The sequence below is a fragment of the Mesoplodon densirostris genome, chromosome 7 (assembly GCF_025265405.1).
Source record: "Mesoplodon densirostris isolate mMesDen1 chromosome 7, mMesDen1 primary haplotype, whole genome shotgun sequence".
NCBI lineage: Eukaryota > Metazoa > Chordata > Mammalia > Artiodactyla > Ziphiidae > Mesoplodon > Mesoplodon densirostris.
Genome location: NC_082667.1, coordinates 67,427,899 through 67,692,536, shown reverse-complemented (window position 1 = coordinate 67,692,536; position 264,638 = coordinate 67,427,899). Strand labels below are relative to the sequence as shown.

The window sequence follows — 264,638 nt, the reverse complement described above, 5'->3', positions numbered from 1 at the left end:
TGGAACTTCCCTGACCAGGGATCGAACCTGTGCCCCCTGCATTGGAAGGGCAAACTCTTAACCACTGGACCACCAGGGAAGTTATATTCTTAAAATACAAAAGTGATCATTTCATTCTCCTCTGTAAACACCTCTGTCTCCTTAGAAAATACACCCACATCCTATCTGGCCCTGACTACCTCCTGACCCTCAGCTCCCAGAACATGCCAGGACGTGCCACAAATCCTCCACTCTCCACCATGGGCTTCTAGGTGGAGCTGCCTCTAATTTCTGGCCCCAGAGATGGGACACATGACCCAGCCTGAGCCAATCAGCAGTCTCCACCTCTCTGGCCCCAGTAATTGGTTCAAGTTCCAGTCAGTCAGTGAAATGCAATTCTGGGCTTTATTTGAGCTAAGAGGAAATCAGACCTCTTCTTTGCAACAGACATGAAGAAACAAGGTACAGAGACCAGAACTGCTACAGCTTGCAACCAAGGGGAGCCTGTGAATACAGCCATCACTGGGGAAAGAGGAAAACCTCACTCTGGTGACATATTTTGAGGCTTGGATCAAACCCTCAAAACCATATACCCTTTGTCTCTCTCCTTTTTTAAAAAAATTGAGGTATAATTGACATATAACATTATTTTAGTTTTGGATGTACAACATAATGATCAGATATTTATCTATTGTGAAATGATGGCCTAGTTAACATTTGTCACCATATATAGTTACAAAAAAATTTTTTTTCTTGTGATAAGGACTTTTAAGATCTAATCTCTCAGCAACTTTCAAATACATAATATGGGGCCTCCCTGGTGGCGCAGTGGTTGAGAGTCCGCCTGCCGATGCAGGGGATACGGGTTCGTGCCCCGGTCTGGGAGGATCCCATATGCCGCGGAGCGGCTGGGCCCGTGAGCCATGGCCGCTGGGCCTGCGCGTCCGGAGCCTGTGCTCCGCAACGGGAGAGGCCACAACAGTGAGAGGCCCGCATACCGCAAAAAAAAAATAATAAAATAAATAAATAAATAAATAAACAAATACATAATATGATATCATTAACAATACTCACCATGCTGTACATTACGTCTCCATGACTCATTTATGTTATAACTGGAAGTTTGTACCTTTTGCCTTTGTCCCTTTTTTAAATGTAAGCCAATACATTCAGCCACGTGCCCCTCCTTTTCTTTTTTTTGCTTAAGATAGTTCGAGTTAGGTTTTGTGTTACTTGCAAACCAATTTATGACACTTTAAGCCAGTTTCCCAAATTTTGCTGAACATTAGAATCACCTGGGGAGCTTTTTAAACCTCTCAGTGCCAATTAAACCATAAAGACTGGGGGTGGGAGCCAGGTTTCAGTCATTTTTAAAGGTCTCAGGTGATTTCAATGCAGAGTGAAGCATGGGAACCACTTTAAGCAAAGCAGGCTGCTTCATCTTTGCTTCCCCAGGTCAGCACCTTCCAATTTACCAGAGTTCTTCATGCCACCATATTCCTGGCCTGGCTCTGTCTTTGGGCTCAGAGCATCTTAATGGCACGATTCATGTTTTTTATCCCCTCTGCCTTGCACACGGTAAGCCCTCAGTAAGTATTTAATAATGAACAAATGAATGAATGAATGGGACAGGTTCATACCATCTTCATATGTATTTTTTTCCTTCAAGGCACCTTGTACTGAGTACAAAGTATAAGAAAGTTCAGGCTCTGGAACCAGAGTGCCTTTGTCCAAATCCTGGTTCGATGGGACCCAGGGTAGGTATTCAACTGCTCTGGGCCTTCTTTCCTCATCTATAAAATGTTGATAACGATAGCGCTTACATCACAGTGATGTTGTCAGGAGTTCAGGGTTAATACAGGTAAAATTCTCAGAACATTGCTTGGTACACAGCAAGCACGCAGTTAAGTGTCAACCTCTACCTTCATTCATTCATTTATTCCTACCAGAGAACTGGGTTTCCCTCCAGGCCAGAGGAATCACGGAGAGGATGGGTGCGGAGATCTTCATACCTGTGTGCTCTGCGGAGGTGGTTTTGCTTTGCATGCAGCCTGTTAATGCAGGTTAATTTTGTTCAGGTGGCTGGAAGTTTACTATGTTGGAGTGGAGAGCCAATTACTGCTTGGTGGCAGAACAAAAGACTTGTAAATTTCTCATTACTGCTGGGCTTGCCCTGCTCACAGCGCCAACTGGCACACAATCAGGTGTCTTCAGAGTCACCTGAATAGAGCCTGTTATTTGGATCCAGGCCAGGTAAAGGGCTATTGTTTTGTATTATTCATCTCAGGGAATTTAGCCTGTTTTAAAGGAACTCTTTTTCTGCCTAAGGGGAAAAGAAAGCACTTCCTCATGAAGAACACAGATTTATTGGTTGTAATGGAAATTTACCTGTCTAGGCTTTGTCTTTAAAAACCTACGTGCTTATTAATTTGTTAGCAGAGTGGCCGCAGGGCTCTTTGCTGTTTTAGGGGGAGACAGTAAGCTTCTAGCTAAGGATGTCCTTGAAAACATCACTCCTCCTCTCCTGCTGTCAGCCTTCTTATCTGTCAAAGGGGGGGTGGGTGGGCTGCCTGCTTCCTGTCCGCCTCCCTTCCACTCAACTTGTATTCATTGAGCTCCTGTCATATGCAGGGTACAACTGTAGGAGCGGTGGGGTACACATAGATAAACAAACGCTGATTAAGCCATTGCCCCACCTTTAGTTAATTTGTAGTTTTGCAGGGAAACTATAACCAAAATCACTGTGTCGTAGTTAAGGTTTTCAATACCTCCCAATGAAACAGTTTTTCAATGGCTTCCTAACCAAGCTCCCTGCCTTCGTTCGGGTTTTCCATCCTCTACCACTGCCAGAAGGTTCTTTCTGAAGCACACGTCCAATCAGGATGCTGCCCTCCAGCCCTGTAACACAACAGGCACTCCAAGCCTTGTTTGCTTTTCTCATTCTATACTCTCCTCATCCTCTTTGTCTTACAAATTCCTACTCAATTTTCAAAGCCCAGCTCCTTGATTTTTCTGTACCCATCCCCTTGGCAGAATGAATTATGAATCACTCCCTCCTACTGTGGTATCCCACACATTTTTTTTCTAAATAATAAAACCATAGGGCTTCCCTGGTGGGGCAGTGGTCGAGAGTCCGCCTGCCAATGCAGGGGACACGGGTTCGTGCCCCGGTCCGGGAAGATCCCACATGCCGCGGAGCGGCTGGGCCCGTGAGCCATGGCTGCTGAGCCTGTGCATCCGGAGCTTGTGCTCCACAACGGGAGAGGCCACAACAGTGAGAGGCCCGCGTACCGCAAAAAAAAAAAAAAAAAAAAAAAAAACCCACATAAATATTATAGTTAATGCATGCTGTTAAAGGCATCCATTTCCTCATGAATTTAATGTTTATCATTCTAATATGTTTTTATACTTTTCCTACATAAGCATGTATTTCTAAACAATGTTTTGTGCTGTTTTTCACATTTTTAAACATGTTAACTTGATATAGATTCATACTATATGAAATGACAATTTGTTTTTTGTCTTAACATTATGTTTTTGAAATTTATCCATGTTTATATTTGAGATTTACTCATGAGGATATGCTAATTTGTTTCGACTGTTGAGTAGCACACCACTGAGTGAATATACCACGCTTTATTTGCTCATTCCCGTTGATAGATTTTTTTGCTTCCATAATTGATATTGCAAAACATTCTTGCATATGTCTCTTTGTGTACGTGTATAAGAGTTGTCCTGTAAATCTAGAACTGGTATTTCTGGATCATAAGGAATATCCCTTCTCAACTTTATTCACTAGTAACACATTGTTCTCCAAAGTGATTGTACCGTTTACTCTCATCTTTGCCGTTCTATCCAGCATGAACCACTGCCGCCCACACTTTAAAGGTCTTGCCAATCTGATGGGGATGAAATGATACCTCATTGCGATTTGAATGTGCATTTCCCCAATTACTGTGGAGGTGAAGCTTCTTATGTTTATTGGACACCTGGTGTCATTTATTTGTGAATTTCTAATTCATACCCTTTGTTGATTATCCTCCTGGCTGGCCTTTTCCTTACTGATTGTGGGAGTTCTTGATATATTCTGGATAGAGTTTGTGAGGAGTCTTTTTACTTGGTTTATTGTGTCTTTTCTTGAACAATAGTTGTAATCTTAATTTAGGCAAATTTATTGTTTCCTTTATGGCTTGTGGGTGTGTTATTCTTTATTTTAAAAAACATTTCCTTACCCCAATGTCATAAATCTATTCTCTTATGTTTACAGTCTCTTCCAAAAAGTTTTACATTCTACTTAAAAAAAATTGTTTTTATTTTGCATTCCACTTTTTGTTTTCTGAGTTTTTTTTGTAATTAATTTTTATTGGAGTATAGTTGATTTACAATTTTGTGTTTCTGCTGTACAGCAGAGTGAATCAGTTATACATATACATATATCCACTCTTTTTTAGATTCTTTTCCATATAGGTCATTATGGAGTATTGAGTAGAGTTCCCTGTGCTATAGAGTAGGTTCTTATTAGTTATCTATTTTATATATAGTAGTGTATATATGTCAAGCCCAATTGCATTCCATATTGAATTTTGACTTTTCCATATGGATAACCAATTACCCAACATTGTTTATTGAATGGTCTGTCCTTTCCTTATTAATGTCACCTCTGTCATGTATCAGGTATTCAGATACATGTGAGTATATTTCTGGGCCCTCTGTTCTATTCCATTGGTCTATTTGTCCATTCCTGCGCTAATTCCTTTATGTCAATGGCTTTGTAATAGGTCTTAATAACTGGCAGGGTCGGTCTCTCCTCCTTGTTCTTCTTCAAAATCATTTTGGCCATTTTTTGGCCTTTTCTCTTCCATATGAATTTTAGATCCAGCTTGTAAAGGTCTAGGATAATCCTTACTGAGATTTTTTTTTTTTTTTTTTTTTTTTTTGGTGTTATGCGGGCCTCTCACTGCCGTGGCCTCTCCCGTTGCGGAGCACAGGCTCCGACATGCAGGCTCAGCGGCCATGGCTCACGGGCCCAGCTGCTCCGCGGCATGTGGGATCTTCACAGACCGGGGCACGAACCCGTGTCCCCTGCATCGGCAGGCAGACTCTCAACCACTGCGCCACTAGGGAAGCCCTGAGATTTTTTTTTTTAATTTTTTTTTTTTACATCTTCATTAGAGTATAATTGCTTTACAATGGTGCGTTAGTTTCTGCTTTATAACAGACTGAATCAGTTATACATACACACATTCCCATATCTCTTCCCTCTTGCGTCTCCCTCCCTCCCACCCTCCCTATCCCACCCCTCCAGGCTGTCACAAAGCACCGAGCTGATCTCCCTGTGCTATGCGGCTGCTTCCCACTAGCTATCTATTTTACGTTTGGTAGTGTATATATGTCCATGCCACTCTCTCACTTTGTCACAGCTTACCCTTCCCCCTCCCCATATCCTCAAGTCCATTCTCTAGAAGGTCTGTGTCTTTATTCCTGTCTTACCCCTAGGTTCTTCATGACATTTTTTTCCCTTAAATTCCATATATATGTGTTAGCATATGGTATTTTTGATGAGCATTTCATTAGACGTATATATTAATTTGGGAGACATCCTCATATTTATGGTACTGGATCATCCTATCCATGGGTCAGGTAGAGCTCTCCATTGATTCAGGTTTCCTTTTGTGTGGGATGTGGCGAAGAACCGCAGAACATCATTCCCAAAGAAATTTCCAGTGGAAGAGTAAAGAGCATCTAGAAAGTGATCACTGGGTGTGAGCAGAGTCGAATAGCAGGAAATGAAAGTAAGCTCTTCAAACCAATTGCTGAGGTTTGGCTAACCCAGGGGTGGTAAACAAGCTCCCACTTCCTAATCCCGCAGTGGCAGGTAGTGCTAGTCCACCAAAGCAGGACCTCCGAGCCTGGGGCTCTCAGCTTCCTTCCCAACCTGGCCCTTTAGGCAGCTCCCAAATTAGTCAGAGCTGGCACGGCGAGCAAAAGTAGCCTAACCTCTCTGGAGGAGGCATTTCCTGGGGCCCTTGAACAGCCCAACACTGGTGGCTCTGCAAGCCTGCACGGGGCTCTGAGCTTGCTGTCTTCCAAGATAGAAGTGCAGGCCATCAGACTTGTGATCTCCTCCTATTTTAGAGATTGCCGCCTCCTGGAGAAATGGTAGATTTTATGCAAACCAATTAGCTCTGTAGACTGAATGGAGATATAATTTGCTGCAGGATCTGGCTTTGACTTCATTCCAGCCACCAGTCTACTCTGTGTTGTTAAGTGTGCAGAAGCCCTTGAAATCTGGTCCCTGAGTGCTGGGCAGTGGAAACTACTTAGTTTCCTTACACCTTTTATAAAAATGATCATTACAATATATTATAAAGAAATTAAAACAAAGACTTTTTAAAAGACTTCTCCCTGGGGCTTCCCTGGTGGAGCAGTGGTTGAGAGTCTGCCTGCCGATGCAGGGGACACAGGTTCGTGCCCCGGTCTGGCAGGATCCCACATGCCACGGAGCGGCTTGGCCTGTGAGCCATGGCCGCTGGGCCTGCGCGTCCGGAGCCTGTGCTCCACAACGGGGGAGGCCACAGCAGTGAGAGGCCTGCGTATCGCAAAAAAAAAAAAAAAAAAAAAAAAAAAAGACTTCTCCCTGCTCCCTTCTGGGCCCTTGGTGTCCAGCGCACAATAGGTGCTTACCTGATGCAGATTAGGTTGGTGAACATTCATAAAGAATGTATCCTGTGTCAGGCCCTGGGTTCAATACTTAAGACCTGAACCCATTTAATCCTCACCTCAGTGGCATTATCTCCATGAAGGCTCAGGGAGCTAAAGTGACTCATCCAATCAAGGTCACACAGACAGTCTATGGTGGAATTGTGAGCCAAGCTCTACCTGTGACTGTGGAATCCAAGTCCAGTGCCATATACCCGCTTCTGCCTGTTATGGAAGGGAGGAGAGGAGGGAGGGCAGCAGGAAGAGGAGGGAAGGAGGAAGCCGAGGCAGAAAGATGAGGGAGAGCAGAGGGAGGGAGGCGGGTAGAGTTGGAGGCTCCAGGCCTGGCCTCCTTCTCCCTTTCCTAGAGTCTGTGTCCTGGGGTCCTGGGAGTCTAGAAGCCCCATTGCAGCTGTCTTGCCAGAGTGCTCTTGTTAACCCTGGGAGGAAGGAGAGGAGAAGGAGGGCAGACTTTCACAGCTGAGGATCCTCTCTGAAGGGGGAGGCACGGTTCTTTGAGGCCTAGTGGGTGTAGGGTGAAGAGGAGAATCCTGAGCCCAATAACCAAGGTAGCCCTGCCCTTTAAGATGGGGACAGAAAAGCCATGTCGCCCTCATGACCTCTGTAGCCTGGGAGAAGAGCTCAGCTAAAGACCAAAGGGAGCACCAGAGAGATGATCTGAAGAGTATAATTTGCTTAAACATTATTTTAAGAAAAAGAACCCAAAACAAAAAGCCTCTTCCGGAATATAGAAATTATTTATCTCTAAGCGTGGAACTCCTGAAATTTTCTTTCCTCTGTTCAGATATTCTATTATATGCACATTTTTTTTTCTTTTTTTTTTGCGGTATGTGGGCCTCTCACTGTTGTGGCCTCTCCCGTTGCGGAGCACAGGCTCCAGACGCGCAGGCTCAGCGGCCATGGCTCACGGGCCCAGCCGCTCCACGACACGTGGGATCTTCCCGGACCGGGACATGAACCCGTGTCCCCTGCATTGGCAGGCAGACTCTCAAGCACTGCGCCACTAGGGAAGCCCTATATGCACATATTACAGTGGATATAATTCCCTTTATTTTGCTTGATTTGCGGGGTGTTGTTCAGAGATGCTCCCCACTGTTCAGTGGATGGATGGATGGATGGGATGGGTGTGTATGTGCAGTGGGTGTAGCTGTGGCAGCTGCCGGGAGTGGCTGACTTCTCTGTGAGCACAGAGGGCAGGTGAGCTACTCATTACAAAAGGCGCATTACCTCAGCCGGGAAGGAACCACTCTGGACTTCGGACTTCACTTTCACCTTCCTCTTTCCTGCCCCCAGCTCCCCAGCACTCCGCCCTGCTCTGATAGCTGCTGAAGTTCTATGAGGCTGTCTCTTCCCCTGGGTTCTCCGGGGTATGGGCTTAATTAAAAACCAGTCCAGTTTATCCATCAGTAGGAAATAGGGCAGACAGGGTGTTGGTGCCAAAGCCCAAGTCAGCGCGGGAGGCAGCTGCGAGCTTCCTGTCGTGACCGGCTGGGCTCAGCGACCGGCCCTCGGGACAGGGATAGCAGGGCTGGGCCCTCCGGGGAGGTGACGGCTGGTTGTAGACCTGGCAGGGGCTCTGGCAGGAAGAGTCTCTCTGGCCTTTGTCATTAAGTGGGCAGCAGCACCTCAATTCTGAGGGGATTTTTTTTTTTAACTTATTTTTGCTGTGTTGGGTCTTCGTTTCTGTGCGAGGGCTTTCTCTAGTTGCGGCGAGCAGGGGCCACTCTTCATCGCGGTGTGCGGGCCTCTCACTGTCGCGGCCTCTCTTGTTGCAGAGCACAGGCTCCAAACGCGCAGGCTCAGTAGTTGTGGCTCATGGGCCTAGTTGCTCCGCGGCATGTGGGATCTTCCCAGACCAGGGCTCGAACCCGTGTCCCCTGAATTGTCAGGCAGATTCTCAACCACTACGCCACCAGGGAAGCCCCTGAGGGGACTTTTGAAACAGGAAGTGGTTTTGGATTCAGGAGCACGACCCTGCCTACAAGGGGGAAGATGAGAGAAGTGAGCAAGAGCTTAAAGTCCCAGCTAAATGGGGTGTAGGCAACTCCCCATTCACTGGGAAACCTGTGAGACTTGGAGCAAAAGCCCGGTCGCTCAGATTGGGCTGGGGAAAGGCTGGAGCTGAGAAGACAGGTGGGGTCCCTACGTAGGGGCTTCCTCAGGACCACTTGGGTCATGAACACAGACATTAATCTTCCCTCTCCCATTGCACAGGTGGAGATCTTATTCACTGGGTGATGGAACTGGGAGAAGGTAAAGAGGGCAGTTGAAGATCTCCAGCCTCTGCAGGGGGGCCTGGCTCAGGCAAGCAGAGACTGACATCTTCAGCCTCACTGTGTGGGTAACAAGGTGAGAATCTCAACTTGAACCTGTTAATCGTCTGATTTTCCCCTCCACGGCACCGGGTATTGACAAAGCACTTAACTAGCATTGACTCTATTAATTCACTTTTTAAATTAGACAATTACATTTCCTCATTCCCATGCTGAATAGCCCTTAGAAAAATGACAAAGAGAAAACCCAAGTACCGAGGGGTAAAGGGGACAGCTAATACCTCCCAGTTGGGGCCCCTTGTCCCCTCTTGGCTCTTGGCAGGCAGAGATCATGGTTCAGTCTCTGCGTTGTTTCCTGCTGGGCCCAGAGAAGTTGATAATGCTCAGAGGGCCTCTGCTGGTCTTCCTCTCCAGTTGCTCAGTGCGTGCCAGTCTCTGTGGGATTATGGGAGAGGATGGACAGAAAGCAGTGCTGTAGGGAAGAAGGAACCATGTAAAACAAATCTGTCCTTTTATCTTTTGCCACAATAATGCTCTTCAGCTATGGCAGATTTTATTTCCCAAAGGTGGTCCTGGGACTTCCCTGGTGGTCCAGCAGTTAAGAATCCTCCTTCCAGTGCAGGGGACACGGGTTTGATCCCTGGTAGGGGAACTAAGATCCCACATGCCACAGAGTGACTAAGCCTGCGTGTTGCAATTACAGAGCCTATGCCCCCTGGAACCCATGCGCTCTGGAGCCTGTGCCCCGCAACTAGAGGGGAGCCCACAGGCCGCAACGAAAGATCCTGTGTGCTGCAGCTAAGACCCAACGCAGCCATAAATAAATAAATAAATGGGAAAAAAAGGTAAAAAAAAAAAGATGGTTCCAACAGTATCTCTCATCCTACTTTCTCTTTTGAAATGTGATCTTGCCATTTCCCCATCAAGAGGTAACATCTATTTCTTTACCCTCTTGAATCTGGGAGGACCCTATAACTGTTTTGACCAGTAAAATATGGAGGAAGCAATGCCATACCAGAGTTGGCATGGCCCTTAACTGGCCTGGCAACTTCCTCTTACAACCCTTTTGAACCCAGTGTCCATGTTGTGAGAAGCCCACACCACGTGCAGATGTCACACACAGTCAACAGCCCCAGCTGAGCCCCTAGGTGACAGCCAGCATCAAGTGCCAGGCGTCCACATGAGCCATCTCAGATATTCAGTCTAGTCGAACCTTCCGATGACTGTGGCCCCAGCTGACCTCTGACTATAAGCATGTGAAAGACCCCAAGTGGGAATCACCCAGCTGAGACTAGTCAAGGCACAGAACCATGGAGATCATAATAAATTAATATATGCTAAATTGTTTTAAGCCACTAAGTTTTGGGGTGCTTTGTTTCTCAGCAATAGATAGCTGGAACAGAAATAGACTACCCTAAAATGTATGCTGTAAAACAACCACCGTTTGTTATTTCTCATGAGTCTCTTTGCTCGTGTGTCTTCAGGCAGTCGGCTGGGGGCTGGCTGCTCTGTCATGAGCTCAGCTGGGATGAGTCAGTTCTGCTCCATGTGACCTCTCATTCCCCAGCAGACTAACCCAGGCCGGTCTCAGGGGTCTAACAGACAGAGGAGAAGGTACAAGGATTCTTAAGACCTAAACTTGAAGCTGGCATGCTATCACTTCCACTAAATATTGTTCAAAGCAATTCTCAAAAGCACATGTTCAGGGCTTCCCTGGTGGCGCAGTGGTTGAGAGTCCGCCTGCCGATGCAGGGGACACGGGTTCATGCCCCGGTCCGGGAAGATCCCACTTGCCGCGGAGTGGCTGGGCCCGTGAGCCATGGCCGCTGAGCCTGCGCGTCCGGAGCCTGTGCTCCGCAACGGGAGAGGCCACAACAGTGAGAGGCCCGTGTACCGCAAAAAAAAAAAAAGCACATATTCAAAGTGTTTGGAAATCAATTCTATTTCTTTACGGGAGGAATTAAAAAGTTACATTGCAGAGGCTGTGGATACTGGGTGGGTGGAGATTGTGGCTGTTTTGCAGTGGGTCTATCCCCATATCCAATGAGGATATTAAGAAGTTTGCTGGGGGTTGTGAGATATAAATCCCTCCTTTGTTTGTTTATTTGTTTGTTTTTCTGGTACGCGGGACTCTCACTGTTGTGGCCTCTCCTGTTGCGGAGCACAGGCTCTGGACGCACAGGCTCAGCGGCCATGCTTCGCGGGCCCAGCCGCTCTGCGGCATGTGGGATGTTCCCGGACCAGGGCACGAACCCGTGTCCCCTGCATCGGCAGGCGGACTCTCAACCACTGTGCCACCAGGGAAGCCCCCTCCTTTGTTTTGATTGATATCTTTAGTTAAATCTCTATCACTCAGTATTACTTTTCATTCTTTTAATTTTCCAGCCTCTACATTGAGGTAAAGAGAAAAGGGCAGTGAGGAGTAGCTTTGAGGTGACCGGTCACCCTTGTCAAGTGCTCTAGCTTTGTGGTTTTCAACTGGTGCTCTGTGAAGCCCTGGGTTTCTGTGGTGGCTTCTCAGCAGCCACCACGAAGGGAACAAATGTGTCTACGTGTGAGGTCCCCACCTTAACCAGGGCCACTCTGCTCTGACTTGTGATTTTCTTTGGAGAAATGTTATACAGCTTTGAAAAAATAAAAGACAAAGATGTGAAGTTCACTGAACTAGACCAACCTCTCCATCTTATAGAAAAGCAAACAGTCTTAGTGAAGTTGAGTATCTACTCCAAGTTACTCAGCAAATGAGTGTCTTGGCTGGTATTAGAACCCCAGTCTTCTGACACACCATTCATTCTAAAGCTAGATCTCCTAGCTTTTTCTCCCCTCTCTTCACTGGGTTCAAGATGGAAAGGGATTGCAGTAGCCTAACGGATAGAGGGGAAACTGAGGCACGCAGAAGGGATATTCCTGACACTTTTTCAATTCTTTACTTCCCCAACAAGTGAGACCATTCATAGTCCTTGAGCTGCGAGCCTCAGTGACCTCCATTACACACACACACACACATACATGTCCTTACATGATCCCTACAAGCCTTGATCCCCAGAACCAGACAATTCATGGCATCATTTGGCAGGCAGGCAGGGCTGGCTGGTCAGCCTCAAGGCTGAGCAGTGCACACTTGATGGAGTTGACACGTACAAGGCAGATGGAGCTCCATCTGGGAGAAAAGCTCATTTCCCAGGAGAAGTCTTGGTCTTGCTTGGAGGCTGTGATCTCCTTGTTCTCCTTCCAGTGTGTTAATTCCATTTCTCCCAAAGTTAGATTTTTTAGGACATGAGCTATTTATAGCTCCTCCTAAGTCCTTTCCAGTCTGTTTCCTGTTCAAGTACTGCATTAGTCACCAGAAAGTGTCTCAGGCAATCTCTGAGTCCCTGCCTGCTCTCAGCAACAGGGAACAAGGATGCTAGTCAGATTCAGAGTGGTCCCGGTGGGGAGGGGGCAAGAAGGAGGCAGGAGGCTGGGCAGGGAAGCAGAAGGAGCATCTCCTGGCCCCCTTCTGTGGCATGAAGCTCTGGGTCCTTATGTCTTCCTGGAGTTTACTTAGCCCTTAGAGACACAGAAGCCCTACAGAGGCACCTCCATTTGGCTGCATATTTTTGCCATTACTTGATGACCTATTTGCATGCAGCTCCTTGCAGAGAATTTCCTCCCAAGCCATATATGGTGATTTCATTGCACCACAAACTGACGTTTCTATTTGTAGTCAGTGATAGAGGCTCCTTCCTGACTTCGCCTGCCTGTCCCTGTATCCCTCTTTTTTACTGTAGCCTACCTCCAAGCTCAGGTCTCGCCAAGTGTGTTTGGTCCCAGGAACTTACTGGCTGCCTCTGAGGGGGAGGGCCCCTGAACTGAGCTGAGCTTTTGTATCCACAGGCCCAGGCAGCAGTGACCTCTGAGGCCAAGGGGAGGAAGAGGTGACTTCAAGCAAGGGAATGGGCAAAGGGGGCAGCAACCAAGATCTACCGCCACAAATCCCTAGCAAAGGAGTTGAGTAAAGGGTTTCTGACCCTGCCTTGCTGGGGACAAAGGAGGAAAATGTAGAGGAAAGTCTGATTCCATTTGCATAGCAAGTCATCAGGTGACAGCGTCCCAGAGACTAGGGTCTTTTCAACTTTTGCCTCACCACTCCCCAAGCCCCAAACAAGGGGACCCGAGCGCCTTGAACAAAGCTCCTGGGCTTCACAGGTGACTCAGTCTAGGCTCTCTCCTCGGGGGCAGCGGCCTTCTCAGTCCCAGCCTCAGCATTGCCCATCTCAGAGCAGCAATGTGTCACCTACTACCAACTGGACACAGGCACCTGCTTTATTTATGCCAGGATGATTTATTATTATTATTATTAGCTCTATTTATGCTGAGTTCTGTAGAGAGAAACACTCTGAATGCTCAGAAAGGGTCTTGGTGAGAAGGTGCCTGAGCTAAACGCGACCCTCCTGGCTCACTCAGAGAGCTGACATGCACACCGGCCCCCTGAGTGGAGGAAGTGGAGGAGGACGAAACCAGACATGAGACATGCATACCAGGCGCCAGCCTGGGCCAGCATATCAGGGCTGCTCCTCAGTTGTGCTGCACACCGGCAATCTGGCACAACTCTTTTGATTTCTGTTCGGTTTCCATCCTAGGAAATTCATTACAGACTGTCTCCCACAGAGCACACTCAATTACATCCTTACGATGCAGTAGCCCAGGAGACCAATCAGGGACGGCTGAGTCAGGCTTAGTCAAGGATGAGATCACTTCTGCCAGTGCTGGTGGCCTTGGGACTGATTCTCGGGGCAGGGCGGGGATGCAAGGACCAGGCAGGGATGTCCTTCCTCTAGGACCGTGATGGTGGATTCTGAAGCACAGAGCATTGGAGGGTGAGACCCTTATCCAAGTTCTTCTTAAAACAAAGCCCTCTCACTCTTTCATTTTTTAAATTCTGAAAATTAACATACATACAGAAAAGTGCATAGAACCTTATACATTCTAATAAATAACTGTGAAGCAAATGCCCACGTACTCACCACTAACATCAAGAAATGAAACATTGCCAGCACTCTGAAGCCCTTTGCATGTCTCTATTTGGTCAAACTCTCCCTCCCCCTTAGATTTTTATGGCATTTACTTCCTTTTCTTTTAGTTTTACCACTTAAGTTTGCAGTCCTAAAAAAACAGTTTTGTTTTGCCTGTTTTGAGCTTTACATGAATAGAATCACATTGGGGTTTCTGTGTCTGGCTTCTTCTGCTCGGTTGTGTTTATGGGAGTCATCTACATTGTTGTATGCAGCTGCAGTGCCCTCATTTTCATAGCCGTATAGTATTCCGCTATGTGGGTATATCAAATATATTGATCCATACTACCGTTGGTGAGCATTTTGAGTTGTTTTCAAGTTTTGACTGTTATGACAGTGGTGTAGTGGGCATTCTTGGTATGTATATCCTGGTGCCATGTGCATGTATTTCCCCAGGGTTTATACCTAAATGTGGAATTGCTGGGTCAAAGGATATGCATGTCTTCACCTTTACTAGATACCCTAACAAATGGTTTTCCAAGTGGTTGCCTGCCTCTTGCCCTCTCTCTGTTGCACAATTGTAGCAGCTGTGCTGAGGGAAGGAAGCCACAGGTCCAGAATTGCTGGTCCCAAGAGATGCTCCAGGAAGGAGAACTTCTACTGAGAAATCAATATGTGTGCGCCTTTGTTTCTTTCCATGTCTCACTTATGGGGCCCGTCCACCCCTGCCTTACTGTCCCAGCCTCTGCTGTGACAGCTCCCCATAGCTGCGCCCATTACTCCCCTGACCTCAGACTCATTTCACTGTGGTTCCCAGACTAATCTAGTCAGGACATGGAAGGCAGTTGTCCTCTGAAGGTTATTCCAAGGGGCAGTGGGACCCCAGCCATCAGACAGGAAGCCAAGGGAGATTATACAGGGCAGGGGCTTGAGCAGGGATGGTGGCAGGACGGCACTGTCATATCTGGAGTCTGAGGGCCGATGGCAGCCTGGAACAAGCAGGGAGTAGGAGACATTAGGTCCTCACTAGGCCCAGAGACCTGGGACGGACCTAGGCTGCCTTCAGCATAGCATGCCATTCAGGGAATTTTTTTTTTTAATTTAATGCCCCACATTTTTTTTTAATTTATTGAATGCTTCGTAGTACCAGGCACTATGTCAAGCCTTTATTTATTTACTTACTTATTTTTTGGCCTCGCTGGCATGCGGGATCTTGTCCCCAGGTAGAACCCACACCCCCTGCTGTAGAAGCGCGGAGTCTTAACCACTGGACCACCAAGGAAGTCCCAGGGATCTTTATATTGAGGCAAAAATCCCAACTTGAATACTCTTAAACAAAAAGGGGAATTTATTGGCTTTTAACAAAATATAATGAGAGGTCTGCCTTCAGGAGAAGTTTGATTCAGAAGCTCCAGCCATGTCATCAATGGAACATCTTGCCTCTGCTTTAAGAGAGACAGTCGTTGCTAAGATGTGATAAGATGAAGCTCCATAGAAAAGATAAGATTCTGGAACAGGAATGGAAACCAGCAGCCCTGGCTGAGGCCAGGTCTCTGCATCTCTAACTGCAGACAACTTGGGGAGTTATCCTCCATCTTTAGGTATAGTGAGTGGCCCCAGAGTGTTCCTAGTGCCTGAGGAAACATTCTTAACCTTGGGGATCAGCAGACTCACACAACCCTATAGAAGCATGTTTGCACCCTCAGCTTCTTGAAAAAATTAATGTATTACCAGTCTGAGCAGCTGGGAGGGTACTCTCAGAGAGGAAAGAGAAAGTGAATGTTCTTACTAGACATGAAAAATTTGAATATATTTTCTATCTTAGACATTAGGAACCAAGGTGTGATTTGAGATTTGGCACAGCTTTCAGGTAGGTGAGGAGATTTAGATTCTAACACGCTATCCGAATTTCTGGGACATTTCTATGTTGTGTGAGACCAAAGGGACAGAATATTTGAACTCAGGGCTGTCTGGGAAATCTTAGAGGTACAGTAGCAGCACTGATTTTCAATAACATTTATTATTATTTTTTTTAATACAGAAATAAAGTATAAAACCCAATTGGCCCAAAATTCCACTGATAACCTCTCTGGCATTTTTCAAAAATAACACCTCTGCATGCTCTTTGTATAGAACGGTGTAAAATGGAAACGCGAAATCCTCTTCCTTAGCCTCCCCTTCCCACTGGGACCCACAAGTCAGAATTCCTTATGCGATTTTCAGAAAATTGTTTCTTCAACAGTCAAACCCAGAGTAAGAAGGATTGGTGAACTGCTCTGTTAGCTGTCCCACCTAAATGAGGGGAGACCCAAAGCATTACAGGCCCTCTGGCTTCCTGTCTAATGGGCCTCGATACCCTCATTCCAGATCATGGACTCAGCTACCTGGATCTAGGTGATGGACTCAGCTCCCTGGCTCCAAGAAACCTCCGCTGTGGGCTGAGCTACACTGACCCTTCTCCCCTCTTCCTCCCCTCCAGTCCCACTCCTCCCCGACACCCCTCTCCCACTCCATCCCTACCTTTCACCAGGGCATCCTGTCCTAAGAAAGTTCACAGCAGGGGAATATTTACTAAATGAGAACACCCTGAAGGGAAAGATTTTCCTACTTGATTACATGTCTGGCTCTCTGGAACATCTTCTCTCTATTTTTTCCACAGTGATTCATCCAGGGATCATCAGAGACAGCCTGCTTGGGGAAGATGCCATTTTTCTTCCCAAGCTTTGATCAGGGTTATGCAACCTTGTGCTGATTTGTGTTTAGAAGCCTCCTCACTTTCCCCTTGCCACTTGTCCCCAAAATTTAGGGAAGGAGAGTGTATAGTGCCTGGGTTTACATTAGCATGAAATACGTTGCCTTAAGGGTTGAGTCATATGTACCCATAAATATGCTTTTGCATGACATTGGGCCTGGAAGTGAGGTTCTCAAAAATTCTCATTTATTCATTCACTGTATAATTACTGAGAGTTTACTCTCTACTAGGCACTGTGCTAGACCTTCAGGCCGAGAAAGAGAGAGAGACAGCTCAGGCGTAGGGACAGCATGCTCAGAGGTGCAAATATCTGAGGGTAAATACGAATGACTCCTTATAATTAGATTTTAGAGTAAGTGAAGGCTGGTGACAAGAACTAGGCTGCAAAGGTAAATGGGGTGATGAAGAACCTTGAATCCCAAGATCATCAACTTGGACTTTATTTTAAAGGCTGTGGGAACCTCTGTGGTTTTGAGTAGGAGAACTGAATCATTCAGGGATGCAACAGAAAGAGATGACACACTCAGATGAGGAAAATTTGAGGAGTGTTAAACAGAAAGGCTATTTACTAAGGTTTGGGTAAGTATAACGCCATACTTGAAGCAAGGAACATGAGGGCTGTTGGTAGGAAGCGGGGGTGGGAAGGAGCAGTTACTGAGAGGGTCATGAGAAGGTCACCTTGAGAGGAGCTGTGGCCTTTGTTTAAGGGGACTCCACAGTGAGGAGGCGTAAAGACCCCAACCTCACTCTCCTCCCCCTTTGACCTCCAGCTGGTACTCCCCATTGGCCAGATCCAACCAGAAGCTAGAAGCCAAGGGAGGCCATTGTTGTGGTCCATACAGGTTAGTCCCCAGGACCAAGAGTGGGATAGAGTGGATTTGCAGGGGCAGACAGAAGATGTCCTGCCTAGCAGTGGTGTGATGAGATGAACAATTCCACAAGACCATCTTGGGCAGGACGGAGGATGAACAGAGGCAGGGGGATGGGGACAGGAAGAGGGTACAAGGCTCTGAACTAACATGGGTCATGGAGATAGGGAGGAAGGGAAAGATTAAGTGACACTGAGGAAGTGGAATAGGCAAGGCTTGTTGAATAAGGACAAGGGGTCATCTAGAGTAGCCTGGGTACTTGGGTGGATGGTGACACCATTACCTAGGAGAGGGTTCAAGTCCAAGGGCAGGTGCTGTTACTGGAGAAAAATCACTCTTTTCCAGCGGCAAAGGCAACTGTGAGCTGAAGCACCCCTCTGCTTCCTGCTCTGGTCAGAATGACAACGGCTTCTGGCATCCTTCTTCTTCCATTCTGTACCCTTTTTCTCTACCACTTAGAAGGCCCCAAACACCTACTTTCACAGGGGTCTGACCTTCTCGAAGTGTCCAGGCTGCAAACTGATTTCCCTGACTTCACTGCTCTCCCCTTTCCACTGGGCAAAACCCAGTCCTTTTTAATGGGAAAAACAATTACAATAAAAAGTGGCTGGGCTTCCCTGGTGGCGCAGTGGTTGAGAGTCCACCTGCCATTGCAGGGGACGTGGGTTCGTGCCCCAGTCCGGGAAGATCCCACATGCCGTGGAGCGGCTGGGCCCGTGGGCCATGGCCACTGAGCCTGCGCATCCGGAGCCTGTGCTCCGCAACGGGAGAGGCCACAACAGTGAGAGGCCCGCGTACCACAAAAAAAAAAAAAAAAAAAAAAAAAAGTGGCCGACTGCTAGCTCTCTGAGGAGGTAGATGCACATTGTTAAAGGATCTACTCTGATGCATTCATAGTTAATAGACTATGAGAGGGAGATTTTTATTTTTAACCCTGGACGCTCCCAGGGGCACTCGGAAACCCCAACTTCACCCAGTCCCACCACCTCAGAAGAGCCAGGTAAGTGATGTAGTGTCTCCTCCACAGGATGGCAGCCCCTAATCTGGCATTATGTATTACTCAGGGCTTTTCAATGGTGGGTGCAGATTTTAAGTTTGGCTTCTAAGAAGTGAGTGATATGTTTGGGATTGGGTAGACCTAATATATTCTAAAACAACAAGGCAACTTTGGTTAAGTTTTGTGAGTAGGGTATGCAGAGTCCCCGCCACCCCCAACACAGTGAAATCCAGTCATCCAGGGATCATCAGAGAGTCATCAGGGATCATCATGGACAGCTGCCTTGAAGGGGAGAGAGCCCCCCAGAAGGCCGCCCCCAACACAGGAGAGGAGTAATGGAAGGTGGGAGTGAGGGAGGTGGTGTTGCTAGGCAGTCGGCTGTTGTCCTGCTTTGCCCTGGTGATGCCAGTTTGTGTGTACAAGGCAGATGCTCATAGGTACTCGCTGAGCATCTGTGTAAGCAGGCTGGACTTTTTTCACCATGATGCATTCCTGGAAACCACGTCATAATGTGATTTGTCAAAATTTCTCAGAGGAACAGCATTGGTTCTCCTTGAGGGGTTGTATTCCTGACTAAAGATGCAGCCAGAGATAAATCATAACTGTGATCAACAATCTGTCATAAGCAGAAGGCACAAGTGCCCAAATATCCTCAATGAGTTCTAGGGCTAAACTTACCCTACAAACCTCACCAGGAAACTATTACCTGACTCTATGTGAGCCTCCAACTTCTGTGTTCATTAATTCACTCATTCAGTCATTCGAGGGCTGTAGGGGTCATTGTGGTTCACTCCCAACATCAATTCCACTTCAGATAATTAGTCTTTGAAGCCAACATTATGAGTTGTAGTCCTAACCCCTACCACCTCAGAATGTGACCTCTTTTGGAAATAGGCTCTTAACAGAGGTAATCAAGTTAAAATAAGGTCATTAAGGTGGGCCTTAATCCAATATGACTGGGGTGTTCTTATCAAACGGGGAAATTTGGACACAGAGACACACATGCACAGAGGGAAGATGATGTGAAGACACAGGGAGAAGGCCATGTGAAGACAGAGGATTGGAGTGATGCATCTACGGGCCAAGGAATGTCAAGGATTTGGGGCAAACCACCAAAAGCTAGGAAGAGGCAAGCCAAGATTTTCATTCAGGCTTCAGAGGGAGCATGGCACGGCCAACACATTGATCTAGGACTTCTAGTCTCCAGAACTGTGAGACAATACATTTCTGTGGCTTTAAGCCATCCAGCATATGGTATTTTACTATGGCGGCCCCAGGAAACTATGAGCAACCGTGGTAATCCCACCCTCTTGGCCCAGTTATGGCCAAAGAGCTATATAAGGGGAAGACTGCTGGGCTAGAGTCTGAGAACAGTTTCTTCTTTTCCCCCTACAGGTGCCTGGCTGTGACTCTGGGAATTGCTGCAGTCATCATACTGTAAGCCTAAAGGGCAAAGCCCTCACGGAGGAGGGCAGAGGTTGGATGGTAAGGATCTGGGGCAGGTGACCTTGTTGAGTTGCTCCTTCAGCCAAGCTAGAGCGAACCCAGCCTCTGCAGTTCGGTCAGATGCGATGATACGATTCCCTGTGGTCTAAGGCAGAAGGTGAAGTAAAGTCTCCTCACTGACACCAGTGTCCTCCACATGTGGCCATTGTGGATTGACTGTCACATGTGCTCAGCACTTCTCCCTGCCACCTCCCTCATGCAATGAGCCTCCAGCCCCTTCCCAACCTCTATCTTACATCTCAGTATTAACTGTGGTGGATGATTTGCAAAGATAGCTGCAATAATCCCTCTTATCCTGTAGTTTGCAATGCAACTTTGCTGCCCCTCCCATCAAGAGGTGGGGTTTATTTCTCCATCCCTTAAATCCAGGCTTGGCCATGTGAGCTGCCTTGGCCAATGCGAAATTAGTAAATGAGACACAAGCAGAGGCTTCAGAAACACTTGTGAATTAGGGCTTATCTTTTGGCTGCAGTTGGAACCTTGGGACAATGATGCAAATGGGCCTGTGCTAGCCTGCTGGTAAGGCCACATGGAGGAGAACTGAGGCACTCCAGCTGACAGCCAGCACGGACTGTCAGATGTATGAGATGTGTGTGATGGATCTTGGATCATTAAACATTAGTCAGCTGCGCATAACTGCAACCACATGAGTGACCCCAGGTGAGAGCAGCAGAAGATCCACTGAGCTGAATCCAGCCTGAACTGCTGATTCACAGAACCACAAGCAGATAAAATGGCTGCTGTTTTAAGTGACTAAGTTTTGGGGTAGTTTGTTATACAGCAATATCTAGCTGACACACTGACAGACAATCCCCAATCTGGCACAATTCCCTCAGACTCATCCACATGCCAGGCACTGTGCCAGGCACTGTAGATACAATCATGAGAAACAACAGACCTGCCCTCTGGTCTCTTGGGAGAACTTAGGATATTATTAGGTGCCAGGCACTGTGCCAAAAGCTTTAGATATGTTAACCCAGATGAGAGGTTTACAGTTGTCACCCTTATCTTCCTACTGAGGAAACCAAATCTCAGAAAGTAAGAAAAGGGACTTCCCTGGTGGCACAGTGGTTAAGAATCCACCTGCCAACGCAGGGGACACGGGTTCGATCCCTGGTCCGGGAAGATCCCATGTGCCGTGGAGCAACTAAGCCTGTGCACCACAACTACTGAGCCCGCATGCCACAACTACTGAAGCCTGTGTGCCTAGAACCCATGCTCCACAACAAGAGAAGCCACCGCAATGAGAAGCCCACACACCACAACGAAAAGTAGCCCCTGCTCTCCACAACTAGAGAAAGCCCGCACACAGCAACAAAGACCCAACACAGCCAAATAAATAAATAAATAAATAAAATTTAAAAAAAGAAAGTAAGGAAATTACCAAATGTGGCAGATTATATTTTCCAAAGATGGTTGCCACAATATCTGCTGTCTGATACATTCTACTAGAACCTTGACACTCCCCATCAAGAGGCAGAATCTAGTTCCCCTCTTGAATCTGGGTGAGCTTGTGATTTGATTGTAAACTAATAAAATGCAGAAGGGATGCTACATGACTTCTGAGACTAAATCATAAAAAGAAGGTACAGGTTCTACTTTATGAGCTGGAGCACTTGTCTTTGAAGCCCTGAGCTTCTAAGTAAGGTCCCCATGTTATGAGTACTCCTAGGACACACAGAGAGACAGCCAGCCAGTAGCAAACACCAGAGGATTCTGGCCCGCAGCTGTTGAGTCATCCCCGGGCTTGGAATCTTCTCCCTGGAGGCCCAGGAATCATACATCAGAGATAAGATCTCCCCACCGTGCCCTGTCCAACACACAGAATGCGTGAGTATGCTACAATGCTTGCTGTACACCACTAAGTCTTGGGGTGGTTCGTTATGCAATAGTAGTGAAACACCTAAGGCTACACAGCTAGATAACAAGAAGGGACGTGAGGTCAGACTTTGACCCTGGAACTCTGACCCCAGAGCCCAAGTTGCCAGCTTCCCCTCAGACAGCCTTTTGCTCCCATGCTCCCCAACTTCCCTCCCAGCATGGAAGCTTGGTTCCCCTGACACCACCGCGTCATCGTGAAAAACCACTCTCCCCCCGCCCCCCACGTGCTGGGGGTGCGTGTTTCTTACTTACTGCTGCCAGGCCACTACCTCCCACTGCTCGTCTTTTCTGAAAGTTCAGTCCCCTACCTTGCCTGGGCTCCATGACAACACTCTCCCAACCTTTAGGATGCAGCCCCACCTTCCTTGAGGGTTTCAGTTCCTGCTGTACAGGTTTGCTTTGCTCCCCAACAAACCCCGTCTGAAAAACGCACCTAACTATGTGTACCTACTGTGGGTCAGGCACACAGGAGAGATGCAAAGTAGAATGAGCTCTGCATTCATTTCCTATGGCTCTGTGGCAAATTGCCACAAATTTAGTGCTCAAAACAACATAAATTTACTACCTTACACTCCTGGGGATCAAAAGCCTAAAATAGCTTTTATTAGACTAAAATCAAGGAGTCTTCAAGGCTGCATTTCTTCTGGAGGCTCTAGGGGAGAAGCCACTCCCTTGCCTCTGCAGCTTCTAGAGGCTGCCTGCATTCCTTGCCTCGTAGCCCCTTCTTCTGTGTTCAAAGCCACCAGTGTAGCATCTTCAAATCTCTCTCTGCCTCTCCTGCCTCCCTCTTCCACTTCTGACAACCCTTGTGATTACATTGCCCCCACCCCTGCCACCACCCAGATTATCCAGTAAAATCTCCTCATCTCAAGATTTTTTAGTTTTTTTAGTTTTTGGTATCGATCCTCAGTTAAATCCACTGACTCTTTTTCTACCTAAAAACTCTGAGCATGAAGAAATAATCTAAATGTTTGTTGGGGGAGAAGGGTCTCAAAATCTGCAAACTGCCAAGATTTACTAAGGGTCTCAAAAGAGTTAACCTAACTTATTGAGGGACAGTGACCCATTAGAGTCCTTTGGAGGAGGATGGCTAGGATGGCACTGATACATGAGAGAGAGCCGAAAGAAATGGTGACATTCATTTTGAAAAGCATGCAGGTGACCACTGTTTTCAAATCTCTGGATGGCTCCAATGGGGAAGAGGAGGGGGCTTGTTCAGAGGGGGCCCTACAGATGAGGACAATGAAGGAAGGCCACATGGAGGTGGATGGCAACCAGCTGAGGAAGAGCCAAGAGCCATCCAGTCATAGGACAGGCTGGCCTGTAAGGTGGTGAGTTCCCCACCCCTGGAAGTATCCAAATATCCATTCTTTCATTTACTCTGTCAACATATATGTATTGAGGTCCAGCAATACTTTGAGCACCAGACAGGCAAGGTTCCTGCTGTCAGGAAGCTTACATTTTAGTGGGGAAGACAAAAAAATTTTTTTAATTATAAAAAAAATTAAATAGGGTCATGGGAGAGTACATTCTGGGTGTCTCCTTTGGATTGGGTCATAGGGGTGAATATTAAGCAGAAGCAGAATGGTCTCTTAGCAAGGAAGGTGTTAAGGGAACATCAGGTCCCTAGGGACCGTTGAAACCCCTTCCATTCTGAGTCCACGATCTCACATAATACTACTTGCACATTTGTTCCCTAGTGACTACCAGGTGAGCCTCCCCAGAAGGTGGATAAGGCTGAAGGAATCTTGACCTGAGCCCCCCGTGCATGCATGGTCAGGGCCGGGGGGTCCCAGGCACAGTGGGGTGGTGGCTTCCTTTATTTCCAGCTGCCACCTCCCTGCGTTTTGCCTGCCTTGCAGGCTTGATTGCATAACTGCTGGGCTTGCTTTTATAGCACAGCACAGCACGCAGCTTGTAAATCTTCTCTCACATCATGAAATGCCAGTAACTTCACAGCCAGGGATTCCTGTTCTCATAAAGTCCTCCCACCAGCAGAATTGCATCTAAAAGTGTCCTCTGGACTGATGAATTGATGTCAGAGCTGCTCTGGAGCCAAACACTGAGGCAGGCAGCCTCTGCCACCCCCTTAGCTCCCCTGAAGCCCCTAGAAGTGAAGGTCATGACTGCTAGGCACGGCCCCTTGGACACAGCTCCTGGGAAGCAGAACATATGGCAGCCCCACATTGGGAACTGAGGCACATTTATCTTCAAGCCTATTTGAGGGGGAAAACACACTTCTAAGCAATATGCACAGTTGTAATCCATGTGGGGAAACATCCACTTACATTTATATTTGCCAGTGACTCTCAACCCTGGCTCCTATTAGAGTGACCTGTAGAGTTTTTAAAAGATAAGCTTACAGAAAGAGGCATTTCCCATGGAGATTCTGACCCAGTAGAATCTGGAATCTAGAATCTAGAAAGGGGCCCCTGCATCTGTATGTTTCACAGGTAAACATGTGCCACCTAATTCATGAGAAAACGAACAAAGACATGTGGCAGCCTTCTAAAATGGTCCCGTGATCCCCACCTCCTAGGACTCATACACTTGTGTAATCCACTCCCCTTGTGAGTGGGCTGGACCTAGTGACTCACTTCTATGAATAGAACAGGGAGCAAAATAATGGAATGTCACTTCCAAGACTAGGTTACAAAAAGACTATGGCTTCTGGTGGGCGCCCTACCTCCTTCTCTTCCTCTCAGGGAAGCTAGCTGCCATGTTGTGAGTTGCCTATGGGGAGACCCATGTGGCAAGGAGTTGATGTCCCCAACCAACAGCCAGCCAGGACTTGAGGGCTGCCGACAGCCACATAAATGAGTTCGGAGAAGCATTCTCTCCCTATCGAGCCTTGAAATGACTGCTGTTCCACTGACAACTTGATTGCAGCCTTGTGAGTGATCCTGAGATAAAGGCACCCAGAAAAGTGCTCCCAGGTTCCTGATCCACAGAAACTTTGAGATAATAAATATGTTTTGGGGGTAATTTGTTAGAAAGCAATAGATAACCAATACACACATATGCAACAAAACATTTATGGTGGCTTAACTCTGGTAGTGCGATTATGAGTGACCTGTATTTTCTTCCTTTTGTTCATCTATATTTTCTAATTTTTTAAAATTACCATGGATTATATGCAAAATGAAAAAACAAAAATCATTTTCAAATTATGTTCAGTAAAACTTCTAGAGGAAAACATTGGAGAAAAATAATCTTTGCGACTTTATGTAAGGCAAAGCTTTCTTAGACAAGAAGAAAAAAGGGAGCCAAGAAGAAAGTGGTTGACCCATTTTCTAAGAAAGATTGGTATGATGTGAAAGCACCAGCTATGTTCAATATAAGAAATATTGGGAAAACACTAGTCACGAGAACTCAAGGAACCAAAATCGCATCTGATGGCCTCAAGGGCTGTGTGTTTGAAGTGAGCCTTGCTGATCTGCAGAATGATGAAGTTGCATTTAGAAAATTCAAGCTTATTACTGAGGATGTTCAGGGCAAAAACTGACTGACTAATTTCCATGGCATGGATCTTACCTGTGACAAAATGTGCTCGATGGTCAAAAAATGGCAGACCATGATTGAAGCTCACGTTGATGTCAAGACTACCAATGGTTATTTGCTTCGTCTCTTCTGTGTGGGTTTTACTAAAAAACGCAACAATCAGATCCGGAAGACCTCTTAGGCCCAGCGCCAGCAGGTCCGCCAGATCCACAAGAAGATGATGGAAATCATGACCCGAGAGGTGGAGACAAATGACTTGAAAGAGGTGGTCAATAAATTGATTCCAGACAGCATTGGAAAAGACATAGAAAAGGCCTGCCAATCTATTTATCCACTCCATGATGTCTTTGTTAGAAAAGTAAAAATGCTGAAGAAGACCAAGTTTGAATTGGGAAAACTCATGGAGCTACATGGTGAAGATAGTAGTTCTGGAAAAGCTACTGGGGATGAGATAGGTACTAAAGTTGAACGAGCTGATGGATATGAGCCACCAGTCCAAGAATCTGTTTAAAAATCAGACCTTTAATGGTGACAAATAAAAGACCTCATTTGTGATATTTTAAAAAATAAAAATAAAAATAAAAATAAAAATATGATAGACAAGACAAAGATTGGGAGAAAAGATTTGTAAATTATATATCCGATAAAGGATTTGTTTCCAGAATGTATAAAGAACAACAAAAGACAAACAACTCAATTAAAAAATAAGGGCTTCCCTGGTGGCGCAGTGGTTGAGAGTCCGCCTGCCGATGCAGGGGACACGGGTTCGTGCCCCGGTCCAGGAAGATCCCATATGCCGAGGAGCGGCTGGGCCCATGAGCCATGGCCTCTGAGCCTGTGCGTCTGGAGCCTGTGCTCCACAACGGGAGAGGCCACAACAGTGAGAGGCCCGTGTACAGCAAAAAAAAAAAAAAAAAAAAAAAAAAAAAAAGAGCAAAAGATTCAAATAGACATTTCTCCAAAGAAGATATACAAATGGCTAAGAAGCACATGAAACGATGTTCAACATCATTAGTCATTAAGAAAATGTGAATTCAAGCCACAAAGAGATACTAATGCATACCTATCAGAATGGCAATAATCAAAATGACAAGTGTTGGTGAGGATGTGAAACAAGTGTAACCTTGATACATTGCTAGTGAGAAGGTAAAATGATGCAGCTACTTTGGAAAATAGTTTGGTGATTTCTTACAAAAATTTAATAGAAACTTACCATATGACCCACTCCTAGGTATCTACTCAAGAGAAATGGGTAAAAACATGTCCACACAGAGACTTGTAGGTAAATATTCGTAGCTATGTTATTCTTAATAGGCGAAAACTGGAAACAATCTAAATTTCCACCAACAGATAAATAGATGAACAAAATGTGGTGTATCCATACAATGAGATACTACTCAGCAATAAAAAGGAACAAAGTCCTAATTCATGCTATATCTCTGGATCACAAAAACAGTATGCTAAGTAAAAGCAGTCATGTAGAAAAAGAGTACATATTGTATGATTCTGTTTATATGAAATGTCCAGAAAGGGCAAATCTATATATCAAGTAGATCAGTGATTGTTTGGGGCTGGAGTGGGAGTGAGTTTGACAGTAAAAGAACTTGAGGAAACGTTTTATGGTGACAAGTATGCTCTAAAACTGGATTGCGGAGGTGATTGCATGACTGTATAACTTTGTTAAAAAGCATTGAATTATTCACTTACAATGGGTGAGTTTTATGTTTTCTAAATTGTACCTCAATAAAGCTGTAAAAATGTTATGTTTATAGCCTTGAACCCAATAATTTCAAGCCAAGAGCATAATCTGAAAGGCACACAGTCTTATGTCAAGTATTCCATAACAGTGTTTTATTTTATTTTATTTTATTTATTTTTTTTATACAGCAGGTTCTTATTAGTTACCTATTTTATACATATTAGTGTATATATGTCAATCCTAATCAACAGTGTTTTCTTTCAGTTAATGAAAAACTAGAAAAAAATCTGAGTGCTTAGTAATAGATAATAAATGATTAGTAAGTGGTGATCTACTTGATAGAATAGTGTGCAGCCACTAAAAATGGTATTTACAAAGAATTTTTAACAACCTTGGGGAAATGCTTAGGATAGAGTACAAAAATGTTTCTTATGGCTAGATTTCTCCAAAAGGAAAAAGAGTCTATGTAAAAATGTTCATTTTTAAACATAGTTGAATTTGTTCTGTGAATGTGCCTATATGTGCAGCATAACCAGATGCATATCTGAATGTAGTTTTTTTTCCTTCTGCACATTTATAAATAGGAACTGCTGGTGCCTATAAGTCATTTCTATTTTCTTCTGGCCTTCATTATCTTTTCTGTTTTTGTTTTTGTTTTTTTCAAAAAGCATATATTTATTTTAAAATCTGGAGAAAAAGTTGTTTAAAGAAAAGAAAACAATGGCAGTCGCTCCTTGCTTGTCAGAGGAGAGGCTGAGGTTTCTGGAGTGAGGGGTACACCCTGACCTAAACAAAATGATGTAGAAGGCTTATCAGCAGCTGCTGATAAATGGCAATGAGCACACCTGGAAACAGCTGTCTGAGTCCCATTCATCCCAGCGTGGACTCAGCAGCCAGTTAGAGATGCAGGAACAGGGCAGGGCCTGATGCAAGAACAATTTCCTCCTCATTAGCCAAGAGGAGGAGGTACTCCTGTCATGGAGAGTCCCCCAGGGCTGGTTTCTTTGTCACTGCAGGGTGATAGGCAGGACAGGGAGTGATGACCTTAGAAACAGTTGCATGAGACTTAATAGAAACTGCTGGAAACCCAGGTCTACAAGCTTTGGCATCATGGAGACAGCCTAAACACTGGGGACAAGAAACCAGGGTTTGAGCCCTGGCCCTGCTGTGGAAGCCATGCTCTGTGGGGTCTGGGACAAACTACTGATCTTCACAGAATCTCAGTTTCCCCATCTGTAAAGTGGGGACAATTAGATTACCTACTTCCAAATGGAAATCTATATCATTGGTTAGTAAGATGCAAGGAATAACGGGCTTGTGATAGTTCCCCAAGGCTGCTGCAACAAATTATCACAGTCTGGGTGACTGAAAAAAGAACAGAAAATTCTCTCAAGTTCTGGAGGCTAGAAGTCCAAAATCAAAGTGTTGGCAGGGCCTGCTCTCCCCAGAGGCTCTGGAGAAGACCTTGTTTGGCTTGTTCATGGCAGAATCCCCAGTGCCTAGAATAGAAACTGGTACATGCTAGATACCCAGTAGAATTTGTACAAAGAATGAACTGGTTAATAATTAGGAGGATGGTGGATTCCTTGTTGTTTTATTTTATGATAACCTCTTTTTTTCTAAGTTAAAAGTGACACATATTCATTTTATAAAATATCAAAAACATGTACAAGCAGAAAGAATAAAATGTGCCAGAATCACACATTTTACAGATAAACTACTGCTAGTATTTTTGCATATAGCTCTCCAACATTTATATTGTAACATTTTAAAAAAACTTTATACTGTAAACACATTTTTGTCACCTGATTTTTACACTTAATATTTTATTCATATCTTTCTGAATTGTTATATATTATTCAACCCTATGATTTTTTTTGTTACATGGAGGAATCGTACATTAAAACACTAACTGAAATTCCCCTACCCTTCTGAATATCCTCTTTTCCTAGGACCCTTCTCCCAACCAGACAGAAGCTGAAATGAGCTGTTCTCATTGCCTTAGGAAAGGGATGCTGAAAGAGAGAAACACACACAATAGTCAAGCTTTGGGGTGGCCGAAAATCTATTCCTTCTCAGTGGGTGCAATAGATTAAAGATGACTGCAGATTCTTTGCCACTGCTCCCCTGAAGAGGTGAGGTCTATGTCCCCTGCTGTGGAAGCCAGGTGGGTTTTGTGACTGCTTGACCAATAGGATAAGGAGGAAGTGATAGTGCACTGACTGACAGGCCCAAGATTTAGGAGACTGGCAGCTTCCATTTCCTGTTCTCAGAGCCAGGTCTCAGAGCCTCTGTGTAGGAAGTCTGACTACCTGAGCCTGCCCTTCTGTGAGAGTCCTTAATTGCATGGAAAAGCCCTGGAGGCTGAGACTTCACCTGAAGGAACAGTGTGAGGCCATGCAGCACCCAGGCACCAGACATGTGCATGAAGAACCACCATGGTAGGGCACCCTTCAACCGCTCCAAACCCCACCCAATTTCTTGACCTACAAAACTGTGACCAAGACGGCATTGCTGGATTTCAAACAGAAGCAAAAACAAAAACAAAAACAAAAACAAAAAAACCCACAAAAATATAAGACTTTCCATTAAATTTGAATTTCAGATCAACGATGAGTAGTTTTTTAGTCTAAGTATGTCTCAAATATGCATGGGACATACTTAGACTAAAAAATTATATATTGCTGATCAAAAATTCAAATTTAACTGGGATTAAATTTTTATCCATATAGTATTTAAAGATAAATTTTAATGTTTTTAACTTTAAATAGGTACAGTACTTACAGGTAAAATATCTGTAGTACTTTATCTGGCAACCCTAGACCAAAAGAAAATGTATGTTTTATATGGCTGTTTTGGAAGTGGTTCGTCATGCAGCAATAGATAACCGGAACAGTGGGAAGAGAAAGGAATCTTTCTCTTGTATAATACACTGGATTTGGAGGTGTACAGTCACTAGGCAGAGCTGTTGTTCTTAGTCTCCAAAGAAAAAAAGGAAGGTAGGAGGGGAGGGAGGAAGAAAGAAAGAAAGAAAGAAAGAAAGAAAGAAAGATTTCCTCGATGGGAGAAAGGGAGAAATAAAGGGGCTAGGACAAGAGCTGAGCTGCTGTTGGTTTCCTAAGGAGGGGCTACTGCACTAGTCCCTCCTCCCTCCCCTCCCTCTTCCAGGCAGAGTCCCTGCATGTGGAGGTGGGCAGGGGAGGCGGGAGCGCGTGGGGTGTTTTTTGGGTGGGGGGCATGACAGTAGCCTCACATAGATGCGGACATTGATCTCACAAAGTAGAAGGAAACTGGTCTTCAAGAGTGGCTGGAACAGTGGCAGTGATGCTCCTGACTTTGAGGGGCATGGAAGTACTGCTACAGAGCCAGCCCCCGCCGCAAGGAGGATTCTGGGGCAGGATGGTGGAGATGCACAAGGGGCCCACTAACAAATGGCAAAGCAATCCCCCACCCTAATGTCTGATGCTAAACACCTCCTCATCCCTTGGGAAAGGGTCAAGGCAGCCCCCCAGCTGACTGAGATGAATTTCCCTCATTTGGTGCAATGTGTCTTAAAATAATACTCATTTCAGGCTGTGGAAATGATGAAACAATGGTTCAAGCCCAGCCGAGTTAACAGATTTAAATTTGGACCTGCTACAGCCATCAACTATTTTGTGCCATGATGGTGTTGATATGTCCAAGTTTGAAAAATCTACATTTATATACATTAATACTGATACCCCTCAACTCCCTGTCATGTGCCACACTCAGGCTTTCATCAGTCATCTGGGGGACCATTTCTAGCAGTCACACAGACAGAGCATGCACTCCGGAGCAAGATTGCCAGGCTTTGCCCATAATGTCCTTGAGCAAATTACTTAACTTCCCTGAGCCCCCATTTCTTTATCTGTAAAGCAACAATAACGGTAATAATATCTACCCCATAGCATTGCTGCAAGGATGAAGTAAATCTAGCCCACAGTGTGTGTGTTGTTTTTTGTTTGTTTTTTTTTTTTTTTTTGCAGTACGCGGGCCTCTCACTGTTGTGGCCTCTCCCGTTGCGGGGCACAGGCTCTGGACACGCAGGCTCAGCGGCCACGGCTCACAGGCCTAGCCGCTCCGCAGCATGTGGGATCTTCCCAGACCGGGGCACAAACCCGTGTCCCCTGCATCGGCAGGCAGACTCTCAACCACTGCACCACCAGGGAAGCCCCACAGTGTGTGTTTATATGTGTTAGCTATTGTTGTTATTCTTTTTTTTTTTTTTTTTTTTTTTTGCGGTACGCGGGCCTCTCACTGTTGTGGCCTCTCCCGTTGCGGAGCACAGGCTCCGGACGCGCAGGCTCAGCGGCCATGGCTCACGGGCCCAGGCGCTCCACGGCATGTGGGATCTTCCTGGACCAGGGCACGAACCCGTGTCCCCTGCATCGGCAGGTGGACTCAACCACTGCGCCACCAGGGAAGCCCCTATTGTTGTTATTCTTTATGCACTTAAATGGAGATTGCACTTGGGACTTAGTATTTTATAAAAACCAGTGGGAAATAGAAACGTAGAAATGTTGATGCTAGTAATTATTAAACTGTGACAAAGATGGGAAATTAAGCAGGAAATCTTCATTCTCAAATGATTATCCTCTGAATTTCTTTGCCACCTGTAGGTTGAATTGTTAAAGAAAAAAACAGATTAAAGAAAAACACAGAGAATCTAGACACATACTGTAACAGACTCCCCTCAGCAGTTCCCATTTCTGGGCACTCCAACATGGCTTCCCATCCCAGCCTCTGGGACTCTGCCACAGGGCTTTCTCTGGCTGGTGCTAGGAAGCCCACAGCCTCAGGAGCAGCTGCAGCCAATGACTGATGGGCGGTGGTGGATAAATACCCCAACTCCCCCACCCCTGGGGAGAGGAATGTTCTGCACCGTTTCCCAGAGCCCCTGGTGAAGGTAAGTTCCAGTTGCCCACAGTGGTAACTTGCTGGAAGAATCACCCTTTCTCGGCTTTCTCTCCTTCCCTTTTTCATTTCCCTACCCCCTCACTCCAAATCAGCATTTCTTGGGGTCACTTCCCAAATAATCTACCTGCATTGCATTCAATTTTTTGTCTCAGGTGTTATTTTCGGGGAAACCCAAACCAAGACACATATTATTAAAGATTGTGTCTAAAGGGTTAGGCATGTTTAGTGATTTGAAAATGTTTTTAATGTGGGGGCCAGTGGGGAATACAAACATCTCTCATAACTTTAAAAGCTATTGTTAGTTTTTAAAAATAAGCAGGTGTCCAACTTTCAAACATTTGACATTTGGATAAATTTCTGGGAACACTCACTGTGTATGAAAGCAGAGGGCTGCCTGTGATCCGTCACTCCTTGCCGTGATGTTCGTTTGGTTTATTTCCAGCTATTGCTAGAACAAACAATGCTTCAACTCACATCTTTCTGGCAAAATCTGTGCACACATCCTTGATTTTCTCTTAAGCACAAATTTCCTGGAGTGGGACCACAGTGTCAAAGGATGTCATATTGCAAATTCTCTCCAGTTGTACCCCACCCCTTCCCTGGGTCTGGTTTCAGAAGTGTTTTCTCAACTCAATTCTCTGCTTGCCGTGGCTGGGCGGACACTGCCTTTGCCCCTGGCTGAGCACTCTGAAGGGCAGGTAGGCTGCAGGCAAAGGGCTCGGACACAGTGGACACCAGGCAGGGTCACAGGTCTGGGTCTAGCCCCAAGGTTAAGAGACTAAGATGAGTATAAGTCAGGGTCCAGGTCAAGGCTGATCCTGGGAGCAGAGCTGTAGCTACTAGAGGGCTGACACTTCACCCAGGGGCATGGAGGGTGAGTCTTCACCACATGGGTGGTGGCGCTAAAGGCTGTGTCCCCGTGAGCTAGGGAAGGGCCTGGCAGGCGCACGTGGCACCTGCGGGCAAAGTAGGAAGAGATGTCCCTTCTTCAGGATAAAAACGAAAGATGGAGTTAGTATATTTCCGCATGACCTGAATGGCTCTGCCTGGTGGGTAGCACCCCTAGCTCCGTGTACACACACACCGCGGGGGCACACTCATGGCCAGCAGCACACACAGTCTGAGTGCCCCTCTTCCACCCCGACCTTCTCTGCCCCCCCACCCTGGGTGAGGTAACAGTGTCAGGTTCAAAGGCTCAGGGGCCTGGGAGTCAGGCATGAAAGGGCATCAGGTGGTAAGACTGCACAGGCAGCTGCAGTGCACGTGGCACAGAACCCACAAGTCTGTGCTGAGAGTTTGTGCACGGCCCAAGTGCCACTGTGACATCAGGTCAAAGGTGGTTCCCCCCTGCTACCTATCTGGAGACCTAGAGTCTCTGGGCCACCAGTGTGTTCCCACATAAATTAGTGTGCGTCTACCATGTGGGTAACGCCTCTTAGATACAGTGCCCTTGAGCAGTGCACAACCTGAAATCCCGAACATAGGCCGCAAGGCACCATGCGTTCAAGGTCTGTGAGCCGTACCCCACCTGGTGGTGGGCTGGACTCCTCAAGACCTCCCGGCCCTGCTCAGCATAAGCTCAAGGATGCAGCAGAGACTTCAGGGACTTGAGGAGGGAGGGGCTGAGGAGGCAGAATCCGACCCAAGCCTCAGCCATCTCCTGAGGTAATTCTCTGGGCTCAGGCTGCCAGTCAAAGGCCTTGGAGATGAAAGAGGAAGGCTTCGGTAAGCAGCCAGGCAAGATGAAAGCCAAGCCCAGGTGGTGTTTTAGGGCCTCCTAATGAGGGGCTCCTTGGTGCTCTTTATTATGCTCAATCAAGAGCTTGTAATTACAGAAACCCAGAGAGATTCTTACTGAGGCAGCCACCTGGCCTTGGCTTTCGCTCCTGACTCACTTTGACAAATCACATGTCCTCCTCTCCCCACCAGCAGGCATCTGAAGAACACGCTAATGGCTCCGGGCTCCCGGCAGCAGGCCCCACCAGTGCTGGACCCGACACTGCACGCGAGCCCCCTCCGCAGCCCAGGACCAGAGCCTAGAAGCACTGGGCCAGAGGCGCCCTGCCCCTCCTGGCTGGGCTGGGGTGGGGGTGGGGTGCAGGCTGACATGCCCCTCCAGCCTGTCCTGCCCCCTGCTTCCTCCGCTAGTCTGTGCTCAGCAGCCTGGCTCACCCCCCCACCCCCCACCCCCATCCCCCCCCAACCCCCTCCCACCCACCACGCCCCCACACCCCAGGAAGGAGAGGAAACGCCCATCCCACACACCACGTATTTATTTCCTATTGTCTCTCTCCCCCTATAAGAATGTAAGCCCCATGACGGATGGTTTGTGTTAGTAATCCTATTGCTGCCACAAAAAACTCCCACAAACGTAGCGACTTAAAACCACACAGATTTATTATCCGGCAGTTCTAGAGGTCAGAAGGCTCACTGGGCTAACATCATGGGCAGAACTTCATTCTTTCCTGGGGGCTCCAGGGGAGAATCCGTTTCCTTGCCTTTTCCAGCTTTTAGAGGTGGCCCACACGCGTTGGCCCGTGGCCCTCTTCCATCCTCCACTTCCACCTCTGCTTCAATACATGTCCTCCCTGCCTCTGCCTCTCCTGTCTCCCTCTTCTTCTTTCAGGGACCCTCATGATTATGTAGGGCCACCCGGGTGATCCAAGATATCTCCCTATCTTCCGGTCAGCTGATGAGCAACCTTCACTCCCCTTGCTAGGTAGCGTAACATGTTTACCGGTTCCGGGGATTCGGACACGGCCGTCTTTGGGGGGCCCTCATTCTAGCCACCCCAGGGCTTGTTGTCTCTTTTTCACTGCTGTATTCCCAGGGCCTGAACAGTATCTCACACTCGTTGAATGAATAAGTGAATAAATACACGAATAAATGATTAAGAATAATATTTAATATCATAGTAAATGGTAATTGTGCTTATTAAAGGGTCAGGCACTGTTCAAAAGTGATGTATGTATATTAACTCATTTAATCCCCAACAGTGCTGTGAGGTGCATTTTATTATTGTCTGCATTCTACAGATGAGGAAATGAAGCCACAGATGAATAGCCTGTCCCAGGCTACACAGCTAGTGAGTGCTGAAGCCGGGATTTGATCTCCAATGTATTAAGCATTTATTTTATCGCTGGCCCTGGCTGGGCCCGTGACATTTCTGATGTCACTTCATCTTCATGATTGGCCATGAGGAAGATGGGAGGAATGTGAACCCTGGTCTTAACAGGCCCAGAATTAAGTCACTGGCCCAGCTGAGGGATTCAGAAGGATTCTGTGGCTTGGTTGAGGCAATGGATTGCATCTTGCTTCTTGGGTCTACTTTGATGCCAATCAGACAAGGAGCCAGTGCCCCCAAGGAGACCCTGGGGGCTCATGTTCCCACCATGATGCAGGGCTCCTGCCTTGGACATTCCTCTCAGGTTCTGCTTCTACACTACGCAACCAGTACCCAGCTCCCACGCAGGTCTGCAGCAGAACATGACCTTCACCTGCAGCGGGCCTAGCAGCTCTGCCTCCTAGAAGCCTGTCCTTCTCCAACATCAGGACCCCATTTCAAACCGCACCCAGAGCTGAAGTTGCATCGCCTGTTTCCTTGATGACAACTCTGGGGACCCCCATAAGTGGGACCCATCCATGATTTGCATGTGCCAGAGCTGCTCGCTCTCTGCATGCTGGCCCCTGTCACTGGCCCCTATGACACCCACTCCCTAGCTGCTCTGATTACCCCTGCCAGCCTGCTCTTCAAGGCCATGAGCACACAGGCCTGCAGCAAGCCCCCAAGCACTGCATCCACTCCCCCCAGGTCTGCAGCGAGAGAGCCACTCGGGCAGGGAGGCGGCCCTGCCCCCCTCACTTACATCTTAACCTTTGTGATCAAAGCTAAAAAGAGTGAAACTCACTTGTGCCTGCCAGCGCAGTGGGGCATGGTACTTTCTGTTCCTGCCAGCACATTTTTCTAGGTCAGTGTCAGATCAGGGAAATCCAATACTGCATGTCCCAACTTTTTATTTGCAAATAGAGAAGTGGCTTTCCAAAATAAATAGTGTTTACCAGCAAAGCCTAGAGAAGCCTCCATCAGAAACACACTCAGTGCCCAGGACAGATGCTTCCTGGCTTGGTTGCTGTAAATCCAACACCAGCACCAGCTCAGCCCTGGAAGGATAGGCCGGGATGGAGGAGAACATGTGTATATACACATGTGTGTCAATGGATGCCTGTATGTGTGCATGCACGTGTATTTGCACAGATGTGCGTAGGCATGTTTCCTTAAGGGTCTTTGGGTATGATTAGCATGCATATGTAAATTGGGGGGTTATACATGTGGACTTGTGTGTGCATATACAGGCATGTGCATGGGCGTGTGTCTGTATGTTTCTGCCCGATGCTTTTGCGCCCAGCCTTACTCCTCAGACATCCAGGCCTCTCTCTAGACACTTTCCTCTTTCCTTACTGCTACCTTCAGCCCCCATCCTGTTCTTTCTCTCACCTGGATGAGGAGCTGGGGCTCAGATTCTGATATGCTGTAAATGCATTTCCTCCATCCTGTTTCCTCTCGATGTCCACCCCCTGTCACTCCCAGTTAGATGTGGACTTCTTGTACAGGGCTACTGAGTGCCGTTTCTGCTGGCCATGTTGGGACCCAGCAACCTGAGGTCACAGCATGTTAACAGCTCTTGGTAAATGGTGCCTCGTGCTGCCCCAGGAAGGCCTCTGGTGTCACACCTTGATGCGCTCACGCTGCCTTCAGGATCTCCCTCACAGACCCTCCTCCTGAGCTTTCAGCACAATCTTCCCCCAATTCTGCCCATTTCTCAGCTCAAGTCCCCACCTGCCTGGGAAACACCGACTTCATCAAACCCAAGCAACTCAGCCTGGCTTCTGAGAGCTGAGTGATTGTCTTAGCAAACCCTCCTGGTTTCTCCAGGACAACCCTGGCGGGGCTACCTTGCTGTGCGTTAGCTCAGACCCTCCCTGACCCACCTCTGAGCCTGTCTTTGCTCCTGCCGTTCCGCTGCCACAACGCCTTTCTCCTGTCACTTCTCTGCTACCGGCCCTGCCAGCCCACACCCTGCGCCCGCCTTCCAGACCAGCTCGACTCTCACCTGCCCCTACGAGGCCTTCTCAGATAAATCTCCTGCAGTGCCTTTCCCATCCGGCCCTGTATCACTGGATGACACACTGCCCTGTGGATTGCCTAAGAATTGTTTTCAGGTTGCTTCACGGCACTTATCTTGCCCTCCCACCTAGATTACAATCTCCCTCTAGAATCAAGCCCTGTGTTCCCTGTGAATAGGCTGTGGAACCTGACACAGGTCTGGACACAGTATAGACCAGTGATAAGGGCTTGTGGGTGAGTGGATACAAGTAGATGAAGTCGGGGTGGAGGGGGGGTGATCAGGCCAGACAACTGCACGCCAGGCACTGCGTCCAGTGACTCACCTGCTCTGCCTAATTTAATCCTCCCAATAACGTGGGAACTGGGTAATATTATCCCAATCTCACAGATGACAAAACAGGCTACATGACTCCTCCAAGGCCACAGAACCAGCAAGTGGCAAAGTCAGAATTTAGTCCTAGGTCTATCTGACTCCATCTCTCTGTTGTTGCAACAACTATACCAGTGGAAGACAGTGTGCTAGAGAGTGGAGAACTTTCTGAGGTTCTAAAGAACACCCTATCCAGAAAAGGGTCTAGAGCAAGCACTAGACTAGTGCCCAGTAGAACTTTCTACAGTGATGGAAATGTTCATTTCTATTGCTGTCCGGTAGGGTAGCCACCAGCCACGTGGGGCTACTGAGGATCTGAAATGTGGCAAGTGTGACTAAGGAACTGGATTTTAAATTTTATTTAATTTTAATTCATTGAAATGTACATAGTCACCTGTGGCTAGTGGCTACCATATTGGACAGTGTAGGCCTAGATCACTACTTCCCAAGCATGTTCATGCTGAGCAAATGTAGAAGATAATAGTAATTGTACAATGAGTGAGGCTGCTTGTCACCGGGGGCAACGGGCTCAAGGAGTCCTGCCCTCCTGGTCCCACCCAGCCACCCCCAAGGTTACGCCCCTGGGGGTCAATGTCGCTGTAAACGTGTAACCCATTCCAGGCCCACTGGCTCTTAATGATGGTGAAGTTCCCTGTCAGCTCCAGCCTCCAAGCCTAGGACACTGAAGTCATTGTGATGATGAGAAACCCAGCGCAGAATGTGCACAGGACCTTGTCAGTCCTTGTATGGCCTCTGTCCCTCCATTCCGCACAGTCGGTGCCAGGCCCTGGGCAGAGCTGTGGTACAAAGGGTGGCTCAGAGCCCAGCCTCACTGAGCACAGGGCAGCAGTGATGAACGGAGACTTCCTGACCCTCACGGTCAAGGAAGCTGTGGCCCCATGGTCGTCGGAGAGCAGGACCCTGGTCACGGCAATGGAACCCAATGTGGGCTCTGGCCCTGTGGATGGAAGCCCAGGGGCCTGGAGACAGGGATCCAGGCTCCCGTCGGGCCATCACTGGCGGCACTTTGGCGCCACCTCCTGGGCAACCTGTAGAATGCCAGTGAGTACCAGCTCGCCAGGAGAAAACGAGGACAGGGCCCTGCTGACCAATGGGGGGCTATCAGAGACCCCCCAGGCCCCACCTGGTCACGGGCCGAGGCACGGCAGCGAGGTCAACTCCCTTCCTGCGGGGAGAGAGCACCTTGGGATGGGAGGGAGGGCGAGACCATCAGTATTGAGGAAGCGGGCATGGGAACATCACAGAATCCAGGACCTCGTTCACACCTGCCCCATTAAACTGTACCAGGCCCTGGATATACCGCGAGAAACCAGACACAATCTTGGAGGTGGCTGTAACCGGGTGACTGCGGGGTGTGATGTCTGGGCCTGTCCCTGAGGATGAGAAGGGTTGGCTGCACACAGAAAGGGGAAAGGGAATGAATTTGTGGCAGAGGGAGCCGCCTGGGGGCCAGGCCTGGAGATGAGCAGGAGGGAGGCCCTCTGGGGAAGTAAAGGGTCTTGCGGTGGCCAGAAAACGGAGACTGTGTGTAGGGAAGGGGGCTGGAGCCGAAGTAGCTGGGGTGAGGCTGAGGGGCGGCAGGGTTTGGAGATGGGGAGTGGGGTGGAGAGGTGAGGGGGGAGCCCCAGGCTGGGAGGCAGGAGGCTCTGCCACTGACCAGCCCTGTGCCCTGGCCACTCTCCTCCTCTCTGGGCTGCAGTTAATCAGACAGGAGTTGACCGATGGTCTCCATCACCTCTGGCTTAACCAGTCTGAGTCCCAAAGTACGGGGAGAGAGGAGTGGGGACAGCTGTGCTCTGGGAAACGTCCCCTGTCCAGGAGGGCTGTGGGCGAGCTGAGCAGCCTGGCCCCGGTTATGTGCAGATGCCGAGTGGGCTTCTTAAGCCCACTGAGTCATGGCTTCCCTCAGTCGGGGAGCTGGGGGAACGGGCCCTCCTGGAGGTTCAGGCACCTGGCGCAGGCTCAGAGGCTTAGAGGGGAGGGGTCTCTTGTTCCGAATTCAGCCTCACACAGTTTCTCCACGACCTCCACGAAGGGGGTTCTTCTGTCAGGGTGCTTGGGGGAGCCTGGGGCTCTGTCTAGCTCCAGAAGTCTGAGGCGTCCACTGCAGGTTTCTTCCCAAGAGATTCCTGAGCCCGGGAAAGAGGTAAGAAGCCCCCAGAGGAGCCCTGGGGAGTCCTTCTCTGGGAGCTACAGAGTCAGCAGCATCTTTAGTGCTGGAGTCTTTGGGTGGGGTCAGAACGGCTCTGGCAATCCTCAGAAAGCTGGGACGGGGAGACAGGGCCACCAGTGAAGGGGCACGAATGACTGCCATCCCTCTCATTGGAAAACACAGCTGAGCCTCTTATCTGAGGGAGGCGGGGCAGGGCTAGGGTTAGGGTTAGGCCTAGGCCTCATTTTTTTTTTTTTTTTTTTTTTTTGCGGTACGCGGGTCTCTCAGTGTTGTGGCCTCTCCCGTTGCGGAGCACAGGCTCCGGACGCGCAGGCTCAGCGGCCATGGCTCACGGGCCCAGCCGCTCCACGGCATGTGGGATCTTCCCAGACCCGGGCACGAACCCGTGTCCCCTGCATCGGCAGGCGGACTCTCAACCACTGCGGCACCAGGGAAGCCCAGGCCTAGGCCTCATTTTATGATGGCTTCACTTCCCTCAGAGGAGAACGTCAGAGGTCAGCAGTCCAGCCCCATATTTCATAGAAAAGGACATCAAACCCCACGTTAGCGAGTGACATGCCCTGGGCCAAAGGACACATTGGTGACCGAGTGACAGAGAAGGAGCTCCTTAGGGGTGGGTCCTGAAGGTCCCAGCAGCCTCTTAATACTGAGAGGCAGAGAGGGACATGCTGCAAGTGTGAAATGCACACAGAATTTTAAGACTTAGTGCAGGAAAAAAAAAAAAGGATGTGAAATATCTCATTACTGATTTTTATTTTAATTACATGTTGACATGACAAGATATTGGGTTAAATAAAATATATAAATAAAAAGTAATTTCACCTGTTTCTTTTTCCTTCTTTTAATGTGGCTACAAGAAAATTAAAAATAAATAAGCGGTTGGCACCTGTTATATTTGTACCAGGCAGCGCTGCACCAGGCTGTGAGTTCCCATACTGTCTGTGCTGGGTTCATTGATGTCACCCTGAGGTCTAGTCCAAGGGTGGGCAAGGGTAGGGACAGACAAGGGAACCTTTGAGGAATTTCCATGTGCCAGGCACTGGGCTAAACTCTTACATCTCATTTTATCTTCCCAGCAGGGAGAGAGGAGCAGGGCAAGAGGGGTCATTCAGGGTCCTGGGTTGGGCTCAGAGTGAGGTCAAGGTGATGGAGATAGTCCTCTCTTCCTTGCATGAATCCTGAGTTTCTTTCTGGACAGGGAGATACCACCTCCTACCCTCCCTCTATGTACTTCCTGGTGGACCATCTTCCCAACTTGACCTCAGCCGTGTCAGTTGTGAAAATTGTCCCATCGCCTCTCAGGCTTTGCCCTTGTCTTCCAGATCCAGATGCTGTCCCACCAGCAACAGCACACTTCCCCCAGCAATCACACATCTACCCCTTAGCCTTCACAGGCCTCAGCAGCGTGGTGGCTTCCAGAGAAGGGCTCCAGAGTCAGGCACCTGGGCCTGCTGCCTTGAAGGGACCTGGGCACGACCCAGACTATGGTCTCAGAAAGCCCCTTCCCAGCAAATTCAGAATCCCAGGTTCCAGGAGTACATCCCTCCAGGAGCCCATCCCTCCAGGAGCCATCCTTTAACAGAGACCAGCCTGGCCTTGCTTGGGAAAGTGACCACAGGACCACAAGGTGGCGCTGTTCCCATAACCCTGCACTCCCCAGCAACCCCTGTCACCGGCAACTAAAACATATTCCAGCGTTGGGAAGAAGAGGTTTTCCCTGGACTGGTTGTTGAATTTCTTTCTCCGCCTTCAGCTGCCAAAGGTTATTCAGATTCAGGAATGCTGCTATGAAAAATGGTCATCTCTGAGTGCAGTGCAGGCTGCCGATCAACACCAGTTCTCCTCTACAAAGGAATTCAGTACCCAGAGGCCCTCCTGCACACCTCACACATACGAGAGGAATGCACACAGGCTAAGCAGTAGCACATGGGTCCATGTGTGTGTGAGCAGGATGGCCAGAGCCAGAGGATATTCGTTACAGATTATTTAGCAGTAGGGTTTATTTTCCTTTTTGTTTTAGCTCCAGGAATTTTTTTAATTAAAAAAAAAAAAGAAAAGAACAGAAAACCTACATTGAAGCCAAATATGTAAAATGAGGGGAAAGATTTTAAAAATTATTTCTGCAGTTGCAGATGTGGAGATAGAAGAGTCTCTTCCCAGTGAGAATTTCTCTGGAGCATAGTTTGAAACCAGTCAATGTAGTCCCACAGCCTTATTTCATAGATGAGGGAGCTGAGACTCAGGAAGGAGAAATGACTTGTTTAAGATCATGCATACTTTTAAATGTTTTCATTTTAAATCTATGTCCCAAAAGGCAGGTGTTCCCACTGAGAAATAAAAACGGTCTCTCTTTTCTCTGACTTCTGTCCAGATTCTCTTCAAATTGTGATGATGGCCCAGGGCAGAATGACAGTTATGCACGACACGCCCATCCAGCTGTGTTCACTGCAAGCCCTTTCAGCATCCGTGGTTCTGCATGGCCCTCACACTGTTCCTGAGAGTTGGGAAAGGTAAGAGGATACCCCATGGATCTGAGAACAGACTGAGGCCCAGAGAGGCCACCTGACTTACTCTTGAGCACAGAATGAGCACGTGTCAAATAAAAAAATAAACAAATAAAGTAAAAGACAAGCCCTCAGGACTCCTGCGACAATTCTACAAAATAGTTAGAGCTGAGTTTATTCTAGGCTTGGTAGGAAACATTAAAAAAATAAAGGAAGAAGCTGTTAGGTATTGGTTCTCAAGCTGATGAAAAGAAAAATTGAAACAAGTCTCTGTTCCTTAATAATGGGACCCTGACTTCTTCATTTTTATCTATTCAGAGCCAGGCATCATAGCTGGTAAGGCTCTAACTATTCACTGAATGAAAAAATAAATGTGACATAGACATATAAGTAGACCCACTTGGTTCCTGAGACAAGTAAGTCAGATTCTGCAAATGTTAATATCACTTCCCAAATCCACATAGACAGAAACCCTGCGCAGATGTCTTGAGAGGAGGAAAGCTCACGGAACACAAGGATTTGTTTGTCTTTCTCTCCTGTCACTCTGAACAGTAACCCTCTGGGAAAAGGCAGGCTTTGAACAGTGCAGGACTCCTGCAGCATTTTTATTGTTTAAATTATCCATTCAGCTAATATCTTCTACCCACCTGCTAAGGATCGCTGTGCATTAGGTCCTGAGGCATATGAAATAGACAAGTCGGAGAGCATACTTCATAGTATAATATATCAGGACTTAGATTTAGAATGAGAACATTTAAAGGGAGTTAGCTTTGTGATCTTGAACAAGTGCTGACTCACAGTATAGGTGGGAACAGGGGAAGTGACAATTAGCAATTTAATCTAGTAAAAAATTTCAAAACTCTGACATGCCCCAGAACAAGTGCTGGGTAAGTGGAGAAACAGGGGTGAGGAAGGCAAGTCACTGGAGCTCTTCAGATAGATGGGACAAGACAAGCACATAAATAACCACTTAGTATCATGTTTACCTCTGTTGTAACATGTTATCAAGACTTCATTTCTTTTTATTGCCAAATAACATTCCATTGTATGGATATACTACACTTTGTTTATCCATTCATCAGTTGATGGGTATTTGGGTTGTTTCTACATTTGGCCTCTTATGAGTAATACTACCATGAACATTCATGTACAAGTTTTTGTGGGGACACATGTCTTCATTTCTCTTGGGTATTTTTATACCTAGGAGTGGAATTGCAGGACAATATGCTAACACTATGTTGAATCATCTGAGGAACTGAGACACTTTTCCAAAGCACCTGCACCACGTTACATTCCCATCAGCAGTGTGTGAGGGCTACAATCTCTCCCCATCCTCTCCATCCCTTGTTATCTGTCTTTTTGATCACAGGAGCCCTCTTGAGAGTGCTCTCGTCAGAGAGTTTTCTCCTGCCTTCTGTGGGGGTTGGACACAGAGGAGGGACTGCCAGCCAGCAAGGGGAGAGATGGCCCTGGAAAGGGACTGTGGCCAGTGGTGGAGGGGGGCCCAGGGCTGCACTTCCTAGCTCGGTGTGGACCTGCCTCACCTGTGAATTACGGGGGGCTGCTAAACCCAAATGACAAGCATCTTTACCTGTGCCTACAGCACCCTATGGGCAGGGGCACAGATAGGCAGCTGACAGAGCAGCCAAAGAGACTGGGAAAGAGCAGGTTCTGGAAGAGTGGCACTCTCAGGTGGCCACCGGAGTGAACAGATCTTACATTTGTTGTGTGTCTGCTGTGTGCCACGTCTCCTGTTATCTCATTTAACCCTCACAACAGGACAAGGAAAAGGAATTAAGATCTCCATCTCTCAAGATGGAGATTCTGACTTCTTTATATACTCCAGGGTTTCTCAGGCTTTTTTTTTTTTAATCTCTCCCCTACAAACCTTTTTAGCAATGTTGTCTAACTGTCACCCCCCATAAATTTTAGTACCACAGATACACTGTATATCTGTTTATAGACTGTATGTACATTTGTGCTTTATGTATAAACATAAGAATATTTTTCTCCCCCAAGAACCAATTCTTGCCCCTCAGGAATGACTCTGATGACCGTGGGGAAGCCTTGCCCTCTTACACGATGGACTAAATGATGATAAGATGAGGCGCCTGCCCCCAAGATGCTCGTGGTCCAGTGAGGATGATAAAAAAGTTTCAAACCAAGAGCCAAAAGCCAAGCGTCGCAACAGGAATTGAAGAGGGAATGACCATTTGTGCTTGAAGTAAGAGCCTGACCCACCAGAGGCCAAGCAGGAGCTACAGACCTGCTCTCTCAGGAGCCACCTGAGTCACCAAGGCTGCAGTTGGTGCATCCTTTCTGATCCTCTCCACTCCTCCCGTGAGCTGCTGAGTAAGCACACCTGTGTTTCAGGTGACTCCCAGGAAACTGATTTAGCAGCACAGCAGTAAGTCCAGTTGGCTGGGGAAGAATCTCACGCTGGGTCCCAGGCTACTGGGGGGTGGGAAGCAGAGGGTGGGCCTGTGCCTCCACCTCAGGCTTCAGGAGTACAGCCAGGCTGGGCGGCAAAGAAGGGCACGCCCCATAATCTCCAGTTGACTTTAGAGCAGTGTCAGCTGGCTTTCTCAGTCCCTTTTTAAAGTAACTCCATGTCCACCTGGCCACAGTTTGGTATTACTCCAGTGTGCCCTGGTGGCTCAGGATGCCAGCTGTGGCTGCCGCATCCAGCCTCAGAGTGCGTCACAGCAGTGTCTCTGATGCATGACCTCCCCTTCACAGTGTGAAAAACCTCCTGGGCTCTTCCACCAGTGCACCTAGCAAAAGTGAGGAAGCATGCTTAGATTTGGGGAGCAAGGTTTAAATAATGTTTTTCTTGCTCTTTCTTTCTTCTGTAAGGATCTGCTTTATATCCTGCGATACCATGGCAGAAATACATTTGGTCTTTGCCGACAGTTCCTGACACACAGCTCCAAAGACTCTCAGAATCTCTGGAGTGTCTTTTTTTTAAAGAAAATGTTGGGGGTAGGAGTTTTTATTAATTAATTTATTTATTTTTGCTGTGTTATGTCTTCGTTTCTGTGCGAGGGCTTTCTCTAGTTGTGGCAAGTGGGGGCCACTCTTCATCGCGGTGCGTGGGCCTCTCACCATCGCGGCCTCTCTTGTTGCGGAGCACAAGCTGCAGACGCGCAGGCTCAGTAGTCGTGGCTCATGGGCCTAGTTGCTCCGTGGCATGTGGGATCCTCCCAGACCAGGGCTCGAACCCGAGAGCAGGCAGATTCTCAACCACTGCGCCACCAGGGAAGCCCCGAGAGTGTCTTTTGTATGCTACTGAGATGACTGGTGACCCTAGAGAGCCTTAGGATAAGAGCTGGTCACCAGAAAGACCAGGGCTTGATTAGAGGGTTGGAACTTTCAGCCCCACCCCCTGACCTTCTGGGAGGGGAGAAGCTTGGATTGAGTTAATCAACAACGACCGTTGAGTCAATCAATCACGCCTCCATAATGCAACCGCCATTAAAACCCTTAAAAGACAAAGTTCGGAGAGCTTCTGGGTTGGTTCGGAGAGCTTCAAGGTGCTGGGAGGGTGGCATGCCCAGAGAAGGCAAAGATGCTTCATGCCCCCTCCGACATACGTTGCCATATCTCTTCCATTTGGCTGTTCCTGTGTTGTATCCTGTAAAATAAACCAGTAACAGCAAGGAAAGCTCTTTTCTGAGATCTGTGAGCTCTTCTGGCAGACTATCAAGCCTGAGGGAGGTGGGCATGGGAACCACCAATTTAGAGCTAGTTGGTCAGAAGTACAGGTGATGACGTGGGACTTGTGACTGGCATCAGAAGTGGGGACAGGGAATTCCCTGGCGGTCCAGTGGTTAGGACTCTGCACTTTCACTGCCATGGGCCCAAGTTCAGTCCCCTGTGGGGGAACTAAGATCCCGCAGAAAAGAAAGAAAAAAAGAAATGGGGACAGTCTTATTGAACTGAGCCTTTAACCTGAGGGTCTGCGCTAACCGTGGGTGAATAGCGTCAGGATTGAACTGAGCCGTAAGACACCCAGTCAGCGTCCAGGGTGTTGCAGAACTGGTGGTTGGTGTGGGAAAACCCCACACATTTGCTGTCAGGAGTGTTATGAGTAGGAACCACCCCACCATTCATTCAGTGTCACAGTATCCCAAGCACTGGGCCCTTTACCTGCACTATCTCATTAATGTACCTGACAACCCCAGGGCAGTAAGTAGGTACAGTTATTGTACCCACATTACAGATATGAAACCTGGGGCTGAGAGTAACACAGGCTGACAGCTGATGCCTGTCAAAGCTGGGATTTCAAACCCAGTCTGACTCTGAAGTCAGCACCGTGTTTAAAAACAATTCGTTTATTTACTTTAAATTTTTTGCGTAGAGGATACACATACAATTTGTAAATTTCATCAGGTACAGAAAGGTGAATGAGGGTATTCCATGCTGCTAGATACACAGGAACATACACACACTGTTTTATACTTTTTTGACTGAGCAGTTTATCTTGGAGATCATGCTATTCTGTACTTCTTTTCCCCTGATAATTTATTGAGGTGAAATTCACAAAACGTAGGACAACCGTTTTAAACTGAACAATTCTGTGGCATTTAGTACATTCACAATGTTGTGCAACCACAACCTCTATCTAGTTCCAAAGAATTTCCATCACTCCAAAGTTAGACCCCTTACCCATCAAGCAGTTTCTGCCCATTCACCTCTCTTCCAGCCCCAGGTGACCACAGTCTACATTCTGTCATGATTGATTTATCTATTCTGGATATTCATATAAGAAGGATCATACAATATGTGAGCTTTGGTGTTTAGCTTCTTTCACCTAGCATAATAATTTGAAGGCTTACCCATGTTACAGTATGCATCAGTACCTCATTCCTTTTTTTTTTTAACACCTTTATTGAGGTATAATTGTTTTTTGTTGTTGTGTTAGTTGCTGCTGTATAACAAAGTGAATCAGCTACACATATACATATATCCCCATATCCCCTCCCTCCTGCGTCTCCCTCCCACCCTCCCTATCCCACTCCTCTAGGTGGTCACAAAGCACCGAGCTGATCTCCCTGTGATACGTGGCTGCTTCCCACTAGCTGTCTATTTTACATTTGGTAGTGTATATATGTCCATGCCACTCTTTCACGTTGTCTCAGTTTACCCTTCCCCCTCCCTGTGTCCTCAAGTCCATTCTCTATGTCTGCGTCTTTATTCCTGTCCTGCCCCTAGGTTCTTCAGAACCTTTTTTTTTTTTTTTAAGATTCCATATATATGTGTTAGCATACGGTATTTGTTTTTCTCTTTCTGACTTACTTCACTCTGTATGACTCTAGGTCCATCCACCTCACTACAAATAACTCAATCTCGTTTCTTTTTATGGCTGAGTAATATTCCATTGTATATATGTGCCACATCTTCTTTATCCATTCATCTGTCGATGGACACTTAGGTTGCTTCCATGTCCTGGTTATTGTAAATAGAGCTGCAATGAACATTGTGGTACATGACTCTTTCTGAATTATGGTTTTCTCAGGGTATATGCCCAGTAGGGGGATTGCTGGGTCATATGGTAGTTCTATTTTTAGTTTTCTAAGGAACCTCCATACTGTTCTCCATAGTGGCTGTATCAATTTACATTCCCACCAACAGCGCAAGAGGGTTCCCTTTTCTCCACACCCTCTCCAGCATCTATTGTTTGTAGATTTTTTTGATGATGGCCATTCTGACCAGTGTGAGGTGATACCTCATTGTGGTTTTTATTTGCACTTCTCTAATGATTAGTGATGTTGAGCATCCTTTCATGTGTTTGTTGGCAACCTGTATATCTTCTTTGGAGAAATGTCTATTTAGGTCTTCTGCCCATTTTTGGATAGCGTTGTTTGTTTTTTTTGATATTGAGCTGCATGAGCTGCTTGTATATTTTGGAGATTAATCCTTTGTCAGTTGCTTCATTTGCAAATATTTTCTCCCATTCTGAGGGATGTCTTTTTGTCTTGTTTATGGTCTCCTTTGCTGTGCAAAAGCTTTTAAGTTTTGTTAGGTCCCATTTGTTTATTTTTGTTTTTATTTCCATTTCTCTAGGAGGTGGGTCAAAAAGGATCTTGCTGTGATTTATGTCATAGAGTGTTCTGCCTATGTTTTCCTCTAAGAGTTTTATAGCATCTGGCCTTATATTTAGTTCTTTAATCCATTTTGAGTTTACTTTTGTGTATAGTGTTAGGGAGTATTCTAATTTCATTCTTTTACATGTAGCTGGCCGGTTTTCCCAGCACCACTTATTGAAGAGATGTATATTCTTCAATACACATTCAATATACATTGTATATTCTTTCCTCCTTTATCAAAGATAAGGTGACCATATGTGCATGGGTTTATCTCTGGGCTTTCTATCCTGTTCCATTGATCTATATTTCTGTTTTTGTGCTAGTACCATACTATCTTGACTACTGTAGCTTTGTAGTATAGTCTGAAGTCAGGGAGCCTGATTCCTCCAGCTCCGTTTTTCTTTCTCAAGATTGCTTTGGCTATTTGGCATCTTTTGCGTTTCTATACAAATTGAGAAATTTTTTGCTCTAGTTCTGTGAAAAATGCCATTGGTAGTTTGATAGGGATTGCATTGAATCTGTAGTCACCGTCCTTCACTTTCTCTGTGTCTGCTCAAATGTCACCTTATCAGAGGTCTCTCAAAAGCACATCTAAAATAGCAACTCTCCTCATTCTTCTCTGTCCTCAGCTTTATTTTCTTCATAGCATTTATCACCTCCTAAAATATAAACTATTATCTCCTTCTCTCTCTCTCTCTCTCTGTGGTGTGTGTGTGTGTGTGTGTGTGTGTGTGTGTTGTGTGTATGTGTAGGTTTGAAGGTCTCTCTCTATTCTCTGGAATGTAAACTCTGTAAAAACAGATGCTTTGCTGCTTCATTCGTCTCAATTCCCAGCTCTTAGAACAGAGCCTAGCACATGGAAGCACCCAACAAATATTTGTTGAATAAATGGATGAATGAATGAATGAGAATAGATAGATATAGATAGAGCTGCCTCATTCTTTTGAAAGGTAAAAACAGTATCTCATTGTAGTTTTACCAAATGTGATTCTTAAAACATAATGTCTCTGTTCATCTAACACTTAAGTTTTAAGAGAATTGTTCAGTCCTGTCTGGTCCCTTAAACCATCAGCTGTGTATTCTAGGATTTATGTAGCCATCAGCTCATAAAAGCAGGCTGCTCTCTAGCCCCCGTGTACCCTTTACAGACTTGAGCCTGCATTGCTTGCCCTAACCTGTGGCAGGTACCATATCCAAACCTGTTTCTAATCTGCTCCCTTTTTATTTTCTCCCTGTTTCTGACCTCACCTTACCTTGGCTGTGACACTCAGCACTGTTCTTTTCAGCTCGGCTCTTTGACTATCAGTTATGTTCTATAAACATCTTTCTTTGTCCCTCTGCATTTCTAGGTTTCAATGGTCCATTTTATTGAGCAGATCTTTCACCAGTTCCTCCTCTCCTGGTTCTTAATTTGAACCCCATCAGGAATGTTTAGTGATAGCTGCTGGCAGAAAGTAGAACAAAAAACTTGGGAAACACTTCAATTTTCCTTTTGATCTTATCTCTAGTCATGCTTTCTCTTTTACTTGGGCTGGGGTGCTACCAGCAATGCTACCACCGTCTTCTGATCCCTCTGATACTAAGTGAGGCTTAGTATCTCCCTCAGCAGTGATGAATAGACATTCTGAAGGTTTGGTCCCTGGGCAGATAGTAATAGGATCATCCAGGAAATTGTTAGAGATGCAGAGTTCAGGGCCCCGTCCAGGAGTCTGTGTTTAAGACCCACTCCCCCTGACCCCAGGCAATTCTGATGCTTGATAAAGTTTAAGAACACCAGCCAAAAAGATGATGGGTGCTAGCGTATGCTGTCTGGCAGGCTTGCTCAGCCTCAGGGCCAGCGCGGTGAATTTCCAAAAGAGCACAATCAAACTGGCAAGGGGCTATTGTCTTGCAGAAATATTAAGCAAATAGACCCATTCCAAGTGTCTGCTTTAGATCAAGAAGGAACACAGAGACAGCGACAGAGGGATAACAACGAGAAGACAATTTTAGCAGTAGCTATCCAAATCGCTCCAATTTCCGTTGCTAACCGTGGGACTTTGGACAAGTCCCTTCATTTGACTCTTGCTCACATATCATCAGGGAGCTGGGTGGAAATCATATTGCAGGAAGGGATGTGCCGACCGTGAGGGAGAAAAGAAAAAGAGTTTAAAATGTAAGAGCCTCAGCTGCAGGACCTAAGCGTGGATGGGAGCGTGTTCTGGGTACAGATCGTGTTTATTATGTGAACTTCTGACCCAGCCATGCTGGCGGCACTGTGCACTGAGGCAGACAAAAGGTTTGCCTGCGTAAACAGAGAAGAGCTGTCTGCACAAGACCCTCCATAACCCTTCGTGGTCTGAGCAAAATTTCCATGGACACTCCCCTCACCCAGCCTTCCCTAGAGCCCCAGCTGAGCGCACACAAAGGAAGCTCTGTTCCCTGCTCGCTTTGCAAGAGTTTGTTGGCTGGTGATCATATCATAATAGCTCACATTCACTGATGCTTGCTAAGTGCCAGGCGCTTTGCTGAGTGCCTGTCAGGCTAACATCAGTCCCATGAGGTAGATGCAGTTCCTGTCCTCCTTTTAGAGATGAGGAAAGTGGGGCTCAGAGACGTGGAGAGACTTGTCCCAGTCACCTGTGGAGAGTAACGCAGAACTGGGGCTGTTCCTGGGCCCCTTGCCCTTTACGATGACACAGCGATGCCTTCAAAAGAGAAAGTAATTTAAAGATGAGAAAACGAGTTTAGAGAGAGAAATTAGATCATCCAAGATTATAAATCTAGAAGGTAGCAAAACCATGATTGGAACACAGTCCTTTTCCCCACATCATGATGCCCCGACTGCAGGCTTCTTTGTCTGATATTCCTGACCAAGGACAGAGTGTTTCCTGAGAGGTGCCCCCTCCCCTGCAAGCTGCCTGAGCACACGCTGCAAAGCACTTCAAAGTCCAGATCCAGGAGTTCCACACACCTGCTTGAATCCTTGGCTCGGACCTTGGGCAAGTTACTTTATCTCTTTTTTCCCCCCATTTTCTTTTAATTTAGGTGTAATTTGCATACATTAACTTCAGAGCTTTTAGTGGACAGTTCTACCAGTTATGACAAATGCATAACGGCGTTGTGTGTCTACCACCGTTATCAAGGTAGAGAATCCCCCAAAGGTCCCTGTGCCCCTTTACAGTGAACGCCTCCCCACATCCCAGCCTCTAGCAACCAACGATCTGTTTGTAGTTCCTATGGTTCTGCTTTCTTCTAGAATATCATATAAATGGAATCAGTGTATAGCCATTTGAGTCTGGCTTCTTTCACTTGGTATAATGCATTCGAGATGCGTTTCTGTTGTGCATATAAGTAGTTCATTCCTTTTTACTGCTGACCAGCAAGGATATTAACGTAGCAAAACCCAACAGTGGTCAGCCCACTGGAAACACCCGGCTATGCCATTGAGCTCTTCACCTATTAAGTTTTGACTCATTATCTTCAAGATGGTACAACTATTTTGGAGACGGTGGTAGTGGAGGCAACTGGAAACCAGAACTGAATCACAGATGCACAAACACATCCCTTGGGGACTTCCCAGGTTATCTTAGTGACAGCAGGTGTGGGCTAAGAGCCCTGTTGTTTTCGGCACTAATGTGCCCATAAGCTGGAGAATCCTGGGATATTCAGGTCATGGCAGTTAGGATCAGAGCCAGAACCCAAACTCAGGACTATCCAGCTCCAAGTCCAGCCTTCTTTCCACTCTCCAGCAGCTTCCCACCACATCCAGAGGGAAGGAAGTGCTACTGGCCATTGCCCAGGTCAGGGGAGAAGCTGATGGCATGAGAGGAGAGCTTTTGGGCGAGGCTTGATGAAAAGTGAATCCTCAGCAAGGACAGTTCTAGAATGTACCCTGAGGGGCCCTCTCTCATATGTCTGAATCAGCAGCTCTAAAGGGTACTCAGGCATCTGTATTGTTTAGTAAGCTTCCCAGCTGATTCTATTATGGAGCCAGCATTGAAAGTTGCTCCAGGGAAGAAATAAACACACCATTTTGACCTGAAGCAATGGAGAGAATTGGGTAGAAACACATTTCTAGATAGTCTTCCTCTAGGGTTGTCTAATAAGATCAATTCTTCTGTCTTCCTCGTTTGGTACTGGCTCCACCAAAATTCTCTTGCTCCTTAGTCATCACCCACTTCAGATACACATGTAGGAATATACAGAGCATATAAATCCACCTGCTAAACAGCAAAGCAAGACAGCCAGGCTCGGGGCTCACCCCTCCGGTGCTGCGTTCCAAGGGTGATGGCCAGGAATATGGTCCTCTGGGTCTCTTTTGTTCACCCACCCACAGAAACCTGGCAAATTAAATGTATGTTTTGGATATTCAGTGGCTGTTACTCATGGAAAATCTGAATCCATGTGAACACTCTCCAAGGCCAGATGGAGTTTCCATTCAGAAAAATCTTGGCACCAATTTCTTCAGAACAATGACAACTTCCAGGCAGGGGCTGGGAAGCCTCAATGTAACTGGCGGCTGGCACTGTGGGTCAGAGCGGCTAACAAAGGGGAGGAGGCCCCTGGCTGACATTTCCCTGTCCTGTTGGGCCTGGTGGCCCTCTATTTCTAATTCATGCCTCTCCTCTAATGCAAACCTTCCTTGATGAGGATTATTGCCTTGTTAAAATATAGGCAGCCCCACCCCAGACATTTAAGGCAGCTTGGTAGCCATCCACAGAAAGTTGTGAAACCTAGTTGGAACAAAAAGGGAAGTATATGAGAAGAATCCCAAAACATCTCACAGAGTCTAAGGGCAGATGGGGCAGCTGCTGGCTTTCAAATTCATGAAAGACTAAAACCCAGAACCAGAATGACATCATGGGGTGAGGCAGCCCCTCTCTTCCCATCACCCTCTCTCTCAAGCTCATAGGATCTCATTTCTCTAAATGTGTCTCTCCCTCAATCTCTCTCTCTCTCTGACTTTCTCTGTGTTGGCTTTTGTCTCAAGCAGCTGAACAATGGTGTCTGCAGCCTCAAAATCCAGGAAAGAATCTGATGGGTCAAGCTTCAGACAGGTATCCATCCTGGTCCAATCAAAAGGGTGGGAGAGGTGGGTCATCCATGAAGACGCCACAGGATCTCCCACTTCCACAGAGATGATTGGATCAGCGATGAACAGCCCTATCCCACTATGGACGTTCTGAAAAGAATCAGCTTGTCTTTTCCTCTGTCTTACTGTCCTGGCCATTACCTGCTTACTTCTGTTTCTTTGTTCGCTGTAGATTCCTGTGGGCAGGGAGCCCAGCCCCTATCAGTCCTGCATTCATTCAGGATTTCCTTATTGAGTGTGACTCCCTGCAGACGATCAGCAGGACAGGACAGGAGACGGTTGCAGGGCCAGGCATCCTGGGCAATCTCACGGGGCCTGAATTCCAGCAGGGAAAACAGCTACTAAATACTAAATAGATATTAAATAGCCATGCAGATACACGATGTCTGAGCCAACGCTTCACATTTGTTTCCAAATTGTGTTCAGTGTAGTCTATCTGAGATGGAAGGGAAAGAAAAAAGAGAAATGTGTAATAAATCCTTCCTTGGTCTAATTAATTATTCTGAATAGTTAAACTTTAAAAAATCGGTACACAATAGTCGCCTATCCAGATTGAGTGCCTCTAAGTCATGGGTATCTGAGGTTTCCTTGCTTGCAAACTGTTCCCTGTCCTGATGATGGCGGTGAGTTGGGGGATGGGTTGATGGTTAAGCCCCACCCACCGCCCGGGGTCCTTACCTGACTCCAGTTCTCCCACCCTTCCACCCACCCCAGGAGGAAAGCTCCCCACCATTGGAGCACACAGAAGGGCATTTTATGAAGAGAAAGACCCTCCATTTGGGTCTGGTGTGGACCTTCCACTCCTCCCTCTCACCTCATGGCAATGGGGGCCACTGCTGGGCCTTGGGGAAGAGAGTATTTCCGCCAAGAACAGATCTAAGAAAAGTGTGTTTGGCTCTTAGAGGTGTTTTGTTTTGGTTTGGTTTTTGGGGGGTGCAGGATAGGGGTTGGGAGGGGCTTGCCTTTTGCTTTTTTCTTTTGTTTCAATTTACTCACAAACTATTTCAAATATACAGAAAATAATACAACAGACACACCCACATGCCCACGTGTAGTTAATCAACTGCAGCATTAAACTGATGTGAATCTTTGGACACTTTTGCTTCAGAATTCCTCCACGCTGCTACATTCTCTTTCTTAAAGAAATAAAATGTTACAAATGTGACTGAAGACCTTCTCCATCTCTTCCCCCACTTTTTACCTCACAGGCAGCCTGCCTATTTCTGTAATTTTTTAAAATAAATTTATTTATTTTTGGCTGGGTTGGGTCTTCGTTTCTGTGCGAGGGCTTTCTCTAGTTGTGGCGAGCGGGGGCCACTCTTCGGGCCTCTCACTGTCGCGGCCTCTTTTGTTGCGGAGCACAGGCTCCAGATGCACAGGCTCAGTAGTTGTGGCTCACAGGCCCAGTTGCTCTGAGGCATGTGGGATCTTCCCAGACCAGGGCTCGAACCCGTATCCCCTGCATTGGCAGGCAGATTCTCCACCAATGCACCACCAGGGAAGCCCTGTAATTTTTTTTTTTTTTACTATATTTGTAGCATCCATAAACAATAGATAGTTGTTTTGTGTTTTAAAAATAAGCACAAATAGCATTCTGTGCACCTCATTTTACAAATTGCCACATTTGTCTTTTGAAATGTATCCACGTTGTTGCCTAGAAATATTGGTCCATTCCTTTAACTGTTGTATTCTGTCGTTTGTAGAAACCTGTTCATCCATTCTTCTGCTGAAGACACTAAAAAGTGTTTTCAAGCACATGGCCATGAGCGTCTGTGGGGTGGACAGCTAGACCTGAAATTGCTGTGTGGGTGCCGACTTTGTAGGTAATTTCCAGCATGTGACAACCTCTCTGTTGCCACTTCCTCAATCCTGAAATGAGACTCCAGTAGATAAAATGTGAGGACTTAGAACTTTTAAATAATTCCAAGAAATGTTTCCAAACACCCTAAAAGAAAATAACAATGTCTCTGATGGATATAGAGCTTAGACCAGTGATATAATGGAAATTGTGGCATTTTAGATAGTTCCTTACCCTCAAGATGATTGATCTTGACAGCCTTCGACAACTCTGCCTGCTCTGTGTGCCCCTGGGCCCGTCTGCTCACAATGACCACCCAGACTGCTACCCTTCCTCAAGTCAGGCCCCAAAAGCACAGGGCTCGTCCACTCCTGCCCCTAAGCGTCTAGGAGCCCAGAACATGTGCGGTCTGGCTGGGGCCCATCTCTGCAGCTGCCTCAGTGCTTTTCCTGCCTCAAGGTGGTGATGGGATGGTATGAAGCTGGGCAGGGGGAGCCCTTATATTTGAGGACTGTAGATTTTTCTTACCTTTCCTGTCTCTTTTCCCTTTGATCTCTTTCTTTTTTACTAGTTTCACTTAATAATGGCACTATCGATACATTCCTACCTTTCAGAGTGCAAAATTTAGACCCCGTAGGAGAAAACACATAGCCCTTCACCTGTCACTTGGGAGCAGCTCAAATTTTTCTTTTTTTTTTAAAGTTCATTCTGAAAGTCAAGAACTCCAGACTGCAGGGCAAAAGATATAAGATAGAAGACAAGTCTTATTCAGGGAAATTCCCAGTCTCTTAAGCCAGCAATGGGGAGGAATGGAAGACCATGGTTTGTTCTATAAATCTGCACCACTGCAACTCTTTTCTTGGCCCCAAAGTGTGCCCTCTGGCTGGGGCCTCCATTCTGCTCTAGTTTCTTCCTAGTGTGTGTGTCTGGTGGGGAATCTGGAGATTCAGTTCCAGGCTCTTTGCACAGGATCGGCCACCCTCAGAAAGCTAATGAATAGCTGAGCCAGGCTGCAGAACAGGGGATGCTGGGGGGTCAGGGGGCTTTCCCTGGATTTTAGGAGGGCTTAACCCGGAGGCCCAGAAATTTAAGAGAACATGGCTAGAAGCCACATCTTGGTGATAAACAGTGATTTGAAGACGTCTGCAAAGAAAGGCAGTCATGAGAAGGAAAGCTAAGAGCACTGGTTTTAGAGTCAGCCACACGTGGAGTCTAGTTCCAGACCAACCGTTCACTTGCTGTCTGGGCAGAGGGTGCAACTTCTCTGAGTCTCCAGGCAGCTCACTATAGATCTGGGGTGTGCACAGTGCCCGATGCCCAGAAGGCCCCCAATATCCTTTCTTCTCGACTGACACTCTGCTGTGGACTCAGCTGGATGGACATGACAAAGAGGCCATGCCCTGTAGGGGAGGAAAATTGTCTCCCCAACCCTCTTAGAGTCCCCGGCTGGGCCTAAGAATTAAACTGACATAAGACAGTAACAGAAGAAAAGCATCCACATTTTATTAAAATTTTACATGCACATGGGAGACTTCACAGGTAAATGAAGACCTGAGGAGGTGACCCAGAGCAGAAAGCTTATATACCTTTTAGACAAAGAAATGATAGATTTGTGAAGAAATGACAAGGCAAAGGGGGTTGGGCTAGGGACAGTGAACTGTGGGGAAGTGACTGGGAGTGGTATGGTGAAAAAACTAAGATAAGGGTTATTTTAGTAAGTGTGTGTTTGTACAGATCCGTTTTGGCATTGACTTCCTCTCTGGTGATAAGGATGTTCTCCTCCTGGTACAGGGAGGGCACCTCTCTCATGAAAAATTTTATGGCCTTTTTGTAGGGCAGGTCAGAGAGCCCTTCCTACATCTGCTGTTTCTCAAGTGCCTTCAGTTCAAAATAATCAATATGCCAAGGTGGCATATTTTGGGATGGCATGTCCTGAACTCCCTCCCCCAAACACATGTTTTCCAAGTGGTCACCTGCAGAAATTGCTCATCAGATGCTCCCAAGTCATCTCATACTTCCTGGCCAGGTTTATAGCAGAGGCGTTTGGCAGTGAAGGGTGAAGCCTCTGGAGCTAGATTCCTGGGTTCAAATCCCAGTTCAACCACTTACGAGCTATGTGGTCTTAGGAAAGTTTCCTTATTTGTGAGATGGGACTAAAAGTAGTAGTACCAACCTCAGAGGTTGTTTGAGAATTAAATGAGTTAATACTTATTCCTGGCACATTGTGAGTTCTCATAATGTTACTGCTATATTGATATATCACTAGCAATTGATATAATGACCAGCCCATCCATTTCTCAGGGACCAAGTGTGTCTTATAACTGAGGCCCTGGTGACACAACGGTGAGCAAGTCAGTCCCTGCCTCCTAGGAGTTTGAGGTCTCTGGGGAAAATGGGCCCGTGACTAGAGAGACCGTGGCAAGTCAGGGCTGCCATGGGGAAGCACATGGTGCTGGGGGGTCCTAGAGGAGAAATGGGATGGAGCAGGGACAGGTAACGAGAGACACTGGGTCTTGAAAGATGGCGTGGAGTTAGCCTGGCCAAGGGGAGGAGGGAGGGCTGTCCAGACAGAAAGAGTAACAGGAAAAAATAGGAAGAGTTTTGACAAATAAAACACAGGTTTATTCAAAAATTATGTGAGTGCTCCCTGTTCTAGGTACTAGGGAGACTGCTGTGAATAGGCAAAGTTCTGCTCTCACTACGATAGCTGACATTTATACCCCACTTATTGCCTGCCCCACACCTACCTGCGTGCATTATACTTGTTACCTACGAGGTACCTTACTACTTGTCAACTGAATTAAAAACAGACAACACGAGAGCTATGAGTTTCAGTTTTCTTTGGGGACTTAGTGAGGACTGTAGCCCGTGAGACAGCCTCTCAGAAAGCTCTGTGGAACTGTTCCAAAGAGGTAAGGGGGAAGGTCAGTATATCTGTGATTTTGGCAAAGGGGGTACGTGCAACCAAGCACACATCTCGATAGAAAGTTGCTGCTGGTCATGAGGAACAGGTGTGTTAATGAACGGTTTTGGTGCTCTTCTAAGTATGGGATGATACAAGAGTTTGGGTTCATAACATTTTCTCCTGAAAAGATCTATCTGAAGGCCTGTTCTGCCAATTTCCCCAGAGCACAGAGTGCCTCATTCCTGATCTCCTGAACTCCTTTCAGGCGGTGTTGAAGGTCTGCGACTGCAGTGGCTACTGACTTCGTTCTTGTAGAACCAGATGGCGAGCAACGTTTTTTAGTTGTCCTCCTATAACCTCCATTTTACATCTGGGCTAAGTGGAGAGCAGACGAATCTGCTAACTTGGCCAGATCGGTAGACTCCTTAGGAGCAGAGCCGGGATTGACACCAGGCAGTCTGGCTGCAGTGTCTGGTCTTAACCACTCTGCTATGCCGCCTTTAAGGAGCTTGCTGACATTCTCTCGGGACCTACTGCGGGAGCTAGGAGTGGGTTTTCTTGGCTGGAGTACTGAAACAACCACGGCAGACAGATTAAGGCCAGCTTGTGATGGGCCTTGAATGCCAGGCTAAGGGGCTTGGATTTTATCTTGCCTGCTGGGTACATCCTGTACCAAGGTGGGACCCAGAAAGCACACCTTCCCCTCGCCTCCCGTAAACTGTGGCAAGAATCTGGGCCAGAGATGACAATGGACTGGGATGCCGAGGAGCAACGGGATGAACAGAACAGCGACAGCTTCCGGTAGAGCCGGGCGCCGGCGGCAGAGGAGGCTAGCCTGGGGCGGGAGGTCGCTGGCGCCCGGGCCGGCCATTGGCGGCGGGCTGGGCCGCGGCCCCTCCCGCGGGGCGGGGCGGGCGGGGCGAGCGCTGCGGGCTCGCCAGGGTAGCAGCGCTGCAGCATCCCCACCGAGTTCCCCGCACCCGCGGCCCGCGCAGCGCGCCGCTCCCGCTCCGCAGCCCCGAGGCAGCCCCTGGCGAGGCCTGGCAGGTCCAGTTCGGAGCACAGCTCGGTCCAGTCGGGGTGGGTGACGGGCGGCGGCGGGGAAGGGAGGTGGCTCATCTCGGTAGCTCCTGGGTGGGGGAGGGACTGGGCGCAGGACTTGGTTGCGACCCAGGTGATGGGGAGGGGGGCGGTGATGAGCTGTTCTCTGACCACCCAAGATGGGGGCTCGGGTAGGGATGGGGTGGGAGTAGGGTCGCGGCACCAGAGCTGTGCTCTGACCTGGTCGAGGAGGGAACAGGGCTCAAACCCGGGACCAAGCCTGGGTGGGGGGCCGGTGGGGAGGGCGGTGAGGGGAGAGGGTTGTAAGCTCGGGGGCGCCCGGGTTCTGTTGCTCGCGGGAGGGGGCTATCACTGGGGGCGGGGGCGGAGCACAAACTGTGCCGGAGGATGCGCCAGGGGGTACGCAGGGGATTCGGGCGCGGGGTTGGAGCGGGTGGGGGTCTTCCCTGTGCGGGGTAGCTGCATCCGGAGGGGACTCGGCCTCCTCCCATCTGGGGGTGGGTGCGGGGAAGCGGGACGCCGGGGGCGGGCCCGGCTCGTAGTGCCAGAGGCGGCGGGGGCGGGCGGCGCTGGCCAGAGGGTGGTCGGCGCGCCTCTGACAGCGTTCTGGCACGCGCAGGCGGCGGCGCAGCGGCGGCGGGCGCTGAGCCGAGATGCGATGGCTGGGGGGCACCCTGCTGTGCCTACTGCTGGCGGCGGCGGTCCCCACGGCCCCCGCGCCAGCTGCGACAGTGACTCCGGCTTCGTTCGAGCCCGGCCCGGCTCTCAGCTACCCGCAGGAGGAGGCCACTCTCAACGAGATGTTCCGCGAGGTTGAGGAACTGATGGAGGACACGCAGCACAAACTGCGCAGCGCGGTGGAGGAGGTGGGTGCGCCCGAAGGGCCCGCGCTCCGCGGAAGCGCGCGGCTGGCGACAGCGGGGGCTGGGGAAGCAGTGCTACGAGCGCTGGCTAGGGTCCTCAGGTCCGCTAAAGGGCTGGGCAGGGCGGGCAGCAGATTCCAGAGTTATCTGAAGGCAGTGCGGGGTGATCCCAACTCCCGCCTCATTCTGCCTTCCTGCCAAAAGCTCTGGATCTGAGTCTCTCCACCCAGAGACTCCGGCTGCACCTGCCCATGGGCAGCGGGGGTCACCACCTGCCTGCAGGCTGCCGGCCATCACCTTGCAATTACCTTCAGGTGTGCAGTTGACCTCATCCTGTCCTCAGCTGAGGCTTGCAAGGCCCCTGGTATTCCAGTGCTGTGGTTTTGCTGAGGAAGCTCCAGGCATCTCAAGTCCCAGCTTGTCTGTTGGGCTTTGAGCTTGTGCCATCTTCCCGAGAGACAGTTAGGGTGCCATGTGGGGACAAAGAGCCCTGAGCTTTGCTGGTAATCTGTCTGGGCTTCCCCAGTGCCATGTGGGGCAGAGAAGGAAACTGGGAGTCCTAAATCCCAGCAGTGTCAGTTGTCAGAGGGTGGTGGGTGAGAGGAGGAGAAGCCGTGTGAAGGGCAACCTCCCACCCCACCCCAAGAGTGCTTTGGAGTCAGTCCTGGGCTCAGGGCCCTCTTCTGCCATTCACTAGTAGGTGGCATTGGGCAGATCCCTTAACATCCTGTACCTCAGTGTCCCGTGAGAATTAAATCCACGATATGTGTAGCACCTGGCATATAATAGATGCGCAATATATAGCAGCTGTTAGTTATCAGATACCAGATACCTTGGGAAACTTCGCTTGGCTTTGTCCTTCCATTGCCTCCCAGGTCCAAACACTATGGATGGCATCCTCTATGGTGGGCATGCAAGCATCACCAGGGTTGCCTGGACAGGAGGTGCAGCTGGCCCACCTCTCCCAGCCAGGGGGCCCTGCTGCCTGGGGTGGGTGGGCATGGCCCCTCTTGGGCCTGCCTCTGCTGCAGCCTGTCTTTGGAGAGAAGCTAGCCATACAGTGAAGGAGTCAGTGAGAGACCAGATGCCTAGGCTGGAAGGTCAGGTGCCTCCACATCCCTGCTTCTCTGCACTGCATTTGGACAAAGTCTCCAAAGCTGGCTCTGGTCTACCAGGGAGAGGTGGCTTTCTCCTCCCACCCCTGTGTGGTTTGGGTTAGTTCCCCTTCCTGCCCACAACAGTCAACCTGGTGGACCCTGGACACTGGTGAAGGGGACACTGGATTGGGAGGTGGTTGCATGGGCAGCTGTACCTGAACATCCAGATTCTAAAACCTGCGGACTTCCTGTTTCCTGAGAAAGCGAAAGAATCATGACATGGAACAATGAAAGGGGCCGGGGCATCAGAGGCCCCAGTGTCTTTTCACGCTGCACCTTCGAATTGAACTGAGCTCACGATCCTTCGGGTTCCAGAGCAGGTCATTTGCTTCCCTGCTGCCCATGGATTCCCATTGAGCCTGACCAGGTCACCTGCGTGTTTTCATTCAGTGTGAACTTGCCCATGCAGCGTGGTCCTCTGCCGGCAGCCCCTGGTGAGGGGGGATGAGGGAGCGGCAGGGCCCCTTCAGTCTCTTCATTGATGAGAGCAGTTTGTGGCCAGCGGGACGTTGCGGTGGTGCTCACTCCGAGGGAGCTGGCCACGTTGCCTCTGCTTGGGCCCCAGCCTTCCTCCTCCAGACATGGCTCTGCCTGACTTCTGCAGTTTGCCACCAGGGGAGACAGGGCTGGCACCTCCACCCCACTCAGTGGGAACCAACCTTCCTTCTCTCATCCCAGCTCTGCCACTTACGAGTGATGGGATCCAGGCTGTGAAATGGAGGAAATGTCCATTTCCCCTGGGGGTAATGGGGAGAAGTAAATGAGAGGATGTAAGTAAAGCAAGTTTTCTGGTCGTCTAAAAGGGGTTAAGTAGGGACTTCCCTGGTAGTCTGGTGGTTAGGACTTGGTGCTTTCACTGCCGTGGCCCGTGGACCCGTGGCCCCGGGTTCTATCCCTGGTCGAGGAACTAAGGTCCTGCGAGCTGTGCAGCACAGCCAAAAAGTAAATAAAATAAAATGAGGTTAAGTACAATTGATGCACTATAAGTTGCCCCCTCGTGTGGTTGTCAGGACTATGGGAAATTGTTGGTTCTCAATAAATAATGGCTCTCATTATCATCATATTAATAACACTAGAATGAACGATAACAAAAGAACCACCAGTGTCTGATATATGATAGATTCACAACAGATTATGGCTATTAGTGTTAATTTTTTAAAAGAGACTGCCAGAAAGCCCCTTAAATCTCATAAACACAAGATAGTTGCTATTTACTTATTGTCCCAGGGAAGAGCCAAAAAGGACCCGAGGCCAGATGCATTGTTTACATAGTTGCATCATGAATCTGCTTTCAAGTAACTCCCCAACATTTAAAATATTCCAGCTGACTCAAGCTGCTGATTTCTCTTAAGGGAAAAAAGTTAACTCTGCTTGTAGGATCATTATTGAGGGGAAGCAAATCTTCCAATGGTTCAGTCTGTTCCTGTTTTCCTGTTTAATTATTCTGTATGTTACTGATAAAAGTATTGTGAGGATAAAACCATTCCCCGCCCCTCCATTGCCACATCGGTAACTGGCATATTTTAGAATGTTCTTACCACCTCACCTATTCCTAGGAAGAATCCCAATACCAAGCCTGAATTTCTCTCTCTAGTTTTTCTTATTCTGCTCCTTTAACAGACACACAGATTCAACCAATTGTAGGTGCCATTTTAAACACTATTCACATTCCTCCTCTGTGGAACCAGTCCTGTTGCTTCAGGCTTAAGTTTCTCTTGCTAGTGGCAGTAATAGTTGTGGTTGAAATTTCCACTGTAAACTGTACTTTTAGCTTGTGGTGCCATGAAAGAGCTTTAGCTCATTCTGTTGAAATAACCACTGGTTGAGGGAGAGAAGGTTTTATATAAAGACTATCTGTTCAGCCCAGAGCAAATTCTAAATTTGGTAACTTGTCAATTATTTGCAGGCCCAACTGGAGGATTACCATTCCTATAGAAATTTTAAAAGCATTAAAACATTCCATTCTCCTTCTGGATTTAGTCCCTTTAGCATCTCCAGACGCCTGTTCTTTCCCAGCTGTGTCTTTTCTATCACTAGACATCTCAAGATCTCCCACTTAAATTTAAAAAGCCTTTTTCTTAGTCTTAAATCTCCTATCTTACCTTCATCCATTTCTACTCCATTTTATTAGCAAACCCTTGGAACACATGTTGTTTACTACCTGCTCTTTCCACTCCTACCCAGACATCCCCCGGCAAACTAGCTTCTTCTAAAACTGCTTTCTTAGACGACTACATTATGCAAGTATTACACCTTTGCAGGGTGACAGGTACTGTACCAGGCACTCAGATCTCATGATCCTTAATCGTTACATCTGCTCAACAAAGTAGAACCATCCCCATTTTACAAACAAGAAAGCTGAGGTTTAGAGATATTTGGTATCTTGCCCCAGGTCACGTGGCTGCTTTGTAGCCGAGCTGGGACTTGACCCTACCCCCCATTACCTGACTCCAGAACCCGGGCACTTTCTACTGTGCTGCCTTCTGACGATGCTGCAGGCATCTTCTTGCCTAATCTAATGGCCAGCTCTCAGTGGCTTGGTCCTTCTAGATTTATCTGGAGCCTTTACCACCTAGAAGGCCCCTCCCCAGATAAAACTTCTGACTCTCAGCCTGCTTCTAGCTAGTCCCCTGACTCTGTTCTTTTTCTTCTTTGGACTCTGTATTATCTCCCAACTAGTCTTCAGAACTTGCTGCAGCTCCCCATTGCTTGGTGCAAAGGTTCTTACCTGAGGGCAAGTAGAGGGGAGGGAATATCTCAGAATCATCTGGGAAGCTCATTGATATGTGGGGTCCCCCCTCCAGAAATTCTAATTCGGCTGGTCTGGAAGGGATCCAGATATGTATATATTTTTTAAAAGTTTGGACATGACTCTGAGGTGCCTCTCGGTTGAGAACCAGGCTAACATTGTCTGCATTAGAACTGCCCCTGGACTCACCTGTCAATTTGTCTCTACTTCATTATCCATTATTTTATCCATTTAGGGTCCAGCATGGACCCTCTGCCCTAGCCCATGACACACCGTTCTCATCCAGGCTGCCGGTTTCGCCTCCTCTATGCTCCTCTTTATCCAAATCGTATCTGTCCTGTGAGACCAACCCAATCATGCCACCTCTTCCACCTGGAAGCCTTTTTTCTCTCTTCTTTGAACCCCTGACTTGCTTCTACAGACTGTCATAATCATCCTCAAACTGGCTTGTGTGGGGCTCTCCTATCTCCCCAGCAAAAGTATAAGCAGAATCATATACTAGGAAAGGCACATAATTTGGAGTCAGACTGACCCGAGTTCTAATCCGAGTTTTGCCACTTACTAAGAATGTGATAACCTTAGGCAGATTCCTTCCCTTTTGTCAACCTCATTCTTTTCATCTGCAAAATGAGGGTAATAACACTTCTTCTTAACGGTTGCTGTGAATGTTTAAGGCGATATGGCAGGGGCTGGTGCAATGGCTCAGACACAGCTGATGCCCAAGCATGGAGGTGATGATGATGATGACTGTGATGGTGATGACGGAGCCAGTGACCAGGTTTCAGGCATGTGAGGAGTTGTCTCAGGGTCAAACATAACGGTTGCTGACCAAGTCCTTGGTTGGTTATCCGGTCCTTTATGCTGACCAGACTTTCTTCACACTTCTGGTGCAGTGTCTTTGTGCTACATTGAGACATGGGAATTCTTTCCCCATGTATACCCAGCTCAGCAAATCTGGATGGGAGAGAAAGGAAAAGAGGGAGCCTCATTTAGTATGTAAGGGAATGGAGGACAGTGATTTTTAAAATAGAATCTTTTTTGAGGATTCGTTTAAAGGAATAAAAATAGCCCAGAGTCAAAGATTGCACTGTTGGGGGCTTCCCTGGTGGTGCAGTGGTTGAGAGTCCGCCTGCCGATGCAGGGGACACGGGTTCGTGTCCCGGTCCGGGAAGATCCCACATGCCGCGGAGCGGCTGGGCCCGTGAGCCATGGCCGCTGAGCCTGAGCGTCCGGAGCCTGTGCTCCGCAGCGGGAGAGGCCACAACAGTGAGAGGCTCGCGTACCGCAAAAAAAAAAAAAAAAAGGATTGCACTGTTGGAAAACTGCCAAGCACCAGCTACAACTTCTCTCTCTGTCTCTCATTTTAAATTCCTAGAGAGAGTGTCGGGTTGTCTCAGTCGATGACATGACCTCTGTTTCCGTCCAATCAACTGTGACTGGTCACACTGTCACCTGCCCACTCATCAGGACTGGGGCTGGAATTGGGTACAGATTTAAATTGACTGACATGTCTGGTATAGATGTCATGGAAGCTCACGATTTGTGGACAGTGGCCTGAGAAACGTGGCATCAGAAAAGGACACTTGTGCAAGAAGAGCCAGGAGGAGGGTGCACCCCGGGAGCTAGTCACCTGACCCTCTACAGGGGTCCCTCTTGTACTCAGGGGGTGGGTGGGGAAGAGACATAGCTGTGGCGGAAGTGGGGAAGGGGCTGTCCTAGGTTGGGTCCCCACCCCAACCTGGCCCTGCAACAAGGATTTGGGAGCAAATAATTCACTTGTGATGTGCTCCCAGAAACACGAGGAGGAAGTGGGAAAGTGAGATGGAAAAGAAGAGAGGCAATAAAGGCTGTGCTGATGAACAGGTTACTGCCAGGGACAACTAGGCCTCAATCTCCCTGGGGTCCTTGGAGAGAGACCGTCCCATTGAGGGGAGAGGGCACTGGGGTACTTACCCCCGTAGCCTGTCCTTCACTGGCTAAGGGTTGTCCCTGGAGTGTTCACTCCCTAACACATGGGGCCTGTGCAGACTGAGCACACTTCTGCAGCGAGAGAATTCTCTCGAAGAGAGACAGAGGTGGTTGTTGGCCCATAAGGGGACAAATGCGGGTGACCTCCCGATCAGGCCACGGGGAGATGGGCGTGGCACCGAGAGCATCTGTACAGGGGTCAAGACTGTTCAACAGAGGCATTCTCAAATCCCGACTCGCCTCCACTGAGAGTCTTGGGAAGTTCTCTAGTCTTCCTGAGGCTCGGTTGCCCCACTTGTAAAGTGGGGCCATTAACACCCACCTCACAGGGAGGTTGTGAGATGTAAGGCAATGATATACGTAGACATTTAGAACAACGTCTTGTTCTACTGGCTACTCAATCACTGGTACCTGCTATCATCAGCACCACTGTCATTGCAGAAGAGGAAAAGAGAAGTGGTTCTTTTTTTCTAATGGACTCTGATTTGTATCAAGAGAAAACAGTATTGTTCATTCAATCCATTGATTTAATTAGATGGAGGCAGAAGAGGCTGCTGCTAAAACGTCATCAGAAGTGAACCTGGCACGCTTACCTCCCAGCTATCACAATGAGACCAACACGGAAACCAAGGTTGGAAATAACACCATCCACGTCCACCGAGAAATTCACAAGGTAAGGGCGGTCGTGGCCAGCACTTCCTCCTTTCCTCATCGCTCGGTGCCATCAGAGGACTAAGGTCTTGTTTACATGTTTGATATACAAGCCAAAAAATACAAATGAGGATAGTAAAATACATGTTAAAAACCAGAGGGAGTGAGGGAGCTATTTAAAGGGGGAAAGATATGTATCAAAAACATAAATTGCTTTTGTATTTAAGCAGTAAATTTAACTCTACTCTTCCCGCCAGTCCAATTGCAAAGGAATGTTCAGGGATTTTTATCGTTTGAGAAAAGGAAGCAAACAAGTGTTTAGAAAGATACTTTCCTAGTATCGAATTTGAGGAATTTATTTCACAGGTTTTTATCCGTGTTTCAGTAGTGAGTTGAAATAGAGTTCATGCTGTAGTGAATAGATCTTCGCCATTTCCTTAGGAGGAGTGCAGATGTGATATACTCAGCCTTCAGAAGAAAAAGCCTCTATTGCCAGGAGATGAAATATTCTTTCGTTTGCTGGTTATCCATTCAGAATTCAACAGCAGAGTGTTTCCTAACCTACCACACATCTTAAGTGTCTCTTGGTCCAATATCTTGCACGAAGAGCAAGCAGGTTTGTTCTCAATCTGACTTGAGGAAGAAAATGTTGCAAACCTAGAGGAATGTGACATTAGCTTGCCCCTAGTGTGAGATGTCTCCCATATGAGTTTGGCGGGACTTTGGGAGCAAGCCACGTGGCCTGTGTTCTCTTGAAGAGAGTCTGGTGTGCACATGTTCAGGGTCATTGTTAGAGGCTGTAGAGTTGACCTTCTGTTGTGGACATCAAGGAGCTTGACCTCTGATCTCATCTCAGTGCCTACATGCAAGGCCATGACGGCTCTCACAAAAGAGCCCTGCTTTTGTTCAAGTGCCCAGGTAATGGGTTGAAACAATAGCACTTCTGTGCTATAGAGGATAAAGGGGTCAATTTTCATGGGCCATTGCCTTGACTATAAAGTAGCCTCTGTGTGGCTCTTCTCCTGCTACATGCTGATAGTCCAGCTCCAGAGTGTACCCCCCCCCATAAATAAACGAGCCACCTGCAAAACAGAATCCTTTCGCGTTGCTCGTCTGAAGACTGGAGAATGTTTCCAAAAGGGATTGTTTTATTCTTGTCAAAACCAATATTAAGTCATCCTTTCTGAGAATAATCAGCCAATAGTTTCAGCTGCTTCTTAAATTTTCTCCTTGTAGATATCAGAATACCCAGACCTGAGTCCTGTCAGTAACTAGTGTGATTTTGAAAAACTTAACTTCAATTTCATGACCCTCACTAACTGCGTTTAGCAAATAGGGATATCAACATCTACATTACAGTATTATGGGGGTCCAGTAACTTAAAGTATGTGAGAGTCATTGTAAACTATGAAGTGCTATCCAGCCACAAATTCTTCTTCTTGTTGTTGTTCTTACGGTAAAGTTATGGTATCCGCACGGTGTAGTAGTTCTCGAGCGGGTTCCATGGAGCTCCTGTCCTGTGTGATGCTTTATAAAAGAAGGGCTCAGTGGTGAAACATGTTTGGAAAACATTGTACATATTTCTCTTCCTAGAGATACAAAAAATGCACCCTTGTATAATAAAGGCTCTGAGAAGTCCTGCAACCTATACATATAGGGCTGTACAATTTAAAAAAATATAACATTGGTTAATCCTGTAAAAATCTGGCATATAGGAAGAAGACATCATCTCTTTGCCGGAGAGAGGAATTATTTAGGTAAAAATAAAGTATGTTGACGAAAACATGATCCTTATCTCCTCAGAACTGGAATTAGAACTAGAATTTGATCCACTGTTGCACATTAGCCTAAGAGTTTCCACTTTGTTTTGGCTGCAGACGCCTGTGACATTAGAGCTGGCAGGAACTTGAAAGATGACCTAGAAATGAGAAAACTGTGAATCAGAGAATAGAAATGATTAGTTCCAGGTTACATACTAGACGGTCATTGGTGTCTGAGGCAGGGCTCAAAGAACACAGGTCTCCTAGCTCCTGGGCTTCTTTCTGTCTTTTTATCACCAACACAGAGGTTTGACGTGGCCTTGGATGGGGTGGGAATAGCCTGGGTTCCATGTCAGGTTTCTAAGACTCAGCTTTGAGGTGCCTGCTCCTGTTTACAGAAGGCAGACGATGGATAGAGGAATACAGGGCCAGGCCTCCCATAGTACTTAAGCACTTTTTTGATGAAACAAAACAGTTCCCCAGAATCAGGAAGGGGGCAGCTGTAGCTAAAACCTACTTCCTTCAATACACAGACCTGTAGTTGAAAAGAAAGCTGACACTGAGTTTCAAGTAAATGAGCCCCAAGAATGATAAAAATAGCTAGCGCTGAATATTTGCGAGGTGACGGGCTGTGTGCTGTGTGCTTTACACAGACCTCCTCGGCCCTCCTCCTAGCAGCCCCATGCTGTAGGCTCTGTTACATCTCTTATCGCTGCACCATCGGACGCTGCTGGTGGAGCTCAGAAAGAAAGGGGGACAGGACTCCCCTGGTGGTCCAGTGGTAAAGAATCTGCCTTCCAATGCAGGGGATGCGGGTTCAATCCCTGATTGGGGAACTAAGATCCCACATGCTGCGGGGCAACTAAGCCCGCGTGCTACAACTACTGAGCTCGCGCGCCTCAATGAGAGAGCCTGTGTGCTGCAAACTACAGAGCCCACACGTGCCACAACTAGAGAGAAAACCCACACGCCACAACTAGAGAGAAAACCCACACGCCACAACTAGAGAGAAGCCCGTGTGCCGCAACGAAAGATCCCACATGCTGCAACTAAGACCCGAGGCAGCCAAAAAAATAAAGAAAATTAAAAAAAATAAAATGCATTTAAGAAGAGGGGAGGGAGTGGGCATTCTGTCTACTTTGACAGGTGCTTCTGCTTCAGAAAATAGAAAACAGTAAAACAAAAAAACAACCTGTGGGATTTGTCCAGAATTCCTCTTATTTCACATTCACTGTACTTGTTCTCCTATAGATCACCAACAACCAGACTGGACAGATGGTCTTTTCAGAGACGGTCATTACGTCAATGGGCGATGAAGAAGGCAAAAGGAGCCACGTGAGTGGTCATCTTCCCCGTGCTCGCACCCGAGGCACACACTCCTTTGCTGAGCCTGCCAAAGCTGACCCAGACTTCAGAGTGGGTGCGGGAGGGAGCTGGCTCCCCTGCACCTCTCCTGTTTCGTTTCTGCCAAGATTCCCCAATGCCTACATTTCTGGCCAGACAGCCACAGTCTGGTAACAGGCTCTGCCTCCATATGCACTTTGCCTCAGAAATGGCAGGACACATTCAATTCAGTTGTCATTTGCATGGCTGAGGCTCAGCCTTGGAAGGGGAACACTGAAGTATCGGGTGCATTGGTCAAGGTCCCTGGTAACAAGACCTGGTGCATCCGACCTGAAAATACCCTAGAACCTCTGGCATGACCCACGTCATTTACGATCCCAGCCCTGGTCTGGCAGTTTGAGAGCAAGAAAACCTTAAGTGGAAACCAGTGTCTCATTGGAAAGGTGTCCTCCTGCTCCAGGCTTCATGCTGGGCCCCTTGTGATTGCACCCGCTACTCAGTGGCCTGTTGCGCAGTCCAAAGGTGGGCTGCTTCTTAGAGAATTATAGATTCTGAACATTGAGAGAGACATCATTTCACAGAAGAAAGGCCTGGCATAAGTTGGGGGATGACCCAGGCCGAGTCACTGGTGTCCAGACTCCCAGATGAGAGGTGACTCAGCTGCACTCTGTCTTTGCAAAGAGGTGCTGGTTTCAGATGCAGAGGCCGGGTGAGGAGTGGACAAGGCAACTGCCATGTGACATGGTGCATTGTAAAAAGTGCCTGCTCTATGGGGCCTGCGGGGGCCAGCCTCTCTGTGCCCAGGCACCTTATGCAAACTTCCCACTGCACGTTCTTCTTCTCTGAGGTGTAGAATGCATCCCCAGCCTTCTTAGGGGATCCAGGATATTCCCTCACCCCTTGTGGCCTTATCACAGGAAAAGAAGCAGTGTACCCATAATTGTTAGGTGGTGTTGCTGTGGTTGGTAGTCGATGGGTCCTTTTTTTTTTAATATTTATTTACTCATTTATTTTTATTGAAGTATAATTGATTTACAATGTTGTGTTAGTTTCTGTTGTACAGCAACGTGATTCAGTTGTATGTATATATATATATATATATATATATATATGCTTTTTCATATTCTTTTCATTATGGTTTATTACAGGATATTGAATGTAGTTCCCTGTGCTATATAGTAGGACCTTGTTGTTTATCTATTTTATATATATTAGTTTGTATCTGCTAACCCCACACTCCTAATTTATTCCTCTCCCAACCCTTTTCCCCCTTGGTAACCATAAGTTTACTTTCTATGTCTGTGAGTGTGTTTCGTAAATAGGTTCGTTTGCATCATATTTTAGATTCCACATGTAAGTGATATCATATGGTATTTGTCTTTCTCTTTCTGACTTACTTCACTTAGTGTGATAATCTCTAGTTGCATCTGTGTTGCTGCAAATGGCATTATTTAATTCTTTTTTATGGCTGAGTAGTGTTCCGTTACGTATACGTACCACACCTTCGTTATCCATTCATCTGTCGATGGACATTTAGATTGCTTCCATGTCTTGGTTATTCTAAATAATGCTGCTGTGAACATTGAGGTGCATGCATCTTTTTGAATTTTAGTTTTCTCCAGGTATTTGCCCAGGAGTGGGATTGCTGGGTCATATGGTAGTTCTATTTTTAGTTTTTTAAGGAACCTCCATACTGTTCTCCATAGTGGCTGTACCAATTTACATTCCCACCAACAGTGTAAGAAGGTCCCCTTTTCTCCACACCCTCTCCAGCATTTGTTATTTGTAGACTTTTTAATGATGGCCGTCCTGACTGGTGTGAGGTGGTACCTCATTGTAGTTTTGATTTGCATTTCTCTAATAATTAGCAATGTTGAGCATCTTTTCATGTACCTCTTGGCCATCTGTATGTCTTCTTTGGAGACATAGGTCTTCTATTTAGGTCTTCTGCACATTTTTTAATTGGGTTGTTTGTTTTTTTGTTATTGAGTTATATGAGCTGTTTGTATATTTTGGAAATTAAGCCCTTGTTGGTTGAATCTTTTGCAGATATTTTCTCCCAGTCTGTAGGTTGTCTTTTCATTTTGTGTATGGTTTCCTTTGCTGTGCAAAAGCTTATGAGTTTGATTAGGTCCCATTTGTTTATTTTTGCTTTTATTTCTATTGCCTTGGGAGACTGACCTAAGAAAACATTGGTACGATTTATGTCAGAGAATGTTTTGCCTATATTCTCTTCTAGGAGTTTTATGGTGTCATGTCTTATATTTAAGTCTTTAAGCCATTTCGAGTTTATTTTTGTGTATGGTGAGAGTGTGTGTTCTAACTTCATTGATTTACATGAGGCTCTCCAACTTTCCCAACACCACTTGCTGAAGAGACTGTCTTTTCTCCATTGTATATTCTTGCCTCCTTTGTTGAAGATTAATTGACCATAGGTGTATGGGTTTATTTCTGGGCTCTCTATTCCATTCCATTGATCCATATGTCTGTTTTGGTGCCAATACCATGCTGTTTTGATTAGTGTAGGTTTTTTTTTTTTATTAGTTTCTGCTTTATAACAAAGTGAATCAGTCATACATATACATCTTTTCCCACATCCCTTCCCTCATGCATCTCCCTCCCTCCCACCCTCCCCATCCCACCCCTCCAGGCGGTCACAAAGCACCGAGCTGATTAGTGTAGCTTTGTAGTATTGTCTGAAGTCTGAGAGGGTTATGCCTCCAGCTTTGTTCTTTTTCCTCAGGATTGCTTTGGCAATTCTGGGTCTTTTATGGTTCCATATAAATTTTAGGATTATTTGTTCTAGTTCTGTGAAAAATGTCATGGGTAATTTGATAGGGATTACATTAAATCTGTAGATTGCTTTGGGTAGTATGGCCATTTTAACAATATTAATTCTTCCAATCCAAGAGCATGGGATAGCTTTCCATTTCTTTAAACAATCTTTAATTTCCTTTATCAGTGTTTTATAGTTCTCAGCATATAAGTCTTCCACCTCCTTGGTCAGGTTTATTCCTAAGTAATTTATTTTTCTGATGCAATTTTAAAAGGGTCTGTTTTTTTTTACTTTCTCTTTCTGATATTTCATTGTTAGTGTAAAGAAATGCAAACGATTTCTGTATGTTAATCTTGTATCCTGCTATCTCACTGAATTCGTTTATCAGTTCTAGTAGTTTTTGTGTGGAGTCTTTAGGGTTTTCAATATATAGAATCATGTGATCTGCATAAAATGACAGTTTTACCTCTTCCCTTCCAGTTTGGATATCTTTTATTTCTTTTTCTCATCGATTTCTGTGGCTGGCTAGGACTTCCAATAGTATGTTGAATAGAAGAGGTAAGAGTGGGCATCCTTGTCTTGTTCCAGATTTTAGCAGGAAGGCTTTCAGCTTTTTACCGTTAAGTATTATATTGGCTGTGGGTTTGTCATAAATAGCATTTATAATGTTGAGATATGTTCCCTCTATGCCCACTTTAGTAAGAGTTTTTATTATGAATGGACATTGAATTTTGTCACATGCTTTTTCTGCATCTATTGAGATGATCATTGGGGTTTTGTCTTTTCTTTTGTTTATGTGGTGCTGATTTGCGTATGTTGAACCATCCTTGTGAGCTTAGGATGAATCCACTTGGTCATGGTCTATGATCTTTTTTATGTGTTGTTTGATTCAGTTTGCTAATATTTTGTTGAGAATTTTTGCATCTATATTCATCAAAGATACTGGCCTGTAATTTTCTTTTTTGGTGGTGTCTTTGTCTGGTTCTGGTATCAGGTTGATAGTGGCTTCATAGAATGTCTTTGGGAGTGTTCCCTCCTCTTCAGTTTTTTATAAGAGTTTGAGAAAGATTGGTAGAAATTCTTTTCTGTATATTTGGTAGAATTCACCTGTGAAGCCATCTGGTCTGGGACTTCTGTTTGTAGGAAGTTTTAAAATTACAGATTCTATTTAATCTCTAGTGATTGGTCTATTCAAATTATCTATTTCTTGATTCAATTTTGGTGGGCTGTATGTTTCTAGAAACTTGTCCATTTCTTCTAGATTGTCGAATTTGTTGGCATATAACTGTTCATAGTATTCTCTTATGGCTTTTTGTATTTCTGTGGCATTGGTTGTTATGTCTCCTCTTTCATTTCTTATTTTGTTTATTTGGGTCCTCTCTTTTTTGTTCTTAGTGAGCCTGGCCAGAGGTGTGTTGATTTTGTTTACCCTTTCAAAGAACTAGCTCTTGGTTTTATTGATTTTTTTTCTATTGTTTTTTTAATCTCTATTTTATTTATTTCCTCTCTGGTCTTTATTATTTCCTTCCCTCTGCTGACTGGATGGGTTCCTTTTGCTTGTTTTGGCACAGCGCTCAGACATTTACTGCAGGGTGGGGGAGTCCAGTCAGCTTTGTGTGGTGGTGATGACCCCCCCATTCAAGGGACCTGGGAGCTGATGGAGGGCAAGCCATTTGGTGAAATGAAGAGAGACTTAGTGGCAGAGGCTGGAAGCATGAGTTTGTCACATATAAACTAGGTCACCTCATTTCCCTCATCTTTGAATGAGGCAATGATTTTCACCATCTCTCCCAACTCTGAAAGTACAGAAGCCTGTGAAACAAAGATAGGATTGACTAAGGTCAGGAGGGAGGAGCGACCAGCTTTTGAAGGTGGGGAGAGAGAGAGAGACAGAAGAAAAAAATAGAAAAATAGAAAAAAACCCAGACAGACAGATGGTACCAAGAGGGAAAAGCTTTAGAATATTCCAGATTTAAGTCTCTGTGAAAGGGCAGGGGAAACACGACTTTCAGGGCTGTGGACTACAAAAAGAAAGCTTTTGTCTTCAAGAAAAAAAAAGGTATATGATTGCATGATAGTATAGTTTTGCTCTGGAGAACTTCCCAGAGCCCAGAGGGCAACAGCACTGCTATGGGCGCCTCTGTACCTGCTGGAGGCCCAGGTGCACATCCCATACTCCCTGCTCTGCCCTCTGAGTGAGGCAGCTGTGTCAGGCTTTGAGCCCTGTGGCGGGGAGAACCAAGGCTCTGAGAGTGGTGGGTGACTGCGAGACCACACCTCAAAGGTGCCAAGAGCGTGCGCAGCTCAGGGAGCAGCTGCCTGCACTTGTGTGCTGCAGCCTCTGCGTTTGTGCCATTTTTCCTGAGTCTGCGTGGCCTGTGTGTCCATGTTCCAGGCTCAGCTGGGAGGCCCAGAATCCCCATGCCTGCAGATGTAGGTGCATACATTGATCATGAACCCCTGTGTACAATGGTCCTGAGAATGCAAGAGGGTGACAGGGAGAGACACATCCAAGGAATCCAGAAGGTAGAGCCTCACTGAGTTTTTCCAGATTCCTGCTCAGGCCCTTGGAATTTAACTCAGCAAGTTTCTCTATGAGAATGAGCTCCAATTTGATTGGCTAGAAGGGTGACCTGGGGCATCTGATGCTTGACCAGCCAGTGCCTGGTGAATCCCATGGGTCTTTAGAGAACAGCCTGGAGACTTTGCAAGGCACTTGTGAAAGGGAGGTCATATGGCAGGAACGGTGGTGTGTTACCTCACTACAGAGGCTTGCTTGTTGTCAGACGCCTTGCCAGCAGTCAGAGAAGCAAGGTCTGGTTTCAGATGCCCACAGAACCCTTCCATTCGAATCCTCTTTGGTTCCTGGGTTACCATTGTCCCAACACAACTGAGCTGGGACTCAAGCATAAAGAGACGTGGAGCTCCTTTTTATGAGTGGGAAGTCGTAAAGACTAGATTGCCTTCAAAGGCATGAGAACAACCGAATGTCATCACCACTGTCCCATTCCACAGTTTGGCAATTTAATGATTTTCACAGTTGGCTCTGGAAAATGCGTTATGTGCCAATGAGACATTCCCTTAAATGGAAAAGGGAGGCTTGGACAAAAATCATATGCTGTTCCAACCTTAAGCTACTATAAATAGGAGCTAAATTTTCAGGATTTAATACTCCCAGATGAATTCAATTAAAAATATTCACCAAGCACCCCATATTTTCCTTCCTTCAAATGCTGGGATGTGTATTCATATGTATGGTAACCCAAGGAGGCCCATGGAAAGTCACAGACAGTAACACTATAGGCCCGTCTAGAAAACCTAACACAGTACGTGCAAGGCATAGGTCTGTTTTTGCTCTCACATGCGAAAGGGGAAAAGGACACGATGTCTTATTTCACCTGAGCGCACCGGCGATGGTGATGTGGTCTGACGTCTTTCTGTGAGGCTTTTGTGTGGAGCCCTCCGCCTCTCCCCTTCATGGGCCACTGGGTGGGCTGACCGGTGCTGTGCTACTTTCGCTCAAGGGGTTAGGAGGAAAGTGGCTTGTTGGAAGCTAGAGAGCAGACAAGCCATTATGCACACATGCAAGGCTTTTGTTTATAACCATGTCCCCAAATGTGAAGGATCTGGCCCAATTAGCCAAGGCACCATTTTGCAGGGACGCGTCCTCTCATTAAAACACAGCTCAGAGCAACAGAGCTTAGCATGTTGTGCATTTGTTGTCTTTTCTGTTTTTACATTAGAATATGATATAAAAGAGCAGGTCTGTTTCTCCAGCCGAACATACCTTATTTGAACCTACAGGTTCAATCACATACAACCAACTCCAAGATATTGCAGGAGACTTCTGAGGGCCTAGGCGGACAAATTTCACTCCCCAAATCACCCAGATAGTCGTGATTCGAGTAACCCCGCAATTCCTTGTCCAAGAGAATGGTCAGGGCAGACAACGGACTATGGACAATGACCATGGAATTCTCCACCAGTGTGAACTCAGTGTCTTCTCTGCTGCGAGGATGCTTTGTGTTATTTGTGTTCAAGTCTGGGGGAAGAGGGATGGTAAGCTGTGGCTGAACTTCTTCAAGATTTGTTTGTTTGTTTTGCATTGAACAGCAAACATCCTGTTGCTTCAAAGCCCAGAGTGACCCAGTAAGAGAGTGGGCAGAGAAAGCGTGTTGAATGGCCTCTTCCCCTGTTAGTCCTCGGGTTCTCCTTGTCCCCAGCTTGTTCATTCATCACAGAGTAAATGCAGGTGGGGTGTCAGCTTCGTCTGCTCCCTCTGCCCTGATTTCTGAGGCTGGAGTCACCCTTGTCAATTTCATGGACTTGCAGAGGGCACCATGCTGAGGAGTCACTGGGGTTTAGTTTAACAGAAGTGCATTGGCGGACGGCATGGGGTTTCTTAGAGAATGTCAGTCAGTTCCCAAAGGCCCAGCCTCCTGGGGAGTCCTGCTGGGGGTGTGGTAGCGGTCCTGGGGAGTCCTGCTGGGGGTGTGCTAGCGGGCCGGGGCGTGTGGCCCAAGTCCCAGAACATGCAGACCTTCACTGTCGGTCAGTCTGGAGGCAGAATGAGGGCTGAACAAGATGTGAGGCCCACCTGGGTTCAACACTGTCCTCACCCTCACAAGCTCTCTGTGATTCAGTTTCTTTCTTTATCCAGTGAAGCTAATAATCCCCGGTTCACAAAATTGGCTGAGAGTCTTGTAAGGCAAGGTTTATAAAAGCTCTTTGTATCAGGCTCATTAGTATTGACAAGTAATTAACACTGGGTTCTAACTGGCTTCTTCCCTGGTACCCATCAACCTACTGCAAAAAAAGAGTGGAATTTCCCTGGAAGCTGAGGCTGTGTTTCAGGACTCCACGGGCCTCTTCCCACTGATGTTTGTGGCCTTGGGCTAAGTTCTCTAGAGCTCGGCCTCGCCCTCTTGAGCAATGCATTTTGCTAGAAACTCTGTGTTCCCGGCCTCAAGCCTGACTCACCCCGCACTTCTTGTCCTCACGAGTCATAAGTGTCTGGTTTGGGTGTTGGGGATACAAATAGAAGGAAGGATGGGCCTAATGAATGATAAGAAGCATAGGTGATGGTCAGGTGCTGACAAGTTCCAGGATGGGGCCAGGTTGGCAGGACGTATCTTGGTTTCTATAGAAAACAACATACTTATGGTTCTAAGAGTGATTGGCAGAGTCTCGTGTGAATGTACAGTTCCACAGTCCTATAACCAGACACTTGGGTCCATTTGTGTTTCTAGATTTATATTTTGCAATGGTTTTGTAATTTCTGGCCAAGTATAAGGCCTTCATGCCTTAATCCAGTAGGAAAACATTATAGGAAAAATTGAAGAGCTCTGGATCATTCTGAGAAGTGGATAAGCAATCCCCAAATAAATAAAGTTGTTGTGGGTGAGCAGTTTTTAAGGAGTAGGAGGTGTTTTTTTTTTTTTTTTTTTGAGCTATAACCTGGCTATATTAAATTGTACTCTCCTCAACCTAAATATCTTTCAGGAAGGAATTCGTGATTCCACAGGCAAAATCAAAATACTGTGAAGTTGATAAACCAGTTTCATACAGGTTTCATATAAGTTGGTATAAAAGGATGTCTTCAATAAAATGTTAAGTGAATAAAAAGCAATTGTAGGGGCTTCCCTGATGGCGCAGTGGTTGAGAGTCCGCCTGCCGATGCAGGGGACGCGGGTTCGTGCCCCGGTCCGGGAAGATCCCACATGCCACGGAGCAGCTGGGCCCGTGAGCCATGGCCGCTGAGCCTGCGCGTCCGGAGCCTGTGCTCTGCAATGGGAGGGGCCACGGCAGTGAGAGGCTCGCGTGCCGCAAAAAAAAAAAAAAGCTTGGCAAAATATACACAAAATCATTACTAGTAGATATCTCTGGAAGAATTGAACTTTGCAGAGACTTTTCCTTAGTAGAACTCTGTATGTTTTGAGTGTTTTAAGAAGAGTGTTTGAACTATTTACAATTTTGCTATAGACATCTATCTATATTTTTCAACAATATTGCCAGTGTTTCTTTGTGTAAAACCTGGAAATTAAATTGCTGTGTCAAAGGGTGTGCCTATCTAAGATTTTGAAAGATGTTGCCTAATTTTCCTCCCGAAGGTTGTACTATTTTTGCTTCTAGCAGCAATTTCTGAGATAATTTCACCAACCCTCCCTCACCTACAGTGAGTGTTATAGTGGGTGACCACCTGTATTTTCTTTTTGTTTCTATTTCTTTGATTATTAGTAAGGTCAAGGGGAATGGCTGTTTGAGAATTGTAAGTTGTTAGCAAACAAGAGAGTGGTCCACAAATTTCTCTCATCCCTTCCTCTCTTCTTCAGGGAGAAGGGTCAGTTTTGCATTCCAGGCTGTTCCCAAGGCCAAATACCATCTGGCCCAGTGTGGGACAGATTAGGAAGGTGTGAGGTTCCAGCAGGAGCTATCTGTGCGTTCCGTGTCCACCGTGATGGCTGAGGGGCTGCAAGTCACACCGGGGGGTAGGTGATGGTGACATGCAGGCTACGGCTGCCACCCCTGTAGACACAAAAAGACAGGCACTCCCTCCTTCCTTCTTTGGCCACTTTCACAAACACCCCAAAGCTTAGATGCCCTCTGAGAGGAGAAGCACTTTAGCGGGATGGGTAAGGCTTGGGCCCAAGGAGAGCTGGCTCAGAGTGCAACTCTACTGCTATTAGCTGTGTGACTGGTGAAATCCCTTAACTGCTCTGAGCCTTACTTTCCCCACATGTAAAGTGGATTCATCAGAGTACCTTCCATATAGTGTTTCGTGAGGATAAAATAAAACAATCCAGGTAAAAAAATACCAGACAGGGCCTCCCTGGTGGCGCAGAGGTTGAGAGTCCGCCTGCCGATTCAGGGGATACGGGTTCGTGCCCCGGTCTGGGGGGATCCCATATGCCGCGGAGCGGCTGGGCCCGTGAGCCATGGCCGCTGGGCCTGCGCGTCCGGAGCCTGTGCTCCGCAACGGGAGAGGCCACAACAGTGGGAGGCCCGCATACCGCAAAAAAAAAAAAAAAAAAAAAAAAAATACCAGACAGCGCCTAGGACGCGAGAATAAGCAGTCAGTAAATGTCAGCTCTTTGTGGTTATATCATTATTTGATTACCCCCAAACCATGGCTGTCAGAATTCCCCGTGTTAATTATTCAACTCATCCATTTATTTGCACATTCACTGAGCACTTAATGTGTGTCTGGCAGATAAATGTAAACGATGGTCCCTAACAGCAGAGAGGACGCAGGCTAGCGGTGGAACAGAAAAGTAAACAGGTCATTACAACATGGATTCCTACGCGTTTCCTAAGGCAGTGGTGGACAGAGCATGGTGGGAGCATTGTGTGAGTGCTAGCTGAGGCAGCCAGGGAAGATTCTGTCAGGAAACAATCCTTGGTTTCTGGAGTTGCCGCACATTGTATAAGCAGAGGCACTAATTGCCCTTTGGTTTCAGACGATCTTTTCCAGGATGTTTGTACAGCAAGCAGCCTTGGAAGACAGAGACAGCTCTCCCTCCTTGGCAGAGGGAAGGTTTGCTTGCAGTCCATTATATGAGATTTGGGTGCTCTAAGCTTGACATTCGTCAGCTGTGATGCACACCCCCTGCACACACTGGATCCACCTGGGCCCCTCCATGTTGCCCCCTGGGACTTGGGGGTGAGGGGCACTGTCACAGACATGAAGCTCATGCTGCTTCTGTGCGGTCAGCAATGAAGCCCTTTGTCTCTGACCCAGGAGTCTGACTTCTCTGCTGGCAACCATGAAACTGTGGAAGGCTCACTTGTCCCCTTGCAAGTGAAGTCTCAGACCCTTCACACATTTTGGCAGGCTCACTGGAAGAGGTGGCAGTTGAGCTGTGTTTTGAACGGTGTCAAGGAATTCTCAGTTGTGAGCTGGAAGGGCATTCCTTGCAGAAGCATTCTTTGTTTACAGTCAAGGAGGCTGGTGGAACTGGAACATGTCTGAGGAACACTACATAGTTTAGAATGCCAGAGGTGGAGGTGTGCTTGGGGGAGTAGCAGATGAGGCTGGGGAGAGGCAGGAATTAGATCAGGAAGGGTTTGGAGAGCCCAGCCAAGGAGTTGGAAATACATGCTGAGTTAGGAACATACCCTGCCTCCGTATAGTATAGGGAGGCTCCACGCAATCCCCGGGATAAAGAGCCGAGAAGACGTGGTTTGGATGGCAGAGATGTTGGTGGGGACGGGATTTTGCTTAATCCTGCTGAAACTCAATACTGAGTCGTCTGTGCCCTGCAAAAAGCCTGGTTTCAGGGCTTGGAGTCTGGAAACTGTTACTTAGAAGTGGAACACGCTGCTTTTGCTTGGTGCCAGTAGGCAGGTCAAATAAACGACAGTGATTGAACTTGAAATCTCATTAGGCTGGCGCTGCAGGACAAGCCTATTTCTGTGGCTTGTGAGTAGCCCGAGCATGTCAGGGACTGAAGAGCTCCCTGTGCAAGTGGGTGGCTGTCCCTGGCTATTAGGGCCTGGGGATCCTTCTAGACCAGCCTGGGGCCTTTTCAGCCTGACTGTAAGATCTGCAGCTCTGCCCGTCCTTGATCTTTGGCATAGTTCTGAAAAACTCACAGAGCTTGTGAGTCCATATCATTTTATTTTTAAAATAACATCAAGGACCACAACATTCCCTCGTTTGGTCACTGAGACTCAGAAAGTGATCAGATTAGCCATCCTCTCTCCAAAGCCACCTGTTTCTCCTTTTCAGGGTAAATCCTGGTAACCGATCAGACCAGCTCATCAGTGCTGTGATGTCATCCAGTACTCAGTGATAATTAATGATCATAATGACAATAATAGTAATAGACAATGATGAACATAAGAGCTGCCATTGATGGGGCCCCTGCTGTGTGCCAGGTGCTGTGCTTGGGATCTGGCCAGCTTCCCTTCACATAATCCACACAACAACCATGCAGGGCACATGCACTCTTGATCCCATTTTATAGATGAAGTAACTGAGGCTCAGAGAAGTTAAACAGCAGAGCTAGGTGGAAAGCCAGTTCTAAGAGAAAAAAAACAAACAAATTACTTAGGTCTTATCCATTGCCAAACCTTTAAAACCCATGTTCTTTTTTTTTTTTTTTTGCTGTACGCGGGCCTCTCACTGTTGTGGCCTTTCCCGTTGTGGAGCACAGACTCCGGACGCGCAGGCTCAGCGGCCATGGCTCACGGGCCCAGCCGCTACGCGGCATGTGGGATCTTCCTGGATCGGGGCACGAACCCGTGTCCCCTGCATCAGCAGGCGGACTCTCAACCACTGTGCCACCAGGGAAGAAAACCCATGTTCTTAATGGAACATTTAAAAAATTGTGGTAAAAAATAAATAACATAAAATTTACCATCCTAACCATTTTTATGCATATGGTTCAGTAGTAAGTGTTATTCACATTGTAGTACAGCCGGTCTCCAGAACTCTTTTCATCTTGCAGGACTAAGACACTGTACGCATTAAATGATAACTTCCCGTTCCTCCCTCCCCCCGGCAACCAACCTTCTACTTTCTGTCTCTATGAATCTGACTATTCTACATACTTCATGTGAATGGAATCATACTGTATTTGTCCTTTTGTGACTGGCTTATTTCACTTAGCATAATGTCCTCAAGGTTCTTTCATATTGTAGCATGTGTCAGAATTTCCTTCCTTTTTTGCTGAACAATATTCCATTGTGTGTGTATTTTCATGCGTCTGTCAGCAGACACTTGGGTTGCTTCCATCTCTTGGCTGTTGTGAATCATACTGCGATGAACATGGGTGTACACATCTCTCTTTGAATCCCTGATCTCAGTTCTTTGGGGTATATACCCAGAATGGAATTGCTGGATCGTATTGTAATTCTATTTTTAATTTTTTGAGGCACTGCCATACTCTTACACAGCAGCTACACCATTGTACATTCCCACCAGTGGAGCATGAGATGGGGATGTTTTGCCACCTCTTGGTTTCCATGACTGTAGGCACTAGGGAACCCAAGGGCCCAACGTAAGCTGAAGGGCTGTACAAAAGTCCCTGGGCTCTGCTGCCCTAGGTCAAGGCAGTGCCTTCCCAACACTGGTCCCACCAGTAGCCTCTGCAGTGTGGCAGCCATCATCTCAGGGGGTGTCTTTGAGGGGTACCTGACACCACTAACCAGAGGTGTAAGTAAGCACTAACTCATGCCCCCCTCCCCCAACCAACATGCTGAAAACTTCCCCCTGTCCTCGGCTGGGTGTAGGCAGGCTCAGGCTGCATCCTTGGAAATTCATTTCTAGGATCCAAAGATGTGGTTTCCCTGATTGTTAGGAATCTCCTGCCCATCCACACCCTCCTTGGTGAGATTCCGGCACCACGTCTCCTGAAAGAATCCCTGAGGCTTCGGGGAGCTCCCACTTTCCTTCAGGGCACTGCAGACTCCTGGGGGCTCTGGTGGGGGCTCGGGCCTCCAGGGAGAGGGTTTTGTGGTGGTCTGGAGGGCTTCCTGGGAGGAGGACCAGAGGACAGGGGCCCTGGGGTCAGAGGCAGAGCCAGTGGAAGGGAACTGGGTCAGGATGAAGGTTTGGGATGCAGAGGTATGTATTTAATGCTCTCAGGGAATTCACAGTATGCCCCAAAGCTGGTGAGCTGAGCTGGTCTCCCAAATCAGGCAGGAATGTCTTCTCTTGGTCCTATGCCCAGCAGACTGTAGGAAAAATGATGGATGAGGATTGAGTCATCTAAACGTTTGCCCAGATCTCATCGCTCAGTCTAGACCCCACCGTCAGTTTCACTTTTCACCTCCACCTCCTGGAAGAGGAAGAGTAAACGAGACATGTGGGTACATTTTATGGGAACACAGAGCAGTGGGATTAGGAGTCTGAAGTGCCACAGGTTGGGATCCCTGCTCCCTGGGCAGCTTCCCCTACTGCTCTGAGTACTGGTTCCTGCCCCATGAGAGGAGGAGTTAGTGACTGCCCTAAGGGTGTTTCAGAAGGAAGAGACAATGTATGGAAAGTGTCTGGCACTTAATAGATGTTCAATACAAATAGATTCTCCTTTCTGAGCTAATTTCCTGGGCCTCTAGGAGCAGTGATTTACCAAATATGAGGGTGATACATTAGTACATGTATTTATTTTGTTGTAAGTTTGCTGTCCCTTGAAACCCAGTAACTGAGACACTTTCTCAGGTGATACTGGCTAAGGTGCTAGACCAAACAGATGAAAAAGCTGTTGTGTGAAGACAGGCCTTGTGCCAAAGGTAAGTAAAGCAAGATTTCACTGAGTCACAGAATTATAAATGGCAGGATTCCCAGGGTCCTTTGGGTTCCTGTAGACCAGGGTTGAAAACATACACTGTCATCCTCCCCACGGCCACACCCATAGCAGACACGGCTAATCAATTGCAGTTATTTCCTAATGAGCCCAGATAGAGCTTCAGAACTTGAGATAACATAGCACTTCAAGCAGCCATTGATAATGGAGTTTCCTGTTGGGGAAGCAGGGCCTTGGTGTCACCGTTTTTTGGTGATATCTAATAAGATTAGTAACCGGAGAGATGGTCTGCCTAATGCTGAGAAGATGGTGATGACTGTTGGGGAAGGGGCTTCTCAGGTTCAGGGAGCAGCATCCGAAGTTGATGAAGTGGTGGCCAGGAGAGTAGCTAGAAGACTGTGAGCCCTGGGAAGGCAGGGGCGTTGTCCTGTTTACTTCTGTATCAACACGGGATCGGCACTTAGTAGGTGAATGAACAAATTTTACAGATGAAAGCTGTATGACCAAGGAGTAAGCTGGGGACTATAAACAGAAGCAGCAGTCCTTGAAGACAAGATCCAGCAAAGAGCTACAAATACGCAGATGAGTTTTATTTGCTTGAAAAAATGGTCCTCTTTGTGTTTTTCTTGCCTTCATTCGTTCATCTACATTACTGAGCACCTGCTGTTTGCTGGGCTGTACACCAGGTATCTTTACATCTTTTATTTTCTAATTTTTATAAAACTGAGAAGTAGGGTTTTGGTTTTTTTTTTGACTGCGTTGGGTCTTTGTTGCAGCACACGGGCTCAGTAGTTGTGGCACACAGGCCCTAGAGTGTGTGGGCTTCAGTAGTTGCATTGCATGGGCTCAGTAGTTGTGGCATGTGGGCTCTAGGGCACACGGGCTTCAGTAGTTGCAGCACGTGGGCTCAGCAGTTGTGGCTCGCGGACTCTAGAGCGCAGGCTCAGTAGTCGTGGAGCACGGGCTTAGTTGCTTCATGGCATGTGGAATCTTCCCAGACCAGGAATCGAGCCCGCAGCCCCTGCATTGGCAGGCGGATTCTTAACTGCTGCGCCACCAGGGATGTCCCGGAAGTAGGTATTATTTTACAGATGAGGACACTGGAGTTTAGAGAAGTTAAATTCCCAAAGTCATGGTAGATGGTTGAATGGTAAAATGGGTTCCTATTCCTCTGAAACCAGATATAAACTGGCCTTTTCAATAAAAAGATATGTTTCTGATAGAAAAAGTCATGGAAGTTTGCAGCCATAACTTGAGGTGGTTTTGAAGAAGTTATTGCCAACCTTCCGCCACCTGGTTCCATTCCTGTCATTTATACCAAGAGTCATTGAACACCCCCCACCAAATGTTCAAAATGAAGAATCAGAATCACAAAAGGACCACTGCATGGCTATAAACTCAGGGCTCTTTCCCTCCCAAGAATGGCAGAGCTCCTTGGGGGTCACTGGGAGAGGCTCTCAGCGTTAGGAAACTGTGGAATCTCTCACCCGATTTCTTCTGCTCTCACCACTGGTCAGGTATGAGACCCGTGCCCCTGAAGGGGAACGTTCTAAACCACCGAGGAGGAGCATTTTAAGTGGGTGGCAGACACCTATGTCTGAAGTTTGGCCACTGACACATTTCAGTGATGCGGTGTGGAAAATACAGCCACAGTCTGAATTTTCCATAGTCTCATAATTCATGGCCTCCCAGAAGAGGAAGGAGGTACCAAAAGCAGAGAGAGCCCACTGCCTGGTGAGTAGCAGTCAGGGTAGAAAAACATCTTGCCTCGCAGACTGAGGAGGCCTGCTCCCCAGGCCAGTGGGTCCCTGGTGGCTCAGAGTGGCCAGGGGCCGGGCTTCCCTGGTGGCACAGTGGTTGAGAGTCTGCCTGCCGATGCAGGGGACACGGGTTCGTGCCCCGGTCCGGGAAGATCCCATATGCCGCGGAGCGGCTGGGCCCGTGAGCCATGGCCGCTGAGCCTGCGTGTCTGGAGCCTGTGCTCCGCAACGGGAGAGGCCACAACAGTGAGAGGCCCGCGTACTGTAAAAAAAAAAAAAAAAAAAAAAAAGTGGCCAGGGACCAACAGACTCCATCCCTCTCAGGCCCTGCAAGAAGCAGGCCTTACGGTCAGCCTCCCACCACCCTCCCAGTAGCCTTTTGCTTTTCCCTTTGCTTTGGGGTCCTGTTTTTTCCCCATGATGTCTGCAGGGACCTCTTTCTCCAGGGAGAACACACGCCCTGCAGAGAGGCTAAATCAAAGTCGTGCTCGGTGCCTGCCTTGGTGGAGCTGTTCCCCTCCCCGATAGCATTGCTAGGATTTGGAGGGTGAGAGAAAGGGAAGAGAACTAATATTCATTGAGCATCTACTATGTGCCAGGTACTGTGGACCATTTCATAGAAGTGATTTTCCTTAACTCTAACCAAACCCACCTAAAACAGCGGGTACCAGCCCTGCTTTAAAGATGAGGAAGCACAGAGTGACTTGCCAAGGTTGTACAGCTAGTAAGTGGCAGAGTTAGGATCTGGAAATAGGTCTGTTTTACTCCAAAGCCTAGCCTTCTTCTACCGTACACTACTTTACAAAAGGGGCAGATGGGAAGGTCACTAATAGTAACTGAAGGTCTGGTCCAGGCCATGATATGTGGACACACGTATCGCTGTTAATCTTCCTAACAACATAATTGGTTTGGGTTTGTCATTCCCATTTTTCAGACGAGGAAACTGCAGCCCAGTGATGTTAAATGACTTACCCAGCAAGGAGTGTTGAGAAGGAAGTGGTCCTGGGGGCTCACCGTAGGGGTAGTGTGTCCCTTTTATAGCCCGTGGCCGGGGTCTCGGCTTGGAGAGCTGGAGCAGACCTGGTGATGGGGGCGGATTCCTTGGCACCGGCACCTCGGCAGGCAGCGCTGGGGCCATCATGATGATGGGTGGCTCCAGGGTGTCTGGGGCAGAAAACCTAGGTGTGCCCAGACCACTCTCCCTAGACCACGGCCCACGGCCTCCCCCTTAGAGCTGTAGCTTCCTGTGTCCCCTGCCGTCACACGAGGATGAAGCAAAATAAGATGAGGCCACTTGTGAGCAGAACGAGGTCAGAGCATGTGTTTTTCCACGATGGAAACATTAAGGCTTTTTTCAAGCTCATTAGCACAAATGGTTCAACTTGGAAGGTTTAACAATTCCACAAGCCCCCTTTTCAGCCCTCACTGTGGTGAACTTTGTGGGGATTGTTGGGGGGAGGGAAAGCATAATTGCTGACAGCAGGAAAGAGGCCAGGACCAAGGGCTTTAGAAGCCCATCTGAGGCCCAGGGGGATGCCAGGCTGTTTTCCCATCCAATGGCCTGGCAGTTGCCTGGGGAAGTGACTTTTTCTGCACGGGGGGGACAACTTTGTTTCTGTTTTCTGTTACTTTACATTTTCTTCATCTTTTTTTTTTTTTTAAAGAACTTGAAGGAGGCCTTTGAGATGTATCTTTTAAAGGGGGTGCTAGATGGGAGGCACTAAAGGAGTAGCCCTTAACCTTGGACATGCATTAGAATCACCTTCTTAACCTGGATAGAACTCATGGAAAAGAAGCGCACTTTGATTTTCACCAACTTTTAAATTAAAGTGGCACTTCCTTCAATCTTGAAAGAAGGCAACCAACCACAGTATCATTAGCAGTTCCCTTGTTACCGGTAGCAGTCAGGCATATTTTTGTTCTCTCTCACCACTGTTGCAGATGACTTGAAACAGCATTTATACTCATCACTACTTAGAAATTAAGGTTATTGTCAGACCAGCCAGTAGGTCTTACTGCTCAGTGTGTTAATAAAGAAGCCCATAAAACACTGTATCTCAAAATATTTTGATAACTGTATTTCAGTGCAATCATTTTCCTTTGTAGTCTTGTGTGTTTTCCTTTATTTACCTAATGCATTATCCTGAGAAGGGATCTGTAGGCTTTGTTAAGCTGTCAATGGAGTCCATGGCGTGAAAAATGTTAAGACCCCCTGTTTTTAAAAAGGCCAGGGGCCAGTGCCCACACTGGGGCCTCTTAGTCGTTCAGAGTTAGACGTGGCCTCCCTGGCAGAGGGAAGGTTGTTGAAGGGGATCTGTCCGTTGCATTCCCTGGGGTGGGATCGCCCCCACTGTGGATGGGACGTGACCTCCAGACCCCAGTAATGCCAGCCTCTGTTCAGGTATTTGAAGCCTAAGGGCTCCGCAGACCTGTTCGCAGGAAACTGAAGTTTGAAAAAATTCTGATCACCAGCTTTGCGAGGCTCTTGAAAATGCAGGGTCAGGGTCCATCTCAGAGTTGGAATGTGCAGGTGGTCCCAGATCTGCCATTTGACACCAGGTGGGCCAGGTGGGAAGCCTGCAGACCCCTGCAGCTTAGGGCTCCGGTGGAGGCGAGTCTTCCTCTGGGGAGACCCGAGGCCCTGGCTGGAGCTTGGCAGCCTGAGCCACCTCCTGACGTGTCTCCGGACTTCTGCCTCCCTCTGAGGCCCTTTTCACCAGTGGATCAGCTTGAGGACACAGACAGGACGTCCCATTGGAGAGTTTTGATGTTTGGAGAGGGATCCTACACCCACCCCCATGGTCTGTTCTTCCTTGGAGAAGACTTGACCCGCTGTCCTGCAGACTCAGCCCCGAGCCGCTGGGATGGACAAAGAAGAGAAGGAAGACGAGCTAGTCTTCACCACCCCCCGTCCTCTCCAGCACGCGCACCTCGGGACCGAGCCTCAGAATGCTTTATGCTGAGCAACTGGATCTTACGTAGGCACCCTCTCCAAGGGCTGAGAGTGTTTTGGGACATGACACATTTGTGACTTTCTTCCCAAGGCAAAGGAAAAACAATCTGAAGGGGTTGGGTTAGGCTGGGTCAGCTCACTAACTCATGTGAAAAGAGTAAAAAGAAACCAAGTGAGTAAATATGGAGAAACTCCATCTATCCCCAGTGATGGAGGGAGGGTCTTTTTTTTTTTTAGGTACGCAGGCCTCTCACTGTTGTGGCCTCTCCCGTTGCGGAGCACAGGCTCCAGACGCGCAGGCCCAGCGGCCATGGCTCACGGGCCCAGCCGCTCCGCGGCATGTGGGATCTTCCTGGACCGGGGCACGAACCCGTGTCCCCTGCATCGGCAGGCGGACTCTCAACCACTGCGCCACCAGGGAAGCCCTGGGAGGGTCTTAAATAGAATCAAAATGTAACTGAGCAGTAGAAACACTCTCAGAAGCTACTAGCTTACGTACTGGAAAGCCTAAGCAGTCACTCATACCCTGCCCCTGAAACATGCTCTGTTCCTACTTCATCTCCTGCATTATCCTTTCCTGTGAATGAAGGAAGGAATCACACGATCGTGTGAACCATACCAGGCTTAGCTGGGTGCAGGTAAATGTGAATGTGATTTAAGTTTCATCCTGGTCATTGCTTTGTTTGAAAGCGAGGTGATTTCACTAGGGCCTGTATGAGGAGTTGTGTGAGGGTGGGGACACAGATCTCTGGTCCCCACAGGCCCTGAATGGGTCCCGCCCACTGCAGCCCCCTGCGAGCATCCTCCTCGCCTGTGACTGGCACTGGCCGTGGCCTCCCCTAGTCACAGACGCATGAAGGCCCAGAACACCTCTGCCACGGCAACGGCTCGCTGCCCTCTATGGCTGAATGTTATTTGTCTGGGGCAGGTGCCAGCACCGCGGGGACCTCTGATTCTGGTTGCAAGGGTCTCCAAAAGTGGCCAAGGCCCCAGCAGTACTGGAGGCGAGAGGATACAGAATGTGCATGAAGACGTGAGCCACACAGCAATTTCAGCCCTGAACCAGGAAAGGAGGAAGAGGAAGGTGATGGAGATTTGCCCAAAGTGGCTGAGGGGACAGCAGAGGCAGCGCTGTGGACCGGTGCCAAGAAGCTGGTGGAAACGAGAACCGAGACGCTCCTTCCCATAGACACTCCTGTCCTGACGCCCGGGAGCTGGCTCCTGGGAGACCTTCCATGACACCCAGATCCCTCCCCCTGGGAGAGCCCGTCCTCTGCTCCAGGGAGGGCTGCTCACACTTCCCCAAAGGCATCTCCTCCTGTGTCTCCTTCGAGGCCCCCGACACAGTGGAGTCCAGGGGCGCTCCTGTCTCCTGGGACACAGCACAGCCCCGGAGGACCCACCGTCACGTCCCAGATGTTGCTTCCGGTGGCCATTCATTGCTCAGAATGTTTATGTTAAAAGAGAGAAGGTATAAGGCCCTTGCCGTGGACTTCTCTGCCAGTACCACGGGGTCCAGGCTGGGATGGGGGGGGTGGCCTCTACCTCAGAGACCAACCAGGGCCACAGGGAGCACTGTCAGCAGCTACTTTGGAGACTCACCATCAACAAGGACTGATATATTATGAAAAATCATTTGGATTCATAGGAATTCTAGCTCTGCTGGACTCTTGAACAGTGAGGGGAGATGTCCAGCCAAGGAAAATGACATCAAACCTGTCTGGCTTGGAGAGCAGCCAAGAAGACCAAGGAGGCCACAGCCTGGCCGAGGCCAGAGAGGGTCAGAGTGGAGACGAAAGAGTTCACAAAATCAGCCACCAAGCAGGTGACCAAGCAGAGGGATATGGAGTTTGACCTCCTCTCTCTAAACAACTGCCTGAGACTGCTGAGGACACATGCCATGCTTCCTGTCTGCCTACCAGCAGGGGAGTGAGCCCTGTATAGACACCGGCATTACCCACTGAGCCGTGAGATCATCACCGGGGTGCCAGGCGGGAAGATTGGCAAGGCAAAGGGCAAGTTTGGGATGTACTGTGCTTGGGTGATCTGTTACCCCAGTCTCCCTGGTGTAAAACAATCATTTGTTACACTCGTGGATTAGCGGCTAGGAATTTGGACAAGGTTCAGTGAGATGGTTCATATCTGCTCCAGAGTCTGAGAGCTCTGACTTGAAGCCAGGGTGACTCAGTGGCTAAGGCTGGAATCTTCTAGAAGCTCTTCATACTCATGCTTCTGGCTGTCACCTGGGACATTAGCTGGTGCTGCGGCCTCTCCACAGCCTGGGCTTCCTCCCAGCATGGAGCCTTGGTTCAGAGGGCAAGCATCTGAAGAGGGAAAGAGCCAAGCAGACGCTGTGTTGCCTCTCATGCCCTAGCCTTGAAAGTCATGCAGCATCACTGTATCAGATTCATTAAAAGTGAGCCTAGGGACTTTCGTGGTGGCACAGTTGTTGAGAATCCGCCTGCCAATGCAGGGGACATGGATTCGATCCCTGGTCTGGGAAGATCCCACGTGCTGTGGAGCAACTAAGCCCGTGCGCCACAAGTACTGAGCCTGTGCTCTAGAGCCTGCGAGCCACAACTACTGAAGCCCGTGCACCTAGATCCCATGCTCCACAGCAAGAGAAGCCACCGCAATGAGAAGCCTGCGCACTGCAACGAAGAGTAGCCCCCGCTCGCTGCAACTAGAGAAAGCCTGTGCACAGCAGCAAAGACCCAACGCGGCCAAAAATAAAATTAATTAATTAATTTTTAAAAAAAGGTGAGCCTAGGTGCTCTCCTAGGTTTGGGGTAGTTGAGGGACTGCCCTTTCAGTCCCTGCAACTACCTATTTCAAAAAACAATCTAAAGATGCTATAAGTGCTCTGGTGAGACGAGGCCAGTGACTCAAGTGAAGGTCTCGGAGGGCTTTGGGAATTGAGGCACGTCCCGCCTTGGGTTGCCTAGAGACACAAATGACCAACCAGCCACCGGTCACCTTGGCTGCTGCTGGACGGGGTCACTCCTCAGAGAGAAAAACCAATTACAGACACTTGAAGCCTCCACAGTTTGAATCTTGGCTTTCCCAGTGTCAGTCTTGGCAAGTCTTACAAATGCCTGTTGGTCTTTGTATTCCAAACGTATTCCTCTCTTCCCCCGGCTTTCACTGGGGTGGATACTGAGGGCCAGGGGCACCCAGGAGACAGGCCCTCGCTGCCCAGTGGGGAGGGTCAGGGATGTGTCTGAGGAGGACACATTGTGTTGCTCCTTAAAGATGAATTGGCAGAGTGGGGAAGTGAGGGCATTCTAGAAGCAGTGACCAAAATTGGGTCTTGGGGAGGTCAGGAAATTGAACTGGAAAGCAGGTTGGGAACTGACCATGAAGGGCCCTGTGTGTCGTGCAGAGATTGGACTCGGGTCATTGTAGGCAGAGAAGGTGGGAAGACACTGAGTTACAAGATGGGGTGTCCTCAGGGTGAAGGTCTCAGCGGGACTCACAACCTGGGTGAATTTGCTAGGACCCTTGAGCCCTGCAGATCCAGACACGGGACATCCTTGGCCCTCTTGTGAACTGCACTCAGACCTCACTGACGTGTAGGTTATTAGTTTGCATGGGTGAGGAACATCTCTTTCCAGTGGCAGGAAGGTTGGCGCCCCATCCAGGACACCCCCCATCTGGTGTCAGGGTCTTGAGGAGCCAGGTTGGTTGTCTGAGGGTTGCTGGGGGAGTGAGAATTCCAGCCAAGGGGGCAGTTCACGGTTCCATGTGCTGCCTGGTGCAGGCAGAGAGCTCCCCGTGCGGGAACCTCAGGCCCCCGTCTCTCAGGTCACAGGGGGACATACCTGTTTTTTATTCACTTCTCCCCTTGTCACACTTTGTTATTATGCCACCATCACAGATGCAGTCTGGATGTTCCCTGGGCCTGGAGGGCCGCCTGTCTCCTCCAATTTGGCAATGATTGAATTAGTCCAACCTCAGCTTCCTCCAGGGCCCCTCTGCTGGAGCAGTTTTCAGAACAATTATGGTTAGGCTTCTGATGACTTGGGCAGCAGGCATCTTCTGCACCAACCGTGGCCCGTGTGTATTTGGTGAAGGTCAGACCTTCAAAGTCTGCCTTTGGAATGGGAGGTAGGGGCCGTGCAGACTCAGAGCCTCAGAAACGTGGATGGGGAGAGGGTGGAGGGCTCACTCCACTGCTTCTAACCCAGGCGGTGACAACACTCAATTGGTTAGACACAGATTGGACACGTGAATAAACTTTTTTTGGAATTAAATATGGGTATAAATTCCCCAGAGGCAACATGGCTCAGGCTAAAAGAATGTGCTGGGAAGTTCTGTGAGTGTGGGGCTGGCTGTCTCTGTGGCCTGTCTGTGGGGCAGGCTGTAGTCTGGAACACCCCTCTCCATCCTTGAGGACCTGTGGGTGTGACGGCCTCCTCAGAGGGCCCGAGGTCTGGGCTGGGGGCCAGGAAGAGAGGAGAACTCCAGGCCCGTGTCCTGAGTGACGTGGGCCCCGAAGGCTCGGGGGTATGGTTCTCCACGCTTTGTGTGCTGAGCCCAGCTGGGGCCACATTTTCCTCTTTCACGGGCTGTGTGACTGGGGAAGGGATATTGGTGGGAGCAGCCCCGGAGCCCCAGGCCTTTGCGGATGTTGGGACTTCAGGATAACGATAGCTGGCGTCAGCTCCTGGCTCTGGCCTGGGTTTTTCCATCGGGCGATCCCTGCAGCGTGGGTCAGGCCATAACCCTGGGTGAGGTTTGAGCTCAGGCTGAGAGTTTCCAGGGCAGCGTCTAGGAGAGGCCGGGGGCACCCTGCTGTGTTCGCGACAAATGTGCACTGAGTGTCACAGCTCCTGCGATTGGCCTGGTCTTAAGGTCACAAAAGGAGTCTGAGGAACAGGGGAAGCTGACCTGGAGATCCCGTAGAAGGAAGGGGAGGCTGCCTGCCGCTGCTCGCAGCCAGCACCGCTCCCAGCCCTCGGGGCGCCTGCACCAGGGCCCAGCCTTGGAGACCCTGCCCTGCCTTGCAGGCAGAGCTGGCAGCTCCCAGGCTCCCCCAGAGGCCTCCTGCCCCACACTTCTCCCTCCTGCCCCCTGGCCTGGGCCCCCCAGGCTGCCTGCTCCCTGGGGTCTGCCCTTTTCTCCCTAGAGCACTGGGTCGAGGTCCGATGGAACTCTTGGGCTGAGTGCCCTGCCTTACCACTTCTTACCCGTGACCTTGGCAAGTGACCTCACTGCCTTGGTCTGTAAAGTTGGGCTTCTCTTGCTCACTTTGGAAGAGGAGATGAGATGAGGGATGCCAAATGCCTAGCACCCAGGGTGATTGAACCGTGTGTCTCCTGGCCGCTTGCATGCCCTCTTGTAACTGGGCATCCCTGGGCTCCCCTTGTACTTCTGTGCACCTGTCCTCCTCCCTCCTGTCTCCCCACAGCAGAGGGCTCCAGGGTGAAGCAGGAGGTTGTCTTGTGGTGATGGATGGAGAGCCCTGGCTGCACCTGACATTCTGGGTCTTTTCAGTAGGATAGGTAATTCACTCTAGAATGAGATCTGCTGGCCTGAACTTAAGCTCAGAAGCTTACTCAAGGCTTCCCACGGTCACCTTTTGAGCTCCTGCAGTGAGTTAAGAGCTCAGACAGAGGTGCGCCCTGGGGGTTGAGTCCTGGGGGCCCGGCACTGTCCCAAGAGCATGCACATTTTATCTCTTTTCATCTGTCCAACAGCCTCTTGAGGTTTCTCATTTTACAGACAAATCGAGGCACAGAGAGGCTCAGTAATTTGCCCAAGGTCACCCAGCTTGTAAGTGAACCCGTATTCAATTCCAGGCTTGGGCCCCAAATCTTGCAGCTCACCCTCATGCCAACCCCAGGTACACTGGTGCCACGTGGCCTTGAGGGGCTGGAGGACATGGAGTAACCAGAGTGCGTTGAGTGCAGTGACAGGGCCCGGAGAGGGCGGTTTGAGGGCGTGTGCTCCCAGAGTGCCCGGGACTTCCCCAGTGTTGGCACTGCAGGGCCCACATCCCAGGAAGCCCCCCAGTTCTGGGCAGATCAGGACGGTTGGTGCCCACAGTCTGCTCAGGAGGGCCGGGGCTCAGAGAACAGCCCCACGTCTGGGAGGGACATTGGTTTATCTCAGACTGTACCATCCCCGCATCCCAGGAGCATTCAGGGCCCGGCTCCACCACTGCACACCTGGCCAGGAGAAGACCATCCATCCAAACTCTGTAACCAGAGCATGCGCCTGGGGCCCAAAACTTGCTGGTTGAAAGTTTCTGGGCTCAGTGCAGAAACCTTGTTCCGGTCCCTGAGGTAAAAATCCTTCAGAATGCGCCGTGTCCCCCCCACCCCCACCGCCACCGACCCCATCCCCTCTGTCATACCTCCGGCCCCCACCCCGAGGGAGATTTGAAGCTCAGGAACAGAGGCTGGATGTGTGTGGAAGGTCTGAAACAGAGGAGATTTGGCCACAGGCTTGTTGGGAGTGGCGGGTGTCAGATTCCTAGGGCTGCCAAGATAAAGCACCGCAAGCTAGGTGACAAGGTGACCCAACAGAAATGTGTTGTCTCGCAGCTCTGGAGGCTGGAGGTCTGAAGTCGAGCTTTTGGCCGAGGTGGGTCCTCTGAGGGCTGTGAGGGAACAGCTTGTAGATCTTCTCTCTGTTCTTCACAACGTCTTCCTTCCAGCAGTGTCTGTCTCTGTGTCCAAATGTCCCCTTTTCATAAAGACACCAGGTGTATCGGTCTAGGGCCCACCCTAATCACCTCATCTTAAGTAATTATATCTGTAATGACCCTATTTCTAAATACGGTCACATTCTGAGGTATGCCGACTGAAAAAAAAAAAAAAAAAAGCACAACCTTCAAGTTGAGAGTTATGTTTTATTCGGTGGATATTCTGAGGACTTCAGGCCCGGAAGAGAGGACTCTCAGATCACGCTGAGGGACTGTTCTGAAGAGGCAAGCGGGGGGAGCCAGGATATATAAGAGTTTTTGTAACAAAGGCCAGGTAGTCAGGACATCAAAAGATTACTATTAATTAAAGAAAACCAGATATCTCAAGTTAAGGAAGTTAGCACTTTTCTATGTATGGGAAGGTGCAAGAGGCTGGGCTCACTGAAATCATTCCTTTGATGTGTGCTTCAGCTGTCTGGGGCCAGTACCCTGCTTTTCTCCATTCTGAATTCCCCCCAGGGGTGCACAGTTGGGGGTGACTGCAATGGCTGATGGCTTGGCAGTGGGAAGCCCCTTTGGTTTGTCTCCAATCCTGAGTTCCCTCAGGGCTCATGGTTCGGGGCAGCTGTAATGTGATGGCTTGGTGGCTGCAACATCCTTTGTTTACGGATATGGCAGGCAACATTTTTCATTCACAGGTACTAGGAACTAGGGCTTCAACATATGAATTTGGGGGGAGCATAATTCAACCTGTACCTGGGTATTCAGAGGCAACAGGGTGTGGTGGAAGGTCAGTGAGCCTCGGCTTGGGGGTCTGATGGATTTGGGTTTACATCTTAGTGTTTCCAACTCCATCAAAGACCTTGGGCTCTGAGCCTCAGTTTACTTATCTGCAAAGTGGAGATTGGTCTTTGGTTCACCTATGTATTTTTAACTGAATGGCAACTCTGCGCCAGGCACATGCTGGGGGATGTGAAGTGACCTTACGGGGCTGTGAGGATAGAGAGAGCCATGGAAGCCCAAGCAGGTGCTGGCACGCAGCAGGTGCTCTCTGAACCTTCCCTGCTGCAGGGGGTGTAGCTCCAAGGGCCAGCGAGTTTCAGCTGGTGGAGGTCCCCTGGGCCTTCATTTCATGTGCCTTGGCTGGTTCCCCTGAAGATGGGCTTGAGAGGAGCCTGTGGAAAGCCCCAGCCCTGGCAGGGCCCCCCCTGGTGGCCTCCTCCTTTAGGCCTCTCGATATAAGAATGTCTGGATTCCCGGGGACCATGGACAACGTGTCCCGGCCAGTGTGAGAAGCAAAGTGTGGCAGCAGGAGGGCCACAGAGGAGCTGAGCTCCCCCGCCGCTCGCCACACAGAAGCCGAGGAAAGCCTCGCGGGGTTCCTGTGCTGTTTTCTCCCCCTTCCTTTGCCTCCCCTGATAAACTCTGAAATGGAAAATCAAAGACGCAGAATGGCTCCTTTGCCATTTTCCAGTATTTCATTGTAGTGTTGAAGTGCCAGGGCCATTTCCCAGCCTAGCATCCTGCCAAATCTCCAGCGTGTTCTCTGCCGGTCCCGCCTCCCCGCCGGCCTCTGAGCAGAGTGCTGTGCGAGCGCCTTCTAAACATAGCTCCATCCTCAGAACAACAAAGCCCCCGTCCTCTGAATGGCTTCGGCCCTGACGGCAGGCCTCTAGGCTGTTTGTCAGCCTTCCCCACCAGGATGGGAGGGAGGGGCCGGGACAGACAGCGAGTGGCCAGGACCAGGGGAGCCTCCGAAGAAGCTGGTTCTAAGTGACCCAGCTTTGAGGCCCAGATGCCCACGGGCCGTGGCCTTGGCCCTGAGTCTCCGGGGATGTGTGGGGCCTGGGGCCTTGTCCCAGGTGGGCTCTGCTAAGCTGGGACTGAGGCATAGGAGACTGGTTGGCGCTGAAGGGAGAGAGGTGATCCTCCCAGGAGGGGAGATGGAAGGATCCTGTCTTTCGGGTCAGACCCACTGGCTTGGACTCGCAACGCCACATCTGGGCTGGGTGACTCTGGACAGATCCTTCACCTTAAATCTCAGTTTCCACATCTGGGAAGTGTGGGTACTAAGGCCCGCGTTGGGGGGATTCAGGAGAACTGGTGCTGAGTGGCGACAGCAGTGACCCGGCCGTGCCTGGGCCTGGTGCCAGAACACCGTGGGCAGCTGGTGTAGGCTCAGCTTGTCCTCTCACCCCAGCACCTCATCCCACCTGCTCCGCGGTGCTCACATGACCCCTTCATTTTATTCTTTTCTTTCTTTCTTTTTAAAACATTTTTTGGCATTCTCACAGCCCGGTGAGATAGGTCACAGCTATGAAGTGGCAAAACCAGAATTCAGTTTCTGCTCTTTTGGCCTCTAGGGGTTCTGTACACTTTGAAGTTCCAAGGTTTCCAGTATGATCACAATTCTCAAGGAGCATCTCTAGCATTTCTAGCTGCTAGGAATGCACATCCACAATTAGCGAGCTGGCAGACCCTTAACAAAGAAGCACTGGGCTTTCTTGGGGGTCAGTCATGCTGAACTAACCTGCCAGAGCCCCTGGCAGGTAGCAGAAACATGTCTGCAAAGGAAACCATTGCTTTAGTGTATCTGGATTTTTCAAAAGTGTTTGGCAAGGTTCCATGCCCAAAATTTTTCCATACCTAGAAAAAAATTAATTGCTTCACTGTGACTTTGTAGGGAATGCTTTGTTCTGCGTAGGAATCAGTTTAAGGAAAGGAAGATATTCCTGAGGATGAACCTGTTCTTTGCTTGATGGCGAATTGTGAACAGCAGGGGCTCTTAGCTCATATCTTTTTTTTTTTTTTAAATTTAATTTATTTGGCTGCCCCGGGTCTTAGTTGCGGCATCTGGGATCTTCATTGCGGCATCTGGGATCTTTAGTTGCGGCATGCGGGATCTTTAGTTGTGGCATGCGAACTCTTAGCTGTGGCGTGTGGGATCTAGTTCCCTGACCAGGGATCGAACCTGGGCCCCCTGCACTGGGAGCGCCAGGGAAGTCCGCCCCTGCCCCCACAGCTCATATCTTTTAAATTAAAGATCTGGAAGGGGAAGTATGTAGTAAAAATTCCAAGTGTGCAGGATTCTTGGGGAATGAGAAGCCAAGTTAATGGAATGTGCATATTTTCTTGCTTTGGTTTCCAGATCAATGCTAACGGTCAGCATTTTGTTAGCCTGTTTGCTCCAGTAACATACAAGTGGTTTCATCCACTCAGCAGTATCCATCAGGTGCCCCCGCATGCCAGGCGCTGTGCCGGGTCCAGGTGCGTGTCACACGTATTGTTATTCTGCTCTACAGGAGTGAGATTACATGCTTCTTTCACTTGCTTGTTTTACTTACTGATGGATTGTAAACATCGCAGTGCAAAGAACTACCTCATTCTTTTTAATGTCTGCCTGGTGCCATTTTCCCACGAAATGATTGTACAATAATTTAATCAGTCCCCTCTTATTGGGCATTTCCATTATTTCTGGATTACAAATATTATACTGATGTATAGCCTTAAACATCCCTGCACTTGGATATTTGTACATATGGATGAGTGTTTCTGAGGATAGCCACCTGGAAGGGGAATTACTGGGTCAAAGGATCTATGCATTTACACTTTTGATAGATGCTAATGAATTGCCTGCAAAGAAAATCTACTTCAATTTTAATGATCCCCAAATTGCCATCTGGCAATGCTCAGTTTCTCAAATCCCTACCAACATGGGATATTATGCAATGTATTAGTTTCCTATTGCTGCTGTAACAGCTTACCGTATATTTAGTGGTTTAAAAACAGGAATTTATTATCTTACAGTTCCATAAATCAGAAGTCCAACAGGAGTCTCACTGGCCTGAAATCAAAGTATTGGCAGGGCTGTGCTCCTTCTGGAGGGTCTAGGAGAAATACTGATCCTTGGCCCATGGCCCTTCCATAGTCAAAGCCAGATAGGTCTGGATAACTGGGGATGAGGGTCTTTGCATGTGGCATTGCTCTGACACTGACCCTGCTGCTCCTTGCCATGTGCAAAGCCCCTTACCATTACACTGGGTGCACCTGGATAATCCAGGCTTCTTTCCTTATGTCAGGTCAGCTGATTAACACCCTTAATTCCACCTGTGACTTTAATGTCCCCTTGCCATGTAACATGACATGTCCACAGCTTCCAGCCATGAGGGTGTGGACATTGGGGTGGGGGGGCAGTATTCTGCCTACTGTAGATAGTATCAAACTTCTTGTTTCTGTTCTAAGTGAAAACATGGTATCCTGCTCTTTTAAGTTGCATTTTCTTGATTATTGGTGAAATCGAACATCTTTTTTATTATTTATTTATTTATGGTTGTGTTGGGTCTTCGTTTCTGTGCGTGGGCTTTCTCTAGTTGCGGCGAGCGGAGGCCACTCTTCATCGTGGTGCGCGGGCCTCTCACCGTCGCGGCCTCTCTTGTTGCGGAGCACAAGCTCTAGACACGCAGGCTCAGTAGTTGTGGCTCACGGGCCCAGTTGCTCCGCAGCACGTGGGATCCTCCCAGACCAAGGCTTGAACCCGTATCCCATGCATTGGCAGGCAGACTCTCAACCACTGCGCCACGAGGGAAGCCCCTCGAATATCTTTTCTGCGTGAAGAGACACAGCAGTTTCACTGGCTGTAAGTTGTCTTCTCTCTTTTCTGCTGGGTTGCCTTTTTTTTTTAATTGAATGATAAATTCTTTGAGGGCAAAGGCCTGCTCCTATTCACGTTTGCATCCCAGTGCTTCACAATGTGGCCGGGTTCAGGGAAGGGCCTCGACATCTGTGGGCCCCCTACCCCTCCCTCCCTCCTCCCCCCACCACCCCATGCTCTTGCTATTCTGTTTTGGAAGAAATGTCAGGACGCTTCTGGCTTAACTGGCTGAGTCGAGTCTGTGTCGAGGAAGGCGCGGTGGCTGAGTGCTTTACTTACAAACCTGTCGGCTTCTCAGGCTATTATGGACTCTGGGGTCACACAGACTGAGTGCCCTGCCCCCAGCTCAGCCCCTGATTTGGGCGGCCCTTCCGCCCCTCTGAGACTCGGTTTTCTCACCAGTATAAACAGCTGACCTTTTAGGGTTGCTGGGTTGGGAACAGGGACAAGATCGATTCCTTTTGGGAGGGCAGACCCTACTTGCTGAGCTGCTGCACTGCCGTGGTGATGGAAACTTCGGGCAGAGCCGTGGGAGGGGGCTCGTGGGCCGAGATGAGTGGGACGCTGGGGAGACACAGAGAAGAGCAATTTTAGGTCATCTTGCAGGGTGGTGGGCAGTGTGCTCTCCTTTTGTTACTGAATCAAACTTGGGTCCACTTGCCTGCACACAGTAAAGCCAATCTACTGATGCTGGGTTGTGGTGAGGAAAGTGCAGCGTTTGTTGCAAGGCCAAGCAAGGAGTAAAGCTCAGAAGATCCCAACTCCCCGATGGCTTTCAGGGAAGGGTTTTTAAAGACAGGTTGAGGGAGAGAGTTGCACATGTGCGTGATGAGCTTGCGGACATTCTTCTGATGGGTGGGAAGGTAACTGGGAGTCAGCATCATCAGTCTTCTGGTTCCAGTTGCCTGGGGTCTGTGGGCTTGTGATCAGCATACAGTTGACTTCTTCCACCTGCTGGGGGTTTCAGTAACTGCAAAACAGCTCAAGGACATGTTTAATGGCTAAACTATCACTGTTTTGTCTTGCTTGACTGTTTTCCTTTGGTTCTGCATTTTCTCACTTCTCTGATTAAATTTTTTCTTCAGAACTCAGGGAAGGCCTAGGAGGTTAAAGTTTTTCTACAAACAAGAGGCAGGCAGAGGACATGGGTGGGGGTGAGGGTCTGTCCCAGGAAGGCCCCATTGGGTCCTGCTTGGTTACCCTTGGACACTTTTTGAGAAGTTACAGTAGAAATTTAAATTACTTTTCACTTATTCTGGGTGTCAGCCCTGGTCCCTTCTGGAGCCCCTGGTGAGCACAGAGCCTGGCACATGGGGGTGACTTGTACCACGTCTCCAGGTTGGCCTCTTCCCCGTCATCCCTCAGAGGGGCTGTGGGAAGATGGTGTCCAGTGGGACTGATTGTCTTCCTGGCTGGCTGAGCCTTGCTCGGTGAACAGAGCATGACCACACGCTCTGAGGTATGCCAGGCTGGGGGTCAGTGCCAGGCAGGAGTTGCAACAGTCCTATGCAGAGGCCAAGCCTGCAGCTGCCCTGAACCAAATACCCATCTTCTCAGGCCTGCAGTGTTGGCCTGGGGACACCTGTCACTTCCCAGGGACAAAGCTTCATTCCCTAGGCTGCCTGGCCAGAGCCTCCCTGCTGACCCCCAGGCCTACACACATGCTCTGGCCCTGGGGGTCCCTAGAAGGCCCCGTTCACAGTCTCCTGTCCATACTCATTAGCACTGGTGCCTCAGCTCACAGAGCAAAGGTAGGGACCAGCCCAGGCCACTTAGGCCAGGGCTTGCCCATCCAGGCCTTTCTGGGTCCGGCTCCACACTTGCTTTCAGCATGGAGCATGCCCAGGTCAGAGCGGGGAGGCAGGTCCCTCCCTCCCCCAGGCCCTTTCATAAGGTTTGCTGGGGCCCCAGAACACCTGCCTCAGGAGAGTTTCTCATCCGTGGGTCCCTGACGGCTGCATCTGGAGCTCTAGGCCCCCTCAGCCAAGGGCTGGTTGTGGAGAGGGTCCCCCTACCCTGAATAGCTGTTCTATCTTGGGGGGCCCCCCTTGGCCTCTCTGAGCCTCAGTTTCCAGGTTGATAGCATGGGGAAAGTAATCCTGCTGCTTGCTGGGGAAGCCACAAGGTAGACCGGGGACACTGAGCCCGCCGGGGCTGGCGCCATGACGGGTTGTCAGTGGTGGATCTTATGCCTCTCGCCTCTGCTGCCCTCCTCTCGCTCTGAAGCTGCCCGTTCCCAGGCCTGAGCCTGACAGCAGGCCCGGAGCTAAAGCAGCCCTGCTCCTGCCAGTGATGGGTGACCATGGCCGGGCCGCAGTGGCCTCTCTGGTGGCCTCCCTCTTCTGGGCCTCGGGCCTTGGGGTGGACAGATCCCTTCTCTCCCTTTCTCCTCCATTTGTCCAGCTGAGCAGGGCTGGCAGCCATGAGAAGGCACCTGGGCTGGAGGGCTGAGTGTCAGCTGCACCCTCCTTGGGTTTCAAAGCTGGCAGCTGCCTTTGCCAGGCAGCTCTGGACCCCAGACCAGGACCCCCAGGAGGCCCCCCGACAGCCCCTCAGCTGCACAGCCTCTGCAGCACTTTTCCTTCACTGTTAGCAGGGCCCTGCTGGGCCTGGACCCCAGCCCTTCCTGTGCAGCCACCTGGGCCTGGAACTCATTAGCTCTTCTTATTAAATCCATCTGCTCCTCGTTGAAGAATAGCTCTGAGTCTCTTTGCTCCCATCCCGGGTGTGTGAGGGGGAGGGCTGCACGCAGACTCGATTGTGTGCACTGGGTGTGGCGTCCTGCAGGGCAGAAGCCTGGGCATGGGGGGTGGGTGAGGGCCCCGCTAGCCTGGAGGGAGTGGATGCTGAGGTGAGAGAGCCAGGCGGGCCACCGGGGTGTAAGAGGAGTCTGGAGGCCATTCCTGTGGGCTAAGACTGTGGGATAAAGTAGGGCTTGGCCCTTCCAGGGCACCGCGGGTCAGCTGATCTGCCTTTCACTGATGAAGCTGCTCCCTCCTCCCCTCTCTTCCCCTCCCCTCCCCTCCCCTCCCTCTCAGGAGTGCATCATTGATGAGGACTGTGGGCCTGGCAGGTACTGCCAGTTTTCCAGCTTCGAGTACTCCTGCCAGCCGTGCCGGGACCAGCAGACAGTGAGTGTGCCCAGAGGCCCCCAGAGCTGCAGCGCCAGGGCCATGGGGGCCCAGAAAAGGGGACCCGGGGGAGAAGGCCAGTGGCCCTCGGTTCTCAGCTGGGCTTCCTGGAAGCCTTCTATGGGGCCCCACCGTGTCCACACTTGGCACAGCCAGTCCATAGTGCCCAGTGGGGCTGACTCCTGGCCCCAGTGCCTGCCTCACAGATACGAGAGATGGGGAGGGAGGACAGAAGAGGCCCCACCCTGCCCCTTCCCTGGGGAAGGCCATCCCAGTACACGCAGCCGGCAACACCACGGCAGCCCTTGGGCAGGGAAGGGGCAACCCACCCCCCAGATCTTTCTCCCAGTCTGCTCAGAGAGGGCAGGAGGAGGCCCAGGAAGAAGCCAGAGCATGTTCCAGATGGAGGTTCCACAGAGAAGCGGGAAGCCGGGGAAGAGTGACACTCCCTCTGCCCAACAGACGTTTTGGACAAAGCCATATATGGGCTTTTCTGGTCCTTTTCGTTATTAAGGCAATAACACAGCACGATAACAAATTTGGAAAATAGAGGGCTTCTTGCTGCCCCGCCTGGCCCCACCTGTGGTTAGGCAGCTCCTGGCCTGCTCGGTACCACCACTCCACATGTGAGACCCCAGGTCCAAGGCACCCAGTGCCCTCCCGTCCATGTGGTTGCCCAGGCTTGGGCCTTAATTTAATCAGCTGATCAGATTCACGCTGCTGCCTGCGTCTGTGGGCCATAAGCCATCTTCCTTCCTGACCGTTAATTAGGGACCTAATGAAAAGGAGGCAAGGCCAAGTCTGGGGGGAACCGAAAAGATGCAACCATCCTTTATAAAATCTCAAGCTGCGTAGGACTCCCCCAGGTGTCATGTTTCCTGCCCAGCTCCCATCTCCACCCCCTTGACTTCCCTAAGACACCCCCAGACCAAGGAGCTCGGTTTCCTCCTGTCTATAGTAGGAGGATGTGGGTTAGCCAACCTGCACTGTCTCCAGGCTTCTGGATTGGGGGCAGGGACAGGCTGGGCTCCCTCAGGTCCGTGAGCCGCCTGTGTTTTCCCTCCCTACTGCAGCTCTGCACCCGAGACAGCGAGTGTTGTGGAGACCAGCTGTGCGTCTGGGGTCACTGCACCAAAATGGCCACCAAAGGCGGCAACGGGACCATCTGTGACAACCAGAGGGACTGCCAGCCGGGGCTGTGCTGTGCCTTCCAGAGAGGTGGGTGGGCTCCCCTCTGGGGGCAGGACAAGCCCTGTCCCAAGCTCCAGCACACTGGGCCTCCTGGGGCCCCGTCCATGCCAACCACACCTTTTCAGGGACCTCCTCCTAGGCAGGGTCCCCGATGCTCATTGGTATGTCCCAGCACCACAACTTCTGCCCGGGGCTGAAGACCAGATCTCTGTCTCACTCTTTTTCTTTTTCCCTCTGTGATGCCTAGAAATTAAATTCCTTCAGGATGCATGAGCCCAAGGAGGGAGGAATACCCCCAGATGGGTGGGATGAGGGCACCCCCTCCCCATCCCACTCCACCCATTCCCCAGGCCTCAGGGTGGCACCTGGCCGTGGTCTGCTTTCCTGCGAGTGGCCCCTTCTTCTCCTGTCTCCCATTCTCACTGCCCCTCCCAGGTGAGGTCTGCTCAGGTGCTCTCCCCATCCACGGGTGTTTCTGAAACCGTCCCTTAACCCCTCCCTCAAGCCCTAGTCCACCTGGTACCTGCTGCCCCAGCAATTTTCCTCAAGGACATGGCTCCCTGGGTATCATTCCTCTGGGAGCTGCGGTTGCTCCTGTCCTGTCACTTCAATTCCACTCCTCAGTTGGCCTTCCAAGACCTCGGCCGGGTCCAGCTTGCCTGTCCTCCTTTTCTCTCTACTCCTTGGCCCATCTGGGAATCTCGCTGTCCCAACCTTTCTCACCAGCCCAACCCCAGGCCTTTGTTGTTTCTGTGCTCCAGCCTTTTTTTTTCTATTTATATATATATATATATATATATATATATATATATATATATATATATATATATATATATATAACATAGTTACTTTCATTTTTTAATTATATAAATAATACATTTTCAATGTAGGAAAACTGGAAGATACAGATAAGCAAAGGTCTTATATCCTTCCAGATTTTTTTTTCTTTGAACACATATTTTGTAATAATAATTCCTGCCCCTCCAAAAAAACTTCAGTGCCTTCTTCCACTCTTAATTTCTCCATACCTCTGGCCTCAAAACCCAGCACAAGACCACCCCTTCCAGGCAGTCCTCCCTAACTGCTCCGGCCCTCCCAGCTTGTTCCCTCCTGAGCCCATGCCATCATTCTGGTTTCCTACCATTCCACCTCTTCAATCCTAACCTCCACTTTGGGGTTCAGGGTGGAAGCTGGGGGGCTGCACCCCATTTCTCTGCTCCTTCCTTTGGTGCCTGCCTGCCTGGTACAGGGGTAACCCTCAGCTGGTTCCAGGTCTGTTGTTTCCTGTGTGCACACCCCTGCCCGTGGAGGGTGAGCTCTGCCATGACCCTGCCAGCCGGCTTTTGGATCTCATCACCTGGGAGCTGGAGCCTGATGGAGCTTTGGACCGATGCCCATGTGCCAGTGGCCTCCTCTGCCAGCCTCATAGGTGAGGTCTCACTTGCCCTTTCTGTCGGGGGCTGAGAGCAAATGAGCTGCCACCCAGTGGGGACCCAGGAGCAGGAGCAGGGTCGGGGGAAGATGTGGATTTAATTTAAGGTAGGTTTAGTTGGAGGTGTCCTTGGGTCTTCCAGATGGAGGGTCCAATAGCGGATCTATAGGACTAGGGCTCAGGAGGTGTGGCCAGGGGTACAGATTTGGGCTCATCTGTGTGAGGGTTGAAGCCTCCTCAGTAGATGACCTTAAAAAAGATTGCGTGTGGAGGGAGCCCAGGCCCATCACAATGAAAGAGCAGAGGAGACTGAGAAGGTGCAGTCAGAGAGGTAGGAGGGCAGCCAGGAGAGTGGCCAGCAGAGTAGAGGCCGTGGAGAGACGTGAAGCACCAGGCCTGCTCAGAGGCTAAGTTCTCCGTGTGCATCTCACTTAGCAGCCGCTGCTCCGCCTTCTCTCCCAGCAGGATCCAGGGTGGCTGGGGTGACAGAACCCTGGCCCCGGCCCACAAGGCCCAGGGCTCCCTGCAGGTGCAGCAGGGGCTGCTGCTGCCTGGGGGCCCGGGTGGGCAGGGGGCTGTAAACTCTCAGACCCCCGAGTCCTCAGGGCTGCCAGAGAGGGTCCGTGACAGGAGGACAGACCTGTGGCTCGACGAGGGGGAGCTCACCTTGGAGCACATTCTCCAAAGGTGACCCTCCCTCAGCATCTGCTTTAAGGCAGGATGTTAGAGGAGGTGCCGTGAAAGTGAGCTGGGCTTGTGCAGAGGGCGGGGCCTCAGTTTGGGGGCCTGGGCCCCGCCCCCGCCCCTCCCTCCACAGCCACAGCCTGGTGTACGTGTGCAAGCCCACCTTCGTCGGGGGCCGCGATGAGGACGGAGCGAACCTGGTGCCCAGAGACGTCCCCAATGAGTATGAAGACGGCGGCTTCATCGAGGAGGTGCGCCGGGAGCTGGAGAACCTGGAGAGGAGCCTGTCGGTGGAAATGGCTCTCAGGGAGCTCGGGGCCGCCTCGGAGCTGCTGGAGGGAGAGGAGATTTAGACCCAGGCCTGTTCTGTGGGTAGACATGCAACAGAAGTAGTTAATTTATTTCCCCAGCTATGTCCCTAGGTGTGGGCTCACCAGGCTTTTTTTCCGTGGCCTCTTCCCAGTACATTTTCCCCTCTGGCTTAAAACAAATCAGGGGCTGCACCCTTGCCCAGCACCCACCCCCTCCCCCATGCATCACAATTCTGGTGTCGGGGAAGACCAGGGTGTGGGAGGCTGAAGGTAGAATAGGGCTGCTCAACTGGTCCAAAGTATCGGCTGCTTCGCCTCTGCTGGTTGGCAGACGGCTCGTTTCGTTTTGTATGACGTTGCCTCGAGAATAGTTGGAGGGGAGGGGGTGGAAAAGAACGCAGAATTTCCCCACGATGGGTTTTGGGGAAATGTTGACTCTCAAACATGTGGAGGAGAATGCCCTGCTTTGCAAACGTAAACCTGCGAAAATGCAACAAGCGCATCTTTCATGCCGTTCTCACCTTGGGCACAGGCAAGCGCTGCCCTCAGCTGCCGCAGGAAACGCTCTCACTCCGCGTTGCCTGCACCCCTCCTCTCAGCACTGGTACTCAGCTCCTACCCCTGTGCCAGGGCAGCAGGGTCATGTCCTCCCACCACAGCCTGCCGAAGAGGGCGTGGGTCTCCCCGTCTGTCAGGATCTCGGAGGCCCAGAGATGTCAAGTGGCTTGCCAAGTCACACAGCTAGTGAAGACCAGAGCAGGATGTCGCCCAGGTGTGATCCCAAGCCTGGTGCTCCCCCCACCCGCCTCGGTGCCACCAAAAGTACCCGCTACGAGGATGAAGAATGAGATTTTTCTTTCCTTTTTTTGAGGCACATCTGGAACTAAGGTCAAACTAGTTCACACATCCCTGTAAGATTAAAGTTCTGCTGTTTGTTAGAAAAACAGCGTTCTCCCCAGTGTTCTCCTCAGTGTGGGTGGCCATCATCACTCCAGTGGAGACAGAGGTATTGACACTGTCCCCTGTGGCAGTCAGTTATATCAGTAACTTTGAAGGTACACATGACCGGAGCATAATATGTAAGTTGACGTGCCAGAAACAGTACTTAGGTAATCTTAGGGCCGGGATTATAAATGAAATTTGCAAAATCACTTACCAGCAACGGAAGACCATATTGACTGCATGGAGAAAATCGAGCCAAGCAAGACTTTGTGAAATATGGTTGTAATATCCAAGCTAAGAGCACTGAATTGTATGCTGTTCCGTAAATGATATTTTCAAGTGTCATGGACTGTTTCCATCATGTATTCAGAGTTATTAAATGTTAAAGTCACACAATTGTATAAGCATGCTTTCTTCAAGTTTTAAATTATGTATAAACACATGTTGCATTTAGAAATCAAGCATAAATCACTTAAACTACTCTTTTGTAGCTCTTGGACTTCTTTTTCCTTTTGACTTCTTTGAATAAATATAAAGCCCTTTCAGCCAGAAAAAATAACACAGAAATGACCTGCATTGTCCAAAAAGAAAAAAAAAGTTCTTCCATAAAGCAAATTTTCCAGACAATGGAAGCACAAGATATTTTAGAAATGTTAACCATTTGGGGATGGGAATTAGTCCTTAAGAGTGTCAGTGCTTCATTGTCTCTGAAGGAGTAAATGGAATGTGTATGCCTCTTTTCTGGGGAGGCTTCTTTAATCAAATGCAGTTCTGGGCCAAACACAGTAAGATCTTCAGTGACCATGATAATCCATAATAATAAACTACTATATATTAAGGTCAGCTGGGTGATTGATAAGACACCAGATTAGACAGTCTACCCATATTAATTCAATCTTCATTGAACCCATGAGTATTTTCTTCATTTAACAGATGAAGAAATGGAGACTCAAAAAGATTAAGTGATAGAGCTAAAGTCAAAACAATATCTAGTACAGTATGCCCAGGATATACTGATAAGTTTATCTCTTAAAATTAGCTGTTTTCAATGTCCAGAATCATCAGGACCTCTCTACATCTTTATTACTCAACAGATATTTACTCAGAACCAGGTGCTGTGATATGCACTAGGGGTACCAAGTTGATCCAGATAGGGTCCTACCCTGAAGGCATCACAGCCTAATGAGGGAGCTACACTAAACGCAGCACTGACAAAATGAAAGCAGTCAACCCGATATCTGAACAGAGCGTTATGGGATCCTCAAAGGAGCACGTGGCTTGGGAGAGCTAGCATGGGAACTGGCTTTCAAAGATGATAGTATATCAGGAGGACAGAAGGAATAGAAAAGGGCATTCTGGGCTATAGGCACAGGGAGGGAGGCAAGGAGGAGGGATGGTATATAGGGGGAACTGCAAGTAATTCACAGTGGCTGGAAGGCAAGGTAAATTTGAGCGTTTGGAGAAGAGGCTGAAATTTCATCCAAAAATTTATTGAGCACCTACTAAATGTCAGGCCCTACGTTAGGTGCCAGGGAGACAGTGGTACATGAGATAAAAACTAGGTCACTTTCTCATGGAGCTTATATGCAGGTATATTATCCTGTTCCACTTTGTCATCATAGCCACAAAAATCAAGAACATGAGGGGCTTGGCAAAATTCTTGGCTGAAATTCACATATAGAGACGCTGGTGTATCTCCTCTACTCACGATTCTAAGTGGAATGTGGTAAAGGTTAGGTGGACCTTGGTACTTGCATCTTCCTGCCTGCCCTTCCCGAGATCCGGAGTTCCTGCCAAGGAAGCCACGGTAGATGCTGTCATTTCCATTACCTGACAGCTAATCCCAGCCCTCTTTCCTTGCGCTTCTCCCACCATCACAGAGGCTGGAAAAGCTGGACACTTCCTTTCCCAGCGCCCCCTTGCAGCTAGAGATGGCCACATGACCAAGTTCTGGCCCTGGAAATGTAAGGGGAAGGCTGCCAAAGAGTTTCTGGGAAGGGTTTTTTTTAACCTGAGTGACAAAAGGAAAGAGGCCTACAGGAAGTATGTCCCTGCCTTCCACCCCCTTCCCTGGTTGCCTGCCTTTGAGCACAGGTGTTTAGGATGTGACATTTGGAGCTGCAGCAGCCATCTTGGGATCATGTGATCAAGATCAAGGCCATCAGCAGGGCTGCCTTCTTGGAGGCTCTGGGGAAGAAACCACGTCCTTGCCCTTTTTAGCCTCTACAGGTTGCTCTCTTTCTGTGGCTCATGGCCCCCTTCATCTTCAAAGCCAGCAGTAACAGGTTGGGTCTTTTGGTGCCATCTCTGCAGCTGCGAAAGGTTTTTCACTTCCAGTGACTTATATAGAATCCAGAATAATCTTCCCATGGCAAAGTTCTTAATCTTTATCGTATCTGCTGTCCCTTTTGCCATGTAAGGTAAATATTCAGAGGGTCTGGGGTTTGGGATATGGACATCTTTTGTGGGCCGTTATTCTACGTACCTCAGAAGGATAAACGTCTGAGTCCTCGATGACGTTGAGGAGGAAAGCAGCCCTTCTGTCAACTATTTCTGGACTCCTTCTAAAGTAAACCAGCAATATGACAGATAAAGTTGCTGTTAGTCTTTGTTGTTTGAAACCAGAAACAACTAAAAGGGGAACAACGTGCAGCTTTATGAATCCCAACTCACCCGCTTTCCCACCCTCAATGGGAAAAAGCAAGATTAGAAAATGAAGTGTTTGGGTGTGTGGTGCAGGCTCCAAGTCTGAGCTCCACCTTCCGCCCAGATGCGTGGCTGGCTTGTCCACCCACGTGGCCTTCGACTAAACTGGAAGACGACTGTGATGGAACAAAGAGGATTGCTGCTGCCTCTTCCCAGCTTCCCCTCTTCATGTTCTGTTTCTGCTCCCTCCCTTTACTCCTCCCAGTGCCTGGCTTTTCTAGCCTCCCTAGCCTGGTTCTTTGCGCTTTTGACACAATCAGGAGAAAGGGGTGCAGGGCAGAAGGATGAGAGCTGAAGAGAGAGGCCAGGGGCCTGCTGTGGTGGGAGGGAAGCGTGGGATAAAGGGCAGTTAAGTATTCCTGTAGTCTGTGCATCCCCTCCAGAGTCAAGAAATGCAACTAGATTAGAGATTATGTTTTGATAGCCAGATTGGGTTTCCAAAGTCAGAGGACTGACAGCTGTGGAGCCAGGCACCTCATAACAGGGGCTGCTGAGAGGTGCCACTGCAGCAGCAGCAACTCAATTGCCCTATATAAAGACGACAAGGGAGGTGGTAAGAAACCCCCTTTTGGGAGCTGGCAGTGTTTGGAAAACAGGTTATTTCCCTGTCTGATCTCCTATGAGGCAGGGGAAATTAGACTTATTCCTTTGGCTAAAACCTATGGGAGGAACTTTCAGAGAAACACTCATAAAATTTGGATGGGACAACTCAACAACAAAAAACAAACAACCCAATCAAAAAATGGGCAGAAGACCTGAAGAGACAGTTCTCCAAAGAAGACATACAGGTGGCCAATAGGCACATGAAAAGATGCTCAACATTGCTAATTATTAGAGAAATGCAAGTCAAAACTACAGTGAGGTACCACCGGTCAGAATGGCTATCATTAAAAAGTTTACAAATAACAAATGCTGGAGAGGGTGTGGAAAAAAGGGAACCCTTCTACACTGTTGGTGGGAATGTAGGTTGGTGCAGCCACTGTGGAAAACAGTATGAAGTTTCCTCAGAAAACTAAAAATAGAATTACCGTATGATCCAGCAATCCCACTCCTGGGCATATATGCAGACAAAACTATAATTCAAAAAGATACATGCACCCCTATGTTTATAGCAGCACTATTTACAATAGCCAAGACATGGAAGCAACCTAAATGTCCACTGACAGATGAATGGATAAAGATGTGGTACATATGGAATACTACTCAGCCATAAAAAATAATGCCATTTGCAGCAACATGGATGCAACTAGAGATCATACTAAGTAAGTCAGAAAGAGAAAGACAAATACCATATCACTTATATGTGGAATCTAAAATATGACACAAATGAACCTATCTATGAAACAGAAACAGAATCACAGACATAGAGAATAGACTCGTGGTTACCAAGGGGGAGGGAGGTGGGGAAGGATGGATTGGGAGTTTGGGGTTAGCAGATGTAAACTGCACATATAGAATGGATAAACAACAAAAGTCCTACTGTATAGCACAGGGAACTAAATTTAATATCCTGTGATAAACCATAATGGAAAAGAATACGAAAAAGAATGCATATATATTTGTATAACTGAGTCACTTTGCTGTACAGCAGTAATTAACACAATATAAATCAACTATACTTCAACAAAAAATAAAATTTGTATGGGAGTGATTGACACCTCAAAGGGGGATGGTTGTATAGAAGGTGGACACATTGACTTGCCACTAATACCATGGAAGGAGGAGCATCAGGGAGAGATGACTGGATGGAGCAGTGATGCGGAGGAGGGAAGATGCAAAGAAAATAGATTCCTACTGCATCCACAGCCCCAGGGCATCATGGGATAATGTGGTACGCATTTCAGAGGAATGTCCCTTGCCAGCACGAAGTCGGCAAAAGATAGTCAAGTTTCATAAGGAACCACCACTGTTGTTTGGAGTTGAATCCTTGGCTGGCAGGACCCATAGGGTGTCCACCTTCTACAAGAGTTCATGGTGACCAGGTAAAAGGGGACAGTAATCTCACCACCACCACCAGGAGGCTGCTCTTTTCCCTCTTCCACCACCCATAGAGCTGGTGCAGAAAAGAGCCAGTGGGGGGTGAGGGCTCTGACCATAGCCTCCTTCCCTCTCCAAGCAGAGAGTGGCACATCCAACAGCCACTGTGCGTGTGGTGGGGGGAGGCGCTTTAAATCAAATGACTAAAAAACTTCAACAAGGTCAGATTGTTTGAATAATGCAAAGTGACTTAAAAGTTATAGGGTTGCCCCAAAAGTCTGCTTCCAGTGCAAAACTGCATTCTACAAAACAGTTGGCACAGTTACTGGAAAAACAGAACCACTGCATTATTTGTATCTCAACAAGATACCTTCTAATTCAGTGGGTTGCTTAAGCATTATAAGGCTGAACATGAAGTGTGCCCTCTATACTGGGGGAAGGGGCAGGTTGGGAGCAAAGGAAGCAGAGGGGGAGCACGGTACTCACCTTTAAGGCAGGGCTCTCGGGTCCACAAATAATCCCCTGGCCTGGTAAATTCTCAGGCTCTGACCAGTCAAAAGACCAGCTTCTCCTGTGCAGGTAAACAGGTGAGGGGGAGGTAGGTGGTGGTGCTATGACGGGGAAGGGGGAGCACATCCCTCCCTAACACTTTTTTGCCCTCCTAGCTTGGCCCCTAGTGATCATCACATTCTTTTCTAAACAGTCACACATAATTTAACGCACTCTTGATTTTGTCAAGCATTGTTTCTGAAAGCCACGTTTTGAAAATTAACACTATCTAACCAAATGATCGTAGTACCCCTTTCCCCATACGAACGACATTGAAGGAGCATCTTCTGTACACCAGCTTCATGTACACCAAGCCTACGTGGCTACAAGCTTTATTTGGACCATGAATTCCTTTGCAAACCTGATTAAAAAAGCATTTACTAGACCCCTAGAAAACTACACATACACACAATTTTGCATTGGATTTAAGGATTTGTGGCCCTAGAAGGCTTTTGACTGCTAGTGACCAAAATATTGATTCGTTTTGCAAAAATTACACAGAATTGTTTAGATGGAATACTTTTATTTAGCAAACAAAAAACTTGCTAATTCAGATTATCTTCTATTCCATGTACTCTAGACTACAATTTGCAAGTCACAAGTGCAAGAGCTGGTTAGAGTCTTAATGCTGAACAAAGGGACAAAATTCAGAAGGAAAACAGCCAATTGAAAAGGAAATACTAGCGAATGAATCAGAATAAAAGATTTTATTGTATTCCATACATTCACAGGTCACTTCCAGATTTAGTAATAACACTGCAGTGCTCTGATGCTGTGCACTCTAGCTCAGACCATGTTGGAAGCTTATAGCTGTCTCCTCTCTCCACCTAGATACCATTCCTAACAGTGTAGCCTGCCTACTTGATTGTTTTCTAGCTGTAGCATAGTTCACCCCCGTTTCCTCAGAATTTTAAAGTACTTTCCGTTTTCTCAAGAGTTTTAAAGTACTTTCCATTCCATTACGAATGAGATTACCAAACACTGTGTAGTATAGGGCTCCTTCCCTCACTCTTTTTATCTTGTCATGACTACTATCACTTACTTACACTTCGTTTGAGAAGCAGATGTTCATCTAGCAAACCTCTGTACTGACCAGCTAAATAAACACTGTACAGACCAGCTAAATAAACAAGGCAGAGTCCTGAAACCATAGCTCTGGCTTCTTCGGCCAGAATGGACCCCTGACCTTAGCACCTGCCTTAGACATGTAGGTACTTGGTTCTCACAGGGTGTCCCTGGCTGACACAAACTCATCTGCCCCACAGTAGAAACTCTTCAAAACCTTGGCATGACCCATGGGGAGCAGGGTCACTCTTTATTGCATGTGGCCTGCCTCAGCCTCAGAAGATTGAGCAGATGAGTGATCACCAGGTTCCAGGGCCCCAGGCCTGGGCACACACAGTTAATGTGCCCCTTGGCTTACAGATGCTCACTTGATTCTCTGAGTCTGGGGGAGGTTGACACATTAATCTGTTTCCCGCAAATTACTGTTCCCACTGTCACAAATCCACTTTGAAATCATCACCCCCTTTACTGACATTATTCAAGTGCAACACTGTGTTTTCTATCAGGCACTGAAGAGCAAGAAGCTTTAACTTTTTTTTTCCATAATGAAATATATATTTTCTTTACCCTTGGTATTTGTAATACGCCTTCAATTAGAAACAGCAAACATGAAACAAACAATAAAAAGGGAAGAAGGCACAGAATGAGGAGCAGGTATGAAGATTCTACCATTTCCTCTTACAGGGACACTAAACCAAATCAAACAAGGCCCCAAACCCATTTTACTTACAAATCTGCCTCCTCTGCTCCACAGTCAGTCCTTGAAAGCAGAAAGCACATTTACTGACCCCTATATCCCAAGGAAGCTGGCCTGCATCAGAACCAAAGAGCTGTCATGTTACATCAGAAAATCTAAATGATCTGAAAAAACAACTCATCACAAATGCTTCAAGTTTTCCTCTGAGAACACCACCAATTCCACTAATGCAAACCCAGAACAGTACCACCATCAAATTTAGCAGAATGCTACAGAGTTTATATGGAATAAAAATGAGTCAGAAAAATGTCTTAGAAAAGATTTTTTTTCCCCTCGTGGGGACTTTTAAGATATTATGGAACTCGCAATCATTATATTCAAACTGCAACCAACATTTGCTAACACTATTTTCTAATTCTTTCTTAAAAGGAAAAAAAGGGTAAAATTTTGACTTTGAAATATCGACAGGATCCTCCAAAGTTAAATATTAACATCTTTTCATCTCTCTTATGAGAACTTTACTGTAAACATACATTACCACAGAAATGAGATAATTATTCAATATACGTTACAAAATGTAGTATTTAAAGAAAACAAATCTCTTCTGAACCCGGATTCTTCATCCACAAAAGTTTAATGACCAAAATAACACCACAGAATGAACAAATGTTTTATTGGCATGTTCATTGTTGTAAACAGCATCTGGCATGAAAAATTTTACCAAAACCTTTTAATTGATTTTTTTTATAAATTAGATGGCATTTTCAAAATTTACGTAGAATTGTGTTCATTGAATAGTTGTATTTAGCATAGCAAAAACTTGCCAATTCTAATAGACTTTGCAATGAAATCATGTTGACTGCATTAGCCTGTGTCATGACCTGACTTACTAGCAAGTTTATTCAAAACGATGTTAAGATGTTTCCCCAAAGTTAAACTACATGTAACTATGTATCAACTCCAAAAATTAAAGTGGGACTTAAAAGGGTTTTAGAAGATTCAAACCTGGAGTAAATCTTCAAAAATAAATGTAAAAAAGGAAAAAAATCAAAGCCGCTGAACAGAAAAACCTCATTAACAAGGGCAAATACAATCGTATGGGACCCAGCACTGAGGAACCCCACTGAGGGTTACATTTACATAAACTGCTATACTTCTCAATGTACACAAATGTACATCATGAATGACATGTGAAAGGAATAACCATGGGAAATAGCTGAACTGCAATTATGATAACTCAATAGGATCAATTTTATTTACATGCTGAATGAACGAGTGAAATGAATTCTCTACATCCATAACTTACGTACAATCAGTTATAATTACAGTATTGCAGCAATTTTGAGCTGCCACCTGCTGGGAGTGGTCTAAGGAAACGTTTTGATGATCTAGAATAATGTTCTTAATACTTCGAAAAAAAGGAAACAAAGTAAAAACACAACTTCATGATTCTTTCTTTACTGGGTTACGGCTGGTTCTAAGCATTTCTTTCTTCTGCTCCTAATTTTGCTGTTTTCCAAGAGTCAACACACGTTGCATTTACTTCCGAATTGTCAATGAGGTAATGTGTGTATCAGTGAAATAAACAGAAATTCATTCATTCATGGCCTTTGCACAGCTTTTATTATTAAGCTATGAGCATCCTGTTTGAGGCTGGTTGGACTAGCGGCTATGTGCACATCTGTCCACAAGAAAAGAAGTTTACTCATTCCCCTTTCCCCTTTTCTAGTAGCAGGTTTTGCTTTTTGTTTTTATTTTTTTGCACATCCCTTTTCACTTTACAGTACATTTGACTATAGTGCACAACATGATTCCAAGTCAAAACAGTGGCCCATTGGGCACTGAGCTTCTGATTGGTGAAGGGCAGTCCAATCAGTGCTGGTATCACTGGGTTACCCCTAACCACGTCCGGCTATAATGGCACACTACACAGTAGCAGTGAACCGTCTAATTAAAACCAAAATCCCCCAGGGAAAATGCTACGCTAGCAGAGTCAGTCTTGAGTCAGATCTTTATTTGGTGCTCCATCCAGATATATTTTTAGTGCTTTTTCTTTCCGGGGTGAGTACGTTACACGATGTCCCGTCTTCTGGAGTCGACTGCTTTCTTTTTTCATCAGTTCATTTCTTTGCTCCTCTGTCAACTCCATTAATTCTTCTGTTTTATCCCTACGTTTAAAATATTAATGACATATTAGACCAGTAGAGCCATCTGTCTCTTTTAATTTCTGCTTAAATGCTCTAAAGCTCCTCAGTGAGAAAATGAAATCTGATTATCACCACTGAAGTTAAATAACCTCATATATTAAGATATCCTAGATTTCTGTGTTTATTATATTAACATGGCACTCACTTCGATAAATGGCATAGAATAATTTCCATGTTACTATTAGTATAATAATGGCTATCGTTTATTGAACATCTATTTATAACAGGCACTAGGCCAGTTTTTTAAAATGCAATACTTCCTAATTCTCATAAAATCTTGCAAGGTTGACATCATTGTTGCCATTTTACAGATGAGGACCTAGGTAAATAACAATGCTAAATCTGAACACATATCTGCCAGCCTCCAATGACTATTCTTTTCCCTCTATATCTGTAATGTCTAATCCGGTAGCCACTAGCCATGTGTGCCTATTGAGATATGTCTGCTCCAAACTGACATGGGAGGCAAGTATAATAAATACACAATATTTTGGAGACTTACTATATGAAAAATAATGTAAAATACCTTGTAAATGATTTTTATATTGTTTACATGTTGTAATGATAATATTTTGGATGTACTGGGTTAGAAATACTTTATTAAAATAGTTTCACTGTTCTACTTTTTAAAATGTGGCTACTAGAAATTTCAGAATGTAATAAATGGTTTGCACTGGTCAGGGCTGCTCTGTATCATAACAATTGTAAAGCTATTTATGAAAAACAAGATGCACAACAAAAATGTGGTACCACTAGAAATAACCAAAACACTGTGAGTGTTACCTATAAAATATGACTGCACCATCATCACAGATATAAAGAGGCCAGACATTCAGGGTAGAAACTTTAGGATTCCAGTCCAAATCCTGATGAATATCAAGGACAGAAATATCACAGGGAAAAGTTCCTCTACCCTAAGGAGAAAAGAATGAATGAATAAATGACACCATTAGCCATGTTTATTGAGCCCTAGTACCCAGATTTAAACATTCTCAGGGCCTTACCTTGGCAAATTCAATATCTTCTAAAGGAATTCCACTGATTTCACAAAGCTGTAAAAGGAAACATTTTACATGAGTTCATCTAAAAAGTAAATTTGCTGAGAAGTTATTTTCCTTTAACCTCATAAGCACAGACATAGCTTGATTTTTTGTTCAAAGAAGTAACATGTTTGATATAAAATTTTTTTAAAAAGCAGGAAGTGGAATTCTCTCCTCTGTCCACCTGCAAACACCATGTCTCAGAAATATCAATTTAGTATATTCCTTCCAGACCTTTCCTATGCATATATAAACTACATATACACATTTATAAATATATTTCATAAATAGTTTTATATATCTATATAATAACTTTATATAGTCTCCATATAAGAATAAGATACCGAGTAACCTCATTCTCTTCAATAGTTGAAAAATATACCATTTTATTTCCTACTGATGGACACTGAGCGTGTTTTTAGGTTTTCCCAGTTACAATGCTATAATATGTATCTCCATAAATATCTCTTCGCATATTTCTGCAAACATTTCTTAGATGTAGAATTGCACATCTGAAATGTTGATAAACAATGCCAAGCTGAACCCTGAAAAAAATGTAACAATTTAACCACTTATCAAAGGTGTATGATATTGTTTTCCCCAAACCATGATGACTCTAGGTATTTTTTTATATTCTAAATCTTCACCAATTTAAGAGGTAAAAAGTGCTGTTATTATTTTAACTTGTATTTCTTCTTCTATGAATTCCCTATTCATATTCTTTGCTTATTTTAAAATTAGATTGTCCAGATTATTAATTTGTAGCTCCTTTTAAATTTGGACATCATGTTTCACATATGTTTTGAATATTTTTCCATTGTTTTTTAGTTTTGTTTATGGGTTGCTTTAAAAAAATTTTTTTGGCAGTGGGGGGGTACTGTGCAGAAGATTTAAACTTTTATGTTTTCTATCTTTTCTTTTTTGGCTTTTGGTATTATACTTACAGATATTTTTCCCTCTCTGGGATTATAAAAATATTCTCAGTATTTTCACCTAGAACATTTATCATTTTACTATATTTTAAAATATAAATTTAACTTATTTAGAATTTATTTTTGTGTTTGGTGTGAAATATGGAAATAAATTTTTCCCCAAACTGCCAACTGTCCTAGTACCACTTATGAATAATTCACCCTTTCTCCAGAGATCCTCAGAATTCCCACCTTTAAAATACAAAATGCAGAAGAGATCTTCATCTGGGTTCTCTACCTGATTCTACCTCATTTGGGTTTTAAGCATATACAGCAATTTACTCTAGTGCCTCTAACTAATCCTAACTATTTAAGGCAAAGTTGGTCCAAGTAACAGAAAGTGGTGGTTCACTTCTGGATGGTCAGAAGCCAAGGTAATTTTTCAAAGCATCAGCAGCCCTAAGAAACAAGAGTAGTGTGGCACAAGGTGTGACAGATTCAAAGAAAGAGAGGTTGCTGCGTCAGTGTCTGGCACTCACTTCCTAGGGTGTCTCTTATGCACCACAGAGAAAAATGTATGTTAGTTCATTTTCTTTAAAATGAACTTACCTTCTCTCGCAACTCATCAACACTACTGCTTTCCAACACAACCTCCTGGAAGGGATCCAACTTCATCTCTGAAGGCCTCCACCGTCTTGACAAAACTGCAAGTTGTGACATGGATTTCATCTTCTCTGCCCCTAATATGCAAGATTAGGCCATCATTCTATTTACTCTAATGATTCATAATTTGCCTTTTCTTGTACTGCCTGACTAAACAAAAAGATTTACTTCAAGTGTTATTCTTAAAAAGTGGGCATGGGGACCTCCCTGGTGGTCCAGCAGTTGAGACTCTGTACTCCCAAAGAAGGGGGCCCGGGTTCAATCCCTGGTCAGGGAACTAGATCCCACATTCCACAACTAAAGATCCCACACGCTGCAACTAAGACTCAGCGCAGCCAAATAAATAAATAAATATAAAAAAGAAAAAGTGGGTATAAAAGAAACCAATTATCCCAAGGAGTTTTTGAGAATAAAATATTTATTCTCTTCCCCCAAGTCTCAGAAGATAATCGCTAACCCCTGCAAGCTCTCCTTCCACCAGCACTCCTAACTCCACTCCCTCGTGACTCCTGCTGGACACTGCTCTACCAATTACTCTCTTCTTTGCATCTATGATCTTTGTTCCTCTGTTGGCTTCTACCCCACAATCTAAAATCATAATCAAATAGCTTTCAGTTTATCTTCTTTTTTCACTCAAGCTATCATTAATCCTTCTCTTTTCATTTACTCCCAAACTTACTGATTCTTCAAAACCCAGCTCAACTGTCACCTTTCTCTTTGAGGTACACAAGAGCCAACTGTACTGATTTGGTCCTTAACACCTATCATTTTGGAATTTCAGGTTTGTAGTTCTGGCTCTCCCATACACTGTGCATCTGGGGGACAATCACTGGTCTTTATTCATTTTTGTAGCACCAAGGATCAGCAATGTCTGGCAAATTACAGGTCAATAACTGTTTCTTAGATTTAATCACATGACATATCTTACTCAAGTATTTCGATGCTAAAATATATACTGAAATGATACTGATGTAAGGACCTACTATCCAGAGACATGTTCTGGCTAATCCATCTCTGCTAAAATATACTCCCTCCTAACAAGGGTGATGTCTATGTCCTTCATCTCTTCTTGGCCTACCCAGACACAGCGATTACTCTCTCAGGCCCCAGATACTCAGGGAAGGAATTACAATCTGGAGCACTTGGCTACAAATCATAGTAGATGGCATCTTGGTTATTCCTTGTCTCCCCAGTTAACTTGTCACTTAATCAGAATTCAAACACTGAAATTTAAACCAAATTAGACCTGAAATAGCCTGAAATAGGTGAGGTGTTAGTATTATTGAACCCTCTGAAAGCTATCATAATCTTACATAAAAATATCCAGAACTTACGATATTTTAATTTCTATGGAAAAAGAAAAGGAAAATCAAAAACTTTCTAAGCAACAGCAAAGTCGCAAAAGAATATAGAACTAGTTGTTTCCCTTGATATCTCCCAAAAGCCAACTTTTCCCCCACTAACTCTTCCAAAAAACATTAGATTAAAAGTACCAATGTTGATAATTAAAACCAGGAGGTGTGACAAACAGAACTGCTCTTCTAGGTCACTGTTACACTGTTATGGGTTGAATCATGTCCCCCACCAAAAGACATGTTGAAGTCCTGAACTTCAGTACCTCAGAATGTGACCTTATTTGGAAATAGGGTCGTTACAATGGTAATCAAGTTAAAATGAGGTCATTAAAGTGGGTACTAATCCAATATGACTAGGGTCCTTATAATATGGGAAATCAGGACACAGATAGGAAAGCCCACACGGAGAACATGATGTGAAGATGAAGGTAGAGATCAGGAGGATGCATCTATAGGCCAAGGAACACCAAAGACTGCCGACAAACCACCAGAAGATAGGAGAGAGGCATGGAGCAAATTCTCCCTCACACAGCCCACAGAAGGAACCAACCCTGACAACGCCTTGATCTCAGACTTCTAGCCTCCGAAACTGTGAGAAAGTAAATTTCTGTTGTTTAAGCCACCCAGTTTGTAGTACTTTGTACCAGCCTAGAAAACTAATATTGTCACTGTTCTCAAAATCTCTGAAAAATTATTAATACCACAGCATCAAAACAAGTCACAATGAAGAAAGACACTAAATAACAAACATGGCTAAGAAACTTTTACTTTCTGTAAAAAGTACTAAAAATACAACTTTGAAATTGCAACTTCCCTGAAAGGAAGAATTCATATTCTTAAAATTAGAGAAAAGAAGAAATATTTAAAAGGCAAATGGTGCCCAGAGAAGAGACAGAAGAAACTCATTATTTGAAAAAATGATAACTTTGATTATTTCTAGAGAATTCCTGATATTTCTCCACAAGAATATTGATAATACCATCAAGAACTTCGAGGAAAACCTCCCAGTTGCTGGAAATATTAATATCTTCTTCATAAATATGATAATCCAAAAAGACAGTGCCAGGATTCTTCCATGTTTTTTTCCTTAGACGAAACCTACAAATGTGATAAGACATTTTAAACTATTATACTTTGAAATTCTTAACTTGAAAAAAATGACATGAATCTGACACACCAAAGAAAAACGAACTATGTTCAAACACAAAAGTCAAATGGTTATTCATTAAAATTTTGGGAAAATATAATGAAAAGCTCTCAAGACATCAAATTTAGTATCCTACAGAGGAAATTCAAACAAATGCTAATACTTTTGCTTAGTTCTATTAATCTGCAGTACTAAAATTCTGAATGGTACAGGAATTTAAAATTCTTCTAGTTTTCGAAAATAATACCAATCCATATCAATTGACCACATTGTCTTTCTTCAAATTGCTGATGACACTGTAATTTTACTTTACCTGTCAATACTGAGCTCTAAACCACATTGCTCCCTGAGCTGAGGAATTAGCTCCTCTTTTGATTGCCGTACAGTCATTCCTTTAGCAAACACAGCATCTAGCAGAAACTTGCACGGCTAGGAATATAAACATAAACAATTAGACCCTGAATTACACATTAAAATAAGGATCAACAAGACGTTTTATTTGCACTTTATAGTGTGACAATTACTGGACTGGGTTTAGGAGTCTATCTTCCTAGGTTTAAATCTTGGCTCCACTACTTACTAACTCTGCTATCTTGAGCAAGCTTACTTAACATTTCTGTGCCTCAGTTTTCTCATCTGTAAACCGGAGCCAGTGTCTTCCTCACAGAGTCATTGTGGAGATTAAATATGATAATACATTCATATTTCTCTTCTTGTAATACAATGACCATAATTTTGAAAGTAAAAAGAATCACCTTTATAGAGTAAAATGAGAGAAATGAATACTAATTCTCCAAATAAATTCACTGACTGTCTCAAAAGAGATACAGTATTCACAAACCCCAAATTCAGAAGAAAGATGTAAGTCAAAATGAATGTAATGGATCACATATAAGAGATATGACTGATGTCTAATAAAGTATTTGTTGAACAAATGAAGGCATTTTATGAAAACATTATCCCCTTATTTGCTGTTTTTCACATTTGTCTAGGTCTTCACTGAGATGTTATAAATGTCTTAAAAATAGTGTCTTTGCCTTATTCTTCTGGGTATTCACCACAATCTTATATATCACAGGAACTAAGATATTTTATTACTCCCCAAAAAACATAGCTGGTTTAGATCCTTAATCCACCATTTACAAGTTATATGACCTTGGGCAAGTTACTTCTCTGTGCCTCGGTTTCTTAATCTATAAAACGGGAATAATAGTACTTTTATAATAGAGTTAATTGATGAAGATTAGAAGGGTTAATATTTGTAAGCACTTACAGCACAAAGAGACACTATATATAATGCTAGTTAAATACTAAAAATGATTCTCTGAACACAAAAAGTAGTTAACTGTCATCCTTCTATAGCATTATACAATCATTCCCAGAAGCACAAACAAACCCCCTTTTAAAAGCAGAAAATGTTTGCCCCTCCAGCATTTGTAGCAATACTTTAGATCAGGGGGATGACAAAAATGGCTTGAGGGCCACGTTCATCTGGTGCCTGTTTTTGTAAGTGAAATTTTATTGGAACATAGCCACCACCATTGGCTTATGTATTGTCTGTGTCTGCTTCTGTACTACATTGGCAGAACTGAGTAGTTGCAACAGAGGCAGTATGGCCTGTACAACTGAAATATTTCCTAAAAAAAGTTTGCCATCCCCTTCTTTAGAGAGATAAAAAGAAATGTCTAGTAATCAAATCTGTGCACTGTATGTTTTTAATAACTATCAAAAGTTACCTTACATTGCTTGTAAGTATATTACTTACCTCTTGTTCATTGACTAGAAGCTGGTACACTTTAACTCTGTATTCTCCTTTTTTAAGTGCTCTCCCCAGTCTAATTGTAATCTACAAATTAAAAACAGTTTTTTTTTAGATGTATGGTCTCAGTAGAATAAACTACCCATTTTCATCTCAACTGTTTAGTATTTTTCTCCCAATTCTCTAGATTCTGGGCTGTTTGAAAACAGGTGTATCTTTTACCTCCGATTCCCCAGTGCCTAGAATACTAACTGGCACACAGTTAACATTTAACAAATGTTTGTTAGATGAATGGAGAAAACAACAACAAAAAAGCCAAATAACCACTAAACCTCAGGGACAAATTATCCTTTTAGGGTATCCATTTCACCTTACTTGGAAGTAGTACAAGATGTTCTCAAATCTATCATTTAAAACAGACTCTAATTATTCAGAATTATTTTAATCGACCTTATTGTCATCTGAAAATGATGAAAGTGTCTCATTCAGCCGGACGCTCTCAAACTCTTGATTGCTGGCGTACACGCGAAAGACCTTGAAGTGAGAGGACAAAACTCCAACAAAGGGCTCTAAATGTTGTTTGAAAGCAGCCAGAGTAATTCTTTTATCAACATGCACCATCAACCCTAAGCACACACACACAAAAAAGACAGAAAAAAAAAGTAAAAGAAACCTCTTAGAGTATAAATAAAGCAGATCATATACTTTTTATTATACTGTAAGCAGGAAAAAGTACCTTTTCAGTTATTTGACTTTTAGCTAATATACTACATTGAATGGACAAAGACGTGGACACTGAGCATATGCTAGGGATAATCTGACAGCTTTAAATGTTCTGAGATATTTAAGTGCTTATTTGCTTATTTATTTTGGCTGCTGAATTAAAAACCAAACTTATAGGAACTCTCTTCAAATACATACATTTCTAGATCTACACAGCAGTAGTGTGGGCTCTGGCTGGGTCCCACCCCTACCTCTTCTGCTTCCTTACTAGCTGTGAGACACAGAGCAAGCCACCAGCCTCCGTACCTGCATTTTGTCATTTGAAAAATGGAGCTAATAACAGTACCTACCTCATAGTATCTCACTGTAAATTCAATGAGATAATGTTTATAAAATAGTTTCATATATATATATATATATATATATATATATATATATATATATATATAAATCGCCTCAAAAATTGTTAGTAAATCTAGTTCTGGGATTTCTACTGGAGAAAAATGTCAAGACTAGTATATGAAGATGTCTGTTTTATCATGTGGTTGGTTGGACTGTAACAGGAATAATATCTAAATGGATCAGAAACTCCCACCTCCTCCAAGCTTCAGTTTAAGCTCTGTTGGCATTATAATAGTATTATCTTTGATGGGCTTTATTTTTTTCTAAGCCTTATTATTTTAATCTTTTGTCCTTTATTTTATAAGCCACTCATGAGGATATTTCTGGAATATGTTTCTATTTACTCTGGTCTTCATATTCTAGTAAAGAGCAAAAACTTCACTCATTTATCTTTCTCTTGTAACAAAGCAGTACAGAATGTAAGAGATGCCATGCAGCCTCAGGCCCATGGTCTCTTTGCAGCCCTAAGGCTCTCTCTAGAGCAGACCTCAGTTTTCTGTGAAATTTACATGAAAGGTTAAGGATAAAACCCTAAAACACTCCTGATTTCCATTCTCAGGTCATCTCAACTCAGGCTGATGAATTTTTCTAAATGGATTTTTCAAATAATGTCTATTTACTATTTTCCTGGTTATAAAATACTGGTTCACTAGAGAAAATGTGACAAGTATGAATTAGCAGAAAACATAGACAAGGTGATGAACTTTATTTACTGTATATATCTTTTGAGGCAGTATTTCTTTTAATTTGTTTAAAATGTCAGTTTCTAAGCTTTAAGGAATGCCCCTAAATGTTAAAATCTAGCTTTTGGCGTACAAGACTCTATTATCCAGAGAGGGACTAAATTTCTTGAGAGAAGGGTGTAATGAAAAAATTTCTTGATTAGAAATGAGAAGCCCATGGCTGGATTTCAGTTTTGACACTTCAGTCTGATAAATGGCTGTAGGTAGGTCATCCAATCTTTTTGAGCCTCCGTTTCCTCATAGCATTATTACGCCAGTCTCATTGATTGCTGTTCGACAAATATTACTCAAATAAAAGCTATCACTGCCATTTTGGTTTCTCTCATAACTCCTAGTAATGTTGTATCATAGGAAGACATGAACGTTTGTTGGTTATTGATATAGTCCAATATGGTGATTGGGACCAAGTGTTCTAGAGTTACATTGCCTGGCTGGAATGAAGTCCTGGTTCCTCCTCACATATTAGATTTGTGACTTCGACCTAAGTTCTCTGTACTTCAATTACCTCTATTATTAAATGAAGATAACAGTATTTATTTCTCATAATGTGTTTTTGGGTCAATACATGTAAAATGCTTAACGTAGCACTGACAAAGTGTTAGCTTAATTGATGAGCTATAATTATTTTGTAGTTTTACAGAATACCATCATATCATTTTTCCTATCTACCCCTTCATACAGAAAAGTTCAGTCTCTTCATAGTGCAACCTCAAAATAGCCTCAAAGGCTTTTCTTCTTTCTTTTATGTATTTCTTGAAAGAGGTGGTAGCCAAAATTGTACAAAGAAATTTCAGAGCAAATACACTACCATTTTTATTACTTTGGCCTTCCTGTTCATACCCCAGTGCTTGAAGACTACAACTAGGTCACACTGGGACAGTATTTTCAAAGACAAGTTCTATACTCCCTGAAACAATTCCTGGATTATAATGAATCACTTAAAGACCATCATTTTAAATGCTGTTTGGTAATTATCTAAATGAGTTGTCTACACGGTGCATGGTATACCACTCTTCAGATATCAAATTCTTTGTTTACCTATTCTACCTTGCCATTTCATCACTCTGAAGAACTTGTATTATTACGTATCATCCATGTTTCCCAGGCACCTACTTTCAGATCCCTGCAGAACTGTGACGAAGCAGTCTTACTAGAGACTCCTGAAACACTTGGCTGCTGGCTGTCATCCCCACTCCCTTTTCCCTAAGCCAGTTTTTTAAACATGAAAAGGCATTTTCCAGGGTTTTCACTTTTTCTTTTCAAACAAACCTTCTGTATGGCTCTGAAAGACTAAATAATTTGTAGAAAATGGTTTCTCTTCATCACGTTTTTTTTTTTTTAAGTTTTTTTTTTAAGTTTCTTTGAAGGAAGCTTCAGGCAAGATATAAACTAGAAATTCTGAATTATATAATCTCAGAGGATGGAAGAGATCTGTCAGTTTGGGCATTTGGACAAACAACAACAAAAACATATCAACATTGGTGAGATTTAAAATAATAAAAGAATTCATAAAATATCAGACTAAAACCAGCCAGAGAATTAGCAGGACAAGCAGGTTCAAGATACAAAATCTTGAATGATACTATTTCAATGAATGCTAGTAAATTAGCCCACAATGGATTTCTAAAAAGGTTAAAATGGCCAGCAATCTCCTTTGCAAAGATTTCATTAAGCATTCTAAGATGGAAATGGGACCCTTCAGACTATGATTCTAAATATTCCCACTGAATCCTTCCTACTGTTGAAACTCTCATGCAGTCTGATTTTCAGCACATCTTTCAAAAACAAACTCCTTGAAAGAAATTTCTAACCTTTTTCCAAAGAGAAGCTACTTTTAATTTCTGCAATGCCCTTGAAGGGCTGAGGATGGTAAGAAAGCAGAGTAGGTACTAGCTATTTTTCCTGTACTATGACGTGAGGTAAGTAAGTAACAGCGGTAGCAGTGGGGAGGTGGAGGAATGAGTACTAGGCTTACAACCAGAATACCTGAATCTGATCCCAGCAGTGTGACCAACTAACTGTGTGAGCTCAGGCAAATTATTTAACTTGTTTGAGCCAGTTTCTTCATCAGTGAAAAGTGTCTAACAATATCAATTTCACACAGCTGTTGAGAACTAAATGAGATAACATGCTAATAAGAGTTATAAGAAAAAAAGTCCATAGAAATTTAAATAAAACATTACTATAATAGAGCTTCTCTATCTCCATTTTAACTCATTAATCCACATTTTCGCACTTGAGTTTCTGCAAGATATAGGTATAGATGTCAAATAATTACATTGTTATTTGGACCTAATTCATTAAAAACACAAATTTATGTATTTTTACTACTGATTTCATGATTTCTGCCACTTCCCTTTAAAAGATCTAATTTTGAGACTACAAGTATCATAGCATTTAACTAATACAGTGGTTGTTTGTGCACCTTCTCTCCACAAGATGAAGCATAAGGCTGCATCTTAGTCATCCTTACTTCTGACAAATACATATCGCCTGGCACCTGGCATGTATTCAGGAAATAATAATTGTGTGGGTGTATAAATGGATTGATGAAGAGTGGGATTCTCTTCCAAAAGTAATAGGAGCAAATGCATTCAGTTAGAAGCCTTAACCTCTAGTAATGGTTCCACTATTTACTAGATATGTATGTATTTTGGGGAAAGTCATTCACCCTCTACGAGTTTCAGTTTTCTTATCAGTCAAATGAGGATATCATTGTTTGCTTTATTAATTTCAGAAAAGCTTCAAGTGAGAACAAAAAAGTGTTTTGAAAACTAAAATATAAAAATATAAGGGGTAATATTAATATTTGCCTTTCAGACTAATGCAAAGTATTTAGGTTTTCAGCTATTTCCCTTTTATACTTGAAGAAAGATTTTGTATCTTGAACCTGCTTGTCCTGCTAATTCTCTGGCTGGTTTTAGCCTGATATTTTATGTATTCTTTTTTTTTTTTTTTTTTTTTTTTTTGCGGTACGCCGGCCTCTCACTGTTGTGGCCCCTCCCGTTGCGGAGCACAGGCTCCGGACGCACAGGCTCAGCAGCCATGGCTCACGGGCCCAGCCGCTCCGCGGCATGTGGGATCTTCCCAGACTGGGGCACGAACCCATGTCCCCTGCATTGGCAGGCGGACTCTCAACCACTGCGCCACCGGGGAAGCCTTATGTATTCTTTTATTATTTTAAATCTCACCAATGTTGATATGTTTTTGTTGTTGTTTGTCCAAATGCCCAAACTGACAGATCTCTTCCATCCTTCTAAGATTATATAATTCAGAATTTCTAGTTTATATCTTGCCTAAAGGTTCCTTCAAAGAAACTTAAAAAAAAAAAATGAACAAAAGAAGGCCCTTTCCTTTCTCTGACTTTTCCGGTTGTGTATTTTTTAGGGGGTGCAGGAAGGGTGCAGTTTGGATTAGGTGATGGAGGAAAGGGAAGGAATGCACAAATTAAAAATTTTTCTAGGCAATGAATATAAAATTTTCTAAAGTGTCTGGCCTTTTTGGGGTATATTATTTACTATTTAAACTAATTCTTTTCTTTTTTTTTTTTTACTTAGTACTGTTATCATACTTCTTTCCTTTTAAAAAAATTCTTAATTCTTTTCCTTCTTTCCTTTTTTTTTAAATCATCTCACAAAAGTTCTGACATCATTACCATCACAGGCCTAATGCACAGGTCTAAAGACACCGTCTACTGTAACTGCATCAAAACTGAAAGCAAAGGAGAGAGAGGATAATCTTATAACCCAGGAAGCTACAGGTAATCTTAGGACAAAGCATCTCTTAGCTGATTCTTAACTAAAAATTTAAATAAACTGATAAAAAAAATTAAGGCTGTTTCAAGGAGCCTTTTTCTTTTTAAGTACATACATTTATGTCTTTCCCCAGAACTTTCATCTGCAGCATAGGGTTCTGCTTTGAAATACATGTACTGTATTTCTCCCCTGCTCTTGCCACTCTCATCATATTCACTGTCCGTTCCAGAGTCTTCTTCTGCTGTATCCCACGTCTCCTTTTTCCCTTCATTCGCTTTAGTTCTTCTACTACTCGTGATGCTATGAGAGTCAAGTCCATTAGCCAAAGGGATTTGAGCATTATCTGCATTGCACAAAGTATCACTGCTATGACTTGAGCTAAGAATGTCACTGTCCACTGAACTTGTACTCCTGTCATTATTCACATCTGAATCTGATCGTTCTTCAGACTGAAAATTTTCGGGATCGGAAGTCTGAATATGCTGTTCAAGTTCTCTATTATCCACTGAGGCCGAAGAGTCCCTCTCATTGAGAGGTGATTCAATGTTTTCAAAGTCACTTGTCTCAGTACTTTTGCTGCTGTCCCCATTATCTCCCTCCTGCTGCTGTTGCAGTGACAAGCTTTTGAGTTTTTCAGTGCTTTCTTCTAGAATAGCTTCCACAGACTTTAGACCCCCTGCAGGTCCTTTGACTCTTTCACAGTCATCATCCACATTACCAGCGTCACCCCCAGCTTTCTGGTATGCTGTCCTTTTGGAATAAGATCCTGGAGATTGTTCAGGTAACAAAACAAATAATCTGATTGTATTTGCATGCCGATCCAGGAGTTTCCATAAATGAGAGTCTGTAAAGGCCATCTGGTAATCCAAAGTCTCAGAACTTTCAACGAACACCTGAACAGTAAGTCAAAGAGTTATACTACATCATTAATTCTTATAATGACATTATCATTCATTATAAGAATAATATCGCGTCAATATAAGACAGTGCACAATAAATTATAAAATTTGAGATGATAATGTTTCTGAAGGACACGCCCATTGTTTTGGAGACTAAATAAAATATTATGTTCATATGTCTTTGTAATTAGCCATAGAACTGCTAAACAAATACCTTGTTCATCGGAAAATGGAAGAAAACATCTTGGGAATGCAACACCAAAATCCAGGTTATATAAAAAATTTAATGGACAAATGACTTGATTCTAGAGCAAATTAATTGCAAGGAAACAAACATGTAAGGAAATCTTTAGATTAAAATAAACTTGAGAGATATTATGGACTTTATTTAGATCCTGATTTGAACAAACAAATCTTATTGAAAAAAATTTTTTTTAAGATAATCAGGGAAATTTGAATATTGACTAGGTATTGGTTGATATTAAGGCATTTCTATTAATTTTTTAGGTGTAATAATGTAATTGTGGTTATGTTTTTAAAAAGAGCTCTCATCTTTTAGAAATATAAATTCATATTGCTTGTAGATGAAATGATATGATGCTGGGAATGTTTTTCAAATAATCTGGGGGAAGTAGTTAGTTAAATATACATGAAAAAGACTTGATAATTATAGAAGCTGGGTGATAAGTACATAAGGGTTCATTACACTATTCATGCACTTCTGCATATGTTTGAAAATTTCCACAATAAATTAAAAAAATGAAATGCATATACATACATCAGGCAATTATGAGTAGTATTTTGAATTCTGCATAAAAAGATTATTATTCAATAAATGTTATAAATCAGGACTATCAGCTAACCATTTAAAGAAAAAAATAAAGTTAGATCCCTCCCACTCCTTACCCTAAAACAGTATTAGGGTGGATTAGCGATTTTAATGTTACATACAAACGTCACACAGAAGACTGGAAGAAACCAGGGGTGAATAAAAATTACACATCAGAATTAATAAAACAATACTAAAAAAAAAAAAAAACCAAAGAGGCTAAATATGATAAAAGACTAAACTGCCCTAAGATGAATGAGACTGGAAATGGTGATAAATAAAAAAGACGGCAAATGAGGAATATTTGATACAATTTATCCAGAGTAAACCAAAGGAATAAAAACACAGGAAAAATGATAAATGATGGAACACATAATGATATCAAGAGATAAAACAAAGAGATCAACATGAACTTTCTCTTTTCTTACAGAGATAAATGAGTAGGAAAAGGGAATAATGTGGGGTGAATCCAAGATAATAATTTTCTCCACACTAGGTATGCTTCAGACTTTCACCATGAAGTACTGCTTTATGGGAGAAGCTCAAGAATGAACAAAATTCAGAGAACATAATCATTGTGACCAGAACTAGTCATGAAGGCTCCACCAAAGAAGGAGGACTAATCTGGGGCTTGAAACAAAATGTAGGAAGAGGGGGAAACACTCCAGGAGGGGCAGTGCATGAACAAGACAAAGAGGAGACCCAGCAAGACTGACTGAGAAGACAGAGAAGCAAGATGTGACCTGACTATAAAGGAAGGTAATTATTGGGAGGATGTGAGAATCCAAGAAGTAAATTTCAGACAGATGGTGAATGGCAGCATAGAAAATAGTCATGAAAAAATAAAAGACATACCTTGTTACTTCTAAAAAACCCTTCAGCTTTCAGGGTTTTACTGGGCACAGTGAGAAGACGCAAATCATTGTAGCAGCGTTCCAGCACTATTCTCATTGTTTCAGCAGGTAAATAGATGGCCTACAATGAAAGTAATTTAATTTAAAAGTGCTCTTTCAAGAATAATTCTGCTTGATTTGGAAATATGGGAAAATGAGACATTGCTGAGTTCTTCTTAAAAATAGCAGAAAGAAAATTAAGAGAAAAATAATCTTAGTAGAGCTTTACAAATTTTTAAAGAATCTATGGGAAAAATTATTAGTTCCATCCATTAATTATGATGTAAATTAGGAAAACAGAGTATCACTTATAAGTGTATGCTCTGAAACTATTTTAAAAGTAACAATTTTTCACTAAAAGTTCTATTTCTCCCAAACTCATGAAGTAAATGAGGTGATTTGATTCCAAAGAAACTGAGTAACTGACTTTGAGAACTGATGTCAAACCAACACCTGTTTAACTTCTTGACTTTTGATGAGTTCTTCTGTATTCTGTGAATAGTTGTTAGTACTTTTACTAAATCAATTTTCTTCTGTGTAAAATGAGATTAAATTAGTAGGTAAATTTTAAAGTTTTCTAAAATTCCATGTCCTTAATTTTTGGTGTTATTTTGTAAATTTCTCATGAAATGAGCAGATAAAAATAATTTACATTTTATAAAACATGATTTGTTTTACAGCTAATGATAACTAATTCTTAGGCAACCTCATTATACTTTAAACACTATATTTCTTGGCATCCTGTTTTCTGACTGCCTTTATTCTTAGACATATTTTTCCCCAACAAAATTATGAGCTTATTCAGGGAAGGAAATCCATGTGTTTCTTTTGTACTACCTCAGTGCTCATATTCTAGATTAAACTGTAATACAGAGCAGTTACACTAATGCTGTCTTTTTATGAGTAATTTAATCATAAACTATGACTTCACAGTATGATTTGTTTCCTCCAATTATTACTTTGGCAAATTGTTGGAAGTCATTTTTTTTTTAAACAGAAAAATAATTAAAAACTAACTTCTATATAACACTTTACAATTTCTTTCCCACAAAAAGAGCATTTGTTTTGTTCATGTTCACAACAACCCTGTTAAAATAGGCATTAAAAAACCCCAGATGAGATAAAAGACAATACTACCATAAAATGAATGAATGGAAACTGGAAGTTCCTTGACCTGCGATTTCTGAACAATTTCCACCACACCAAGGGAATCTTAACCTGGGGTTAATTTTGCCTATGTTTGTGTACTCAATGTTCTATAGCATACAAGACCCCTGAAAGGATAATAACCATTTCTCTGGAGTGGAATAGTTTTTTTGTCTAAGGAAATCTGAATGTTTCATTATCATATTTTTCCAGTTCAAAAATTCTGAATGAGCCTATGCTATTTACCACTAACTCACATAATGTGGCTAATATTTGATTCATCACCTTTCTCTTCTACCTCTATTCATCTATCACTGTCTTTCTGGTTACCCAAGTGTGAAACTCCTCAGGTCTTCTGTGCTCCTGCCTTGCTCCAATGTTTACCAATCACAAGTGCTGCCAATTCTATTTATACATTCATTCTTACAATAGCCACTTCTTTCATTTCTGGTCATAACGCCTTCACCTGAATTATTTCAACAACCTCCTCATCTATGTTCCTGAGTCCTCCCTCAGCCCACTGGGAACACTAGTTTAGTGTTGCCAGAATTACCACGCTATAGCAGAGCTCTCATCATACCACTGCTGTACTTAGAAAAACAACCAACCAACCAACCTACTTCCTACTGTTTACATTAAACAGGGCCCAAACTTTTGAGTTTACATTTAAAAACCCTCCGTGAGATAAAGTGAACTTGTTTTCCAGGCACGTACTTTACAATGATCCAGCCAAGCACACATATCATTGCTATGTGCACTTGCTTCACACTCCTTACCTCCACACTTAGGTCAATCTGTTTCTTCCATATACAGCATCGTTCTCTCCTAACCACAGTTGTCTCCTATCTATAAATACTGGCTCCTTGAGGTAAATATTGGTTCCTACATCTTGTAACTATCACATAGTGCTTTGTACACAGCAGGTACTTAAAAATATTCATTGACCAATTTTAAAACTTACCTTTGAAATAAGCTGTTTGAACTCTGTAACTGTTTGATTTAAGTAAGCTCGAACAGTGATAGGAGCAGCTACAGATTCTGCCTTTAGATCAACAACATGAACCTTCACCATCACTTCTGTCCCATTGGAAAAACATAAAAACCCAATTGGAGGTTATTTTTTAAAAGGTATTTCACATGAGCAATGCATTCTAAATGTGTTTCTAATAGATGGCAAAGAAAATACTTTTCTAATTATCAAGATGGTAGATGTATATGTTATACATGTTAAAACTTTCACAATTTACCACATTACAAACATATATAAAGAAATAAAAAATGAAGCTAATAAAAAAGTTCTTACAGATCTCTTTAAAAAATGACAAAAGTCAAAATGCGACTTTTAAAAATAAGTGCTTTGTTTCCTTATAAAACATTAGCACCACTGTCAAATTTATCAAGCATATTACAAATATGTACCCAAAGTTCCAAAATACAGACCAAAACCACAACACTAAATAAACGTAAATAACTAGAGAATGCACAACAAATACTAAAGGAGACATAGCAACTCTACTTGCTTTTGACAACCTTCATTAAACAATTCAAGACCTTGTTCATAATCAAAGACTTCTTCTCCTCAAAATAATATTCTCTATATCTTTGGAAATTTCAGCAGAAAACCTTTTGGATTACATGTTTGTTTTCTGACTTAAATTCTTCATGTTACAAGTAATTAATTAATTAATTAATTAATTAATTATTTGGGCTGCATTGGGTCTTCGCTGCTGCTCGCGGGCTTTTCTGTAGTTGTGGCGAGTGGGGACTACTCTTTGTTGCTGTGCGTGGGCTTCTCGTTGCAGTGGCTTCTGTTGTTGTGGAGTATGGGCTCTAGGTGTGCAGGCTTCGGTAGTTGCAGCATGTGGGCTCAGTACTTGTGACTTGCGGGCTCTAGAGCACAGGTTCAGTAGTTGTGGCACATGGGCTTAGTTGCTCCATGGCACATGGGATCTTCCTGCACCAGGGATCAAACCTGTGTCCCCTGCATTGGCAGGCAGATTCTTAACCACTGTGCCACCAGGGAAGTCCCCATGTTAAAATTTAAAGCCACCTTCTCCTCTCCTATTTTCAGGAGATCATTATACAACTTAACTTTTAGTCACCAGAAAAATAAATAATCTTCAAACACCGGATTTAGTAGATAGTTATTCTCCAGCTTAACTGTTTTAATCTCTTATATGTAGTATACGTCAATACTCCATTTTCCCCCAAATGTTGCTAATCTAAATCTGAATAAATATTCTGCTAAAGTCTTGATTATTAATGAATAAAGGAGATTACTTTATAAGGTTTACAATCCACAATGACATTTAGAATTCTTTTTAAAAAGTGGGCTTTTGCTGACCCATGTTATATTTTTATCATAATTTTTACAGTCTAGTTCAAAAATAATCTGCAGGGACTTCCCTGGTGGCGCAGAGGTTAAGAATCCACCTGCCACTTCAGGGGACATGGGTTCGATCCCTAGTCCAGGAAGATCCCACATGCCGCAGAGCAACTAAGCCTGTGCGCCACAACTGAGCCTGCACTCTAGAGCCCACAAGCCACAACTACTGAGCCCGCGTGCCACAACTACTGAAGCTCACATACCTAGAGCCTGTGCTCTGCAACAAGGGAAGCCACTGCAATGAGAAGCCTATGCACCGAAATGAAGAGTAGCCCCCACTTGCTGCAACTAGAGAAAGCCTGCGCGTAGCAACGAAGACCCAACGCAGGCAAAAACAACAACAACAACAACAAAAAAGTCTTCAAGAAAATGCTCCAAAGGGACTCTTTACAGAGAGAGTGGAGTCTGACTAAAGGAGCTCTTGAAAGAATACCACACTTAATCTACTTTGGAAAGAAGAGCCTTCATAAAAAGGGAGGTGTATAAGATCCCCAGAAGAACAGAATTTGAGTTATGAAACCATAACCATAATAAGGTCCTCAAGGAGACCCTGAAAAAGAGACTCTACTTCTGAGACTTTATGGGAATATACCAGGGTCTTCTCTATAAAAAGAGAGAGGTAGAGGTAGAGGTAGAGGTAGAGGTAGAGGCTGGGGCAGGCGCAGAGGTAGGGAGGGAGGACGATTTAGTACTGGAGAAGAAAAATCCCACTGAAGACTATAAGCCAGAAGTTTTGTTGTTTGTTTCTTAAATTTTGTGTATAGCTTTTTGGGAAGTAATCTAGAACTTAATTCCAGGTTTGTTGCTGACTACATCCCAACCTATCAGAATTATTCTACATTTTAAGAACATGTAAAAAATTTAAAAATAATTTCTACAAACAAAAAACTTTCTTATGAAAATTTTAAGTCCTTTACAACTCAGAATACCATGAAATTCCTTACCTCCGGGTTTGTAAGACTGGAAAACCTGATCGGGTCTTCTTGTCTCCAACAGCAGATCAAACATGTATGTTGACTTGACTCCACCTAGTAAAAGTCCCATTGGCGTATCTTCTTCTCCTTCATATGATCGTTCAAGATAATCATGAAACTCATCATATTTAACAAGACGACAGCAATCCATAGGTATTACCTCTTCTAAATCCATCATCTAAAAGAATATAACACCCGAGGAAAAAGAAAAAAAATATATAGTATTGATATTTTAGTCTGATGTGTAACTGTACTAACAATAGGTCCTAACAAACAATAAAATCCATATATTTATGATTTGCATCAAAGCTCAAAGGCATGACTTAAAGGGTATTTTAAAATAACCATAGTTCATTATCCCTCAAATTATCCGACCTATGCACTAACATATTTTAAAGACTTTTTTGTTTTTACAAAAGTTAACATTCTAAACTTTAGATGTACTCAAAATTAATGCACTGTAAGCTACTGCTTTATAACCACTAAGCTGGAAACATGAGGGGAAAACAACCAACTAGAACATGCATCTTTTGTTATCTTAATCCATTTTGGAGAAAAACTGGTAATTAATGTATCTAGTAACGATCTCCCTAAACACAGGAGGATAGCATGCCTTGTAGAGCCACCACAAAGGTCATAGCTTCTATGTCTTCCAAGTGCTACCAGACTCCTCTCTGAACCATCCCCTTCAATCTTAGCCTCCGGAACACCAACAAATTGGGCACAGGAATTTCTATCAAAAATTTTCCCTCTAGTACATGTCACTAGTAGATGGCATACCCTGGATGCAACATCACTTTAAGTGGGAGCTGAACCTCCTGGAGAAACATAGTAGGATTGCTTAGAAGTATTCAATACTCATCTGAGGTTTGTGATTACAACTTTAAAGAAAGCGTTGCTGTAAGCCTTGGTATGTCCCCATTGCCCTCTACTCCTCCATCCCTCACTTCCCACAAATGGAGCTTTATTTTTCTTACATAAGATTGATTTATTTCTCTTTTCTATTTCACTCTTTACATTTGTGAACTTAAACTTTCTATTTTTTAAGACCAGATTTTTTTCTTCCTACATTAAAAACTGATGGAATATGAACTACCCTTAGTGCTATCACTGATTGACCTTACTGTGTAAAACTGTTTAAAGACATTTTCTCCATTTTAGTTTAATTTGGTTTCACTACTGTTTTGCTTGCAGTCCACCATTATGTTTAAAGGATTTTTAATCAGGTGAACCCAGAGCCATTCATTTTATTATTTGTTCATTCAATTATTCATTCACATACCCATCCAATTTTGACTCTCCTGTTTACCAGGCAAAAGTAGTGGAAATGCAACTGTGAACAAAACCAGAACACTCTTCACCCTTGTAGGTGCTTACGGTTTAGTGAGGGACATTAATTAATTAAAATAGTCACACAAATGTAAATTTTCAGTACTGATAAAGTTCTGTGAAAGACCAGGTACACAATACAAGTTCTCAAACTGTGTGTGTCTAAAAACCACTTGAGGTACCTGTTTAAAATGCATAATCCTAGGTGCCAAAACATAAGTTCAGATTCATTTGCAGGAATTTGTTTTTTAATAGGAATGTGACTCTGGTGTAGGTTGTGCTGGATCACACTTTGAGAAACAATGCCAGCTATCTTGTGAATTATTTTTACTTCTTTCATTGGTTCTACATATAATTATAAATGAAATGACGTAGTATGCAATTTTTTCTCTAGGTAATGACTGTTTAACTTTAGTCAAATGATGTTAATGTTTACATGGAAAGGGCAAAAAATTTTGTCAAGTATAACAGATGACATTTAGAATAATCTGGTTAAAGAATGCTTCTTTTTCTATTTGCCTTTCAAAACCCACTTATAAATTTGCATTATTCTTAGAATAAAATGCAAACTTCTATTCTTACACAGCCTTTAATTTCATTTTATGTGCCTCTATTCTCATTCAAGATGATCTAAACACAATGCACCTTTTTTCAGCTTCTTGATCATATACTTCCTCACCTCAGTTTTTACACATGCTGTTACCTCTACTTAAAATACTCTTCCCCAACTTCTTGCACAGCTGTCTCCTCATGGTTTAAGTCTCAGATTAAATAACCTTAATATACTACTGAATTACTTTATAGCATCTAATAAAATATTTGCAAACTGTGGTGTTTAAATATTTTTTGTCTGTTTTTTTCCCCAGTGGGATTGTAAACTCCAAGAAGGCAGTGAGCCTGTTTTGCTCACTCTGGTACCTCTAACACCTCATGTGGTCTTGTTCACTCAAGTTCTCTAATGCATCATATAGTAGACACTCAATAAATATCTGCTAAATGCATATAAAGAATAAATAAATATTTTTGTTTCTAATTCTATTTCTGAGTTTTAGAAAGCTTTAACTGGCTTTCGGAGTGAGAAAGTTCTCAAAAGCAATGGACCACATTCCAGAGAAGAGGTGTAAACTATACTCTTTAAGAGACATAGGATTTAAGTGGGCTATCAAAGCTACTGCAAGTGCTTATATTACTACTGACTATAATAAAAACTTGGGAAAATGTTAATACTGTTATGTAAAATATCAATAATTAAATGCCAACAGTGCAATTAAACATACCTTATAAGCCATTTCTACTGCTTCCTTTAATGTCTTATCCTTATGAACCTCCAATTTATTTTCCATCATCACTTGTTTCACAGGATGCAAACAGAATAATTTTATCTAGAAAATGTAAATGTAAAATATCATCATTAACTCAACAGGTCATAAATCAAACTTACTTCTTTTGTAGACAGTATTTTTTCCTAATAGTCAAAAATATTATAATTAAAAAAAACATAATTGGGATCATTCTGTCTATTTATCTCACTTAATAATTGATACTGTCTCATGTTATAAAAAAAATTCAAAAGCATTAATTTTAACAACTGTATGCATGCTTCTTTTGTTTGTTTGTTTCTTTTTTTTTTTTTGCGGTACGCGGGCCTCTCACTGTTGTGGCCTCTCTCGTTGCAGAGCACAGGTTCCGGACGCGCAGGCTCAGCGGCCATGGCTCACGGGCCCAGCCACTACGCAGCATGTGGGATCTTCCTGGATCGGGGCACGAACCCGTGTCCCCTGCATCAGCAGGCGGACTCTCAACCACTGTGCCACCAGGGAAGCCCCTGTATGTTTCTTTATAAGCATGTATCATAATTTATGTAATCACTCTCCTACTGATATATATTCAAGTTGTTTCCAATTTTTCCCTAATTTGGAAAATACTGTGGAGAATGTCCTTGTGGTCAAAATTTTTACCGCATCTGTCATTAACTCATTAGGTAATATTTTCTTGAGAGAATTATATAAAAGAATATGAATTTGCTTAAGGCTCTTGATAAATCCTACTCAAATTCTAGGCAGAAAGATTTTATCAATTTATACTTGTAGCAGAATGTTACAATGTTCGCCTCACTGTAACCTCACCAGCACTGAGCATTATCACTATGTTACTGTTTTAAAAAAATAAATTTATTTATTTTTGGCTGCATTGGGTCTTCGCTGCTGCACGCAGGCTTCTCACTGCGGTGGCCTCTCCCTCTGCAGAGCACGGGCCCTAGGCACGTGGGTCCCAGCAGCTGTGGCACATGGGCTCAACAGTTGTGGCTCACTAGCTCCAGAGCACAGGCGCAGCAGCTGTGGCTCATGGGCCCAGCTGCTCCGTGGCATGTGGGATGTTCCCGGACCAGGGATCGAACCCGTGTCCCCTGCATTGGCAGGTGGACCCCCAACCACTGCGCCACCAGGGAAGCCCATGTTACTGGTTTTTTATGCATAAAATGAAATCACTTTACCTCAGTAATATAGTTGGTTATACTGTTTAATGATCACGATGGCATAACTATCTACAGAATCAACCCAATGAGTCAGTGATGAGAACTGCAGTTAAGCAAAGTTCAATAGCACTTTTTAATTAAAAGTAAAATTAGGAAATCTAACCTTGCATGTATTGCGCTCAATTTCTCGTTGCCTCTTTTCTTGTTCTTCCAATTCTCTCTCTCTCTGCACCAAATTTTTAATATGTTCTGGATATTCATCTACTTCTAGAAATTCTATTAATAGTAAAAACAGGGTAAAACAGTGCCACTGAGATTGAGCTTCCTTTATTTAATTTTGTTCTACTCTGTTCCCAGAGTATACACTTCTACTATAGCTGTTATCAAAATATATCTCAACTACATCAATCTTTCAACTTGGAACATGAGCTTCTTCCAGACACGGGTGAAGAGGTAGATAATAATGACACATGGTTAGGTCTCAAAAAAGCCATATCTTTATCTGTATACCTCTTGGCTCCAGACAACTCTGGTATGTAAATTAAGATTTTTAGAATGAAAAAGCCTCCCTTAAACTTGAAAATAAAAGCACTTCTGATTTCAAATAGTGCTATCACCATCAAATTGTGTAACCCTGGGCAAGTTTACTTCTCCAGACCTTGGTTTCTTCAGCTTATTAACAGCACCTTACCACATAGAGTTATTACCTGAGATATAAGGAAATGTAATAAATACTGTTGATGCTCTACTACTACAAATGGTATTCATTTGTTTATTATTATTCACTAATATGATTATCTTTCCTTTGTTCTCAAAGTAGTCTTTTAGCTGCCTTCTAATCAAAGAACTTTATATGTAACTCAAAGTATTCGAAGTGACAGTATGAGACTATAACACGGTTTAATAAAGCCAATGATTGTTAGGCATTAAACAGGGAGAACAATTTATATTTTAAAAAAATCATGCCCCTGTGGAAGGTAAAAATCCACTGTTTACAGAAATGAGCTCTAATTTAAAAAATATTCCGTATCATACATACAGTGCCCCCTGGTGCTTCATCACAAAACTAGAGTTGTGGGGAGCAGATAAAAGAAAGTTGAGTTACTGTACTACATGAAATATCTGGAATGCTGGGTGTCACAGAGGATACACAAACTATAAACCTGGCTCTTCCTCCAGGTAGCTATGACCTTGGACAAATTACTCTTTAGGGTATAGCTTCATTACGTGTAAAGTAAGAATTAATACTTCTACTCTGAAATCCCTGTTCTGAAATGACTTATTATAATTTCCTTTTTTCTTTCCTATAATTACACAGTAAATTATTGAACAGCCTCTATATGACAGACCCTGTATTATATCATTGGTGAAAAGATAAATAAGTCCTAAGCCTTGCACCAACTGAATTCACAATCTGATGAGAGTTCACAAAAATGTAAACAAAAACATTAGACTGCGTAAAATAGATTTACTCATAGTAGTTTCTAAACAAAGGAAATACATTGAAATCAAAGACAATGATTATATTAATTGTGAAAAGAATATGAGCAAACACATCACCTGTGTATATATCGTATGTACACACACACACACACACACTTTATACACCTATGTGCAAATACTGTCTCTGTCACGATCAGAGTTACCAAGAAAACACAGGAACTGTAACTTTTTAAAGTAGCAGTTACAAAAGGAAAAAAGAAAGGCAAATCCACATGCTTTGTATACAGGATTATTTTTAGGATTCCTAATAAAATTTAAATCTAATAAAGGATTCATACTCGACTCATAAAACTTTACTTGCTTTTTAAGCAAATAAGCAAAGATGTTTAACTCTAGTATGATACTAAATGCTTAAAATTTTATCTCATTTAATTTTTTATAATAATCCTATAAAATACTATAATTATTCCCATTTTACATGTGTGGAAAGTAAGACTTAGAAAAGTTAAATAACTTGTTCTGGGACATGCAGATGGTGAGTTATGGCTGCTACACAGATCTGGAGACTATCATCACTGCACCAAACTACATATAATACAATCTTACTGCAAATAAATATCCAACGTACGCAATGCAGAGTAAGTTTTGTCTCTTAGTGTATTAAAAAATAGTGCAACTTTTTCCCAAGTGCTTTTACCAGTTGGTATTATCTCATAACAGTCTTTATAATTAATTCTTCCACACATAAAAAATGTAATTGTCCTATCATTTAAACGTAGTTATCTGGGTTTATAAAACTTGCAAAAAACCTGGTTTATAACACAGACTAAAATCAAGTAACTATATGTCAACATACTTGCATTTCTTGCTGGGTCCTTCAGTCTATATATCAGCATATATGCATTTGTGGAGCTAGTAAAATATAGAAAAGATTAATAGGGACAAAAAGTAGATTGTAAAGATTCCATTTCCTAGCATCAAATATTTATTTTAAATAGTAGTTTTTTTGTTGTTTCAAACAATTAGAAAATCATGTAGCTGTTCTTGTACAGGTTCATATTTAAACATTCTTGAAAAAAAAGGAGACTACTTTGCTTTTGCTGACATATTTATGAGAAAATCCCGTATCTTTTCTTGGTAACGTAGTAAAATCTTCAAAAAAATCTTTGTCCTAGAATGAGTACTACAGGAAAGTCAGGAGTCAGCAAATTTTTTCTGGAAAAGGGCCAGATAGTAAAAGCCATAGGCTTTGGGAGCTATTCTATGTGTGCTAAAATTACTTAACTCTGCTGTTGTGTGGGAAAAGATCAACATATAATATTTAAACAAATGAGTATGATGGTGTTCCAATAAAACTTTATTTCCAAAAAACTGAAGGCAGGCTGAATTTGGCCCATAGGTTATAGTCTGTTGACCCTTGGGTTAAACCTTTTTAGTGATAAAAAAATGTTGAAAAGCTGTAATTAATTCTAATTTATAAACAGAAAAAATTAGGAAGTTATTTACCTTGCAAAAGCACTGGAGTAATAGCCTCTGCTTCCTGAAGATCCACCATGTGTTTTCTTAATGTCCTCTTGTGTTATCTAAAAAGTTGTTACATTATTTACTTTTTTGGTAAGATCTATAACACCATTACCTTTATGTCAATATGTAACCCAAGTTTTAACCTCAAAGTTAAATGGACCACACAGATACCAGTTCACAAAATGTAATCATAATCAGTGGCTACTAACGGCCAATCTTTTCTAATGCTCTTAAATAGATAGCCCGTATGAAGGCTCAGGGCAAGAAGCAAACTGGGAGTCTAGCTCTGCAAACACTCAGCAAGCCCAAAATAAAACAAAACAAAGAAACAAAGGAAATTTACTGAAAACAAAAACAAAAGAATGACATCTGGTATGTCTTAATGATTTGGTATGCTTCAACGGACAGACTGAGTCTCTCATTTTTAATAAACCCTGCTGTTGATGAGAAACATCCCTACTCCTGTCTTTCAGAATAATAATCTTAAAAAATCCCTCCTTACCCTGCTGACATGTTGATCATTAAAGCTGTACCACTGCTCATCACTGAATGACTTTATACAAGCATAGTAATGACCACCAGCAGCACTCCCTGAATGAACCATAACCGAGAAGAGCTCATAGATCAAAGAATTCTAAAGAAAAGAATAAAAGTAACTCAGCACAGAGGTAAAACACAAAACCCTAATTTACATATTTCCTATTCGCTACTAAAACACAGCAAACTAACATGTTAGTTGTCCTCTGTATTTATGGCACGTCAACTTTTCTCTAAGATCATTAAAATGGTAATTCACCACATAATTTTATACACCACAAGTTTCATTCAGTGTATTCCTTCACATTTTCGTTATGCTATAACCTCTAGAACAATGCATACTGAAATACAAATTTATATTTTATGTAAAAAGAAAATAACAGTCTGAAATTTTAGAAGGAGGTGTTAAACATGAGACCATTCTGATATGCACATCAAAATCAATAAATCCCAAATAACATTTTTAAAAATTCAAATAAGATTCCACTTCCTTTATAAAAGAGCTAAGGTATATAATTATTTTGAACATCTTCTAATGTATTTATATAATATCTGTGATACAGTGATCTATTGATTTGATATCTCTCAGGTATGCAAAGCTGGTTCAACATTAGAAAATCAACCTATGTAAACCAGGCTAAAGAAGAAAAGTTACATGATCTTACCAACTGAACCCAGAAACAATATTTGACAAAATCCAAACCCATTCATGATAAAGACTCTCAACAAACTAGGAAGAGAGGAACCTCCTCAAATTGATAAACAACATCTATAAAAAATCTAGACCCAATATCATACTTAATGGCAAGAGACTGAATACTTTCCTCCTGAGATTGGGAATAAGGCAAGAGCGTCCTCTCTCACCACTCCTATTCAACACTGTATGGGAAATCCTATCCAGTGGAATAAGATAAGGAAAACAGAAAAAAAGATAGACATAATTGTCTATGTAGAAAAACAGGTTGGGGGTTGGATTTAGCTCTTGAGCCACAGTTTTCCAACCCTTGTTTGAATGCAATGTTCTTTACACTAAGTTATAATGTATCCACTACATTATTCATCACACAGCAATTCACACCTCATCTGTCTGCCCTGAAAGAAACAGATAATTTTAAAAGGTAAAGGGTAGTGGTAATGGTGGTGAGAATAATGGTCTTGATCTAAAAACAGATTTATGCAAGTGAAACTCCATTCTTAAATACTGCCTAAAAAAAACCCTATATTTAATATGACTCTGTAAGACTTGAGCTAGTGATCAGTCTTCACACTGGTGATTCATTATTCACACCTTGCTCAAGACATCTGATCTGTAATTCTCCCCTCAATAAAGCAAATTATACAAATGTGAAAGAAATGGTTTGATAAAATCTTAAAAATCACTGACCTAGTAACAAAAAATTATATCCTAGATATTATCCAGTCTTGTAGTTTTCAAATGATAATCCATGGAATTGTATCATTTTTTGAAGTCCCTTAAGGGCTGTCATAGGGGAGGGGAGGAAAACTGAGGGGTCCCCTACCTAAAAAAGATTAGTTCTCTTATTGTTTCAGAAAAGGTCTCATAGCCAGAATTTTTTAAATTAACAGATCTAGTCTAATGCTTCCATTTTTCTATATGAGAAAACTCTGATATAAGATTTAGAGGCTTGCTGCTACTTTAAAGGCAAAATGAAGTGGTTTCCTCACTACTAGCACCCTTTCCACACCACCACTCAGCTTGCTTCAGAGGTACAGTTCAGCCTCTCAGAAATTAATGCTCCCACTTGTGAGTAGTTTTTTCTAAAGTTTAATTATGACCACATATATGCATAAAAATAATAGCAATTAAACTTCTTTTAAAGAGAATTATATAGCAGCTCAGAGATTACCTTACTCTCTCTTTCAACTAAAAACCACAAATTACAAAAAGTACCTTTTCAAGCCCAGGTTTTGGAATCTTTTCAGTTCCACTATTGCTTTCAAGGCAGATCCCTTCATCAACACCATCATCATTGGAGAAATCATTGCTCATTTGATCACTGTGACAACTGCCTTCATTTTCTGCTCCACTGTCAGTGCAACTTTCAGTCTGAGGAGATTTCTTAATAAAACATAATTATCTTACAATTATAAGCTAAATAAAGGGAAAATATAAACCTTTCAATTTATATGCTGCTTTTCCCACATAATTTACGATGCTACTGTTAATAAAAATACTTATTCTACTTTAAGCAAATTTATTTTCTCTTAAAAAGTGAGACCTTAAATAAAATTAAACAAAAGTGTATCTTAAAAGCATTTCTATTAACAACCTTAAAATTCTAATACAACAAATTAGTGATTCAGAATTCTATTAAACCCCATTTATGTTTACAGCTGCAAAGTAACAATATAAAATTACCATTTCTTTCATCAAAAACCATAAAAGCAGAGAACTTACGCTCCAAAATGAGTTTCTGTTGTTCTCAAATCCAAAGAATATCATCTCCTTTCTTGAACAAAAAGGTCAATTCAGTTTATCACTATGCTAGGTATTACCGACAATTAGAAAACAAGACACTGTATCTATCCTCAAGAACTTTATACTCCAGTTAAAGGAGGTGGAAATGTAACAACAGTAAATAATACTTTTCCATGCTTTTATGATTTTTAAATGTCTTTCAGACAAATTTAATTCAAAGAATTCTTCCTAGAAATCCTCAAACAACTCTTTCCTCCCTTTTCCTTTAATATTTTATTTTTATTTTATTTTATTTTATTTTTATTATTATTATTATTTTTTTTTTGCGGTATGCGGGCCTCTCACTGTTGTGGTCTCTCCCGTTGCGGAGCACAGGCTCCGGATGCGCAGGCTCAGTGGCCATGGCTCACGGGCCCAGCCGCTCCGCGGCATGTGGGATCTTCCCAGACCGGGGCACGAACCCGTGTCCCCTGCATCGGCAGGCGGACTCTCAACCACTGCGCCACCAGGGAAGCCCTAATATTTTATTTTTAAAATTTATCTATTTTATTTATTTATTTTTGGCTGTGTTGGGTCTTCATTGCTGCGCGCAGGCTTTCTCTAGTTGTGGCGAGCAAGGGCTACTTTTCATTGAGGTGTGCAGGCTTCTCTCTTGTTGCAGAGCATGGGCTCTAGGCGTGAGGGCTTCAGTAGTTGTGGCACGTGGGCTCAGTAGTAGTGGTGCACAGGCTTAGTTGCTCTGTGGCATGTGGGATCAATCTTCCCGGATCAGGGCTTGAACCTGTGTCCCCTGCATTGGCAGGCAGATTCTTAACCACTGCGCCACCAGGGAAGCCCCTCCTCTAATATTTTAGATACACAGTCTGAAAATTCTTCTCTAAGATGTAGGCACTTGATATGTTTAAGGCATTGCCTAGAAGTTCTTGAATTAACCAAGCAATATGTAGTAAGTACCAACTTCTTGCCAAGAATTTTGTTTTAAGAACTGCACCTAACATATAGTCTTCATGCCTCAAGAAAGTTTGGTTTAAGGAAAAATGGAGGTGAAAACCAACTTGAGAATTCTACACAAAGTCCAAAGAGATCATCCCTGAAACCCCTTTTAACTAAGCCAGAACATCTTCTCTTCTTCCAAGAAATGGACCTAAAACTTCCTACAAGTTCTGGTCAAACTCTATATCTCAGTTTTCTTCCCCTGGAAAAGACTTCCCTTTACGAGAAACACATTAGGAATATACAGAAGACCCATTTAATACTCATCTCTGAGTAGGAATCTCCCTTGAAAGTTTGGTATACTTTGGACAGACTTCCTAGCTTAAGCACAAGTGTTTGAGATATTATTTCAAATTAAACCTTTCAGAGAATGTTACCTGGTCACAGGTACCATTCAATGAACATTTATTTTATCTAAGGCAATCTCATCTTATGAAAGCTATGAAAGGCAATTATCATCCTTACTTTACAGACAAGGAAAGTGAGGCTCAGAAAACATTTGCCACTTAGTACTTAAGAGCATAAATAAAAACTTGAGAATGTTTAAAATTATTTTTAAGCCTCTGGGAAAAGGCATTTTTAACTATTGTGATGAATTCCAATCAGAAAATAATACTTCATGGCAGTTTTGAAAATAAGAAAGATTTATCACTCTGTAACAACTATGTTAAGTGATTGTAAATATTCCCAATAATTAAATCAGAAGAGTTTCCAAGAGAACAGAGTGGGACATTATGAATCTTTTACTGGATAAGGATAGAGGAACCAGAGAATTGGGGGAGGTCAATGAGTGGAAGAAATTAATGAGCTTTATGTGTGCCCTCAAAGTTCCATTCTCAAACTATATTTAAATAGTTAAAAATTTTTTATTTTTAAAGTTTTAATTAAAAAAAAACTAATTAAAAAAGAAACACAGAAAAATACCTTTATTACCTAGCTTTCTAACCTAGCCAATTTAAGAGCTGGTAAACCTTCAGGGAGAATAACCCAGAAACCTTAATGCTTGAAAAAGACACTAAGACAAAACAAGAAATTAAGGCCATACTACCCAGTTTGCTCGTTCATTCAATATATCTGTTCTGTGTTTATCATGTGCCAGAAACATAGTGCAGCCCATCTCTAGACTGGTATGTTTCAATAACTAAGAAAGTTATGAAACATAAGATTACCACACAAATTTAAGAAACAATTCCAGAATTTAATATCCTTTCTGTCTTTTCAAAGAATATCACAAGTTACTCTGATCAAGGAAGAATATCTGAAGTATAATTTATAAGTATTCACCTCATCTTCAACATCAATAAATGTACTCATGTCTAGTTCCTCGGGAAATGTCATCCGATCATTCAATTTAATCCTGTGCATGGTTGTATAATCAAAATCAAACCTTTTCAGTTGTAAGGTCAGCAGATAAGGGAAATGCAAAAACCGAAGACCCTAAAAAAAAAAGTGGGGGGGGGGAATCTATTGAATATTGAATAATATCTCAGATAATTAAGTATTAATTTCTAAATGGCATCTACCTTTCGTGCATCACACTTCTTCTTACAACGTTCACAAAAATATTGATTTGGGCCATCCAGGATCTCTGGCTGAATAAATGCATGCAATGCTTCCTCCTAGTTAGAAAAAAAAATCGTTTTATAATTATTGTAAAGTATTATAATGTTAATGACAAAGCCCTGAATATAAAAACACCACAATTACCAAAATACTTATATGTAGAACAGCAAGAAAATTAGGAATTCAAAATGCAAAAAGGGGGAAAAAAAAGTATCAACAGCAAAATGTTATCATTATAAACACTGAGCAAAAAATTACTTTATTTCATTCTGTGTGAGTTCTAGGTTTCCTAGTGTTGCACACCAGTTAGTCATTTCTACCTAATTTTCATAGACTTTACTTTGTGATTTTTGGTTAAATAATCTAATAGAAATCCTCAGTCTTTAGATTAAGAAGTAATTCCACACTTCTTAGAAAAGCAGTTGCATGGGTCACTGCATCCTTCTTATAAAAGGAGACAAGTTTAAACTGCACAGTTAATAACCCAGCACTCTGAAGAATTTACACTATTTGTACATTAAAAAATCTAATAATTATCCTTAACCCCTACATTTAGGGTCAGTCAGTAAGCTACCACTGCACTAATTATAAAATTGAAAACCACTGTGCAACCTTCTCACTGCTTGTCAGCTACTGCTCCATTTGAAAATGTATGAGAGATGCTGGATTGTTCACCTAGTGGAACCATGTGGTTCTCTTTTCTCCATACAGCTTTAAGACAGAAGTAAGAAACCAGTATGAATATTGTTGAAGAATCAGTAGGCATAAAATTTTTATTGTAATTTTTCATCATTGATTTTTCACAATTAAAAAATTTTAGTTGATATATAAGATTGGATTGCACAATTTCATTTGATGTCATCTCTTTTCCTCAGACATGGTCTAAGTAGAACTACCGACAATATTTATTACATATAAAGAAAAAGAAGTGGAAACATTAAGACAAAATATCTTCAAAAAATTTTTGATATAGAACAAGTTGTTCCCCAAAAGAAAAGGGAGCTTGATCTAGCAAAATGGACTTAGTTGTAAAACAGCTAGCAAAGCATATAAAAACTACTAACCACATATTGCTTGGTATAGCTCATTTTGGAATAAGATAAAATATATGAAAAAATATACAAAATGCTTCTAACTTCATCCTTCTCCTATTTGGTCCTCAGAACACAAGAAGAACCAATGGGGTGGGGAGGGGGACCAAGTAGCTGGCTTTTCTCCACATAATCAAGCATCTTACAGGAGGTCATAGGAAAGGACACATTTAGAAAATGATTTTTTTGGGATTTTTTTTTCCATATTTTAAGTACGAAAAAGGCAAATTCTTTAAAAACATGAGAGGTAAAAGCTTTAAGAGCAATCACATCTACAGCTTAACACAGACTGATACCAAACCAGCTGAGCTTTCCAAATGGATTACTGAACTGTTAAAACACTCAATATCTTAAAAAAAGCAGGGGGAGGGTAAAGGGAGAGAGTGAGAACATTATGTAACTCAAATTCTACTTTACTAAACTAAGCTATATGTACGTATTGATCTCTGGCTTATAGTTCACAGCCAGAGCTATCTTTTTTTTTTTCTTCTTCTTTTAAACCCGGAGAAAAGTTTAAAGAAAATTCCTTTAAACGTTTTACTTAGACTCACCAACTTTTAACATTTTGCTACCTTGCTTTATCATTCTCCCACCCACACCCACATTATGTGTTTTTCCGAACCACTTGAGAGCAGGTTCATACATGCTTTTCCTCTTCATACTTCAATGCAACTTTTTAAGAAAAAACATATTCTTACATGAACAGAAGTGTTATCAAACTCAGGAAAATTTAATATTGGTAAAGTACTTTTGTCAGTTCATATTCCAATTCTGTCAATTATCCTAATAATGTCCTTTATAGTATTTCTCCCCATCCAGTACAGAATCAAATCCAGGAAAACAGACTGCATTTGGCTGTCTGCCTCTTCAGATTCATTTTGTTGGGTACAGTTTCAAAGCCTTTCTTTCATAACATTAACAATTTTGAAGAGGCCAGTTATTTTATAAAAATGTTCTGCAATATGGGTTTGTCTGGTGTTCCTTACAGTTAGATTCAGGTTATGCATTCCTTACTAGACTAATGTAAGTAAGTAATGATGCGTTCTTCTAAGGGTATCACAGTCAAAGGGCAAGATGTCCCTAACATCCTTACTGGTGATATTAACTTCAATCACCTGGTCAAGGTGTTGCCCAGTTTTTTCACTATGTGGTTATTATTTTTTTCCTTTTGCGGCTAATAAGCAATTTGTAAGGAGACACTTGGAGACCATACAAAAATACTATGACTTAAAGAACTTTCCACCTTAGTTTAGCATCCACTATTGGATTCTTGTTTAAACCAAATTTTAATATAATGTTTGTTTTATAAGCCAACTTGAAAATCTTTTACCTTTAATAGGCAATTTAAGCCCATCCATATTTAATATGACTGATGTTTTGTTTCATCTCAGTCACTATTGTATATTTTAATTACTCTATTAAGTAATATTTACTGTGTTTCTTTTTCTACATGGTTTTTCTTTGCTATTTTTTACATTTTCTTTTGGTATTTAGGAAGGTTAGTAATTTTTTTCTAGTGCATTTATATGTATTTTTGTTAGTGCCCTTAATCCTTCCTTTTCCTTACTTAAGCTTTTAGTGTCTGGTCAGCTGATTTTAAATGGTATCCTTGGTCTCCCACCTATTTAACAGTCTATGATCTCATTCTACTTTCCCTTCTCTCTTCCTTTTTTAAGAATGGTATTCTCTGTACATTGTTTAACATGTAACATTTCATACTTTCTTTTTTCCATGTCCCCACTCTTGTTTTATTTAGTCCTTAATTCTACAATTTAGTATATTAAATGCTCACGGTCCTTTTGCTGAAGCTTCCCCAGTTGTCTCTTGGGTGGATGGAGATCATCCTCCAACAAACTCCTCAAGAAGGCTTATGGATACAATGGTCAATGAGTTCTTCAATATTCAAAAGTTGATTTTCTATTGCCATAATAATTGAAGAAGAACTTGGCTGGATAGCAAATCCTTGGCCTGTACTTTTTCTTGATTTTCTTGAAATTGCCATTCTATTGCCATGATTTGCATGTTGCTCTTCAAAAGGATGATGCCAGCCCAATTTGTCTTTCAAGTTTAGCAGTTTACTAAAATATGTCTCGGGCTTCCGTGGTGGTGCAGTGGTTGAAAGTCTGCCTGCCGATACAAAGGACACGGGTTCATGCCCCAGTCCGGGAAGATCCCACATGCCATGGAGTGGTTGGGCCCATGAGCCATGGCCGCTGAGCCTGCGCGTCTGGAGCCTGTGCTCCGCAACGGGAGAGGCCACAGCAGTGAGAGGCCCATGTACCACAAAAAATAAATAAATAAATAAATAAAATATGTCTCAGTTGATCATTCCAGGTCCATTTTTCCAGGTACAGTGGTGGGTCCTTCAAAAGGTAGATTTAAATTTCCCCTATTCCCAGAAAGTGTTCCTGGATTATAGTTTATAAGTTTTGTTCTACTGAGTTATTTTTATTCTTCACAGATTCCAATTATGTTGGACCTCCGTTGCCAGCCTTTCCTTTCCATCATTTGCTCTGAGATCCTAATTTTTACTTCTTTATCTCATTTTCATTCTATGTTCTTCCTTAGATTTTCATTCCATTCTATTTTCTCTTGAGCATTTTATAATTAATTCTTCATTTCTAACATAGTCTTTTCTTTAATTTCCTTCCTGAGTTTGATCAGCTTGCATTGCATTTCTTGTTTGCTTGGTTTTTTCTTTAATCCATTTCTCTCCTTAAATTTTTGGATACCAGGTTCTGTTTTGCTTGCTTGAGAATACTTAACTTAGTCTAGAGTACTGTGTTACAGTATGCTACTTTGTGGTTACTTTTCTAAGGTTTTGAGGTTGTGTGTGTATAGATTTTCATCAGCTGAAATGATTTAATACATATTTTCTGTTTTCTCCCACCACCAACAGTGGTGCTGTGTAAGTTTGAGTTTTCCCCTACTCATTTTGTGGGCAGCATTCTTTAGTTTGTGAGTACCTTCTGTCAACTTAGTGAAGTGTAATTTCTTGAATGGGTAATGGGGGAAAAGAGGTTGGTGTCTTCTTTCATTTTGCAGAACCCTTTCTTTTTCTTTTTCTTCTTGTTTTCTCCTCACTGCTAGGACTCAGTGGCATCACCCCTTCTCTGTTTATCTCCTTCTCTAGAAGCAAAATTCCTCCAAGGCTGCCACTTCCTAATCCTACACACTCTAAAACTCCTTCCTGGTAGCTGGTACTATAAACAACCAAGTCCCAGTCTGTGTTCACTATTTTGGCACATATTGTTGTACTTTCTCTTTTTGAGGGTGATTCTGTCTTCATTTTGTTTAAGTCTTTCAGTCCCCTCTCTTCTGTTTCATAGTCTCTAAAGCATCCCACTTCATACTCTCCACACATACAGACTTGCAGCAGCAGTGGAAGCTCTGCTGGCACTTGATAATTTTGCTACTTTCAGGTAATTTGAAGTTCATGTTATTGTCTCCTAGCAATCCAGAAAGTATGGGTTAGTTGGGTTTCATTTGTGTTCCTTCTAGCCTATGGTTTTGGGAGGATATGTGGAGATATGGAGATTGAGGTAGCCACCATTTTCCTTTAGATTTAGAAACCAGTTAAAGCTATATTAATAATTTTCTTTAGCTTCTTATTCATTTTTTAAAAAGTTGACCCCAGAATAATTATAAATAAAATTATTCAGTCATAAAAATTAGCTTCAATTCATCTATTCATTCAACAAATAAATTATGTAAATCATGGGCAATGTGGTTATATACATTTGTCTTCACTTAATGTGATATACAAGATAACTAAAAATCGTGCCAAACTATATTTTAGATAACAAAAAATAAGTTAGGGATCATAAAAATGGAAAATATAATAAACATTATGCCATTATTATATACACACAAAAAAACTATACTGCTTACCATGAGCTGTCCTCTTCAGTATGTTATTCTTGTGTCATGTTTCCAAACTAGCTTTGGGTTGACTGTGATTGTTTTTCATCATTCCAGAGTGAAGATAACAGTTTTATTTTCTAGAGCTTACACCTCCTTATATATTATACAAAGTGTAATTGTGCAGAGTTTTTTAGACCCTTATTTCCAGCATTCAGAATAGAACACAGAGAATTCTTACATCCTTAGTTCTCTGAGTAAGAAATATAGAAAATCTAGGTACAGTGCAATCAAAAGATAGAACCAAGGAATGGTATATAAATCCTCTCATTTATATTTACTCTTAACTTATATATAAAATTCTTTCTCCATCATTCAACATCTACTTCCGATTGAATGAAGAAATGGTTGCTAAAATATAATACTTTATTTTTCAGACTGAACTACTGAAGATAAATTAGAACCACTACTGATAACTATTTTCTAACTGACTTCGACATACTTAGCAATTCTGTGCTATTGAAATACAGTTACATGTCTTCCTTACAGAGAGTCAACTATCTTTCCCAGAATATATACTTTTCTCTTTTAAACTAGGAAAAGAACTCTACTTTTACTTAAGCCATCTACTTTTAATTGCAATTTTTGTGATAACTGAAGATTCACATACAATTATAAGAAATAATACAGAGCCTCCTGTACACTCTGCCATTCCTCCATTTGATAACATTTTGCAAAACCATAGTATAATATCACAATTAGGATACTGACATTGATATAACCCACCAACCTTATTCCAATTTTCTCAGTTTCAGTGTACTCATTTGTCTGTCTACGTGTGTGTAGTAAGTTCTTTACAATTTTATTACCTGTATAGGCTTATATATTCCACCACCATAGTCAAGAGACTGAACAGTTCCTACACCACAAGGATCCCTCATGTTGTCCTTTTATAGTAACCACCTACCCATCCTTCCCTTGGTACCAACTAATCTACAAGCTCTGGCAATAATTAATCCATCTCCCAGTTCTAAAATTTTGTTTTATCAAGAATGTTATATAAATGGAACCATATGTAACCTTTTGAGATTGGATTTTGTCACTCAGCATAATTCCCTGGAGATTCATTCAAGTTTCTGTGTGTATCGGTAGTTTGTCCCTTTTTATTGCTATGTAGTATTCTATGGTTTGTTTGTACCACAGTTTGTTAAACCATTTACTTGTCCAAGAACATCTGGGCTGATTCCAGTTATAGAATATTAAAAATAAGGACATTATGAATATTTGATAAGTTTTTGTTTCTCTGGGATAAATAACCAAGAGTATAATTCCTGAGGTTATGATAATTTCATGTTTAGTTTTATGAGAAACTGCCTGTAACTTTTCACATTCCCACCTAAAACATGAGTGATCCAGTTCCTCCACACTGTTGTCAGCTTTTTGTGCTGCCATTATTTTTTATTTTAGCCATTCTGTTGGTAGAGTGTTATTTTCATTATGGTTTGAATTTGCATTTCCCTAGTGATGTTGAACATCTATTCCTGTATTTATTTGATATCTGCATATCCTCTTACATGAAATGTTGTTTATGTCTTTTGCCAACTGTCTAAATGGGCTGTTATCATTTTTTACTATTGTGTTTTGAGACGTCTTTATGTATTCTAGATACTAGTCCTCTGTCAGATATGGGGTTTCCAAATATGTTCTCCCAGTCTGTAGCTTCTCTTACCTTCATCACATGGGCTTTCAAAGAACAAATGTTTTAAAATTTTGTTGAGATACAACTTGTCAATTTTTCCCTTTGTGGATTGTACTTTTTGGTATCAAGTCTAAGAATTCATTGCTTAACCCTTTTTCTAGAGGATTTTTTCCTGTGTTTTATTTCTAAAAGTTTGTAACTTTACATTGTTGTTATATGATCCATTTTGAGTTAATTTTTTACAAGCTGTGAGGTTTAAGTAAAGGTTCATTTTTGTATATATGAATTCCCAATGGTTTTAACATCATTTGTTTAAAAGACCATCCTTGCTGAATTGAATTGCACTGTGCAATTCTAAAAAAATCAGCTGGGCATGTTTATATGGATCTAGTTCTGGGTTTTCTATTATGTTCCACTGATCTATTTGTCTATTCCTCCAATACCATACAGCCTTGATTACTGTAGTTATAAGTCTTGAGATCAAGTAGACTGATTTCTCCTACTTTATTCTCTTTCCAAAATTCTCTTAGCTATTCTAGCTATTTTTTTAAGAATGAGCTTGGAAAATCTTCTCAGATTTTGAAAGGAATTTCATTAAAATTATACAATTTGGGGGAGAATCCACATCTTTACCATGTGAATATTCCAATCAATGAGGACAGTATGTCTCTCCCTTTACTTAAATATTCTTTTCAGAATTTATAGTTTCCAGCACATAGGTCCAGTACATATTGTGTTAGATTTACACCTAAGGCTTTTTTTGCCCCACAACTATAAATGGTATTGTATTTTTAATTTCACTTGCCACATTTCATTGCTAGTATTTTTGAAATACAATTGATTTTTGTATGTTTATCTTATATCCTGCTATCTATTAAACTCACTTATTAGTTCTAGGGTTTTGTTTTGGTAAATGTCTTCAGGTTTTCTATACAAAAAAATTATGTTGCTTAGAAAAGGTGGGGGAGCAGGTAGAGTGGTTCAGGATGGCGGAGTACAAGGACGTGTGCTCACTCCCTCTTGTGAGAGCACTGGATTCACAAATAACTGCTGGTATTCATCGACAGGAAGATACTGGAACTCACAAAAAAAGATACCCCACAACCAAAGACAAAGGAGAAGCCAAAATGAGATGGTAGGAAGGGTGCAATCACAATAAAATCATATCCCATAACCACGGGTGAGTGACTCACAAACTGGAGAACAATTATACCACAGAAGGCCACCCACTGGAATGAAGGTTCTGAGCCCCACATCAGGCAACCCAACCTAGGGGTCTGGCAATGGGAGGAGGAATTCCCAGAGATTAAGACTTTGAAGGCTAGGGGAATTTGACTGCAGGACTTTGACAAGACTGGGGGAAACAGAGACTCCATACTTGGAGAGCACACACATAGTGTGCACATCAGGAACCAGGGGGAAGGAACAGTGACCCCATAGGAGACTGAATCAGACCTACCTGCTAGTGTTGGAAGGTCTCCTGCAGAGGCAGAGGGGGTGGCTATGGCTCACCGTGGGGACAAGGACACTGGCAGAAGTTCTGGGAGGTAATCCTTGGCATGAGTACTCACAGAGTCCACCATTAGCCCCACCAAAAAGCCTGTAGGCTCCAGTGCTGGGTCACCTCAGGCCAAACAACTAACAGGGAGGGAACTCAGCCCCACCCATCAGCAGACAAGCAAATTAAAGTTTTACTGAGCTCTGCCCACAAGAACAACACCCAGCTATACCCACCAACACACCCTCCCATCAGGAAGTTTGCACAAGCCTCTTAGATAGCTTCATCCACCAGAGGGCAGACAGCAGAAGTAAGAAGACTGCAATCCTGCAGCCACTGGAATGAAAACCACATTCAAAGAAAGACAGACAAGATGAAAAGGCAGAGGGCTATGTACCAGATGAAGGAACAAGATAAAACCCCAGAAAAACAACTAAATGAAGCAGAGATAGGCAACGTTCCAGAAAAAGAATTGAGAATAATGATAGTGAAGATGATGCAGGACCATGGAAAAAGAATGTAAGCAAAGATCGAGAAGGTGCAAGAAATGTTTAACAAAGACGTAGAAGAATTAAAGAACAAACACCTAGACGAATTAAAGAACAAACAAAAAGAGATGAACAATACAAGAACCGAAATGAAAAATACACTACAAGGAATCAATAGCAGAATAACAGAAGCAGAAGAACGGATAAGTGACCTGGAAGACAGAATGGTGGAATTCACTGCCGTGGAACAGAATAAAGAAAAATGAATGAAAAGAAATGAAGAGAGCCTAAGAGACCCCTGGGACAACATTAAATGCAAAAATATTCACATTATAGGGGTCCCAGAAGGAGAAGAGAGAGAGAAAGGACCCAAGAAAATATTTGAAGAGATTATAGTTGAAAATTTCCCTAACATGGGAAAGGAAATAGCCACCCAAGTCCAGGAAGGGCAGAGAGTCCAAGGTAGGATAAACCCAGGAGAAACATGCTGAGACACATAGTAATTAAACTGACAAAAACTAAAGACAAAGAAAAATTACTGAAAGCAACAAGGGAAAAATGACAAATAACATACAAGGAAACTCCCATAACGTTAACAGCTGATCTCTCAGCAGAAACTCTACAAGCCAGAAGGGAGTGGCATGATATATATAAAGTGATGAAAGGGAAGAACCTATAACCAAGATTACTCTACCCAGCAAGGACCTCATTCAGATTCGACAGAGAAATCAAAAGCTTTACAGACAAGCAAAAGCTAAGAGAATTCAGCACCACCAAACTAGCTCTACAACAAATGCTAAAGGAACTTCTCTAAGTGGGAAACACAAGAGAAGAAAAGGACCTACAAAAACAAACTCATAACAATTAAGAAAATGGTCACAGGAACATACATATCGATAATTACCTTAAATGTGAATGGATTAAATGCTCCAACCAGAAGACATAGGCTCGCTGAATGGATACAAAAACAAGACCCAGGGCATCCCTGGTGGCGCAGTGGTTGAGAGTCCGCCTGCCGATGCAGGGGATACGGGTTCGTGCCCCGATCTGGGAGGATCCCATATGCCGCGGAGCGGCTGGGCCCGTGAGCCATGGCCGCTGGGCCTGCGCATCCGGAGCCTGTGCTCCGCAACGGGAGAGGCCACGACAGTGAGAGGCCCGCATACCGCAAAAAGAAAAAAAAAAAAAACAAAACAAGACCCATATATATGCTGTCTACAAGAGACCCACTTCAGACCTAGGGACACATACAGAATGAAAGTGAGGGGATGGAAAAAAGATATTCCATGGAAACGGAAATCAAAGGAAAGTTGAAGTAGCAATTCTCATATATGATAAAATGGACTTTAAAATAAAGAATGTTACAAGAGACAAGGAAAGACACTACATAATGATCAAGGGATCAGTCCAAGAAAAAGATATAACAATTATAAATATATATGAACCCAACATAGGAGCACCTCAATACACATAAGGCAACCGCTAATAGCTCTAAAAGAGGAAATCGACAGTAACACAATAATAGTGGGGGAATTTAACCTCACTTACACCAACGGACAGATCATCCAGACAGAAAATTAATAGGGAAACACAAGTTCTAAATGACACAATAGACCAGACAGATTTGATATTTATATGACATTCCATCCAATAACAGCAGATTACAATTTATTCTCAAGTGCACATGGAACATTCTCCAGGATAGATCACATCTTGGGTCACAAATCAAGCCTTGCTAAAATTAAGAAAATTGAAATCGGGCTTCTCTGGTGGCACAGTGGTTAAAAATCCGCCTGCCAATGCAGGGGACACGGGTTCGAGCACTGGTCCCAGAAGATCCCACATCCCGCAGAGTAACTAACCCCATGCGCCACAACTACTGAGCCTGCGCTCTAGAGCCCACAAGCCACAACTACCGAGACCGCGTGCCACAGCTAAAGTCTGCGTGCCTAGAGCTCATGCTCCACAACAAGAGAAGGCACTGCAGTGAGAGGCCTGCACACTGCAACGAAGAGTAGCCCCCACTCACCGCAACTAGAGAAAGCCCATGCACAGCAACGAACACCCAACACAGCCAAAAATAAATAAATAATTAATTAATAAATAAAATTAAGAAAAAAGAAAATTGAAATCGTACCAAGCATCTTTTCCGACCACAACACTATAAGATTAGAAATCAATTACAGGGAAATTAACATAAAAAACACAAACACATGGAGGCTAAACAATACGTTTCTAAATAACCAAGAAACCACTAAGGACATCAAAAAATACCTAGAGACAAATGACAATGAATATACAATGATCCAAAATCTATGGGTTGCAGCAAAAGCAGTTCTAAGAAGGAAGTTTATAGCAATACAATCCTACCTCAAGAAACAAGAAAAATCTCAAATAAACAATCTAACCTTACACCTAATGGAACTAGAGAAAGAAGAACAAACAAAACCCAAAGTCAGTAGAAGGAAAGAAATTATAAAGATCAGAGCAGAAATAAATGAAATAGAAACAAAACAATAGCAAAGATCAATAAAACTAAAAGCTGGTAATTTGAGAAGATAAACAAAATTGATAAACCTTTAGCCACACTCATCAAGAAAAGGAGGGAGAGGACTCAAATCAATAAAATTAGAAATGAGAAAGAAGAAGTTACAACAGACACCGCAGAAATACAAAGCATCCTAAGAGACTACTACAAGCAACTCTATGCCAATAAAATGGACAAATTCTTAGAAAGGTATAGCCTTCCAAGAAAGAACCAGGAGTAAACAGAAAATATGAACAGACAAATCACAAGGAATGAAATTGACACTGTGATCAAAAATCTTCCAACAAACAAAAGTCCAGGACCAGATGGCTACACAGCTGAATTCTATCAAACATTTAGAGAAGAGCTAACACCCATCCTCTCAAACTGTTCCAAAATATAGCAGAGGAAGAAACACTCCTAGACTCATTCTATGAGGCCACCATCACCCTGATACCAAAACCAGACAAAGATACTACAAAAAAATAAAATTACAGACCAATATCAATGATGAATACAGATGTGAAAATCCTCAATAAAATACTAGCAAACAGAATCCAGCAGTACATTAAAAGGATCATACACCATGATCAAGTGGGATTTATCCCAGGGATGCAAGGATTCTTCAGTATATGCAAATCAATCAATGTGATAAACCATATGAACAAACTGAAGAATAAAAACCAGATGATCATCTCAATAGATGCAGAAAATGCTTTCGAAAAAATTCAACACCCATTGATGATAAAAACTCTCCAGAAAGTGGGCACAGACGGAACCTACCTTAACATCATAAAGGCCATATACGACAAACCCACAGCAAACATCATTCTCAACGGTGAAAAACTGAAAGCATTTCCTCTAAGATCAGGAACAAGACAAGGATGTCCACTCTCACAATTATTATTCAACATAGTTTTGGAAGTCCTAGCCACGGCAATCAGAGAAGACGACGAAATAAAAGGAATACAAATTGGAAAAGAAGTAAAAGTATCACTGTTTGCAGATGACATGATACTATATATAGAAAATCCTAAAGATGCCACCGGAAAACTACTAGAACTAATCAATGAATTTGGTAAGGTTGCAGGATACAAAATTAATGTACGGAAATCGCTGGCATTCCTATACACCAACAATGAAAAATCAGAAAGAGGAATAAAGGAAACAATCCCATGTACCACTGTAACAAAAAGAATAAAATACCTAGGAATAAACCTACCAAGGGAGGTAAAAGCCCTGTACTCAGAAAACTATATGACGTTGATGAAAGAAATCAAAGATGACAAAAACAGATGGAGAGATATACCATGTTCATGGATTGGAAGAATCAATATTGTGAAAATGACTATACTACCCAAAGCAATCTACAGATTCAACGCAATCCCTATCAAATTACCAATGGCATTTTTTTTTACAGAACTAGAACAAAAAATCTTAAAATTTGTATGAAGACACAATAGACCCCGAATAGCCAAAGCAATCTTGAGGGAAAAAAAATGGAACTGGAGGAATCAGACTCCCTGACTTCAGACTATACTACAAAGCTACAGTAATCAAGATAATATGGTACTGGCACAAAAACAGAAATATAGATCAATGGAACAGGATAGAAAGCCCAGAGATAAACCCACACACCTATGGTCAACTAATCTATAACAAAGGAGGCAAGGATATACAATGGAAAAAAGACAGTGTCTTCAGTAAGTGGTGCTGGGAAAACTGGACAGCTACATGTAAAAGAATGAAATTAGAACACTCCCTAACACCACACACAAAAATAAACTCAAAATAGATTAAAGACCTAAATGTAAGACTGGATACTATAAAACTCTTAGAGGAAAACATAGGAAGAACACTCTTTGACATAAATCACAGCAAGACCTTTTTTGACCCACCTCCTAGAGAAATGGAAGCAAAACCAAAAATAAACAAATGGGACCTAATGAAACTTAAAAACTTTTGCACAGCAAAGGAAACTATAAACAAGATGAAAAGACAACCCTCAGAATGGGAGAAAATATTTGCAAACGAAACAACAGACAAAGGATTAACCTCCAAAATATATAAATAGCTCATGTAGCTCAATATCAAAAAAACAAACAACACAATCCAAAAATGGGCAGAAGACCTAAATAGACATTTCTCCAAAGAAGACATACAGATGGCCATGAGGCACATGAAAAGCTGCTCAACATCACTAATTATTAAAGAAATGCACATCAAAACTACAATGAGGTATCACCTCACACTGGTCAGAATGGGCATCATCAGAAAATCCACAAACAACAAATGCTGGAAAGGGTGTGGAGAAAAGGGAACCCTCTTGCACTGTTGGTGGGAATGTAAATTGATAGAGCCACTGTGAAGAACAGTAGGAAGGTTCCTTAAAAAACTAAAAATAGAATTACCAAATGACGCAGCAATCCCACTACTGGGCATATACCCAGAGAAAACCATAATTCAAAAAGACACATGCACCCCAATGTTCAATAGCCAGGTCCTGGAAGCAACCTAAATGCCCATTGACAGATGAATGGGTAAAGATGTGGTATGTATATACAATGGAATATTACTCAGCCATAAAAAGGAATGGAATTGGGTCATTTGTAGAGACTGTCATACAAAGTGAAGTAAATCAAAAAGAGAAAAACAAATATCGTTTATGAATGCATATATGTGGAATCTAGAAAAATGGTACAGATGAACTGGTTTGCAAGGCAGAAATAGAGACACAGATGTAGAGAACAAACGTATGGACTCCAAGGGGGTAAAGCAGGCTCGGGGGGATGGTGGTGGTGATGGTGGGATGAATTGGGAGATTGGGATTGACCTATATATGCTTAATATATATAAAATAGATAACTGATAAGAACCTGCTGTATAAAAAATAAAATAAAATTCAAAAATAAAAATAAATTAAAAAGGGGGGGGAACAATTTTATTTCTTCCTTTTATTGGTATGCTTTTTATTTCCTCTTCTTGCCTTACTGTACTGGCTATGACTTCCAGTACTGAACTGAATAAGAGTGACAGCAGACATCCTTGCCTAGATAACCTTGATGTTTTAGGGAGAAAATATTCCGTCTTTCACCATGAAATACGATGGTAGCTCTGTTTCTAAATACGTTCTTTACCAGGTTGAGAAAATTACCCTGTATTACTAGTTTTCAGATAGTTTTTTTTTTATCATAAGTGGATGTTGAACTTTGTCACGTACTTTTTCTAAGTCAATTGATATGATCATGTGAATTTTCTTTTCTGTTAATATGGTAGATTACAGTCATTGATTTTTTACATACTGACAAGCCTTGAATCCCTAGAATGAACTCTACTTAGACATGGTATATAATTCTCCTTATACATTCCTTACTTCTATTTGCTAATAATTTGATAAGGATTTTCCCGTCTATATGCATTAAGAATACTGGCTTGCCAGAGATAAACCCATGCACATATGGTCACCTTATCTTTGACAAAGGAGGCAAGAATATACAATGGGGTAAAGACAGCCTCTTCAATAAGTGGTGCTGGGAAAACTGGATAGCTACATGTAAAAGAATGAAATTAGAACACTTCCTAACACCATACAAAAAAACCCTCAAAATGGATTAAAGACCTAAATGTAAGGCAAGACACTATAAAACTCTTAGAGGAAAATACAGGCAGAATGCTCTATGACATAAATCACAGGAAGCTCCTTTTTGACCCACTATCTAGAGAAATGGAAATAAAATAAAAAATAAACAAATGGGAGCTAATGAAACTTGAAAGCTTTTGCACAGCAAAGGAAACCATAAACAAGACGAACAGACAACCCTCAGAATGGGAGAAAATACTTCCAAACGAAGCAACTGACAAAGGATTAACCTCCGAAATATAAAAGCAGCTTATACAGCTCAGTATCAGAAAAACAAACAACCCAATCCAAAAATGGGCAGAAGACATGAATAGACATTTCTCCTGAGTAGACATATAGATTGCCAACAAGCAAATGAAAGGATGCTCAACATTACGAATCATTAGAGAAATGCAAATCAAAACCACAATGAGGTATCACCTCACACTGGTCAGAATGGCCATCATCAAAAAATATAGAAACAATAAATGCTGGAGAGGGTGTGGAGAAAAGGGCATCCTCTTCCACTGTTGGTGGGAATGTAAATTGATACAGCCACTATGGAGAACAGTATGGAGGTTCCTTAAAAAACTAAAAATAGAACTACCATACAACCCAGCAATCCCACTACTGGGCATATACCCTGAGAAAAGCATAATTCAAAAAGCATCATGTACCACAATGTTCACTGCAACACTATTTACAATAGCCAGGACATGGAAGCAACCTAAGTGTCCACTGACAGATGAATGGATAAAGAAGATGTGGCACATATATACAATGCAATATTACTCAGCCATAAAAAGAAACGAAATTGAGTTACTTGTAGTGAGGTGGATGGACCTAGTCTGTCATACAGAGTGAAGTAAGTCAGAAAGAGAAAAACAAATATTATATGTTAACATACATATGGAATCTAAAAAAAAAAGTTCTGAAGAATCTAGGGGCAGGACAGGAATAAAGACACAGACGTACAGAATGGACTTGAGGACATGGGGAGGGGGAAGGGTAAGCTGGGACAAAGTGAACGAGTGGCACTGACATATACACTACCAAATGTAAAACAGATAGCTAGTGGGAAGCAGCCACATAGCACAGGGAGATTAGCTCCATGCTGTGACCACCTAGAGGGGTGGGATAGGGAGGGTGGGAGGGAAATGTAAAAAGGAGGGTATATGAGGATATATGTATACATACAGATGATTCACTTTGTTGTACAGCAAAAACTAACACAACATTGTAAATCAATTATACTCCAATAAAGATGTGTGTGTGTGTGTGTAAAAAGAATAGTGGCTTGGTCATAGTTTTTTTGTATTTTGTTTTGTTTTTTGTTGTTGTTATTGTTGTAGTTTTAACTGTCTTTGTCTGGTTTAGTATGAGGATAAGACTAGCTTCATAAAATACACTGAGAAGGGTTCTTTCCTTTCTGTTTTTTGGAAGGGGTTGTGTAGAACTGGTGTTCACTGTGCTAAAATGTCTGGTACAAGTCTCCAGTGAAACCATTCCAACTTACAGATTTTCTTTCTAAGAGATTTTAAATTATGAATTTAATATCTTAACAGTTGAATGAATAACTTGAATAGTTATAGGGCTATTCAAGTCATATTAGGTGAGTTGTACTTTGTACTTTTCAAGGCGTTGGCTCATTTCATCTGAGTTATCAAATTTATGTTTGCAGAGTTGTCCCTTACTATCGTTTTGATATCTACAAGGTTTGTAGTGGTACTAATTTCATTCTTAATACTGGAAAATTTTTTCGTATCTTTTTTCCCCTTCTGTCAGTCTTGCTACATGTTTGTCAATCAGATTGATGTTTTCAAATAATAGCTCTCATTTATTAATTTTCTGTTTTCAATTTCACAGATTTCTGTCCTTTTCTTTATTATGTCCTTCCTTCTGCTGGCTTTGGGTTTCTTTTGCTCTTTTTCCAGGTTAGGTGGAAGCTTAGATTATTGATTCAAAACAATTCCTCTTTTTTCTAATGTTAAGAATTTTTGCTAAAGGGCAGCATTTAATGTTCTAAGTTCCCCTATTAGTAGTATTGCTTCAGCTGTGTCTCAAAATTTGACATGTTATATTTTCATTTCCATTCAGTTCAAAGTATTTTTAAAAACATTTCCCTTGAGACTTTCTCTTTGACTTATGGATTTAAGTGTGTTGTTTAGTTTTCAACTAAACAGTTTGGTGATTTTCCACGTATCTTTCTGTTATTGATTTCCAATTTGATTCCAGTGAGGCTGAATAACATATACCCTATGATTTTAATTCTTTTAAATTGAGGTTTGTATTATGGCCCAGGATATGGTCTACCCTAGTATGTAGTCCACAGGCACTTGAATGTTATACTCTGTTGTTGCTGAGTGGACCATATTATAAATGTCTGTTAGATCTTGTTGGCTGATGGTATTGTTAAGTTCCATATCTTTGCTAATTTTCTGTCTAGAGATTCTACCTATCAATTATTGAGAAGGGCACTGAAATCTCCAACTATAATTGCAGATTTGTCAATTTCTCCTTTCAGGTAGGACAGCTTTCGCCTCATGTATTTTGCAGCTCTGTTACTTGATACATACACATTTAGGATTGCTGTCTTCTTGATGGATTGACCTTTTAATCATTAGATAATGCCCTTCTCTGTCTCTAGTAATTTTGCTTCAAAGTCTACTTTACCTGATATTAATATAGCCATTCCTCATTTACCTTGATTAATGTTTACATGGCATATCATTTTCAATCCTTTACTATCAACCTGCCTATACCAATATACTGTAGGGAGTTTTTGTAGCTAGGATACTGTTGGGTCACTTTTTTAAAATCTAATATGCTGATTTCTGTCTTTTATTTGGTATAGTTAGACTATTTACATGTAACTAAGTATGCCATTTAAAATTTTTGGTTTGTTTTATTTTTTCTGCCTTCCTGTGGATGACTGAAAAAAATTTTTTTAATTTTACTTTGATTTATCTATAGTGCTTTTGAGTTTATCTCTTTTTCAGTGGTTGCTCTGGGTTTTACATTACATACACAAAACTTATCTGTCTGTTGGTCCCAACCTTTTACCAGTTCAAGTGAAGTATAGAAAGCTTACCTCTATGTCTTTTTACCTTCTCCCATTTATAATATAGTTGTCTTAAATAGTTCCTCTACATACATTTAGAACCACATCAAACAGTGTTACAATTTTGGTTCAACTATCAAACATAATTTAGAAAACTCAGGAGGACAAGGAAAGCCTACTGTATTTACCCAAATTTTTGCTTACCATGTTCTTTCTTCATTCCTAATGTTCCAATATACCTTCCTTTTATCATTCCCTTTCTATTTAGAGAAATTTCTTTAGCCATTTTTTTTAAGGTAGGTCTGCTAGTGAGAAATTCTCTTAGTGTTCCCTCATCTAAGAATGTCTTGATTTTCCCTTCATTCCTGAATATTTTCACTGGGTATAAAACTCTAGTTGACAGGTCTTTTCTTTCAACACTTCAAAAATATGCCACTGCCTTCAGGCCTCCATAGTTTCTGATGAAAAATCTGCTTATGAGAAATCAGAGTGCTTTTCTCCTGTTAAAACAGTAACTTTTCTCACTCACTGCTTTCAAGATATTTTCTTTGTCTTTAGTTTTCAAAAGTTTAGCTATAATTGAACTTGACGTAAAGTTCTTTTGGCTTATCTTGTTTGTGATTTGCTCAGCTTCTTGGACCTGTGGCTTTATGCCTTTTGCCAAATTTGGGAAGTCTTCAGTCATTATTTCTTCATTTTTCTAGCCCTGCCTTCTTTTTCCTTTCCTTCCAGGACTCCAGTGACACAAATGTTAGACCCTTCGTTATAGTCCCATGGGTCTCTGAGGATCTTTATCCCCCCTCCAGTTTATTTTCTGTTATTTAGATTGGGTAACTTCTATTGTTCTATCTTCAAGTTCACTGATTATAAACTGTCTCTTCCATTCAGCTGCTGAGCCTATCCACTAACTTTTTGAGTTTGGTTCTTGCATTCCCAGTTCTAAATTCCCATTTCATTTTTTTTTTATACCTGCTATTTCTTCCCCAGGACTCTCTATTTTCTCATTTGTTTCAAGTGGGTTTAGGAACTCTCACTGAAGTATTTCTATGATGCCTGCTTTAAAATATTTGTCAGATAATTCTAACATCTGTTATTTTGGTGTTTATGTCTATTGATTCTCTTTCATTCAAAATGAAATTTTCCTGGTTGTCAGAATATAGAGTGATTTTTTTTATTGAAACCTTAACATGTGGGGTATTATGATATTCTGGATCCTACTTTAAATCTTCCAATTTAGCTGGCTTCCTCTGAGACTGTTCTAGCTGGGGAAAAGGTTCCTGCCCAATTACTGCCAGGTGGGAGTAGAAGTCCAATTTCACTTGGCCAATGTTGAAACTGGTGGTGGGGAGGGGTTCCTCACTACTGCTGGCAAGGGTAGGGATTCTGGCTACTCAGTAGGCCTCCGCTGACACCATCTGGGCTGTGAGAGGCAGGAGTATCTCATTACTGCTCCCTTTGTGGCCTCCACTGACACCATAAGTAGGAGGGGGAGAGCCTCCTTACTCCTGGGAAGCAGTGAAAGTCCTGACTCTCACCTAGGCCTCCTCTAACATTACTCCAGTGGAAAGGGAAAGGAGCACCTCCTTACTGTTTAGGTGGGAGTGTAAGGCCAGGCTCCCCACATGGCCTCTAATGACAGTTAACCAGGGGAAAGGGAGAATGGCAGTGGGGAGATTCAGTACTGTTGAGCAGGGAAGAAACACCTGCCTCCCTACTCAATCTTCTCTGAAATCACCCCAGCTGGGGGTTGGAGAGCCTTGTTACAACTTCATAAGGGTGGAAGTCTAGGCTCCCTACTCAGCCTTGGCTGGCATGGGTTAGGGTTGGGGCCACAGTCTTTCTACAGTGTTTGGCTAGAGCATAGCAGTTACTGGCTATCTTTTCTGTCTTTCCCAGTCTTTTGGCTAGAGAGAGCAGGCTTACTAGTCTGTGCTAGTTGATATTTCCAGCCTGCCATCATCTTCAAGTTTGGGATATATTAGGCAAAAAGAAAACCCATGGGAACTCACCCCATGTCATTCCTTGAATCCTGAGGTCCCTAGTCTTTATGCCTTTTCTCCACCTTTCAGTCTTCTTATGTTTATTTTATATATAATGTTCAAGATTTTCAGTTGTTTTAGCAGGAGGAATAGGGCAATGTACATCTACTCCATCATCCTGAAAGCAGAAGTCCCCACTTTTTAAACTGGTTCCCACTATGTCCAACCACACAAATTCCTGGAAAAATGAGGATAGAGTCTGTGGAAGAGCTTTCTTTATGTGATGCTTACATATTTGGACAAATTTGGACTACTCTACTATCCAAATGAGTTATGTGGTTAAGCCAGCCATATAAGAATGTCCAAATTACCTGTTAAATCAGGGTAGCACTTATGATATAAACTTGTGTACACTAAATACTTGGAACACTTACGATTTCGTAAATACTTAGGAATTTAACAATTTTCTATTCAAAACTTTAAAACGATCGTTAAATTGTGTTTACTTAGGGAACAAGTACATAATCTGATCTTTCCAAAGACACTATATGGAACTATACAGCTAAATCCAATTTCAGAAATTTTGTCATAATAAACAGATACTTAAATGTCCTTACCCCAAAAGAAAATAAAACTACCCTAAAATAAATGGTCTAGAACAGTGCCTGCCACAGAATAAGCAACTCAATAAATACATGGCAAAGGGTATCTATAACAAGATAGTGTTTAAAATTTACTATTAAAAAAATTTTAAAAATAAAATCTACTATTCAGTAGAAAAGCTTCCCTAGTTAATGTCTAACATATGAGGCTATATCTTTTTTGTCTAATTTATGAAATGTTTTCATAATTCACCAATAAAAATATTTCCAATTTTTATGTATCATTAGAATGTATTTAGGAGTATCTTCTTATAATAATAATACATTCTCAAATATGCTTGGCAGTGAGCAGATTCAAGGTTTCTTTGATTATAAAGTTCAGAGAGATTGGTTTTATGCAGACAGCTCTAATCAGTGAAAATAAAAGGTTGTAATTACCTAATAAATCACTGAGAATCAAGTTTTTTAAAAGATTAATATAATCTTTCAGCTGATATTAATTTTTCAGGATTAATAACAAACTATGTAAAACAACAGGAAATTATAACATGTATTTTAGTATTCTCACTCCCCCACAAGGTCCCAAGGACATAAATGTTAATGTAACAAAGTAGAGACTGCCTTAAATCACCTTAATCTAATGCAGAGCTTCACAAAATATGTTCCTTAGAATGCTAGTGTCTCTTGAAATACTGACATGTCCCACAGAGAAAAGATAAGATTGGTTAAACCCAGTTAAACAAATTTCTCTACTACAGGAACACTCAGGGCATTTAAAATTAAATATGCACTGTAAACTTCCCAAAGAGAATTACAGTTACACCGTTTCCCAAATTTATTTAATCAGAAGCCTTCTCCCAAACATCTATTAAATCTCATTGGAGACTAGTGTTGAACAGAACTCAATCTGAGAGACAGAATGGCAGAAGAACCCTTTTCACTACTTGGCCAGGTAGAATGAAGACCAGAAATTTAATAAATATTATAGTTATAATAACTAAGAAATGATTCAACAAAGAAAATATTAGGATGAAAAGCTTTTTAAAAAGCTACACGTGATTCCCAGCACTTATTAAAAAACTAGTCTGCTATCAATCACGGTGAAAAATAACCATGAAAGTTGATTACAAATGTTATAATGATAAATTAACTAAGTGGCAACTCCATTCTAATTTAACCTTAAATATTATTCTCAAGTTTATTTAAAATGGAGATAAAACAACTACAGAAATTGGATGTTTCAGATGAAGTTTAAAAAAAACAACTTTCATTTTTAACAGAACTTCACACTTAAATTATCTGAAATTAAACACCAGGTGTTAACCTCATGGAACACACATAACTATAGTATTGTGGCTCACTAAAGAGAATATATAATAAGCAGAACATATAACCATCAATGTTGTATGTGTACGTAAGTATGTGTGTGTATATATGTGTCCATGTACTCAAGTATGTTTATATGTATATGCAGCCAGTTCAGCAAACATACCAGAGACCCTTAATAAAAGTAGAAAAATAAATTTTAAAAGAGTTCAACTCAAATTAAGGCCAAATATTATAATAGTTTGAATGAGATTTTATAATGCTTCTTTTAACCAGATATTTACAATCCACATTTATACCAAATTCTTTTTAAAACACATAGAACTAACTAACAAAATACACAATGGCAAGCAGTGATATAACACTAAATTTAGATGCTGTATGATGATTTCTGCAGTTTAACAAGTGTAGGTTATAAGTTTGAATTCATAAAATAAAGGGAAACCACTTACCTCTAACTAAAGTTCTCTGAAGGTAGTATCCTCCTTAGAACCCCTATCTTGGGTAGTTTCACCTGCTGTAATTTCCCTCAAGAGATTCCAGCAAAGTCTAGGAAGGTTTAGGTTCCCTTCTGCAAGCCCTATTAGCGCATGTGTGTTATAAACCTGCTCACATACTGCTTCATAGCTGTAACTTCCAATTCCCACTGAATAATCTCCACCACCACCACCACCGTCATACATGTATCAGTGCAGGAGAGAATTTGGAGAATTTCATTTAGAAATGTGACTTTTTTCACTTCGCCAAAAATATCCTCCAAATCATTCCACTGCTATGTCTATAATGTACTGAAGAGAGTGGTTGACGATTCAGCAGGTGAATAAATTACAACATATAGATTTAGCTATGCAGTTATATTTGCTGAATACTCAAATATTAGATTCCACCATAACACAAATAAAACTAGCTTTCTCAACATTCAATAAATATGTAAAAAAAAGAAAAAATAACTGAACATATATGTGAAAAATCTTACATAAAAATACTTTCATAAATAAAGTAGAAAAAACAGTGTACATCACTTGGGACTACTGACTATTTCCCTAGTATATTCTGTTAAAGAAATGCCAATATTTTAAAATGAGCTAGGAAATAAGTCACTGAAAGACATATGTTAATGATTTTTCAGTATGTCACTTCTACCTTAAACTGTCAAAATAAATAAAGTAAAAACAAAACAAAAATGAAATATAAAACTAGCCACTCAAAACAATGCCAATCTCATATACCTAGAGTGGCAGTTTACAAAGGGTACTATTAAGCACTTAACAAAATTTTTCAAATCTATTCAGGAAGCTGACTGAAAAACAGTGGAGCAAAGGAGGCCTGATCTTCCACTATCCAGAAAAGGTCTTTTACTTTGGATTCCCACTGATGATTCCCTAACTTCTTGCTGATTATTTCCTGTAAGTCATATAAAAATAGGAGAAAAAAAGAAAGTGCATCAATTGTCCTAGAGGCCAGAGTACTAAACCATACTTGTAGCACTATTTTAGAGGCTAAAGTATGGACTAGCTTTAAGAACACTGATTTTAGCTGCAGGCACCATTGGCTTGACTGCAGCATAAGTAAGATCCAAAGCAACATCATGATGAAATTCTACTTTTTCAGATATCTTAGTTAGCTTTGAAAGTTTCCCCTGGCTCATAACAGGTTCAAATAAATGCTTCTGAACTCTAATTTTAAATGTCAACTTAACTCCTTCCAAAACTCTCCCTTTGTATAAGCAATTCAATACACAAACATAAGAATAAAATGCAATCATAAAATTATCAAAACGCAGTTAAAAATAGATAACAAAAGGAGGAATGAGAAAATCTTAATGGCCCAATTTGATACTCAATATATAAGTAACTAAGTTAATTATATATAGTTCTGAGTCTTCAAATTATGTTTATATAATACCTGGCTCATTTTAAAATTAAATTTTAGAATAGGGATGCTTCTTTAAAAAATATAGCCTCTGTTTGTCATAAAAACCAGAGGTTATTTTTCCAATGGAACAAAACAATACCCTCAAAACAAAAAAAAATCACAGAAGTAGACTTAAAGGGAATTCCCTGGAAGTCCAGTGGTTAGGACTCCATGCTCTCACTGCCAAGGGCCCAGGTTCAATCCCTGGTTGGGGAACCAAGATCCCATAAGCCACACGGCAAGGCCAAAAAAAAAAAAAAAGTACCATTCATAAAACAGATTGTTTAGAGCTTTAAAAAAAAAAGATAAAGTGAAATAATCTAGTCATCTCTAAGAAAGAATAAAAGATTGAGCCATGAGGCAGTATATTTGCATATACTTCCCCTCTTATACATGCACTATTAGGACTCACTGAAGGGTCAAAAATCTTCTAGATCTTGCTAGTTTAAATGCAGGAATGTCTAACAACCCAAGAAGGTGTATCTAGGATGATACTTACCTTAGGATATATTATACCACTGTGCTATTATGTATTCTGTGTATGGATACACAAGCAGTCAGCTGAAAGGTACACACCACACTAGCAAATGCTTGGCTGGACCCATAAGGTCGGATGACCAATGGAATATCAAGATATGTGTCGATTCTCCAGCCCTCATAACCACATTCCAGACATCTCACGTAGTCCTTCAGCTTGCCTTGATACAGTTCATTTATAAGATCAGCCTAAAAAGTAAGAACATTTATATTTTTTAAAGCGTTCCTTAAAAGTAAGTTACCAATATTTTATGCCTTTTAGAATGATTTTCAAAAGGATATTGATTCTTACTGTTGACGTTTTAGAAAGCTTTAAGATTTATCTAATCTAAAATTCTATAGAAAAAAATCAAGGTTTAACAAAAACAAAATAAATTAAGAATGTGCAAAAATTATTTCAATTGTCACATTACTAAAAATCCCACTATTAAAATGTGTTTTGTTGATAAGTTGATTACTGATTTCACTACTAAGCCCCATATTATCTTTTCATTAGGATGAGAATACATCATAACATCATTTTAGGCATACTGATAATCACACAGCTAAACAACTGGCTACTTTTATAGCTTTACATATATTACCACCACTTTCGCAATAATATATTCTGATTTCTAAAATCATATCCTCTATCTCAAGGTACAAATAAAACTTCTTAACTTTCAGTAATATACATAAAACAATTTTAAGAAAAAATGTACTGTAATTTTTTAAATGTATAGAAATTGAAAAAAAAAATCTTAAACTCCATTTCCCTCAAAATATCCTCACCTAAAAGAATGGATCTCTCACCTACTCCCCAAACTTAGCCAACTGGGGCTATTCTGGCTCAAAGGAGGCAGGTAACTCCCTAAGTAAGGACCCTCCATGTGAATGTCTTGCCTCAAGATTCTTGTACTCAAACTTGGGAACTCAGAAGGAATGCCCTAGCTGGTCTTAATAGAAGTGTTGACCCACACAGGGATGTAACGAGGAGGAAGCGTACCTTCAGACCTATGAAAAAGAAACACCCCCAATACCATCTACATAAAGTTATGAAAATACAATCCTATAGATAATGAAGAGAAACTAGATCACTAAATGAATTTAAAATTTTTTCCAATATCTCTTAAGTAAGAATAGATAAGAGGGAAATCATATTACAGTTTACCTCTTTCATAAATTTCTACCTCTTCAAGTATCTAGAATTCATAAGCCTTCAAATTAGGATCCACCATAACTGTCTACTCTAATACTATTTATTTAATGAAACTTTCTTCATTCACCTGCCCCAGTTATATTTGATTATGTCTTCTCTACCTGAGAGGGCATTTATAAGTGTTTCAATCCAGTGTTTTTCAAGCAGTTTTGATAGCAACCCACAGTAATAAAATAATTTATACTGCAACCCAGTACATATAACTGTAACAAAAGTTGCATAAAACAATACTTACCCTTACTTATGTGATGCTTCTCTTATACTTTTCTATTTTATTCCTTTTTTTTAAAGTGCTGGTGTTGATTCACTAAATTGATTTCATAAGCGAATGGATCACAATCTAGTTTGAAAAACTTTAGTCCAAGCCATCATAATAGTTCCAATCAGACAGTAGATCCTCCAGGCTACCTTCCAGATTCTTCCCCTTTTTTACCCCTAGTGATCTTCTATCACTACACCTAGCATAAACCCTCCTCTGTACTGAGTCCTGAGCCCCATCCAGTTCAGCCTTATGTCTCACCCCAATGATATATCTAATATTCTCCCATTTCTAACCTGTTCCTCCTTCCACTGGATAAGAAGAATAGGGTCAGACTAACAAGGATCCTAAGTGTCAAAAGCATGACTATATCTGACTGGTCAAAAAGAAGGTAATGCTAGATGAATATACTTTACAATGTATACTTTATAATGTGTTACAGATAAGCCATCTAATTTACTTAGCAAATATCTGAAAACACTGTCCAAAAATCATCCCCAAAACACACACACACATATGAATTACCTAGTTCTTAGCTAAAAAGAGATCATCTAGATCACAGGGCCCAACTTCTTGTAAAGACGAGGAAATTGTCAGTACTTTGACAACTGGACTAATGCCCAAGTTTTAAAACATTCCAATAGAATAAAGTCACTGTAAGGTAATGAATAATTTATTAGAAAACACTCCCCTCAACCTGAGAGATAAATTACCTGTTCTGTTTGTTTCCATTTCTGTTCCAAAGCATCAAACATGACTCTGCACAGTTCTTGTACATCATGCTGCTGCCAAGCTATTTTAAGATAAAATTTAATTAAAAAGAGCTATTAACTTAGTGTAATGTAGCATTAATTTGTTGTTTAAAAGCAAATTGTCAGAAATATGGAAACGTCGACATAAAATAATGCTAAATTTAAAAAGAACACAAAATATACATTATAGTCATAAAAAGGCAATCACAAGGAAAAGAATCACAAGAGCTCATCACTTTATAAATAGCATATGCTCTATACTGCTACAATATTTGCTATTTTTGTTATTTTTCACTGTAGAGTCAAGAAATATGTTAATAAAAATCTAAGCCAACACCCTTTTAAAATTTTAGCTTAAGTAAATAAAAATAGAGTATAACCAAACTTACTTTACAAGAAAATTTTAATTGATCAAAAATTTATGCCTCAGAGCTTAAATTTTAAAAATAAGTTATTTTTAAATGCCAGCAAAAAGCAATCAAAAGGTTTAAGGTAAAGTTAATTAAGATGTTAATGTGTCATTTGTTTATAATACGGTCTCTCAGAATTCCTTTGACTATTACAAATACTTATCATTATAAGAGAATTAGTACCCTCACTACTATCCCATCCAAAGCTCCTTGTAACATCTGTGGTTTCAATTGCTCTCTTTTTGCTGGTTTGTAACAAAACAAAAAGCCTTTGAAGTTGGTATGGTATACTCGTCACTGGATCTTCTTCAGATTCTTCAAATTCCCACCTATTGAAATGAAATGTTTGAAAATTATCTACAAAATATAATTAATATTATTTAATATTTAATTTAATATTTAATTTAATATTTAATATATTTAGTTAATATTATCATAACAAATTTTAAGATCTTAACTCTGGGGGCTTTGGATATTAACTGAAGCTATTAATATCTAATGAAACATTAGTCTTTCTCTAATTAATAAATTTGGAAAAAAGTTAAGACTTTCACAAGAAAAGGCATAAGAAGGCAACATGAATAAAAGGCAAAGGTCATTTGAAAGTAATTGATGAACTTGAATCTGGTCAAGATTCTTGTCCTAATTATTAACTCACAAAAATACAGGGAACAGAATATTAAATGACACTATGGCACTCAACCATCAAAATCCAAACTGAAAAACTATAAGACAAACGCCATCAGTTTTTGATATATATATTTTTTTTCAAGGAATAAATTGCAATGTGGAAAAAAGATCGAAGGGGATTAAAAGCCAATTGAGTCTTCTTTTTTTTTTAACATCTTTATTGGAGTATAATTGCTTTACAATGTTATGTTACTTTCTGCCATATAACAAAGTGAGTCAGCTATACGTATACATATATCCCCATATCCCCTCCCTCTTGCGTCTCCCTCCCACCCTCCCTACCCCACCACCTAGGTGGTCACAAAGCACTGAGCTGATCTCCCTGTACTATGTGGCTGCTTCCCACTAGCTATCTATTTTACATTTGGTAGTGTATATATGTCCATGCCACTCTCTCACTTCGTCCCAGCTTACCGTCCCCCCTCCCCATGTCCTCAAGTCCATTCTCTACGTCTGCGTCTTTATTCCTGTCCTGCCCCTAGGTTCTTCAGAACCATTTTCTTTTTTTTTAGATTCCATATATATGTGTTAGCATACGGTATTTGTTTTTCTCTTTCTGACTTACTTCACTCTGTATGACAGACTCTAGGTCCATCCACCTCACTACAAATAACTCAATTTCATTTCTTTTTATGGCTGAGTAATATTCCATTGTATGTATGTGCCACATCTTTATCCATCCATCTGTCGACAGACACTTAGGTTGCTTCCATGTCCTGGTTATTGTAAACAGTGCTGCAATTAACATTGTGGTACATGACTCTTTTTGAATTGTGGTTTTCTCAGGGTATATGCCCAGCAGTGGGATTGCTGGGTCGTATGGTAGTTCTATTTTTAGTTTTTTAAGGAACCTCCATACTGTTTTCCATAGTGGCTGTATCAATTTACATTCCCACCAACAGTACAAGAGGGTTCCCTTTTCTCCATACCCTCTCCAGTATTTATTGTTTGTAGATTTTTTTTGATGATGGCCATTCTGACGGGTGTGAGGTGACACCTCCTTGTAGTTTTGGTGTGCATTTCTAGGTTAAGAGTCTTATCAATCAATTTCAATGCACAGATCTTGTTTAGATCGTGATTTGAACAGGATGTTTAAAAAGATATTATGAAGCAATCAGGGAAATCTTAGCAGTGACCTGAGATATAATTTACAGATGATATGATTGGGTATGTGCTTCCAAATAATCAGAATGGAGGATTATAGACAAAAAGATTGATAATGAGTTGATAATATCCAAAGCTGGGTGATGGGTACAGAGGGGTTCATTATACTATTTCACTATTTTTTAATATTTTGAAATTTTCCATAATTCATGCCTACACACCTAAAGTGGTAGGTTCTCTCTGGCTGTTATGTAGCAAGTGAAGAAAATAAACAAACAGACTCTATCCTTCATGCTAGTGCTACCCTGTCTGTAGCCCAGCGAGGTCCAGTTTCTTAAAGGAGCCATTCCTTCCTTAGTTCTACATTATGAAACATCATCAGGCTCTTGGGCTTTGTTTCCCCACCTGCAAAAAGCTTCATTCTCTTTTCACAATCTCTAAGCATCCTCTTTAATCTTATCTCTCACTCCCCCTCCACTCACTGGGCTCCAGCCACAATGGATTTTTGATCCTCAAAGGCTTTTGCACTTACGGTTTCTTCTGCCTTGAATGTTCTTCTCCTGTATCTTCACAGGACTGACTCCTGTCAAGTCTATTCTGTGGTATTTCCTCAGAGGGGCCCTCCCTAACTACTCACCCTACGTCTTGACAGTTAGTTATTCTTTCCATACTGCCATGATTTTCTTCATGGCATACATGACTGTGAAATGAGCTCATTCTATTGGCTGACCTACAGAAGGTCTAAGGGAGGGACTCTGTCTTATTCACCACTGTAATCTCTGTGCCTAAAAGATTGCTTGGCACACAATAAGTGTGCAACATATGTTTGCTGAATCAATCAATCTGGCTATGCTCTTACTCTTCTCCACAGAGCTACAGACCTCTTCTAGGGTGGAACTCATGGTTAAGCTCCTGGGATCCCTGTTCCTAAGCAACACTCCCCAGAGAAGGCACATTATCATGGACTACTGAGTTTGTTCTAGTTTTGAGGACAAGCTCTAGATTTCATCTATTAACCTCATCTTCCAGTACTCTGACAAAAACTCCATTTAAGCAGATCTCCTGGAGGCCCCTGCAATATATTGTACTTAGTGGCATCAACTACAATACAGGTCGAATAGGGTAATGGAAATTCCGGCATCTAGTGGGTTGCTACTTCTAGCAGTGTGACCTCTGGCAAACTATTTAACCTGTGTCTTCAGTTACCTCCTTTGTAAAATGTGGATAACAGCATGTATTCAATAATTCATACAGTTACCATCAGAATTAAATGAGTCTATATGTAAAGTGCTCAGAACAGTACCTGATACAAACTAACAATAAAAAACATTTAGGTAGCACTTACTATTACTCAGTTTTGCTCTTGAAAGTCCTCCTATCTACAAGGCCCTCTTTTTCGTCTCTACCTGGCCAAACCATACCTATCTTCATGACCTACCTCAAGTTCTACTTGCTCTTCTAAGCCACTTCTCCAAGTTTCATTAATCTCCCTTCTCTCTAAACTCTCATGGTATTTAGCCATCCTTAAATGTTATTTAAACTATTTTATACATACATATATTGCTACTGTGAAGAGATCTGTGAATTACTTAAAAACAAAGATCTTATTTCTAACTTCATCTCTCTCTACCAAATGCCTAGTATATAAACACTAGGTAACAAATACTTGCTGAATGAAAAACAGGCCAATTTTTACAAGTAAATTCAGATGATGAGCTTACATATAAATGCAATGGTAATATAATGTTGTTTGTAATATCAAAAGTTCCAAAAATAGTTTAAATACATATTTACAGTAATTACAAAGATGTTACTCAAAAGTAACACAAAAAGGAGAAAAAAATCAGTTTATTTGTACTTTAAAATGTCTTAAAAAATAAGTTATGTATACTGTAAAGAAATACACAAAGTGAGAGTGTATTAAATGTATTATAATAGGATACTCATAAAAATAAATGTCCGACTTTAGGGTTTATTTAAATATGGACTTCCTCCATAGAGCATTTTAAAGTATCTGATATATATACATTCTTTTAAAAATACATTCTCTCTCTCTCTCTCTCTCTCTCACACACACACACCCCACCAGAACAGCTGCATTGTATTTTAATTAAAAACAAAATCTGCAAGTTTAAAAAGACAACTTTGTTTCTTAAATTGAGAGGTGGAGGAAAAAAAGAATATGGTTTACACATCCAGATTATCTCCAAAAGCAGATAACTTATTTCTTCACAAAGGCATTAAAGCTAAAAGTGAGGAAGCTTAAATACAATAATTTATCTTAAACATAAATCTTATCAATTTTATCCTTTTGCTGTCTCTGCACTTCTGATTCTCTCTCCCCACAAATTTTTCATATGCTCGTCTCTCATAAGATCCTTTTCTTATTTACTATTCAAGGTATGTTTTAAGAAGTGAGAGATGCCCCAAACTTAACAAATAAGTGCAAGAAGGTAGACAGACTTAATTAGTTAAAAACTATATTTTCATTCTTAAATCAATTTTATTTATAGAATTTTTTTGAATACTCACTTATATAATGCATTCCTAAATTCAGGAGTCATAAAAAGTGTTTGCAAAAGGCTATTCAAATAGCAAGTCATTGCTTGGTTTACTAATCCCACATATCCTTTAAAAAAAAGCACACAAATATACATAAATCAGCATTTACATCAAAAAATTAATGAAAAGAAAACTTAATAAGAATTTACTACACAGTAAAAATTGAGAGGTTATGGTTACAGTTGGAAATTATTTCAATTTTTTCAACAGCACCTAAGAAAGATCTCTTTGCTAATATGTGTACTATGTAAACCTTGTTTCTCAGAAAAAGTCAGGATCTTTGGACATCTTGCTATATGTCCAGAGATACACATGGATATTACATAGCATTTAATAAAACTTTAAAAGGGTTATGTTTAATAAAGTATTTTTTGACAAAAATAATCTTTGTTCACCAAATCTAAAAGTTGTGTATTAAAATGGAAAAGTATAAACATATTCACTTTAAACATCATATATACCCAACAAATGAAGACAGTACCGAACCAGTTATCCCAGTCATCAGGCCCCATAAACCAATTTCTACCAAGAATTAACAACATGAGATAAATTCACTGAATACAAACTCAAAGTGACTTCCACTGTTTTAACACACCCATGAAGTATGAAATCCCACAGATCAGCAGGCTATGCAAAGAGTGACTATTAAAGTAAGAGGAGAACTCAGAGATGGAGGTAGGGGAGAACAGAGGGAGGGGGAGAAGGAAAGGAGAAACTTACATGCATTCAAAAGTCAAGTGAACTATTTAAGTACTTAGCTTTATATACCTAATTGGAAATGGCTACCACTGTTGAGAACATTTTCAGAACTTCTCCTTTGAAGTAGACTTCAGGCCCAGTTTATGAGGTACACATAGCACACAAATCAGCCTCATCACTTTATTATACCTCATTATTTTAGTAAAATGTGGTAAACACATTGCTTAATAATTAAACTTATTTACTCCCACTTAATACTGAAAGACTTGGTTATCTCAAAAAAACTTAAATCTTTTCTCAATACATGCCAAAGGCGTTCACTGAAGCTTTTTGAAATACTTTTTCAATTTCCCAAGAATTAACAAAAATATCTTAAGAAATGGTAAACACTGTGGATAAACTATATTGCTAATGAAGGTGATGAAAGGACCAACAAATGCACAATGAACCTTGGTCAGTTGTGGAAAAGAGGAATAGATTCCATGCTATCTGCACTTGTACAATTCTAAGAAGAGACCAAGTAGCTACCTATCGTTCACTCTGGACTAAGGTTCGAGCTTTGATTTCTAGTGCCTTTCATCTTTAAGAATACTATGTATATATGTTTATATATTTACTCTACATTGTTATATACTTATAAACTGCTTCAATTCCTAACCAGCATGCCCTACCTGAGTTGTTCTCACAACACCCTGTCCTACTCTGTTCTACAATTGTTTATTTACCTGTATGGCTTCCCTAACAGACTGTGAGGGGAGGGGTCAAATCTGATTTCTCTATCTATCTTACTACTTAGCATAGCAGCAGGTGCACATGAGGGAGAAGTGCATATGACTTATAAGTAATACAAATCTGTAAGATATTTGGACTGATTATTAATAACAAAAAGCATTATTTCATTCTTAGGTTATATAAAGGGACTCTTTCCCGTAAACGACAGCACTCAAGCAAGGAGACCAGGTTGTTCTGCACCTTCTTCTCAGCTGAGGCTGCCTGGGATTTCCCTTCTTCTCCATCCCCTTCCCACAATTCCTCAACAGTCAGGGACAACCACTCTACCTGCAGCCTTAAAAGGTAAATGAATACTACTATTGTTCTTTGTATACCTTAAGACCAATCATGTATCATTTATTTGTGACTTTGTTTCCCTTCCCTGGGCTTAAAAAAGGGTGGCGGGGGAGGGGTGTAAGGGAAGGAGGGAGTAATAATTTTTGCCACTGCTGTTTACTTTACCACTAGCAATAAGAATCATATAGAAACCTGTGGTCTTTTGTACCTGACTCAGCACCATATTTAAACAGAATGAACAGTGTCTCAAATAAATGTACTATTATTTTCCAAAAGTATGAAGGTTTTAGTGAGATTAGTAAGATAAAATGTTACTGAATAGAAATCTTTTGTCATTATGCATTGTCTAAATCAGCAAATTTCAAATGATAAATGTTATCAAGTGGGTCCTCTATCTGAAATAGTTATGAATCAATATTATAAGTACAAGCTAGTTAAGGGAGAAGAACATAAGAACACATGCCATTCTGCAGAGGGCAAATGCAGAAAGAAATCCTGAACAGAACCAACAAGAAATGAATGAGAACTTGAACAGGTCAAATGAAGTAGAATGAAACTGGCCAACTCCTAAAGTAGATAAAATAAAACGAAAAGAATTGTGAAAGAAACTGCCCAAGGAAAGATATCTCGGTTTTAAATGATGAAATACCTCAGTCATGTGGTTTCTAATCACCTGAGAGTCCACAGCAGCCTTCAATTCACTCCTTATTCCTTAAAAGTCCCCCCGACCCCCAACCATCTCCTATCAACAGTGGCTGGCTACCAGAGCAGTTGGTAGGCAAGGGAGACAGGAAAGAATATGTTAAGTCCTCAGCCTCACTGCATTATGGAGAAATGTTTTCTTACAGCCCTGAGTTGAAATCATGAGAGCATTTTTCTTTTTTTTTTTTTTTTTTTGCGGTATGCGGGCCTCTCACTGTTGTGGCCTCCCCCGTTGCGGAGCACAGGCTCCGGACGCGCAGGCTCCGGACGCACAGGCTCAGCGGCCATGGCTCACGGGCCCAGCCGCTCCGCGGCATATGGGATCCTCCCAGACCGGGGCACGAACCCGTATCCCCTGCATCGGCAGGCGGACTCTCAACCACTTGCGCCACTAGGGAGGCCCGAGAGCATTTTTCAATAAAAACTTTTTGTACATTTACAATAATTTCTTAAGGAAAATGCAAATTCAGTAGTCAGTAACAAAACACTTTTTGGGACTTCCCCGGTGGTCCGGTGGTTAAGACTCCGCACTCCCAATGCAGGGGGCCCGAGTTCGATCCCTGGTCAGGGAACTAAGGGAACTAAATCCCGCATGCCGCAACTAAAAAGATCCCACATGCCACAACTAAAGATCCTGCGTGCCACAATGAAGATCCCACATGCAGCAACAAAGATCTGTGTGCCACAACTAAGAACTGGTGCAAATAAACAAATAAATAAATATTTTTAAAAAAGAACACTTTTTGAACCCCAGCTTCTTTGGATGTGTACAGATTTTTTTTCTTTTTTTTTTTTTTTGCAGTACGCGGGCCTCTCACTGTTGTGGCCTCTCCCGCTGTGGAGCACAGGTTCCGGACGCGCAGGCTCAGTGGCCATGGCTCACGGGCATGTGGGATCTTCCCGGACTGGGGCATGAACCCATGTCCCCTGCACCGGCAGGTGGACTCTCAACCACTGCGCCACCAGGGAAGCCCGTGTACAGATTATTTTAATTCAGAAAGGCAGTACCCCAGAACACCGGAGGAAAATGTACTGGTAGGGAAAAGAGCTGCATGAGGAACAATAGTTGGGAATGAAGACTATGATTACATGGCAATGTATATCAAAGTCCTCTAAAAATATTTTTAATAAATTTCAACTTAGTAATTCAATTTCTAGGAACATATTCTAAGGAAATAATCACAGATGAAAATAAAAACTTATGTATAAGTATGGTCATCATAACATAAGTAATAATTACAGTTTAACTATCTAAATCATATAATGAAACACTATTCTTCAGCCACTTAAAACCCATATTAAAATACTATTTAATAACATTGAAAAATGCTCCTCATATAGTATTACACAAAAAAATATATATTAAAACTCTGCTTGCAACATGATTTCCCCATTTTCTTAAAAGCATTCAGATGAAGGAAAGATAAGACAAAAATAAGCAAAATCATTAAAGCAGTTTCTGTTAATAGTACTGTCAGTGATTTCCACTTTTTTCATTTTACAATACAACAATGAACATGTATTACATTCAAATAATAGGAGAACTTTTTTTTTAAAGTATGCTTTAGTCTCTAGGAATTTATAGGCGTCAGAGAGCTATACAGTACTCAGCACAAAGTAGGAGTTCTGTAAATACTTCTTGCATAAGGACTGAGCTGGTTGTCAGAATACACAGCAAAAATTTCAAGAATCCTAACTTGTTAAATCTGGAACTTTCTCTAAGTATTCCAACTATCTCATAATAATCTAGGGTATCTATTTTTTTAAAATGCAATTTATCCAGTCTACTGCAGAGCAACTAACTTAGTATTTGGCGGAGTAATGCCTCAGAACCTACATTTTTAACAAGTATCTCAAAATGATTTTTAAAGAAATAAAAATTTGAGAGTCACTATACTCTAGACAGTATAATGAGAAAAAGATACTTTGTCATTCTCTTTTATTCTTGGTAGTTTGCTGCAAAAAGTTCTATTGATATAAATGATCCTAAATACCAAACACGACCAGCTTTTACCATTTTCAGAACAAATACATCATTAAGCCTGTACAAAAGATTAGCTATGAGGAAATTATTCTACATTTCAATTACAAAATATAGTAAGTGGAAGATTACAGAACACATTAAAACAAAGTCTACAATATTACTCTACAGTTTTGTTTTTGTTTTTTTGGTTTTTTTTTTCGGTACCCAGGCCCCTCACCTCTGTGGCCTCTCCCGTTGTGGAGAACAGGCTCCGGACGTGCAGGATCAGTGGCCATGGCTCACAGGCCCAGCCACTCTGTGGCATGTGGGATCCTCCCGGACTGGGGCATGAACCCGTGTCCCCTGCATCAGCAGGTGGACTCTCAATCACTGCGCCACCAGGGAAGCCCTTACAGTTTTCTTTTTATACTAGATATTTGTGTCTACTATTTACAGTCATCTCTGTTTTAAAGTTCTAAGAGTAAACACTCTGAAGCCATACCTAACATGAAACACCATTAACTAGCTATATAATCAAAGGCTTCTCTAAGCCTGTTTCCATTTCTTTTAACATGAATACTACCTACTGAAAATGTTTGTTTTAAGATAAAATGATATGTGAAAGTATCCAGATTATATTTTCAGGCAATTAACCAGTCTTATATATAAATATAAAACTGCGTAAATAAAGCAATTCCATTAGCTCAATAAACTGAAAAAAATTCAAAAATATAGGTTTAAACATATTCAGAAAAAAGCTGACAGGAATTTTTAAATTACATGATTAATTTCAAACATATGATTAGATTAAATTAGAAGATAACACAGTAGTTCTGATAAAATAAGCCTGGCCCATCTGTTTCCACATGAAAGTATCTGCCATAGTCTATTCCAATGCACATGGAGATACATTCCTTTCCAGAGGAAGTCAACTTCAAAAATTTAAGATTAAATTCAAGATAGAAAATTATCAAACAGAAAAAGTCTTCCTTCAACATCCAATATTTAATATTTTTTAATATATAATGGCAGTAACAATACAGTAAAAATAACAATGGGTTGAGGGAAAGAGAAACCACATTCTTGTTCTAACTTTGCTTCTGCTAACTAGTGATCTTGCTCTGGGTCTGTTTTCTCTAATCCATAAAATGAGAAGATTAGGCTTGAGATTGCTAAGGTTACTCTGGATTAATGCCCTATGATTTTATGAAAATACAATAATGACAACAATAATATATCTTACCAGTTTCTGATTTATTCAAAATAGATGAATAGGAGTAGCTTTGGCTGACATAATCACTGGTAGAGCCCACAGAACCTTCTCTTGGAAGTGGACCTATAAATTTGTCATGAACACTGTCATCCCCAGCACTGGAATCCTCCTAAAATGCAGCATAACCAATATTTACTGAGTGGTAAATATTGCTAAAACAATGAAAAAAGGCATACTAACTCCTGAGGCAATGAAAAAAAGACAAGGCATTACTGGTACCACCAAAACATTCAAAGTATATACACTCACTATTTCCTGTAGGAAGGTCTGAAAGATGCCTAATATAACACACTTTGGAAAAATGCTTAGGTCTCCTTCCAAAGTTCTTACTTTCTCAATTTTATTTAATTCTTTTTCAAATTTTGTTTACATGAGAGAGGAGATTTCTGGTACTAATTAATCAGAGTACAATTGTGAACTCCTTAATGACAGAGTTTATAATTTATTTTTACATCATCCTTGCTAAGTAGGTCTGAAAGGTAGGGGACACTCAATAAGTCTTGAATGAAATGGACAGCCTCCTATTGCCTCCAATAAGAAACTTCCTATTAATGAGGAAGATGTCCAAAAGGAGTAAGAGATATAAAATCAGCACAAGCAACTAAGAGCTGAAGACTAATTACTAAACATTTTAAAACATGAATCCCCAAATTAATAGCTAATTTAGTTTCAATGTCAGACTAATCAAAATCTTCTCATGATGTCATAAAAATAAACAATGAGATTAAGGAAAGTCAGAACATATTCTGGCATTGCTTCTGTATGGATGTCCTGTGTTTAATTACTGTCTACTGTCCACAGAGGCATTCTAATTCACAACAGACTTCTAAATGAAAAGCATCAAACAGAAGAACTTTTCCTGAGGAAAGTTTCATTAAAGAGAAGCGTTCTGCAAAAGTCCATAAACTCTGTGAGTTTCCTTAGTCTGTAAAGCAGCAAGGTAAATCAGACCAGGTTTTTTCAATGAATCTCTCTCAAATTGGGAGTTACTGGATTTGATGATCACTAAAGCCACTGAACCAGACAGGAAAGGCTATTGAAATATGAATTGCAGCAAACACTAAAAGAACAGAAATAAAGAATAGAATTTACAAACTAGTCATTCCAAAAAAATGGGGGGTGGGGGACGGGGAGTGGGAGCAAAACCAGCAGAGTAGATAATTCTGGGGGTCTGTTCCTCTACCAAAATACCAGAAAACCTGGGCAAAACTGCCGAAGATTTACACCAACCAAGCAAATGCTTAACCAAACAAAAGGCCACTGAAACACAGTAGGAGATCCTAGACTCATCCCCATCCCTGTTCTAGTGGTGATTCTCAGTGTGGCAAGAGACTATATACACAAACAAACTGCTATGGATGCCCAGTGTAACCATGTTAACATACATACAAGCCAACAGAAAACAGAAAAATAATTTATTATATATAAATTGCAAAACACATCTCTCCTCCTTCCTTTGGAAAATTGCTTCCCAAGTAGTAGGTGACAGTGCACAAAAATTATGACTATAGGGCTTTCTAAAGAGTTTACCAGCAGTATTTGAGGCTGTTCACCATCTTTATCTGTCAAATGCAGAAAGTTCTTCTTTCCTGGCTCAAAATTAGCATCAAGAAGAGACTTGTCACTGGTATGATCCAGTGGAGCCTACAGGCATAAAATAAGATATCTCAGATTATGAGAAACATTAATTATAATAATAAAACAAGCAATATGTAAATAGACACATATCTACAATTATTGGGCTTAAACAGTATTTTTTTTAATGAAGATTCTGATAAATTCTGTTAATCTAGGCTTGGAATTAACTCATCTATTCAGGAACTGGAATGGCTAAGCCCAGTGACAGGGCATATACTGACAGGTATCCCAGCTGTTCACATTTCCCAACATCTAAAAAACTGAAGTACTACACAAAAAAAGAATTGTAAACATTTGTTTCGATGTTCTCTAAAATGTATGCAATATAGTATTCAATGGGTTTTCATGAAAATTAACTGAAGATTATTTTATATCACTAAAAACTGTAAAAACATGTTTTGATATAGGAATATAATGAGAATTCCCACATAAGGAAACACACTAAGCAACCCAACCCAAATAATTATGTAACATTAAAAAATGGGCACCTTCAGAAAGACCCTCGAAGGAAAAGCCTGTCCTAGTAAATGATACCTATTTCAAGTCTACTGCCAGGATTCAGAGGATCCCAGGGTGATAGAAGTGATCACTCCTTTGAAAACTAAACATCTAACATGTTTAGTCTTCACCTAACTCTTTTATCTGGTAGGCAATTTAAACCCTGGCTGTCATTCTGATACATTCTAGTTGGTGGATGAGAGACAGAGCTCTGCATGCTCTAAGCCATACTCACCCAACATTCCAGTCCACTGTTGAGAAAAATGAGGGATGGGATGAATGCCCTGCTCTTTTGTTTTAAAACTATTTTGTTCATTAAGAAATGTTTTTAATGTTTCAAAGACATGAGGAATATCTCCTTAGAAGGACTTATTTTATGGAGATGCCTTTATTTCTTACAAAATGAACATTATATAAAAGCACAGGTATTAAGGACAAAAAGATTAACTCTAAGAGATTCTGCCACTTGCTATTTGTGTGACTCTGCGCAAGTTACTTCACTTCCCCATGACTCAGTTTCCTCACCTATGAGGCTGTGATAGCACTTACCTCATAGTGTGGTTAAAAGGATTAAATGAGGTTATATTTGTATAAAGTCTAGTATCAGAACAATACTAGGTACACAGTAAGCATAAAATAAGTGTTAATAAAATAAACATATAATCTCACTTTGGATCACATCTAGAAATCCATGAGAAAAACAGGACAGAGAACCAGAAGCTAAGAGAAGCCACTTGAAAGGAAGAAAGGTATCTTTGGGTCCCTTATATTCTCTGGCAGGAACCAGATCCCTCAGCATCTCTCAGGCATAAAAGATCAGATGATACAGCTAGAACACATAGGGGTTTTACCTCAATAAATGTGTGTCTGTGTGTATGAGATGGTGAGTAGATAAATGAATTAGGTTTTCAAAGAAGCATACATGCAGCATTGTACAGTAAGCAGGTAAGAGTATACTTGTAGAAATGGACGGTAGGCATATTAAGACACAAAAATTAAGTACTTAAGAACAGTCACAGCTGAAGAAAGAAAAATAGTTAATCCTGGCATAGTGTTATAGCAGATGTTAATTTAACAAACACTTTTTGAGTGCCTAGGGATAGTATCTTTGGAGGATACAAAACTATACTATGAGGTCCTAGCCATCAAAATATATTCTATCAAGTGGAAAGACACAAATGAATAACAACTATAATAAAAAGACTATAAGTGGCATAGCAGAATAAAAAGTGCAATAGGAGGACAAAGAGAAAGATTACTTTTAAAGTGGCATGAAGAAACATCAAGTAAGGCTTCTTGAAAGTAAGAGATAAACAGGACTTGGGCAGACAGTATGGAACTATCCTTTAAATCGAAAAAGAGGCAACACTAGAAGTTATACCGTAATGTAAAAGAGAATATTCAAAGTTTCAGATTAAATAGCATCTCTCTTTGTATAACTTGTTGGACTACCAATTTTACTGACCAATTTCAGAGGGGGAAAGTTGGCTAATTTAAAACACTAGGGTTTTCTTTTTTTGTAAGTACACTTAAAAAAAATTTTTTATTTTATATTATAGTTGATTTACAATGTTGGTTAGTTTCAGGTGTACAGCAAAGTGATTCGATTATACATATGTTGTACATATAGCTATTCTTTTTCAGATTCTTTTCCCATTTAAAAACACTAGTTCTACATTTTAAAAAATCATAAATATATTATGGAATAGAAGGCAAAATATCATCAATTTTAAAGGCAAATCAAGCAACACCCAACACCTTTTATTCTTCTGCAGAGCCAATTAAAACTATGCCCTCCAAATACGATCAGGATACACATTCAATTCATTTGCCTTTAAAGGTATTTTCCTGAAATTTTAAGAGCAGCAATGGTATAGGAGAGGAAGAGGTAACATAAGCAAAAACATGGAGATAGAGAAGTATGAAATTTTGTGTTAAGAAAATAAATTATTCCAATATCTGAGAGCTAAGATTAGATTTAAAGGACCAATTGTCTTGAATGCTAACTTAGGGAATATGACTTTTAATCAGGGCAGTGAGCAGTCATTAAAGATTTCTAAACTGGAAGGTGACAGGAGTACTATGATTTAAGATGACTGAAGATAATTCTAGCAATCGTATGCAGGGTGAATTTGGACTGAGAGGAAAGAAAAAAGACTATTTAGAATACTATTCTAAAATACAGATGAGATCCAACTCAACAATCCCCTTTGCCACTCTCCCATGCAAAATTGGTCAGTGCCTCCTCTTTGCACTTACAGCAAACTAATAAGTCATACTTAATAATACTTAAAACATCTTAGTGTAATTATTTTTTGATATACCTGTCTCTAAAACTTTACTGTGATGTCTTTGAAGCTGAAGTCATGATACCACCAACCTTCCTGATCAGGTGTTTACCACTCTATCTGGTGCATAATCCCTGTTAATATTGGAGTGTAAGTCCTTCTATTACTTTTTTCTTTCTATATACATTTTCCCTTCTTTTCCAAAAATTAGATTATAAAATACATATGATTTTATATCCTGCTTTTTTCACTTAATTATTTAAAATGAATATCCCATTCAGTAAATGTTGGAAAATTTTCCATAGATGACACAATATTATGATAATCATCTTACATGAATAAAAAAACTAATGAAATGACATTGCACAAACTTTAAGATAATCAAATGCTGAATCTAGAATGAAAGTAAAGTGATGAAGAGGGATCCAAATATCGAGTTGCACACAGACTCTATAGTCCTGCTTACAATATTAAGAAGGGTTCCAGGATTTAGTATACTATTAAAAACAACAACAATGACTATAATATTATTAGCAGCTTAAGAGAAGATGCTTTCAGTTTAGAGTTTTACCATATCAGCAGAATTGATTCCATTCCCCCACACCAAATCAAAGGTTCCATTTATGTAGCCTACTTTGTTGGCCACATCTTCAAAGAGCTTTCTGACAGGTGTAGAAGCTGGTAAATTTAAAGTGATCCGTTCATTCACTGTCTTTGAATTAGTAGTATCTTGTATTATACATAAGACTCTTGGTTCTTCAGCAGCGTTTTCTACCTGAAATTTAAAAAAAATATAAGATTTATCTTTAAAGAAAAAATATAATTATGTTTTCTATGATTAAACGAAAAAAACCCCCACAAAATACTATTTTCTCTGTGTGAATACTACTGTTTTATGGCTGAAATATACTCTAATGAATATGTCAAACATATAAAGCACCATATATGTTTGTTTTGGAAAAACTGGGGTATATTTAAGAATCAACCATTGCTCTTGTGGATATTTGCTTTCACCTTTTAAGGCTGTAAATCAATGATCAACAAGCCCATGAAGACAAGTTTACTTGAGCAATTTTCAGTTGAAAATAACAAAATCTGATCCTTAAAAATGTGTCACTACTATGCTAGCAGAGTCAAATCAAGCATTTCTGGGTTTCCTGATGAAACAGAAAGAGAACTGTGTAGAAATGCAGTGAGGATTGTCTAAGATTGCAAAATCCATAACTAAAGGATAAAAGCAATCAGGCATCCTGACCTTTACTTTGTTGTACCCACAGACCAAAAGTCCAAAAGCCCCATTTATCAGTGTGTTAGGAGCTGACAAGCTTACCCAAATAGATCAGCCAGCAGAGGGGTAAAGGAAAGCAAGGAAAAAATACTTTTCAATTACCAATGTAGAAGGGAGTTAGGGTCACATTTTTTTTCATTCTTTTTTATCTAGTACATAAATCAGAGAAAAAAATTTTAAAGGAGACTTTCTCAAAGAAGCTATGCCTTCCCTCAAGCTGTTGAAGGACACGACTCTTTTTCCTATTTTCCACAGCAGTAGTAGGCTACATCAGGCACCTTGGTGAAAGAAGTTCTTTCCCTCCTCCTGTAATGCCCAACTCAATTAATGGTACCATCATCTACCAGCTGCTGAAACCAGAGAGAAGCACCTTCCTCATTTCTTCCCTCTTCTTCAACTCACATAATCACCAAATTCTATCATTTCTATCATCTGAATATCTCTTGAACTATTCCTTTTCTCTTTAATCCTGCCTGCAGCAATCAGAATCTTACTTTAAGATCATGGCAATAGCTTCTTCCAACCTCATCTTCCTTCAATCCAGAACAGTATTTTAATATGCAAATCTGATCATGTAAATCTCTTGCTTTCCCTCAAAGTCTAGGGCAGCAGTCATTATCTGAGGGACCTCTCGCTATCCCCATAAAAGGCTTTGCACAAATATGAACTGTACAAACTGGTACTGTATACAAGAATGTATTTCTCACCTTTTTTAAAAAAAAACACAATAATATTAACCTCAATCTTTTGTTACTTCTATATTATCCATTTTTAAATGAGAATAGTTATTATCATTGACTTGTATTGAAGACAGGACCACCACAAGGTATTTTTGTTTGTTTGGCAGGGTAATACAATTATAATTTGTTTCTGCCATATATAATTTGGGGTTTGTAAGAGATTACTTAAACTAAGGTTAATCCAATTAGTTTAAAACAGAAATAAGTTGCTATAAAAGAAGTATAATGTTTAAGATTGGCTAGCACTATATTTCAGACAAGTCAAAATATTTAATTACCAATAATAACCCATTTAAAAACAAAATAAAGAATACATTTTTAATAAAATAAACAGGATAACAAAGAACAAAAAAGCCTTCAGCTATAAGCTTAAGGTGTTATATTAACACTTGTAATAGATGGTTTTACACATTTTAATCTCAAACTGAGAAACATAAAGTGGACCCTTTTTAACTCTGGTTCACAATAAAGGAACGACAAACTCTAAATCAATTTCAACTACAAAAGATCCGCTTTTACACTTTCAACAGTATACTTCAGAGGCAGACTCAAGTTTTCCAGGTGAAAAGCACTACAGCTGCCAGATTTTAAAGCTTCAGATAAGCTGAAGTTGACGGTCCAAGCAAGAGAACTCTACCTAAGAATTCAGAAATCAGAAGTGCTGACATAACAGTATACATAAGAATGATGATATGGTAACATATGGCCATCAGCAGTTCCTGGTTCTTTCCTTAAATAAGTGAGTGCAAGGTACAGGTACTCCAGCCTCCTCTCCTTCCAGACCCGGATGTGGGTAATATTATCCCCAATGGAATCTCATCTGAAGGCTAAATGTACTATTGTAAACACAAAATTTAATCTTATGTATGCCTTTTATTCTTTTTAATGACAATAGTTTTCTTTTCTGTGCATTGCACATAAGTAATTTTGCTCCTTTTTTTGAAATAGGAAGAGTATAGGGACTTCCCTGGCGGTCCAGTGGTTAAGACTCTGTGCTTCCAATGCAGGCATGTGGGTTCAATCCCTGGTCAGGGAACTAAGATCCCACATGCCACACAGCGCAGCCAAAAAAAACAAAATAGGAAGAGTATAAAGGAAAAAGTGGAAATCATTTGTAATTCATAACACATAGATAACTATTACATTTTGGTCTATATTCTTCCAAATATTTTTCCTACGCAAACACAAACAGACATATACACGCACACTTTTTAAACACAAACCTTCAGTTAGATATACATGCTGTTTTGAAACCTCTTTATTTATAAATATATCATGTAACCTTTCCTTGTCAAACTTTTTCTAACTCATCATTTTAACAATTGAATAGTATTTTATTACATGGATTAATAATAATTTGCTCCATCAATTTAATTTTACTGACTCTTGAGCTAGACTTTATTACACTTTAGAAATAATTTTGTGATGAATACCTATATAAAACTTTGTGCAATCTTCTGTTTCTTCTTAAGATTCCTATAAGAATTTCTGGGCCAATCACATATTACTCTTGAATTCAATTCTAGGATAATTTAAACAAATGAAAAACTCTGACCTTTAAAGTTCTAAGCTAGCCACGTGTAAATCTTATTACTTCATACTCAACCTCCTGGCCCATTTTTCAGTCCTAATTTAATCTACTACATAGCCATCACCCATAGATTACATCTGAATTTTTGTTATCGTGATTGCCCACACTAACTACACTGAGGCAAAATTTCTTTCATCCCCCTGCCTCCCAATTTGGGAACTAATAAGAAAAAAAAATTTTTTTCCAATTTTAAGATTTCATCAATAAGGTTGTACCAATCTTTTTATTATAGCTTTTCAAGAGAAAAAGAAGTTCTACAATATTATACTAAGCATACAGATTTCCACAATACTTAAATGTAAAAAAAGTATTTCTTAGAACTGGGAAAATAGGGGTGCCCTCTTTCTTCTTAATTTCTTTGGAGTTCTACCCCTGATTGGTCCTACTTATGCCCAAAGCAAAAAAATCACCATCTTGAGGTAAATTAAAGATGGCTAAAAATTCTTTGCCACTCTTTTTCTTTTTTCTCTTCTCTTCCCATGAATCTGGGCTGGCCTTGTGGCCGACTAGGACCAACAGAATGTGATAGAAGTGATACTGTGTGATTTAAAGCAGGAAACTTCTGCTTTTGCACCTCTTGGAATGTTCCTCTTATAAGCCAGCCAGGCAAAAGAAATCCATTTATCCTGGGACCACCATGTTGTGTTAAAACCCTAACAATCCACCCAGAGAGAAAGTGGCCACTTTGTGGAGCACTGGGGTACCTAATAAGAAAAGCCTTCTTGGACATTCCATCCAAAGCCAGTCACCAGCCAATGCAGCCAAGTAATGATCCCAGATGATGCCATGTGAAGCAGAAAAACTGACTGGCTAAGCCTTTGCCCAAATCCCATCCCACAGAATTGTGAGCAAATAAACTAGTTGTTTTAAGCCACTAAGTTTTGGGGTAGGCTGTTCCACAGTAATAGATAACAGAAACACACCTAAATAAATTTAAGCACATGCAAGTGCTAGTTGGGAAGAATGTGGTGATGGTGGTATTCGTGATGGTGGTTGGTGGCAGGGGTTCCATTTAAGCACTACACCCAACATTAAGGTAAAGCATCTGAAGACACATCATAATTTAGGGAAGGGAGCACAATTTTTGAGTCAGTAAAAGTTCTATAATGAATAGGAGAAAACAGGTAAGAAAAAACAAATGCAAAGTTATAGAAAAGCCTAAAGCATGTCCCACTTGGGAAAACATTTCATCTATATTAGGTGAGCTATTAGAAGGGCACGAAGTTCCCTACACAGAAAATCTGGCCAATTACAAAAAAGGTACAAAGTATAAAATCAAAACTACTTATTTGGTGGGCAACTCATAGCAATATTACACTTGTGAGAAAAAGGGTAAAGTCAACAGTAGTTACATTAACACTATATGCTAAGAGAGTGTTCTGTCTTTGTGCTCTATGCAGAAACAAAGCCAGATTTCCCAGCAAAGTCTGAAAAAAGAATCCTTGAAAAAACAAAACAAATAAAAATGATAGTCTTATTTACAAAAAGTAAAACATAGTGGTATAAAAACACTGAAAACATATATTTCTTCCAAAGATACGGTCACCATAGGAACATCTAGAAGTGGTCAACACAGATGGTTCTGTCTAAGGAGTCTCAGAGCCTCTCAAGTCATCTTGTCTTCTATTCTTGGCATTCCGAACAGTTCTAAGTTCAAATCTGAGTTCTCTCAAGTTAACATCATTATTTTTGTTTCATAAAAAAATACTTCAGGGCCTCCCTGGTGGCGCAGTGGTTGAGAGTCCGCCTGCCGATGCAGGGGATACGGGTTCGTGCCCCGGTCCGGGAGGATCCCATATGCCGCGGAGCGGCTGGGCCCGTGGGCTATGGCCGCTGAGCCTGCGCGTCCGGAGCCTGTGCTCCGCAACGGGAGAGGCCACAACAGTGAGAGGCCTGCATACCGCAAAAAAAAAAAAAAAAAAAAAAAAAAAATACTTCATGTTTCTTATTAAAAAACACAAAACAAGGTGTGTAATTAATGCATATATCTAGAATGGCATTAGCATGCAGAAAACAGTATCAAACACAATTCAAAGTTAACAAGATTAAGATTTTTCTAAGAAAAAAATTAATATGAATAATTTAAAAACATTACAAAGGGACCTCTTTACCTCTAAATTTAATAGTCAACCCATTTTCTCTCAAGACTTTCTTCCTTTCAGTGTTATTACAAATAATAATACTACGGTTGCAAACTTAAAAATGCACGCACGCACACACACACACACACACACACACAGAGTCCATTTTATCTACTACTTGATAAAGAAACTGCTATGAGCTAAGAAATTAAGCCTTAGAGCATTACCCTTCTGGGTATCCACAGTTCATGGCTAATACACTGCCACAGACTAAAAAAAAAAATTGATGGTATAAATATTTTTGCTCACTAAAGTTTATTAAATTTATCAGCCTCATTCAGACGGTGCACTTTTACCTTAACAAGTAACAATTCCTGGGGTAGTGCTGGGAGTCTTAACTTACATGAGAAAAAGATTATTTTATTTTTAAGATCCTCCCTCCACTCCACTCCAACTCCCCCAGCAAACCCTAAAATGTTACATGATATTTTTCTATGTGGCCTCTTGCCAGAGATCACTTGAAGAGGACAGAAGAGATTAAATAAAGAACCTTGAACTTAGAGCTAAAGGGACCTGAGGAAAGTGAGGTATTAAGTAAAGGTTAGAATGGGATGCTACATCACAGGAATGTTTAGGTTTGTAGTGCGTACAGGCTGTCAGGAAGGTAACAGTTCTATTTAATTCTTCAAATAAGATGTCTGGGTTTTGACTCTGTAAATTATTAACTTAATCCCAGCACTATTAATATTTCAGAAAATAAATACATCTGTAAAAAACAGACAACTATTATACCCAAAAGTCAAAACTAAAGGTTCTATAGTTTTTATATCAGTTTTCCACCTCATTCACTTGTTAAAGACAAGGTACTATCAGACATATATTCATTTAAGGTGACTTTCTTATTATTAAAATCAGGTAAAATAAATAAATAAACAAAATGAAAAATAAATAAAATCAGGTAGAAATAAAAGAGCCAAACAAGCATAAAACTTAAGACATGCCTTGTTATTAAATAAAAATACTAACATGCTGTTACTTGCTCTGCTGATTATCACACTAAAGCAATTACATCAGCAGTCTACCTGTAAAAATTTCTTCTTCATTTCATCAAAGATATTTTGTCTGCATCTCCAAAACACATCCTATGGTGTGTAAGAACAAAATGAATTACAAATTATTTCTTTAAAATAAAGAGGTAAGACAGTGAAATGAGAACAATTAATCTAAAAACATTTTTTGCAACAAAGTATGTATGAATTAAAGTATTATTATATCATCTAAGATTTCATTCATAAATTATATTTGTAGTTTTAATCTTAGGCCTCAATTACTCTTTTTTAAAAAAATAAATTTATTTATTTTATTTATTTATTTTTGACTGCATTGGGTCTTTGTTGCTGCACGCGGGCTTTCTCTAGTTGTGGCAAGTGGGGGCTACTCTTCGTTGTGGTATGCGGGCTTCTCATTGTGGTGGCTTCTCTTGTTGCAGAGCACGGGCTCTAGGCACGCGGGCTTCAGTTGTTGTGGCACGCGGGCTCTAGAGCACAGGCTCAGTAGTTTTGGCGCACGGGCTTAGCTGCTCCATGGCATGTGGGATCTTCCCGGACCAGGGCTTAAACCTGTATCCCCTGCATTGGCAGGCAGATTCTTAACCACTGCGCCACCAGGGAAGCCCCTCAATTACTCTTGTAAGGTTACTGAAAACCTACGTTATGGTGATAAAAAATAATATTAACATGGAAAACAACCACATTTTAACAAAGAGTAGCAGCTTCAGAATTGTGTATAAATAAAATGTTCTAAGTCATATTTTCCTAGTTTTATTGAGATATAATTAACATATAACTCTGTAACAGTTTTAAGGTGTACAACATAATGATTTGATATATGTATATACTGAAAAATGATTAATTACTACAATAAGTTTAGTTAACATCCATCATCTCACAGTTACAAATTTTTTGTCCTTGTAATAATAACTTTTAAGTTCTATTCCCTTAGCAATTTTCAGATATACAATACAGTATTGTTAACTATAGTCATCACACTGTATATTACATTCAGAACTTATTTATCTTATAACTGGAAGTTTGTACCTTTTGACCACCTTCACCTATTTACACAACTCCCATCCCCCATCTCTGGCAACCACCCATCTGTTCTGTGTTGATAAGAGTTCAGTTTTTCAGATTCCACATATAAGTAAATCATATAGTATTTGTCTTTCTCTTTCTAAGTCACTATTTTGAGACCATTAAAGGAACTCTGCAAGGAAACCAAAAGATCCCCGATTTTGCTACCTTATAAATTTAGATTTTTCACATTATAAATACTATTAAAGTAAAGCCGCTTAACATTACTCCCTACAGCTATTTTCTTTTAATATCTCTTCCTTATTTTTAAAGAAGCTTATTTTAGCAAATCAAGAAAATACAGAAATATATAAAAGGAAATAAGGATAACCTATAATCAAGAGATAATCTCTTGAAAAATCTTGATTTTACATCCCACACTTCTTCTGTACAAATTTTGTTTTCCTCCACCTTCTTTAATTAATAAAAAGAAACCAACATATTGTTTTAAAAGGTGCTTTTTATCACTCACAGTAGCTTAGATACTATTCTATATCAATTAAAAAATTTTACCTCATTTGCTTTTATAACAGAAATGTATTTCTATTATAATGGTAATACATATTTTTTGACAAGCAAGTCTAAAATAACTCCTATAGCAATTATTAAAAATTTGATATACATCCTATTAGATCCCTCTCCATTTTATGCACATATTACATAAAGATTATTAACCAAAAAAGATCATTCCGAACACCATCGTTTGAATTCTGCTCCTTTTCCCTCAACACTCACTCATCTTTCTGGGTCAAAACATTTAGCTTAAAAATTGCAGCGTTCGGGCTTCCCTGGCGGCGCATTGGTTGAGAGTCCGCCTGCCGATGCAGGGGACACGGATTCGTGCCCCGGTCCGGGAAGATGCCACATGCCGCAGAGCGGCTGGGCCCGTGAGCCGTGGCCGCTGAGCCTGCGCGTCCGGAGCCTGTGCTCTGCAATGGGAGAGGCCACAACAGTGAGAGGCCCGCGTACCGCAAAAAAAAAAAAAAAAAAAAAAAAAAAAAATTGCAGTGTTCCATTATATAGGCAAAACATAATTTATTTAACTAATCTATTAATGGGCATTTAGACACCTTCAAATTTTCACTAAAGCTTTGCTTATTTGTACAATTTTTCCCCTAAAGTTTATTTCCTAAAGAAAGAATTCTAGATCAAAGGTTATGTACTCATTTTTAGGATTTTTTTGATACCTGCTGCCAATACACTATCTCTTCCACAAATAAGAATTAAACTACAACTATCTGTCAAACACTGTTTTAGGTGCTGAGAAAATAGCAGTGAACAAAAGCCCTTGCCCTCAAGGAGATGACACTGTACAGGGGAAATTCAAAATAAACAAATCTAAATCATCAGGTATCCACCAGCCTCAGAGTCTTTGCATTTCTGTACACTGTACCTGGGATGCTCTTCCTTTAGATATCCTTACCTTCTTTTGTCAAGTATCATTGTGATGGCTTTAAAATGTGTCCACAAATTCTTTGACATGCCTCCCAGCAAGATTAGGAGTCTAAGTCCAGTCCCTTTTAATATGGGCCTGCCTCAGTGACTTCCTGTGATACATAACATTACTTTCAAGGCTGGGCTAGAAAATAGAAAAGGCAACACAGCTTCTTCCTGGCTCTCTTTCAGATGCTCACCCTTAGAACCTGGCCATTATGCTGTATAGGAGGCAAGCAGCCACATGGAAAGGTCGTGTGTAGATGTTCTAGCCACAACCCAACTGAGATCCCATCTGGCAACCAGCATCAACAACCATACATGTGAGGAAGTATTCAGATGATTCCAGACCCCAGCCTTTCAGATGCCCCAACTGACGCCTAGCAGAGCAGAACAAGCTGTCTCTCTTCAGCTTGGCCCAAATTGCACATCCATGAGCAAAAGTCATTAAGTGTGGGGGTAGGCTATTATAAAGCAACAAATAACCAAAATAGCTAGTTTCTCAAACAGGTCCTCTTCTCACCATTCTATTTAAAATTGCAGTCCTCTTCATCTCCCCTCCTTCAGGTTTCTCCATAGTATACTTATAGCCACCTGGTATATTTGTTTATATTTTACTTGTTTATTGTTACCTCCGAAAAACTTCCATTATGAGCCAAGATGAAATAGCAGACTGGATTTACCCTCTCCACCTTAAACAACTAAAAAGAAGAGATGAAATATATGAAACAATAGTTTTTAAATATTATTAAATAACAGGTAACACAGGACAGTGATCCCTGTGAAAACAAACAAAAAAGGTAAGCTACCTTCCAGGCTGCAGTGCAGGGAGAGAGAACCCAGTTAAAGTTCAGCAATCTTCCTGAGCTGAAAAGATAAGGTTAGAAGTTCAAGTGGGTCAATTCAGCTAGAATTTACAGAGCAGAATACTGAAGAGAAAAAAGATGTGCAAATGGCATGCTCCAGAGATATGTAGTGGTCCTCCCTGAGTACTCATCAGCATATGCATGTGAAGAAACTACCTGAGGCAGGGGAAACAACCACAGGAAAGAATCCCTGGAGCTCACTTCAGTTCCCACCAGCCAGAGTGAAAAAAAATTTCATAATACACGGGGCTCAGATAAGAGTATACAGAAGAGTACTGTCTCAGTAGTGGGACCAAATTAGGCCTAATCTAAAGGCTATTCTGGATCAAACTTACAACACTTTTTAAAAGCAAGCCTCAAAAGGATCAAAATGTTTACAAGTAAATTAGCACTGTCAGAGAACAAAGCTCAAGAATATCTATGGAAATAAAAAATACCCAGCACCCATCAACATAAAATTCAGTGTTTGGCATCCAATCCAAAATAAACAGGCATGCATCAAAGTAGGAAATGATGACCCATAATGAGGAGAAAAATCAATCAATGAAAACCTATATTCTACATTTTAAGAAGGTACAGGAAAGAATGCAAAGGAAATAAATGAAAGATATATTAAAGATTCAACTCAAGAGGAGACTAGGTGGCAGAGTTGAAGGACTTGAGCTCACCTCCTCTCACAAAAACACCAAGATCACAACTAACTGCTGAACAACCATTGACAAAAAAGAATGGAACCTACCAAAAAAGATATTCTACATCCAAAGACAAGAAGCCATAACGAGGCAATACGAGGAGGGCTTTTGCGATATAATCAAATCCCATACCCACCAGGTGGGTGACCCACAAACTGAAAAATAATTATATCGCAGAGGTTCTCCTACAGGAGTGAAGTTATGAGCCCAGCGTCAGGCTCCCCAGCCTGGGGGTCTGGCATCAGGAGGAGGAGCCTCGAGAGCATTTGGCTTTGAAGGTCAGGGGGGGCTTGAGCTGCACAGAACTGGGGGAGACAGAGACTCCACTCTTGGAGGGCACACTCAAGGTTTCACGTGCCCTGGGACTCAGGGCAAAGCAGTGACTCCATAGGATCCTGGGCCAGACCTACCTGCGGGCCTTAGAGGGTCTCCTGGGGAGGTGGGGTTCAGCTGTGGCTCACTGTGGGGGCAAGGACACTGCTGGCAGAGACCCCAGAGAATACACGTCTGCATGAGCTCCTCTGGAGGTGGTCATTTTGGCACCGAGACCTGGCCCCTCCAAACAGCCTGCAGTCTCCAGTGCTGTGACACATCAGGCCAAACAACCAAGATGGTGGGAACACAGCCCCACCATCAGCAGACAGGCTGCCTAACATCTGTCCTAAGTGCACAGCCGCCTCTAAACACACCCCCTGACATGGTCCTGCCCACCAGAGGGACAAGAACCAGCTCCACTCACCAGGGGGCAGCTACAGTCCATCCCACAGGAAGCCTGCAGAAGCCCCTGGACCAACCTCACCCACCAAGGGGCAAACACCAGAAGGAAGTACAACTACAAACCTGCAACCTGAGAAACAGAGATCACAAACACAGAAAGTTAGACAAAATAAGACAGCAGACAAATATGTTACAGGTAAAGGAAAAAGATAAAACCCCAGAAGAACTAAGTGAAGTGGAGGTAGGCAATCAGCCTGAAAAAGAATTTAGAGTAATGACAGTAAAGATGATTCAACATCTCGGAAAAAGAATGGAGGCACAGACCGAGAAGATACAATAAATTTTTAACAAAGAGCTAGAAAATTTAAAGAACAAACAGAGATGAACAGTACAATAACTGAAATGAAAAATAAACAAGAAGGAATCAATAGCAGAATAAATGAGACAGAAGAATGAATAAGTGACCTGGAAGAGAGACTGGTGGAAATCACAGCTGTGGTGTGAATAAAGAAATAAGAATAAAGAAAAAAAAAGAATGAAAAGAAATGAAGACAGTCTAAGAGATATCTGGGATGACATTAAATGCATCAACATTCACATTATAGGGGTCCCAGAAGGAGGAGACAGAAAGGGCCTGAAAAAATATTTGAAGAGATAATAGTCAAAAGCTTCCCTACCATGGGAAAGGAACCACTCACTCAACCCCAAGAAGTGCAGACAATCCCATACAGAATAAACCCAAGGAAGAACATGCCAAGACACGTATTAATCAAGTTGACAAAAATCAAAGACAAAGAGAAAAAAACATTAAAAGCAACAAGGGAAAAGCAACAAATAACATACAAGGGAATCCCCATACAGTTATCAGATGATTTTTCAGCAAAAACTCTGCAGGCCAGAAGGGAGTGGCATGATATATTTAAAATGATTAAAGGGAAAAACCCACAACCAAGAATACTCTACCCAGCAAAGCTCTCGTTCAAATTTGATGGAAAAATCAGGCAAGCAAAAGCTAAGAGAATTCAGCACCACCAAAGCAGCTTTACAACAAATGTTAAAAGAACTTCTCTAGGTGGAAGAGAAAAGGTCACAACTAGAAAAACGATAATTACAAATGGGAAAGCTCAGCAGTAAAGGCAAACATACAGGAAAAGTAGGAAACAGTCCACACAAAAATATTATATAAAAATCAGCAATCATGAGAATACAAATGCAGGATGTTGGAAATGCATTTGAAATTAAGAGACCAGCAACTTAAAACAACCTTGTATATATATATAGAGAGAGACTGCTATATCAAAACCTGAGGGTAATTGCAAACCAAAAATCTACACTAGATACACACACTTAAAGAAAAAGTAATCCAAACACAACTCTAAAGATAGTCATCAAATCACAAGTGAACAAAAGAGGAATGAAAAAAAAAAGAGCTACAAAAACAAATCCTAAATAATTTTTTTAAATGGCAAGAAGAACATACATATTGATAACTACCTTAAATGTAAATGGATTAAATGCTCCAACCAAAAGACAGACTGGCTGAATGGATACAAAAACAAGACCCATGTATATGCTGTCTACAAGAGACTCACTTCAGATCTAGGGACACATATAGAATGAAAGTGAAGGAATGGAAAAAGTTATCCTATGCAAGTGGAAATCAAAAGAAAGCTGAAGTAGCAATATTCATATCAGACAAAACAGATTCTAAAATAAAGACTGTTATGGGACTTCCCTGGTGGCACAGTGGTTAAGAATCTGCCTGCCAATGCACGGGACATGGGTTCAATTCCTGGTCTGGGAAGATCCCACATGTTGCGGAGCAACTAAGCATATGCACCGAAACTACTGAGCCTGTGCTCTAGAGCCCATGAGCCACAACTACTAAGCCCGCGCACCACAACAACTGAAGCTCGTTGCCCTAGAGCCCGTGCGCCACAACTACTGAGCCCACGTGCTGCAACTACTGAAGCCTGTGCGCCTAGAGCCCATGCTCTGCAACAAGAGAAGTTACCGCAATGAGAAGCCTACGCACTGTGATGAAGAGTAGCCCCTGCTTGCCACAACTAGAGAAAGCCCATGCACAGAAACAAACACCCAACACAGCCAACAATAAAAATTAAAAAAAAATTGTTACAATAAAACTAAATGTGTACAAAAAATTTTTTTTAATAAAAATGGAATAAAATAAAATAAAGACAGTTACAAGAGAAAAAGAAGGACACTACATAATGATCAGGGATCAACCCAAGAAGATATAACAATCATAAATATCTATGCTCTCAACATAGGAGTGCCTCAATACATAAGGCAAATGTTAACAACCATAAAAGGAGAAATTGACACTAACACAATAATAATGGGGGACTTTAACACCGCTACTTACATCAGTGGACAGATCATCCAGACAGAAAATCAATATGGAAACACAGGCCTTAAATGACACATTAGACCAGATGGACTTAATTGATATTTATAGAACAATGCATCCAAAAGCAGCAGAATACACACTCTTCTCAAGTGCACATGGAATATTCTCCAGGATAGATCACATGGTGGGCCACAAAGCAAACGTTGGTAAATTTAAGAAAAATGAAATCATATCAAGCACCTTTTCGGACCACAACACTAAGAGATCAGAAATCAACTACAAGAAAAAACCTGTAAAAACACACAAACACGTGGAGGCTAAACAATATATTACTAAACAATTAATGGATCAGTGAAGAAATCAAAGAAGAAACCAAAATATACCTAGACACAAATGAAAATGAAATCACAACAATCCAAAAGCTTTGGGACACAGCCAAAGTAGTTTTAAGAGGGAAGTGTATAGCAATACAATCTTACCTCAGGAAACAGAAAAAATCTCAAATAAACAGCCTAAACTTACAACTAAAGCAACTAGAGAAAGAAGAACAAACAAAATCCAAAGTTAGTAGAAGGAAAGAAATCATAAAGATCAGATCAGAAATAAATGAAATAGAGATGAAGAAAACAATAGAAAAGATCAATGAAACTAAATGCTGATTATTTGAAAAGATAAACAAAATTGATAAACTGTTAGCCAGACTCATCAAGAAAAAAAATGGAGAGGGCTCAAATCAATAAAATTAGAAATGAAAAAGAAGTTCCAACTGACACCACAGAAATATAAAGGATCATAAGAGACTACTACAAGCAAATATATGCCAATAAAATGGATAACCTGGAAGAAACGGACAAATTCTTAGAAAGGTACAACCTTCCAAACCTGAACTAGGAAGAAATAGAAAATATGAACAGACCGATCACAACTACTGAAATTGAAATTGTGATTAAAGAACTTCCAACAAACAAAAGTCCAGGACCAGATGACTTCACAGGGGAATTCTGAGCATTTAGGGAAGACTTAACACCTTCCCTTCTGAAACTCTTCCAAAAACTTGCAGAGGAAGCAACACTCCCAAGCTCATTCTATGACACCATCACCCTGATACTAAAAACAAAGATATCACAAAAAAAGAAAATTATGAGCCAATAACACTGATGACTATAGATGCAAAAATCCTCAACAAAATACTAGCAGACTGAATCCGACAATACCTTCAAAGGATCATACACCATGATCAAGTGAGATTTATCCCAGTGATGCAAGGATCTTTCATTATCCACAAAGCAATCAGTATGGTACACCACATTAACAAATTGAAGAATAAAAGCCATATGATCATTTCAATAGATGCAGAAAAAGCTTTGACAAAATTCAACACCCATTTATGATAAACACTCTCCAGAAAGTGGGCATGGAGGGAACCTACCTCAACATAATAAAGGCCATATATGACAAACCCACAACAAACATCATTCTCAATGGTGAAAAGCTGAAAGCATTTCCTCTAAGGTCAGGAATAAGACAAGGATGTCCACTCTCATCACTTTTATTCAACATAGTTTTGGAAGTACTAGCCATGGCAATCAAAGAATAAAAATAAGGGAATCCAAATTGGAAAAAAAGAAGTTAAACTGTCATTGTTTCCAGATGACATGATACTATACATAGAAAATCTTAAAGATGCTAACAGAAAACTACTAGAGCTCATCAATCAATTCAGAAAGTTGCAGGATAAAAAATTAAATACATAGATCTCTCTTGCATTTCTATATACTAACAATGAAAGATCAGAAAGAGAAACTCAGGAAACAATCTCATTTGCCATTGTAAAGAATAAAAAACCTAGGAATAAACCTACCTAACGAGACAAAAGACCTGTACTCTGAAAACTATAAGATGCTGAAGAAAAAAGATTGAAGATGACACAAACAGATGGAGAGATATATCATGCTCCTGGATTGGAAGAATCAATCAAAATGACTATACTACCCAAGGCAATCTACAGACTCAATGCAATTCCTATCAAATTACCAATGGCATTTTTCACAGAACTAGAGCAAAAATTTTTTAAATTTGTATGGAAACACAAAAGACCCTGAATAGCCAAAGTAATACTGAAAAAGAAAAATGGAGCTGGAGGAATCAGGCTCCCTGACTTCAGACTATACTACAAAGCTACAGTAATCAAAACAGTATGGCACTGGCACAAAAACAGAAATGTAGATTAATGGAACAGGATAGAAAGGCCAGAGATAAACCCACACACCTATGGTCCATGAAACTATGACAAAGGAGGCAAGAATATACAATGGAGAAAACACAGTCTCTTCAATAAGTAGTACTGGGAAAACTGGATAGCTACAGGTAAAAGAATGAAGTTAGAACATTCTCCAACATCATACACAAAAATAAACTCAAAATGAATTAAAGACCTAAATGTAAGACCAGATTCTATAAAACTCTTAGAGGAAAACATAGGCAAAACACTCTTTGATGTAAATTGCAGCAAGATTTTTTTCAATTCACCTCGTAGAGGAATGGAAATAAAAACAAATGGGACTTAATTTAAACTGAAAAGCTTTTGCACATCAAAGGAAACCATAAACAAAATGAAAAGACAACCCACAGAATGGGAGAAAATATTTGCAAATGGTGTGACTGACAAGGGATTAATCTCCAAAACATACAAACAGCTCATGCAGCTCAATATCAAAAAAACAAACAACGCAATCAAAAAATGGGCATAAGATCTAAACAGACATTTCTATAAAGAAGACATACAGATGGCCAAAAAGCACATGAAAAGATGCTCAACAGCGCTAATTATTAGAGAAATGCAAATCAAAACTACAATGAGGTGTCACCTCACACTGGTCAGAATGGTCATCATCAAAAAGTCTACAAACAATAAATGGTGGAGAGGATGTGGAGAAAAGGAAATCCTCCTACACTGTTGGTGGGAATGTAAATTGGTACTACCACTATGGAGAACAGTATGGAGGTTCCTTAAAAAACTGAAAACAGAACTACCATATAATGCAGCAATCCCACTCCTGGGCATCTATCTGGAGAAAACCATAATTCCAAAAAATACATGCTCCCCAATGTTCATTGCAGCACTGTTTACAACAGTCAAGACACAGAAGCAATGTAAATGTCCATCGATGAACGGATAAAGAAGATGTGGTATATACACACGATGGACTATTACTCAGCCATAAAAAAGAATGAAATAATGCCATTTGCAGCAACATGTATGGATCTAGAGATTATCATACTAAGTGAAGTAAGTCAGACAGAGAGAGACAAATATCATGATATCACTTATAGCTGGAATCTACAAAAATGATACAAATGAACTTATTTACAAAATAGACTCACGGGGCTTCCCTGGTGGCGCAGTGGTTGAGAGTCCGCCTGCCAATGCAGGGGACACGGGTTCATGCCCCGGTCTGGGAAGATCCCACGTGCTGCGGAGCGGCTGGGCCCATGAGCCATGGCCGCTGAGCCTGCGCGTCTGGAGCCTGTGCTCCACAACGGTAGAGGCCACAACAGTGAGAGGCCCGTGTACCGCAAAAAAAAAAAAAATAGACTCACAGACTTGGAAGATAAATTTATGTTTACCAAAGGGGAAAGGGGGTGGGGAGAGATAAATTAGGAGTCTGGGATTAACATATATACACTACCATATATAAAATAGGTAATCAACAAGGATCTACTGTATAGCACAGGGAACTCTACTCAATGTTCTATAATAACCTATATGGGAAAAAAATCTGAAAAAGAATGGATATATGTATATGTATAACTGAACCACTCTGCTGTACACCTGAAACTAACATAACATTGTAAATCAACTATACCCAAAATAAATATTCAATTATAAAAAAGCATGATTTGAACACTAAACGCTATGAAAGAAAAGATTAATAAACTCAATTATAGAAAAAGGAAATTTAAAAAAAGATCCAACTCAAATTTCTAAAGATGAAAAGTACAATATCTGAGATGAAACACAGAATGGATGGGATTAACAGATTAGGTACCACTGAACAAAAGATTATATAAACCACTTGAAGACACAGCAATAGAAACTATCACAAATGAGACAAAGAGAGGAAAAAACCATATACACACACAGAGAACAGAAAAGTGGGACAACTTTCTTATCAGAAACCAAGGAGGCCGGAAGGAAGTTGCACAATATTTTTCAGGTGCTCACAGAAAATAACTGTTAACCCAAGAGCCTATAACCAGAAAAATGTCCTTTAAGAATGACCCAGAAATTGCTTCTGTAACCAAGCAGAATTCAAGACATGCTCAGATAAAGGAAAACTAAAAGACTTTGTCTCCAGTAGAAATACCCTAAAGGAATGGCTAAAGGAAATTCTCTAAACAAAAAAGGAAATGATTAAAGGGGAACCTTAGAACATCAGGAAAGAAAAAAGAACACAGTTAACAAAATATGGCTAAATAGAATACATTTTCCTTCTCCTCTTTAGTTTTTTTTTTTTTTGCGGTACATGGGCCTCTCACTGTTGTGGCCTCTCCCGTTGCAGAGCACAGGCTCTGGACGCGCAGGCCCAGCGGCCATGGCTCACGGGCCCAGCCGCTCCGTGGCATGTGGGATCTTCCCGGACCGGAGCACGAACCCGTGTCCCCTGCATCGGCAGGCAGACTCTCAACCACTGTGCCACCAGGGAAGCCCTCCTCTTCAGTTTTTATTAAATGTTTGACAGTTGAAGCACAACTTAAGAGACTGCTTGATGTGGTTATAAATGTATGTAGAGGAAGTATTTAATTCAATTATATTGTAGACAGGGGAGGGTAACAAGACATAAAGGGAGGTAATGTTTCTATATTTCAATTAAACTGATAAAATAATGACACCAGTAGACTGTGATAAACTTGTATATACACAGAAGAACCACTAAAAAAGCTATTACAAGAGAATATGATCAAAATCAGTATGGAAAAATCAAAACAAAATTTTAAAAAATATTCAAATAACACAAAGGAAGGCAAGTGAAAGATAATAGCAAAATGAAAAACAGAAAATAAACAGAAAACAAAATAAAATGGAAGGCTTATGCTCTAACATGTTAGTCATTACATTAAATATAAATGACCTAATCACACCAACTAAAAGAGATTTGGGAGGGTAAATTAAAACTATATGCTGTCTCTAAGAAACTCAGACACACACACCTACACACACAAAGATGTACACCCATATAGAATACATACTATGTCAAATACATGATATACATAAAACACTTTAAAATAAATTTACATATAAGATATATATTTCCTGTAAAATATTTAGTATGAAAGTAAAAAAGGGAAAAAACGTACCATGCAAACATCAATCAAAGAAAGCAAGAGTTAATTTTAAAAATTAATATCAGTTAAAGTAGACTTCAGAACAAAGAAAATTACCAGAGATAGAGAGGAACATATAATGATTAAAGGGCCCATCCACTAAGAAGGCATAGCAATCCTAAATTTGTATGAACCAAACAGAGCTGCAAAATTTGTGAAGCCAGAACCGGTAAAACTAAAATAATAAAATAACTCTACAATAATTAGGAGACTCCAACAACTCTCTCAACAATTGCTACAACAACTAAACAGAAAATAAGCAAGGACACAGAAAAAAACAACAATACCATCAACCAACAGAACCTAATTAACATTTGTAAAGGGACAGAATATACATTCTGTCCAGATGCACTTGGAACATATTCCAAGACAGGCCATATCCCAGGTCATAAAACAAATTTTAACACATTTAGAAGAACTACAATCAAATAGAGTATATTCTCTGCTCATGATAGGACAACAGAAGATCTAAATAAATAAAGCAACATAATGTGTTCCTACATTGGAAGACTCAACATAGTAAAGATGTCAATTCTTCCCAAACAAAAATACAGTTTTTAAAGCAAGTCTTATCAAAATCCCAGCAAGATTTTTTGAAGATATAGACAAGAATATTCTGAAACTTATATGGAAAGGCAAAGGAACTAGAATAACTAAAAAGATAAAGTGAGAGGACTCTGTCTACTCAATTTCGAGACTTATTATATAGCTACAGTAATCAAGACTGTGTGGTATTGGTAGAGGGACAGACATAGAGATCAATGGAACACAATAGAGAGCCACACAGATATGCCCAACTGATTTCTGACTAGGTGTAAAAGCAACTCAATGGAGGAAAGAGTGTCTTTTCAACAAATGGTGCTGGAATAATTGGACATCCATAGGCAAAAAATAATAATAATCCTGGACCTGGACAAGTCTCTCACCTTATACAAAAAGTAACTGAATATAGATCATGAACTTAAATGAAAAATGTAAACCTATAAAACTTTTAGAAAAAAACATAGGAAAAAATCTTCTAGAGCTAAGGATAGGCAGAGTTCTCAGACTTGATACCAAAAGCATGATTTACAAACAGAAAAATTGATAAACTGGACGTAATCAAAATTGAAATATCTATTTTGCAAAGACCCTGTTAAGAAAGAAAAGACAGGGAATTCCCTGGCGGTCCAGTGGTTAGGACTCAGCACTCTCATTGCCAAGGGCCAAGGTTCAATCCCTGGTCAGGGAACTAAAAATCCCACAAGAAAAAAAAAAAAAAAAGAATGAAAAGACAAGCTATTAACTGGAAGAAAATACTTCAAACCACATAATAGACAAAGGACTAGTATCTAGACTATACTGTAAAGAACTCTGAACACCTAACAATAAAAAAGCAACAATATAATTAGAACACAGGCAAAAATCATGAGACACATTTCAATGAAGAAAACAGATGACAAGTAAACACACAAAAAGATGGTCAACATCATTAGCCATTAGATAAATACAAATTAAACCACAATGAGATATGACCACACACCTATCAGAATGGCTAAAATTAAAAATAGTGGCAACACCAAATGCTGACAAGGATGCAGAAAAATTGGATCTCTCATAATTTCCTGCTGGGAAGTAAAATGGTACAGCTACTCTAGAAAACCATTTGGTAATTTCTGAAAAAAACTAAATATGCAACTACCACACAACCCAGCAACTGTACTATTCAACAGTTATCACAGAGAAATGAAGAATTATGTTCACACAAAAACCTATACATGAATTTTATAGTAGCTTTACTCATAATATCCAAAAACTGCAAATAATCCAGAGGTCCTTCAACAGGTGAATGGAAACAAACTGTGGTACATCCATACCAAGGACATTAATAAGCGAAGGAACAAACTGTTGATACATGGGACATCCAAAGAAGCCTCCAGAGAATTATATATTAAGTATAAAAGGCCAAGTCCAAAAGGTTGCACACAGTAAGATTCCATTTATACAACATTTTTGAAATGACCAAACATAGAAATGGAAAACAGCTAAGTGATTGCCAGGAATCAAAGAGGGGCTGGGAGTGGGAGGAAAGTGAGTGTAGTTATAAAAGGGCAACATGAGAGATCCTTGGGGAGATGAAAATGTTCTGTATCTTGACTGTATCAATGCCAATACCTTGATTGTTATATTGTACTATAGTTTACATGATGTTGCCATTAGGGGGAACTGGGTAAAGAGTACATGATGTCTCTTTTTTATTTCTCAGAACTACAGATGAAATTTTAACTAACTCAAAATTAAAAGTTTAATTTAAAAATAATACATCTGCCTGTCCTACTACTCTTCCACCTCTCTTCTCCTAGAGACTGAAAGAGGATTGCCTGTTTTAAACCTTGGAGTGGAGTGAAGTGGGGGTGGTACTCCTGAGAACATGTCGTCGCAGACTGGCCCTCATGTTGATTTGCAGCCCCAATTCACACTATCTGTGTGGTATTAAAAAAAACCCACAAGTTAAGAATTACTTTGAAAATGGTTCCAGAACAGTAGTACTCCCAGATACATGGCAGAAACAATCACAATTTTATTCTGAAAGAAGCCATCTGTATTCCAAAGCTCATATAATTTCCAAAAAATTATTTTCACAATTACAAGACATACGAACAGCTCAAAACTGTTTTTTTTTAAATCACTAAATACATAAGGAAAAAGGCACCATGAGTGAAAGTCATCAAAGAATAAAACACAGCAGATGACATACAATAAAAGTTTCAATACTGAAACTATCAGCAACATTATAAAAGAAAAATGTACAATATGCTTCAAGAAATAAAAAAGAACTTTGAATTCATGAGTAGACGTTGGCAATCAGCAGGCTTTTAAAAGTAACAAACAGAATTCCTAGAAAAGGATATAATAATAAAAGTAAAAATCACAAAGTTTAAATGTATTTGAAATATTGAAGAATTAATGAATCTCATATGATAGAACTAAAATTTTCTAAACTTTTAGTGACAGAACGATGTAAAACATTAGCGCATAAGAGGCAGGAAGGATACAGTAAAAAGGATACATCCAGGAGAAGGGAGAGAGGATGGAAGTAGAGAAAATTTAAATACATGATGGCTAAGAACTTCAACAACCAATGGAGGATACCAAATCAGATTCAAGAAACCCAACAAATTTCAAGTAAAGTAAATACAGAGTTTACAAGCAGGCAGGGAGAAATGAGAGATTACCTTTAAATAAACTAAAACAATTAGACTTTCAGTTGATTTCTCAACAGCAAAAATGGAAGCCAGAAGACTGAAGCATACCCTTAATCTTCTAAATAATAGTAACTGGTAGCCCAGAATGCTATATACAGCAAAAATGTCTTTTAGGAATGCAAAAACTAAGATTTTTATGACCAGTAGATCCTCATTAAAGAAACGCTTAAAAAGGTATTCTTCTTCTTTACCAGTTTTTATGCTTCGGCACTCAGTGTTTTTTTTTGTCTAAGAATCTTTTCTAAGGGCTAAAATCCTAGTCAACATCTGTCTATAACCACATAAGAGACTCCAAGTGAGAACCACTCATTTGAGGCAGGTCAATTCTTAGACCTATGAGAGACTTGTATCCTAATCATCACAAGAGACTACAAAAGCTTGAGGCATCATATGCTCTTAGAACTTCATTGAAAGTTCTTGATGAAAGAGAGGATGTTTCCTCTTCTGTCTTCCTGTTTATATTATGGAAAATTATATTTCACAGTAACCTCTCAAAAAAATGTATCATGGGCAGAAAGAAAAGTAATCCTAGAGAGTAAGAGATGAATTCTGATCTAGCCTGACAACAGTGAGACATACCTGATTTCTACTAAACAACTATTGTGGTGCCATAATCATGTCCACCAGGAGGACAACTTTCTAGAAAAACCACCACCAGCTCAATGCACATGCAATGTCTAAACAAAGTGCTTATATGGGGTTGGCCAAAAAGTTTGTTCGGGTGTTTCCCAAATGAACTTTTTTGGCCAACCCAATATATTGTCAGCTAATCATAGGCATGGAGAAAAAGACTGTTCATGGATTTCAGCTTTAAAAAACCATATTCCCTCTCTTGAGTCTTGTGTCACATCCTCACCCCCATGTCTCTGTACTAGATCTAGTTCCCTCTTTGGAAGTAACATTTTTACTCAGTGTTTAAATTCTGGTCCCAAAGTAGTTATTTTGTCTTTGACAAAGGAGTGTGATACAAGAAGAAATAAATAGCTGCAAAAATTAACTCAAAATGGATCAAAGATCTAAAAGCAAAAGCTAAAATTATAAACTATTAGAAGAAAACACAGGAGAAAAGTTTCACGATACTGGATTTCACAATGATTCTTAGATGTGATACCAAAAGCAGAGACAATAACAACAACAACAGAATACATAAATTGGATTTCATTAAAATTCAAATGCTTGTGCACCAAAGGACAACAGAGCAGAAAGGCAACCCATGGAATGGGAGGTAACACCTGCAAATCATGTACCTGTTAAGGTATTAATATCCAGAATATATAAAGAATTCTAACAACCCTAAAAACAACAAGAAATACCCCAAAACCCAGGTTAAAAAATAGGCAAAGAACTTGAAGAGACATTTCTCCAAAGAGGATATACAAAGAGCCAACAAGCATATCACCAATCATTAGGAAAATGCAAATAAAAAATACAAGATAACCACTTCACACCCATTAGAATGGCTATTACCAAACAAAACCAAAAACCGGTAACAAGCAAACAAAACTCCCACTAAGGCGTTGGAGGGTGTGGAGAAACTGAAGCCCTTGTGCACTGCTGATGGGAACGTGAAATGGTGCTTCCACTGGAAAACAGTATAGGTTTTGGCAGGATAGCAGCACTATTCACAATAGCCCAAAAATAGAAACAACCCAAATGCCGACTGACGAATGACATGATAAACAAAATGTGGGCATAAACATACAATGGAGTATCATTCAGCCTTAAAAAGGAATGAAATTCTGGTATATGCTATAACATGGATGGATCTTGAAGACACTATGGTAAGAGAAAGAAACCAGACACAAAGGACAAATATTGTATGATTCTACTTATACAAGGTAAGGAGAGAAGTCAAGTTCGTAGACAGAAAGTAGCATTGTGGTTGCCAGGGACTAGGAAGAGGAAGGATACGGGGAGATATTGCTTAATGGATACAAAGATTCAATTTGGGAGGATAAAAAAAGTTCTGCAGATGGCTGGTAGTGATGTTTGCACAACAATGTGAATGTACTTAATGCCAGTGAACTGCACACATAAAAATGGTTAAAATGGGGGCTTCCCTGGTGGCGCAGTGGTTGAGAGTCCACCTGCTGATGCAGGGGACACGGGTTTGTGCCCTGGTCTGGGAGGATCCCACATGCCGCGGAGCGGCTAGGCCCGTGAGCCATGGCCGCTGAGCCTGCGCATCCGGAGCCTGTGCTCTGTAACGGGAGAGGCCACAACAGTGAGAGGCCGGCGTACCGCAAAAAAAAAAAAAAAAAAAAAAAAAGGTTGAAATGGTAAATTTTATGTTATGTGTATACTATCACAATTTTAAAAAGTGAGGAGCAAAAGAAGTGATAAATAGGTGGGTAAACTAAACAACGTCTTCTATGTTAAAAAAGAAAAGAGAGAATTAAAGTATATAACAATTATACCATACAAGTGAGGGTATTAAAGCATTCTAACATCCTTACACTATTCAAGAGGAAATTAAAGATAATTAATTTTAGATTTTGGTAACTGCATATTAAATTAGTTAATTTTAAACACACTTACACTAAAAGAATATAAACAGTATATAATGTCCAAACCAACAGAAAAAATTAAAGTGGAATGAAAAAAATCATTTGAACCTAAAGAAGCCAAGAAAGAAAAGAAAAAGAAACAACAATAATGGAATAGGTTAAATCATGTCCCTAAAGATAACATGTCCTAATCCCAAGAGCTTATAAATTTTACCTTCTATGGCAAAGACTGCAGATATGATCAAGTTAAGGATCTGGAGATGGGGGATTATCCTGGATGTGACAGTTCTAAATGCCTGAATATATTAAATAAAATAGCTTTGAAATATACAATGCAAAAACTGATAGTATAATGAAAAATAAATCAATCCAACATATTAGTGTGAGATTTTAATACACGTTTTTGATAGGTTTAATAGCACAAAAACAAAAAATCAACATTACAGAAAAACACACATCAAAATTAACAAGGCTCATATAACAGATACGTGCAAAGACTATACTTAACAGCTGCAAATATATATATTTTCAAAGCACACATAGAATATTTATAAAAACTGACCTGATACTCAGCTTTTTTATAAAGCAAGTCTCAATAAACTTCAAAAGACTGGTATCATATAGAACACATTTTTCACTATAGTGTAACTGAATTAAATATCAGTAACAAAAAGGTAACTAGGAAAATCACATAATTACAAAATTAACATATACTAGTTGACGGGTCAAAGAAGAATAATGGAAAACAGAAGATATTTAGAACCAAATGATAATGGAAACATATCAAACTTGTACAGAATATGGGGGGCAGGGGAGAAGCAGGGAGCTTTCCTGGCAAAATAGGTGAGCCTTTGTGGTACTAGGCAGAGGTGAAATAGAGCGAAAAGCCAGGAAGAACTACAAAAATCTAGAGCTGAAAAAATAGTCAGTTCTCTGCTACTATTTGGCATTTGGGGCTGTGGCTGGTCTCCAGGAAGCAGAAAGCAAAAACAACAACAAAATCTATGTCATGTAACTAAAGCACCAGAACAGGAGAAATAAAAAGATAAAAGCAGAAATTAATGAAATGGAAAATAAAAATACTATAATGAAAACTATCAAAGCCAAAAGCTGATTCTATTGAACAACACAAAACCTAATTAATGACAAACCACTGGTAAGATCAATCCCCCAAAAAGAGAAGGCACAAAAATATTATAATAAGGGGATGTAACTATTAGATACAACAACAACAACAACAAAAGATAGAAGAATGCCACAAGCAAATTTATGCCAACTTACCTGAAAACATAATGGAATGGATAAACTCCCAGAAAAATAATAGTCATCAAACAAACTCAAAGGAAAACAAAAGAAAACCACAATAGTGCTCAAGTCATTAAACAGATTGAGTCAGTAGTTAAAAATCTTCCAATAAGAACAAGAAAAACTTCCATGCCTGGATGATTTTTCTAAGATTTTCCAAATACTCAAAAGATAATTTGATTTTTACAGAACTTCTTCACAGTTATAGAAAATGAAGTACACTCTCTAAATCATATTATGAGGCTAACATGTGATATTAAACTCTAAAAAGACTAATATAAGAAAGGAAAATTATAAACCAATACCACTCATGAAAACTGCAAAAAATGTGAAACTAAGTATTAGGAAACTGAATCTAGCAATGTATTAAAGCATAATACATCACAACCAGGTTCATTTAACATTGGAAATATCAATTTACATAATGCCACACATTTAACAGGTTAAGAGAGAAAAGCATGACAACGTATACAATACAGAAAATTCATCTGAAAATAAACATCTTTTCATGATAATACATAACAAAATAGGAAGAGTATTTCCTTGATAAAGTGCATCTACAAAAATTTACAGCAAACATATTTAATGACAAAATGATGAAAGCTCTCACTTTAAGAACAAAACAAGGTTGCACACTAGTCACTATTTCTGGTCAACACTGTACCAAAGGGATAGTTCGATAAGGAAGAAAAAGAAAAACAACCTAAATGGATTAGAAAGTGCAGTCATTATACACAGATGTCATGACTGTCTACCTAGAAAACCCAAAATACTTTTCATATAAATTACTGTCATTAATAATAGCTTATCAAAGTTTCTATGCATTAAAAAACCAATAAACCAACAACAGATTTAAAATGCAGTAAAAAAAACTATTTAAAATAGCATCTTATAAAATACTTAGGAATAGATCTAACCAAAAATCTGCAAGCCTTTTATGAAAAAAACTATAACATCACTTTGTAAGAAATTAACAAAGATCTGAATAAATGATAAGGTAATGAAAGATGTGTCATGTTCATAAATTGGAAGATTCAATACTGTAAAAAAGTTAACTCTCCAAAATTAATCTATAGGTCCAATGTAATTCCAATCAAAATTCCAAGAATGCGTGTGTGTGTGTGTGTGTGTGTGTGTGTGTGTGTGTTGGGGGGTGGAGGGAGGACTAACAGGTTGATTCTTAAACCTGTACAAATGTGTAAAACTACAAGAATAGCCAAGACACTACTGAACAACAATACATGAAAAAGATCTGGGGAGATTCCAAGGACTATACTCCTAGTGTGTACAGCAAACAGAATGATGAGTCTACAGAAAACAAATGACAAAACTAAGCACAGTAGGGCTTCCCTGGTGGTGCAGTGCTTAAGGACCCGCCTGCCAATGCAGGGGACATGGGTTTGAGCTCTGGTCCGGGAAGATCCCACATGCTGCAGAGCAACTAAGCCCGTGCGCCACAGCTACTGAGTCTGTGCTCTAGAGTCCGCAAGCCACAACTACTGAAGCCCATGCGCCTAGAGCCCGTGCTCCGCAACAAGAGAAGCCACTGCAATGAGAAGCCCGCGCACGGCAACCAGAGAAAGCCCGCGCGCAGCAACAAAGACCCAACGCAGCCAAAAATAAATAAATAAATTTTAAAAAGAATTAAATAGAGAACTTATGACCAAAATTTGTGGAAGCAGCAAAACTGTCTGCAAATTGGGTTTCCAATGGTTCTGTATTACAGACACATAATATGCATAAAATATATTATGGATATATATAAATACATGTATAAGCATGAAATAAATTTCCTTTTCTTATAAACCAAAAAAATTTTTTTGCCTATGGATTAAGGACTTACAGATGATTTGACTGTATATATACATACATTTAGAGAGAAACAGATATAGAAATAAAAACAGATTTCATGTTTATATACATATCTGTGCATGTTTTCTACCTCCTTCCACTGAGAGTACCTAGAAGCAATGACACCCCTGTAGCAATAAACACATCTAATGCCCAGATCTTGGCTTCTGAATACCATTCTCCACAAAAAGGGTCCATAGGTCTTTGTAGAAATGGCTAATGTTAGTGTTAGGGCTGGAAAAATACACAAAGAGTTTGGAATGTCCTGCACTGCCAGAAAGTAAGGACATCCTCCAACATTGGTGGGATATGTCAAGAGGACACAGGAACCAGTTGAAAAGGCTCTCACTGGCCAAATATGGAATAATTTAAACATCAAAATAAACAGATGATTTGTTCCATTCAAAAGTTAACATTAGGGCTTCCCTGGTGGCGCAGTGGTTGAGAGTCCGCCTGCCGATGCAGGGGACACGGGTTCGTGCCCCGATCCCGGAAGATCCCACATGCCGCAGAGCGGCTGGGCCCGCGAGCCATGGCCGCGGAGCCTGTGTGTCCGGAGCCTGTGCTCCGCAACGGGAGAGGCCACAGCAGTGAGAGGCCCGCGTACAGCAAAAAAAAAAAAAAAAAAAAAAAAAAAAAAAAAAAAAAAGTTAACATTAAAGAGATTACTGGGCTTCCCTGGTGGCGCAGTGGTTGAGAGTCCACCTGCCGATGCAGGGGACACGGGTTTGTGCCCCGGTCCGGGAGGATCCCACATGCCATGGAGCGGCTGGGCCCGTGAGCCATGGCCGCTGAGCCTGCGCGTCCGGAGCCTGTGCCCCGCAACGGGAGAGGTCACAACAATGAGAGGCCCACGTACCACAAAAAAAAAAAAAAAAAAAAAAGAGATTACTGTATAGAAAGGAAAGTAGTCAAATGACTAAGAATGTATATGTAGGTATTCTGAAACTTCTAATAGTATATCATTTAAATATGTCACATTTCCCATTCCCATTTCTGTTTAGCATTCCTAAACAGTCAAGCCTTTATAATAAAACATCTCTATTAATCATTATAATCAGAGTGATACAAATGACATTTTACTAACAAAAATTCAAAACTTTCTTAGTATCCACGTTAAGTCCATTCTCACTAGCATCCTCTATAACTTCCCCCAAATGGCTCAGTCTTCTTAACCATAGCTTTTCATAATATTTCATTTTAAGCTCAAATCTCTAATAAAAAAAATTCTTTCACATATCTAAGGTTTGTATCAGTTTTTTAAAAAACAGAATTTAGCTCTTCTTCTTAATATACTCAAAACAAACAAATATGTCCAAGGAATTGAGGAGATTAGTCAGGAGTACGTAAATACTTCAGAAAATCATAAAGATACAATTATGAACATGAATAAAGACCACAACAACTGTGTAGGAAGAAACATAAGCAGATTCTTAAGTGTGATTCTACTTAGCTTAGAAATAAAAACAGGTACTTTAAAATCTTAACTACCAAAAACAAACCACAGAAGCAGAAAGTCTAAGGTCCTTTAGGGAATTCTCTAAACAAAATATATTCATTCAGGAAAATAATTCATAATATGTTATAGCTGATGCTTTTGGAAGCATAGTGTGCTCTTAAAACTTCTAAGTAAATTTTAAAAAATTGAATTGATTTTGGAAAAGTTTCCAAAATGATTTAAAATTTTGAAATTTATTTTACTGCAAGGGCTTTTACTATTTAAAGGAAGTTTAATAATAATCACTCCCTGCTTTAACCTACTTTCTTCATATACATTGAGTTTCTTCAGATTCAAATCTTCATACAGGAATTTTCTAAAAGATGACTTTGTACCTATTCTAAAAGCTTAGTTCAAGGCATAAAAAAATTGTAAGTACATTCTACTTTACTATTTTAGTTAAATACAGATTCTGTGATAAACTAACTTGCAATATTAACAGGTACTTATTTAATATATCATGAATGGATTTTCTGAACTTAAACTAATATAGAACATGATAACATCAACTGCCTGTCAACATATAACATTTGTTTTTAAAATTTTGTAAAAATACATAAGTTTCATACCTGCCTTTGTGCTCTAGTATTAGGGTGTCCCTCAGACTCCTGCATTTCACTTCCTTCTAAAATACCCATGAATCAAGCTCCCAGAACCCCCATAATATAATTAGAAAACTAAATATATAAAACTCTGAAAACTCTGTAACATTTCTTCTTGTAACAGATTACATTAAGTACTCATTCGATTGATTAGTAGAAAAGTAACAATGTAAAGTTTCAGCACTTTAAAAGAGTAGTTTACAATCTATTTAACTATGATCAACATATTTCATTTGATAGTTAAGAAGCAAGCAATCAGATGACTCATCACACACGACACAGAACTATAATACACATATTTAAAGATGGATGAACCTTTGGACATCAGATCAAGCTCCTTATTTTACAGATGAACAACAAATTAAGAAACCTGAAGTGACTTGCCTAAGGTCACATATGAACACAGATCTCCTAAGAAATACAAGCTTTCTGATGACTTCATAATGTTGAAAATATTTGTGTCATTAAAATTATGATAATAGTACTTTTCCTCTCACTTCTATCCTAACACTATTCCCACCTTTGACATACTCCTTTTAACAGTTGTTCTACTACTGTTAATGGGTAACCCACTGTTTAGGCATCTATACTTAGAAACTAAACAAACTAGTCTCAGGAGGGTATATAATATATCCTTTACTATTCCTGTTATCTTTATTTTTGATTACAGCTAAGTTTTCTTCTGTGAGTAGGCTGTTCTTGACAAGCAGTGACTCAGCTTGTGATACAACTGACTTGTTTACAAGTCTTGAATGTTCTACTGCATTACTACTAAATCAAAGTAGATTTTTATGTTATGTGTTACCATGCTTTTTATTTAGAAGCATGGAAAATAAATTTTATAATACCCTGAACATGAAATTATACAACTGAAAAAAATGTTAAGGTTATTTAAAACAATTTAAAGATTTTATTTCCTACTGGAATTGTCTACAGTGCAAAGAACAATGTAGTGCAGAGGCAAAGGATCTAGGCTAGAACCCTTAGGTCAAGGTGGCTACTTTTCTTTTAGCCGTGTAATCCTATGCAAGTCACTTATCTCTCTCATGGTTCACAAAGACTTTTTCTGAAGATCAAGAGAGAACATCTTAAAAATGCTCCATAGGGCTTCCCTGGTGGCGCAGTGGTTGAGAGTCCACCTGCCGATGCAGGGGACTCGGGTTCGTGCCCCGGTCCAGGAAGATCCCACATGCCGCGGAGTGGCTGGGCCCGGGAGCCATGGCCGCTGAGCCTGCGCGTCTGGAGCCTGTGCTCCGCAACGGGAGAGGCCACAACAGTGAGAGGCCCACGTACCGCAAAAAAAAAAAAAAAAAAGCTCCATAAATGATAATAATAATATAGTATCATACAAAATGTATTATCATAGAACTGTCAGCTACCATCCTTATAACAGACTTAAGAAATATATAATTCTCAGACTTCCCTGGTGGCGCCGTGGTTAAGAATCTTCTTGCCAATGCAGGGGACAAGGGTTCGAGCCCTGGTCCGGAAAGATCCCACATGCTGTGGAACAGCTAAGCCCGTGAACCACAACTACTGAGCCTGCGCTCTAGAGCCCAAGGGACACAGCTACTGAAGCCTGCACACCTCAACGAAGAGTAGCCCCCGGTCGCCACAACTAGAGAAAGCCTGTGTGCAGCAACGAATACCCAATGCAGCCAAAAATAAATAAATAAAAAATTTAAAAAGTGTTTAAAAAAGAGAAATATATAATTCTCAACTATAATATTTATATTATAACTTATATTATTTAAAATTTCAGAAGATGATCTTTTTTGGGTAATAGAGATTTCATCAGACAGGAAAGACTCGCAAAGATCTTTGTTTTCTGATCGCACAGCCTTCTTACAAAATTTAAAAACCTACTACTGAGGGACTTCCCTGGTTGGCACAGTGGTTAGGAATCCACCTGCCAATGCAGGGGACACGGGTTCGAGCCCTGTTCCAGGAAGATCCCACGTACCACGGAGCAACTAAGCCCGTGTGCCACAACTACTGAGCCTGCGCTCTAGAGCCCACGAGCCTAAGTGCCACAACTACTGAAGCCCATGTGCCTAGAGCCCGTGCTCTGCAACAAGAGAAGCCACTGCAATGAGAAGCCCGTGCACTGCAATGAAGAGTAGCCCCTGCTCGCCGCAACTAGAGAAAGCCCACACGCAGCGACAAGGACGCAGTGCAGCCAAAACTAAATAAATAAATAAATTTATTAAAAAATAACAAAAACAGGGCTTCCCTGGTGGCGCAGTGGTCGGGAGTCCGCCTGACGATGCAGGGGACACGGGTTCGTGCCTCGGTCTGGGAGGATCCCACATGCTGCGGAGCGGCTGGGCCCGTGAGCCATGGCCGCTGAGTCTGCGCGTCTGGAGCCTGTGCTCCGCAACGGGAGAGGCCACAACAGTGAGAGGCCCGCGTACCGCAAAAAAACAAAACAAAACAAAACAAAAAACCCTACTACTGAAAAAGAAGCAAAAAGCTACTACCAACAAGTTTATGTAGATTTATAATTTAGAGACAAATCTTATACCTTATCTAGTCCAACTCCCTCATTTCAGAGATGAAGAAAGAAGAAAAAAAAGAAAGGCTCAGAAAGGATAAGCAACGCAAAGCCAAACCAATGCGTTTTCTGATTCCCAAACCATTATCCTCTCCACCAGATAGCTAATATATGAACCCCTTTCTCAAGAAGCCCGTCAAAATTACAGCCATACTCTTTAACACAATTACCAGTTTTCTCTGTAAATCATCAACTCGAGAACAGGAACTCTTTTTACTTCTCTCTCTCCTATCAGTACTAGCAAAACTTTAAATATGTAATATTCAAATAAAATATGATTTTTTTTTTATTTTAAAAATTTAATCAGTTATACATATACATATGTTCCCATATCCCCTCCCTTTTGCGTCTCCCTCCCACCCTCTCTATCCCACCCCTCCAGGCGGTCACAAAGAACCGAGCTGATCTCCCTGTGCTATGCGGCTGCTTCCCACTAGCTATCTACCTTACATTTGGTAGTGTATATATGTCCATGCCGCTCTTTCACTTTGTCACAGCTTACCCTTCCCCCTCCCCATATCCTCAAGTCCATGCTCTAGTAGGTCTGTGTCTTTATTCCTGTCTTACCCCTATGTTCTTGATGACATTTTTTTCTTAAATTCCATATATATGTGTCAGCATACAGTATTTGTCTTTCTCTTTCTGACTTACTTCACTCTGTATGACAGACTCTAGGTCCATCCACCTCATTACAAATAGCTCAATTTCATTTCTTTTTATGGCTGAGTAATATTCCATTGTATATATGTGCCACATCTTCTTTATCCATTCATCCGATGATGGACACTTAGGTTGTTTCCATCTCCGGGCTATTGTAAATAGGGCTGCTATGAACATTTTGGTACATGTCTCTTTTTGAATTATGGTTTTCTCAGGGTATATGCCCAGTAGTGGGATTGCTGGGTCATATGGTAGTTCTATTTGTAGTTTTTTAAGGAACCTCCATACCGTTCTCCATAGTGGCTGTACCAATTCACATTCCCACCAGCAGTGCAAGAGTGTTCCCTTTTTTCCACACCCTCTCCAGCATTTATTGTTTCTAGATTTTTTGATGATGGCCATTCTGACTGGTGTGAGATGATATCTCATTGTAGTTTTGATTTGCATTTCTCTAATGAGTAAAGATGTTGAGCATCCTTTCATGTGTTTGTTGGCTGTCTGTATATCTTCTGTGGAGAAATGTCTATTTAGGTCTTCTGCCCATTTTTGGATTGGGTTCTTTGTTTTTTTGCTATTGAGCTGCATGAGCTGCTTATAAATTTTGGAGATTAATCCTTTGTCAGTTGCTTCATTTGCAAATATTTTCTCCCATTCTGAGGGTTGTCTTTTGGTCTTGTTTATGGTTTCCTTTGCTGTGCAAAAGCTTTGAAGTTTCATTAGGTCCCATGTGTTTATTTTTGTCTTTATTTCCATTTCTCTAGGAGGTGGGTCAAAAAGGATCTTGCTGTGATTTATGTCATAGAGTGTTCTGCCTATGTTTTCCTCTAGGAGTTTGATAGTGTCTGGCCTTACATTTAGGTCTTTAATCCATTTTGAGCTAATATTTGTGTATGGTGTTAGGGAGTGATCTAATCTCATACTTTTACATGTCCCTGTCCAGTTTTCCCAGCACCACTTATTGAAGAGACTGTCCTTTCTCCACTGTACATTCCTGCCTCCTTTATCAAAGATAAGGTGACCATATGTGCGTGGGTTTATCTCTGGGCTTTCTATCCTGTTCCATTGATCTATCTTTCTGTTTTTGTGCCAGTACCATACTGTCTTGATTACTGTAGCTTTGTAGTATAGTCTGAAGTCAGGGAGCCTGATTCCTCCAGCTCCGTTTTTCGTTCTCAAGATTGCTTTGGCTATTCGGGGTCTTTTGTGTTTCCATACAAATTGTGAAATTTTTTGTTCTAGTTCTGTGAAAAATGCCATTGGTAGTTTGATAGGTATTGCATTGAATCTGTAGATTGCTTTGGGTAGTAGAGTCATTTTCACAATGTTGATTCTTCCAATCCAAGAACATGGTACATCTCTCCATCTATTTGTATCATCTTTAATTTCTTTCATCAGTGTCTTATAATTTTCTGCATACAGGTCTTTTGTCTCCTTAGGTAGGTTTATTCCTAGATATTTTATTCTTTTTGTTGCAATGGTAAATGGGAGTGTTTCCTTGATTTCACTTTCAGATTTTTCATCATTAGTATATAGGAATGCCAGAGATTTCTGTGCATTAATTTTGTATCCTGCAACTTTACCAAATTCATTGATTAGCTCTAGTAGTTTTCTGGTAGCATCTTTAGGATTCTCTATGTATAGTATCATGTCATCTGCAAACAGTGACAGCTTTACTTCTTCTTTTCCCATTTGGATTCCTTTTATTTCCTTTTCTTCTCTGATTGCTGTGGCTAAAACTTCCAAAACTATGTTGAATAAGAGTGGTGAGAGTGGGCAACCTTGTCTTGTTCCTGATCTTAGTGGAAATGGTTTCAGTTTTTCACCATTGAGGACGATGCTGGCTGTGGGTTTGTCATATATGGCCTTTATTATGTTGAGGAAAGTTCCCTCTATGCCTACTTTCTGCAGGGTTTTTATCATAAATGGGTGTTGAATTTTGTCAAAAGCTTTCTCTGCATCTATTGAGATGATCATATGGTTTTTCTCCTTCAACTTGTTAATATGGTGTATCACATTGATTGATTTGCGTATATTGAAGAATCCTTGCATTCCTGGAATAAACCCCACTTGATCATGGTGTATGATCCTTTTAATGTGCTGTTGGATTCTGTTTGCTAGTATTTTGTTGAGGATTTTTGCATCTATGTTCATCAGTGATATTGGCCTGTAGTTTTCTTTCTTTGTGACATCCTTGTCTGGTTTTGGTATCAAGGTGATGGTGGCCTCGTAGAATGAGTTTGGGAGTGTTCCTCCCTCTGCTATATTTTGGAAGAGTTTGAGAAGGATAGGTGTTAGCTCTTCTCTAAATGCTTGATAGAATTCGCCTGTGAAGCCATCTGGTCCTGGGCTTTTGTTTGTTGGAAGATTTTTAATCACAGTTTCGATTTCAGTGCGTGTGATTGGTCTGTTCATATTTTCTATTTCTTCCTGATTCAGTCTTGGCAGGTTGTGCATTTCTAAGAATTTGTCCATTTCTTCCAGGTTGTCCATTTTATTGGCATAGAGTTGCTTATAGTAATCTCTCATGATCTTTTGTATTTCTGCAGTGTCAGTTGTTACTTCTCCTTTTTCATTTCTAATTCTATTGATTTGAGTCTTCTCCCTTTTTTTCTTGATGAGTCTGGCTAATGGTTTATCAATTTTGTTTATCTTCTCAAAGAACCAGCTTTTAGTTTTATTGATCTTTGCTATCGTTTCCTTCATTTCTTTTTCATTTATTTCTGATCTGATTTTTATGATTTCTTTCCTTCTGCTAACTTTGGGATGTTTTTGTTCTTCTTTCTCTAATTGCTTTAGGTGCAAGGTTAGGTTGTTTATTCGAGATATTTCCTGTTTCTTAAGGTGGGATTGTATTGCCATAAACTTCCCTCTTAGAACTGCTTTTGCTGCATCCCATAGGTTTTGGGTCGTCGTGTCTCCATTGTCATTTGTTTCTAGGTATTTTTTAATTTCCTCTTTGATTTCTTCAGTGATCACTTCGTTATTAAGTAGTGTATTGTTTAGCCTCCATGTGTTTGTATGTTTTACAGCTCTTTTCCTGTAATGGATATCTAGTCTCATAGCATTGTGGTCGGAAAAGATACTTGATACAATTTCAATTTTCTTAAATTTACCAAGGCTTGATTTGTGACCCAAGATATGATCTATCCTGGAGAATGTTCCATGAGCACTTGAGAAAAATGTGTATTCTGTTGTTTTTGGATGGAATGTCCTATAAATATCAATTAAGTCCATCTTGTTTAATGTATCATTTAAAGCTTGTGTTTCCTTATTTATTTTCATTTTGGATGACCTGCCCATTGGTGAAAGTGGGGTGTTAAAGTCCCCTACTATGATTGTGTTACTGTCGATTTCTCCTTTTATGGCTGTTAATATTTCCCTTATGTATTGAGGTGCTCCTATGTTTGGTGCATAAATATTTACAATTGTTATATCTTCTTCTTGGATTGATCCCTTGATCATTATGTAGTGTCCTTCTTTGTCTCTTCTAGTAGTCTTTATTTTAAAGTCTATTTTGTCTGATATGAGAATTGCTACTCCAGCTTTCTTTTGGTTTCCATTTGCATGGAATATCTTTTTCCATCCCCTTACTTTCAGTCTGTATGTGTCTCTAGGTCTGAAGTGGGTCTCTTGTAGACAGCATATATATGGGTCTTGTTTTTGTATCCATTCAGCCAGTCTGTGTCTTTTGATGGGAGCATTTAGTCCATTTACATTTAAGGTAATTATTGATATGTATGTTCCTATTCCCATTTTCTTAATTGTTTTGGGTTCGTTATTGTAGTTCTTTTCCTTCTGTTGTGTTTCTTGCCTAGAGAAGTTCCTTTAGCATTTGTTGTAAAGCTGGTTTGGTGGTGCTGAACTCTCTCAGCTTTTGCTTGTCTGTAAAGGTTTTAATTTCTCCATCAAATCTGAATGAGATCCTTGCTGGGTAGAGTAATCTTGGTTGCAGGTTTTTCTCCTTCATCACTTTAAGTATGTCCTGCCACTCCCTTCTGGCTTGTAGAGTTTCTGCTGAGAGATCAGCTGTTATCCTGATGGGGATTCCCTTGTGTGTTATTTGTTGTTTTTGCCTTGCTGCTTTTAATATGATTTCTTTGTATTTAATTTTTGACAGTTTGATTAATATGTGTCTTGGTGTATTTCTCCTTGGATTTATTCTGTATGGGACTCTCTGTGCCTCCTGGACTTGATTAACTATTTCCTTTCCCATATTAGGGAAGTTTTCAACTATAATCTCTTCAAATATTTTTTCAGTCCCTTTCTTTTTCTCTTCTTCTTCTGGAACCCCTATAATTCGAATGTTGGTGCGTTTAATGTTGTCACAGAGGTCTCTGAGACTGTCCTCTGTTCTTTTCATTCTTTTTTCTTTATTTTGCTGTGCAGCAGTTATTTCCACTATTTTATCTTCCACCTCACTTATCCGTTCTTCTGCCTCAGTTATTCTGCTATTGATCCCATCTAGAGTATTTTTTATTTCATTTATTGTGTTTTTAATCGATGCTTGATTCGTCTTTAGTTCTTCTAGGTCCTTGTTAACTGTTTCTTGCATTTTGTCTATTCTATTTCCAAGATTTTGGATCATCTTTACCATCATTATTCTGAATTCTTTTTCAGATAGACTGCCTATTACCTCTTCATTTGTTAGGTCTGGTGGGTTTTTATCTTGCTCCTTCTCCTGCTGTGTGTTTTTCTGTCTTCTCATTTTGCTTATGTTACTGTGTTTGGGGTCTCCTCTTTGCAGGCTGCAGGTTCGTAGTTCCCGTTATTTTTGGTGTCTGTCCCCAGTGGCTAAGGTTGGTTTAGTGGGTTGTGTAGGCTTCTTGGTGGAGGGGACTACTGCCTGTGTTCTGGTGGATGAGGCTGGATCTTGTCTTTCTGGTGGGCAGGTCCACGTCTGGTGGTGTGTTTTGGGGTGTCTGCGGACTTTTTATGATTTGAGGCAGCCTCTCTGCTAATGGGTGGTGTTGTGTTCCTGTCTTGCTAGTTGTTTGGCATAGGGTGTCCAGCACTGTAGCTTGCTGGTCGTTGAGTGAAGCTGGGTGCTGGTGTTGAGATGGAGATCTCTGGAAGATTTTCGCCGTTTGATATTATGTGGAGCTGGGAGGTCTCTTGTGGACCAGTGTCCTGAAGTTCGCTCTCCCACCTCAGAGGCACAGCACTGACTCCTGGCTCCTCAATTTGGGATGATTTGTTGTCTATTTATGTATTCCACAGATGCAGGGTACATGAAGTTGATTGTGCAGCTTTAATCCGCTGCTTCTGAGGCTGCTGGGAGAGGTTTCCCTTTCTCTTCTTTGTTCTCACAGCTCCTGGGCCTCAGCTTTGGATTTGGCCCCGCCTCTGCGTGTAGGTCGCCGGAGGGCGTCTGTTCTTCGCTCAGACAGGACAGGGTTAAAGGAGCAGCCTCTTCGGGTACTCTGGCTCACTCAGGCCGGGCGGGAGGGAGGGGCACGGAGTGCGGGGCGAGCCTGCAGCGGCAGAGGTCGGCGTGACGTTGCACCAGCCCGAGGCGCGCCGTGCGTTCTCCCAGGGAAGCCGCCCCTGGATCCCGGGACCCCGGCAGTGGCAGGCTGCACAGGCTCCCGGAAGGGCGGTGTGGACAGTGTCCTGCGCTCGCACACAGGCTTCTTGGCGGCGGCAGCAGCAGCCCCAGCGTCCCACGCCCGTCTCTGGGCTCCGCGCTTTCAGCCGCGACTCGCGCCCGTCTCTGGAGCTCCTTTACGCGGCGCTCTTATCCCCTCTCCTCGCGCACCAGGAAACCAAGAGGGAAGAAAAAGTCTCCTGCCTCTTCGGCAGCTCCAGAGTTTTCCCGGACTCCCTCCCGGCTAGCTGTGGCACATTAGCCCCCTTCAGGCTGAGTTCTCGCCGCCAGTCCCAGTCCTCTCCCTGCGCTCTGACCGAAGCCCGAGCCTCAGCTCCAGCGCCGTCCGCCCTGGCGGGGGAGCAGACAAGCCTCTCGGGCTGGTGAGTGCCGCTCGGCACCGCTCCTCTCTGCGGGAATCTCTCTGCTTTGCCCTACCCAGGTATGTGGGGAGTTTCTTGCCTTTTGGGAGGTCTGGGGTCTTCTGCCAGCGTTCAGTAGGTGTTCTGTAGGAGTTGTTGCACGCGTAGCTGTATTTCTGGTGTATCTGTGGGGAGGAAGGTGATCTCCGCGTCTTACTCTTCCGCCATCTTACCCGGAAGTCCAAAATATGATTTTTTTAATCAGGCTTAATAAAAAACTTCAAGTACATGAAAAGATACACTACATCACTAGTCATTAAGAAATGCAAATTCAAACCACAGAGCTATCCCTACACACTAACTAGAATGATTAAAAAACTAAACTGAAAAATATTGACATTGCCAAGTACCAACACGGAGGCAGAGCAATTGGAATGTGCATACATTGCTCAATGGAATGCAAAATGGTACAGCCATTTCAGGAAAGAGTTTGGCAGTTTCTTACAAAGTTAAACACACACTTACCATATGAAAACATATGTCTACCAAAAGAAAAGGCTGTACACAGATATTTGTAGCAGCTTATTCAGAATCACCAAAACCTGGAAATAACCCAAATGTCCATCAGTTAATAAATGGATAAACAAATTGTGACACTGGAAAACAAAAAGGAAGCCTAGTGATACAAGAGATAACATAGATAAACATCGTAGTTTTATGCTAGATGAAAGTCAGACTCAAAATGCTACATACTATTTGAATTCCAGTTATATGAGGAAAAGGCAAAACATGAGGGCAGAAAACAGATCAGTGGTTGCAGAGCCTAGAGGTGGGAGGTGGGGTTGATTATAAGAGGCATGAGAAAACTTTTTTAAGGGGATGGAGATGTTCTATATCTTGACTGTGGTGGTGGTTATACAACTGTATAAGTTTGTCAAAATTCATAAAACTGTATGCCTTAAAGGAGCAAATTTTACTGTATATAAATTATACCTCAATAAACTTGACTTTTTCAAAAAAGTCTCATTCTAGCTCTTCCACTACCTGAGACATTAAGTAAGTTATGGGGTTTTTACAGCCTTCATGTTTTCCTCCCCTATAAATGAAGGAGCTGTAATACCTAACTACTACCTCCCTTCCACTGTTAAATCATATTACTGAATTGTAGAAATATTTTCTGCATCACTGTCTATTTTTCTTAGAATTTTAAAAATCATACTTGTGTTATGTTAATGGTAAATAATGTAATAGTAAATAAATATTTCAAGACGTGAATTTAAGATGTCAAAATTAAAGCAGTAATATTTCTTAGATGTCTTTTTTTTTTTTTGATATGGACCATTTTTAAAGTCTTTACTGAATTTGTTACAATATTGCTTCTGTTTTTATGCTTTGGTTTTTTGGCCATGAGGCATGTGCGATCTTAGCTCCCCGACTAAGGATCGAACCATCAACCCCTGCACTGGAAGGCAAAGTCTTAACCTCTGGGCCGCCAGGGAAATCCCTTAGATGTCTTTTACTAAGAGACTTCATTGTTAGGTATCTAATTTTTCACCAATTCCCTTTCATTACCACAAAGTGCTATAAATAAAGTAATAAATTATACAACTTGGTGTACGTATAATTAAAGGCAACAAAATTAAAATACCTAAACACATAAAAAGGTAGACATTTTATATCTATAAAATGGAAGAAATGTATATGAATTCATAGATAGTTTATGTATTGATGTATTTATTAAAGCAATACGTATCTTTTACCAGGTAAGTCATACAAAAATTCTACTTTCTAATGCAACCCGGAACTGGGGTTGTAATCAAGAGCTCCTCTCAGTAAAATATTAAAGTCAATTGAATTTGGAGCACTGGGGAAATCCTTGGGAAGATTTCATTAATCCCCTATTAACACTCCTTGCGGTGTTCTCAGTTGCTGCTGCTGCTGCTGCAGCCGCCACCAGTCATCACTCTAGCACCAGTGCCACTTCTAGCCTGTTGAGCTGCCGAAAAGAAGGGGGGTATAAACAGGGAGTTCTCTATGCTATGGCTCCTACCAAGACAAATGCCTGTAAACAGTTAGTGGTAAAGCACTCAAGAAAGCAACCAGCTACAAAAGTCACTCACAAGAATATGTCTTACACTGAAAAGGTGAAGAAACCACATTTTTACAAGCCTCATACTGCAGCTGTCCCTGAAGTACACTGAACTTCTCACTTGCAAGTGTTCAGCACTTCAAACCAGATCTACACTACCAAAGTGCAGCTACTGGCACATTTCTGGAGGCAAATGAGGCCTATCTAGTTAGCCTATTTGAAGATACCTACCTGTGTGTTATCCATATCAACTATGTAACAATTATGCCAAAGGATATCCTGCCAGGATGACTCAAATGTGGAGAATACACTTAAGATGCATTATGAAGGGAAACATTTTATTCTTAAAAGAACAAACAAACAAAAAAATACCTAATTATATGACTGCAAATGAAAAAAAAAAAGCAGGTGAGAGAATCGGTATTATAGCAAATTCCGCCTTGCCCCATTTTCGTTTGTGTGTAAATGTTTAATACTAATGCAGTGATATAAAACATTCATGCAAGTAAACAATGTTTCAGCGAACAAGTTTCACTGAATTTGTAACAATTATAAACAAATCTGTTAACTTTTTCTGCCAAAAAAACGTTTCCTGCCCACTAATGTCTGCACAATAAAAACCTAAATTCCTTTTAGGTATACAAAGCCTTCAGAATTTTAAACACAATCTGTCAGAACTATCTTCTCTCACTCAACCCCAGGCACCCCATGCATTTACGCCAAACTTTCTGCCACTTTTAAAATGCATTACAGACTTGTGTGTTTTAAATGCCATTTCTCCTAACTAAAAGTTCTTACTTCCTTCTTTACTTGGCAGTCAAGTCATCCTTTGTGACCTAATTTAAGTGTTACATTCTCACAGGATCCCCTAGATAAACCTGGTAGCTCCCTCCTCTATGGTTCCACTTTATTACCAAATTATGCATTTGCCTCATTACAAATTTTTGTCTCCCAGGCTAGACTAGCATCTAGAACTAGGTCACATTCCTTATTCATCTTTGATTCTCTGGTTCTTGGCAGCTACTAACTCAATGCTTAACTGAATGAATTTGACAGCATCCAGAGCTATGGAAATCTACATTAAGAATAATTAAAGCATATTTAAGATGAAATAAAAATAGGTAATATCATTTGAAACAAGAAAGGTATTTATAGTCAAACTACAATGCTTTGGTTATACTAGAAAATTTCACTTAGGTGATAAATGAACCAGAGGTTCATGGTTTTCCTAAAGCTAAACCAAAAGTACTGGACTCACTGTATACAGAAAGATTTAAATTCCAGATCATTTTTTTAAATTATGTCACTTAGCCCTTAATTTTTCTCTACTGGAAAGCCACTATATTTCTGCTAATATTTGAATGACTCTGCAAGTCTTACAGCAGTCAATTACACAGCATCAAATCTAAAGCACAATCAGTAATACAACTGACAAAAATAGACAGGTTAATTGGTTCTTCTATCCATGTCAACTGTTTAGAGTTTTTGAAAATCAGAATTATCAAACACATAAAGCTCTCCCGGAAACAAACTATTCTTAACATGAATCCTGCTTTAAAATAACATTTCACACAGAAACTTATAAACAAATAACTTGTTAATCTAGTAAGTTATTTCAACAAATATCTATATATACTAAACCGATTTTTCTTAGGATCTCATTAGACTAAAAAGTTTCATTTGTACTTTGTCACATGTTTCAACTATCAAAAAGTAGTAAAAACAGGTCTTACCTGTTAATATAAAAGAGCCTGTCAAATCTAACAATCATTTAGGATTTATGCTGACAGGTCATATCAGATACCTGACTTCAAACAACTAAGCATATTTAATAACTAAAATATGACTTCATTTTTATTTAATCAATATATATTGGACAACAACAATGTACAGTACATTATGCTGGCCCCTAGGGAGAATACAGGATGAAGGTAGTAACAGTAATGAAGGTAGTAACACTTATTATGACAGATAACATTTATAAGAGTGCTTAGTAAGTGGAAGACACTTCGTATGTATTAACTCATTAACTGTTCCCAACAACCCTAGGAGGTAGTTACTAGTACCCTCATTTAACTTAGGTAATGGTAGGTTAAATAACTTGCCCAAGGTCACAAAACTGGTACTTGAACCCAGGCACTCTGACTGTTGTGTCCTGACTTTGAAGAGCTTCTAATAAAGGTATTAACACAAATAATAAAAGTATTAACTTATAATTTTTCAAATGTCAAAAGCTACAATGTTATGGGATTTCAGGGTTAGAAAAATGCTATCAGGGTGAAAGAGGAGAATCAGGAAAGGTTTCTTATAGTAGTAAGAAGGGCTAGATTTTGCTGGTTGGGTAGGATTTTAAAAGCTTGCTTTTTAAAAACATAAAAAATTCAATACAGCTGCATGGCATGGCCAAAACAAACAAACAAACAAATAAATAAATAAACATATTGGGAATTCCCTGGCAGTCCAGTGGTTAGGACTTAGTGTTCCCACTGCCAGGGCCTACTTTCAATCCCTGGTGGGGGAACTAAGATCCACAATCGGTGCAGCATGGCCAAAAACAAACAAAACAAACAACAACAAAAAACAAATTCAAGACATATATCTCGGTAAACAGTAATCTCTCAACACTCTCGACAGTGGATTGCAGCAACAGTTTTATGTCAATGAAAATGTTCCTGTCCATGGCTACTTTAGGTATGCTTGGTTCAGTTTAGTTCCATTAAACAAAAGCATAGGGCAATTACTATTGCTCCCACACCTTGAGACAAAGTAAACAGAAGTATTCAGTAGAGCAGAGAGGAGACATCTGTTCACTTACACTACACCTATAACCATCCCTTCTTCCATTATACTGACAGAAAAGCAGGCTCAGGAAAAATACATTCTTTAAGAATCTTGATGTGAAAGAGCACATTATTTTTGCCAATCATTTGCCATCGCTGCTAGTCACAATTATTTTGCCAAAGAGTTTTTTACAGTGGAGAATGTTTGTACAAAAGTAGATTCTAAGCAGCAATACATGGACAGAACACTTTAGAATCCATGTAATAAGCCTCATAGAAGAATATGCCTCTGAATATCATGTCACCTATCATGTTGTCTGAACTGAATAAGGTCCTTAATACCAATGAATCGAGTTTTTAAAGTCGATGTCTTCTGGAACCTAAATTTACAATAGGTATTTGAATGTATATTTAATACTATGTTTTTCACAACCCCCTTTCTTTTTCTTTTTTTTGGCAATTTTTTATTTTATTTTTTAACTTTTTATTTTATATTGGAGTACAGTTGATTAACAATGTTGTGATAGTTTCAGGTGTACAGCAAAGTGATTCTGTTATACATATACATGCATCTATTCTTTTTCAAATTCTTTTCCCATTTAGGTTGTTACATGATATTGGGCAGAGTTCCCTGTGCTACACAACACCCTATTTTCAATACAATCTTTTCTTTCAACTTGGGCTATGATGGTGATGGTATGTTAGTATTCTGGAAATGCACTAAGCCTCTCCCCTCCATTTTGGCAAAAAATTTACAATATTTGGTACTAAGACACAAAACATTTATGTGACTAATCCAAAAAATGGAAAATAAGAGGCAAGAATCCTAAAAATGTACTTAAGAAAGTACTTAAATAGTTTTCATGTAAAATCAAAGTTCACCCATTTAAAACTCCCTAAAAAGCAGATATTAAAAAATATTTCATATTATTCACTCAGGGCAAGTGACACACAAAAGCATACAGCACATCAGGGAACAGCAACTAATGTGGTTGAATGTGGCTAAAACAAAATTGGCTTGGGGCAGGAGATAACAAAAACATTAAGGATTTCTGGTCAAAGAGGACAGATTGAATACAAGCATTTAGCTCAAAAGCTTCCCAAAATCTCTCTGAAACAAGAATAAAGAAATTGTTTAAAGAGCATAAATCCATAGGAAACCAGAAACACAATTTTAGAAGCTAGAAAGCATAACAAGTGGTAGTGACTATTACACCTGAGAAGGTTGAAACCTACATTAGCCTAGATGAAAAACAAAGACACCTGGCTTATAGCACATACCACATTTACAATTATACTAAAAGACCCCTAAACTCTCTGCAGAAGTGGTTGATTGCAGGGTTGGGGCAGGGCAAGTATAAGATGGGTTGAAGCATTGCCACAAAGTACAGAAGTGCTCAAAAGGCAAGGATGAGCACAGATGCCAACCAGAAAGAACTCTCCCTGGCCAAGACTGGAACAATTTGAGCAACAAAATAAATAACAATAGTTTGGGGTTATAATCCAAAGAATAAAATAAATATCTTAAGTCTATACTGACATAAATAAATAATTAAGTAAATAAATGTGGGAAAAGGGACAACTCTTCCTCACAAAAGAATTCCAATTAATAAATGTAGAAATAATGAGGGAAGCAGAAAATCACTATTAGAATGCAACAGTAACAAGATCCATAAATGGATGCTAAAACTAATGGGCAGAAGTTTAAGCAGAAACAGGATATCTGCATGGTCTCAAAGTAGTTAGTAATTATTAAAGAGGAAAATAGTAACTTTACAGTGGAGAAACCTAGCAGAATCACCTGAACCAAGTGATCAAAGGTTAACATCACAGTAGGACACATCAGCATCATGTACCCCCCACCCCCTGCCAAATGATGCACAGAGAAGGACATATCACTTCTGTGATAGCCTTCTCTTTAATAACCTCAATCTAATCATGAGAAAATATCAGACAAACCCAAATTGAGGGTGATTCTGCAAAAACGACTAGTGCTGTTCAAAATGTCAAGGTCATGAAAGAGAAGAAAAGTCTGAGAAATTGTCACAGATAAGAGGAAACTAAGGAGACATGACAACAAAATTCAATGTGGGACTCTGAGTTTGGATCTTGGAATAAAAAGAAACATTAGCAGAAAACTGGTCAAATCCGAATAAATTCTGCAGTATAGTTAATAGTATTGTACTAAAGTTAATTTCTTACTTTTGATAAGTGTTCTATGGTTATAAAATATGTTACCATGAGGAGAAGCTTGGTGACAGGTATATGGGAACTCTGTGTATTCTTTTTTCAAGGTTTCTATAAAAAATTAAAAAGAAAAAAGGGAAAAAAACCCCGAAAAGGCTCAGGAACTAGCAGTTTCAGATACGCTGGGAGCAAGAGTGAAGTCCAAGCTAGAATAAGAGATTAAAGTCTGCTTAAGAAGCAGTCAGAACTCCCAGATCCTCTCTCTTTTACTCTTTGACCCTTCCTGGCAAAAGACTAAGCAATCTCAGGAGAGCATAAAACAAGGTCTCTCTGGAGTAGAGGATGCCAGGTGCAATCAAATTTGAGGGCTGCCACATTGAAAACTGGAGAATTAAATGAAAGGGTATTCATGTACTTTAGGATGAAACCCACAACCCCATTTCCTACTCAGCTCCCAAGCTTGTTCTCTCCAAGCAAAAGATCATACATCTTTTCTGGGAAATCAATTCAGCACAAGAGAAAAACGTGTCACTAGGAGTCTACAAGGAAATTATTCACACATATCGAAAGTACAGGGAAAACCATAATTACCCACTGGCAGAGCTTCCATTCAGCTTTTTAAGGCCCCTCTTCTAAATAAGCATTGAGTTCCAAGGAATACCAGACATCTAAAAAAAGCATCTAATATGAAAGACAAAGCCCAAAGCAAACAAACAGAAAAAGGAAATTTGGAGAAAAGAGAGAATATGCAGAGAAGAAAAGTATCAATAATTCCCTGAGAGATAAGACACTGCATCCATAAAACAAAAATAGGATATCAAAAACAGGATATATCAGGATATATTAAAACTTTTTCAGAAAAAAAAGAGTACTTGGAAATTATAAACATGATAGCAGAAATAAAACCTCAGTAGAAGAATCAGAAGATAAAATTGAGAAAAATCTCCCAGAAAACAGAGGAAAAAGGAAAAGAAATGGAAAATAGATGTAAACAGAAGAAAAGTAGAGAAACCAAGACAGTAGACCCATTATCTAAATGAGTTCAAGAGAGAAAACAGAGAAAACAAAGGGGAAGAAACAAAAGAAATGACTTAAGAAAATTTCCCAGAACTGATGAGACAAATTTCAGATTGAATAAGACTACCCTGAACCCAGCAGAAGTGGAGAAAAACAGACCTGTACACATAATACAGGAATTTCAGAACTCTAGGGGAAAAGGTTCTCCAAGCTTCCAGAGAGGAAAAATAAGATTCAAAATCTTCTAGGCAGGGACTTCCCTGGTAGTGCAGTGGTTAAGAATCTGCCTGCCAACGCAGGGGACCCGGGTTCGATCCCTGGTCCGGGAAGATCCCACATGCCGCGGAGCAACTAGGCCTGTGCGTCACAACTACTGAGCCCGCGTGCTGCAACTACTGGAGCCCGCGCACCTAGAGCCCGTGTTCTGAAACGAGAGAAGCTATGGCAGAGAGAAGCCATGGCAATGAGAAGCCCGCACACTGCAACGAAGAGCAGGCCCTGCTCGCAGCAACCAGAGAAAGCCCGCACACAGCAATGAAGACCCAGCGCAGCCAAAAATTAATTAATTCATTTAAAAAAAATCTTCTAGGCATCTGATGTTTCAACAGCAACACTGAAAACAATACGACAATGGAGCAATGTATTCAAAATTCTGAGAGAAAATTATTTCTGACCAAGAATTCTCTGCCCAGCCAAACTATCTATAAAGCAAGAGGGTAGAAACATTTTCAGACATGTGAAGTCTTGAAAAAATTATAGCCCATCCAGAAAGCTATTGAAAGTGGTCCTCCAAAATGAGAACACAAAGAAAGATGAAGACATCAGATACAGAACTAGGAGCTCTAATACAAGAGAGACCTGACGGAAACTACTAAGATGATTATAAAGGCAAATCTAAGACAGCAGCTGCAATTCAAGGAAATTCATCAAAAAAATTGGTAGTTTGAATATAATAAGGAGAAAACTCATATACTTGAGAGTCTGGACTAAATCAGAGTTTTTATTGACATTTTGGACCACATAATTCTTTGTTGTGGGAGGTGGTCCAGTGCAGTGCAGGATGATGCTTGGCAGCATAGCTGGCTTCTGCTCGCTAGATGTCAGTAGCACACTCCTGCCCTCCCTCACCTACCCAACATAGCCAATATCCTCTGGGTTGCCCCCAATTGAGAACCACTTGGTTAAATTAATGATAAATACATAGAAAACAAAGCAAAAGCAAATTTTTAGAAAATGTTAACTCATGGAAAACAAAATACTGTACAGAAAGGGAAAATCATCACAATAAACTATAAGGCTCAACAATGAATACAGTGACATTGATATAAACTTTGAAACTTGATGTATCCAAACAACTTGCAATATGACAATATTGGAAGGATTGGGCAGAATTGAGAAGTGTGTCTGTGTTTGGGGATAGTGGTAAACCGAATCTTCCATTGTGGGAAGTCCGTAGACAATCCATTCAACTGAAAAAATCATGAGGGAAAACTACAGGCATACTATTTTGAAATATGGAGATAAATATCAAAAGAATGAGTAGCAAGTGGTTGCCTCCAAAGAGCCCAAAATGAAGGGGAGGGAGAATCTGCAGAGCAGAGTTATTCAACTCTTTTCAATATGTGCATGTATAACTTTGACAAAAATTAATTTTAAAAAACAAATCAATTGAGGCTACATTATGAAGGACTTTCCTACTGATTAAGGCCACAATGACTTAGAAACAAACAGCTACACAACTTTGAATAATTTACTTTTTTTTTTTTGGCTGCATTGGGTCTTCATTGCTGTGTGTGGGCTTTCTCTAGTTGCGGCGAGCAGGGGCTACTCTTTGTTGCGGTGCACAGGCTTCTCATTGCGGTGCCTTCTCTTGTTGTGGAGCACGGGCTCCAGGCGTGTGGGCTTCAGTAGTTGTGGCACGTGGGCTCAGTAGTTGTGGCATGCGGGCTCTAGAGCACAGGCTCAGTAGTTGTGGCGCATGGGGTTAGTTGCTCCACGGCATGTGGAATCTTCCTGGACCAGGGCTCGAACCCGTGTCCCCTGCATTGGCAGGCGGATTCTTAACCACTGCGCCACCAGGGAAGCCCAAGTTACTTACTCTTTAAGCCTTACTTTCTTTCTATCTATCTATAAAATACATAATGAAAGATAAGAGATGCCTTAAAGGGCTTTATAGATATTAAGTAAGTGTGTAAATTGTTTAGCACAGTGTCTGGTGCATAGTATTTATTAATATTACCTAGTATTCAATTTGCAATCAGAGGGTAATAATTATAAACTTTAAAACAGGTAAGTCATAATGTCATGTGTTTTAGAAAGTAATGGCTGTTGTGGTGAGGATAGTTATGAAAGAAAAGAGCCTAGAAGAACACAGACCATTTAAAAGGGCTACATTTGAATGAGAAAATAGAGGCAGAGCCACGAAGAGAAAGGTGAGGATACAAGAGATATTTTTCAAGTGACGATTTAACTATATATGAAAAAAAGGAAAAAGGAGGAGTCAAAAAAACGTTCCAACTTAAGCAAATAAACAGATGATGATGACACTAACTGAACAAGAGAATACAAAGAAAGAACTATGCTGGGCGGAGGACATGAGAAGAGAGGAAAGAGAAATGAGGTTGATATTACACATATTTAATCTGTAGGTCCCAGAGTACAACCAAGTAGAGATATCCAGTATGCAGGTGGAAATCCGAAACTAGAAGAGAGGTCAGGGCTGTAGATATAAATGTGTAAATTACAATCAAACGTTGAAGCCATACAAATTAAAAGAATACTCATTTGACATGTTCCATAATATTTATTAATTGAATTTATTTTTTTAAAAAAAAACAGACAATAGAGATGAAAAACAAGTTGTTTTAATGTTTTGAGGGCTCTCAATATCAACGGCCCTGATATAGTTATGAGGTCATTGTGAAGTTCAAATGAGTTAATACACACAAAGCACATACAACAGTATGTGACATATAATAAATGCTCAATAAATTTTGGTTATTATTATCATTAGTTCCAGACAGAAGTAGTGTTTATTATATGGAAAAGAGAGGCAGAAAAAAATACACTGAGATATGGAACTACATATTCTTTTTCTTTCATTTTTCTATCCTTTCGACATTTATATACTCCTTGGATGCACTTTAAGTATTGCAGTGAAAGTATTATTTTAAAACTATTAGTAATATGTACTTTTATCCTTAATTATACTATAAAATATTTGAGGAAAAAATCATTTTATCTAAATATTCCCTATATGGCAGCGTACAGTAATGTACAGTGAGTACACGACAAATATTAATGTCACAAATCCTTATAAGGAAACAGAATAATAGAAACAATGATGCAATAAATGAAAGTGGAATGACATTAAAAGAGATCTCAAAGTCAACATCAATATAAAACAATTCAAAGACATATAGTAGAGTGAAAAAGTGAGGTGAAGTGCTTTGTTGTTTACCACAAAGAATAGACCACACTCACTTTGCTCTCCCCTGGGTACAACAATTAGGAGAAATATTAAAAACTGGATTATGTCTAAAAGAAAGCAACTGAGAAACAAAGAACTGAGGATGCTCAGTCCTCCTCCCCTCCCCCCTCTTCAACAATGAGAAAAAGCTGTCCTATGCAAAATGATTTAAGATTTCTCTGTTGTTCAGAGGCAACTTTCAAAAGATGGCAGCTACAGAGATCTAGACTTCTCTCAACTCAAAAACTTAAAACAACAGATCTCTTCTAAGACAAAGATGTTACCAGAGATGTCATGAAGGTATTCAAGCAAAGGCTGGAAAACAGTTTGCCAAGGATGTTGTGGAAAATATCCAAGCAGGGGAAATTGGTTAGAACTCTAAGTTTCCTTGCAACCCTGTAACCATATCAATGAATATTACTGAAGATCAGTGTCCTTCAGAAAGGACACTGTCTTAGACCTATAATACATACCAAAAAAAAAAAAAGAGAGAGAGAGAAAGAGACACACACACACAAAGATCTCTGCTGTCAAGAAATCCATAATGAATAATAATAAAATACAGTCTGAGACCATAATAGATGTCACAAAGCACTATTTATTAATTGCCAAATGAATTCTATTCATATATAAAAGTCTTCTAAGAAGGAGAAATCCTTAAGGTTAAACGGTCAGAAAAGGCTTTTTAGAATAAATGAGATATGAGGTACTGAGGGAAAGATGTGTATGAATGTTCTGAATCAGTGGGCAGAAGTAGGAAAGAAGAGGCAGCACAAACAGAAGTGAAAAGCAAGTTAGAGAAAAACCTGTTTGGCTGCATTAAAAACTTGTTTTGAGGAAGAAGAGATAAGCTGAAAGGGCAGACTGTGGCCAGAATCAAAGTGTACTAGGCATTGAACACCAAGCTAAATAGTTTCAAATTTATCCTGCATACAGCATCTGTATCAACTACTCAATTCTGCTACAGCCATAGATAATAGTAAATAAATGGGCATCAATGTGTTCCAATAAAACTTTATTTATGAATACTGAAATCTAAATTTCATATACTTCCATGTGTCACAGATTATTTTTATTATTTTGATTTTTTTCAACAATTTGAAAATGTAAAAATCATTCTTAACTCATGGGCCAAACAAAACAGGCTGTGGGCTGAATTTGGCCCAGGGACTATTTGGCCAAGCCCTGCATGACACTAAGCTACCTTCTTCAGCAGTCCTCTAAGGTACATTTGTCCTTGAGCTTCAGGGACCAGAATAACATATTATTCGTTCAACAACTGCACACACATGGATGTACACATTTAACCAATATCTAAATCTAGTAAGTGTCAGAGGTTCTCTAAAAAAGAAAAGCCCGTCAAATTGTTGGTAATAAGCCAGTAGAACAGAAGTAAGACATTTTAAAATTCTGTAATTTATTTTCACATAGTAAATGGACTTAGAGAGTTACAAACTACTTTTACGGAGCCTCTAGGTTCCATGAAGGGATGTGTAAAACAGAGTATAATCAAAGAGATGTGAGTTCTAGTCCTAGCTCTGTCATTTATTTCCTCATTATGTGACCCTGAACAAGTCACTTTCAATCTTCTGGCCCTCATTTCCTCATCTATAGAAGTGAACGGGTATAAGTTACTAAATGATCACTATGTGTTCTCTCAGCTTTAGCACTACATAATTCTACTCCTACTTAAAAAGACCAGACAGGTGATGACGAAGATGAGACGAAAGTGATAATTAAGGACACAGAAAAAAAGAGAAAGACATTGACTAAATGAGTGGTCAGATAGGACAAACAGGCAGGGGGAAAAGGCCCCAAAGTACAGTATTACTAAACTCAAGGAATTTTTTTAAAGTATCAAATGCAAAAGAAAATTCAAGGAAGAGAAGCAGGCAAGAAGAATTCAAGAAGAGAAGTATGGCCATCAAAAAAGAATGTATTACTTAGCTAACTAAAAAAGTGACAGACTTTTGAGATTTGAGAGTACTGTGCATGTTTCCAGGAATCAAAAAAGGAGTCAGGGAAAAAGAAAAGACTGAAGATGAGTCTAGGGAACAGAAAGTAAAGGCATGTGGTCCAGAAAGAGTAAGGGGAAAAAAAAAAATGTTGGAAGTCAGGATGAGTTTGAAGCCTCAGGTAAGGGAGTTAGTCTTAAAGGAGAGGCGTTTAATCTTTAAAATCCAAAAGGTAAAAGCAGCATTGCAGGTATGTTCCTGTGAAAGTGTTTATTTATACCATGTTTTCTATAAATCAAATTATTAGGGAAATAAACCTAATATTGGGCTTTCTTAAAGCAAAGTTCCACCTATATTATATTTTCTAATGGTCAAAAAATTAAGAAAGGGGACTTCCCTAGTGGCGCAGTGGTTAAGAATCCGCCTGCCAATGCAGGGGACATGGGTTTGAGCCCTGGTCCTGGAAGATCCCACATGCCACAGAGCAACTAAGCCCGTGCGCCACAACTACTGAGCCTGCGCTCTAGAGGCCGCGAGCCACAACTACTGAGCCCGCGCTCTAGAGCCCGCGCGCCTAGGCAACAAGAGAAGCCACCACAATGAGAAGCTCGCGCATCACAAGGAAGAGTAGCCCCCGCTCACCACAACTAGAGAAAGCCTGACCCAATGCAGCCATAAATTAATTAATTAAAATAAAATAAAATTAAGAAAGAACTTTGCTTTTCATAGGAATGAAAACCAGCACTATGTAGCTCTAAAAGAAAATTCATTTTTATATCTCTCATCGCACCTATCACTTCCATCCCTGCATGAGAGTTACCTTTGTAGAAAAGTACCTAGTCCTTACTTGGAGTTCAATGAATACTAGTGTTACCTTCCTTAGTAGCCTTAAAAGCTCCCACGGCAAGAATTCTGATTAATTCCTCTGTTTATCTGCTTTGCAGAGTTGGTGGTGCTTGATGAATAAATACTGACACATGATAACTTAGTTTAAAAAAAACTATCCTTGCAAAACAATCATCTGATAATGTTGGGAAAATATTCATATCATACATACACAACTCCAATAACACTTTTCCAGTGTCGGAGCTTGGTCAAGTAGCAACAAATTGCTACAAAGCAACCAAAAAAGGCAAAAAAAAAAAAAAAAAAAAAAAAAGAATTAAGAATTTTTAAGAACATCACTCAAAAACATCAAGATCCAACACAGCTAATTTCAACGGACACTTGCCTCTATTTAAGGTATATGAGAACTAAAAATCCAAAGCATTCGCCTGATGATCAACCAGTTAAAAATACACGTTTGGATACCCTGTAGATATTTATAAAGCCAACAGAGATACTATTAATATGTTGAAATTCCCTGGCCAGTGCTGGATTCTACCATTAATCCTCTCCTACTATTCAAGAGAAGCCAAGAAGTCAAGCCTTCTCATATCACTTGCTTTTAAGAATTTAAGAAGTCACCCAAACTGGCGTACACAGCCCAACTACAAAAAGTAATTCAGCTCTCCATATGGTAATGCTTCGCTATCTCTTACCTTTGCGTGGAAGTCACATTTACTACTTTTCATCGATCATTGGGAGGCCCCATTTAGGCAGACCCATAGTACTACCAAGTAAGAAACAGTTGTTCAAAAAAGTCGTAGCAGTTAACTGCCCTCCCACAACGCTCAAGTTGGGTGTAGATTTCACAAGCCCTGAAAGCTATACACTGCCACTGTCAAAACCAGAAGCAGCACCGTCACCCTGTCGTGCCCGTCAGCCAGTGTTGCAGAATGTTTTCTTTGAAATCACCTCTCTACCTCGGCTCAACGCGTTAAATAACTACTTGAGAAGCCACCTTCTCCCCCAAAGCAGGACCCGATTCCTTCCAGTCAGCTCCTTTATTTGTCCAGCCCCACAAACCCAAGGGGAGAGGTCTCCGCTCCCCGGCCCCCTAGACCCAGTCGGGTCTCCCAATTGCTCGCCGCACCCACCATGCACCCCCAACACCTCCTTCCCCCACAGGCGGGCCGGCCCACGAGCTGGGCCCGCAGCCGGCCCCTCGCCCCGGCCTGCGCTGCCTAGAGCGGCCGCAGGCCTCGGGCCTAGCCTCCTCCGCTGGCCCCTCACCTCCTTCGGGACCAGTTGGTTCTCCTCGCCGGGCACCATCGCTCAGACTCCGGCCGCTCCTCTCCGCCCTGCCGGGGGAGGGGGAGGGTAGCGGCGGCTCTAGCTCAGGAGAAAACGGCAGCGGCCGTCATCCTCTCCACCGCTTGCGCTCGGGCTACCGAAGAGGCCTCAGCCTGGGCCTCAGACACCAGCGCGCAGACACCGACCCAAGGCTCCGCCGTCGTCGCCGCCGCAGCCGCCTTCGTCGTCGGCCCCTCCCCCAGCCCGCCGCAATCAATGGAAAAATGGCGGCTGCCGTTCTCGCGAGAATTCGGGCCGTCGGGCTCCAAGCCAGGTGCCTGGCGCCCAAGGTGCCGAGACAGCTGTCGCTCGCGTCTAATTACCTCAGCTTTTAGCCTCGGGATGTATAAAATTAGTTGAGCGGCCAAGAAAATGCTTTTCGGAGGGGGTTTCTGGACTGTCCATCTCGGGATTCCCTCTGCCGTCAGGGAAAGGACCAGGCCTTAGGGTCCAACATGCCTTCCTGGGCTCTTCGGACTCCCTGCCCACCAGGAAGAGACTCGAGCCTAAAGCCGCTCCTCCGGCCCTACTACCAACACTGCCCTCCCTCCCCGTTAGAAAAGCACCTGAACTCATCCCCTCTTCACAGACCACCCCCCCCACCCCACCCCCACCCCCGGCCTCTGCACTCAGACATGGTCCCAGCCAGAAAAGGCTGCGTTTTCTTTTCCCTTCTCCCCACCCTCCCGAGGGCAAGGCACAAGGGACCTCACGGCTGGCCTCCTGCTAGGGGAGGGGACAGCCCATGGCTCGGAAAAGTGGTATCACTCTCCCTCCAGTCTCCCTCCTTCAGAGCGGCACTCTCCTGGGCCATTTCGGGGAACTTCCTTCTCCGACAGGTTCAAGTATGGGGCTGAGATAACTTCAGAGAGCAGGGCTGCAGTTTGGACCTAGGATCTCCTTTTAAAAGTGTTTTTAGAGTACTTTAATCTCCTCTGGCAGTAACCACTGTGCTCTGTTTTATAGGCAACAAATTTTGCAATAGTTATTTTTCCAAATCCTGCTCATTCCGCAAACCTCCGTTTATGAAAACCTGGGGCGGTGTCCTTCACGCAGACTTCCGTGGTACAGCGATTCTACAGCACACTGAGATAATATAATCCTGCCACTTTCCTAACACCCACGGCATTAACTACCTGTACCTGTGCTCTCCAAACTTTTTTTGATTGCACTTCCCTATTACAAAAAAAAGTCTGTATACTGATGTAAGTTATGTACACGTCCTGTTGTGTTCCTGTTGTGTATGACATAAAGCATTTTTAAAGCATAAAAAGGATGAAGATGAAATAAACATTTAAAGTAACTGTAAGAGTTATTTTCTATATTAATTGTCTTTTTAAAAATCCTCGTTATTCTTGCTAAAAATATTTAGTGAAAGCAATATGATTGACTAGGTTTCCGTGGCTATAAAAATCTGTAATACTTTATGAAACGGTTATTAAAATGTGTGATTCAACATTCAGGTTATTTCTGTACTTTGTTTTAACGGCTGTCATAAACTGAAAAAGATAACTTACAAAGATATTTAGATCCTAATGGAAGAAGTACATCTTTGGCTGCTCTTCTAATGCAAGTATCCATTTTTATCACCTCCGTCCACCAACCATTGTTGAAAACAAAACCATTGTTCAACGTTGTTGAAACTCAGCTAGTAACTTTCTATCTTCCCTGATGTCAGCCAGAAGAAGTTGCATTGTTATATATTTTCAAAACTCTTTGGAATGCATTGCCTGGAAGATTTCTTTTAACAAGTTGCAAAATTCTGTCTTCAAGATTTAGTGTACATGTATAAGGTTTTTTTTAGAGCACTGATCTTGTCTTTATTTAAAATTTTGATATTTTGTTTATCATAGGTTTTTGCATTAATTTTGACTTTTTAAAATATTGCATTTAGATATTTATCTTGATTGCTGACTTTGGGGCATCCCCTTAAACTTCGTGTGCGAGGTGAATGCCTCACTTGCCTCACTGTAGTCCCAGCCTTGGTTAGCACACATACATCATTTTGCATCAAAATCACATAATGGAAATATTTCCAAATCTCTGATTTCAAAATGTCATGCCCACTAGTTAATAAGATGGCTTCTGTACCGCTCATGCTAGCAGCAGATGTGTCATCTCTATCGTCATCTTTTTTTTTTTGTGGCCTCTCCCGTTGCGGAACACAGGCTCCGGATGCGCAGGCTCAGCGGCCATGGCTCACAGGCCTAGCCACTCCGCGGCATGTGGGATCCTCCCGGACTGGGGCACGAACCCATGTCCCCTGCATTGGCAGGCGGACTCTCAACCACTGCGCCACCAGGGAAGCCCTATCGTCATCTTTTTGATTAGGCCTGCTTTATTATCTCCAACTCATGTTTTCTTTCCAGAAATCTTTTTTAGCTATTTCCATTTTCATGGGGGTTAATTTAATGAAATAATAATGTAATTGGTGGGCTTCCCTGGTGGCACAGTGGTTGAGAGTCTGCCTGCTGATTCAGGGGACATGGGTTCGTGCCCCGCTCTGGGAAGATCCCACATGCCGCGGAGCGGCTGGGCCCGTGAGCCATGGCCGCTGAGCCTGCGCGTCCGGAGCTTGTGCCCCACAGCGGGAGAGGCCACAGCAGTGAGAGGCCCGCGTACAGCAAAAAATAATAATAATAATAATAATAATGTAATTGGTAAATCTACTTAACCCAGCACACATAAATTGGAAGAAATCACAATATATTAAAACAAAGAAAATGAAGAAATCTCCAAATTATTCTCCACGATGCCTAACTCACACTTTTCACTCATTAGTAGTGAGATGGCAGTGTTGATCTATATATTAAATATTTGAAAGACTTTTTTCTGTTTTTAGATAAAAATCAATATTTTTAAAAGTTTTAGTATTTTCTTCCCATGACCCACCTTCTCTGGCTGCACACTCTTCTCTTTAGATGCCGTTGGCATGACTGTACTAGAGCCTGATATGTTGGTAGGTATACAATAAACATTTGTGGAATAAGTATATGAATGCATGAATTGATTAATAAATGAACAGGGATGTATGGCTACTCTTCCTAGTAAATAAAGTTACTGATATTACATATTTATGTGTTTATTTTTTATTTTATTTTATTTTATTTTTGCGGTACTCGGGCCTCTCACTGTTGTGGCCTCTCCTGCTGCGGAGCACAGGCTCCGGACGCGCAGGCTCAGCAGCCATGGCCCACGGGCCCAGCCGCTCCACGGCATGTGGGATCTTCCCGGACCGGGGCACGAATCCGTGTTCCCTGCATTGGCAGGCGGACTCTCAACCACTGCACAACCAGGGGAGCCCTGTTTGTTGATTTTATATATAGATTTTATGTCTCCAGCCCTGACTTCTCCCATGGGCTCCAAACTCATATATCCATCTACTTTTTCGATAACTCAAAATATCTCAGATTTAACTTGACCTAAATAAAACATTTGATTTCCAAGTCTCCCCCACCTATACCTCCTGCAACATTTGCTCTGTCAGTTCTCCCCACCTCAACAGATTACACCATCCTCAGTCTATCAAGCCAAAAACTGGAGAATCTTGATCTTACATTCAATTCATTACTATGTGCTGTTGCTTCCTCCTCTGAAATATATCCCAATCCAACCACTTCTCTTTATATCTACTGCTGCCCATCTCATTCCAATCACCATCTTTTCTTGCCTGGACTACTGCATTTGTCTCCTAACTCCTGGCTCCTGATTTCTACTTTATCCCCCAACAATTTCTACTCCACACAGCATCCAGAATGATCTTTTAAAAATATATCAGATTATGTCTTTCTCTTAGTTGAAACTTTCAAAGAATTCCCATCTCACTCAGCATAAAATCCATATTCCTTGCCATGGCCTATAAAACCCAATGTAATCCAGCCCTGTCTGCCTTGTTCATCTCATCTATCCTCTTTGTCTTACACCAGTGACTCAGCCACTCTGCTTTTATTGAAGCTTTTACTATACATCAAGTTTACCTCTGCTACAGAGACTTTGGCTTGTTATTCCCTTTCCCTAAAATGTTCTTCCCCCAAATCTTTGCCCTTATCTAGTTCCATCTTGTTATTTGGGCCTCTCAAATGTCAGTTTCTCAAAGAGGCCTTTCATGACCATTCACTCTATACTAGTTTCCTTAATGTATCTTCTGTGCCTAGAACAGTGCCTGGTACATAGTAGGTGCTTAATAAATTCTTATTGAATTAATGACATTTTTTACATGAGATTCATGTAAAAAAAGTGCTAGGACTGTTTTCTTTATAACTTTTTTTGGACTATTTTTCTTTTTCCTTTCACTTTAAAATATTCATAATATTACCCCAGTCAAAACATGACAAAAACATCAGAAAAACCCAGATTGGAGAAAACTCTACAGGATATCTGGCTAGTATTTCTCAAGACAGTTAAGCTCAAGAAAAACAATGAAAGACTGAGAAACTGTCACAGACAAGAGGAGACTGGGGAGACATCACAACTAAATACAGTGTGGTACCCTCTGTGGGATCCTGAAACAGAAAGAGAACATTAATGGAAAACCTGGTGAAATCCAAATATAGTCTCTAGTTTGATTACTAATGTTCCAATGTCAGTTTCTTAGTTTTGACAAATGTACAATGGTAATGTAAGATGTTAATCATGGGGGAAGCTGGAAGGGGTATATGTGTACTCTCTGTTCTGTGTTAGCAACTTTTCTGCAAATCTAAAATTATTCCAAGATAAAAAGTGTATTTTAAAATGTTCATGGTAACACTTAAAGTATTTCTTTCTCTTTTACATTTTAAGACCCTTTGTGAAACATTTCTATGTTTTAGTGACTTTTAAAAAGCCCTATAGTCAACTGAGAGAGTAGCCTTGACATATATACACTACCATGTGTAAAATAGATAGCTAGTGGGAAGCTGCTGTATAGCACAGGGAGCTCAGCTCGGTGCTCCGTGGTGACCTAGAGGGGTGGGATGGGGGGGTGGGATGGAGGATCAAGAGGGAGGGGGTATGGGGATACATGTTTACATATAGCTGATTCACTTTGTTCTGCAGCAGAAACTAACACAACAATGTAAAGCAATTATACTCCAAATAAATAAATAAATAAATAAAGCCCTAGAGTCAAAGTCATATGATACAATTTAAGAGCTAGTGATGATGTTCACCCCTATAATTGGAACTGTTAGTAATAATGTTAAAAGTATTTTGTAAATGTGAATGGAGGTTTTCACCATGACTGTGTTTTAATGGAGTTAAAAAGAAGATCTTTAGTTACTGTGATGTGACTTTGGAGCCAGACTGACATGTTTTGAGATCCAAGTTCTGTTGCTTTCTCCATGTAAGACCTCTCTGAACCTCTTTGCTCTCAACTAGAAACTGAGAGTAATAAAGTAGACTCTTGGCATTTACCAACTTAATATTTGCAGTTTTGACCAGAACAGCTCATGGTATGTAGCACTCCATGTATAATTTTGATATATATTGCCACATTGCCTTCAAAGAAGTTTACATTAATTCATATTCTACAAAATTTAAATGAGTTCTTATTTCCCTATAAGTCTTGCTAATCTGAGAGTAAAGATGGCAGTTTTTTACATTTGCAGTTCTTTAGTGATGGGTAAAGTAGAACATCTTTTCGGACGTTTACTGGCAGTTTGTAATTCACTTTTTATGAAGTGCCAATCTTTAAACATTCTTCTGTTGGATTGTTCATTTTTTACTTATTGATTTATAAGAGCTCTTTTATATTTGTCATATTTGTTGCAAATATTCTTCCAGCTGATATTTTGTCTTTTAACTTTATTTATATTATATTTTGCTATGCACAAGTTAAAATTTTTTAATGACTATCTTTTCCTTTGCATCTCTGAGTTTTGTTGTTGTTTCATGACAATACTATTATAAAATATTCACATTTGGGACTCCCTGGTGGTCCAGTGGTTAAGAATCCACCTTCTAGGGCAGGGAATGTGGGTTTGATCCCAGGTCAGGGAACTAAGATCCCACATGCTGTGGGGCAACTAAGCCCGCACGCCACAACTAGAGAGGCCATGTGCCGCAACTACTGAGCCCACACACCACACCTACAGAGCCCATGTTCTCTGGATCCCGTGCCACAGTTAGAGAGAAACCCGCAGCCACAGCGAGAGAGAAGCCCACATGCATCAGCGAAAGATCCCTCATACTACAACTAAGATGTGACACAGCCAAAAATAAAATAAATATTTTTAAAAATAAAATAAAATCCACCTTTGTATACATTATTCCTAATCCTTGTAATTCTATAAAGTAATTACTACAACAAGCCCCTGAGATTCTCGAGGGATACTGAGATCTATCCAACCACCGAATTTATAAATACTACTCTATTGCAAAGATCTTATGGAATCATTTCAAAAGATTAATGCCATGGCTCCAGTTTTATTTTATTAGATTCCTCCTTATCTTTGACCTTGAAATTTGAGCATTTGCAAAACCCTAGAGAAAGCTTGGATGTATCATGGTCAATTTGTCTTTGGTTGTTGTAAGCTCTAATATTTATGTCTCCACCATTGATATGTTTGCCAAGGTGTTTTCTGTTGATGTGGGCATGAAGTCTCTAGTGGCATATGATAGTACCCCACCAAAAAGAAAATTTATACTGGTTATCTCTGAGTTCCCGGAATAGAGGTTGTCAGTGGCAATGTCAAGGTTAGCTGGGATCTTTTCTTTTTCACTTTCACATTAAATCACACTGTGTTCCTATAATTATTTTACTGGGGGACATGTTTGTCTTATATAATTTTAAAACAATGAATTTAAAAATAAGGTATGGAAATTGACTAACATGGTGACTGAAACATTGTAGATGCTCAATACTTGAAAATTTTCATGGTCTCTTATTGTCTGCTTTGGTTCATAAGTCCTTTATTATACCTGTAACAACAATCACAAATTGTTATTGAGTGTTTACCATGGTCCAGGGCTTGTATTAAATACTTTCACATAGTGTCTCATTACTCCCCACAACAACCTGCTGAGTTGGGTACAATTATCATCCCCATTATACAGACAAGGAAACAAGAATCGAGAAATGAAGTAATTTGCCAAGGTCGCAAGACTAATAAATGGTAGAGCTAGGATTCCAATCCAAGAAGTTTGACTCCAAAGACTTTTATCATAGGTAAAGCCTTGTTTGCTTCTATAGACATTATAGAATAGATTTTAACACATAGAAATATTTCAATAGAATGTATTTTCTTTGTTGATGGTTAAGTATAATTTATCTTCAGCGGAACACAGCAATGAATCACCAACTTATAATTTTTTTTAATATAGACCCACATATTTGCAGTTTAATGCATTCCTCATTCAATTGAGTATATACAAATTTCTATTTGGTATTATTTTTCATTTTCTTTTTTAATTGATTTTTATTGGAGTATAGTTGCTTTACAATGTTGTGTTAATTTCTGCTGTGCAGCAAAGTGAATCACCTATACGTATACATATATCCCCTCTTTTTTAGATTTCCTTCCCATTTAGGTCCCCAGAGAGCATTGAGTAGAGTTCCCTGTGCTATGCAGTATGTTCTCATTAGTTATCTATTTTATACATACTAGTGTTTATATGTCAATCCCAATCTCCCAATTCATCCCACCCCCTCAACTTTTAATTTTTAACTAAGCTGGTGATTCAAAGTCTCTGGGCCTTTCTTTTAAATTTTCAGCAAATGATCTTTGTTGCTTGATCTTTCACATTTTAAATGTTGAAACTGGTCTTTCAATTATTTGATGATTTTCACTAGACTAACTGATTTCACTTTCTAATCATTTTTAAAGATTTAGTTATTTAATCCTTATAGTTGCTCTTTTCTGGAAGATTATCAATCTCTTTTTACAAGCCCTAAAAGTGAACCTTTTCTTTAAAAAGATAAATAGCAGGGAATTCCCTAGCTGTCCAGTGGTTAGGACTCGTGCTTCCACCAAAAAAAAAAAAAAAAAAAGATAAATAGCAGTTGTTATTCCTTTCCTACTTTTCCTCTTCTTTCTTTTTATAAAGCAGGCAGTTTTTCATCAAAACTTGTCTATTCTGACCTTTCACAGACCAGTACAAGTGAGTAAAGGAATATTTCCTCATTGGCTTACATGAGTCCCTTAGTAGGAAAAATTGTAATTGACACTTGGATGTTAGTTGTTCATAGAATTTTTTACATGCACGGATTAGGTCATCTTTTCAACTTAAAAAAAATTCAGAAACTTCAACTATTATCTCATTTACTTATCTGCAGGCAGAGTGTAAATTTTTAACTTCAATAATCATCACAATTTTTGTCAATAATCAACATTTATTGCGTTCATGCAGTGTATATGGCACTGCTGTTTATGAGCAACCAAAAATTCTTAACCAGACTCAATGTCTCATTTGATTTAACTACAAAAACTTCAAAATTTATCATGTGTGTGAGCACTACAGTCATACAAGGCTCTTTGGAAGATAAAATATAATAAATAATACTTAGAAAATAGATCATAAAATAGATAAAAAACATAATGAAAAGAACAGAAAATGAGCAAGGGTCATTTATCATAATAAATTAATCCCCACTAAATATCCCTAAGGTGTCTGATATTATGATAGATGCTTAAGAGAGCATACAGTCCATGTGGTGACTGATTTCCTGCATAATTGAATAAAGAAGATTAAAAATGATGGGGCATGTAAGGGTTTTATGTCTGAAAATGTACTCTGAAATTCAATTCAACAGACATTTATTGAGAGTCTTCTGACAAGACATGTTGCCAGGAGCTGTGCCAGAGTGATGAGCAAGAATGTTCTCTACTCTTGGGGAGCTTTCTCTGGGGCTCACTGCTTGGTGAGCAGTGCTTGGGCCAGGCTTCAGCCTCCATTCACCCTTGGTTGGGCATCTGTGTGCAGTGCACAACTTGCACAATTGCATGTGGCAGCCCTGTTCATAATTAAAACAGATATGTTCAAAAGATATAATAGATTTTGTGTAAAGTCCTGAGTGTGTAAGGAAATAGATTCTGTCAGGTCATGGCATTGGAGCCTCAGATGACTGGTAGGATGAGTCACAGTGAGAAAAAAGAACCCCTTTATCTATGATTGGCCCAGACTGAGTCACATGCCTAATGCAATGGCCAAAGCAGGAACCGAGTGCTGAGAGCCCAGTAGAGGCCCCAGGGAGAAGAAATTCCTGGAAGGCAAAACCAACAGAGGGCAGTTTGAGTTGGAGAAGAGGGTCACAAACGTCATGGAAGATCTGAAGTGTCACACTAAGAAGCTAGGCACTTTGGGGTTATTGGTAGAGACATATAAATAAATTCTGTTCTTTAACTTTCTTTATAAAATGTTTGATGGTAGTTTGGGAAATTCCAACATTATTAAGTCTAGAGGTAATAAGCAGAAATTTTATCTTAAAACTATTTTGTGTATACAATCTCATTTCTTAGAAAGTAACCACAATAAACGATTTGGGGTGTAAGCTTCTGGACCTTCACAGAAAGTTGTTTAGCTATTTGTTAGTCTCTAGGGCAGTGGTCTCCAAAATTTTTTTGACCAGGTGCTTATTTAATAAAGCACTAATATGTGTAGATATTTATTTATTTATTTATCTATCTATTTATATACTTACATTCCTACTATTATTGGCTAACATCCTCAGACATAATAAACAACTTAAGGCAAAGTTGATCACTAACGATAGTGAATGCAAATCTGTATTTCAAATACCTTTGACAGTCACACTGATCAGACTTTTAGCTTCCTAAGATGTCTGAGATATTGTACCAAGAAGAGGGGTGCTTCAAGGAGCATCACATTAAAACGCGGACTAGAGGGCCTCCCTGGTGGCGCAGTGGTTGGGAGTCCGCCTGCCGATGCAGGGGATACGGGTTCGTGCCCCGGTCTGGGAGGATCCCATATGCCGCGGAGCGGCTGGGCCCGTGAGCCATGGCCGCTGATCCTGCGCGTCCGGAGCCTGTGCTCCGCAACGGGAGAGGCCACAGCAGTGAGAGGCCCGCATACCGCAAAAAGAAAAAAAAACAAAAAAAAACGCGGACTAGAGACAGATTGCCTGGGGTGACTTGAGGCTCTGCCATTGATTAGCAACTTATTTAAACTCTCTATGACCCAGTATTTTATTTTTTCAAATTTAAAATGGGAATAAAAACTGTCCCTTCCTCCCAGGATTTTTGTGAGGGTTAAATGAATTAATAAAGCACTTAGGGCAGTGCCTGGTGTGTAGTAAATGCCACGTAACATGCACTATCTTTGGCATTATATTCCAATGGTTGTTTTTTTGTAGGACTCTTTTGAAGACACTTTTCTATTTTGTGAGGGCAGGTGAGTTAAAGCCACATAACGTAATGTATAAATCCACCTCACTGAACCCTCAGTGACCCCCCCTTTGCTGTGGAAGGTCCCCTTCCACCTCTTCCAAGTGACACGGGGACCTCCATGTATGTGCGGAGAGGCCATCAGACGCGCACGCCAAGTGGAAGGGCGGATGTCACTCACATATAACATGTCAGTAAATCTTAATTTTTCTTATTTTTTGGATAAAAAGTAAATAGGTAGGTGTGTGTGTGTGTGTTCTAATACTTTCTTCTCACATCTCAGGGCATTTTCTAGGGTATTCCCTGGAATGTATCCACCCACCTTGGTGGTCCCGGTGCTGGGAGCTGCGCGGCCAGGAATAGATGCACTACCTGCTGTGGAAGCAGGACCCGAGCAAGGCTGAGTCTTGGGATGGTGGGAAAGGTCAGGCAGAGCGAGGAAACCTGGCAACAGCCTAGGAGTCAGATTTGAGCTGGAGGCATAATCCTGCTCTGAAGACTCTTGCTGAGCAAGTCAGTGAGGCCGCCGAGTTTCAGCCCCCATGTGTTTCCGTAGCTCAGAGCCAATGGTGCACACCGAGCACCTCCAGGGGCCCAGCACTGTGCTGAGAGCCTGAAGGTAAGTGGTCACTTCTGCAAGGGGTTTAGAGTCTGATTGAGATGACCAACACCAATGTAGAATTTCAATAGGAATGACTTATGTCTATAAATACTTGAATACACGTACAAGTTATGTATATATTGCACAGCACAAAATGCTATGACTTCAGAAGAAGAAACTACTCAGCCCCACTTGAGTCTTCAGAGGAAAGGCTTCCTGGAGGAAGGAGGTGGAGTCTGAGGTAAGTATTGAAAGAACAAACTTTCCTTCATTAATGTTAAAAAAACAAAAACAAACAAACAAGAAACTTCTTTGACCTGTTTATTAAAGATGCTATTGCTGATGACCCATGTATGTATAAAAGCCACTACAGACCCTAGAATCTAAATTCCATGAGGATGTTTGTTCCCTGAGGATGTTTGTTTTTGTTTCCTGATGCTTGCAATAATATTGGCACATAGTGGGTTCTCATTTGTCAAATGAATTAAGGAATGATTAGAGAAACCTTGTCTGTGAAATGTTATGTAGGTGCCTTCATGTTCTCTCTTCGAATCATAGAATGAGTACTATGGGGACCCCAGACATAAACTAGGCCAAATCTTGCAGCTGAGAAACCAAGGCCCAGAGAGGCCAAGTAATTTACTCAAGGCACTCCAGGACCAGGACTAGAACTGGAATTACAACTCTTATTTCCTAACTCCTAGCCCAGAGCTTTCTTCACGATCTGATGGCACTTTTTCCGAAGTACCAGATGGCCACAACTCCTCTTTCACTATTCATGCCTTCTCAAGAGTCAGGAAAGATTCGTATTCCAGAAGGCTGAAGGAAATGAAGACAGCTAGAGATTTTTCTCTCCAGCTGCTGTGTCTGTGCCCAGCTTCCCAGGAAACCGGCGGTTTCAATGGTTGTAAGTCCTTCTTCTTTCAGGAATGAAGAAGAAGGAGAGTAGCATTAAGTCTGTAGGTACAATTTAAATTATGTAATATAAATGCATTCTGTAACTTCATCCATTATTTCTCAAGCAAATCAACTGGGCTGAGTAGTCTGTTCCATGTAGCCCAGTGTTCTACAGGATTATGACCTGAACATCTCAGAGTTCCTCATTGTTCTTAAGGGCACATTTGAGTAGACATATTCTCACAGATGTGATATGAATATATATTCATATCTATATGAAGATATAGGAAATGAATATGTAATTTACAAACAATTACATTTTATATAAAATAAAATTTATATATATAAAATCTGACCTTACCACTGTACCCTTCAGTCTCTGCATAAATGTTACTGTCTTGAAGTAATCCATGCCACCCTTTCTAAATAAGGACTTCCCTGAAACTTAAGTTTTTTCCCTTTTTAAACTTTACACTTAAATTTAAACTTCAGTATCTACTGCTTTGAATTTTCAGGCCTTAGTTGTTTGTCCGTTCTACCTCCTAAATATATCTCAAAACTGCCCAGTTTTCTCCATCTCCACTGCCACAAGCTAACATCCCTGTGAGGACTAGTGAAATAGCTTCTTAATTCTACTCCCTCCCTGCAATACCTTTCCTACCCAGTTGTTAGAATAATCTTTTTAAAAAAGAATCATGTCACTTTTTTGCTTATAATTTTTTAATACTTCCCACAGCCCATAAGGTAAAGACCAGAGTCCTTAGTGTGGCCAACAAGCCCCTCATGATCTGGTCCCTGCCAGCTCACCAGCTTCCTCTTGGGCACTGTTTGCATTTCAGCCACATTCTTTCAGTTTCTGAGAGGAGTTATCTTTTCCCTTCCCCAGGGCCTTTGCACATGCTGTTTCAACTTCCTGGGATGCTCTCTGCTACTGCACTTTCCCCCACCCCACACACTTCTTTTGCCCAGTTATTTTCTGCTTACCCCTCAGAGTTCAGCTCAATCAGCACACCCTCAGGAAGACTTTCTCCCTCTTTGGATGAAGTTAGGTGCTGTGTCATATTCTCTCTTAGCAATTCATTTTCTTCCTTTTTTATATTTAACATAACTATAATTAAATAATTATGTTATTAGTTGTTTAATATTTATCAATCCCAATAGAATATAAGTTCTGTAAGAGATATTTTACCCATCACTGTCACCATATTGGCAGGAATAAATATCTGTTGAGTGGATAAATAAGAATAATTTTAAAAATCAAAGGTGTGTGTTACAAAAGGGAAAATTCAATCATGAAAATGAGTTAACTATTTTTTTTTTTTTTTTTTTTTTGCCGTACGCAGGCCTCTCACTGTTGTGGCCTCTCCCGTTGCGGAGCACAGGCTCCGGACGCGCAGGCTCAGCGGCCATGGCTGACGGGCCTAGCCACTCCATGGCATGTGGGATCTTCCCGGACCGGGGCACGAACCCATGTCCCCTGCATCGGCAGGCGGACTCTTAAGCACTGTGCCACCAGGGAAGCCCGAGTTCACATTTTTTAAGTGAACATATATAAATAGAGACTGAGAAAAAGAACTAGACACTGCCCTAAATTAAAACACATGCACACAGACATGTACACTTGCACACATGTTCTGTATTTCTCACAGAAAAAGGATGAAGGGAAAACATTTGCAGGTCCAAAGAGAATCTTTCTAGGAAGGAAGCAGAAAATATCTTAGATCAGATGACTGAGTAGCTGAGGGCCTGGTCACCAACCAACTGAGAGAGACAACAGCCTCATCCTACCCAGGTACACTGGGGCTCCCCTCCTCTGGGGGTGCTCCATTACGCTTCTCAGGGACAAGAGGGGAGGGACTGTGAACTTGGCTGACACTGAAGAGGCAGAGAGGCAGAAAAGCCATACTGGGACATACCAGGTTTCTGGGACCAGGGGAGCCTGAGGTTCTCTCCAGATTAAACACATAGGTGGGGAAGCTGAGACTCAACCAAAGGCCTAGGATTCTGTCCCAGAGCAGCACTGTGCCGTGGAGGAGGCGGCCAAGGGCATCAGGCAAAAGCAACATGCGGGGTCTTTGGTGGCTATCAGTGCCCAGGGGTAGTGTAAGGGGAGAGTATGAACACCCCTCCCTCAGCCATCACTATATATAAGCTGTTGCTAGGTATTTATTGACTGTCTATAGGATATTAGGGATTATACAGTAGAAAAGTATATAGATTATTTTTTTTAATAAATTTATTTTATTTATTTATTTTTGGCTGCGTTGGGTCTTTGTTGCTGTGCATGGGCTTTCTCTAGTTGTGGCGAGCGGGGGCTACTCTTCAGTGTGGGTGCGGGCTTCTCATTGTGGTGGCACCTAGAGCACGGTCTCTAGGCATGCGGGCTTCAGTAGTTGTGGCGCATGGGCTCAGTAGTTGTGGTGCGTGGGCTCTAGAGCACAGGCTCAGTAGTTGTGGTGCACGGGCTTAGTTGCTCTGCAGCATGTGGGATCTTCCCAGACCAGGGCTCGAATCCGTGTCCCCTGCATTGGCAGGTGGATTCTTAACCACTGTGCCACCAGGGAAGCCCTTAGATAATTATTTATTAGGAATTCACATTTAAGGAAAATACCAACTGTCTATATTTTTATGGTGCTTGAAGCTATTTCTTGAAACCTGTGATAGAAGTGGGGTCATCTGGATGGGCAGATTTGGAACTTAACTTTTGGTTAACAGTGAATGCTCATCCTGATTGTGCTAAAAGCTGAACGACTATGCAAAAGAAAAGATTGTTTATAGTGAAGATTCTTGACCAGAGATAGGTGTTCATAGTAATATGGTGTAGGGCTTGAGAACTTATTGTTTGTAAGTTAATAATTAAAGGATGTACACAACCACTGATTTACAGCAGAGCATCCCATGTTCCTCTCTATGGACCATCTTATGCATTTCTGCCAGTGGGCCATGGAGCTGGTGAGAGCTGGAGAGCCCTCTCTAGTGGCTCAATGCAGGAAGATGAAGGAGAGGAAGGAAAGAGGACTAGTTTTTGGGGAAACCACAAGATGCCCTGTGGGGATATTGCAAAACAATTGGGAAGAATCTGGGTGCGGTTGGACTTTGGAGAGAATAGGTACAGGAAAATGAGGAGGGTTAGATCAAGAAATATATTGCTCTGGGGCTTCCCTGGTGGCGCAGTGGTTGAGAGTCCGCCTGCCAATGCAGGGCACACGGGTTCGTGCCCTGGTCCGGGAAGATCCCACATGCCATGGAGCAGCTGGGCCCGTGGGCCATGGCCGCTGAGCCTGCGCGTCCGGAGCCTGTGCTCCGCAACGGGAGAGGCCACAACAGTGAGAGGCCCGCGTACCGCAAAAAAAAAAAAAAAGAAAAAGAAATATATTGCTCTGGATCATGTAGAGTTTTGTTTTATTTTTATTTTCAATTTTTTGCTTTAAACAGATGTGGCCTGAAAAAGACAAGCTAGCTAAATTAATTTTCCCCAGTGAGTCTGGATAGGCACGTAGGTGCTCTATGCACTTTTATTGACTTGAAATTAATAGAATGGTGGAAACAGTTTCTGTCTAGAATGTTGAAGAATATATTCTAGATCGTAGTTCCTGTTAATCGAACTACATATTACCCATTATGCTACCTGCTTCACATTTAATCCTGTAACTAACCACAGGTGAATGTTTTTGAGTTCACTGTTTTACAGGAAGGATACTGAGGTCAAGTCACTTGTCTAAGTCACATCCAGTAAGTGGCCAAGCCAAGAGTCAAACCAAGAAAAACCTGATTCCACAGCCTATGTTCCACTTTCCCATGCTGCTCTGCCTTTCTGCATTTCTGAGTAATCAGAACCAAGATAATTTTCCCGAGTTATATTAATCAGATTTCCTGTGGAATTATTACTTATATGTCTCTGCTAATGTGTGAACTCCCAGGGTGGAGAGAGCTGTCTAATCATCTTTTTGTCCCTATTGCTTAGCACAATGACTAGTACATAATAATAATAGCATTCATGGAATATTAGGTGTTAAATGTGCTTTATGTATATTATCTTAATCCTCACAACTTTATAAGCAAGACACTGTTATTATCTCCATTTTATAGAGGAAGAAATGGAGCCACAAAGTGATGAAGTAGTTTGCCCAAGATGTCAAGAGTCTTTCAGTGCTCACTTTCCCTGGTCTCATCTCTCTAGGCATGAGGGAGAATCATTTTCTTACCCTCCTGCAGTTAGATGGCCTTGTGACTAAGAAGGGTCAATAAGCTAAGAAGAGAATTGATATGCATCACTTCTGTGCTATGGGTCACTTCCCTGCTAAAGCATTTAATTGCTGGTATGAGACCCTCCAGTGCTCAAAAACCTGAAGTGTGTACACAGCTGCAAGACACTATAGTCCCCATCACTCTGGATCTCTGAGTGATTATGTGAGTACAGCCCCCTCTCCCTAACAGTGAAAATGTAGTATGAGTGAGAAATAAACCTTGATGATTTAAGTCACTGAGATTTTGGTTTCGATCTGTTACCATTTGCTATAGACTGATATTAGTAGCCCCTCACCTCCCCAATTCATATATTGAAACTTAATCCCCAATGTGATGGTATTTGAAGGTAGGGCCTTTAGGAGGTGATTAGGTCATGAGGGGAAAACCCTCATGAATAGCATTAGTGCCCTTACAAAAGAGACCCCAGTGAGCTCTCTCACCCTTTCTGCCATGTGAGGATGCTTCAAGAAGATAGCTGTCTATGAACTAGGAGGCAGGCTCTCACCTGACACTGAATCTGCCAGTGCCTTGATCTTGGACTTCCCAGCCTCCAGAGCTGTGAGAGATAGTTTTTGTTTATAAACCACCCAGTCTATGGTACTTTTGTTATAGCAGCCCAAACAGACTCAAACATCATAACAAACCTAACTTATCTTGACTAATACACAGGATTAGAACTCTAGAAGGTGATGGAGTGGAGATTTAAACCAGCAGTCCCCAACCTTTTGGGCACCAGGGATTAGTTTCATGGAAGACAATTTTTCCACGGCTGGGGCTTGGGGTCTGGTTCAGGCGGTAATGCGAACGATGGGGAGAGGCAGATGAATCTTCACTTGTTCGTTGCTCACCTCCTGCTGTGCGGCCCGGTTCCTAACAGGCCGTGGACTGGTACTGGTCCTCAGCCCGGGGGTTGGGGACCCCTGAGTTAAACCCAGGCAGTCTGGCTCTGAAGCCCATGCCTTAAATCACTACCCTATAAGTGATTAGTAAATGTTCATTGACTAAATGAATGAATAAATCATAAGAGGATTTTGCTATTTACTCATGCTTACTGAACAGGATCCAGCTTCTGTGGGGATTGATTGCTTTCCTATTTCTAAGAATACCATCTCAGTTTCATCTTGAAACACTGGACAGTCTTGATATTTATAGTGAGATGAATATATCTAATCACCACAACATTCATCTTGACCTTGTCTTTTGAAAGTATTTAGCTAAATTAGAGCTTTCGGAGCTCATTAAAACCAAAACATTTGGTTGTTTCTATTTAGTCGTTCTGACTGTGTATTTAAAATAACAGTACTCCTATCAATCAAGTGAAACTTTAATCACAATTGGAATCTTCAATAACTAACAAAAGTCACAGTCAATTTGGTAATAAAAGACAGTTCTCCACAGAAGATACCCATAGGTGCTTTCAAATTATTTTTTAAATTGTAAACGATAAAAAAAGAATGTCTAGCAACATTTCAGAAAAAAAAATTAGTAAGGCAAAAGTGACTCATATTTCAGTTACCTATTACTATTCTCATTTTTACATTACCGTTATAGTTTTTAAAATGTCATTGTAATCAGAGTATGTCTTATTTAAATTTTTTACTTAATATTACATCATAAATATTTTTCAAAATTTTCTAAAACAAGAGTTCATAGTTATGTAGTCAAAGCACCATAATTTAATTCAACAGTCTCCTATTTTTGAACAGCTATGTAGATTCCCTGCTTTTTTTTTTTAACTTGTTAAAAATAGACTGACACGAATAGACTTACCATATAGTTTGTTAAAGAAAACCTATAACTTTACTTTATGACATTGAGGAAGAGTCTAATTTATTTATCAATTATTATTATTTTGCAGTTTAAAGGACAGACAAAAATACCTAATTCGATCTTGCTGTCTTCTACATTGACAAGTCATGGAAGGAGGTACAGGAGCCAGGATCAGACCCAGTTTTCCAGACACCTGATCGCATGCTGTGTTCTCATGTCTTAAGGGTGATAGTACGGGTTATGCCAAAGTGTGTATTAGTTAGCTTGGGCTGCCATAACAAAAATACCATAGACTGGGTGGCTCAAATTACAGAAATGTATTTTTTCATAGTTCTGGAGGCTGGAAGTATGAGATCAGGGTGCCAGCATAGTCAGGTTCTGGTGAGAACACTCTTCCTGGCATGCAGACAGCTGCCTTCTTGCTGTGTCCTACATGGTGGAGAGAGAGAGGGGGGAAGTCTCTCTCTTTTTTTTCTTATAAGGCCATAGTCCTTTGGGATTAGACTCCACCCTTATTACATCATTTAACCTTAACTACCTTTTCCAGACTCCACCCAGATAGAGTCACATTGGAGGTTAGGGCTTCAGAATATTAATCTGCAGGGGAGTACACAATTCAGTTCATAGCAAAGTGTCACTAAGGCTGTACAGTTTAATGGTCAAAGAGAATGGGACATGATTCACATTTCACGGGTTTCTAAAATTTAATTTTCTCCTTTCTGATGACAGTTCCTCAGGTTGTCTAGTTTCCCTCTGGACCTGAGTACCAGAGAGTCTCGATCCCTGGCCCCATCTCAAGAGCTGAAGTGGCCCCTGTTACTGGAATAGTTGCAGTCTGCCCTTTTTTTTTCCTTGATCGTTCTCCTCACTACTCTATTGTTTCTTTTTGTTAGCCAGTTCATACTTCTTTTCCAGGAAGATATAAAGTATAAATTAAAGAAATAGCCAATGATTTCCGTCAGTAGCTTTTGGCTTCCTTTTTTACCTACCATCAGTTTATAGTGGTACTATTTGTATTTTTTCACTGGAACATATTATACTTAATAACAAGGAAACAGTGACTGAACAATGTTTCCTTCCTACAGGAGCTTAATATTTTTCTCATATAATATGTATTACTCTGTGTCTGAGGATTTTATCTTTTCTGTCATTTAAGTAACCTTAAGAACTGACAGTTTTATCAAAGTTAAGACATTATATCCTTTGAGTAAGAAACCAACATGAAAGTAATCAATTTGCCAAAAGAGAGTGTTGAACTAAGTTAAGTTGTAAAGTCCTGAAAATACCAGATTATAATGAAAATATCTCCTTAACCATGACTGTAGTGGTTAAAATTTAATGCAACATTAACAGTGAAGTATGGCTCTTCTAATGGTGGCTGCTCCCGCTTTGTGAAAGCTAAGGTTGGATTTATGCTACCAACAGCAATCTATATGCATGGAAATATGCAGCTTAGGTTTTAAATATCCCCAGCACATAAAAAGGCCATTTGCTCTGTTTCATGTTTTCATGTATTTATTAGTTTTTAATAATAACCATGACCTCCAGAGACTGGTCATTTTCTGGGAGCTAATGATCTGTCGGGGTTAGAGGCTCACAGCTTCATGCTGAGACCATTAATCAGCCTACCAAGCCCTTAACTTTCGGGCAACACCCTCTTCCATCAGTCATTGTGACTCAGGTCCTGCAAGCCAGAGCACGGGGTTTGGAAAGCCTACCCTGTGGGCTGGCTTTGCTGAATACCACGGCCCACTGCTCTCCTACCAATGTAAATCAGTGTC

General features: G+C 41.7%; 2 protein-coding genes and 1 pseudogene across 3 annotated transcripts; 2 read left to right on the top strand and 1 right to left on the bottom strand.

The window, feature by feature from the left end:
- The first annotated feature begins 25,232 nt into the window (after nt 1-25,232).
- LOC132493533 (small ribosomal subunit protein eS1-like) lies at nt 25,233-25,983 on the top strand (annotated as a pseudogene).
- Nucleotides 25,984-59,087: 33,104 nt separating this feature from the next.
- Nucleotides 59,088-107,844, top strand: DKK3 (dickkopf WNT signaling pathway inhibitor 3). The gene is made up of 8 exons (XM_060104880.1): nt 59,088-59,248; nt 59,850-60,096; nt 66,503-66,640; nt 69,630-69,713; nt 102,796-102,888; nt 103,962-104,106; nt 105,352-105,508; nt 106,329-107,844. The coding sequence occupies exons 2-8, from the start codon at nt 59,884-59,886 to the stop codon at nt 106,546-106,548; spliced, it is 1,050 nt and encodes a 349-aa protein (XP_059960863.1). The 5' UTR covers nt 59,088-59,248; nt 59,850-59,883; the 3' UTR covers nt 106,549-107,844.
- A 7,825-nt stretch (nt 107,845-115,669) lies between these two features.
- Nucleotides 115,670-245,222, bottom strand: USP47 (ubiquitin specific peptidase 47). 2 transcript variants are annotated; one of them, XM_060102928.1, is made up of 29 exons: nt 244,963-245,222; nt 196,668-196,727; nt 190,457-190,660; nt 186,992-187,105; nt 185,432-185,570; nt 179,727-179,823; nt 175,584-175,729; nt 174,952-175,031; nt 172,821-172,970; nt 148,540-148,635; nt 148,301-148,453; nt 145,496-145,663; nt 143,549-143,680; nt 143,029-143,105; nt 142,379-142,434; nt 140,243-140,355; nt 138,881-138,985; nt 136,245-136,452; nt 133,876-133,991; nt 131,731-131,850; nt 129,263-130,040; nt 123,975-124,150; nt 123,531-123,611; nt 122,079-122,194; nt 121,598-121,716; nt 119,210-119,340; nt 117,654-117,701; nt 117,433-117,563; nt 115,670-116,610 (listed from the first exon to the last, which is right to left on the bottom strand). In XM_060102928.1, exons 1-29 carry the CDS (start codon nt 244,999-245,001, stop codon nt 116,436-116,438), a joined length of 4,128 nt encoding a protein of 1,375 aa, XP_059958911.1. In that variant the 5' UTR covers nt 245,002-245,222; the 3' UTR covers nt 115,670-116,435. The 2 variants fall into 2 exon arrangements, with proteins under 2 accessions (XP_059958911.1, XP_059958912.1); XM_060102929.1 differs by lacking the exon at nt 196,668-196,727.
- Between the last annotated feature and the right edge of the window lie 19,416 nt (nt 245,223-264,638).

Coding starts and splice junctions, on each gene's coding strand:
- USP47 (XM_060102928.1), bottom strand. CDS start 245,001: ATGGTGCCCGGCGAGGAGAACCAACTGGTCCCGAAGGAG. Junction 179,824..185,431: donor TTTGAATAAATCAGAAACTG/GTAAGATATATT, acceptor TTTTTTTTAAAG/GATATGTGGGATTAGTAAAC. Junction 117,702..119,209: donor TTGATGAGTTGCGAGAGAAG/GTAAGTTCATTT, acceptor TTCCTTTTACAG/CTTTGTGAAATCAGTGGAAT.
- DKK3 (XM_060104880.1), top strand. CDS start 59,884: ATGCGATGGCTGGGGGGCACCCTGCTGTGCCTACTGCTGGCGGCGGCG. Junction 69,714..102,795: donor AAGAAGGCAAAAGGAGCCAC/GTGAGTGGTCAT, acceptor CCTCCCTCTCAG/GAGTGCATCATTGATGAGGA. Junction 105,509..106,328: donor CTCCTCTGCCAGCCTCATAG/GTGAGGTCTCAC, acceptor CTCCCTCCACAG/CCACAGCCTGGTGTACGTGT.